This window comes from Hemiscyllium ocellatum, chromosome 13, assembly GCF_020745735.1.
Source record: "Hemiscyllium ocellatum isolate sHemOce1 chromosome 13, sHemOce1.pat.X.cur, whole genome shotgun sequence".
Lineage (NCBI taxonomy): Eukaryota > Metazoa > Chordata > Chondrichthyes > Orectolobiformes > Hemiscylliidae > Hemiscyllium > Hemiscyllium ocellatum.
The window spans coordinates 4,384,759-4,673,116 of NC_083413.1; the positions used below are offsets into that span (position 1 = coordinate 4,384,759).

The following is a 288,358-nucleotide window of genomic DNA, read 5'->3' on the forward strand; positions in this document are numbered from 1 at the left end:
CAGGCAGGAGTCTGCAGAAAGATCTAGACAGTTTAGGAGAGTGGTCCAGGAAATGGCTGATGAAATTCAATGTGAGCAAATGTGAGGTCTTGCACTTCAGAAAAAAAAACAGGCATGGACTATTTTCTAAATGGTGAGAAAATTCATAAAGCCAAAGTACAAAGAGATCTGGGAGTGCTAGTCCAGGATTCTCTGAAGTTTGACTTGCGGGTTGAATGTGGGTTAAGAAAGCAAATGTAATGTTGTCATTTGTCTCAAGAGGGTTGGAATATAAAAGCAGCGATGTGCTTCTGAGACTTTATAAAGCTCTAGTTAGGCCCCATTTAGAATACTGTGTCTAGTTTTGTGCCCCACACCTCAGGAAGGACATACTGGCACTGGAGCATGTCCAGCAGGGATTCACACAGATGATCCCTGGAATGGTAGGCCAAACATACAAGAACGGCTAAGGATCCTGGGATTGTATTCAGTAGAGTTCAGAATGTTGAGGGGAAATCTAATAAAAAACTTACAAGATAATGCTTGGCTTAGAAAGGGTGGATGCTGGGAATTTGTTTCCGTTAGGCAGGGAAACTAGGACAGTGGGCACAGCCTTAGAATTCGAGGAGGTCAATTTAGAACGGAAATGAGGGGACATTTCTTCAGCCAGAGCGTGGTGGGCTGTGGAATTCATTGCCACGGAGCGCAGTGGAGGCCAGGATGTTTTCAAGGCAGAGATTGATAAATTCTTGATCTTGCAAGGAATTAAGGGCTACGGGGAGAGTGCGGATAAGTGGTGTTGAAATGCCCATCAGCCAAGATTAAATGGTGGAGTGGACTCGATTGGCCAAATGGCCTTACTTCCACTCCTGTGTCTGATGGTCTTATGACAGGGAGCAAGGAATGCCTGTTGGATTAAATTGCATTTATTTCAATGCAAGAGGGTTGACAGGTAAGGCCGATTAACTCGGCATGGATAAGTATGTGAGACTAGGATATTATAGCCATTACAGAAACATGGCTATGGGAGGGACAGGACTGGCAGCTTAATGTACCAGGTACATTGGGCGAGACAAAGGTGGTGGAAGGGGTGAGGGGGAGTTACATTTTTTAATTAAAGCTAGTATCACAACAGTAACCAGAGATAAAATAATTGAAGGATGATCTAGTGAGGCTTTGTGGGTGAAACTAAGAAATAAGAAGGCATGGGCTGTTCTATAGGCACCCAAATACTCAACAAAAATTAGAGGAACAAATATGCTGGGAGATTGGGGAGTTTTGCAGGAGCAATAGGGTTGTCATAGTAGGGGATATTAATTTTCCTAACATAGACTAGGACTGCCAGTGCATTAAGGGCTTGGGGGGGATGGAATTTGATAAGTGAGTTCAGGAAAGTTTCCTTAAACAGTGGGTAGCACAATGGCACAGCAGTTAGTACTGCTGCCTCACAGCTTCAGAGACCCAGGTTCAATTCCCACCTCAGGCAACTGTGTGTGTGTGGAGTTTGCACATCCTCCCTGTGTTCTGCTTGGGTTTCCTCCCGGTGCTCTGGTTTCCTCCCACAATCCAAAAATGTGCACGTTAGGTGAATTGGCCATGCTAAATTGCCTGTACTGTTAGGTGAAGGGGTAAATGTAGGAGAATGGGTCTGGGTGGGTTGCTCTTCGGAGGGTCGGTGTGGAATGGTGAGCCAAGGGGCCTGTTTCCACACTGTAAGTAATCTAATCTAATCTATAGAAGGCCCTACTCAGGAAGGGGCAAAACTCGACCTACTCTTGGGAAATAAGGCAGGACATTGAAAATAGAACATGACAGCACAGTACAGGCCCTTCAGCCCTTGATGTTGCGCCAACCTGTGAATCCAATCTAAAGCCCATCTCCTCTACTGTGATATGGACTGCCTCCAAGATATCACCAAGAGAGAGCTTAGAAGAGCCAGAAAGGGACATGAGAAGTCTTTGGCAGAGCGGATAAAAAAAAAACCCGAAAGCTTTCTATAGGTATGTCAGGAATAAAAGAAGGGATCAGGGTAAGATTAGGGCCTGTCGAGGATGTAGTGAGACATTGTGTGTTGAGTCTGAAGAGATAGGAGAGGTGCTAAATGAACATTTTTCATCAGTATTAACACAGGAAGCAGACATTGTTGTCGAAGAGAAAACTGAAATACAGGCTATTAGACTAGACAGGATTGAGATGCAGAAGGAGAAGGTATTAGCGATTCTGGAAAGTATGAAAATAGCTAAGTCCCCTGGACCCGGATGGGATTTTTCCTAGGATTCTCTCAGAAGGTAGAGAGGAGATTGCAGAGCCTTTGGCTTTGATCTTTATGTCGTCATTGCGAACAGGAATAGTGCCAGAAGACTGGAGGAAGCAAATGTTCCCTTATTCAAGAAGGGGAGTAGAGACAACCCTGGTAATTATAGATCCAGTGAGCACTACTTCGGTTGTGAGTAAAGTGTTGGAAAAGATTATAAGAGATAGGATTTGTAATCCTCTGGAGAGGAATAATTTGATTTCAGATAGTCAACATGGTTTTGTGAAGGGTAGGTCGTGCCTCACAAACCCTACTGAGTTCTTTGAGGTGGTGACCAAACAGGTGGATGAGGGTTAAGCCGTTGGTGTGGTGTATATGGTTCCCCATGGTAGGCTATTGCAGAAAATAGGGAGGCATGATTTTGGGGGTGATTTAGCAGTTTAGATCAGAAATTGGCTAGTTGTAAGGAGACAGAGGTGGTGGTTGACGGGAAATGTTCATCCTGGAGTTCATTTACAAGTGGTGTACCACAAGGATCTGTTTTTGGGCCACTGGATGAGGGCATAGAAGGATGGGTTACTAAATTTGCAGTTGACTCTAAGGTCGATAGAATTGTAAACAGTGTGGAAGGATGTTGTAGGTAATAGAGGAACATGGATAAGCTGCAGAGCTGTGCTGAGAGGTGGCAAATGGAGTTTAATGTGGAAAAGTGTGAAGTTATTCACTTTGGAAGGAGCAACAGGAATACAAAGTACTGGGCTAATGGTAAGATTCTTGGTAGTATGGATGAGCAGAGAGATCTCGGTGTCCATGTACATAGATCCCTGAAAGTTGCCTCCCAGGTTGATAGGGTTGTTAAGATGGCATAAGGTGTGTTAGCTTTTATTGGTAGAGAGTTTGAGTTTTGGAGCCACAAGGTCATGTTGCAGCTGTGCAAACCTCCGATGCGGCTAGTATTGCGTACAGTTCTGGTCAATGCATTATAGGAAGGATGTGGAAGCTTTGGAAAGGGTGGAGAGGAGATTTACCAGGACATTGCCTGGTATGGAGGGAAGGTCTTACAAGGAAAGGCTGAGGGACTTGAGGCTATTTTCATGAGAGAAGAAGGTTAAGAGGTTATTTAATGCAGGCATACAAGATTATCAGAGGATTAGATGTGGTGGACAGTGAGACCCCTTTTCTTCGGATGGTGATGGTTAACACGAGGGAATAGCTTTAAATTGAGGGATGATAGATATATGACAGATAACAGAGGTAGTTTCTTTACTCAAGAGAGTAGTAGGGGCGTGGAACACATTGCCTACAACAGTAGTGGACTCACTAACATTAAGAGCATTTAAATGGTAATAGGATAAACATATGGATGATAATGGAATAGTGTAGGTTAGATGGTCTTGGATGTTTAACTGCCTGTCCTGAACCCTCTGCAATCACATCCCTGTGATGCTTACCACATCATAATGATTCACAATGATTTGTGCAGTTAATTCATCTACTTTGTTATGAATACTATGAGCATTCAGGTAAAGTGCCTTAATGTTAATTTTCTTATTACTAGAAATGTTGGAAATCATGAGGATATGTCCTAAGTTAATCCTTCCTTTTTGCTTCATTCCTAGTCTGTCTTGAAAGTAAACCCTGCACACATGCTAACCTGTTGCTAATCTTTCTACTTGACTCCATACTCCCTGTTGCTTTCCCTTTCCCTTCCCCTGGACTCAAGTTTAAAGTCTAGTGACCACCCCATTTATCCTTTTCGCCAGAACACTGGTTCCAGATCAGTTCAGGTGGAGATTGTCCCATCGGTACAGATCGCCCCAATTCTAAAACTGATGCCAATGTCCCTGAAATGGAATCCAGCTTTCCCACACCAATCTCTCAGCTACATGTTTACTTCCCTAATTTTCTTATCCCTATGCCAATTAGCACGTGGCTCGGGCAGTAATCCAAAGATTATGACCCTCGAGGACCTGTTCTTCAATTTCCTTCCTAGTGCTTGATATTCCCCAAACAGGTCCTCCTTCTTAGCCTTGCCTATGTTGTTAGTGCCAACGTGGACCACAACAACTGGATCTTCTTCCTGCTCCAATATCCTTTCAAGCCGGTCGGAGATGTCCTGCACCCTGGCACCAGGCAGGCAACACACCATGCGGAACTCCTGATCTGGCTTGCAAAGGATACTATCTGTCCCCCTAATTATAGAATCCTCTATAACAACTACTTGTCTTTTTGCTCCCCTCTCTTGAATGGCCTTCTGCACCATGGTGCCGTGGTCAGCTGGCTCATCCTGTCCACAGCCCTTTTGCTCATCCGTACAGGGAGCAAGAATCTCATACCTGTTGGACAAGGTCAAGGGCTGAGGCTACTCCAGTCCTAAACTCAGAATCCTCCTACCTGCCTCACTTACAATCACACCCTGTTGTTCCTGATCACTAACTTAAATTTGAATTATTTAATCTACTGGGTGTCATGTTCCAGCCTGACCTGTCCCTTCATGTTACTATTTCTGATTGCTGTATCTCCTTCCAGCCTCGTACTTGCCTCCATGCTGTTGAGAATACCATCCCCCTGGCAATTGAGTTTAAACCCTCCCTTGCAGCACCAGCAAACCTGGCCGCCAAGATGTTAGTCCCCCTCTAGTTCAGTTGTAACCCATCCCTCTTGAACAGGTCATCTCTGCCCCAGAAAAGATCCCAATGATCTAAAAATCTGAATCCCTGCCCCCTGCACCAATTCTTTAGCCATACATTCATCTGTCATGTCCTCCTGTTCTTACCCTCACTAGCACGTGGCACTGGAAGTAACTGGAGATTCCTACCGACGAGGTCCTGGATTTTCACATTTTTCCTACCTCTCTATATCACTCCACAGGACCTCATCCCTAGTTCTCCCTATGTCATTTATGCCAACATGCACAATAACTTCTGGCTGTTCACCCTCCCCCTGGAGGTCATTCTGCAGTCCCTCCAAGACATCCTGGACCTTGGCCCCGGGAGGCAACACACCATCCTAGAAACCCATTTGCTGCCACAGAAACTCCTGTCTGTCCCCCTAACTATCAAGTCTCCTATCATGAAGGTCCTGTTTAACTTTACCCTTTCCCACTGTGCCTCAGAGGTGTTCGTAGCTGCTTTCCCCTGAACAGTCATCCCCTCCAACAGTATCCAAAATGGTAGACTTGTTTTCAAAGGGAAAAGCCACGGGGGATTCCTGCATTCTCTGCCTACTCCCTTTGCCTTTCCTAGTGGTCACCTAGCTACTCTCTGCTGGACCTTAGGTGTGACCACCTCACTAAAACTCCTCTCTGTGAAGCGCTCAGCATCTCGGATGATCCGGAGTCCATCCAGCTCCAGCTCCCTACCATGGTCTCCCAGGAGCTGCAGCTGGGTGCACTTCTCACACGTGTGGTCATCAGGGACGATGGAAGTCTCCCTGAGCTCCCACATCCTGCAGGAGGAACATGTGACTGCCCTAACTGCCATCTCAACCACTGTAAGACTAAAGAGGAAAGTTAAAAAGACTTTACCTGAGCTTACCAGTGTTAGACTAGGAGGAGAGATCATTCAAATTAGGCATGTTTTCTGTAGGATTTAGAAGGTTAAAAGGGTGGTGTTATTGAAGTCTTCAGATATGATGCAGGCACAATTACAACATTTAAAAAGACACTTTGATAAGTACATGAATAGAAAAGGTTTGGAGGAATATGGGCCAGGAGCAGGCAGGTGAGACTAGTTTAATTGGGATTATGTTCAGCATAGACTAGTTGGATTGGAGGTTCTGTTTCCATGTTGAATGATTCTATAACATCAATATTAAAAAGGGGTCATTTATTTGTGATCGACTGACAGGAAAACTGATATCATGTCATGAAGATTTATTTACTGTTGACATCATGATCTGTAATGAATGGAAAATAAAAACATGGAAAATAAATCAAAACGTCACATTTCAACAAGGAAAGCTAAAAAAATTATATTGTTTAATTTGCTTTATTACATCAAATTAATTCCATCAGTGGCATCTACAGTGATATCATATCCTTTTAACACAAAAAATTACCTTTCCCCTTCCACACCACCCTCCCAAAAAAAAGTAATCCTTAGTTTGACAAATTCCTTTACATTCGTTACATGAAACATTAATCCAACAACAGTCACACGCTTATAGAATTGAATTTCAAGTTATTGCCAACATGTACATTAGGAAAACTCCTTAAAATGTTTCAAACACTATTTTCTGGGCAAAAAAATACAAACTAAAGCATGTTACACTCTGAGATAGAGTAAACTGACATAACAGTTTTTTTTAAACTCGATCTAAATACAGTTAAATGTCACTGTGCAGGAGGAGGGAAAATGGTACTTGTGGACACAGTTTACATCACATATCTAAAGTTGTATCTTATTGAAATGAAAGAGACAGATATATATACACAAATATACATATATGTATCTGTACATACAAGACTGCTACGAGTTGTCATGATTTTTGCTATTTTAGAAGTTAAATATCTTGGATGGATGCTTTGTATTAACATTATTTGCTCCAACTTTGAAAATAAGTTTAATTTGGTATCCAACTTGCTTCTGCTTAAACCAGTGCCATGTGAGCATGCTTCTCTGCATTGAAAGCTTCAATAAACATCTCACAGCCATAAAACTTAGATGCATTTAAAAAGTTTCATTATAATGATGTTTAAAGCAAGGGAAATTTTCAGAAACAACTGAGAAATCAGTGTTTGAGGAGAAAACGTGATACTTATTTCCTTCAAGAAAATAACTTGAAACAAAAAACAAGAAACTTACTTTCTTTCCCAAGGTCCCTTGAGAGTTTTGCCTTTAATACCTTCATAATCTCCTGCAGCACAATTTCTTTAGCACAATAATATGCTTTAAACTTAAACATTCTGAGTTTCAATTATATTCCTCTCTATAGCTGAAGAAAGCACTAAATTCTCACAACTGAGCCTTTTTTACATGGCTTTGTACACCATCCCCTCGCCCTGATGAGTATAAAACATTTTAGAAGAATGTTGATAGAAAGCAAATCTGCCATCATCTCTGTTGCTATTCTCACACTGATAAGAAACATTTCTGCAAATAGGCAGATTAATGTCTAGATTTTGCTGGTGAATCTGCCAAATGTTCTCACTATTTTGTGGTAGCGAACTCCGTAAAGGATCTGCATTGATGTCATGCACACTTGACCATGTGTATTTTGTATTATTAGTTTGAACGATTGGCAGTTCAGGTTGGCCGCAATCAGGGCTAAGTTCTGTGTTGTGTGAACTGAGATTCTGTTCACAGTTACCTGTAGTAGTTGCCAATTTCAGTTTGTTCTCTGCCTCTGTCCTATTTGTAAGCTTAGATTCGGCTACGGTTGGACAAGTCACATTTGTATGGAGATCACTTTGGTAGTTCTTCGATCCTTCTGCATCCTCACAACCAGGATCCTTTATTAAGTGCTTTTTTTGGTGCATACCAAGTGCAGCAGCTGTTTTGCAAATTTTAAAACACTGGAAACAAACATGCTCCTTTCCTACCTGCTGAGCACGCTTTCTTTCCAAGTGTCTTTGCTCATGATTCTTCTTTGTTGTCAGGTAAAGGAAACGCCGAGGGCAGAAATGACAGCGGTACCGCTTTTCCCCAGTGTGGATCCTTTCGTGCTTTTTAAGAGTTTCACTCAAAGTGAAAGCCTTGTTGCAGTAGAGGCAAATAAATTCTTTAACACCCAAATGGATGCGTTCATGTTTGTGGAGGTTTCCTTGGACCGAAAACCGTCGGCCACAGGATTTGCAGGAGAATGGTTGTTCACCTGTATGACATCGCATATGCATTTTCAATGTAGAAGAGTTTGGAAATGATTTTGTGCAAATACTACATGAATGAGGCTTTGTTGTTGAATGGCTTTTTGGTTGTCTTTTCACTTCTTCAGTATCTTTTAATTTATCACCAAGTGTACAATTAGATTCTTGAGATACATCATTATTCTCTTTGTTTATAGCAATTCCTTTTAGGATGTCAAAATTCTGTTCTTCTCTGATAGCAGGAATCGGAACAGAGGGGCTATCAACATTGCATCCACCATTTTTCTTCCATCTAGATTTTCTCAGTTTATTAAACCCTTTAGATCTCTTTTTTGGTTTATATGAATAGTATGGTCTCCAAAGTTTGTCATTTGAGTCATGATCACTCATTTCATCACATGTTTCAATGCCTCCAGCAGGATCTGCAATGCTTCCAATAGGATCTGTGTAACTAGGTGACTTGTTAATTTGTTCTTCACTTTCTTCTTTTTTAATATCATGGACCATCTTTTCTTCATTTGGAATCATGTATTTAGGTTTTCTACCTTTTCTACGGAACTGTCTGGATTCTGTAATTTGTCTTTGTACAACTGCTTTGTCCCCGATCTTCACTGTAATTTGGCAAAGAGGAGCTACTTGATTATCTGTGGAGGTTCCAGGAAAGGCAGGTTTTGCAATATAAGTTTCTGTTCGACATCCTCCAGAAAAAGTGCTTGAATGATTTTTTGGTGTAGGAGCTGGTTCTGTGATTTGTCCATTTCCCTTTTTGTACGTACTTTTTTTCTGAAATCTAACACAATCTTTAGAAATATTTTTCCTTGGATTTGTATCCAAAGAATCGTTGATCAAATTGGTCTGTGAACGTGAGTGATGAATATCATTGCCAGACTGAACTCCATGGTTGTATGTAATGACTGAAGAAAATGCATTTCCATGTTTTATAACAGATGAAACTCTATTGCTGTGCATTATAACAGAGGGAGCGGTGTGCCCATAGTTAATAACAGAAAGACCTGTATTGTTTACATTAGTGACCAACCCTTGTTGCCCAATATCAGCATTATCTTTATCATTATCATAGGTTTCATTTTCTGTTGAAGTGCAAGGAAGTAAGGGTTTATTAAGATGGCAACCAATGGAAAGACTGCCACCTTCACATTCAGACAGGTGGCATGCTTCCCTTGCACTACTTTCAGATGTTTCTGTGAGGAAGGATCCTGGTGCGCAAAGAGAAGACTGCTGTGAAGGCATAATTTCTGAAGATAGCAATTTGTCCTGCAAATGCTCTGAAGTAGATGATAAGCTACCAGTGGAAAAATTAGTGATGTCAAGAGAACTGGTATTTTCATCACTTGAAGAAACTCCAACAACCTTATTATCTTTGCAGTTTTCTGGGGAAGATCTAGTGTATGTTTTGTAAGGTCTTTTTTGTAATTTCATAGGTAGAAGCCTGTAAAGTTTGAATGGATACATCTTGGCTCTATATCCACCACTTGTTGCTTTCTTGTTTGTAGGAAGACCTGGATCAATGCCATGAAATGATTTCTGATGGGTTTTCAAAGTATAATAGGTCATAAAGGTCTCTAAACAAAAGATGCACTGATAGCGTCTCTCCCCAGTGTGCCATATTTCATGTTTAGTACGATATTCAGCTAATGCAAATACCTTATTGCAGTAGTGACAGGGATATGTTCGCCGCCAAGAATGAACATTGGCATGTCTCTTTAAGCTGGACAAAGTTACATAGGAACGTTTGCAAACACTGCAAAAGTATAAAATGTGTCCCTCAACAACTTTCACGAAGTGTTCTGGTTCTGGGGAGCTGTTGCCTCTCCTTGACCGCACCAATTTTAATGGGCGTTTGTTGGAAGGTTCTAATTCTAAAGCATGGGAATTTGAATTTCGATCTTCCTCACCACTTGCAACTTCATTGTCACTGCAAATATTCTCCACTTGCTCATCAATTGATTCACAATCAGACAAAGATGTTCCTGGTCCTCTGCAAAGATGCTCATGAGTTTGTAGCCTCTTCAGATGAACGAATGGTTTACCACAGTGCCTACAAGATAAAGGTTTCTCCAAAAGTGTTGTGTGGATTTGGGAATGAACATTCAATGATACTCGAGTACTAAAAGATCGTGGACAATATTTACAATTGTAAGGAGTTTGGCATGGTACTGCTGGCACAGTTTCAGACCAAACAGTATTAGATACTAATTTGCTCATGTTTTCCTTAGCAGAAGCTCTTTCTACATCAGTATGTCCACTTTCAGTTTCCCTTGTCTCCACGTCAGGTCCACTTAATGGACTAGTAGCTGGCACAACATTTACTGGGCTACTACCATTTGTAGTTTGCAAAGCATTCAAGTTAAATCGTAAAACATTGAAGCCAGTGGAGCTGGCAGTGTACAGTGTTTGTGGAGTTTTGGAAATTTGGTCTTGCAACTGCATCTCCTGTGTAGCTCCAGAATCTGCAGTATTGCTATTAATATTGCACAAAGGTTTTTCATTTTCTTCTGTAGGTTTCTTCACTTGAAGATCAGAAGGAGGATCAACATTTTGCTGATCTTTTCGAGATGATGATACAGCATAGGAATGTTCAGCAAAAGTTTGAGCAGGTATCTGCTGTGTGCCATTTGCATCCTGGCCAACACATACCATGGACAGCTTATCAGATTCAGTTGCTTTTTTGTTGACATTGGTTGTTAAGTCAACTGGAAAATACATGTCACTGCCAGCTTGCATGTCAAAAATTGAAAACGCATTTGTGATTCGAGGTCCATTTACAAAAGGGAAGTCTTCATTGCCTTTATCACTCACAGCATTGCAGACCTCTGCTTTGAGATTCGGAATGCTACTTGGCAAAGAGAGGGAAGAAGCAGGAGAAACTGACTGAGAAGAGTTAGGTGAATAACTGCATAGTGCATTTACAGATTCAATGTGTTGCTGAGGAATAGGCATCAGATTTTCCAAAAATGATATACCTAATCTTTTCCCAGCATCAACAAGTTCTTGAACTCTCTCATATCCTTTGATAGCTACCTTTGCACTGTAGATGAAATGCAGTATTTCTGCAAACACATCTGCCTTGAAGTCAGGCAGCTCCAGAATATGGCCAACCAACCACAACTCCTGGCTCGAAAAGAGGTTTTTAAAGTAAATACTAGCTGCTGCCAAGACATTTTTGTGGGCTTTAAACTTGGCATCTTCCACAACAATGGTTACATCACAAAAGACTCCTTTGGTGCGTTGTTCATTCAAGCAGCAAAGGACAGTCTGGCTGTGGGAGTTGTCCATCATATCTGTACTTGAAGGCATGGCAATCTTCTAGAAAGAAAATAAATGAATTCAAGTCAGCATTAGAAACTGAGTCAACTCTGACCAAGTGCAGATCAGGGATCAAATGTGGATCTCATGTCTGTAGCTATAACTAAAAATAGGTGTATAATAGACTGAAGCTTTATCCTCAATTTTAATGGTGTTAATGTAAAACAGGAGTGTTATTCTGTTGCTCATCTAACCAGGTGATCTGAAACTTACTTTTGACTTCTTTCTAATTTATAAATATACACTTTATATCAAACAATACCTGACAAAACTAAATTTACTTTTGGTGATGTTTGGTGGAACTCATGAATGTGAGGAGAGATAGGATGGTGAAATTGCATTGGGAAGACCGCGCCTGGCCTGGCCCAGCCTGGTACTGGATGAAGTATAGACACACTCTCCACATCAAAGGCTCTAACCTTGGGCCATTCTCCCCTTGGAGCTGATGGAATTTTTTGGACATCGCTCAGACTGAGTGAGACTAGAACCCAACTGCAGTCTGGGGATGGTCAGACAGGCTCCTTCACCACCACCACCAGTATCCTCCCCCACAACACCCCACCCCAATATAAAGAAACCTTCTAAATGCTGGAGCACCCACATTCACTTCAAACCCCTAACCTCCTACACATACACATTTTCTTGGAACTACTAAATTCTGCAGGCTCTCTGAAGGATCCAGCATAGTACCATGTAAGAGCACCTTCATATTGAAGCTCCTGGTATTTACCCACCTCGACCAAACACAACTAACTAATAGAAAGCAAAAAGTGGGGATAAATAGGTGTTTTTCTGGCTGGCGATCAGTGGCTAATGGGGTGCCTCAGGGAGCAGTGTTGGGACCGCGATTATATTAGATTAGATTCCCTACAGAATGGATACAGGCCCTTCGCCCCAACAAGGCCATGCCAGCTCTTTGAAGAGTAACCCACCCAGACTCATTCCCCTATCCTATATTTACCCATGACTAATGCACCTATCACTCTGGGCAATTTAGCACAGCCAATTTACCTAACCTGCACATCTTTGGATAGTGGGAGGAAACCGGAACACCCGGAGGAAACCCACGCAGACACGGGGAGAATGTGCAAACTCCATACAGACAGTCGCCTGAGGCGGGAATCGAACCCAGGTCCTTGGCGCTGGGAGGCAGCAGTGCTAATCACTGAGCCACTGTGCTGCCCCTTGTTTACAATTTACATAGATGATTCGGAGTTGGGGACCAAACGCATATGTCAAAGTTCACAGATGCCACTAAAATGAGTACTTGAGTAAAGTGTGTGGAGGACAGTGAAAGTCTGCAGAGGGATATAGATAAGTTAAGTGAATGGCAAGGGCCTGGCAGATGGAGTACAATGCTGGTAAATGTGAGGTCATTCATTTTGGTAGAACAAACAGCAAAATGGACTACTATTTAAATGCTGTTGCATGAATCATAGAAAAGTTGATTTGGAGGTCAGTAGGTAATTAAGGCAAATTGAATATTGTCCTTCATTGCTAGATGGATAGAGTTTAAAATCAGAGAGGTTATGTTGCAGCTATGTAGGGTGCTGATAAGCTACACCTGGAGTACTATGTACAGTTTTGGTCTCCTTACTTGAGAAAAGATGTATTGGCACCAGAAAGGGTGCAGAGGAGGTTCACCAGGATAATTCTGGAATGGAGACAGTTGGCTTACGAGGAGAGATTGAGTAGACTTCATTGGTATTTAGAAGAATGATTGGGGGATGGTCTTATAGAAATATATTTCTTCCCTTCATAATTTTATAAGAGAGAAGCAGGGAGATTGTTTCCACTAGTGGGTGAAACTAGGATTAGGGAGCATAGCCTCAAATGAGGGGGGAACAGATTTAGGACTGAATTGAGGAGGAATTCCTTCACCCAAAGGGTTGCGCGAATCTGTGGAACTCCCCTGCCAAGTGAAACAGTTGGAACTATGTTGTTGCATGTTTTTAAGACAAAGATAGATAGATTTTTGAACAGTTAAGGAATTAAGGGTGATAGTGAGTGGACAGATAAGTGGAGCTGAGTCCATGAGAAGATCAGCTATGATCTTATTGATTGGTGGAGCAGGCTCAAAGGCTCCTGCTCCTATGTTCTTTTTTCTCCTTGGTGCTGTCACCAGGACTCTCCAGGACAAGCTGGGCCTCCCAAAATTGACAGTGAGTGAAAGCCTGTGGAGAAGCCAGCTTCCACAAGATTGGACATTCCAATTCTGCATCCTTTCCTTTGTTGGCAAGTGATCTACCCTTCCTTATGTTTCGATACAAAAAAACCAAGAGAGGCACATTTTCTGCAGTAGCTTAGAGGTGAACTTCAATAATATGGAAGGGGGGTACAAAACTTAGAAAGAATATCATCATGGGATGTGGAACACAAACAAATTGCAGGGGGAGAAAAAAGCGTTAGAGATCTGGAGCATCTCCATATCCACAGTCCCTATCTTTACATGGAACAAAGACAGAAATTTTTATCAACAACCAAAACAGAAATTTCTGGAAAATCTCAGCAGGTCTGGCAGCATCTGTAGCGAGAAAGAAAAAAAATAATATTTTTGTTTCAATGACCCTTCTTCAGAACTGATTATATAGCTAGGAAAAGGTTGTTGTATATGCTAAAATGGGAGGGGTGGGGGGGGGGGGGGGGGGGGGGGGGGGGGGGGAAGGTGGTAACAGGTTTAGGGGATGAGTAAACAATAGGTCGACATGGAGCCCAGAGAGAGGAAACATATGGGCAGACAAAGGAATGGGTAGAGGTCAGCCTGGGAGAATGAATAGTTGCTAATAAGGACTATTAGTAACTGACAATGTTTTTTGTGGTAGCAGCCATGTGATGATGAAGGCTGGTATGTGGGGTTTGAGGAATGGACTTACGGGAGAAGGTGCTCAGGCTGTAAAATTATTGACCTCAATATTGAGTCCTGTTAATGCTGCACAGTCCCCAAGCAGAAAATGAAGTGCTGTTCCTCCAGCTGACCCTGAGCTTCACTGGAGCACTACAGCAAGCCTGAGGAGGAGGTACTGGCCAGAGAACAGGTGGTCTGTTGAAGTGACAGGCAACAGGAAGCTCAGGGTCATTGTTTGCAGACAGAATGTAGGTGTTCTACGAAGTGGTTGCCCAGCCTGCATTTTGTCTTCCTAATATAAAGCAAACAGAAATTTGTATGTTTCTGTTATTGCGATGGAATGGGTGACGCTGGTCAGGCCAGATGTTCTGAAGAAAGGTCACTGGACTTGAAATGTTAACTGTTTTCTGTCTGTATAAATGCTGCCTGACCTGCTGAGTTTCTCGAGCATTTTGTGTTTTGTTTGCAGCAGATGTCTTATCCATCCCCAGTTACCTTTGACTCGGAGAGTTGTTCCTGGTGACCTGGCCAATACTGTATGTCGCTCAAATCAACAACATTAAAAAAAACACTGATTATCCAGTCATTGTGATATTAACCTTATTCATAAATAAATGTTGGCAAATTGCACAAACAGTTGGTGGTAGAGCACTTGCAGGTTTGTTGCTTTTTCTGCTTAGAGGGAACTTAATTGGATAAGGCATATTAGTCATTAACATAATATAGTGCACAAGTGTCACCACATATATTCAATTTCATCCCAAAGGCCAATAATTTAAAAAGAAGCATTTAAGTTAAGTTTGAATATGTATTTTCATTAACAAGTTATTCACTGTAAGTAGGTAATCAAAGTTTTTACTGAAAGATGGGCAGTCATTACATGAAACACACCAATAGTTTGAAAAGCATATCGTCTCACAATCACTATAGAGATTTTAAAATATTTTTCTCATTATAGTTGAGAAGATGACACAAGGAATTGAATCTTGTGTTCAGGATTTTACTGTAACAAATCAAGAAACTTCAGAGACATTGGTTAGGCCACTTTTAGAATATTGCATTCAATTCTGGTCTCCCTGCTATAGGAAGGATGTTGTGAAACTTGAAAGGGTTCAGAAAGGATTGACAAGCATGTTGCCAGGGTTGGAGAGTTTGACCTAGAGGAAAAGGCTGAATAGACTGGGGCTGTTTTCCCTAGGGTGTTGGAGGCTGAGGAGTGACCTTATAGAGGATTATAAAATCATGAGGGGCATGGATAGGGTAATTAGATAAGGTCTATTCCCTGGGGTGGGGAAGTCCAAAACCAGATGGCATAGGTTTAAAGTGATTGGGTAAAAATTTAAAAGGAACCTAAGGGGCAACCTTTTCACGTAGAGGGTGGTGCGTGTATAGAATGAGCTGCCAGAGGAAGTGGTAGAGGCTGGTACAATTACAACATTTAAAAGGCATCTGGATGAATACATGTGTGGGAAAGGTTTAGAAAGATATGGGCCAAATGCTGGCAAATGCGACTAGATTAATTTAGCATATCTTGTTGGCATGGGCAAGTTGGACTGAAGGATCTGTTTCTGTGCTGGACATCTTTATGACTCTAAATGTAGATCTCGAGTGCTTGCAGAGGAGGAAAGCCCTTTGTGCCGTTAAATTTATGCCAAAGTTTGCTCACTCTTCCAGAAACTCAGTGAATGAATTGCCTGAAATTTGACCACAGTGTTCAATCCCAACCACTGGAGTTTGCTGGTAAACAACTCCCAAATGTTTATACCAGGTCATAAATGTCACAATTTATGCTCAATACAAGGTAATGGTGCCAGTCTGTAGAGTGAATCCATTATGGTGTCCCTTAATTGGTCAACACAGGAAACTGCAAGTCACGTCATCTCCTTGTTGCAGTTTTATCCTAGGTCAGTGTTTAAACTAGCTTGACCAAAGTTCCCAGCATGTTTGATTATAGCTCGTATCTCATAGCCATTTCCGCTGCTGGCCACCCTGAAGGTAGTAAGAAAAAGGCAGGATACTATAGACCAGTGAGCCTGACATCAGTGATGGGCAAATTGTTGGAGGGAATCCTGAGGGACAGGATTTACATATATTTGGATAGCCAAGGACTGAGTACGAATAGTCAACATGGCTTTGTGCATGGAAGATCATGTCTCACTAACTTGATTAGTGTTTTGAAGAAGTAACGAAGAGGACTGATGAGGGCAGAGCGGCAGACGTGATCTATATGGACTTCAGTCAGGTTTTTGACAAGGTTCCTCATGGTAGACTGGTTAGCAAGATTAGATCATATGGAATTCATGGAGAACTAGCCATTTGGAAATAGAATTGGCTCAAAGTTAGAAGCCAGAGGGTGGTTGTGGAGGGTTGCTTTTCAGACTGGAGGCCTGTGACCAGTGGTTTGCCATAAGGGTTGGTGATTTTTGTCATTTATATAAATGATTTGAATGTGAACATAGAAGGTATAGTTAGTAGTTTGCAGATGACACCAAAATTGGAGGTGTTGTAGACAGCGAAGGTTACCTCAGAGTACACGGGATCTTGATCAGCTGGGCCAATGGGTCGAGGAGTGGCACATGGAGTTTAATTTAGATAAATGTTAGTTGCTGTTTTTTGGAAAGGCAAATCAGGGCAGGGCTTATACATTTAATGGTAAGGTCCTGTACAGTGTTGCTGAACAAAGAGACCTTGGAGTGTACGTTCACAGTTCCTTGAAAGTGAAGTTGCAGGTAGAAAGAATAGTGAAGGCGGCATTTGGTATGCTTTCCTTTATTGGTCAGAGCATTGAGTATAAGAGTTGGGAGATCATGTTATGGCTATACAGGACATAGTATTCCAAATGTGGCTTAACCTGTGAGAAATTCTGGGTCTCCCTGCTATTGGAAGGATGTTGTAAAACTTTAAAAGGTTCAGAAAAGATTTACAAGAATGTTGGCAGAGTTGGAGGGTTTGAGCTATAGGGAGAGCTGAATAAGCTGGGGCTGTTTTCCCTGGAGTGTTGGGAGGCTGAGGAGTGACCTTATAAATGTTTATAAGATCATGAAGGGCATGGATAGGAGAAATAGTCAAGGTCTTTTCCCTGGAGTGGGGGAGTCCTGAACCAGAGGACGTAGGTTTAAGGTGAGAGGGGAAAGATTTAAAAGGGACATAAGGACAACTTTTTCGCACAGAGGGTGGTTCGAGTATGGAATGAGCTGCCAGAGGAAGCGGTGGAGGCTAGTATAATTGCAACATTTAAAAGGCATCTGGATGGGTACATGAATAGGAAGGGTTTAGAGGGATATGTGGCCCAGGTGCTGACAAATGGGACTAGATTAGGTTGGGATATCTGGTCGGCGTGGATGAGTTGATCCTAAGGATCTGTTTCCGTGCTGTACATCTCTAGGACTCTAATGACCACAGTCCCTCCTGTTGATTCTGAAGCTCCACGTGAATTTGATTACAAACAGTGATTGAATTCCTTCTCAAGGGTAAGTATTGGAATCCAGTCAATCTGACTATTAATGTATGACTAATATTATTCTCACAATTAATTAAATTCTTGTTAAATAACATCAATTCCATGTTTAACTGTTGTGTTCTCTCCATTTAACAAATTGAATTGTAAAAAAAAATTAAAATATGCTACATTATTAACACAGGAACATGTGACATAAGATGAACTCAAGGATGAATCTGTATCCCAACTGTATGCCAATCCTCTAAATTATCCCATCAATTATTTTGATAATGTAAATATCCCCTTTTAATCTTCTCAATTCTTTGAACCACTAAGTCAAAGCTGGAAGGGCATTAACTAACCATGCCTTAATTTGTATCAGATTTTCTGGCAGAAGTTCAATGGCAGTGTCATATTTCTCGAAATAGTTACTTAACATCCTTTTTAAATAATCTGTAACATTAAAATGAACTTCTTTCCTTTTATGTAAATCTATTAACTCTTGGTAGCCTAGTCAGCTGGTGTTTGAGAGTTAAAGCAAAGTCGTGTTCATAATATTACATAATAATGCACCATTGTGATACTATTTCAATGAGGTGGTAACAATATATTCTCCTTTATCTCTATAATCTACCCATGTAATAACCATATCATGATTCTTAACTTTTAATGTACAAACTAAATTCTTATCTGTTCTCAAACAACACAAAATCTGTTCATTAGGATATATTGCGCCAGGACAAATAATTATTTCATCTGCTCAAGAATTCCCAATTGGAGAGGATAAATAACATGAATTAAGAGTCATACAGCATAAAAGCAGGCCAACTAGTCCACCTGACAGTGTCACCAAACTAAACTAGTCCCACTTGCCTGTGTTTGGCCCATATCCCTCCATACCTTTCCTATTCATGTACCTATCCAAATGTCTTTTAAATGTAACTGTTCCTGCATCCTTTGTCAGTTCATTCCACACACTAACCATGGTGTTAAGAAAAAGTTGCTCCTCATATCCTTGATAAATTTTTCTGCTCTCACCTTAAAAATATACCCCTTTGGTTTGAACTCCCCTACCTTAGGGAATAGATCAGTGTCATTCACCTCATGATTTTATAAACCTCTATAAGGTCACTTACAACCTTTTACACTCCAGTGAAAAAGTCCTAGCCTATTTTTGTAACTCAAACTTCCATTCCTGGCAACATTCCGGCAAATCTTTTCTGAAGTCTCTCCAATTTAATAATATCGTTCCTATAGCAGTGTGATCAAAACTGCATACAGTACTCCAGAAGAGGCCTCACCAACATCCAGTACAACCACAACATAACATCCCAATTTCTATACTCAAAAGGTCTAAGCAAGGAAGTTAAAAATCACACGACACCAGGTTATAGTTCAACAGGTTTAATTGGAAGCACACTAGCTTTCGGAGCGACGCTCCTTCATCAGGTGATTGTCAGGTGATCAGGTGATCAGATGAAGGAGCGCGCGCCAAAAGCTAGTGTGCTTCCAATTAAACCTGTTGGACTATAACCTGGTGTTGTGTGATTTTTTAAACTTTGTACACCACAGTCCAACACCGGCATCTTCAAATCATAAGCAAGGAAGGCAAGCATGCTCAACGCCTTCTTAACTACCCAGTCTACTTGTGAAGCAAATTTCAAAAAACTAATGCACCTGAACCTCTAGGTCTCTCTCTGTTCTGCAACACAATCCAATGCACTATCACTAGTTATAGAATTAGTGTCTTTGTTTTACCAAAATGCCTTACATCACATTCATCCCAAATTAAGCCCCAATCTGCCACTCCTCAGCCCATTGACCCAACTAATTGATCAAGATCTCTTTGTAACCTTAGATAACCTTCTTCACAGTCCATTATACCCCCAATTTTGGTGTCATCTACAAAGTTACTAACTATGCCTCCTATATTCTCAACCAAATAATTTATAGAAATGACAAACAAAAGTGGGCCCAGTACTAATCTCTGGAACACCGCTGGTCACAGGCCTCCAATCCAAAAAGCAACCCTCCACCACCATCCTCTGTCTCCTACCATCATGCAAATTTTGTATCCAGTTGGCAAGCTCACCCTGAATCCAATGTGGTCTAACTTTACTAATTAGCCTACCATACTGAATCTTCTCAAAGCTTTTCTGAAGTTCAATTAAACAACATCTACCGTTCTGCCCTAAAGTTTGAGAGACATGATTTCCCTTGCACAAAACCAAACTGACTATCCCTAATCATTCCTTGCCTCCTCAAATGCATATAACTCCTATCTTTCAGAATCAGTCTCAACAACTTACCCATCATGGATGTCAGATTCACAAGTCTATAGTTTCCAGGCTTTTCCTTCTGCCGTTCTTAAACAATGGCATAATATTAGCCAAATTCCAGTCCTCCAGCACCTAACCAATGGTTGTAGCTGATACTGATATTTCTGCTATGGGTCCCACAATTTCCTCCCTACATTCCCACCTTGTTCTGGGATACACTTGATCAGGTCTGGAAGATTTATCCCCATTTAGGTTTACTAAGATCTCCAGCACTTCCTTTCTGTATTGTGAACTGTTTTCAAAACATCAATATTTATTTCCCTGCATTCTCTAGTGTCCATTTCTTTCTCCATAGTAAAAGTGAACACGAAATCTTCATTTATTATCTCTGCCAACTCCTGAGGTTCAACACAACACTCCTGGGTGGCACGGTGGCACAGTGGTTAGCACTGCTGCCTCACAGCGCCTGAGACCCGGGTTCAATTCCCGACTCAGGCGACAGACTGTGTGGAGTTTGCACGTTCTCCCCGTGTCTGCCTGGGTTTCCTCCGGGTGCTCCGGTTTCCTCCCACAATCCAAAGATGTGCAGGTCAGGTGAATTGGCCATGCTAAATTGCCCATGGTGTTAGGTAAGGGGTAAATGTAGGGGTATGGGTGGGTTGCGCTTCGGCAGGTCGGTGTGGACTTGTTGGGCCGAAGGGCCTGTTTCCACACTGTAAGTAATCTAATCTAAAAGATGACCTCGTTGATCCTTAAGTGGTCATACTCTCTAATTGCTATTTTGCTCTTAAGGTACTTGTACAATCTCTGTGGATTATCCTTAACTTTATCTGCCAAGGCTGTCTCATATCCCCTGTTTGCCTTCCTGATTCCCCTCTTAACAATGCCCCTGTACTCTTCATACTGTTTAAAAGATTCATTTTATCCCAACTGTTCATTATTAACTTTCAGCGGGATGTTACTCATGCACCCCTACACATTAACAGCACAAAGGTGCATTGAGAGGACAGTGTCAAGCTCCAGGGAGTGGTCATCCACAACCAGCTTTCTTGAACTCTTCATGTGGATGCACTGGTTACAAAGGCCCAACAACATCTCTTCTTCCTCAGGCAGCTGAGGAAGTTTGGCATGACAGTGAATATCCTTGACAACTTTTATAGGTGCGTCATTGAGAGTATCTGTCTGGATGTATCACTACCTGGTATGGCAACTGTACCATTCAAGATCAGAGACGGTTACAGAGAGTGGTGAACTCAGCCTGGACAATCACAAAGGCCAACCTCCCATCTATAGAATCCATCTACCAGGCTCGCTGTCAAGGAAAGACTGACGGCATTCTCAAAGATCCATCCCACCCTGGCAATGTTTTTCTACAACCTCTACCATCAGGGAGAAGGTAAAGAAGCCTGAACACATGCACCAGTTTCGTAACTGTTTCTACCCCACTGTTGTTAGAATACTGAATAGACTCACAAACTCTTAACATTCGCCCATACCTATGTTTTTGTTTTAGCCACTGTTCACATATTATTTACTTGTCTATGCTATTTAATTCTGTGACCTGCCTATATTGCTCTCTAGCAAAGCTTTTCACTGTGACAATCAATTCAATTCAATTGTCTATATGTAATATATGATTCTTTTCTATTCTTGACCAAAACCTCAATATCTTTATTCACCCATTGTTCCCTTTTCTTAGCAGCTTTACCCTTCACTCTAACAGGTACATAATGTCTCTGAACTCTCGGTATCACACTTTTGAAAGCCTCCCACTGGTCAGTCATTCCTTTACCAGCAAACAGTCGACTCCAATTAACTTTTGAAAATTCTTGTCTCATACCAATAAAATTTGGCTTACTCCAATTAAGAACTTCAATGAAAGGCTTATCCTTTTCCAGAACAATTTTAAAACAAATACAATTATGATCACACGTTCCAAAGCGTTCCCCTACTAACACTTCAGTCGTTTGCCCTGCCTTATTTCCCAAGAGGTGGTCAAGTTTTATTCCTTTTCTAGTAGGAACGTTTGCATATTGAAGAAAATCACCTTGAACACATTTAGCAAATTCTTCATCATCCAAATCTTTAACACTATATTAGTCCCAGTCAATGTTTGGAAAATTTAAAATCCCCTATTACAACCCTATTATTTTTACACATATTTGAGATCTCTCTATATCTTTGCTTGTTAATTTCTCTCTGACTATTGGGAGGCCGGAGGTGGGAACTATAATACAATCCCATCAAGATGATTGTCCCTTTCTTATTTCCAATTTCAACCCATATATTTTCACTGGACAATTCCTCAGAAATATCCTGTCTAATTAGAGCAGTAATCTTATCCTTAAATCAAAAATGCCACATCCCCTCCTCTCTTGCCTCCTTTTCTATCATTCCTATAGCATCAAAGTCCAGGACATTGAGCTGCCAGTATGATCTTTCCCTCAGCCAAGTTTCTATAATACTATGTCCCAGTCCCACGTTCCAATACTTGTCCTGAGTTCATCTGCCTTACCTATAAGACCCCTTGCATTGAAAATCAATGCAGTTTAATTCTTCAGTTACCTCGTTCTCTGGCTTGTCAATCTTTTTAATTAACTTGCTCTTTTCTGATTCAGAGCCACACCTACACTTACAGACTCCCAAAATAGAACTAGCATATCTCCTGCCTGGATATTGGTCCCTTTCCAGTTCAGGTGAAACCCATCCTTTTTTAAAAAAGTCTTTTATGTCCCAGAAGAGATCCCAATCATCCAAGAATCTGAAGCCCTGCACACTGAACCACATGTTCAGCCATTGATTTATCTGCCCTATCCTTTTACTCTTTCCCTCATTAGTTTTTGGCACCGGGAGTAAACCAGAGATTACTATTTTTAACTTTTTTAAAAATTTTACCTTTTGCCAAATCTCTTAAATTCACTCTGCAGACCTTTAACCCTTTCCCTAACTATGTTGTTCCGAACAATGTGTACAACAACTTCTGGCTTCTCATTCTCACCTTTGACAATACGGTTCAAATGTTTTGAGACAACTTGAACGATAGCAAAATGAAGGCTATGTGGGTTAGTTTGATCTTAGAGTAGGAGAAAAGGTTAGCACCACATCAAGGGCCGAAGGGCCTGTACTGTTCTACATTCTATATTCTTATCCCTGGTACCAGGAAAGCAACATACACAAGAATCATGTTCACTGCCGCACAATATCCTATCTGTGTCCTTGACAGGACAATCCCCGAGAACAATTATTCTTTCAAATCTTGACAACCCCACTCAGCAACAGATTTATTCTTAATTTTAATTTTAATTGGGAGGTTTGAAAAATATACTTCAACAAGGGAACAGACATTCAAGGATTTCCACCTGCTGAAACAAAACCTCTCGCTTCCCACAATCACAGGAAGTCAGTTCAAATATGTACTGTCAAAATATAAATCTACTGGTGCTGGGAACTTATCAAGGTGACTAACTATACAAGCCACAGCTGCTAATTTGACTGCTTGAGCAGTCATCCACTCAGTAACTTAAGGGGTATATCTAGATGATGCTCTATATATTTGCCACACATCCTGTCTTTCTAATGCCAACCTCCACAAAAGAGGATCCATCAACAAAAGTATTCATATACCCAGATCTAGTGGACTTATTGGATCCTTTCTTCAGGAATGAAGAAGGGCTCATGCCCGAAACGTCGATTCTCCTGCTCCTTGGATGCTGCCTGACCTGTTGCGCTTTTCCAGCAACACATTTTCAGCTCTGATCTCCAGCATCTGCAATCCTCACTTTCGCCTTATTGGGTCCATTCTCCAATTTTGTTTTGGAACAAATGGTCCCTTGGGAACACTTATTGCCACCATTTGACACTCCTGCAGATCACCACTGTAATTCAAATTGTCAATTAAGAAAGTTGGCAATTTAGCCCCGTTTAACTGTGATACCTCGACCTTGAAGAGTCCAAAGTGCAGTACAGAATTGACTAACTGTACCATCTTTAATGTGTCCATTGAACAACATTAAAGAGTATGTATAAGGACAGTCAAGGGATTAAGCCCAATTATGTGACAAAAACACTGCACTGCCCAGAAAATTGCAAGGAAATGTCTTTCATGCATTGTGAGTCCTGGCTGCACTGGGATTAAAAGCCAAGCATCAGCCACTGGTCTCATTTTCCTGTGGTATTCCTGCAAAAGCACTGCAGCACGGGTTGAATCTGCTGCAGTGACCTATAGTGAGAAGGAATTCTGAGTCCACTATTTGCAGTGCTTGAGCTGTAGCTATACCCTGTTGAAACAGTCTGTATGTCAGTCAGTCCACTGCCAAACAACATTATTCTTCAAAAAGAGCTGATAGTGGAGATGCTTTGGTAGCAAATCACCAATGGATTTCTACAACAGTCTACTAATCCCAATAAAGATCGAAGCAAATTTACATATTTAAGGAGGGGCAACTGCATATTGATTCAGTGTGTTTCTTTTCAATTTCGCGCTTCCTGGGAGTCCCACAGTGCCCAAGTACATGACCTGAGACTTCATTATCTGCGCTTTAAGTCCTAATGAAATGAGGAGGGTTAATAGTTCATCAAATAATTGGAGATGTTCTTGTCTAGTTTCAATCTGGAGGAGATGATCTGATTTAATCATGAAGTCTCCAAACCTTTTAGCCAATCTTTGATGGTAGATGGATGGACAGTTGTAGAGCCATTGTGGTAAACCAATCTATGTATATTGCTGATCTTGAACTGTAAAAGCAAATTTATATCGATATTGCTGACTTAAACGCACACCGTGTGCATGTGGGTTTCCTCCCACAATCAAAAGATGTGCAGGTTAAGTGAATTGGCCATGCTAAATTGCCTACAGGGTGCATTAGTCAGGGTTAAATGTCCAGTCAGGGAATGGGTCTGGGTGGGTTACTCTTTGGAAGGTCAGTGTGGACTTGTTGGGCCGAAGGGTCTGTTTCCATACTGTAGGGAATCTAATCTAATCTAATCTTAAAAGGTCCTTGGTCCTGGTGCCAGGGAGGCAGCGCGCTGTTCTGCTTTTTCTCTGCTGGCCGCGGAAGCGTCTGTCTGTGCCTCTGGCTGTGGACTGCCCTAGCACAGTGGGTCTCTTGGAGGCCGGCGTGCCCTTGTTGCATTGGAGCCAGTTTCTATACGGGGGCTTGGCTGTTCGTGCTGTGTTTCCCTGGGGGTCCATCGCCCTCTGCATTTTCCGGGACAGTGTGCCTGTTTGGGATGGGTGTGTCCACGGGGGACTCCTGCCCCGGGTGCCGGCCTCTCTCTCACTTCCTGGAGTTAGCCCATCTTTGTGACTGTTTAATTCAGATAAATGCAAGGTGCTGTATTTTGGGAAAGCAAATCTTAGCAGGACTTATACACTTAATGGTAAGGTCCTAGGGAGTGTTGCTGAACAAAGACACCTTGGAGTGCAGGTTCATTGCTCCTTAAAAGTGGAGTCACAGGTAGATAGGATAGTGAAGAAGGCATTTGGTATGCTTTCCTTTATTGGTCAGAGTATTGAGTACAGGTGTTGGGAAGTCATGTTGCGGTTGTACAGGACATTGGTTAGGCCACTGTTGGAATATTGTGTGCAGTTCTGGTCTCCTTCCTATCAGAAAGATGCTGTGAAACCTGAAAGGGTTCAGAAAAAATTTACAAGGATGTTGCCAGGGTTGGAGGATCTGAGCTACAGGGAGAGGCTGAACAGGCTGGGGCTGTTTTCCCTGGAGCGTTGGAGGCTGCAGGGTGACCTTATAGAGGTTTACAAAATTATGAGGGGCGTAGATAGGATAAATAGACAAAGTCTCTTCCCTGGGGTCGGGGAGTCCAGGACCAGAGGGCATAAGTTTAGGGTGAGAGGTGAAAGATATAAAAGACACATAAGGGGCAACCTTTACACACAGAGGGTGGTGCGTGTATGGAATGAGCTGCCAGAGGATGTGGTGGAGGCTGGTACAATTGCAACATTTAAGAGGCATTTGGATGGATATATGAATAGGAAGGTTTGGAGGGATATGGGCTGGGTGCTGGCAGGTGGGACTAGATTGGGTTGGGATATCTGGTTGGCATGTACGGTTTGGACCGAAGGGTCTGTTTCCATGCTGTACATCTCTATGACTCTATGAATAGACCAAAACCCATTACTAATGTCAAGAACAGTAAAGGATTTTGCTTGTGGAATTGCTTCATTGTCCTCGGACTGATTGCTACTAATGGTACTATTTAATCTTTTTAATAATTGCCAGTTGTCAAGGGTCATCTGGTTTTCTGAATGGCCAAAAGGCAGAATTATTTGTTGAAGGTACAGGTGATAAAACTCCCTTTGTAGCAGACTCTTAATTACCCTTGGTGTTTCTCCTTCAGCTTATTTAGGGAAACCACAGTCTTTTAAGGTTTTAGGTCAGAGTCTTCTCCGATGACTTCCCCTGACATTCAACCACAATCATGCTTATGCTTTGCAAATGCATCTGTATGTCTAACAATTAGCTCTTGTAGGTTTGAGCCAGAATTCCCCAAATGTACAGACCCTGTCTGCACAGATTCCCATCATATCTCTATTGGCACCTCATTTACATCAGCCATCAACCAGATGCAATAATTCACTGCATCAAAAGTCAAGTTAAATCTACTCAAAATCTGAACCTAAAATATGCTTTACTGTTCAGGGAAGTTGAATAATGTGGCTGGGTGAGAAGAAACCACATTGCCTAACTCAAATTGGGTCCATTTCAAATCTTTCTTAGAAATTTCTGGTAAGCCCACTCAAAATAATTGTCCCTTTCTTTCATCAAAATCAATAAATATCTCTGGATGTTAAAGGTATTGTGGGAACTTTCTGTATCCCATAGGAATTTGACATGGTGGCCTTCTATCAAGGATCTCCCTACACTGCCCACCTAACATTACCATACCCACACAAGAGGGGATTGGCATTGTCATGACCTTGGATTCACATCAATAACAGTGGATAAAGAGAAGCAATCTCCTCTGCTTCCCTTACTGAAGCATGTCACACTGGTCTCTCTAGTGGCAGAGCTGAATATCCTTGTCCTGATTGCTGTCCCTGTCCTTGTGGATACTGGCAAGGTACTCTACAATCCCGAGCAAAGTGAGCCAGTTGACCACAATTATAACACTGCACTGGAAGTCTAGCGTCCACTTATGATTGGCGTCAACCTTTACCTAGAGGCACTGTATGTGGAAGCAGGAAACACCAAGGATTGACATCACCTCCTCTTCCTCTACCTCCTTTATTTCTCCACACTGGAGCAGCATTAGAGTCTTTCATGGGAAACATTTTCCCATTCTTACTCCCCTTGCCTCATCTACCTCTTGAGTTTCCTCCTCTCAAGCTCAAACCATTCACCATTCTATTCATACCTCCTCATCTGTATCATCTATGGAGTCAAAATTCTCACATGCCTTCTCTCTCCCTTCAGAAGCATACACTAAGGTCCTTAACCAATTTGATCAATCCAGTTAACCTAGTATAATCCATAGCCCCTAAAACCTGAGTAAAATGAATCCATAATCAAGTTCTTTACTCCCTTGACAAGGCATCTGCTATTACATGATCCGTAACCTTGATATGGACTAACTTGACATTAAAACGCTGAAGTGACAAGCTCCACCAGAAAATTGCAGTGTTTTATGTTAAAGTTTCTGAATAAAAATTAAGGGGTTGTGGTCCATAAACACCTCGAATAACTGAAGGGGCTCCAATATCACCAGTGCTTTGTTCTCATTGGAGGAATAATTACCTGTTTTTGTTTAAAACTGTGTCATCCTGTCCGAAGTTGTGAATGGTAGTGGATAATTAAACAGAAGATGCTGGTCCCACATACATTTCCTCATTTTGAAATGATGCGAGAGACCAGCACCCAAGTAGGAAAGAATGTAAATAATCTAGTGCCAGTTGAATAATCCATATTGATCTCCTCCCAACATCAATGATCAATCAATTTGATTCACTCCATATGATATCAAGAATTGGCTGAAGAAGCGGCATCCATAGCTAAGCTATTCCAGTACAGCATCAACAGTGGCATCAGTCTGACATTGTAAACAAAAAATGCCCAGGGATGTCCTCCCTACAAAAAGGAGGACAAATCTAAATTGGCCAGTTACCATGCTATCAGCGCACTCTTAATTATTGGACCCTTCCATCACTTTGTCATAGGCAGTGTTATCAAGCAGCACTTGAACAGGAATTGTGTGCTTACTGATAATGATGTTGCGTTCACTCAGCCTCCCCAGCCAATTATAAACTTGGTCCAAATATGGAGAAAGGAGCTGACTACAGAGGTGAGGTGAGAATGATTGCACTGGACATCAAGACTACATTTGAATTACTGTGGCATCAGTAAGTCTAGTAAAACTAGAATCAACATGAATCAGGGCAAAAACTCTTTGTTGATTAAAGGCCAGCCTCAAAAAAGATTCATAGTTTGGTTGTTTGAGATCTGTCATCTTCATTCTGGGACATCACTATGGGAGTTCCTCAGATAGTGTCCTAGTTCCAACCATCTTTAGCTGTTTGTCACCTTCAGTTCAGAAGTGAGGTGTATCCAAATGGTTGCACAATTTTGTAATTCCTTTGAGACTGCAGCAGTCCCTATGCATATGGAGAAAAACATCAGGGTACGGGCTGATAAGTAGCAAGTAATATTTGCACCACGTAAGTGCCAGGCGCTGACTACCAACGAGAGATTCTAACTGTCACCCTTTGACATTCAATGACATTACCATAACTGAATCATCTGCTTTCTTCCGGGGAGTTATAATTGACCATAAAATAAACATTGTGACTACAAGAGCAGGTCAAAAGCTTGGAATTCGGTGGTGAGCTTTAGTTTTGAGGCTGTGAGCACTTTCTACATGACATCTAGCCCAGGTTCCTGATTGAGAACAGAATCACAGAATTGTTATGGCACAGATGGAGGCCATTTGGCCCATTGTGCCTGCACCAGCTCTACTACTCAGCACCAATCTCCTGCTTTTCCCTCATTACCTTGCATACCATTTCTATCCAAATAACCATCCAATATCCTCTTGAACGCCTCCATTGAACCTCATGATTTGGAGATGCCTGTGTTGGACTGGGGTGTACAAAGTTAAAAATCACACACACCAGGTTATAGTCCAACAAGCACCAATTAAACCTGTTGGACTATAACCTGGTGTTGTGTGATTTCTAACTCCATTGAACCTGCTTGCACCAAATTTCCAGGCCGTGCATTCCAGACCCTAATTACTCGCTGAGTTGAAATATTTTTCTCACATCACCTTTGCTTCACTTGCACATCACTTTAAATCTATGTTCTCTCATTCTTCTTTCTTTTATGAGCAGCAAATGCTCCTTCCTAAGTACTCTGTGTAGCCTGCTCTTGATTTTGAAAAATGTTTAGTTTTAATTAAATCTCCCCCCACCCTTCTTCTCTCCAGGAGCAGAGTGCCAACATCTTCAAACTATCCTCATCACTCAAGTATCTCAAATGGATAAGCTGCTCAAGGAAGTGTATGGCATGCTTCTCTTCACTGTTTGCAGCATGCAGTAAAAAAAAATTGGTAAGTCATATTCCAGCTGTATTGAATTTCAGTTAGGTCATATTTGGAATATTATATGCAGTTCCAGTCACCACACTGCTAGAAGGATGTGGACGCTTTGGAGAGTATACAGGAAAGGTACACTGTGATGTTGCCTGGTTTGGAGGGCATTAGCTATGAGGGGAGATGGGACAAGCGCTATTTGTTTCCACTTAAATGTCAGAGGCTGTGAGGCAATCTGATAGATGTTTACAAAATTATGAGAGACGTGGATAGAGTGGATATTTGCAATCTTTTTTCCAGAGGAGAGATGCCAGTTACTCGGGGACAAAGGTGTAAGGTAAAGGGAGGAAATTTTAAAGGAGATGCGAGAGTTTTTTCCCCCTCTCACAGAGAGTGCTAAGTGTCTGGAATGCACAGCCAGAAGACATGGTGGAAATATAGAAGGTAGGAGCAGGAGGAGGCCATTCAGCCTCCAAGCTTGCTCCACTATTCATCATGATCATGGCTGATCGTCCATCTCTGTAGCCTAATCCTGCTTTCTCCCCATATCCTTTGGTCCCATTCATCCCAAGTGCTATATCTAGCCATTTCTTGAATACATTCAATGTTTTGGCATCAACCAAACATTTAAGAGGCATCTTGACATACACATGAATAGGCAGGGAGTTAAAGGAATATGAACCGGTCATTTTTTAGTTTAGCAAGGTGCCATGTGTGGGTGCAGGCTAGGTGGGTCGAAGGGTCTGATCTCATGCTGTACTATTCTTTACTCACCTCCTTCACCACTGACACAGAGTGGTAATCACTGTTGGAATATTGCGTGCAATTCTGGTCTCCTTCCTATCGGAAAGGTTGGAGGATTTGAGCTATAGGGAGAGGCTGAATAGGTTGGGGCTGTTTTCCCTGGAGCTTCGGAGGCTGAGGAGTGACTTTATAGAGGTTTACAAAATTATGAGAGACATGGATAGGATAAATAGACAAAATCTTTTCCCTGGGGTGGGGGAGTCCAGAACTAGAGGGCATAGGTTTAGGGTGAGAGGGGAAAGATATAAGAGAGACCTAAGGGGAAACTTTTTCATGCAGAGGATGGTACATGTATGGAATGAACTGCCAGAGAAAGTGGTGGAGGCTGGTACAATTGCAACATTTAAAAGGCATTTGGATGGGTATATGAATAGGAAGGGTTTGGAGGGATATGGGCCAGGTGCTGGCAGGTGGGAATAGATTGGGTCTGGTTGGCATGGGTGGTTGGACCGAACAGTCTGTTACCGTGCTCTACATCTCTATGACTCTGTGACCCTATGCACTTTAGAACCCATCATTCCTTTCACAGCACCTTCCAAAGCAGCAGTCTCTACTATTTTAAACTGAAAGTAAAGCACCCTCGTCAAAGTCTACAAACACAAAGGACAGGAACAGCACAAGACTAAATATAGAGCAAAAAGCCCATGACTGTTTTCAACTGAAAGTACGTTCAACACCATCCCCATTGATTCCTGGGACAGTATGGGGGTTAGATACAGAGTAAAGCTCCACCAACTCTTTTAAATTAAAAGTATATGCAAAGGCAAAGCCTGTTCAACAATGCCCCCAGTGAGTTGTAACAGAGATCAGTACTGGATGACAATTATTTACAATATATGTTAATGCCTTTGAGGGATGGACAATGTACTATAGCCAAGTTTCCGAATGACACACATTCAGTCAGTAAAGAATGCAAAAGGAATAGTGTCCATTATTTCAAACAAATGGCATATAAAATAGGGAGATTTTCCTGAACTATAAAGGCACTTAACAGTCCACACCAGGAATACTGTGAACAGTTTTGGTCCTCTTTTCTCAAGGCAAGATGTAACGGCATTGCACATTCCTGATTTGGTTCACTTGGTTGATTGTGCATTTGGAGATATTTTCTTATGAGAGGCTGAGTGGATTGGGCCTGTACTTAATTGGACTTCAGAAAAATAAGATGCAGCCTTATTTAAAAATAAATAAATGGGCAGGGATTGACAAGGTAGATGCAGAGAGATCATTTCTTCTTCTAGGTGAGACTATGATCAGAGGCTGAAATCTCAGGGTAAAGGGTCACACATATAAGCTAGATCAGATTTAACATCAGATGAGATTTTATTACTTATGGACTGCTAACCCAGAGACCTGGGGACCCAGCTTTGAATCCTGTCATGGCAAATGATGGAATTTGAATTCAACAACAACAAGAACATATGGAATTAAGAGTCTGATGATGACGATGAATCCATTATTGATTGTCAGTAAAAACCCATCTGGTTCACTGATATCATTTAGGGAAGGAAATCTGCCATCCTTATCTGGTCTGGCCTACGTATGACTCCAAACCCACAGAAATGTGGTTGATTCTCAACTGCCCTTTGGGCAACTGAAGATGAATGAAAGTTAGTGAAAAAGAAAACCAGAAATACCCTCATCCTGTGAATTAATGAAAAGAGTATTTCTTCTCTCAAAAGATAGTGATTTTCTTTTAAAACACCGCAGAAGACCTTGAAGTCTGGGTCATTGAATACAGTAAAAATCGGTCTACCATAGCCTTGAATGAATGGGGGAATCAAGAGTTATGGGGAAAAGGCAGGATAATGGAGGAGTTGAGGATTATCTGACATGATCTCATTGAATGGTGAAGCAGACTTAATGGGCTAAATGGCCTACTTCTCCTACATCTTACGACTTTAACTCATCAGCTTAAACAAAAGACCTTTCAATCTACTCTCCAATGCCACATCATGATGAATGAATCTATGATTAAAGGTTAAGATAATAGTAACAAGGATGTGTCAAACTAGTTATCTGACATTTAAAAATGTATAGACATTCCAGTGCACGTCACTGTCTGTACAGCTCAATGCTTGCACAATCGGACTCTTCTTTTTGGAAATCTCTTGTTTAGATGGCCATGCATGTTCTGTCTAGTTATAAGCTCAATGTTGGCTAAACCAATAGTATAACTTTGTTGTTTTGCAATTTCCTGATCCAGTCAGAATTATGGCCAGAGCCGTCGCTTTGTGACTAATAATTCAACATCTGTTTTTATTAAAAGAAGTTTCCAGTATTATTAAACAGCATTTTATGGATCATTTTCCATGACCCCCTCCTTTTTCTTCTTTAAAAACCACAAATTAATGGAATTGATTCTAATTGTTCAGATTCAAAATCACTCCTTCCTGCTGAAACACTTTTTTTATGTCATCCCCTTCTAAAATAGCTCTCCTCAGCTGAGTTCCTCTCTTTAATTACTTGAATTTATTTTACTGAACATGTTATAAATAGGAAAAGTTATACAACTGAACATTGTGCAGTTCCTTCATTAAAGGTAGAATCCAACTAATGAAAGAAAGTAATCCCACCGATGAAGAAGTGTATATTTTCCGTTCATGTTAGTCAGTTGCATTACACCTTCTCATTGATGTCTTCAGATTCAAATTTTCTTTCTATTTCAGATCGTAATGGCAACACCATTAAGACAGGCATTTACTATGTTCAGCACTATTGTCCATATTACTGACAGCTGGTGCTAGATGTCTTAAAATGCATAAAGATGGATAAATCCCCAGCACCTGATCAGGTATATTCTAGAACTCTATGGGAGGCTAGGAAAATGATTGCTGGCCCCTTGCTCAGATATTTGAATCATGGATAGTCACAGCTGAGGTGCCGGAAAACTGGAGATTGGCCAACATGGTGCCACTTTTTAAGGAAGGTGGTAAGGAAAAGCCAGGGAACTATAGATTGGTGAGCCAGAAATTGGTGGTGGGCAAGTTCTTACAGGGAATCCTGAGGAACAGGAATTAGAAAGGCAAAGGTTGGTTGAAGATAGTCAATTTGGCTGTGTGTGGGGGAAATCATGCCTCACTAACTTGATTGAGTTTTTTGAAGAAGTAACAAAGAGGATTGATGAGGGCAGCATGGTGGACATGATTTATATGGACTTCAGTAAAGCGTTCAACATGGTTTCCCATGACAGATTGGTTAGCAAGGTGAGATCACATGGAATACAGGGAGAACTAACCATTTGGATACAGAGCTAGCTCGAAGATAGACAGAGGGCGGTGGTAGAAGGTTGCTTTTCAGACTAGAGACCTGTGACCAGTTAGTAAGGTGAGATCACATGGATTACACAAAGACCACAAGGATTGGTGCTCGGTCCACTGCTTTTTGTCATTTATATAAATGATTTGGATGTGAACATTGGAGGTATAGTTGGTAAGTTTGCAGATGACACCAAAATTGGAGGTGTAGTGGACAGCGAAGAAGGCTATCTCAGAGTACAGTGGGATCTTAATCAGATGGGCCGAGGAATGGCAGATGGGAGTTTAATTTAGATAAATGAGAGGTATTGGAGTTTGGAAAGACAAATCAGGGCACTCCCTGGGGTGGGGGAGTCCAGAACTAGAAGACATAAGTTTAGAGGGAGAGGGGAATGATTTTATAGGGACCTAAGGGGCAAGTTTTTCATGCAAAGGATGGAGTGTATGTAATGAGCTGCCAGAGCAAAGTGGTTGAGGCTGGTAAAATTGCAACATTTAAAAGGCATCTGGATGGGTATATAAACAGGAAGGGTTTAGAGGGATATGGGCCAGGTGCTAACAAATGGGACTAGATTAGATAAAGATATCTGGTCGGCATGGATGAGTTGGACCGAGGGGCCTGTTTCCATGACTCTATCTGTTGCCACATAAGGAAATGTTCAAAGGCCTCTGCTAATACTGTTCAATATCTCGCCTCCAAAAAGTGCCAGAGATGACCTAGAAATGTACAATTTCGCTTCTCTATTTGTCATCAGTGCTTCTGTTTCTAGCTGATCATCTGCAGGAAATGAATCAAACTGGCAAGTAACTGAGAAAATTGCAGACACAGTTCTGTCACATCATTCTTTGGAAAGTGTCAGAGTTTACATTAATATGCAAATACACAAAGTGTCTCAAAACTAAAAAAATTGAAAAAGGTCACAGGAAAACTCATTCACATTTTGTTCTGAATTAGGAAACCTAAAAATATAAACGCAATCTTTTTCATACAAATGTAACTGTATAGCCAATGAATTTTCATTCCCAGCCATCTTCTGGCATGTAGTTCAGTCTGTCCATAAGTAAGTTGGAGTTATGTTACTGTCAGCAGTTTGTGCCTTAATTGAGATGGAAATAACTCTGATTAAAATTCACTGTTGGCGAGAGACTTCCAAATCTGCCAGTAACAGTTGATTTAAACTTCACTGCTTTTGGTCTATAACAAAATTCAACCACCGTGGTTGGACCTCCCACTTACATGAAGAGCCATATAATTGTCATAAAATATAATATGCAAAAAGAAAAATATTGTAAAAATGTTATTCAAAATTAAGTCTGTTGCATAATCATTTGATTTGAAGGAGATAAAAATATTTACAGTGTAAAATTTATTACTGAATAATTGTCTACAGGATGGATGAAAAACATTTCAAACCCAACTCAATTGAAATCCAACAAGGAAACACTGCTTGTGGAATTTCTGAAATGTCAATGACAATGCAATCCATGCTCTCTGAACAGAATCTTCAAGCCTCATTTAACACATTTGCAGAAGAATACCAGAGAATTAGTCTCAGCCTCAACCTGAAGACCACCCAAATTATTTACCAATCTATCCCAAGCCAAATTCTGGTCTAACCCTCCATTAAGATCAGTGGAGAAATCCTCCCAAACGTAAAACATTTTACCACCCTGGGGAGCCACCTTTCATCTGAGTCTGACATTGATGGGGAGATGCATAACCACATCCAATCCACAGGCACCACCCTTGGACACTTTAAGGAGGAGAGTTTTTAACAACTGCAACATCTGTACTGATCATCCAAAACTAATTCTGCTTGGATGGCCATATGCTTAGGATACCCGAGTTCCGAGTAACAAAGCAAACCTTTTTCACCCAGCTCAAGGAAGGCACTTGGAATGACAGGAGGACCAAGGAAATGCTTCAAAACAAGTGAAGACTTACTTCGAGAAGTGCAACATCTTCAGCATTGCCTGGGAGACTCTCACTCCGAAGAAACTGACTTGGAGGAACCATCAAAATCCAGTGGATGTGATCGGTTTGGATTTCCAGAAGGTCTTTGACAAGATGCCAGACAGAAGGTGCTAAATAAAATAAGAGTCTATGGTACAAGGTACAGGCACACAGAGGATTGGTTGACTGGCAGAAGGCAAAGAATGGGGCAAAAGGGGTCTTTTTCAGGCAGCAGATGAGTAGTGTAGCTCCACAGGGGTCAGTGTTGGGACCACAACTATTCATTAACGATCTGGATGAAAGAGGCATTGTTGTTAAGTTGGTCAATGACAAACATAAGTGGAGGTATAGTTAGAATTGAGGAAGTGGGAAGGCTGGAGAAGGACTAGGACAGGCAAGGAAATTGTGCAAAAAAGTGGCAGATCAAATACAATGTCAGAACTGTGAGATTATGTACTTTGGAAGGAAGAAGAGGCATAGAGTATTTCTAAATGCAAAAGACTTCAGAAATCTAAAGTGCAAAGGGACTTTGGAGTCTCACTTCAGGATTCTCTTCAGGTTAACATGCAGGTTCAGCTGGCAGGTAGGAATGCAAATGCAGTGTTAGCATTCATTTCTGGCCCAAAGGAAGGAGAATTTACTGTTGCATCACACATGGACTTTAGTAAAGCCTTTGACCGAGTTTCTGCGTGGTAGATTGGGGCTATATAAAATTCTGGTCAGACAGCATTTGGAATATTGTGAGCAGCATTGGGCCCTCTATCTGAAGGGAGAATATGCTGCCATTGGAGAGAGTCCAGAGGAGGTTGACAGGAATGATCCTGGTGATGAAGGGTTTGTCACATAAGGAGCACCTGAGGATTCTGGGTCTGTAGTCTATGGAATTTAGAAGGATGAGGGGGATCAGATTGAAACTTACAGAATACTTACAGGCCGGGATAGAGTGGACATAGAGAAAATGTTTCCACCAGTAGGAGAGACCAGGACCCAAGGACATAACCTCAGGGGATGACCTGATTGAAGGGATAACCTTTCAAAATGGAGATGAGGAATACCTTCAGCAAGACTGTTGTGAATCTGTGGAACTCATTGCTGTCAAGGCTATGGAGGTCAAATCACTGAATGTATTTCAGACAGCTGAATATGCAGGGGCTGTTTTCCCTGGAGCATCAGAGGAGGGGTGACCTTATAGAGGTTTACAAAATCATGAGGGGCATGGATAGGATAAATAGACAAAGACTTTTCCCTGGGATGGGGGAGTCCAGAATTAGAGGGCATAGGTTTCAGGTGAGAGGAGAAAGATTTAAAAGGGACCTAAAGAACAATTTTACTGAAGGGTCTCTTTCCATACTGTCCATCTCTATGAAAAGCGATTGATTGATTCCACTACTAATCAAGAATCTATGGCCACAGAGAGAAGGCAGAAGAATATGGTTGAGAAACATATCAGCCATGATCGAATGGTGGAGCAGACTTGATTGGCTGATTATATAATTATACTCCTATATTGTAAGGTCTTGTGTTGCCAAGATGAGTTTGATACCATACCCTCAATAAAATTACCAAATTGGTTATACAGAGATGGCAAGTGAAGGAATAGGAAAGAATGTTGCAATCTTAACTAGATTATGAAAAGTCAGGAATAGTACAGCCAATTGGTGTACCATAAACATTCTGCTCTTCTGGCATTATTCTGAACTTTCCCTAGACGCCAATATTCTTCTGCAAGCTTTTATTTAAGTCTTCTTTAAATAATGTCATCGATAATGGTTTCATCGAGTGGCAAAAAATTGTTGCATTTCAAAGATGTTCTGGGAATAAATACACGAAAGAATTTGGATGTAATGACAATGATCCCGTTTAAATTGCGAGTGCAGCAATCTGGAGGCCACAGCAAGAAAGTTACAGATGCCACTTACTGTAGTAAATAGGCAATGCACAGCAAAGTTAGAAGGAATAAAACATTGCCAACATTTTAAATTTTCCATTGACTAATAGACAGTCAATTCCCACTAAATGATGTAAAAGGGTAGTGGTAACTATACCCGTTTATAAAACCTCTCTTCAGTTTGTCACATAATTCCAAATTCCATTTTTGCCAGATTGTATATAACAGAGGCTCATTCACAAGTACAAAGTGTAAAATTGAATAGTTTTGTCTGGTTTCAATTTTAAAAAGTTTCTAATCAGAGAATCTCAAACTGATGCATGTTGAATGTAGTCATAAATCAGCACATAACAATTTTTACAAACTCATATAATAATCAATGTATTGGACACATCTTGACAATTTTCTTGAAGATATCTAAAAACAAGCTGAAATTTTATAAAATCAGCAGTGTAGACAGTGGATTAAAAAAAGTTCAGGAAATTGTTTTTCATCATTAAGTTTTAAAAGCTCTTTCCCCACAAGATGGTGCTAGGACTCTGCATTATGCAAATTGCTGTAGTTTGTATTTTTCACGTAAACAAATGAATAAATGGTGGAGACCATCCTATAAATAGATTTTAAGCAAATGTTGCCATATTTTTTGGTCGTGTGTCCGCTGTTCCCATCTCACTTCAAGGCAGAGTGAATTATTTTCTCATAAAACCATTGGGAAAATATATTGCAATTTAAACATCTTTTGTAATAAACCCTGATCCCCTGTAGGCTACGCAGCAAAGAATGTGTAATGGTAGTGTAGGAGGTTCCAATCAGACCTCTAACCTACAAATCCCTCTGAATTACAACAGTCCTTGAAAGTTATAGGTTACCAGATTTTGTTTTAGTCAGAAACCAAAGATCATTGGAAACCAAACATTGCAACATTGGCAAGTTAGATTAAAAAAGGAATGGCTATCTGAAAGAAACAATTTCCAGTACTAGGAAAAGCTACTGATTTGGTTAGAATTGCTAAGACAGAAGACAAAGTTGCATTTTTATAAAAGATATGTCAGTTTGACCTTTGTGAAATCAAAGCTACCTTTTCAACCTCATTTACTGAAACATTTCAGAATAAAATCATCCTCTCAGTGGACTAATGCTTTCTTGCTTCTTCCTTGAAACAATTCGTTGTAATATTAAAATCATAGAAAAAAAAACTCATCCCATATAAAATTGTATATCTCCAATGGATCATCTGCTGCTTAAATTTGTTAATTTTGCATATCCCTGGATAAAACGTTTTGTCCGGTAATTTTGAGTTCAGAGTGTCCTCCCTCATAAGTTTTATTGCCTTGCCTTCAGGTTATGGATGTTTCACATTAATGTCACCTTTCTTTCCTGTTGTAAATAGGATGCTGGAGGTAATAGACTTACACAGCAAACATCACTCTACTGCAGTTGTTTCTGAAGCCATTCTAAGGCACAAACCTCAATACTTTGCAAATTGGGGTTCTGTCATGGAAAAAAGGTTGATGTCATTTTAACTGTTTATCAAGTAGTTAGTCCTTAATGGGCATTTCAGTAAAATCATAAATGAGGTTCAAAACAACATTGAATGCCAATTCTATTATGTGGACTAGTCCTCATTAGATTAGATTACTTACAATGTGGAAACAGGTCCTTCGGCCCAACAAGTCCACACCGACCCTCCACCCACGTATACCCATGGCCAATTCACCTGACCCACACATCTTTGGACTGTGGGAGGAAACCGGAGAACCCGGAGGAAACCCACGCAGACACAGGGAGAATGTGCAAACTCCACACAGTCTGTCGCCTGAGTTGGGAATTGAACCCAGGTCTCTGGTGCTGTGAGGCAGCAGTGCTGTGCTGTGCCACTGTGCCACCGTGCCACCCACTATTTTGGCTCATCTTGGCTTTATTTAACCTGTCTATCTGTGATGCAACTTTCAAAGAACTACGTAGCCGAATCCCTAGGTCTTTCTGTTATTCAGCCCTACCATTATTTGTGTAAGCCTTACCACGCATTTATCCAAATTAAACTCCTTCTGTCACTCAACAGCCCATTGACTCAATTGATCAAGATCTCTTTGTAACCTTCACTATCTACTATACCACCAGTTTTGATGTCATCCACAAACTTATTGACCATCCCTTCTATATTCTCATCCAAATTATTTACATAACTGACAAACAAAAGAGGACCCAGTGCCAATCCCTGTGGAACACCACTGGTCACAGGACTCCAATTGGAAAAGCAACCCTTCACCAGCATTCTCTGTCTCCAAACAGTCAAGCCAATTTTGTATCCAATTGACAAGCTCTCCCTGAATACTGTGTGATCTAGCATTACTAATTAGTCTACCATGCAGAACTTTGTCAAAGGCTTCACTAGAGTCCACGTGTGGTGCAATGGTACTATCCCCTTCCTTTGGTCCAGAAGATCTGTGAGTAAAATGTGAGGTCTGTAGATGCTGGAGATCAGAGCTGAAAATGTGTTGCTGGTTAAAGCACAGCAGGTTAGGCAGCATCCAAGGAACAGGAAATTCGACGTTTCGGGCCAGAGCCCTTCATCAGGAATGAGGAGAATGTACCAGGCAGGCTCAGATAAAAGGTAGGGAGGAGGGACTTGGGGGAGGGGCGATGGAGATGTGATAGGTGGAAGGAGGTCAAGGTGAGGGTGATAGGTTGGAGTGGGGTGGGGGCGGAGAGGTCAGAAAGAAGATTGCAGGTTAGGAGGGCGGTGCTGAGTTGAGGGAACCGACTGAGACAAGGTGGGGGGAGGGGAAATGAGGAAACTGGAGAAATCTGAGTTCATTCCTTGTGGTTGGAGGGTTCCCAGGCGGAAGATGAGGCACTCCTCCAGCCGTCGTGTTGTTATGTTCTGCCAATGGAGGAGTCCAAGGACCTGCATGTCCTCGGTGGAGTGGGAAGGAGAGTTAAAGTGTTGAGCCACGGGGTGGTTGGGTTGGTTGGTCCGGGCATCCCAGAGGTGTTCTCTGAAGCATTCCGCAAGTAGGCGGCCCGTCTCCCCAATGTAGAGGAGGCCACATCAGGTGCAGCGGATGCAATAGATGATGTGTGTGGAGGTGCAGGTGAACTTGTGGCGGATATGGAAGGATCCCTTGGGGCCTTGGAGGGAAGTGAGGGAGGAGGTGTGGGCGCAAGTTTTACATTTCCTGCGGTTGCAGGGGAAGGTGCCGGGAGTGGAGGTTGGGTTGGTGGGGGGTGTGGACCTGACGAGGGAGTCACGAAGGGAGTGGTCTTTGCGGAACACTGATAGGGGAGGGGAGGGAAATATATCTCTGGTGGTGGGGTCCGTTTGGAGGTGGCGGAAATGACGGCGGATGATACGCTGTATGCGGAGGTTGGTGGGGTGGTGGGTGAGAACCAGTGGGGTTCTGTGTTGGTGGCGGTTGGAGGAGCGGGGCTCAAGGGCGGAGGAGCGGGAAGTGGAGGAGATGCGGTGGAGGGCATCGTCGATCACGTCTGGGGGAATCTGCGGTCCTTGAAGGAGGAGGCCATCTGGGATGTACGGTATTGGAACTGGTCCTCCTGGGAGCAGATGCGGCGGAGACGAAGGAATTGGGAATATGGGATGGAGTTTTTATAGGGGGCAGGGTGGGAGGAGGTGTAGTCCAGGTAGCTGTGGGAGTCAGTTGGTTTATAGTAGACGTCTGTTGAGTTGGTTGCCCGAGATAGAAATGGAAAGGTCTAGGAAGGGGAGGGAGGAGTCTGAGACAGTCCAGGTGAATTTGAGGTCGGGATGGAAGGTGTTGGTAAAGTTGATGAACTGTTCAACCTCCTCGTGGGAGCACGAGGCAGCGCCGATACAGTCATCAATGTAGCGGAGGAAAAGGTGGGGGTTGGTGCCAGTGTAGTTGCGGAAGATGGACTGTTCCACATATCCTACGAAGAGACAGGCATAGCTGGGGCCCATGCGGGTGCCCATGGCAACTTCTTTAGTTGGGAGGAAGTGGGAGGATTGAAAAGAGAAGTTATTCAGGGTGAGGACTCCTTGGATGCTGCCTAACCTGCTGTGCTTTAACCAGCAACACATTTTCAGCTCCAGCAGATCTGTGTTCAAGGCCCATCCCATTAAGAATGTGCGATAATATCTTTCGATAAAACAGAAATTGCTGGAAAGGCTGTGCAAATCTAGCAGCAACTGTGGAGAAAAATCATATTTAACATTCAATGGCTCTTCCTCAGTTCTGAATAGTCATCCTTATGCCTGGATAGATTCTTGATATAATTGCAAGATGACAGCTACTAATAATCTAATCTACTTGGCACATTCAAATTCTGATTAAATTCAGCTTACAACTAATGCTAAAATAACTCAATCTTTCTTAGTCGGCTGAGTATTATTGATTGCCTTATCTTCTGCGGGATGCTGAAATCCTGGATCCGTTGCCCTTTGGTTAATCTTTTTCCTGGGTAGACCTGCCTTTTACGTCATTAGATATATTTGAACTAAAGCTGGCTCAAATCTCACTTTAGTTATTCCCAGAAAACTTCTGATTTATCCAAGTGGCAATCTGAAAATATCTGCGCACCTTCTGAATTGTGTACTCCTTCAATCTCAATTTCTGTAATCTTGCTTTCTCTCAACAGCATACTTCATGGGCTTCATGGTTGAAATTTTCAGCAGATTTTTGCTATGCTCACTCTTTCCTACATTTTAACCACTTTTAAGGCTATTTGAGATTAAAAGATGCAGTGTTTTTGACAAATATAATCTTTAAATCATCTTGAGTGACAAATGCCGTGTAAAGATTCATGGTTATCACTCATTTTAAACAAACACTGGCCAAGAAATTGTAATCTTCACTCTCAGTGAAGCATCCTAAATCAGAAACAAAAAAAACTCTACCTAATGTGATTTGGTACCCATAGGGAGGGCCTCAACCAGGACCTTGGGTTCATGTCACACTACAGGTGACCACCATTGCACTATACACATGCACACACACACACACACCTATACACATACATGCACACAGACACTCACACACATACTCCTACAGACAGACACACACTCCCACATTCACACATGCACCCTCTCAGACTTCGATCCTTTTACACTCACACATATACACTCTCTCTCACAAACACTCAACCTCCCCCCCCACCCCCCAACACCCCAGACACACACACACACACACACACACAAAGAGTTACATTGTACTTTGCTCAAAAACTGCATGAATTCATCTAAGACTCACTTTTTAGATTAGAATCAGTTTAAACATTATAGCACAGACAACAGAACACAGGGGGCTGGGCCAACACCTTCAATATCTTAACATCTCTCTGGGCTGACACCAATTGTTAAAGTTAACCTGAGAATGTAACTCCAAAAAAAGTATTTTGATTTACATATGAAAGAAGTGAAGTTAACATGGTCATTCTAACAGATGAGAGACTTAACAAACAATCAAGGTATTTTTCAATGTGTAATTTTAGTTACATCCCACTGTAAACTTTTGCTATAAATTCTGTATCTTACAATTGTGCCCTCCACAACCACCTGATGAAGGAGCAGCGCTCCGAGAGCTAGTGCTTCCAATTAAATCTGTTGGACTATAACCTGGTATTGTGTGATTTTTAACTTTGAACCACCTAATGTGGGTTACTTCCTTAAATTCTCAGTCTTCAGTGATGAAAGAACTGATAAACTCCAAATAAAGTTCAGTATATTTACAATACCAACACTGCTAATTCAAAATTTGCAAGTTTTCACGACCCCCCTTGGTAAGTATTAATGACATCAATTATTGCTACCTTAGTATTCACAAGGTCCTAAACTGCAGCTCACAAGTCCATTTGTGGCCCCCCCAACCCACTTTGGGAAGACCTGGTTTAATAAAAGCCGTACCATATCATTAATCTAGGCCTACTCACTAAACATTTCCAATTCCTCTCTCTTCTTTCTTTAATTCTCCTTAAAACCTACTTCTTTGATGAAGCTTTTCATCTCTCTCACTCAATAGTGCAAACTGGTTGAATGAATAAGGATTTTGCATAAAATATTTCATTAAATATAAATTTGTAAGTATAAATGTAATAAAACTTAATACACTACAGAAACAAATAACTTGTAAAAAATGAATTTGAAATTCCAGTTATCAGTTGAAAGAATGCCACATCAAGATTTCATGTTTTAAAACCTTTACTCAAATAAAGGAAGAGGAGATGGGGGAGTACAGAACCAGGCGTCATAGCTTAATGTAAGCTTTTGGGGACAGAGAGGAGGAGAAATTTCTTCACCCAAAAAGTTATAAACTTCTGGAATTCACACCATTGAATGTGATAGAGGCCAAAATACTGTTTTCAAGAAGGTAGATAGAGCTCTTGTGGCAAAAGGAGATATCAGGGGAAGGAGAGATTAGGGTATTGAGCTTGATGGTCAGCCATGATCATAATGAATGATTTATTCATTAACCATAATGAATCAAGGGGTCGAACAGCCTACTCCAGATCCTTTTCTTGTACATAATTCATGCTTTTCTTTCTCTTTGCAGTTACAGAAATTGACATGGAAAGGTGGAAAGGCAGATTAGAAGGGTGGTACAAACAACTTACAGAAAGATTAAGTGAGTGGGCAAGAAGTGACAGGTGGAGTGTAATGTGGTAAAATGTTAAGTTATTTGTTTTGGAAGGAAAGAAGAATAAAAACCATATTATTTAAATGCAGAAAAACTGCAGAAGGCTGCAACACCGAGGATTTGGAGTACTTGTACATGAAAGGTGCAGCAGGTGATCATGAAAGCTAATGGAATAATTGCTCCTATTTCAAAGGGATTGAAGTAAAAGAGTAGGGATGTCTTCCTGCAACTGTACAAGGTGCTAGTGAGACCACATTTGGAATACTGTGAACAGTTTCGGACCCTTATCCAAGAAAAGACTTTGTTTCATTGGAAACAGTTCAGAGAAGGTTCACTAGGATGACCCCAAGCATGGAGGCACTGTCTTAGAAACAAGTTTGAAACAGGTCAGAACTCTACTCACTGAAGTTTAGAAGAATGAAAGGTGATCTCATTGAACCATTAAGGATTCTTAAAAGGGGCTTGACAGGATAAAGAATGTTCCCCCTCATGGGAGAGTCTAGGACTAGAGGGCATTACCTTAGAATTAAGAGGTGACAATTTAAGACAGAAAGGAGGAGGAATTTCTTCTCTTTGGAATTCCTTGCCAGAGAGAGCTTGCAGGGGATGGTGGCAGGGTTGGGGGGGGAGGGAGTTTGGGTTTGGTGGTGGTCATGGTGTTGGCCAGAATCTTTACATTAGATTAAGGCTGAGATAGATTCTTGATCAGTTGGGGAATCAAGGGCAGGAAAGAGGATCCTCCTACACGTGAAGAGTGTCAGATCAGCCATAATCATGTAGAATGACAGTGCAGGCTCAAGGGCCAAATGACCTACAGCAGTTCCTATTTCTTATGGTTTTATGGTCTTTCATCGTCACCACATACTGCTAATAATGGGGAATGCACAGTAGCTCCCAGCCTCCAATGGGTTTCTTATCCCTGATTGCCAAGTATTGAATTCAAATAATTATTCTGAGATCCTTTTCACAGTTTTGCTGGGTTTTATAAGTAACTACCAGTAGCAATAGTCCTCTTCACCCCTGGCCATTCCATGATCAATCTTTCCCTAAGTGGCTGCAGGATTGTTTCTTCAAGAGGATACCAGTTCCCTCCTGCATCTGGTTGTGGTAGTTCAAAGTCAGAGAAAGTGCTGCCTCTGCTGATCATACAGAACTTCTCTCATCTGCACATTCATTTGTCAGGAAGTTTTTAATAGACAATAGGTGCAGGAGTAGGCCATTCTGCCTTTCAAGCCCTCAAAACACGCAGCCCTCCAATCCCTACCTCACCATCAAGCCAGCAGATAAAGAGGGCGCAGTGGTAGTCTGGCGCACTGACCTCTACACCGCTGAAGCCAAACGCCAACTCGAGGACACCTCTTCCTACTGCCCCCTCGACCATGACCCCACCCCCCATCACCAAACCATCATCTCCCAGACCATACAGAACCTCATCACCTCAGGGGATCTCCCACCCACAGCTTCCAACCTCATAGTCCGGGAACCCCGCTTTGCCCGGTTCTACCTCCTTCCCAAGATCCACAAGCCTGGCCAACCAATTGTCTCAGCATGCTCCTGCCCCACTGAACTTATCTCTACCTACCTCAACACTGTCCTATCCCCCCCTAGTCCAGGAACTCCCCACATACATTCAAGACACCACCCACGCCCTCCACCTCCTCCAAGACTTGCGTTTACCCGGCCCCCAATGCCTCATTTTCACCATGGATATCTAATCCCTCTATACCTCCATCCGCCATGACCAGGGCCTCCAAGCCCTCCGGTTTTTCCTCTCCAGACATCCCCAACAGTACCCTTCCACCGACACTCTCATTCGTTTGGCTGAACTGGTCCTCACCCTTAACAATTTCTCCTTCAAATCCTCCCACTTCCTCCAGACCAAAGGGATAGACATGGGCACACGTATGGGCCCCAGTTATGCCTGTCTCTTTGTTGGCTATGTAGAACAGTTGATCTTCCATAGTTACACCGGCACCACTCCCCACCTCTTCCTCCGCTACATTGATGACTGCATTGGCGCCACCTCGTGCTCCCGCGTGGAGGTTGAGCAATCCATCACCTTCACCAACACATTCCACCCCTACCTTAAATTCACATGACCATCTCTGACACCTCCCTCCCCTTCCTGGACCTCTCCATCTCGATTAAGGACGACTGACTTGACACTGACATTTTTTACAAACCCACCGACTCCCACAGCTACCTGGATTATGCCTCTTCCCACCCTACCTCTTGCAAAAATGCCATCCCATATTCCCAATTCCTCCACCTCCGCCGTATCTGCTCCCAGGAGGACCAGTTCCATCATATAACACACCAGATGGCCTCCTTCTTTAGAGACCGCAATTTCCCTTCCCGTGGTTAAAGATGCCCTCCAATGCATCTCGTCCACATCCCGCACCTCCGCCCTCAGACCCCACCCCTCCAACCGTAACAAGGACAGAACCGCCCCGGTGCTCACCTTCTACCCTACCGAACTTCGCATAAACCAAATCATCCGCCGACATTTCCGCCACCTCCAAACAGACTCCACCACCACAGATATATTTCCCTCCCCATCCCTTTCTGCCTTCCGCAAAGACCGTTCCCTCTGTGACTACCTGGTCAGGTCCACGCCTCCCTACAACCCACCCTCCCATCCTGGCACTTTCCCCTGCCACTGAAGGAACTGTAAAACCTGTGCCCACACCTCCTCCCTCACCTCTATCCAAGGCCCTAAAGGAGCCTTCCACATCCATCAAGGATTTACCTGCACATCCACCAATATCATTTATTGTATCTGTTGCTCCTGATGCAGTCTCCTTTATATTGGGGAGACTGGGCGCCTCCATGCAGAGCGCTTTAGGGAACATCTCTGGGACGCCCGCACCAATCAACCACACCGCCCATGGCCCAACATTTCAACTCCCCCTCCCACTCTGCCGAGGACATGCAGGTCTTGGGCCTCCTTCACCGCCGCTCCCTCACCACCAGACGCCTGGAGGAAGAACGCCTCATCTTCCGCCTCGGAACACTTCAACCCCAGGGCATCAATGTGGACTTCAACAGTTTCCTCATTTCCCCTTCCCCCCACCTCATCCTAGTTCCTACTTCCAGCTCAGCACTGTCCCCATGACTTGTCCGGACTTGTCCTACCTGCCTATCTTCTTTTCCACCTATCCACTCCACCCTCTCCTCCCTGACCTATCACCTTCATCCCCTCCCCCACTCACCCATTGTACTAGAACATAGAACAATACAGCACAGAACAGGCCCTTCGGCCCACGATGTTGTGCTGAACATCTATCCTAGATTAAGCACCCATCCATGTACCTATCCAATTGCCGCTTAAAGGTCGCCAATGATTCTGACTCTACCACTCCCACGGGCAGCGCATTCCATGCCCCCACCACTATCTGGGTAAAGAACCCACCCCTGACATCTCCCCTATACCTTCCACCCTTCACCTTAACTTTATGTCCCCTTGTAACACTCTGTTGTACCCAGGGAAAAAGTTTCTGATTGTCTACTCTATCTATTCCTCTGATCATCTTATAAACCTCTATCAAGTCACCTCTCATCCTTCGCCGTTCCAACGAGAAAAGGCCGAGAACTCTCAACCTATCCTCGTACGACCTATTCTCCATTCCAGGCAACATCCTGGTAAATCTTCTCTGCACCCTCTCCAAAGCTTCCACGTCTTTCCTAAAGTGAGGCGACCAGAACTGCACACAGTACTCCAAATGTGGCCTAACCAAAGCCCTGTACAGCTGCAACATCACTTCACGACTCTTAAATTCAATCCCCCTGTTAATGAATGCTAATACACCATAGGCCTTCTTACAAGCTCTATCCACCTGAGTGGCAACTTTCAGAGATCTATGTACATAGACCCCAAGATCCCTCTGTTCCTCCACCTAACTAAGAACCCTACCGTTAACCCTGTATTCCCATTCTTATTTATTCTTCCAAAATGGACAACCTCACACTTGGCAGGGTTGAACTCCATCTGCCACTCCTCAGCCCAGCTCTGCATCATATCTAAGTCCCTTTGCAGCCGACAACAGCCCTCCTCACTGTCCACAACTCCACCAATCTTCGTATCATCTGCAAATTTACTGACCCACCCTTCGACTCCCTCATCCAAGTCATTAATAAAAATTACAAACAGCAGAGGACCCAGAACTGATCCCTGCGGAACTCCACTTGTAACTGGGCTCCAGGCTGAAAATTTACCATCTACCGCCACTCTCTGACTTCGACCGGTTAGCCAGTTTTCTATCCAATTGGCCAAACTTCCCTCTATCCCATGCCTCCTGACTTTCCGCATAAGTCTACCATGGGGAACCTTATCAAATGCCTTACTAAAATCCATGTACACTACATCCACTGCTCTACCCTCATCCACATGCTTGGTCACCTCCTCAAAGAATTCAATAAGACTTGTAAGGCAAGACCTACCCTTCACAAATCCGTGCTGGCTGTCCCTAATCAAACATGGTCTTTCCAGATACTCATAAATCCTATCCCTCAGTACCCTTTCCATTACTTTGCCTACCACAGAAGTAAGACTAACTGGCCTGTAATTCCCGGGGTTATCCCTATTCCCTTTTTTGAACAGGGGCACAACATTCGCTACTCTCCAGTCCCCTGGTACCACCCCCGTTGACAGTGAAGACGAAAAGATCATTGCCAACGGTACTGCAATTTCCTCTCTTGCTTCCCACATAATCCTAGGTTATATCCTGTCAGGCCCGGGGGACTTGTCTATCCTCAAGTTGTTCAAAATGTCCAACACATCTTCCTTCCTAACAAGTATCTCTTCTAGCTTACCAGTCCGTTTCACACTCTCCTCTTCAACAATACGGTCCCTCTCGTTCGTAAATACTGAAGAAAAGTACTCATTCAAGACCTCTCCTATCTCTTCCGACTCAATACACAATCTCCCACTACTGTCCTTGATTGGACCTACCCTCGTTCTTGTCATTCTCACGTTTCTCACATACGCATAAAATGCCTTGGGGTTATCCTTGATCCTATCCGCCAAGGATTTTTCATGCCCTCTCTTAGCTCTCCTAATCCCTTTCTTCAGGTCCTTTTTGGCTATCCTGTATCCCTCCACTGCTCTGTCTGAACCCTGTTTCCTCAACCTTATGTAAGCCTCCTTCTTCCTCTTTACTAGACATTCAACCTCCCTCGTCAACCAAGGCTCCCTCACACGACCATTTCTTTCCTGCCTGATAGGTACATACATATCAAGGACACGTCGTATCTGCTCCTTGAAAAAGTTCCACATTTCCACCACATTCTTCCCTGACAGCCTATGCTCCCAACTTATGCTCCTCAAATCCTGTCTTACAGCATCGTAATTTCCCTTCCCCCAATTGTAAAATCTACCCTGTTGTGCGCACCTATCTCTCTCCATAACCAAGGTGAAAGTCACAGAATTGTGGTCACCATCACCAAAATGTTCACCCACTAACAAGCCCATCACTTGTCCCGGTTCATTACCGAGTACCAAATCCAATATGGCCTCCCCTCTGGTTGGACAATCTACATACTGAGTTAGAAAAGCTTCCTGGACACGCTGCACAAACACCGCCCCATCCAATCTACTTGATCTAAAGAGCTTCCAATCAATATTTGGGAAGTTGAAGTTGCCCATGACTACGACCCTGTGGCTTCTGCACCTTTCCAAAATCCAATCTGTTTCTCCACATCTTTGCTGCTATTGGGGGGCCTATAGTAAACACCCAACAAGGTGACTGCACCTTTCCTATTTCTGACTTCAGCCCATACTACCTCCAAAGGCAGATCCCCCTCAAACTTCCTTTCTGCAGCCGTTATACCATTTCTAATTAGCAATGCGACCCCCCACCCTTCTTTTTTACCACCCTCCCTAATCTTACTGAAACATCTGTAACCAGGAACCTCCAACAACCATTCCTGTCCCTCATCTATCCACGTTTCTGTGATGGCCACAACATCGTAGTCCCAGGTACCGATCCACGCCTTAAGTTCACCTACCTTATTTCTGATACTCCTTGCGTTGAAGTATACGCACTTGAGCCCATCTCTGTGTCCGCAAGTATTCCCTGTCAGTGCTATCTTCTCCACAGCCTCCCTACATTCTTGGACATCCTGACAAACAGCTAGCTTAATTGCTGGACTACAAGTCTGGATCCCATCCCCCTGCCAAATTAGTTTAAACACCCCCGAAGAGTGCTAGCAAACCTACCCCCCAGGATATTGGTGCCCTTCTGGTTCAGATGCAACCCGTCCTGTTTGTACAGGTCCCACCTTCCCCAGAATGCAGTCCAATTGTCCAAATACCTGAATCCCTCCCTCCTACACCATCCTTGTAGCCATGTGTTCAACTGTACTCTCTCCCTGTTCCTTGCCTCACTGTCACGTGGCACCGGCAACAACCCAGAGATGACGACTCTGTCTGTCCTAGCTTTTAGCTTCCAGCCTAACTCCCTGAGCTCTTGAATGACTTCCCCACCCCTCTTCCTGCCGATGTCATTGGTGCCAATGTGTACCACGACTTCTGGCTGCACACCCTCCCCCTTAAGGATTCTGAAGACACGTTCCGAGACGTCTCGGACCCTGGCACCCGGGAGGCAACAAACCATCCGAGAGTCTCGCCCATGTCCACAGAACCGCCTGTCTGTCCCTCTAACTAGAGAGTCTCCTATAACTAGTGCTCTCCTCCTCTCCCCCTTTCCCTTCTGAGTCTCAGAGCCAGACCTCACGCCACAGACCCCGTCACTGCAGCTTACACCTGCAAGGCTGTCCACCCCCAACAGTTTCCAAAGCTGTATACTTATTGTTTAGGGGAACGACCACAGGGGATCCCTGCACTGCCTGCTTCTTCCCCTTCCCACCTCTAACTGTTACCCAGCTACCTCTGTTCTCTGGCGTAACTATGTCCCTGTAGCTTTTATCAATCACCCTCTCAGCCTCTCGAATAATCTCAGTTCATCCAACTCCAGTTCCAGTTCCCTAACTCGTTCGGTGAGGAGCAGGATCTGACTGCATTTCCTGCAGACTAAGTCGGCAGGAGTATCGGTGGTCACCCCTACCTCAAACATCCTGCAGGAGGAACATTCCACTGCCTGCGCTGCCATGACTGTACACTTTGTCTCCAAAACAAGAACACTGAGTCAATAACACTGAGTCGCTTACCTGTGGACTTTAAAGTTAGGTTAGAGGAGGAGGATGGGAGGGAGGCCCTACAAAGTAGGGCCTGGGGTCTAGAACACACCCACTCAAATACCAATCACTTACCTTCCCGACCAGCTCTGCGCTCCAACCTCACTTCCGCCCAGCTCGCGCCGCTCTCTGCGGTGAAAAGTACTCTATGCTACTCTCTCCCCACCCTCCTCTAGCTTATCTCTTCACGCTTCAGGCTCACTGCCTTTATTCCTGATGAAGGGCTTTTGCCCGAAGCGTTGATTTCGCTGCACTTTGAATGCTGCCTGAACTGCTGTGCTTTCCAGCACCACTAATCCAGAATCTGGTTTCCAGCATCTGCAGTAATTGTTTTTACCTCTGCCCTTCGAGCCTGTACCACCATTCATATGATCATGGCTGATCATCCTTAATCAGTATCCTGTACCTGCCTTATCTCCATAACCCTTGCTCTATCCAACTCTTTCTTAAATGAATCCAGAGACTGGGCCTCCACTGCCCCCTGATCAAATTTAACTGGATCTCAAACTTGCCCTCTTCCCCATAGCAAGGTAAAAGAACACAACCAACCTGATTCAGGTAGAAATACTGATTAGTTATCCTTGCACTCAACTTTCTTTCATCTTAGAAACTATTCACAACAACAACACCTTTTTTGGGATTTGGGAAGATTTAGTCACTTGGGAAAATTAGTACAGATTCCAGCATTCGCAGTAATTTGCTCCTAAGATTTAGTCACTCCTTGGAAACATAGCAACTCTTGCGTCACCGTTTTTTAAAGTGATAAAGTACAATCTCATCCATCCTTTGATCTCCAACAATCAAAACACCAGGCTTACTGTCATGCAGACTGCAGAATAGGTCACATTTCCTTTATATGACCTTAACCTAAAGCTATTATCCAAAAGTAGTTCAACCTTAATAAATTTTAATAGAAAAACAAATGGGAATGTAACAATATCATTTACACAGATCTTATGAAGAACAGTGCATGTACTTGTCATTATGCAGTGTATTACGAAATTTTAAAAAGCAGATTTAATTATTAAAACATACCTCTTGCAATACAATATAGTGCTGAATATTAGTTTAATACAGTCATTACATTCTCTGTATATCTGGGCTCACAAGATGAAATAAACAAGTTCTAAGAATCACAAAACTTGAGTGTTAGCATCTGATGAAATACGTTTTGCTGAAACAAACAAAGAAGTGTTGTCATATTTATTTCCAAAAATGCACAAGTCTAAGCTCCTAAAAATACCCAATAAGCACTAAAATGTTTATTAAGCAATTTTTGCATTTAACAAAAATGCTTTTGGAAATATCAGCTTAAACAGCTCATACAGCACTTAAATGCATCATATATTTGAATAAATTGTATTAGTTAGAATTTGTTAATTCTCAGGGATAGTTGAACTTGGAAATGATAGAATAGAGATTTAATTCTCAAGTAATTTATTCTCTTATCAGTCGTTCATACAAGTAGGCTTGAATATAATCCTTTGGCTGGGTGTCAGTTTTTCCCTGATAATGCAGTTGTGGAGTACCCAGGCATCCTTTCTTGTTTTGATAGCGCTGTATGAATGCCATTGTTCTGGTTGTTGTTGTGTATCTCGATAAAAGATCACCACTCTGAAACTCAGTTTGGGATTTGGATGTTACCGGAGGGTCCAAAAATGACATCCAAGGGATGTGTACACATTTCTCAAGAGACTTGTGCTGGAAGCCATATTGTGGAGGGTGTTAGGTTTGTACATGATAATCCTCGCACTTCAGTGGGAATCAAGATCACAATAGGTTGGCAAAACTGATTTGACAATTGTGGTGCCTTTTGGGAACTGAATGCTGCTGCTAGTGTCATTTCTGTCTGTGTATGTGTGTAGAGACAAAGAGAGAAACGGACTGTCACACTGACAATTGAGTAAGACCCTACCATCATCTCTGCCATTTCAGACAACTCTGGTTAGAGACAGAAAAAAGAAGAAGGGCTTATGCCCGAAACATTGATTCTCCTGCTCCTCAGATGCTGCCTGGCCTGCTGTTGTTTTCCAGCACATTTTTCAGCAACTAGAAAAAAAACAGCAGATACTGGAATCCAAAGTAGACAGGCAGGAGGCTGGAAGAACACAGGAAGCCAGGCAGCATCAGGTGATGAAGTCAACGTTTTGGGTGTAACCTTCTTCAGGATTCGCTGTGATCCCTTAGAGGTGCATTCAGTGAGTCCCTTTCTCACTGCCACAACGCTGTGAGTTCTGAAGAAGGATTACACCCAAAATTGCTGCATTCTTCCAGCCCCTGCCTGTCTGTCTATTTCAGACAATTCCAGCAGAATTCCACCACCAAACAAAAATCTTCCCCTTGCTCCCAGTCTACACTTCACAGTGATCAATCCATTCAGGAGACCTTAGTCCACTCCACAACCACCAACACCACCCCCGTCCCCAACCCCCTTTCCATGGAACTGCAGATGGTGCAACACCTACCCCTTTGCCTCCTCCCTGCTCACTATCCAAGGGTCTAAACAGTCATTTCAGGTGAAGACTGAACCTGTACCTCCTCCAATCTTGTGAATTGTATTCGCTACACCCAACGTGGTCCACAACCAAATGCATACTAGGTGACCTCATTGCAGAACATTTCCAGTCTGTGTGCAAGCAGGACCTGACTTTCCAATAGCTAGGTGAAAGTGAGGAGTGCAGATGCTGGAGATTAGAGTCGAGATGAGAGTGGTGCTGGAAAAGCACAGCAGGTCAGGCAGCATCCAAGGAGCAGGAAAAATCAATGTTTCGGGCAGGAGCCCTTCATCAGGAATCCAGTAGCTGGTCAATTTAACACAACATCTTGCTCACAAGCTCACATGTCTGTCATCAGCATACTGCAGTGTTCCAGTGAAACACAGTGCAAACTGGAGGAACAACATCTCACCTTACACCTCATTTTACAGCCTTCTGGACTTAATATTGAGTTCAACACCTTTAAACTGTGAACCATTTCTTTCCTTTCTTTTAACTTGCTATCATGTCTTCCCCTTCCCCATTCCACTTACTGTCCTTTCAATTCTGGTAGGAGACACAGCATTGTTTTGCCATTCTCACGTTCCAATCACTAACATCTTTTCTACACCACCACCATCACTCCCCTGACAGCATAAATGCTGTCCCCCCACAATTCACTTCAGCTCTGATGAAGAGTCATCTAAACTTGAAACATTAGTTTGCTCTCTCTCTATGGATGCTACCTGACCCACTGTGATCGCCAGCATTTGTGGTCTTCAGTACAGATTCCAGCATCTGCAGCAAGTCAGCAGCACCTCTGCTGACCACAGCCTCTGAAACAAGAGATTAGCCAAAACCCTGTGGTCACAATTGTCCTGTCTGGTTTTGTAGCTTTCATTTTGCAACACCTAGTCCTTCAATCTGCTTGGGTGATGTGGCTATTGAGGTTAAATAATTGCTAGTCTTTAAAGAGGTGATAGTGAGGCTTGTGGTGGCACGAAATGTCCAAGTGTCAAATAGGAGTCCTGATCAATAGAGACTGTTGGCAGGTGATGTTACAGTGGCAAAATGAAACTCAGCAGGTCTTATAGCATCTGTGAAGAGAGAAACAGCGTTAATGTTTCTGGTCTGGTATGACTATTCTTCAGAACTGAGGATGAGTCATACTGGACTTGAAATGTAAATTTGGTTTCTCTCTATGCATATATGCTACCAGACCAGCTGAAAACCAAGCATTTTCTGTGTAGGCTTGTTTCAGATTTCCAGCATCTGAATCCCTGTGCCTTTTTTGGCAGCCTATTATCCACCAGCCAAATGCATGACTAGTTTACCAGAAAGCCTGCTGCAAATTTGTTGCTGGTCAAAGCACAGCAGGTTAGGCAGCATCTCAGGAATAGAGAATTCGACGTTTCGAGCATAAGCCCTCTATTCCTGAGATGCTGCCTAACCTGCTGTGCTTTGACCAGCAACACATTTGCAGCTGTGATCTCCAGCATCTGCAGACCTCATTTTTTACTACCAGAAAGCCTGAAAGGGTTTTGGGCATAGACAAGGTCCAGGTGTGAACGCTACTCAGGTTTCAAGTTGCTGCAGTTTGGACTGTTCGGAATCAACATTTGAGCCTAAGTTTAGCTCAGAATTCTTTATCCTCATTCTAACAATTCAGTCTCTGTGCCCAGAACTGGATACATTATGAAGGTACATCCAGAATTGTGCAGGTTAGGGTGGATTAGCCATACTAAATTACCCATAGCGTTGAGGGATGTGTAGGTTAGATGCATTAGTCAGGGTAAATATAGTATAGAGGAATGGGTCTGGGTGGGTTACTCTTCGGAGGGTTGGTGTGGACTTGTTGGACCGAAAGGCCTGTTTGCACACTGTAGGGATTCTATAACTAAATCACTTGTGATCCACTTTGAGCACAAATTCCTCTCTTTGAGATTTCTAATCAACCTGTTCAGATGTGTTATGGCACACCTCTAGAGCAGGTAGGATTTAACCCTGGACTTTTGGCCCAGAGGAAGTGATACTACCACCACACCACAAGAGCCTCGGTTTCTTGTATGCTACAGTTTTGAGTCCAGCTTCAATAATTGCAACTGTTCCACACTTGTGCACATACAATATTGAACCAGAATTGGTTGAAAAAAAGTATGCAAAATATGCAGGACAATAGTGGCAATGTGCAGAATTACAAGGTAAATTGCATCTTAACCTTACTCACCTTAGAAAACGAAGGTTAGCAAAAGTACAAATGCTGTTTTAACGTGTTAATTGTTATGATTGCCAGACAAACTTCAGCTGGTACAAAAATTTGATCCAATTGTAAGTGTGGAGATTCATTCCTTTAAACGAGAACTGAATCAGAGATTAAAACCTGCCAAAACCACATACTCCTATGTCTCTTAATCCAAATGTTCTTCCTCCCTCTCTCCCTGGATTTGACATTCAATTTATCTGTTTATTTCTCAATTCCTTAATCTCATTGGTAAAGGAGATTGAATATTGGTACCATGATTCAGAGATCCCTGTAGCCATCATCAGATTGCTCGCACCTCTTGCAATTTGCATCTTGCGCAGCAAATTTAGTTCGAATTGATGGATGCTGGAAAAGTAGGAAAACTCAAATGAATGTACATCACATGGAAACATCTTTCTCAGTTGTGTAACCAAAGAAATCCCAACTATGCTGCTTTCCAAACCTAAGAGGGGCTACAGCTCATCTACAAACAAGCCAACGCACAGCTGAGTGATTACTTCAGTAAATATGGGAAACATATGAAAAAGCTCAAACCTCAATAGTAATGGGCAGCGTGGTGGCACAGTGGTTAGCACTGTTACCTCACAGCGCCAGAGACCCGGGTTCAATTCCCGCCTCAGGCGACTGACTGTGTGGAATTTGCACATTCCCCCTGTGTCTGCGTGGGTTTCCTCCGGGTGCTGTCCAAAAAATGTGCAGGTTAGGTAAATTGGCCATGTTAAATTGCCCGTAGTGTTAGGTGTAGGGGAATGGGTCTGGGTGGGTTGAGCTTTGGTGGGTCGGTGTGGACTTGTTGAGCCGAAGGGCCTGTTTCCGCACTGTAAGTAACCTAATCTAATTTTAATTTCAAACCCTGGCAGCTTGTTTTGCAAGCTTCCTGACACAATATCTCAAGTAAAATCTATTAACACCTGAAATCTATTAGCTCCTGAAAATGGAGCTAAACTAACCACACTGGATTTTGAAGGAATATTTAAGATGCTGTTGTTGAGTTTGAATAAAGGATTTGGACATAAACCATGTGACTGACTTCCATGAAGTTCAGTAGAAAAAGTACTAAAAGAAGATTGCCCACAGTTATCTGTAACAGCAAATAGTGATCTACACTATTACTAGTTTTTTTTCACAGTTTTTTTTACATAAAAACTGTACTTTTCATGTAATTTTTAAAAATTCATTCACGGGATGATGGCATCACTGGCTAGGCCAATATTTATTGCCCAACCCTAATTACCCAGAGGGCAATTAAGAGTCAACCCTATTTCTGTGGGTCTGGAGTCACATGTAGGCCAGACCAAATGTAAGGATGGCAGTTTTCTTCCCCAGAGAACATTAGGTAACTAAGTGGGTTTTTTTCTGACATTCGACATTCCCCAGATTTTTATTGAATTCAAATTCCATCAATGCTGTGGCAAGATTCAAACGCAGTTCCCCAGAGCATTACTTGATCCCTGGATTAACAGACTGGTGATAATATCACTTGGCCATCATCCCCCCCTAACTGAGTACTCAAACAAAGCATGTGCAAGGAGCAATCTTAAACTGCTCAAAACTTCCTCAAAATCAACTTCAGAAATTCCTAAAAAAGTGTATAATCATTCCTTAATTCTTAAAATGAAAAAGGAAAGCCATTTGTTCCTCATTGGTCATCTTGGTTATGTCCACTGCACTGAAAGGACTTGCCATGTGAATTTGCTGTAATCAACATTATTCAACTAACAAAGACAGAAATTGCTGAAAAGGTTCAGCAAGTCTGGTGCATCTGTGGAAAGAAATCAAAGTTAGTATTTCGGGTTCAGTGACCCTTTCTCAGAACCCCATCATTCAATTAACTTTAGTTCCACATTCCCAGCAAAATCAGAGGACAGCAAAGAGGCAGCTGTACCTACACAGCTAAATTATTGTGCCTTGCAGTCTGTGATACTGGCTTTGCTGAGTTTATATTTTGCTGAATTTAAAAAGGTTAACTTTTGACCAATGACTAATCAGTGTTATCTTGTAACCGCTTTGTCTCAATGAGGGTAACAGAGGAACAAAAAGTGGAACAATAATCCAAAAGTAGTGATAAAACCAGAACAATGCAAGATAGCTAGACATGTGATCAAAGAAACAGAGTACTTCAAAATAAAACAAATATCCAATCTGGTGAAGAATCTCATAGATCGATGAGTAATGTCAGAACAAGTGGATCACTTTGAATTATTTGAAAAGTCATGAATTCACTTGTCTTGTGAATAACAGCTCCACATGGATGTTCATTTTGTTTATAGATATTTTTGCTGGTCTGCCCCAAGCCCCACTTTTCTCATAGGCCCCATTATTTTATTAAGTGATTTTCTATTAAACAAGGTTTCACTGGAACGCAACTACGGCGTTACAGATGAACTACCTGCACGTCCTTAAAATACAGTAATGAAGGGTCACATCTCCCATAACTGTGATTAAGTTTCAAAAATGTTCTTAATTTGGCTGTAAAATAGGTTTGGTAATCTTTCAGTCTTGTAAAAGGAGCTATAATAATGGAACTTCTACCTTTAGGGTCCACTGCAACAGGAAAGCAACTTAGAATGTCTTTACAGTAATACATTGAAATAATTTAAAAACAATTAATGCAAAATCGGTGGAATCAAAATTGTAGCTTCTACCAAAACCTGAACTCACAAGTAGGACATACAATTACTCAACATATGCAATCAGGACTATTGAGAAGAATTTGTAAAGGTATTCATAAGATTGAATATTGAGCCTAAGGAAGGTGACAAGTTTTTTGTTTAAACAGTTCACAATTGTTGTAGTCTTTGTTCACATGTTTCAGAGATGAGTAATCATCAAAGTCAGAGATCGAGCAATTCTAGGTTGTGCGAAGTAGCCTTGATGGTACAGTACACAAGAATAATGTTTGTAATACCTACCTTTTGATGCCTGTGAAATATTCTATACAGATACTTTGATCAATTTATTACCCAAAAATGTGTTTACCCTGAGACTGTTACTTTGTGAGACAAAGAAAAGTACTGCAGGTGTAAAACTTAGTTTTGTTTAAACACTTGCATGTTAAGGAAATGACTCACATAACATACTTTTCCCCAAATTAGGCTAACTACCTGAAAAATCACATATTACCCACGCTGGTGAAAATGATACGGCTGTTGGAATCAGTTCACAGAGTTCTGTCAACAAGGAAATTCAGGGTTTTCTTTGATACAAAAGGTGGATCTTGCACATCTTCCTTCCATCACCACGGGTTGCAGGTCTCAGCAGGCTGGTTGATTCTTTGCTCAGAATTGTCACAAGATGTTTGTCTTATCCCTTTCTGAGCCCTTCTGGAATATTCTCTGGCTTCAGCCAAAATGGGGTGACTGGGCAGGGGCCACAGTACCCAATGAGGTTAGGCCAAGTCATCCCAGGTGCTATTATCACCTTTGTTGTGGTGAATACAAGGTGCCAAGGAGTCTGAAGCTAGGGAATATGCAAACAGAATGTCTTTTCCTTTTGTTCTGTCAGCGTACCTCTTGACAGGTTTTGGGTCATAACGACTTCTATTGTGAAGGTTGAGCACCTCTGTTCAATATGCACAACAGGTCTGGACTAATCCGTGTTGACTTTTGACCTGTGTAAAGTGTCTCTTTACACTTCATCAAGCCTTGCTTGCAGTGTCTTTAATTGAGAGTGTCCAGTTTTATGTTGAGACGACTTGCTTTAGCCATTGCCCATACTATCATCTGATACTGTAATTGTATAAAGAGTTTGTCGATTCAGTTGCAGGGTCAAGAAAAAATTGTACACACATCTAGATTATCCATCACCCTAATCTCTTTTCTGTGCTTCTGATTTTCAAGAAGAAAACAAGGTTTGCTACTCCTCTCCAATTCTACAGTTCAGTAGGACTGGTTTATAACTGGATTTTGGATTAGTGATGCTGGAAGAGCACAGCAGTTCAGGCAGCATCCGAGGAGCAGCAAAATCGACGTTTCGGGCAAAAGCCCTTCATCAGGAATCTCCTCGGATGCTGCCTGAACTGCTGTGCTCTTCCAGCACCACTAATCCAAAATCTGGTTTCCAGCATCTGCAGTCGTTGTTTTTACCTGGTTTATAACTGGTTCAATCATCATTTGTATAGCAATTGATAATATTTTCCCTTTATAATGCATGGTGTATGATTGGAAGGATAAATTAAAGTGGGATCTATTACAGGCACTAGATTTGTCCAAGTTCTCCTCTCTGGTGCACCTATCTGATGCTTCATGCCAGACAATAGACATCATGGAATGTGAGCTTTATAAGATTAGATTAGATTACTTACAGTGTGGAAACAGGCCCTTCGGCTCAACAAGTCCACACCGACCCGCCGAAGCGCAACCCACCCATACCCCTAACCTAACACTACGGGCAATTTAGCATGGCCAATTCACCTGACCCGCACATCTTTGTGACTGTGGAAGGAAACCGGAGCACCCGGAGGAAACCCACGCAGACATGGGGAGAACGTGCAAACTCCACACAGTCAGTCGCCTGAGTCGGGAATTGAACCCGAGTCTCAGGCGCTGTGAGGCAGCAGTGCTAACCACTGTGCCGCCCACAGTAGAGTGGCCTAGAGTACCCAATTTAAAGAGTAAGTGTATATTAAAAAAAAGGTTTGGTCAGAGTTAGAACACTGTATTCAGTTTTGGACACCCAACATCAAAGAGAGGACATTAAATTTAAGGTGGAAGAGAGAGTACTGAGAGATTCCAAATAAACTAGAGAATCTGAGATACTAGAATAGAAAACGATGCAAATGGTATTTAAAATTAAGGAGTCTTTTGAGAAAGTAATTAGCAAAAGTCTAGTTTGATTTGTCGGCAATTTGGTAGCTAGAGGAATTTAAGTTGACTGTGGGAAGAATGAAGAGAAAGGTACAGCCATTTCTTAAAAACACACATCATACCTGTGCTAACAACAGCAGTGTAAGCACAATCTGCAATAGGTTTTTATTTAATAAGAGAAATCACCTTTCTCTTTATGATAAAGAAATATGGGAAATTATTAACATGATGAGAGTGAGGTGATACTTCCTTCTGGAGTCAACATGAGTAGGATGGGCAGAATGATCTTGATGGTAAAAACATTACGATTTCATGGAGGAGTGTGGATACAGCACCTGGACGAATGGTGTATGAGGGAGAAAGCAGGGACAGTCTATTGAGATGGATGATCATGATGGACAGTAGAACCGGATTTTGGGACTGACTGTCTTCTATGCTTCTATGATAACCTGAACTATATTCTGTGAAGGCAGAAACTGAAACAATCATCTGCAGCATCGGCTGGAGGATGTATTATTTCTGGGAAGTTTCTGGGCTTGCACTGAGCATATGGGGCCAAATTTGCTCAGCATTTTATAATCTCTAATTTTGAGACATGCATACAGATGCAAATTGCTCTCAGTATGCCAAAGTACACTCACAACCACGTCATATGGACACATCTTTGCAATTACGTTCACTTCAGAACTGTCGATGTTCTGTAAGAATGGCATACAACAGCTATTTAATGAAGCAGCTGCTATAATTAAATATGCAAATTAGGATCAGACAACTGAAATCTCTGACACTCATGGATTATGTATACTCACTATTTCCATAATCATAATCTTCTAATTTGCTAAATTGATCATTTACATCCCCTACATTGCAACATGCAATTTATAATTTCCCAATACTTCTGAACTATATGATCAAGAGTCCAGTCAAAAAAAAATCCGCCTCAAGAAGTGGCCAACACTTCCAGGGAATACTAAAGTTTCCATGGGTAAATCATATTTCAAAGCATGAGTCTTCTATATGTTGAATTAACCATGTCACTGCCAAAAATGGTTTGCCTATTTGTACATTTTTTGTTGTGTTACATTTTACTTGTATAAAATTAAACATTTTTTAACGAAAAGTTAGGTATGATTCAATTGCTTGAATTCCATGCTTGAAGTCCTGTCCATTATAGCTGTGATTGCCTCTGGGTGGAGCTATATAATCTGCTTCTGGATTAGTGGTGCTGGAAGAGCACAGCAGTTCAGGCAGCATCCAACGAGCAGCGAAATCGACGTTTCAGGCAAAAGCCCTTCATCAGGAATAAAGGCAGTGAGCTGGAAGCATGGAGAGATAAACTAGAGGAGGGTGAGGTGAGGAGAGAGTAGCATAGAGTACAATGGGTGCGTGGGGGAGGAAATGAAGGTGATAGGTCAGGGAGGAGAGGGTGGAGTGGATAGGTGGAAAAGAAGATAGGCAGGTAGGACAAGTCCAGACAAGTTATGGGGACAGTGCTGAACTGGAAGTTTGAAACTAGGATGAGGTGGGGGAAGGGGAAATGAGGAAGCTGTTGAAGTCCATATTGATGCCCTGGGGTTGAAGTGTTCCGAGGAGGAAGATGAGGCGTTCTTCCTCCAGGCGTCTGGTGGTGAGGGAGCAGCGGTGAAGGAGGCCCAGGACCTCCATGTCCTCGGCAGACTGGGAGGGGGAGTTGAAATGTTGGGCCACGGGGCGGTGTGGTTGCTGCAGCCCACACTTTATGACTGTACAGTCATAGACTCATACAGCATGGAAACAGGCCCTTCGGTCCAATTCATCCAAGCAGACCAGGTTTCCTAAACTGAACTAGTCCCACTTGCCTGCATTTGGCCCTTATCCCTCTTAATCTTTATTATTCATACACCTGTCCAAATATCTTTTAAATGTTGTAATTATACCCACCTCTACCACTTCCTCTGGCAGCTTGTTCCACATATGCACCGCTTTCTGTGTGAGAAAGCGGCCTGTCAGGTGCCTATTAAATCCTTCCCCCTCACCTTAAACATATACCCCTCTAGTTTTGGACTCCCCTAACCCTACCTTAGTCTGATCACAGTAGTTTAGGCCTAGCTAACCTCATAGGAGATATGCCAGATGGTGTGGGAATTACATTACTGGTTAGGGAGCAAATCACAGCTGTGCTGAGGGAGGACACCCTGAAGGGATCTTGCAACAAGGCATTATGGGTACAGCTCAGGAATAGGAAGGGTGCAGTCACAATGCTGGGATTATACTACAGACTTCCCAGCTGCCAGCAGGAGACAGAAGAAGAGATATGTAGTCAGACTGTGGAAAGATATGAAAGTTAGGGGGTTTGACAAAGGGTCAGTTAGACTTGAAACGTCAGCTCTTTTCTCTCCTTACAAATGCTGCCAGACTTGCTGAGATTTTCCAGCATTTTCTCTTTTTTGGTGAAAGTTAGGGGGTTGTTGTGGGTGATTTTAACTTCTCCCATATTGACTGGAACTCCCTTAATGTGAGGGTTTGTATGGGGAGCAATTTGTTAGTCTGTACAAATTGGACGGGTTACACTTTCGCAGGACTTGGACTGATGTCCTCGAGTGAATGTTTGTTAGAGCGGATGGGGAGGGTTTAAACTAAAAGCGAGGGGGATGGGAGCCTATGTAAGGAGTCAGAGGGAGGGAGGGAGCAAGGACAAAAACAAAAAAAAGGTAGAAAAAAGGGAAGAAAAGTGATTGGCAGAGAAACTGAAGACAAAATTCAAACAGGGCTATTGATAAAAATATTGGGAGCAAGACAAAATGTTAAAAAGACAAGCTTGAAGGCTTTGTGCCTTAATGCACGGCACATTTGCAATAAAGTAGATGAACTAATTGCACAAATAGATGTAAATGTGTACAATATAATTGGGATTACAGAGACATGTCTGCAGGGTGTCCAGGGATGGACACAGAATGTCACAGGGCATTCAGTATTTAAGCAAAAAGGAAAAGGTAGTGGAGTGGCATTGCTGGTTTAAAAAAAAGAGGAAATTAACACAATAGTGAGAAAGGATATTAGGTTTGACAATGTGGAGACTGTATTGATAGTGTTGGGAAATACAAAGGGACAAAAAACATTAGAGAGAGTCCAGAACTAGAAGGCATAGGTTTCATGTGAGAGGGGAAAGATATAAAAGAGACTTAAGGGGCAACTTTTTCATGCAGAGGGTGGTGCGTGTATGGAATGAGCTGCCAGAAGAAGTGGTGGAGGCTGGTACAATTACAACATTTAAAAGGCATCTGGATGGGTATATGAATAGGAAGGGTTGAGAAGGATATGAGCCAAATGCTGGCAAATGGGATGAGATTAAATTCAGATATCTAGTCGGCATGGACAATTTGGACCAAAGGGTCTGTCTCCATGCTGTACATCTCTATGACTCTAAGACTAGATAGGTAGTTATGGGTGCCAATGGCATATTACTACCCAAAGTTAAAACCACCCCTACTACCTTTTTGTCTGCTACATTTTGGCAAAAAGAACCTGGACACAAGCAATGGAGCTAGAATTAAAAATTGGTAAAAACTTACAATCAAATTTGACTAACTGAATGATCATTTATGGAGTAGAAAATTTACCTAAAAAATGAAAAAAGGATTAAATATATTTCTAACTGTAGTAACAAGAAAGTAACTGTTGTAGTGACGTACTTAATTGAGAAAGCAAATTTGTTCCTTCTTCAGTACAGAGTCCCATTTGCCAGCATTTGGTCCATATCCCTCTAAATGTTTCTTATTCATGTACCCATCCAAATGGCTTTTAAATGCTGTAATTGTACCAACCTTCACCACTTCCTCTGACTGTGCACTCTATACACGCACCACCCTCTGCGAGAAAAAGTTGCCCTCTTAAATCATTCCCCTCTTACCCTAAAATTGTGCCTTCTAGTTTTGGACTCCCCCACCCCTGGGAAAAGACCTTGGCTGTTTACCCTCTCCATGCCCCTCATGACGTTACAAACCTCTGTAGGGTCACCCCTCAGTCCCTGACATGTCAGGGAAAACAGCCCAGCCCATTCAGCTTTTTCCTATAGCTCCAACTCTCCTACCCTGAAATCATCTTTGTAGATCTTTTCTGCACCCTTTCATGTTTAACATTTATCCTATAATCAGGCAGATCAGCATTGAACAAAGTATTCCAAAAGTGGCCTAACCAATGTCTCTGTACAGCCGCAACATAACATCGCACCTTCCGTACTCAATGCACTGACCAATGAAGGCAAGCTTACCCAACGCCTTCTTTATCACTGTCTACCTGTGATTCCACTTTCAAGGAACTATGAACCTGCACTCCAAGGTCTCTTTGTTCAGCAACACTGCCCAGGATCTTACCATAAAGTGTATAATTCCTGCTCTGAGTTGCCTTTTCAAAATGCAACACCTCACTTTTCTAAATTAAACTCCATCTGCCGCTTCTCAGCCCGTCTGATCAAAGTCCTTCTGAGGTATATTCTGAGATCACCTTCTTCACTATATATTACACTTCCAATTTTGGTGTCATCTGTGAACTTAATTACCAATCCTCCTATATTCACATCCGAATCTTGTCAGACTTAACAATGAAGTTCCTGAAAACATTGAGTTAATTGTGTTTTAGCTGTCTGTTTTTTCCTTTTAAAAATAATACGGATTGAATACACCTCCTCATTCTTATTATACACAAAATTATCTGAAAAAAATCCGCAAGAAATCCAAGGTCTTGTAAAGCCCAGAAACATTCTTGATCCTTATCAACATTTCATACAATAACAGGGTTACTCTGTAACTGAAAGATAATCATCTTTTTTGAAAGAAAAGACTGCTGCAGAAATTATTGAATTATCAAAAGCCCCTATTCCATTCTATATTAATATTGCATTTATATTTAATGCAGCAAATAGTTGTTTTGTGAAAATTTGAACTCCCGGAGTCTTTCCTCTCTAGCCTAACCTGTTGAGTTCCTCAACTTCAGCCATATGCTGGAGTTAAGAGCTGTTTTTGTTCAGCGTTTTATGCACACACATTGCTACGGAAGAACTTGGATCTAAAATTCTCCTGTGGACCTCTCACTGACAGTTTCAGAATAAAATAGATCACCATGTTCCCTCCCATCTAAAACCTAGCACCATGATCCCCCTCAACTAAAATCTGGGTGTTGGGAGAAATTACTAGAGTGAGAGAGAAGTTACCTCTTTGTTAAAAAATAAAGTCAGTGTTCTATTTATGTAAATCTTTGAAGGCAATGACAACAACATTTCCCATTAGCGCTGAGTCATATAGTGTCAACCAAGATTCATACCTGATTGCTGTGGAAGAGGAGACAATTACCCACACAAAAGAAACAAATGTCTTTTCAGACAGAAGAATAGCGAGTCTGTGCACACATTCAAACCACGTGAGGTTGACTATAAACTATTAGTTCACATGTGGTCTAAATGCTACTGAAAAAAGTGCTGAATTCTGCTGTAACTGCAAATGTTCTGCTCAGCACAACATTGCACATATGCTATGCATGACCTGATTCCACACTACTAGCTGCAGAACTATCAATTCAACTTTTCCAGTGTCCAAACACTGCTTAAACATTACTGGGGTTTGGAAGCTAAGGTTTTGATGCAATCTGCTCATCAACTCATTTGATTAGCATCACCTATTACCTCTCTTACTCACCAGCTCGCCTCTGAACAAATTCTCAAAATATTATAGGTAAGTTTATTGTTTTTGACCAGCATATTTATACCCTGAAGTAACGAGCAAGCAACATGGATTTTTTTTAAAATCTACTTTAGGATCTACAAATTAAGTAGGTCACTCAGCTACTACAATCAAAACATAGCATAGATACAGAAAAGGAAAAATTTAGATTAGAATGTCTTTCATTTGAAGGGTGATTCTCTTGCAACAACCCTATTTATTGTCATGTTATAACTGTAAAAGTAAATATTTTGCCAGTTATCTGTCAGCAACATTATTATGCCACCCATCTGAAGGTCTGCAGCCATTTCGTAATCTTTGAAGTCTTACTTTGAAAAAACCATATCATTCTTTGAAGATACTTCTAGGAATTAGTACAATCGCTGTTGATTTAAAGGAAAAGTTATTTTGGAAGCTAAATTTAAAGAGCGTTACTTGATTTGGTCAGTGGACAAGTTCAATAATTCCTATTTCTATAGCATATCAGAAGACTGTGAACACTCAACCACAACAGAAAACAGCCATTTTGAAACCAACTGCAGAAATACAGAATATATATAAACTACTTGTAAAATGGCTGCTGCTAGGAATTCAAAATGAATCACTCTGTACTACGGATGTCCTCAAAAATGAAATAGGGCAATTTTTATTTCAGTACGTGCACTGAACAGCATTAGAGAAGCTTTACAATCTAAATTATCTGGTATTATGAAAGCACCGTTTAATTTTCACTTTTAACAAACCTGTTCAAGAGCTCAAGTATTTTCAGCACTGATCAGCATTGAATGGTATTTACCGCCCTGCATTCTATTGCATTTGCAAACAGTTAGCACTTTATTTGGATTGTATCCAGAAGGATAGTCTAGACAGATCAGAATGCAAATTGGATTAGATACCATCACCAAATTGTACGGTTAAAAGTGAAAAATTAATTTAAAAACAAAATTGAAGGTTTGGTCTTTCTGTTCACTTCACAATGTATAAATGCATTTAATACAGCACAATCCCAAAATTCAAATTCGCCCTAAATGGGCATCGCCTGCTATTGTCTTGATCTCCTAACACATTCAAATTTTAATGCAAAATTATAGTCATACACCAAATTTTCTGTTGCAATGCCAAGTCAACTGTGAGCGCAGATGAATGTCGGTAACTGAATAAAGTCAAACCTTAAAATAAAAGGTAGATGAAGGAGGAATCCCAGGATGCCAATGCTAGTTTGAGCTGTTCATGCTGACGGAATGTGGTTGTCAAAGAAACATGTCGTTATGCAGTAGTTATTGGGAAGCATATTGTATTCTCAGCAGTGACTAATAGCCAAGCAATTGATTTCATAAACTGTTCATGCTCCAGGTATGTAGGTTGGAAATCAGATAGAAAACAGCTTTCATTGACGATAACTTAGCGCATCTATTTTTAGTATGACTTCCACCTCTTCACCTCGTACTTAGTGTTGGAGAACAGCAGGCTGGTTAGAATCAAATGAACAATAAGATATGGAATGACACAATTAATATGTGCACTCACAGTTTCGATTATGAATTTACTGTCAAATACAGCACCATAGTCTTTTCAGAGCCATTGAAAACTAAAAGAGAGTGAATGGCAGCGCCTCACAGATGCGCTCATGTTTTAGAAATACATGTCCTGTAAAGCATTTTTTCTGATAAATCAACATTTTACACAAAAATGGAAAATAGTTTTTTCAAAGGTACTTTTCCTCTTTTTTTCCCTCCAAGATCCACTGCAGATTTTTCTTCTAAAAGAAAATGACACTTCAAAAGGTTTCTGATGAAAATGCTGCATACCAAGATGCTAAAGGTCATTAAACAACAGCATACTCAGTATTATGCATAACCTTACCTTCTGCCGTTGTTACAATTAAATGTAATAACCCCTCCCAACCCCTATTTCCAGTGCTTATGTACATCAACATAGGATGAATGAGTAAAATAGAATAACCGTGAATTCTGATGAGTAATCAGACACTTTCAATAAACGTCCTTAGCTGAAAACACAGCGAAAATATTTTTTCTTTATAAAAAGCAAGCTGTACGTAAATATCAACCAGGAGAAACATTATGCGCCAGGCATGCTAAAATCTATTGGCGAGGACAAGAAAAAAAGAAAGCATCAAACGTAATACAGTATTTTTACAAATTTCAAACAAGAATTTTTTTTTTTAAAAAGACACTGGACAACTGCCGTAATTACCTTTCCAAAACAAAATATCAAAACTCTCCAGTGCAGGAAGCTGTTGTTGCACTTGTGCTTCTCGCAGAAATGGTGTTCCTGAAAATTCAGATCGTCACCAAGACTGTTCTGTAAAAATAGCCCGTCTGCAAACCTGTGTAAGCTGTTGCGCGAAAACCATTCTCCCAGGGCTCAGAGGCTGACTACTGCAAAGGCCGCCTGTCACACTAGGTGAGAATCAACCCATGATATCACTGCCAAAAAGACGAGTCAGAAACATACAAGCAGTGGTACACAATGTGCACTACTGCTAAAAATAGACTGGTTACATCTGCTATTTGCATCATAAACCTGGATCTACAAATTCAATTCTACAAACTCTGGTAAACACCAACAGAAACGACATTTGGACGGAGAGATGTCCAGCAGTACCGACTGGCATTACAAATGGGAAAAAAAATTTTTTGAAAAACAAACAAAATCTCATTGCAAACAGAGTCACTAAGGGACATGGACGGTATTTCAGTAATCTATCATTTTGAGCTATATTAAGCATTTTTTTTAAATTAAAAAGCTTTTTTGCTTTATGTTGTAATACAGTCCAAACTATACTCACCGATGCTGTCAAGGCAACGTACTGCATGGTATTTACATATCACATTTCAAACACAAGGACATCAGACACAGTAATCAATACATGGCACGTTCGGAAAAGAAGCAGTATTAAACCTGTCTGCCATTTTTGGTTTGCAGTAGTAAGCTTAGTCTTGTTGTATACTGCACCATAGCTAGGGAAGGGGGAGGGGCAGCTCACCTTAAATTCTGTAGCTGTCAACTACATGGTGCTGATTCAGATGGATAGGAGGCAACAGTAAAATGCTGTTGTCATGCACTGATGATGCAAGATGAGCCCCGATCACCAAATTAAAAATAAAAGGCAGTGCAACCAAATTCTGCTGTGATGGGAGAACATGCACACCACACGTTTAGAGCTGGCTGCTTCCTGTCCAGTCAGTCTGCTTTACAGCTCAGTTCGAAAAGCCCAGTTGTAGTTCATCGCAAATGCAGTGCAAAAATAAAAAAGGATGGCAGGAGCATCACCATTAGGTGGAAGTATTTGACAGAAACAGGCGATCCTTGGTCGCATTCATCAAATGCAATTTAATACAGATCTTGAATCTTTTGCTGAATCCTGAAGTAAATGTTTGAGCATTGAGATTCTCCCTGAAAAGCAAAAATCTTAAAAACCTTCAGTCCCTCAAATTCTCTGCTGTGATGCTGTATTAATCGGTCTATTTCTGCACCAACAACCACACAGGCAGATCTCTTGTCACATGAGCAGTCATTGGTGTTTACAGAACATATTTAATATGGAAACAGAAGCATTGCAAATTTTTGCAGGGTTGCACGGCCTCACAACACCCGGGTGCATTGTGAAATTCTACTTCCTTTAGATTATTTTTAAATGATTAGTTTTAAAAAAAACAAAAAGCAAAGACAATCAAATATAAACGACAGATTTTATTTGACATTATGGTTGCTTTACTCCTGGTCTGGAGCTTGAAAATAATTACTGTATGAAAAATGGTAAAATTTTGTGGTCTAAGTAGCTATTGAGAGAGTTTAGAAACATAAATTGGAGGGGGGTGGTGGTGGGGAAAGAGAGGCTTCTCCAAAAAAAATGTTTCCCACCCAGTTCTCAATTGCCATGTTATTATAGCTGTAATCTTCTTTAGGTTACCTTCATTAATGCCCTAATAGCAGTGATGCAACTGAGCATTTAATTAACTATATGTTGTCAAGAAGGAAAAATACGCATATCAAAAACATTGGCTGATATTACATTGAAAAGGCTGACATTTCCTCAAAACTGGTCAATTGAAAATCAGTTTCAGTGTCCAAATCCCCTCTTTGTGGGCAACTCAGTTTCCCTTTTAAGAGTGGCTAATCACTACTTGTATCTGCTTTGAGTTACCTCCCTCCTTTACATTTCGCATTGGCACATTTGTTTTTATAAACAAAGCAGCACAGAACTCCACCCAGTGATATGTATTTAATGTTGTTTCATTTTGCTTCAATAATTATTCCTGAACTCTAGAAGTCAAGGTGAGAATCGATGTTGCAAGAATTGATGTCAACAGTGGGGGAAATCCTGAATACCAGCTTGGTTTTCCTGAACACGTCACCAAACCCAAAATGCGACTAGTTTAGATACTGCCTACCCCCTGAAACAATGGATTAGCATTGCATCATTTCCATTTGCCAGAAGCAAAGTCTTATTGGCTGATAGTCAGTTGATGGTAATTTCTGTAATACAACAATAACCAAAAACAGCTTAAACATTCAAATGCAGAGCTCAGTAATCATTAGGCTTAGATGCATAGTGGTCTTTAGGATTAATATAAAACCACTTTCCCAGTGAAGTAACCATAGTGCTAGAAGGCAGCCTGCCTCAAAAGTGTTTACAATAAAAGGAATGCAGTAACCATTACTGCTTGTATTGCAATATTATTTTCCTTTCAAAGATTTTTTGTACAAAATGTTAATAGTTTTCACAGTGAAAAGGGACAAAGACAAATCCACAGACACAGCAGGAAAGTTACTGAGAGCGGTGGCCCAGATATGGGAAAAGTATCTTGAAAGCTCTACCTCGATACCAACTAATGGCATCCTGTTACTGGAGACACCTGACTTGTCCTTCTATTTTTAAGCTTCATGCCACACATAAACCAGTCTTTTTAAAGGCCGAAAGTGCAAATGTTCAGGTAGGCCTCTTAGTTCACTTGGAGAAAGTGAGGACTGCAGATGCTGGAGATCAGAGCTGAAAATGTATTGCTGGAAAAGCGCAGCAGGTCAGGCAGCATCCAAGGAACAGGAGAGTCGACCTTTCGGGCACGAGCCCTTCTTCAGGAATGAGGAAAGTGTGTCCAGCAGGCTAATATGAAAGGTAGGGGGGAGGAACTTGGGGGAGGGGCGTTGGAAATGCGATAGGTGGAAGGAGGTTAAGGTGAGGGTGATAGGCCGGAGTGGGGGTGGGGGCGGAGAGGTCAGGAAGAAAATTGCAGGTTAGGAAGGTGGTGCTGAGTTCGAGGGTTGTGACTGAGACAAGGTGGGGGGAGAGGAAATGAGGAAACTGGAGAAATCTGAGTTCATCCCTTGTGGTTGGAGGGTTCCTAGGCGGAAGATGAGGCGCTCTTCCTCCAGCTGTTGTGTGGCTGTGGTCTGGCGATGGAGGAGTCCAAGGACCTGCATGTCCTTGGAGGAGTGGGAGGGGGAGTTGAAGTGTTGAGCCACGGGGTGGTTGGGTTGGTTGGTCCGGGTGTCCCAGAGGTGTTCTCTGAGGCGTTCTGCAAGTAGGCGGCCTGTCTCCCCAATATAGAGGGGGCCACATCGGGTGCAGCAGATGCAGTAAATGATGTGTGTGGAGGTGCAGGTAAATTTGTGGCGGATATGGAAGGAAGTAAAGGATATCCTTCCATTCCTGAAGAATGGCTCATGCCCGAAACGTCGACTCTCCTGCTCTTTGGATGCTGCCTGACCTGCTGCGCTTTTCCAGCAACACATTTTCAGCTCTTCCTTCACTTGGCCAAACCCAGGGCTCTAATATTCATAGACATACTTGGAGAGCTTTTACCCCAAGTTCTCAAAACCACATCTTTACATTTAGGAGCACAGCTAATGGAATGAGAACCATTCATCTATAATGTAAAACTAGTTTGAGAGGAAAGTAGAGCATAAACTGATTTATGGCCCTCAATCCCTGGTTAGAGCTAACCCAGATCAGAAACATTCCTTCTATAATCCCTCTCACTTAAGTTTACTCAGATCTCAAAACACTTATTTTCAAGTTAGATAGCTAAATAAATCTTTGGTGAATATTACCTTCTTCCAAATAGCTTTTTTTTAAAAAAGCAAGGCGTTAGCCAGGCCATGAAGTATCCCAGATATAATAAAAATGTGTCTGGGACAAAATTTTCAAAAACATGCTCCCAATTTAAAGAGTCTCTAGAGAGGTAATTTATGCAATTACATACGGAAGGCTAAATGAAATGATTGGCAAAGGTGAGGACTGCAGATGCTGGAGATTAGAGTCACGTGTGTGGTGCTGGAAAAGCACAGTAGGTCAGGCAGCATTTGAAGAGCAGGAAAAATTGACATTTTGGGCAAAGGCCCTTCATCAGGAATGAGGCTGGGAGCCTTGGGGGTGGAGAGATAAAGCGGGGGGGAGGTAGCTGAGATTGCGATAGGCGGACGGAGGTGGGGATAAAGGTGGTAGGTCGGAGAGAAGGGTGGTGCAGGAAGATTTTATAAAGACTTTATAAAGCTCTGGTTAGGCCCCATTTGGAGTACTGTGTCCAGTTTTGGTCCCCACACCTCAGGAAGGACATATTGGCACTGGAGCGTGTCCAGCGGAGATTCACACGGATAATCCCTGGAGTGGTAGATCTAACATATGAGGAACGGCTGAGGATCCTGGGATTGTATTCATTGGAGTTTAGAAGATTAAGGGGAGACTTAATAGAGACATACAAGATAATACATGGCTTGGAAAGGGTGGACGCTAGGAAATTGTTTCCGTTAGGCGAGGAGACTAGGACCCGTGGACACAGCCTTAAAATTAGAGGGGGTCAATTCAGAACAGAAATGCGGAGACATTTCTTCAGCCAGAGAGTGGTGGGCCTGTGGAATTCATTGCCGCAGAGTGCAGTGGAGGCTGGGACACTAAAATGTCTTCAAGGCAGAGATTGATAGATTCTTGTTGTCTCGAAGAATTAAAGGCTACGGGGAGAATGTGGGTAAGTGGAGTTGAAATGCCCATCAGCCATGATTGAATGGCAGAGTGGACTCAATGGACCGAATGGCCTTACTTCCACTCCTATGTCTTATGGTCTTAAGATGGACAGGTAGGACAGATCATGAGGATGGTGCTGAGCTGGAAGGTTAGAACTGGGGTAAGGTGGGGGGAGGGAAATAAGGAAACTGGTGAAATCTACATTGATGCCCTGGGGTTGAAGTGTTCGGAGGTGGAAGATGAGGTGTTCTTCCTCCAGGCATCGGGTGGTAAGGGAGTGGCAATGAAAGTGATTGGTCAACTTTTACAATTTTATTGTTAAAAAGAAATTAACATGTAGTACAGAGTGATTGGTATACAGTACTGTAATACGAAAGACAATCCAAGAAACTATTTTACTTCCCAATGTTGAATCTTATTACTGATTTGTTGTTACTTTATATTCCAAGGAAGTAGTAAGGTCTTCCCTCTCAGTTATGACACAAAACATTCCACCAGAGGTGGTGATGTTTGAGGACAAGACTTCTAATTTTTCAATAAATAGATTCCGAAGTTTATACTGTTCTTAATCTAGTTCTTTCATATACCGAATTATGGGGTGTTACCTTTGTGGAGATTTGTTTCTCTTTCCACTAACTATAGCAGGTTTTATCATTCACTGTAATTCTAAATTATTCCATGGTTAAGAATGTCTCATCATGGAGTCTCATTGTAAAGTCAAAGTGTTTATAGTTTTATAGTTATGCTCTAACTTGGGTTACTTATTTTCATTGTGTTTTATCCTAAAACGTTTTAAGAAAAAAGTTCAGTAACCTCCTCTTTCTCTTTTGGGTCACTTTAGGATCATATAACATCTGTTTCTTATTCGATGATGTTCCATTTCATGATTGATCATTTGTACTTGAATTGATAATGGTTCTACCCTGTACCAACTTGAGCAGAGTTTGGCATGTTTTAGACTTGAAGGCTTCTTAATTTTTTTAAAAAATGAATTCACAAGGATTATCGATACCAGTCTGTTCTATAATTTAATTAATGGTGTATCTTCTTGACCTTTTCAGCCGAAAAGGGTAACTTTAAAAAAATTCCACTGAAGCAAAAATTTCTCTTTAACTAGAAAAGGAATCAGGGTTATTGATCCATGGTTTTTAAAAAGGGAATCCATGGATTCTTTCACTTAATCTTTTACCCATAAAAAAGAAAGCTTGACAGAGAGCTCAACGAATGGAAGAAAGGAAACCAATTGTTAGAGTCATAAAACCATTCAGATTCCATCAAATAGGAGAGAGAAGCCAAATGGATGGCTAAGAGTTTGCCCAAATCCCTTAAGTGCACTATGGAAAACAATCAGAATCCATTGGAACAGATCAATATTCCCTCGAGACAATGTGGCCACACAACTGCTTAGAAGCTCAGTGTGCACATAGGCTTCCAATTCTGAAAGCTGCAGCTGTGCATAGGCCTCAGAGATCCACACAGCAGCAAGAAGAATTAGAGGGAACCTAGGAGCAGATGTGCAACAGTCTGTGAAAAGCACCAGCAAGACTGCAGAAAGTTCAGAGTCAGGGTTTAACTTTGAAATACAAGCAGAAACAGAAATGAAACTTACAGATCCCTTTGTTCATTGCTGCAGTCCAAATAAGAGAGACTGAAGATGTAGCATTACTATTCAGTTGTCGGGCCACGGGAAAATAGCCTTTGTGGAGATTTGTTTCTCTTTCCACTAACTATAGCAGGTTTTATCATTCACTGTAATTCTAAATTATTCCATGGTTGAGAATGTCTCATCATGGAGTCTCATTGTAAAGTCTTTTTGTAGTTTTTACAGTAATGTTATACCTTGGGTTTATTGGTTACTTATTTTCATTGTGTTTTATCCATCACCCTAACCTCCTTACTGTACTTCTGAATCTCTAAAATAAATCTAGATTTGCCACTGCTTTCCAATTCTACAGGACAGCACAGCTGGTTTATAATTTTCAGACTTCAAGAACTGGTTCAATCCAATATTACCAATTGCCATACAGATTTCCCTTTGTGAATACATGGTGTATGATTGGAAGGATAAATGAAAGTGGGATCTATAACAGGCATTAGATTTGCCCAAGTTCTCCTCTCTGGTGCACCTAGCTGATGCTTCATGCCAGACAATACACACCATGGAGTGTGGGCTTTATAAGTGGAATGGCCTACAGTACCCAATTTAAAGAGTTGATGTAAGAAAGGTTATGATTTGGAGATGCTGGTTTTGATCTGGGGTGTACAAAGTTAAAAATCACACAACACCAGGTTATTGTCCAACAGGTTTATTTGGAAGCACTCGCTTCTGTCAAGGGCCACATGTCGGCTGATGTGCAATAGCATTCCCGCATGAAAAGGTATCCTGTACAAAGTACCTACCCAGAGAATTCAACCCCTACACAACACGAATCCTGTGGGGACTGGAGAAGGGTGACTGGAAAGAACAGAGATTTTGAAGTCCCTGGCTTCAGACCAACACATAAATGATGAAGTTTGACAGTCATTTCAATCTTGGAAAGAGAGAGCGTTTCAGCTTACATCACAACTGAGCAACTTACTCAGGATTCTCTCTGTTCACCCTGTATGGGAAAAGGGGCTAGAAAACAAACAATCTGTTCAATCACCAACTTGACTGGAAAACCACATCCACCAGGCTTAACCACCTGCAGTCAGAAAATCAAAATGAAATTCAGATGTCAGAACCTGGCATGAACGAACCTTTATGGATAAAAAGCAGAACAACCATCCAAAATGGAGAATTGCCTTGGTTTCCTATGAACTCAATGCATCCCTCCATTAAGATCAACAGAGAATTCTCCAAAGTATTTAACATTTCCCCTACCTAGCAAGCTACCTCTCATCTAAGGCTGACATCAATACAGAGATCCAACATCACAACCAATCTGTGAGCACCATCTTTGGAAACCTCAGGATGACAGCCTTTGCCAACTTGACATTTGCACTGTTACTAAAGATAGTTATCCTTCCGGCTCTTCTATATGGTTCTGAAACTTGGACTATGTACAGATGCCATTTCAAAGACCCTTATAGAGTCATAGAGATGTACAGCATGGAAACAGACCCTTTGGTTCAACCCGTCCATGCCGATCAGATATCCCAATCCAATCTAGTCCCATCTGCCAGCACTCAGCCCATATCCTTCCAAACCCTTCCTATCCATATACCCATCCAAATGCCTCTTAAATGTTGCAATTGTACCAGCCTCCACCACTTCCTCTGGCAGCTCATTCCATACATGTACCACCCACTGTGAGTAAAAGTCTGCATCAGCTGGAGGCGACTGGCTTGCTAACGTGTGCATCCTTGAAGCAAACAACAGCACCTGCATCGAGTTCGTGATCATCCAAAACCAACTCCACCGGGCTGGACACATGTTTAGGAAGGCAGAGTTCTGAATACCAATGCAAATCATCTTCGCCCAGCTCAAGGAAGGCAACTGAGCAACAGGAGGACAAAGGAGGTGTTTCAAAGATTCCCTAAAAGCTTCCCTCATGCAATGCCATAATATCAATGCATCGGAGACACTTGTTAAAAAAAAACTGATTTGGAGGAACCTGTTGTATGAAGGGACAGAAATTCTTTGTAACACCAGTCAGCAAGAGGAAGTACAGAAAAAAAAGAACTGAAGAAAGGAATTCCAACAGTCTGAAGGTCATGGACCACTTCCACGTCCTGGAAACACCTGCCAAATGCATGATTGGAGACGCAGCTCTAGGATTGGATTCATCAACAACACATGGACCCACAAGACATGTGACCAGCGACACAGGCTTTTCTAGGTGGACAATCACACTCATTAGTGAGTGATTGCTAACAACGAGTCCAGAAGATATTGTAAAGTTGAACTATTCACTCAAAATCAAGAATGCCCCTCAATTGCAGACAGCTAATCAAAATTCTCATTTTTTCAAGAGGTGGAAGACTTCACAACTTCAGCATTCATCACACCAATAACATGTTTTGTTTGCTGCTAAATGGATTCCTCAAAGAACAGTGTATGACAATGGAACCCAATTCGTCTCTAGAAAATTAAAGAAATTCACATTGAATAGGTTTGTCACCATCACCGCTTTCCCAGAGGAGACATGCTTTTGTGGGAAAGGATGTCCAGACAATCAGGAGAAACCCCACCCCCCCCCCAAAAAAAAAAGCAGGAGATGTTTGCAGTTCTGGTCACCCTGTTATAGGAAGGGCAATTTATATTATTAAACTGGGGAGGGTGCAGAAACGTTTTACCAGGATGTTGCTGGGATTGGAGGATTTGAGTTATAAAAATAGGCTGAGAGCTTTTTCCACTAGAGCATAGGAGGTTGAGGAGTGACATAATAGAGCTTTATAAAATTATGAGAGGCATAAGTAAGGTGAATAACAAAAGGTCTTTTCCCTAAGGTGGGGGAGTTCAAAACTAAGGGGCATATTTTTAAGGTAAGGAGAGAAAGATTTAAAAAGGACACAAGGGGCAACTTTTTGTTTTACACAGCATGATTCATGTGTGGAATGAACTGCCAGAGAAAGTGGTAGGTGCAGTTGCAGTTACACTGTTTAAAAGACATTTGGATAGGTACATGAATAGGAAAGGTTTGGAGGGATATGAGCCAAATGCAGGCAAGTGGGACGAGTTTAGTTTGGGAATTGAGTTGGCCTGAACGGTCTGGGGTGATAAAGCGTGGCGCTGGATGAAGCACAACAGGTCAGAAAACATCCGAGGAGCAAGAGAGTTGATGTTTTGGGCAGGCCCATGTTGTATGACTCTATAGCTCAAAAGGAAAACCCCAAACCTCATTCAGTTGTCATTCCAATGTGCTTGTCTCAAGGCAGGAACTCAATAATGTTCAGAACTGTGCGTGTTGCTGGAAAACCGAATCAGTCCTTGCCTTTCCAAATACATGTACATTCTATCCCTCAGGATTCCCTCCAACAACTTGCCCACCACCGAGGTCAGGCTCACCAGTCTGTAGTTCCCTGGCTTGTCTTTACCACCCTTCTTAAACAGTGGCACCACATTTGCCAACTTCCAGTCTTCCGGCAACTCAACTATGACTATCGATGATACAAATATCTCAGCAAGAGGCTCTCCAATCACTTCTCTAGCTTCCCACAGAGTTCTCAGGTACATCTGATCAGATACTGGGGATTTATCCACCTTTAACCGTTTCAAGACATCCAGCACTTCCTCCTCTGTAATCTGGACATTTTGCAAACTGTCACCATCTATTTCCCTACAGTCTATATCTTCCATATCCTTTTCCACAGTAAATACTGCAAAATATTCAATTAGTATCTCCCCCATTTTCTGTGGATTCACACAAAGGCCACCTTGCTGATCTTTGAGGGCCATCAATTGAGCCAAGAAAATATAAAACAACACAGCCAAGCAAGATTTTCCCTGTTAGGCAGCTAGAAGGAAAGACAGACAGCACCTCACTGCTGCACTGTTAAGTGGAGATCAGCAAGTCAACAAGCATGCCAAGTCACTACTGATTTGCCTAAAGGACAGACTGTATTTATGTCGGATCTAAACCTGAAAACCTGTCACTCAGAATCATAGAGTCACACAGCACAGAAAACTTTAACTAACCAGTGAGACAATATTACCAGGTTCCTCAAACAGTGTGACATCAGCATCACCTGCATTTGACAGAATTAACAACATTAAGCAGGACTTCTATAACATCAAGAGCACCACACACTCTGCCAATGCAGCTTGCTAACTCCCCATGGAGAGTGGTGAAAGCCAAATCCATGAGATGCAGATACAGTAATGTTTGAATATTTTCAGAAAAGAAAGACAGAGGTTACTAATTTGGCTGCTGCTGAGTTACCAAGTTACACACCCTACAACAGGAATAGGATTTTCCTCCTCTCCTGTACAAGTCATAGCTCCAAACCACTCAGAAAGCAAGCCTTCCTAAAAAGTGCTTAGTTTTCTCCCAATACCAGGATTCTTTATATTTTTCCTGTTCTTTAATCCACTACTTGCCACGATAGTGGGCGGCACGGTGGCACAGTGGTTAGCATTGCTGCCTCACAGGGCTAGAGACCCGGGTTCAATTCCCGACTCAGGCGACTGACCGTGTGGAGTTTGCACATTCTCCCCGTGTCTGCGTGGGTTTCCTCCGGGTGCTCCGGTTTCCTCCCACAGTCCAAAGATGTGCAGGTCAGGTGAACTGGCCATGCTAAATTGCCTGTACTGTTAGGTGAAGGGGTAAATGTAGGGAATGTGTCACTCTCAACAAGGCAGGTTGTAGGAGTGCCCAGGGCAATGCCATTCCAGCAGTGGCAAAACAGCAAGAGTTCATTCAGAGAAAATGGAAGCTTTTCTTAGCCATTGACTCTGTCAATATACAATTCACAACCTCTACCATAAACACTAATTTATGAAATTACCATTTTCTAGCAAATGGTCTCCAGATCTTTCATCCATTCCAGGGAGCTTGACTGGGTAGATGTGGAAAGGTTGCTTCCTCTTGTGGAGGGTTGGGGGTTAGGAAGTCTACAGTCACAGCGTATAATCTCAGGACAAGGATTCACAAATTTAAGATAGAGATGGGGAGGAAGTTCTTCTCTCCAACAGGACCGAATCTGTGAAATTCTTTACCACAGAGGGCTATCGAGGCTGAGTCATTAAGTACATTCAAGGCTGAAATAATTTTTTTTAAATCAGTAAGGGAATCAAGGATTATAGAGATAAAGCAGGAATAATCAGAGGATTATCAGATCATAGAAACAGGAGCAAGCACTTCTCTGCCATTCAATCTGATTAGAGCTGATTATCCAACTCAGGCCTCTGTTCTTATTGTCACCCATCCTTCCTGAAGTCATGACCATCCATGACCTCACTGAACCGGGGGAGGGGGGGGGGGGTGTGGCTGAATGGCCAACTCTGCTCCTATACCTAATGGTCACATGCACAAGAGGACCATCATCTTGTTGCAAATTGCCATGCCTTTACAATTTGGATTCCTGATAAAAACAACACTTGGGCCTAGGGCTCAGATTTACCAGTTTGAGGCACAGTCTTGAGATTTTAATCATTTTGGAGTTGTCAGACTGATTAAAAATCAGTTACTCACCATTTCTAATGACTTGGTTTTCATGTACTCAATGCAAAATCTGACCCTGTACCCTGGCTCCATTTTGTTGCTTATTTCAGATTTGAACCAGGTTTCTTTTCTTTACTAGTAGTGTTCCCCCCAAAATTTACTTATTACATAGAACAGTACAGCATGGAGCAGACCTTACAGCCAACTATGTCTGTGACAACCAAGATGCCATTCTAAACTAATCTCATCTGCCTGCATATGGTCTCCCTATTCTCTGTCTACATGACTATCTGCTGCAAAGCTAGTTTACGCTCGGCCAACATGATCAACCCCTAGAGGGTGTATACCTTTATGTAATGGGGGAGAAAATTCAGAACTACTTGAAACAGTTAACCCTCTCTCTGAAGTTTCTTCACTCACTGAGGAAGAAACTAACGCCTCCCAATATCCACTAGCAAACCCAGGGGATTACGTGGTCAAAAATTGGGAAAGAAACCAGGTCAACGCTGGAGCAGCCCCTTTCAAATCTTGCTAACACCACCAATCTCAGTTAAAGTTGAAGGACGCTCAAACTGGGTTCATCGATGTACATGTACATGTATTTGGAAAGGCAAGGATTGATTAGAGATAGTAAACATGGCTTTGTGCGTGGGAAACCATGTCTCACAAACTTGGTTGAGTTTTTTGAAGAAGTAACAAAGAAGATTGATGAGGGCAGAGCAGTAGATGTGATCTATATGGACCTCAGTAAGGCGTTCAACAAGGTTCCCCATAGGAGACTGATTAGCAAGGTTAGATCTCATGGAATACAGGGCGAACTAGCCATTTGGATACAGAGCTGGCTCAAAGGTAGAAGACAGAGTGTGGTGGTGGAGGGTTGTTTTTCAGACTGGAGGCCTGTGACCAGTGGAGTGCCACAAGGATCGGTGCTGGGTCCTCTACTTTTTGTTATTTACATAAATGATTTGGATGCGAGCATAAGAGGTACAGTTAGTAGGTATGCAGATGACACAAAAATTGGAGGTGTAGTGGACAGCGAAGAGGGTTACCTCAGATTACAACAGGATCTGGACCAGATGGACCAATGGGCTGAGAAGTGGCAGATGGAGTTTAATTCAGATAAATGCGAGGTGCTGCATTTTAGGAAAGCAAATCTTAGCAGGACTTATACACTTAATGGTAAGGTCCTCGGGAGTGTTGCTGAACAAAGAGACCTTGGAGTGCAGGTTCATATCTTCTTGAAAGTGGAGTCACAGGTAGATAGGATAGTGAAGAAGGCATTTGGTATGCTTTTCTTTATTGGTCAGAGTATTGAGTACAGGAGTCGGGAGGTCATGTTGCGGCTGTACAGGACATTGGTTAGGCCACTGTTGGAATATTGCATGCAAGTCTGGTCTCCTTCCTATCAGAAATATGTTGTGAAACTTGAAAGGGTTCAGAAAAGATTTACAAGGCTGTTGCCAGGGTTGGAGGATCTGAGCTACAGGGAGAGGCAGAACTGGCTGGGGCTGTTTTCCCTGGAGCGTCAGAGGCTGAGGGGTGACTTTATAGAGGTTTACAAAATTATGAGGGTCATGGATAGGATAAATAGACAAAGTCTTTTCCCTGGGGTCGGGGAGTCCAGAACTAGTGGGCATAGGTTTAGGGGGAAGAGGGGAAAGATATAAAAGAGACCTAAGGGGCAACGTTTTCAAGCAGAGGGTGGTACATGTATGGAATGAGCTGCCAGAGGAAGTGGTGGAGGCTGGTTGCAACGTTTAAAAGGCATTTGGATGGGTATATGAATAGGAAGGGTTTGGAGGGATATGGGCAGCATGCTGGCAGGTGGGACTAGATTGGGTTGGGATATCTGGTCGACATGGACGGGTTGGACCGAATGATAGGACAGCATGGAAACAGATCCTATGACTCTATCTGATGATCTATCTGTAAGAAGATTACACCTTGACCAGGAGAAGACACAGAAGGGAGATCTTTTCGATACTCTTTGGAGTTTTTGAATTCTGTAATGTGGATGGATGTTTGATATTGAAAAAGTGACCTACTCAGGAAATGCATGCAAACACCTATTTACAGAGGTCTATGAATGCTGAAAAAATCGAATGTTGTTAAATGTTGGGTTTGTACCTATATCGCCATCCATTCGAGGGAAGGAATACCTATCCAATCCCTCCCCTTCTATACAGCAGAGACAGTTGAGTGGATGTTATGTCGGAGTCACATAAGGATTAATAGGGATGTGAGAATGTGGGAATCTGCAGGTTGTGAGATGACTAAATTTTCAACATGGTATCAGCCCACATAAAATAATGACTCAGTTCCCCCTTCCTTACAGTCCGTTCAAATAATGCCACAGGTTCCCTATGCTTCAGAAAATCAGGAAAGGGAAAGTTGATGGGCCACAGTAGGTGCAACCTTACATTTGACTGGTAAGGCCCAGTAGTAAACATTTCTGATAACAGGATGTTTAACTGTAATTGGCCCAAAGTGTGGGATATAACTTCTAATAGTCGCCTATATAACCTATATCTAATATAACTACCCGGCGCCTGGAGGAAGAATGCCTCACCTTCCGCTTTGATTCATGTGGATTTCACCAGTTTCCTCATTTCCTCTCCCCCTACATTATCCCAGTCCCAAGACTCCAACTTGGCTCCACCCTCTTGACCTGTCCATTGTCTTTCCTATCAATCTGTTCCAACCTCCTCTCTGACCCATCACTCATCCCCACCTTCATTTTCTTAACGCACTCTCAGCTCCATCCCCAGCCCATTCATCTCTCAGCCCCTCGGCCTACATGCCTCATTCCTGATGAAGGGCTTATGCCCAAAACATCAGTTCTTCTGCTCCTCGGATGCTGCCTGACCTGCTGGGCTTTTCCAGCATCCGACCAGACTCTGAACATCCTAGTGATATGCTGATCAAATACAACAGATTGGCAGGGAATTCCATGATTATAATCCACTGGTTTGGTTGGGTCACGGAATGTTTGATTGGATCTTTAAGGCCTTTTTACTACAGCTAGTATAAATAGGATTGCTTGTGCCAATGTATTTTCAATTGAATTGTTAATATACCTGTATAACTGATTGTCATGATATGACAAAAGGAGGGAATGTGGAATTGTGTGAAACAGGTAGTTGCACGATGGGACATTGATGACTGCATCAGCGCCATCTTGTGCTCCCATGAGCAGGTCAAACAGTTCAATTTCACTAACACCTTCTACCTCGACCTCAAATTCACCCGGACCATCTCTAACACCTCCCTCCCCTTCCCAGACCTCTCAATCTCCATCAACGAGGACCGACTCAACACTGATATTTTTTACAACCCACAACTACCTGGATTACACCTCCTCCCACCCTCCCTATTGTAGAAATGTGATCCCGTATTCACAATTCCTCCGCCTCCTCCACATCTGGTCCCACGAGGACCAGTCCTACCACAGAACACACCAGGTAGCCTCCTTCTTTAAAGACTGAAATTTCCCCTCCCACATGGTTGAAGATGCCCTCCAACACATCTCATCCATATCCTGCACCTCCGCCCTCAAATCTCACACCTCCAACCGCAACAAGACCAGAACCCCTTTGGTGCTCACCTTCCACCCCACCAACCTCCGCATAATCGCATCATTTGCCGACATTTCCACCATCTATAAATGGACCCCACCACCAGGGATATATTTCCCTCCATTCTATCTGCTTTCTGCAAAGACTGTTCCCTTTGCGACTATCTGGTCAGGTCCTCGCCCTGCAAGGAGCCACCCTCCCATCCTGGCACCTTCCCCTGTCACCACAGGAATTGCAAAACCTGTGCCCACACCTCCCCCCCTCACTTCTATCCAAGGCCCCAAACTAGCCTTCCACATCCAAAGTTTCACCTGCACGTCCACCAATGTCATTTATGTATCTGTTGCTCCCGATGCGGTCTCCTTACATTGGAGAGATGGATGAGTTCTCGCAGAACGCTTTAGGTAAAATCTTGACCCCACCACCCCATTGCCGAACATTTCAACTCCCCCTCCCACCCTTCTGCGGACATCCAGGTCCTGGGCCTCCTCTATTGACACTTCCACACCACCTGACGCCTAGAGGAAGAATGCCTCATCTTCCGCCTTGGGACCCTTCGACTCCAGGGCGTCAATGTGGATTTCACCAGTCTCCTCATTTCCCCTCCCTCCACCTTATCCCAATTCCAACCTTCCAGCTCAGCATATCCTCATGAACTGTCCCGCCTGTCAATCTTCCTTCCCACCTATCCGCTCCATCCTCCTCTCTGACCTTTTCCCCTAACTCCATCCACCTATTGCACTGTTAGCTACCTTCTCCCCAGCCCCCTACCCCCATCTCCCATTTATCTCTCCACCCCTCGAGGCTCCCAGCCTCATTCCTGATGAAGGGCTCTGGCCCGAAGTGTCGATTCTCACTTTCTCCCTGATGGCAAAGCTGGCAGCTCTGGTTGTAGCATCCAGTTTGACTGTCCCTCGTACAACCTCAGAGCTGCCTGACACAAGTTAAGGCTACAACAAAGGTCAAAGCATTGCTAACTTCAGCAGGACTTGAAGTAGGCCGAGTCCACATAAATTCTTTAACCTTGGTAGACCTCAGCAGAGATTGATCAGGCTGGCTCCACGTGAATTCTGGGATACTGACTAAGCCCAAATAAAGACATTCCACAAAATCCTCGGAGCCCCCAACAAGGACGACATTATGAGATGACGTATGTGGCACCAGGATTTGGGAGGTCAATCTGATAAATCTCTGAAGTAACAACACAGATCGTAATTCAATGTACTGGTCTAATGGATGACTAACCTCGAGTGATAGTTATTGATAGCTATTGTTAGGTTTTAAGTATAAAGACTCCTGCTTTTCTATCTGTAAGCACAAACTTGTGAGAGACTCAGAACTGTGATCAACTCTCTCTTTTCCAAGTTCAGCAACTCTGCGTGCAGTTTTCTGGTTAATAATGACTGATTGCTTTGTCGGAACAAGGTTTGTTGAGTGTTGTAGATTTAGCTCTCACAGTCTTGTAGCTATTTTTAATCCGTTTCTGCACATGCCTTGGTGCCTCTTAAAATTTCTTTATTGTTTCTGCTTCGATCACCTCCCTTGGCAGAACATTCCAGGCACCTACTACCTCTGTTAAAAAAAAACTTTCCCCGCCCATCTCCTTTAAAACATTCCCCCTCTCATCTTAACCTACACCCCTAGCATTTGATATTTTTACCCTGGGAAAAAGACCATCCACCCTCTCCAGGCCTCTCAATGTTACATGTTTCCAATAGGTCACCCCGCTGCTTTTGACACGAGCACAAAAATCTCAAATTTGTCCAATCTCTTCTTAAAGCTAATGCACCCTAATCCAGGCAACATCCTGGTAAACCTCTTTTGCACCCTCTGTAAAGCCTTGACATCCATCCTATAGTGTGGGGACCAGAGCTGCACACAATAATGTACTCCAAATATGACCAAACTAATGTTTTATATAACTGCAACACGACTTGCCAAATTTTATACTCATTGCCTCAGCCAATTAAGGAAAGTATGCAGTATGCAGTCTTCGGCAGCTTATCCTCTTGCACTGCCACTTGCAGGGAACTATGGACTTGTACCCCTGGATCCCTCTGTATATCAATGCTTCTAAGGGTCTTGCCATTTGTTGTCTACTTTCCTCTTGCAAATGAGCTCCCAAAAATGCACTCTCACACTTGTCCAGTTTAAACACCATCTGCCATTTCTCCGCCAAACTTTCCATCTGATCTACGTCCTGCTGTATTCTTTGAAAACCTCCTTCCCTGTCCACAACTCTATTAATTTTCATGTCATCTACAAACTTATCAATCAGACCACCAATTTCATTCAAATCACATAAATATATGTGTGTGTGTGTGTGTGTGTGTGTATGTATAGGTTGCTTGTTGACTTAGGGACCACCTTGTGATAAGAACAATAAGGTGACATTGCCCCATGAACGACGTTTCTTTTTATCCCTCACCTGTAATCGTGGACCACCAAATCCATGTCAGATGCCATATCACTTGCTCTTCATTCCTCCCTAGAACATGTTGACACCAAGAACAGCTACATAAGAATCCTATTCATTGACTACAGTTCAGTCTTCAACATGATTATCCCCTCGAGACTGATTACTAAACTTAGTGATCTCTGACTAAGCCCCACTCTCTGCAACTGGATCCTCAGTTTCCTGACCCACAGGCCACAGGTGAAGATTGGGGACAATATTTCATCCTCACTCTCAACACTGGAGCTCTCCCCACGGGTGTGTACTCAGCCCCCTACTGTACTCATTGTATACCTATGACTGCATCGTCAAATACCAGACTAATGCCATTTACAAGTTTGCTGATGACACCGCCACAGTCGGTCAACTCTCAGATGGCGACGAAACAGACTACAGAGGTGGAAGACCTGGAAAAATGGTGCACTGAGAACAACCTAACTCTTACTGCCAGCAGTACATTATTGACTTTCAGCGGGTTGTTACTCATGCCCCCCCCACACATTAACAGCACAGAGGTGGTACGAGTGGAGAGTGTCAAGCTGCTGGGAGTGGTTATCCACAACAAGCTTCCTTGGACTCTTCATGTGGATGCACTGGTTACAAAGGCCCACAAAGTCTTTTCTTCCTCAGGCAGCTGAGGAAATTTGGCATGATGGCGAATACCCTTGCCAACTTTTATAGGTGTGCCAGAGAGCATTCTGTCTGGATGTATCACTACCTGGTATGGCAACTGTACCATTCAAGATCGGAGACGGTTACAGAGTGTGGTGAACTCAGCCCAGACAATCACAAAGGCCAACCTCCTATCTATAGAATCCATCTACCAGGCCCACTGTCAAGGAAAGGCCGCCAGCATTCTCAAAGATCCATCCCAGCCTGGCAATATTTTTCTACAACCTCTACCATCAGGGAGAAGGTACAGAAGCCTGAACACACGCACCAGCCGGTTTTGTAACAGTTTCTGCCCCACTATTGTTAGAATACTGAATGACTCTCAAACTCTTAACATTCACCTGGACCTGCGTTTTTGTTTTTGCTGCTGTTTACCTGTTATTTACTATCTATGCAACTTAACTCTGTGATCTGCCTGTATTGCTCACAAGACAAAGCTCTTCACTGTGCCTCGGGACACGTGACAATAAATTCAATTCAATTCGATCCATAGGTTTATAATATTCCAGTTCAATGTTTTTTGGTGTTTTTAAGCCCACCTTCAATTTAAGCAACTGAAACATTTCTGTAATAACTTTTGAAATTCATTTTTTCCCTGTTTACTAAAGCTCAGGTAGTATTAGTGAAAGTTGAGACAGACATTCAGCTTTTCCAAGGAATTAAATTCCTTAATTCTTTGAGTGTAGATTAATTGGGCTTTCACTTGCTTAGTTTATAGATTACAAAAAGTAACACAAGACTCGTTTTCTAGTTAATGGAATGAATTTACAGGATTGCATTTTATTACTGAACAGGGTGACTGAAAAGTATAGTTCCCTAGTCTAAAAGAAAATCAGGGAATTGTTCATAGAAGTTTGATCAAATTTACCAATCCCATTCTGCTAAATGTAGCCCTTAACAAGGAGTACTTAGGTTTGGGTTTTAACTGAAGCAGTATCCCTAAATTCTAAAACAATAAGAGGATTTCTTTTTTGTTCCAACATGGGTGCATTTAAAGGGGCAGTCCCATTGCAAACCAAAAATTTTGAATGCAACTGTGACTCCTTTGCAAAGGTATTCCTTTGAAAATCACAATTCCTGAAGAAACTAGTGTGACCAGTTTGCTGTATTAACAAAACACAGCTAATAAATAAATAACATCAGGAGCATTTTCTTCACTTTGTAATCTTGGTCATCTGCAAGATTTCCAGAAATAAATCCAGGCAAAAGCAGAACAATTCTTCTCATCTAAGATTTCAGAAGAATCAGGTTTAAACAGGAACAATGAACCTAAAGAATTTATTCACATTTAAATGAGTTTTTGAATCAACAGGACAATGCTTTATTAAATCAAGCATCTAAATGGACAGTCTGAATACTTGGGCAACTTGATTGAAGCTTGCTATTATGTACTTTTGTGAGATGCAAAGTACGAGTCAGTAGTACTATAGTTTAGACAGCTCCAAACAAAACGCCACACAGATGAGTGGAGTAGCCATCTCTGGCTTTTATTACAGAACTGCAACTAACCAGGATCAAGAAGCATTTAACCCATTTACAACACAGTCAGTTAGGTCACAGCATGTCTTAGCTAGGTTTCGTTATGCCAACATTTACTGCTGGCCAGACTCAAGTAGAGCCGAACAGTTGCTCTTTCGCCACATTCCTTACAAAGACCCAAAATAGCCACAAGAATAATTGATTACATCAAAAAACAAAGAAGCACTTCAAGCCATTCTCAATTTGTCATAACGCAACATAAGCGACCACAAAATATTGTTTTTGCTTTTTCATTGCAAGAATGGTTTCTATGTTTTCGACTTTTTACATTTTCCTTCAAATAAAGTCAGGTCAATCACAGGATCCTTACAATGATCTGAAGGCGTCATCTGCTTCAAGGCAACTACCATCATCCTAGTGCCAAAGAAAAATCACAGTGTGCCTCAATGACTCCCACCTGGTGGCTCTGTCCTCCATCATTATGATGCGCTTCAAGAGGGTAGACATAGCCCACATTAACTACAGCCTCCCAGATTACACTGATCCTTTACAATTTGCCGACCATTTCAACAGATCTATGGCAATTGCCATCACCCTGGCCCTACGTTCATCCCTGGAACATCTGGATAACAAGTTTACATGCATCAGGCTCCTATTTATTGACTACAGCTTCATCTTCAACACCATAATTCCAAACAAACTCACCTCTAAACTCAGTGACCTAGCTATTGGCTCCCTGCACTGTAATTGGATTCTCAACTTCTAGACTCATAGACCGCAATCAGTAAGAATAGGCCACAGCATCTCCTCCACCATAATCATCAACACTGGTCTCCCACAAGACTGCGTTCTTAGCCCCTTAATATACTCCTTATGCATTCACAAGTGTGTGACCAAATTCAGCTCTAACTCCATTTACAAGTCTGCTAGCGACACCATTGTTGTAGGTTGGATCTCAAACAATGACAAGGCAGAGAACAGGAAGGAGATTGAGAGTAGCATGGTGTCAAGACAACAATCTCTCCATTAATATCAACAAAACGAAGGAGCCGATTGTTAACTTCAGGAAACAGTGGAGGGCACACCCCTGTCCCTATCAATGGGGCCGAGGTAGAAATGATTGACAGCGTCACTTACCTGGGAATGACAAATCACCAGCCATCTGTCCTGGTCTACCCACGTTGACATCATGGTCAAGAAACCACAACAATGTTTCCGCGTCCTCAGAAGGCTAAGGAACTTCAGCATGTTCACAATGACTCTTACAAATATTTATAGATATACTGTAGAAAACATCTTCTTATCTGGATGCATCACAACTTGGTTTGGCAACTGCTCCTCCCAAGACCACAAAGAAACTACAGAGAATTGTAAACACAGCCCAGTCCATCAGACAAACCAGCCTTCCACCCATTGATTCCATCTATACTTCCTGCTGCCTCAGGAAAGCAACCAACATAATTAAAGACCCTGACACCACAGTTATGCTCTCTTTCAACATATTCCATTAGGCAGAAGACACAAAAAAGTTTGAATAGATGTACAAACAGATTCAAGAATAGCTTCTTCCCCACTGTTATCAAACCTTTCAAGGGACCTCTCAAATGCAAATCAGGTCAGACAGTAGCCAAGGAGCAAGAGAATCGATGTTTTGGGCATAAGCCCTTCATGCCTGAAACGTCAATTCTCCTGCTCCTTAGATACTGCTTGACTGGCTGTGATTTTCCAGCACCACACTCTTGACTCTGATCTCCAGCATCTGCAGTTCTCACTTTCTCTCTCAAATGTAAATATCAAAAATCGATCTCTCTCTCTTTCCCTGCACCTTCCCTGTGGCTATAACATTGTATCCTGCATTCTGGTCTGCTACCGATGCACTTTGTATGATACAAAATGCCTGTACTGCATTCAAAACACCAATTTTCACTGTATCTCAGTACATGTCACAACAATAAAAATAAAATGGTTCACATTTCAGTGGAGCACAATGGTGCCTCTAGTCAATTTTCTTTCGTCTAGAGAAAGTTAGGAATTTGAGGAGTCATTTAGAAAAGGTTGTGTAACTTTTACAAAAAGTTTTTTGATTCACATATGAAAGAACTGAAACCAACATGGTCATTCTAAAAGATGAGATTGAACAAACAATCCAGGTCATTTTCAATATATAATTTCAGTTACATCACACTGTAAACTTTTGCTATAAATTCTGTGTCTTACACTCTTATACTCCACGACCACCCGATGAAGGAGCAGCTAGTCCCATTTACCTGCATTTGTCCCATTTCCCTCTAAACTTTTCCTATCCATGTACATATCCAAATATCTTTTAAATATTGTAATTGTACCTGCCTCTCCTGCTTTCTTGGGTAGCTTGTTCCATATATGCACAACTGGCCAGGCTATGCTCTGCTACATGGAGAGTTCCATCTTCATTCAGGTTCCTGACCCACGGTTTTGCTCGTTCCCCGTGGTGGTTAGTATCTGGAGTTCTTGCTGAAGTGAGTTCCCAGCATATTTTTTCTTTTAAAACTTGGATTGTCTCCAGTCTTCTGGGATTGTTGATGACCATGTTTCTCCGGTTATTCGTAGGGTTACTGCCTCTTCTTTGTTCTCCTTATCTATCTCCGAGCAGTTTCATGCTGTTTTTAAATTAGCTTGAGCCATTAAACTGCCACAATGACTCCATAAATATCAGACTCCAATTAGCAGCAAGTGTTGAAACTTTCCATAGCGATGTCCTTTTGGGATGTTTATTGCATTTAATCAGGTTTCAATGAAACAATGCCCCTTCTACTCAGTGACTGCTCCTGACACCAACTGTGTCTAGTTAAATAACCAGCTCTTGGCTGTCACCATTCACCGGATTCTCAGTCCGGCTCAGCAGCTCAGGCCAGAGCTGCTCACACAGAAACATGTCCAGACCCGTTTCAGCAGTTCTCCATGTTTCTTCAAAATTTTAGCTGTTAGCCAAATACCACATTCAATCCTTTGATCCATTAGATCATTCATTATCTATGCATCACTCATTTCACTAGTTCAATGCCTTTGGGATCCACCTACCTCTCAAACTTCTACAAATGGCATCAGCAGCAAAATATGTATTATTTACTTCCAATACATATTAATTACAGCCATGCATTTAAGCGATTAATCATCTAATTTCTAAACCATTTTTAAACCAGTTGTTGGTTAATCTCTGATTAATCCACAATTTCCCATGATGCATTAATATCAATAGGACAGTTTGCTACACCAAAGCAAATACCAGCAGTATAGCTCAGTGAGAAATAATACAAACCTATGAATGATTATCTATATTCAGTCCCAGAACCACAGTAATTTCTTTAATTTTATTCTAAATGTTCTCAACCCTTTGTTCTACCTCCACATAAGAAGGAAATGAAAGGAACACACAAAACCTAATCTGTGTTAGCTGCTCTGCTACTAGTTCTATTTAATGGTACCTTAAATATTTGTACACAAGTCAATATTGGTGCACAAAAGTACAAACTCCACTGCCTTTCTTTGCTATTGTGCATAGCCTATGTAACAATCCATGGTATCCATGGTTTGGAGATGCTGGTGTTGGACCGTGATGTACAAAGTTAAAAATCACACAACATCAGGTTATAGTCCAACAGGTTTATTTGGAAGCACTAGCTTTCAGAGCGCTGCTCCTTCATCAGGTGGTTGTGGAGGACACAATTGTAAGAGACAGAATTTATAGCAAATGTTGACAGTGTGATGTAAATGAAATTATACATTGAAAAATCCCTTGATTGTTTATTAAGACTCTCATCTGTTGTAATAACCATGTTAGTTTCACTTCTTTCTTATGTAAAGAACAAAACTGTTTTTAAAAGTTACATTCTCAGGTTAACTTTAACAATTGGTGTCAGCATAAATAATTTGTTGAAGGTGTTAGCCCTCTGTGTGCTGTTGTCTGTGCTATAATGTTTAGACTGATTCTAATCTAAAAAATTAGTTCACAGAGTCTTACATGGATTCATGCAGTTTTTGAGCAAAGTACAATGTAACTCTGCAAGTACAAATTCACCCCACAGACGTATGTGTGTATGAGTGCATGTGGTGTGTGCATTCATGCGCGCATGTGTTGTGTGTGGGAGCATGTGTCTGGGGTGGGGAGTTCTAAGTGTCCTTGAGAGAAAGTGTATGTGTATGTGTGGGAGCGTGTGTGAGTATAAAGAGGTCTAATTCTGTGAGAGGGTGCATGTGAGAGTGTGGGAGTGTATGTCTCTGTAGATGTGTGTGAGAGTATCTGTGTATAGGAAAGTGTGTGTCTGTGTCTGTGTGTAGGAGTGTTTGTGTGTATGTATAGTGCAATGGTGGTCACCTGTAATGTGACATGAACCCAAGGTCCCGGTTGAGGCCTCCCTATGTGGCCTCTGCTCAGCCACTTTTCGCTGCTGCCTGTCCTGAAGTCCACCTTAGAGGATGGTCACCCAAAGGTCCCAAGTCGAATGTCCTGGACCACTGAAGTGTTCCCCAACTGGGGAGGAACCCTCCTGTCTGTTGATTGGTGTGCGGTGCCCATTCATCCGTTGCTGTAGCTTCTGCTCAGTTTCACCAATATATCATGCCTCAGGGCATCCTTGCCTGCAGTGTATGAGATAGACAATGCATAGGGAACTCTGAAGGACTGATGAATCTAAAACATACACAAAGCCAATATACCAGGACGTCCCAACCTATCAGGCAATGGGACTCTGTGTGAGAAGCTCTCTCGCAATGTCGAAGGCAGCTTGAAACCCATTGTACAGGAGACTCCCAATTTCTGTTGCGACACTACACATTTCTTACAGAAACTCAGCATCCACAGACTAATCAAACCGGGAACACTCCTCATCACAACGGACGTTTCAGCACTCTACACCAGCATCCCCCACAATGATGGTGTCGCGGCAATAGCCTCAGTACTCAACACCAACAACTGCCAATCTCCAAACACCATCCTAGACCATAAGACATAGGAGTGGAAGTAAGGCCATTCGGCCCATCGGGTCCACTCCACCATTCAATCATGGCTGATGGGCATTTCAACTCCACTTACCAACATTCTCCCCGTAGCCCTTAATTCCTTGTGACAGCAAGAATTTATCAATCTCTGCCTTGAAGACATTTAGCACCCAGGACTCCACTGCACTCTGCGGCAATGAATTCCACAGGCCCACCACTCTCTGGCTGAAGAAATGTCTCCGCATTTCTATTCTGAATTTCCTAGCGTCCACCCTTTCCAAGCCATGTATTATCTTGTACGTCTCTATTAAGTCTCCCCTTAATTTTCTAAACTCCAATGAAGACAATCCCAGGATCCTCAGCCGTTCCTCATATGTTAGACCTGCCATTCCAGGGATCATCCGTGTGAATCTCCGCTGGACACATTCCAGTGCCAGTATGTCCTTCCTGAGGTGTGGGGACCAAAACTGGACACAGTACTCCAAATGGGGCCTAACCAGAGCTTTATAAAGTCTCAGTAGCACAACGGTGCTTTAATATTCCAACCCTCTTGAGATAAATGACAACATTGCACTCGCTTTCTTAATCATGGACTCAACCTGCATGTTTACCTTTAGAGAATCCTCGACTAGCACTCCCAGATCCCTTTGTACTTTGGTTTTACGAATTTTCTCACCGTTTAGAAAGTAGTCTATGCTTTTATTCTTTTTTCCAAAGTGCAAGACCTCGCATTTGCTCACGTCGAATTCCATCAGCCATTTCCTGGACCACTCTCCCAAACTGTCTAGATCCTTCTGCAGCCTCCCCACTTCCTCAGTACTACCTGCCTGTCCACCTAACTTCGTATCATCGGCAAACTTTGCTAGAACGCCCCCAGTCCCTTCATCTAGAGATCATTAATATATAATGTGAATAGCTGCGGCCCCTACACTGAACCCTGCGGGACACTGCTCGTCACTGGCTGCCATTCCAAAAAAAACCTTTTATCCCAATTCTCTGCCTTCTGTCAGACAGCCAATCCTCAAACCGTACCAGTAGCTCACCTCGAACACCATGGGCCCTCACATTTTCTTCCTCTGGACCCATGGTGATATCACTGTTTTATCAGTGACTCCTCAACAAGTTTCATCGCACCATCAAACTCACCATGGACTATTCTCTACTATCTGTCTCATTCTTGGACACATGCATCTCCATCAAGGAGGAGCACCTCAGCATCACACTCTACTGCAAACCCAGACGCCTCCCAATGCTATACTTCTCCAGCTTCCACCCAAAACATATTAAAACAGCCATCCCCTATGGGCAAGCCCTATGCGTACACTGGATCTGTTCAGATGAGGAGGAACAAGATGGGCACCTTGAAGTACTCTAGGATGCCCTCATAAGAACGGGGCACGATGCCCAACTCATCGACTGCCAGTTCCAATGTACCATAGCAAGGAACCATAATGACCTCCTCAGGAGACAGACACGTACTGCAACCGACAGGGTACCCTTCCTCGTCCAGTACTTCCCAGGAGCCAAAAACCTGGGGCATGTTCTTCACAGCCTGTAACACATTATCAATGGGGATGAGTACCTCGCTAAGACTTTCCCTACACCTCCACACTCACCTTTAAACAACCACCAAACCTCAAACAGATCATTGTTCACAGCAAACTGCCCGGCTTTCAGGACAACACCATACAACCCTGTCATGGTAGGCTCTGCAAGACATGTCAGAGTGTTGACACGAATACCACCATTGCACGTGGGAACACCTCCCACCATGAACGTGGCAGGTACTCATGCAACGGGGCCAACGTTGTCTCTCTCATACGTTGCAGGCAAGGATGCTCTGAGGCATGGTACATTGGCGAGACCAAGCAGAGGCTACGGCAATGGATGAATGGGCACTGCACAACAATCAACAGACCATCGGGTGACCATCCTCCAAGGTGGACTTCGGAACAGGCAGCAGAGGAAAGTGGCCGAGCAGAGGCTGATAGCTAAGTTCAGTACCCATAAGGAGGGCCTCAACCGGGACCTTAGGTTCATGTCACATTACAGGTGACTACCATTGCATTATACACACACACACACACACACACAAACACTCTCTCTCACAGACTTAGACTCCTTTACACACACACATACGTATACACTCTCTCTCAAAGACACTCACAGCCCCTCACCCCAGACATATACACACCACATGCACACATACATATATATATTTGTGGGGTGAATTTGTACTTGCAGAGTTACATTGTACTTTGCTCAAAAAAATGCACGGATCCATGTAAGACTCTGTTAACTCAGTCTAAACAGTATGGCACAGACAGCACAATACAGGGGCCAACACCTTCAACACCCTCACCTACTGACACCAATTGTTAAAGTTAACCTGAGAATGTAACTTTTAAAACAAGTTTTGTGATTTACACATGAAAGAAGTGAAACTAACATGGTCATTCTAACAGATGAGAGACTTAACAAACAATCAAGTTATTTTTCAATGTATAATTTCAGTTACATCACACTGTAAACTTTTGCTATAAATTCTGTGTCTTACAATCGTGCCCTCCATAACCACCTGAAGGAGCAGCGCTCCGAAAGCTAGTGCTTCCAAATAAACCTGTTGGAGTATAACCTGGTGTTGTGAGATTTTTAATATGGTATCCATGGCCTCGAATTTCTGATGCTTTGAGATACTGCTTTATGGGTTCTGGATGTCTTGATGTAATTCTACAACTAGTTCTCTCTGTTGATGCTGTAGCTCCATCAGTCACAAGGTATTTTTTCAAGCCATCTTTTGGTGCCTATTATTAAGATCAAATACCGTATGTGGATGTATATATAGTTTTAAAATCTGATGCATGTATTAAACAATACCAATAACTGATCGGCATGGACGGGTTGGACCGAAGGGTCTATTTCCATGCTGTACATCTTTATGACTCCATAATACCAGTTCTATCATTTCATTTCCCATAGTTAGGAGTAAGTACTTGGTCCTGACAAGATTTTTCTCTTCAGCCGTCCAGATTGAAATATACGTTATAGATTATAAATGATGTTTCTTCCAGACTTGTAGAGAAAAGGCTGGCAAACAATATCTTAGAGGACACAGACTTGGCCTAATGGATGCCAATCTGTTTCTGACCCATCGAGTGAGCTCTGGGAAGTGTTCTGCACTCCAAACCCATTTCTGGGGAGTTTGATTATTCTGGTTTCACAGTCAGCTGAAGGCAGTTGAGAAGAAAGTGAAACCCTGCCTGGTGGCAGCAGAGAAATTGCTGCTGAGAGTTCAGCTGGAGCTGGTTGCTACTGACTTGGGAAGAGCTGCAAAAGGAGTAAGAGTGGAAGAGTGATGCTGGTAAAGTACAGCAAGTCAGGCATCGTCTAAGGAGCTGGTGAGTTGATGTTTCGGACATCAGCCCTTCATCAGGAATGTTTTTCCAGCTCATTCCTGATGGAGGGCTTAAGCCCGAAACGTCGATTCTCCTGCTCCTTGGATGCTGCCTAACCGGCTGTGCTTTTCCAGCACCACACTCTTTGGCTCTGATCTCCAACATCTGCAGTCCTCACTTTCTCCTGAAAAAGGAGTAAGTTGGGTAGATACATCCTGATTCTCAATTCCCTCTAAAACCACGTGGTTTTCTCCAGCATCCAACATGCTGCCTGATCTGCTGCGCTTTTCCAGCAACACATTTTCAGCTCTGATCTCCAGCATCTGCAGTTCTCACTTTCTCCTATGTATCAACTGAGGTCAGGGATTCCTTGGGATAGCTCGCTACATATGCTATTTCTGCAGCTTTACAACTCCCATGCAGTGGGAGTGCACATGCTATTTGTATCTCGGGAACACTTTGCTGTCCTCCGTATATTTCACATCCTGTTCTCCTAACTCCCTCCTCTACCATTGAAGAGTCACCAATAAAAATAAATGTTTAATCTCTCCTGTTCTCCCTCATTTTGTTTTGGCCCAAATGATTCCTTGAGGAGATATGTTGTCCATGCCTGGCCACCGTGTGGTTTAGCCCTTGTAGATGCTGTCCATGCCTGGTCGCCGTGTGGTTTAGCCCTTGTAGATGCCGTCCATGCCTGGCAGTTGAGGAGTTTGCTCCTGTTGATGATGTTCGCTGCTAAGAATATGGGTGTGTGGGTTCTTTAGACAGAAATACCTCATCCCTGCAAAAATAAGGGCCCATTGGGCAATATAATTTTGACTCAGTGTCATTGTTAACATGTCCATCTAGTAAAAGCTAAATTGTGACAATATTCCTTCAGAATTATAAAACATTTCAGACAAATGATGAGGAATACAGCACCACCTTGCAAATGACTGATGGGGGTCTTTTACATGGCGTTAATCCCTGTTCAACTGGATCAAGATGGTTACCAGAAGGAGTTGCCCCTGCCATTCCCAAAAGACTGCTGAAAGGGTCAGGGTCATAGCGATAAGTTCAAAGTCAAAGGGCAAGCCTGCGATTATCAAAGCTGGCTAACTAGCCAGTGCTTATTCAATTGCAACAATGGCTTAAGTATATTGGTCTCCCCACACCATAGTGTGTTTTTCTTCATTAAGTCCGATTATGGGGCCAATGTAATGCGATAAAACTGTCAATATGATTTCGGCAATAACCTTTGACCTAAAAAGCACCCGAGGGATGTCTCAACTTGCCCCCTCACATGACTTGAATGACCTTTATCTGGTTTTCATCCACCTCTTTAACCCTGGGTGATGGTAAAACCCAAGCAGGTGACCAACCTAGACCTTTTTAGGTTCCCCTTCAACCTCAAAATTAGCCAATAGTGTTTACAATTCACTGAGGAGCTGCAGATGCTCACTCTATAAAGCATCCATATGCTGCACCAAGCAATCAAAGACCAACAGATCCTAAGCTAGTTTTTGGGTGAAAAGTGGAAGGAGAGAGTTATGAAAGCTCTGGTGTAGACATCCAAGTGTATAGATGTCTTCAATGTAAAAGTGAATTAAAACTGGCAGAACCCATTAATGTCCAAGACAAGGAATCACTTCACTAATGGACATTGTCTCCTCATAGTTTTCAGATGAGTCACCGCAGTAGAGCTGTCGGAGGAATAATTTTATTCAACTTTCTGTAGTCAATGGTTACCTGCCATGAACCATGCGGCTTCCAAACAGACCACACTGGAGAGTTATCGGTAGTGCCCTGATGGTGCACTTTCACGTTTGTGAATTGTATTTTTTTTCCTGATTAGTCTGGATCTATACTTCGCAATTGTTCCTTTTCATATCCCATGATTTCTGATAGCTAGTCAGGCTGACTAGCATTTGGCAGATAGTCTGAAATTTTCTCAATTGCTTGATCTTCCTCTCCAGTTCTCTTAATGTTCCCTTCGTTCATCCTCAACTTCTTGCTCCTATAATTCCTCCAAAGAACATGTTACAGTGACAGCTTTATAATAATTTCATCTTTCTTTTACCAAACTGTACTTTTGCAGTGGCCCCTAATCTCTTAACTACTGGTCCTGGAACGGTTGGGGTGATTCCTTTATATTTCTGCCTATTGAACCACTTACCTTGCACACATTTGGTAAAGCAATACCACCATGAATCCTCTCTAATTACTACTTTTCCTTCTCCTAATTAGACCCCCCCCCAGGATCTTCCTTCAGTTGCTGAGTTCTCCTTTCTCCAGGTGATCCAGACTCAGTGAATAATTTAATTACATCCCTGGACCACCCGAGGAGGCCAGCTGGTGACTGTAATGGCCTTGCAGTCCGCTGAAGAAAGTCAAGACTAGGCTTACAGCACACAATCCTAAATGGTTCTCACTGAATTCCCAAAAATCCCCGTAATGTATGTAATACCTTTACTGAAGAACTTAGGTGGAACACTTTCAACGGTATTTTCCATACAATACTTTTACAGGAATGCTTCAAGTGTCCTGTGAAGTCCAGCCCTTTACAGAACTACATGCAAAACTAGATGGAGCACATTAACTGAAGGGTTGAGAGTGAGATATTACCGACTTGTAACTGAACTGGCCAGGTTCCGTCTTTATTCAGGTTCCTGACCCACGGTTTTGCTTGTTCCCCGTGGTGGCTAGTATCTGGGGTTCTTGCTGAAGTGAGCTCCCAGCATATTTTTTCTTTTAAAACATGGATTTCTTCAGTCTTCTGGGATTGTTGATGACCACATTGCCCCGGTCATTCGTAGGGTTACTCCTTGTTCTTTGTTCTCCTTATCTATCTTCGAGCAGTTTCATGCTGTTTTTAAATTAGCCTGAGCCATTAAACTGCCACAATGACTCCATAATTCTCAGACTCCAATTAGCAGCGAGTGTTGAAACTTTCCATAGCGATGGGACACCTTTTGGGATGTTTATTGCAATTAATCAGATTTCAATGAAACAATGCCCCTTCTACTCAGTGACTGCTCCTGACACCAACTGTGTCTAGTTAAATAACCAGCTCTCAACTGTCACTATTCACCGGATTCTCAGTCCGGCTCAGCAGCTCAGGCCAAGGCTGCTCACACAGAAACATGTCCAGACCCATTTCAGCAGTTCTCCATTGTCCATGTTTCTTCAAGATTTTAGCTGTTAGCCATATGTCTACCACCGAAAGCATTAATTTTAAAAACATTTCACAATAGTGCACCAAGCCGATACTGGTTGATCCTGTTTCGAAGCTGAAAGCCAATATAATACAGATGCAATAAACAGCTGCATCTTGAAAAATGCCCTTTTATATTGTGATATTTTCCAGCTCCTGGTAACTGGTGAATTTTACCGACTCCACCAGTGTGTGGTCCTGGATGGCGGTTGCTTGGAGTAGTTTGCTGCCACCAATCCTCAGTTACCTCAGGTTTATCTAGCGGTCTTTGGTAAAGGATACAATGCTATTGAAAGGAAACGTCAAAAGAGGCATTTTTAAAAAATTGGTACAACTCATTCCTGATGAAGAGCTTAGGCTTGAAATGTCAATTCTCTTGCTCCTCGGATGCTACCTAACTTGCTACGCTTTTCCAGCACCACAGTCTCGACTCTGATCTCCAGTATCTGCAGTGCTCACTTTCTCCCACAACTATCTTTGGGGTCAGGCATAATTAGGACCTTATGAAACTGGTTCAGATAGATCTGCTCCCCTTGAACATCTTATGTCCACTCATATACGGTGAGACATTAGAAATAAAAAGGTAGAGCAAATAGAGCATGAATACCATGAACAAAGCTTTCCTCCCCCCATACTTAACCAATACGTATAAGTGGTGCAGGAATACTGTCCCTGCCTCCGAGCCAGTAGGTCCCGGTTCATGTCTCACTTATGCCTGAAGAACGTGTGCGTGCGTCTTAACAGGATTGTGACATTCCTGATGAAGGACTTATGCCCGAAAGATCGACAGTCTTGCTCCTCAGAAGCTGCCTGACCTGCTGTGCTTTTCCAGCACCACCCTTTTTTGACTGATTCTCCTGCATCTGCAGTCCTCACTTTCTCAGTGTGTCATAACATGTCTGACCAGGTTGATGAAACTAACCTTTACATTGATGTATGGCCAGTGCTCATGTCATGTCTACTGTCTCAAGAAGCCTTGGTTTAAGTCCTACTTGCATCCAAAGGCGGTCCTTTTGTTTTATTCATTACCAGAATGGGACCATCGCTGGCTGGCCAGCATTTATTGCCCTTCAACCAACTGGCTTACATGGCCATTTCGGAGGGCAGTTGAGAATCTACCACATTGCTTTGGGTCTGGAGTCAAAAGTAGGCCGGACCAGGTGAAGAAAGCAGATTTCCTTCTCTGAAAGACATTAGTGAGCCAGGTATGTTTTGCTGACAATTGGCAATGGTTTCATGGTCATGAATAGATTCTTAATATTAGATTTTTTAAAAAAATTGGATTCAATTTCCACAATCTGCCATGGCAAGATTTGAACCCAGGTCCCCAGAACATTATTTGGATTAACAGCCTAGCAATAATACCACTAGGCCATCACCATCATAATATCTCTGAACAGGTTTATCACAAAACATCTATTACATCACAGTGGCTCAGTGGTTATCACTGCTGCCTCACAGCACCAAGCACCAAGCACCCAGGTTTGGTTCTACAATCAGGTGACTGCCTGTGTGAAGTTTACACATTCTCCATTTCTGCATGGGTTTCCTCCAGATGCTCTAGTTTGCTCCCACAGTCTAAAACGTATACAGGTTAGGTGGATTGGCCATGCCAAATTGACCATAGTTAGCTTGGGATATGCAGAGTTACAAGGATAGGGTGTAGTGGTGGGGTCTGGGTGGAGCCAATGGATTCTACAATCAATGTCTCGACCTTTTCTCTCTCCTTTCATATTCCTGTTCCTCCCAACGAACCAAAACCTAGGTGTCTGGATGGGTACACTTTTCTCAGAATGGTAGATCTCTTGTTTGATGACCATTGATCTGGATTCTGATCTCTGGATTATTTCTCCACAAGAGAACCTTTTTATCTCTTTGATATCCTTCTCAGAGGATGTCGCTCTTTGTAGAAAATTTTGTTGGCCCCTTATCCTATCTGAAGGCCCTTTAAATTTCTGAATTCTCTTTCTGGAAGACAGCTGCTCTGTCAAAAATGTACATTTTCTTGCCTAAAGTACTCTGTATTACTCAACTCAGGCAAACACTTGCTAATTGGAAGAAGTACTATTTTCTTTTGTAGGTTCCAGGATGCTTTGACCAACAGTTCCTCCTTCTTGACCATGTCTGAGAACTGTAGAAATAGTCTGGCTCCCATGGAGTCATTGAAGTATACCTTCCTCAAATTACTGATCAGGCTGGATATCTTCAGCCAGCCATTGTGATTTTGACGTAGTTGTGTTACTGAAAGATTGCTGCTGTCTCAGCTTTTCTCAGTCACTGATGCTGAACACTTCTACCAGTCGTATTGTGACGATGCTACTCCTTGAACAAGGGGAGGCTGTCCTTGGTTTTATTTTCAGGAGGTTATAAAGACACAGACTCCGCGAGGTGTAGGTTTGAAGGGTTTTGGGGCCAGTATGAGGATAGCTAACAGATACTGCCTCAGGCAAAAGAAAGACTTAAAAAAAACCTGTACAATGAAAAGGGGAGTGGCCAGCTGAGCTTCTCTCTGGTTCGGTTTGGTTACAGCAGTCTGGATGGTCACTGAAAGTTATCAGTCGCTGTGAAGGTGCTGCTCCCAAAAGAAGCAGCTCCATGGCAGAAGGTGTTCCATTGCTGAATCTCTCTCTGTCTCTCTACAACCCCCCCCCCCCCACACACACACACACCTTTTTTTTGCTAAGGGAATGTTGCAGGAATTTGGAAAAGCATCATAAAAGCATCATTAGGCTGGGAGAGTCTTCTTGAATAGGTTGTTATTCTATATTCTGTTCTCTTTTGTTTGTGTTTCATTCGATAACATTGCAAATAAATTGTTTTGTTTACAACCAAGTGGTTTGACCAGCTGCAGCACTTCTGGAATATCCACTCCACACCTGCTTAAAACAACTAGCAAAGTTAGAGTCTGGGCTACTTTCTTGAAACACTGAGGGGGGGGTCTGGCCTGGCCTTACTAAGTTGCCAATATCAAACAGCTCTCTCTCTGCCAGCATTAAAAAGTACTATTTTATGAAGCACTGTAGAAGTGTATATGTGATGGATGTTGAACAGGTCTAACAGGCATTTGTGAGGCACTGGAACCATAAGCAGAATTGAATTCAATTACAGTCTATAACCACAACCTTGTATATCCCTATTCAACCATTACCATCAAACCAAGGGATCAACCCTGGTTCAGAGTGAAGGAGGGCGTAACAGGAGCAGAATGCAGTTTCCGCAAAGAGGGTGAACTTGGTGAAGCATCAACACCAGACTACATTCATGCCAAGTTACTTAAACAGCATGCAGACAGAGTTGGCAATCACACCACCAATGCATCAGATCTGGTTATGGCAGGACTGCAACCACAAAGGTGCTAGATCTTTCAATCATTCATTGCCAATGATTAGGGAGCCCAGCTCATCAATGCAAAAGACAGACGGAGAAATTTACATCCATCTGGAAGTGACCGTGGACAATTCATCTCTGCCTCCTCCCAGCCAGCATCACAGATATCAGCCTTCAGCTTTTCTGATTCACTTCAGATTATAATCAAACAACAGCTGAATTAATCAGATACTGCAAAGGATTATGGACCCTGAAATTCCAGAACTACCTCTATCACAAGCCAAATCTGTTCAAAACAGGTGTAACATTGGCAAAGATCCAGCAACCTGGAAAACTGGAGAAACTCAGCAGGTCTGGCAGCATCTGTGGAGAGAAAGCAGAGTTAATGTTTCAGGTTCAGTGACCCTGTTTTCTCTCCACAGTTGATGCCAGTCCTGCTGAGTTTCACCAGTAATTTCTGTTTGAGATTTCCAGCATTTGTAGTTCTTTGTTAAAATAGAAGACTGCTCACCTATGTCCGATACACAAAGGACAAATCCAATCTGGCCGTTTCATATCCTTCGGTCTACTCTCCACAATCCATAAGATAGAAAAAAAAAGTGTCATCAATACTGCTAAGCAGCAGCACTGAGCAATAACCTGCTCACTTGTGCTCAGTTTTGGTTCTACCAGGACCATTCGATTTTTGACCTCATAGCTTTGGTGCTAACATAAAAAAAACAAACTGATTTCAGGGGGAAGGGAGGGTGACTGCACAATACAGCATGGCAGCAAAAAGAACACAAGAAAATCTGGAGAGTGAATGAGAGCAACTGTTCTTCCAGAAGGTCAGAGTAGGAATGTCAACTAAAGACGTGCACAATGTTCAGTACCATTCACAAGTTCTCTGATACTGAAGCAGTCCAGATCCAATATTCAAACAAAGGCTGATAAATGGCAAGTAATGTTCATGCCACATTAAATGCCAGGCAAAAAACTAGGAGCAGGAGTAGGTGATTCAACCTCTCCAGTCTACTCTGCATTTGATACCATCATGGTCGATCTCAGCTCAACCTCAACTCAGTCATACAGCATGGGTCCAACTAGACCTCACCATGTTCCCAAACTAAACTAGTGCCACCTGTTGCATTTAGCCCATTTCCCTCCAAACCTTTCCTATCGATGTACTTATCCAAATGTCTTTCAAACATTGTAACTGTACCTGCATCACCACTTCATTCTACTCACTAACCACTGTGTAAAAAGATTGCCCATAGTGTCCTTTTTAAATATATCTTCTCTCATCTTAAAAATATGCCCCTGGGTTTGAACTTGCCCATCCTTGGGAAAAAGACCGTTGTCATTCATCTTATCTATGTCCCTCATGATTTTATAAATATCTAAAAGGTGATCCCTCAATCTCATACGCTCCAGTGAAGAAACTCCTAGTCTTTCCACTTTCCAGCCCACTCTCTATAACCCATTATTAAACTTCATCTCCACTTCCTTCTTAAAATTGACCCAGTGTCCCGACATCCAACACACACTGGGGGAATGAATTCCATACACACACCACCCTTTGAGAGAAGTAATGTCTCCTCATGTCTGTTTGAAATCTGCTTTACTTTCCCATAAAGCTACCATCTCTTGCTCAAGATTGGCCCACTTGAGGAATGAATCATCCTCTCGACATCTACTTTGGCAATCCCCTTTTGCATCTTTCATCTACCTCAAATACCTCCCCTCTTCAACTCCAGAGGCCTAAATAATTCAAATCTGTCTTCATAAAGACAAACCTTTCCCCCATCTCTGGAATTAATCTTGGGAACATCCTCTGAACTACCTCCAATACAGTTACATCCTTCCTCACAGGTCAATCCTTCTTGACCTGCAATCTTCTTCCTGACCTCTCCACCCCCACCCCCTCTCCGGCCTATCACCCTCACCTTAACCTCCTTCCACCTATCACATTCCCAACGCCCTTCCTCCAAGTCCCTCCTCCCTACCTTTTATCTTAGCCTGCTTGGCGCACCCTCCTCTTTCCTGAAGAAGGGCTTATGCCAGAAACGTCGATTCTCCTGCTCCTTGGATGCTGCCTGACCTGCTGTGCTTTTCCAGCAACACATTTTTCACATCCTTCCTCAAGTAAGGAGACCAAAATTGTATGCGATTATTATAGTAGAGTCATAGAGATGTACAGCTTAGAAACTGACGCTTCGGTCCAACCCGTCCATGCCGACCAGATATCCCAACCCAATCTAGTCCCACCTGCCAGCACCCAGCCCATATCCCTCCAAATCCTTCCTATTCATATACCCATCCAAATGCCTCGGCACGGTGGCACAGTGGTTAGCACTGCTGTCTCACAGCGCCAGAGACCTGGGTACAATCCCCGCCTCAGGCGACTGACTGTGTGGAGTTTGCACATTCTCCTAGAGTCTGCGTGCGTTTCCTCCGGGAGCTCCGGTTTCCTCCCACAGTCCAAAAATGTGCAGGTCAGGTAAATTGGGCATTCTAAATTGCCCGTAGTGTTAGGGGAATGGGTCTGGGTGGGTTGCTCTTCCGAGGGTCGGTGTGGACATGTTGGGCCGAAGGGCCTGTTTCCACACTGAGTAATCTAATCTAAATGATGCAATTGTACCATCCTCCACCACACCCTTTGGTAGCTCAATCCATACACGTACCACCCTCTGCACGAAAAGGTTGCCCCTTAGGTCTCTCTTTTATATCGTTCCCCTTTCACCCAAAACCTATGCCCTCTAGTTCTGGACTCCCCGACCCCAGGGAAAAGACTTTGTCTATTTATCCAATCCATGCCCCTCAATTTTGTAAACCTCTATAAGGTCACCCCTCAGCCTCCGACACTCCAGAGAAAACAGCCCCAGCCTGTTCAGCCTCTCCCTGAGTGGAAGTTGAGTAAAAATTGACTTTATCCCAGAGCATTTTGGACATTAGACAAATTGGCTCCTATAAGTTCTTGACATGTTCGTACTAAAGTTGTAAAGTATTATCTGCTATGTGTAATACCAAAATGTGCTTACAGTTAAAGATAACTGCTGACAGTTAGCACTTGGAAAGAGATAACTGAAACGACGGTTGACAGCATTTGAAATGTCTCAAGTCCTGTTTTAACCTGAAAAGATTTCTCGACCGCAGAACGTTCCAAACTCCAGCACATCGAAGGTATGGTTGGAGCATTTCATGTGTCAATGAAATAACGTTATCGGATTGGACATTTCAAAGACCAACAAACTGTTATGAATCTTGTGATTGGGTAAAGTAGAATCATCCGAGTAGATGAACATGCAGTTTTAGAGAATACAGGGTAGCTCTTCATTCACTTTGGAGAGCGACTGGCCAGCGTGCAGTTGACTATGGAGACCCTTTGCAATGCTATAGAGCAGATTGTTGTCTTTGTATGCATAGTGTAAACTGTCTCCACGTGTCCGAATAAATCTCTTATGATTAGTGCTTTAACAGTGCCTGATTGTTTCATTGAAGGAGATAAGTGACCGGTGCCGGCAAGGGCACTCAGGACTGAAGAGTCCAACTCATCACCTGTAGCTCAAATCCTCCAACCCTGGCAACATCCTTGTAAGTCTTCTCCAAACCCTTTCAAGTTTCACAACATCTTTCAGATAGGAAGGCAACAAGAATTGCACATAATATTCCAACAGTGGCCTGACTAATGTCCTGTACAGCCGCAATATGACCTGCCAACTCCTGTACTCAATACTCTGACCAATAAAGGAAAGCATACCAAATGCCTTCTTCACTATCCTATCTACCTGTAACTCCACTTTCAAGGAGCTATGAACCTGCACTCCCAGGTCTCTTTGTTCAACAACACTCCCTGGGACGTTACCATTAAGTGTATAAGTCCTGCTAAGATTTGCTTTCCCAAAATGCAGTACCTCGCATTTATTTGAATTAAACTCCATCTGCCACTTCTCAGCCCATTGGCCCATCTGGTCCAGATCCTGTTGTAATCTGAGGCAACCCTCTTCGCTGTCCATACACCTCCAATTTTGGTGTCATCTGCAAACTTACTAACTGTACCTCTTATGCTCGCATCCAAATCATTTATGTAAATGACAAAAAGTAGAGGGCCCAGCACCGATCCTTGTGGCACTCCACTGGTCACAGGCCTCCAGTCTGAAAAGCAACCCTCCTCCACCGCCACCCTCTGTCTTCTACCTTTGAGCCAGTTCTGTATCCAAATGGCTAGTTCTGCCTGTATTCCGTGAGATCTAAACTTGCTAATCAGTCTCTCATGGGAAACCTTGTTGAACGCCTTACTGAAGTCCATATAGATCACATCTACTGCTCTGCCCTCATCAATCCCCTTTGTTACTTCTTCAAAAACTCAGTCAACTTTGTGAGACATGTTGACTATCCCGAATCAGTCCTTGCCTTTCCAAATATATGTACACCCTGTCCCTCAGGATTCCCTCCAACAACTTGTCCACCACTAACGTCAGGCTCACTGGTCTATAGTTCCCTGGCATGTCCTTACCACTCTTCTTAAACAGTGGGAACACGTTTGCCAACCTCCAATCTTCCGGCGCCACACCCATGACTATCGATGATACAAATATCTCAGCAAGAAGCCCACCAATCACTTCTCTAGCTTCCCAGATTCTACAGGTACATCTGATTAGGTCCTGGGGATTTATCCACCTTTATCTGTTTCATGACATCCAGCACTTCCTCCTCTGTAATCTGGACATTTTGCAAGATGTCATCATCTATTTCTCGACAGTCTATATCTTCCATATCCTTTTCCACAGTAAATACTGATGCAAAATACTCATTTAGTATCTCCCCCATTTTCTGCGGCTCGACACAAAGGCCGCCTTGCTGATCTTTGAGGGGCTCTATTCTCTCCCGAGTTACCCTTTTGTCATTAATGTATTTGTAAAAACCCTTTGGATTCTCCTTAATTCTATTTGCCAAAGCTATCTCATGTCCCCTTTTTGCCCTCCTGATTTCCCTCTTCAGTATACTCCTACTGCCTTAATATTCTTCTGAGGATTCACTCGATTAGTTCTGTCTATACCTGACATATGCTTCCTTCGTTTTCTTAACCAAACTCTCAATTTCTTTCATCATCCAGCATTCCCAACACCTATAAGCCTTTCCTTTCAACTCAACAGGAACATACTTTCTCTGGATTGTCATTATCTCATTTTTGAACGCTTCCCATTTCCCAGCCATCCCTTTACCTGCGAACATCTGCCCACAGTCAGCTTTTGGATGTTCTTACCTAATACCGTCAAATTGGCTTTTCTCCAATTTAGAACTTCAACTTTTAGATCTGGTCTATCCTTTTCCATCATTTTTTAAAATCTAATAGAATTATGGTCACTGGCCCCAAAGTGATCCCCCACTGACACCTCAGTCACCTGCCCTGCCTTATTTCCCAACAGTAGAGTAAAAAATTAGGTCTGCAGATGTTGGAGATCAGAGCTGAAAATGTGTTGCTGGTTAAAGCACAGCAGGTTAGGCAGCATCTCAGGAATAGGGAATTTGACGTTTCAAGCATAAGCCCTCCTGATTTCAGGAATCTTTTTACTCGAAGATTTTAACCTACTGCGAATCCTCTTGCAAGGATGCCTTCCTTGAAGAAGCTCTCTTCCTCCCTCTACAAGGATTTCAGTGAGTCTCTCTCTCACTGCACCCCCCAGGTCATCTCCTCTGCACAGAAACTCTTCAGCCACGTTCCCAACAGTAGGTCAAGGTTTGCACCTTCTCTAGTAGGTACATCCACATACTGAATCAGAAAGTTTTCTTGTACACATTTAACAAATTCCTCTCCATCTGAACCCTTAACACTATGGCAGACCCAGTCTATGCTTGGAAAGTTGAAATCCCCTACCATAACCACCCTATTATTCTTGTAGATAGCTGAGATCTCCTTACAAATTTGTTTCTCAACTTCCCTCTGACTATTATGGGGTCTATAAATCAATCCCAGTAAGGTGATCATCCCTTTCTTATTTCTCAGTTCCACCCAAAAAACTTCTCTGGATGTATTTCCAGGAATATCCTCCCTCAGCACAGCTTATCAAGAACGCCACTCTCTCTCCTCTCGCCTCCCTTTCTATCCTTCCTGGAGCATTTGTATCCTGGAACAACCCTGAGCCACGTTTCTGTAATTGCTATGATATTCCAGTCCCATGTTCCTAACCATGCCCTGAGTTCATCTGCCTTCCCTGTTAGGCCCCTTGCATTGAAATAAATGAAGTTTAATTTATTAGTCCTACCTTGTCCCTACCTGCCCTGACTGTTTAACCCACTTTTGTTCTCAGCTGTACCCGCCTCAGATTGATCTGTCTACCTGGGTCCCACTCCCCCCCTCCCCTTACTAGTTTAAATCCTCCCAAGCAGTTCCAGCAAATTTCCTTGCCAGTAGATTAGTCCCCTTCCAATTTAGGTGCAATCTGTCCTTCTTGTACAGGTCACTTCTACCCCAAAAGAGATTCCAATGATCCAAAATGTGAATCCTTCTCCCATGCACCAGCTCCTCAGCCATGCATTCATCTGCTCTATCCTCCTATTCCTGCCCTCACTACCTCATAGCACCGGGAGTATTTCACATATTACTACTCTTGAGGACCTCCTTCCTGCTTAACTTTCTGTAATCACCCTTCAGAATCTCAACCTTTTCTCTTCTTATATCGTTTGTTCCAGTTTGGGCAATAACCTCCTGGTGCCCCCTCTCCCCCATGAGAACATTCTGCCTCCTCTCTGAGACATTCTTGATCCTGGCACCAGGGAAGCAACACACCATTCTGCTTTTTCGCTGCTGGGCACAGAAATGTCTACCTGTACTTCAGACTACAGAATCCCCTAACACAATTGATCTCGAGGAACCCAACGTACCCCTCGTTGCATTAGAGCCAATCTCAATACCAGAAACTTGGCTGTTCGTGCTACGTTTCCCTGAGAAGTCATCACCTCCTACATTTTCCAAAAAAGCATACCTGTTTGAAATGGGGATTGCCACAGAAGTCTCCTGCACTAGGTGCCTACCCGTCTTACCTTTCCTGGAGTTAACCCGTCTATGTGACTGTATCGGAGACTTTCCCCCCTTCCTATAACTGCCATCCATCACATACTGTTGCTGTTGCAAATTCCTCATCGCTTCTAACTGTCTCTCCAATGATCCATTCAATCTGATAAGATTCGCAACCATCACTCTGCTGATCACAGGCGTCCAATCTGAAACCCTCCACCACCACCCTCTGTCTTCTACCTTCGAGCCAGTTCTGTATCCAAATGGCTAGTTCTCTCTATATTCCATGTGATCTAACCTTGCTAACCAGTCTACCATGAGGACTCTTGTTGAACATTTTATAGAAGTCCATATAGATCACATCCACTGCTCTGCCCTCAATCCTCTTTGTTACTTTTTCAAAAAACTTAATCAAGTTAGTGAGACATGATTTCCCACGCACAAAGCCAAGTTGATTATCCCCAATTAGTCCTTCCTTTCCAAACACTTTACAATAACTTCACAATAACTTCCAATAAGACTGGATACAACGATTGGCAATTACATTATAGTAGCTGGATTCCCCAACATCCTTGGAGTGACCATTAATCAGCCATATAAGTACTGTGGCTATAAGGGCAGGTGAGAGGCTGGGAATTCTGTGAAAACAACTCACTTCTCAACTTATCCCAACTGGACCATCATCTACAAGGCACAAGTCAGAAATGTGATGGAATACTCACGCAGAGTCAGAGAGAGAGAGAGAGTCAAAGTCACAAAGTCACACAGTTTGGAAACAAACCATGTGATCCAAACTATTAATACTGACCAAGTTTCCCAAACTAAATCAGTCTCACTTGTCTGCATTTGGCCCATATCCCTCTAAACCTTTCCTATTCATCTAACTGTCCAAATTTCTTTTAAATGCAACCGGACTTGCATCTATCACTTCTGCTGGCAGTATACTCCACATATGAACCACCCTCTGAAAAAAATACTCCTCAGGTCCCTTTCAAGTCTTTCTTCTCTCACCTATAGTTTTGAACTCTCCAATTCAAGGGAAAAGACCTTTGTTATTGACTTTGTGCCTCACATGATTTTATAAAGTCATTCAACAGTCTCCTATGTTCCAGGGAAAAAAGTACCAGCCTATCCAACCTCTCTCTGCAAGTCAAATTCTCCAATCTCAGAAACATCTTTGTAAATCTTTTCTGAACTCCCTCCAATTTAGTAACATCCTTCTGTAATAGGGAGATCAGAACTGTACACAGTATTCCAAAAGTAGCCTCACCAGTGTCCTGTACAAATTCATGAAATCCCACCTGGGTGCAGCTCCAACAAGACTCAAGCAGCTCGACATCATCCAGGACAAAGCAGCTGCTTAACTGGCACCCTAACTAACATTCCCTGCACCACAAATAGTAAATACTATTGCCACTACGCAAATGGCACACTGACTAGGGAGCAGGCTATTGTAGAGTAAGCATTATATAACAGAGGGGTAATTAGTAATCTTTTAAAAGTTTATGGATGAATTACCAGAACTTGATAGATTTACATAGAACAGTACAGCACAGAACAGGCCCTTCAGCCCACGATGTTGTGCCGACCACTGATCCTCTTGTATGCACCCTCAAATGTCTGTGACCATATACATGTCCAGCAGTCTCTTAAATGTCCACAATGACCTCACTTCCACAACTGCTGCTGGCAACGCATTCCATGCTCTCACAACTCTCTGTGTAAAGAACCCGCCTCCGACATCCCCTCTATACTTTCCTCCAACCAGCTTAAAACTATGACCCCTTGTGTTAGCCATTTCTGCCCTGGGAAATAGTTTCTGGCTATCGACTCTATCTATGCCTCTCATTATCTTGTATACCTCAATAAGGTCCCCTCTCCTCCTCCTTTTCTCCAATGAAAAAAGTCCAAGCTCAGTCACCCTCTCTTCATAAGATAAGCCCTCCAGTCCAGGCAGCATCCTGGTAAACCTCCTCTGAACCCTCTCCAAAGCATCCACATCTTTCCTATAATAGGGCGACCAGAACTGGACCCAGTATTCCAAGTGCGGTCTAACCAAAGTTTTATAGAGCTGCAACAAGATCTCACGGCTCTTAAACTCAATCCCCCTGTTAACAAAAGCCAAAACACCATATGCTTTCTTAACAGCCCTGTCCACTTGGGTGGCCATTTTAAAGGATCCCTATACCTGCACACCAAGATCCCTCTGTTCCGCCACTGCCAAGAATCCTATCCTTAATCCTGTACTCAGCTTTCAAATTCGACCTTCCAAAATGCATCACCTCGCATTTATCCAGGTTGAACTCCATCTGCCACCTCTCAGCCCATCTCTGCATCCTGTCAATGTCCTGCTGCAGCCTACAAAAGCCCTCTATGCTGTCAACGACACCTCCAACCTTTGTGCGTCTGCAAACTTGCTGACCCATTCTTCAATCTCCTCATTCAAGTCATTAATAAAAATTACAAAGAGTAGAGGCTCAAGGACAGAACCTTGTAGAATACCACTCACCATTTTCCTTCTACTGCTCCTTGGATGCTGCCTGAACTGCTGTGCTCTTCCAGCACCACTAATCCAGAATTTTCCTTCTACTACCACTCGCAGTCTTCTGTTGGCCAGTCAATTCTGTATCCAGACAGCTAAGTTCCCCTGTATCCCATTCCTCCTGACCTTCTGAATGAGCCTACCATGGGGAACCTTAACAAATGCCTTGCTGAAGTCCATATACACCACATCCACAGCTTGACCCTCATCAACTTTTCTAGTCACATCCTCAAAAGAACTCGATAAGGTTTGTGAGGCATGACCTGCCCCTCACAAAGCAGTGTTGACTGCATTTAATCAAGCCATCATATATGAAAGTGGGGCATTTCCATCTCAAGTCAAGGGTTTAAATTTGAACAAAGGAAATTGCATAGGCTTGAGGGACAAATTGGTTGTGTTGGATTGTCAAAACCCATTCAAAGATATGAGGGTACTAGGTTGTTTTGCTATAAAAATGTGGGTTTACAGTGTTTAGTCAACACACTGATGAATAGAGGACGCCGTTTCTAAAGTGCAAACTTTTAAAATGTGTGTTGGTTATAGTGTGATTGCATCACCAACACTAAGTGTTATTTGTATTGTGTGATTATGGTATAGTGCAGGGTCACAGAGAAACATAACTATCACGCTTTGGAAGAAATGACTGTACACAGGCAAGTTAGTCTTTAAAGAACTGTGTATTTTATAGCAACTATGTATTCCCTCATGAAGAAAAACCCAAAAGGTCAGTCAACCTAGATTAATAAATCCAGTTAAGGATTGTATAAAAGATAAAGAAAAAAAACCTATAAAGATGCCAGGAATAATAAGCCTGAGAATTGGAAGCAGCATTTGTACACAGCAAAGTTGGACTAAGAAAATTGATATGAAAAAAGAAAAATACAATTTATATAAATTAATGAGAAAGAAAAAAAAACAGCCTTCGATATGAAGGTAATGTTTGGCCATGAAGAATGTGGGTCAGACAAGTTTGCAGCGGGGGAGTAGAGAAATACCAGAGAAGCTAAATGATGCCTTTGTCTCTCTTCATTGAAGATGCAGCAATAAATCTCAGAATCACACATCCAAGGGCAGACACTAGACAGAAGAAAAACCAAAGATTTGAAAGAAGCGTTCGTAAGAAGGTTGTGTAAGAAACTGGACTACAGATTGAGTAACCCCCAAGACCTGAAATTTTCCATTCAATAATGCTGAAAGAAACTGGATGTATTAATGATCATTGAGCGTGGAACTGTACTGCACAGAGACAGGCCCTTTGGCCCGTGATGTTGTGTCAAACATAAAGTCAAATTAAACTAAATCCTTTCTGCCTGCCCTTGGTCCATATCCCTCCATTTCCTGCAGATTCATGTGCTTATCTAAAACCTCCTTAAATGCTCTAGTCATATCTACCCTCACCAACACCCCAGACTCCTACCACTCTCTGTAAAAAACTTCTTCTCTCACCTTAAATGGATACCCCCTCGTATTAGACTTTTCAACTCAGGGGGAAAAACGATTCTGACTGTCAACCCAATCTACACCTCTCAATTTTACAGACTTCTATCAAGTCTCCCCTCAGCCTCCACTGCTCCAGAGAAAACATTCCGAGTTTGTCTAGCCTTTCCTTATAGCTCATACCCTCTAATTCAGATAGCATCCTGATAAACCTCTTCTGCACCATCTTCAGGACTCCTATATCATTCCTATAATGTGGCAACTGGAATGGAATTTGGCCAAACCAAATTTTTATAAAGCTGCAACATGACATCCTGATTCTTGTACTCAGTTCCCCGACCAATAAAGGCAAGTATGTCATACGCCTTCTTTACCACCCTGTCTACTTGTGTATCCACTTTCAGGGCTGAAAATGTGTTGCTGGTTAAAGTGCAGCAGGTCAGGCAGCATCCAAGGAACAGGAAATTCGACGTTTCAAGCAAAAGCCCTTCATCAGGAATCACTTTCAGGGAGCTATGAACTTGAACCCAAGATCCCTCTGTACACAGTGCTGTTCAGGGTCCTGCCAGTAACTATATACTTTTCCAAAACAATTGATCTCCCAGAATGCAGCATCTCCCACCTGGATTAAACTCCATCTACCATCTCTCCATTCAAATCTGCAACTGATTCATATTGCATTGTATCCTTTGACAATCTTCCACACCATCCATAACTCCACTAATCTTTGTATCATCTGCTGACTCACTAACTCAACCATCTATATTTTCATCCAAGTCACTTCTATATATCATAAACAGCAGAGGCCCCCATACGGATCCCTGAGGAACACCACTAGTCATGGATCCCCAGCCAGAGAAACACCTTTCCACCACTAGTCTCTGTGTTACATAAGTAAGCCAGTTCTGAATTCACACGGCCAAGTCACTGTGGATCCCACGCATCTCAATCTTCTGGATGAGCCTACCATGAAGGACCTTGTCAAAAGCTTCACTAAAATCCATGGAGGCAACATTCACTGCTCTTCCCTCAATGATCTCAGTCACCTCCTCGAAAAATTCAATGAAGGTACTAGGACATGACCTGCCCTACACAAAGCCATGCTGACTCAAATGCACGTAAATCCTATCTCTCAGGATTGTCTCCAATAACTTCCCAACCACCGATGTGAGACTGACCAGTCTGTAGTTTGCTGGATTGTCCCTATTTCCCTTCTCGAACAGAGGAACAACATTAGCTACTCACCAGTCCTCCAGGACCCCTACAGTAGCAAATGCAAAGATCTTGGTCAAGGCCCCAGCGATCTCCTCCCTTGCTTCTCTCAGTAATTTGGGGTAGATACCATAGAGCCCTGGGGCCTTATCCATCTTAATGCTCTTCACATACCCAATACCATTTCTTTCTTAACTTCAAAATGCTCATACTTCACCCAAATCTCACTATCCTCCACATCTTTTTACTGGGTGAATACCAACACGAAGTACTCTTTCAAAATTCTACGGAGGCTGCAATGGTTCCTGCACTTTGGAAGATAACAAATGTTACTTCATCATTGAAAGGGAATGAGAGAAAATGGGGAACTGCACAACTATTAACCTTAAGTCAGTACTGGGGAAAAGTCTGGAATCCAATCTAAAGGAGGGGATAAATGGATCCTTGGATAATACTGATCTGATTGGGCATTGTCAGCAGGAATTTGGTGAAGGGAAATAGTTTTTGAACTGGTTGGAACTTGTTGAGCATGTTATGAAAAAGTCTGACCTCAAATCTTCGAGTGACCATCATCCAAGGTGGACTTTGGGACAAGCAATAATGCAAAGAGGCCGAGCAGAGGCTGATAGCCAAGTTCGGTACACATAGGGAGGGCCTCAACCGGGATCTTGGGTTCATGTCACACTACAGGTGACCCCACTGCACTACACTCTCCTAAAGACCCATACACTAATGCAGACTCTCATACGCTTACACATACACTCTCACATGCACCCTCTCATAGACCTATACGCCTTTACACTCATAGATACATGCTCTCTCACAGACACTCATACCCACTACGCTCACCCACACAGGTTTGTGGGTGAATTTTTACTTGCAGAATTACATTATACTTTGCTCCAAAACTGCATGAATCATTGTAAGATTCTGTAAATCCTTTTTTTAAGATTAGAACAGTCTGACCAAACGTCTTCTTCACTATCCTTTCTACCTGCGACCTGTTGGGCAAGTTGTTGGAGGGAATCCTGAGGGACAGGATGTACATGTATTTGGAAAGGCAAGGACTGATTAGGGATAGTCAACATGGCTTTGTGCGTGGGAAATCATGTCTCACAAACTTGATTGAGTTTTTTGAAGAAGTGACAAAGAAGATTGATGAAGGCAGAGCAGTAGATGTGATCTATATGGACTTCAGTAAGGCGTTCCACAAGGTTCCCCATGGGAGACTGATTAGCAAGGTTAGATCTCACGGAATACAGGCAGAACTAGCCATTTGGATACAGAACTGGCTCAAAGGTAGAAGACAGAGGGTGGTGGTGGAGGGTTGTTTTTCAGACTGGAGGCCTGTGATCAGTGGAGTGCCGCAATTACATAAATGATTTGGATGTGAGCATAAGAGATACAGTTAGTAAGTTTGCAGATGACACCAAAATTGGAGGTGCAGTGGACAGCAAAGAGGGTTACCTCAGATTACAACAGGATCTGGACCAGATGGGCCAATGGGCTGAGAAGTGGCAGATGGAGTTGAATTCAGATAAATGCGAGGTGTTGCATTTTGGGAAAGCAAATCTTAGCAGGACTTATACACTTAATGGTAAGGTTCTAGGGAGTGTTGTTGAACAAAGAGACCTTGGAGTGCAGGTTCATTGCTCCTTGAAAGTGGAGTCACAGGTAGATAGGATAGTGAAGAAGGCATTTGGTATGCTTTCCTTTATTGATCAGAGTATTGAGTACAGAAGTTGGGAGGTCATGTTGCGGCTGTACAGGACATTGGTTACGCCACTGTTGGAATATTGTGTGCAATTCTGGTCTCCTTCCTATCGGAAAGATGTTGTGAAACTTGAAAGGGTTTGGAGAAGATTTACAAGGATGTTGCCAGGTTTGGAGGATCTGAGCTACAGGGAGAAGCTGAACAGGCTGGGGCTGTTTTCCCTGGAGCGTCGGAGGCTGAGAGGTGACCTTGTAGAGGTTTACAAATTATGAGGGGCATGGACAGGATAAATAGACAAAGTCTTTTCCGTGGGGTGTGGGAGTCCAGAACTAGAGGCATAGGTTTAGGGTGAAAGGGGAAAGATATAAAAGAGACCTAAGGGGCAACCTTTTCACGCAGAGGGTGGTACGTGTATGGAATGAGCTGCCAGAGGAAGTGGTGGAGGCTGGTACAATTGCAACATTTAAGAGGCATTTGGATGGATATATGAATAGGAAGGGTTTGGAGGGATATGGGCCGGGTGCTGGCAGGTGGGACTAGATTGGGTTGGGATATCTGGTCGGCATGGACGGGTTGGACCGAAGGGTCTGTTTCCATTCTGTACATCTCTATGACTCTATGACCATTGGGGCACAGACAGCCTCACACAGGGCAATGCATTATCTGGGTCAACATGGCACCTATTGTTAAAATTCACTTGAGAATGTAACTGCAAGAAAGTTCTGGGATTTACATATGAAAGAACTGAAACCAACATGTCCATTCTAAAAGATGAGAGACTTAAACAATCCAGGTCATTTTCAGTTTATAATTTCAGTTACATCACACTGTAAACTTTTGCTCTAAATTCTGTGCCCTATGATCTTATATTACACCTGATGAAAGAGCAGTGCTCTGAAAGCTAGTGCTGCCAAATAAACCTGTTGGACTATAACCTGGTGTTGTGTGATTTTTAACTTTGTACACCCCATTCGAACACCAGCACCTCCAAATCATTTATTGGACACTATCGTTATGTTCCTTTATGACATGGGCCTCAGTTGACCACATCTTCTGGAAGTAATCTTGTCTTTTGTAAATATAGCCTCACTTAGTGATGCCTGATCATTGTTTAGGCCAGAGAGTCTTGGTTGATATTTTGCATCAGGTATTTGCTTGTTCCCAGTGTCATGTGCCTCTCTAGAGTGACCATATAGTGAACAGACTCTCTTGATCAAGGTAGCGTATGTCCTCTTGGGATTTTGAGAACAGATCTTACATGGGACTGAGTGACGTGGGCCATGGTGAGATTGGAGATAAAACTGGACAAGTCAAGTGACGCCCAACTTTACATGGGAGAATCTGACTGTCTTTTCACAAATGGCAAGTTACGTTTCTTATGGGCAGTGAGTTGCCGATTAATGGTGATTAAAGCTTATTAAATGCTTTGTTGACCCCTCCCAACACTTCCCATTTTATCAAACTCACAAGATAAGATTCCCTACAGTGTGGAAACAGGCCGTTTGGCCCAACAAGTCCACTCCGATCCTCTGAAGAGTAACCCACCCAGACTCATTCACCTAACACTATGGGCAATTTAGCACGGCCAATCCATCTAACCTGCACATCTTTGGACTGTGGGAGGAAACTGGATCACCCGGAGGAAACCCACACAGACATAGGGAGAATGTGCAAACTCCTCACAAACAGTCGCCCGAGGCTGGAATGGAACCCAGGTCCCTGGTGCTGTGAGACAGCTGTGCTAACCACTGAGCCACCGTGCCACCCTCCACGATAAAGAAATCTGGACATGGCAGTCAGAACAGGTACCTGGAGACATCAGTTCTGTGCTGAATGTGAGAGGACACCATATTGCTCAGCACCAAACAGTATCTCAGAGCACGAGCTATTTACACCCATCATCCACATACCTTACTGTCACTGCCCCACACAGACTGCAGACGCCCAGTAAGGAGGTCAGTGGGAATGCTGATCATAGCCTCTCATGATCTAAAATACCACACACTTTCTCCCACACTCACACCAAACATTTACATACCCAAAAGTACTCTAACACACAACTGAATGGTTTGCACAAGTGTTAAACAAAATGGTAGCTACGGCCTTTATAAATATGTTTACGGAAATTGTGGAGAAAGGGAGGACTGCAGATGCCAGAGCCGAAACATGTGGCACTGGAAAAGCACAGAAGGTCAGGCAGCATCCAAGGAGCAAGACAATCTGAGGAGTGTTCCTAGTGAAGGGCTTATGCCCGAAATGTCAACTCTCCTGCTCCTCTGATGCTGCCTGACGATATGTGCTTTTCTAGCGACACACTAATCAATACTGAAATTGTGGTTTAATTACAGAGTCCTGGTCATTTTAAATATTCAGGTTTTCCTTCCACTTCTTTCTGCTAGATTTTTTCCATAAAGTTTCTTTAAAATTTACTGGTTTCAATTTAAATAAATTCTGGGACCTTCCTGATTCTACAGCCCTGATCTAAGGGGAGTTTTAACCTCGGCTTGAAGCCTCATTTTGTGCAGCCTGCAGGCCCAAAGCTGAGATGCACATTAAAAAGAAAAAGAATTTTTAAAAAAAATTTGCCTTCTCAGCTTTGCACACTTTTCCCTGACATTATTGCCGACATTATTCCCTTCTCCCTTCAGAAAATTCTTTAACAGTTTCTCTGGAGCATTGAGTTGCTTTTTATAGGGATTCCTCCACAAAGGCCTTGGCTTTTTCTCAGTATACAAATTGCCCATTTCTGAGAGACAACAGTATATACACAGACAAAGATACAGTGGAGACAGAGCTCATTAAAATGTTCTTAAGTACTGAAATACTCTTAACCACCCCCACCCCGTACCTGCAGGGGATACGTTCCAAGACTTACCGCAGAAGCCTGAAACCGCGGATAGGGTGCATACCATTCGTTTAAGTGGGAAGCGTACCTTCCCAGCAGCCTCCTCGTCCCTGGTTCTGGAACATTCCCTATAATATGTTCAGGCCGCAGTAAACATGCAGGTAACTGAAACAGTGGTAACCAGACCCGCCGATGTGGGGGTCACCCTACACTGGAGACAGCTTACTCACTTTCAATACTCAGGGTCACTAATGTCCTTTAGGGAAGGAAACTGCCATCCTGACCTGGTCTGGCCTATATATGACTCCAGACCCACAGCAATGTGCTTGACTCTTAACAGCCCTCTGGGTAATTAGATATGGGTCATAAATGCTGGCTCAGCCAGTGATGCCCTCATCCCATGAGTGAATAAAAGATTAAAAGGTTCCATAACTAACCCCAAATGTTATTCCCCGGGAGAGTTGGCAGATGACCAGGTTGCAACTCTTCGAGGTCTTCTCACTTCCTGATGTAGGGTACATCTTGCAGGGTTATTCTTCAAAGTTCTGCTGAAAAAGCAAGGGTTTTCTCAGGCTCTTTAAACACTGGTCTCTGTGCCAAGTGTATGCCTTATTTGGAACTGTGTGTGCAGATGACCAATCCGGAATGTTGTGTCCCTGCTTGGTAGAGACAGCACTTATTGATTTCCTGCAATTTTAGCTCTGAGCAGACCAGAATAACTCGGCAGCATTTCATTCGCATATCAGCCTATTGGAAAGCTTCCTCTCAGTTCCAGCTATCTTCAGCCTTATCCAACAGTGGCCGGCTATACTCTTTTTCTAACTCAGAACCCTGTCTCACTTCTTTCATCTTCTGAGGAACGTTGTACCTTTCACCTGCTGAGCGTGCCCTGTTGTTACTTTCACAGGTTCCGCAGTCTGTCAGTAATTACGGTTCTGCTGCTGACCGATTGTGTCTTAAAGTGTTAAATTCTCTCCAAAGCTTTTCTTTTCTCTTGGTCTCTGCGATTCCTTCTTGTGGGGATCAGAGCCTGCAATGTTGGAACTGGCATTTTTCCCAGACTCCTGGGACCTTGTGATATTTTCTACTGGAATGTGGGACTGGGTAAGGGTAGCGTTGATATGGTATTAGGATTATCCCATTCAGAACTAACACCTTACACAGCATTTGCGTTTCCATTAACCTACTCATTAGGCTACTCGAAATTTTCATGTCTATGTTTCCTGACCACAAGCCTGAATTTGCCTAATTTGTGTACCAGTATTCTCTTGTCCTGCTGGCATGGTTTAACTTGAAGCAATATTCATGGTTAATCTTTGCTGTTCCATTTAGGAGATACGTGTATTTATCTAGTTTCCTCATTTGGCTAATTGCACACGTGAGAGATGCTTGCAAATGTTGTGTCTGCAAAAATTACAAGGCTGAATCATGAAGGGGGACGTATATTAAGCTAAATACGCTTGCACAAACAGCTATAGGTAGCTGCATCTTGCTTCTGCAGAAATTGCAAGGCGGAATCATGAGGGTGTATACCAAAAAATAACTAACTGAAAAGGGAGGTGGTCACCTGATAGAAACAGATGTATTGACATGACAATTGCAATTGTCATGTACATAGGGAGTTAGTATGAACAAGATAACCAAGTAAGGCATAAAATAAATATGAGTGGGGCAGGGGGGAATGGCGACAGGCTCAGAGTAGTGGGAGATGTAAACAGAGGCGGTGTGAAGCTAGAGCTTGTGATAGGCTACAGGCAACAGCAAAAGCAACCAACGGGGTAAAAGGGGAGTACCGAGAGACTCAACTGAACTGTATTAATTGTAATGTAATCTTCTGATCAGTATGCCTACTTTGTGGTCACCCGGGCTTGCAAGAATGCATGAATAAAGACAGCTTCGGAATTTGACTCGGACTAAAATTATTTGGCAGTGAGCTTCGTTTCTCACACGCAGAATCATTACAGCACAAAAGGAGGCCATTCATCCCATTGTGCCAGCAGCAGCTCGATTACCCAGAGCCAATCTCCTGCCTTTTCCCCATACCCCTGCACACCATTACAATCCAAATAATAAGTTTTACATTTTTTTCATACTTCTTCATAACTCAGTTTTTTGACACCAAAACCCATACAGTCTCATATTCATAGAGACTATGGCTAATGTCTCACACCCCTGTGCTAGCCACATATTCCTTTTGGTAAGGAGCCCAAATCTTTTTACTGTTTTGACGATATACCTCATTGTGTTTGTTGATTGCTATTCTGCAAATGATTGCATGTGCCAAGAACAAAGTCCACTGCCGCTCCCAGATCTTTCAGCGTTTCCTATCCGTTCAACACAATTGAGCATGTCTCTCATTTTTCTAAAAGTTGAAAATCTTGTTCCTGTCTGAATTGTGTATACAGATTCTGGCAATTTGTAAATTTAGCGTAGATCCTTCCAGACACCTGACGAATTCTGACAAAGAGTCACAAGACTCAAAATCTTAACTGTGTTTCTCCCACAGATGCTGCCAGACCTGTTGAGTTTCTCCAATAATTTCTACTTTCATTCTACACTTCCATTGTTAGCTTCCAGCTGTTCTTGAATATCCCTCCTAATTTGATGTTATCCATTAATTTCCATATTGTTTTTAGATTAAGGTTACTGATGTAGGTTATAAAAAGTGGGTGCCTCAACGGTAATCCATCTTCCAACCTTAACATCACTATGTACTGGATTATTCCAACTCAATTTCTTTAAACTTGTTCCTGTTCGCAGATTCCAATATTTTCCTAATTATTGGTGAAAGACTAATAAAAACACCAAGGGATAATTACCCACACTTGTTTTACATCTTTATAAAAGCAGGATGCTGCATTGATTTCATCCAACCTCCTTCTTCACTGAACATTGTTGCTAGGTTTGGCGCTAAATAACACTAAACACAATAAACTACAAAATTTTTTAAAAATTATATATTTTTTCCTCAATGCTCTCTTTTGAGCTCAGAAAGGGCACAAATGCCAAAGTCTTTGAAAACTTTGCAGAATACTTATGTACAAATGATGGAGCCTGACAGGCCACACAGAAAAAAGGTTAAAATCAATGATTGCCTTCTTTGAAAAATTCCCATACTGTTGGTTGTCTCATTTTATTCAATGAGCCAGTGATGGTAAGAGGTTCCTTTCTCAAATCTCTAAGCTTGTATATTATACAGAATTAACTTGGTCTCAGTTATTAAGACACCTCGTCTCAGAAGGTGATCAGGTGAAAGCTCTTACCTGAAAATGAATGAAACAACACCGAGCCGGTCCAGTAGTTTTGGATCAGCTCTGTGACTCGAGGACTTGAGGAGTCTCTCCCTCGTTGTTGTTTGGTTTGAGGACCCAATTCACAAGCTTCGCTCTTGGTGTTTGTATGTTGTCCGCTTAGTAGAACCTTTTAAGGCCTTAAGAAGAGCAACCTGACAACACTTCATTCTTTACGTGCGTGCCTGGAAAGGTTTGGCCAACACACAGTCCTTGAAATCTCTCCTGATAAGGAGGAGGATACATATGATGTCAGCAAATTGAAAAAAATTACAACTGCAAATCTTTTCTAACTACCAGCCAGTGTTAAACAACTTAAAATGCTTTTAATCAAAATATAGCAGCTAACAAAAAAAATGCTCAGTACAAGGGATTATGTTGACAGACTTCAAACAAGGACAGGTTTGTGACTCAACATAAACTAATACTAGCAGCAATGAGTAGCTCAGAAATGCTGCTGATATCAGGAGTAAAAGAGAAATGGGGAGGGAGAGAGAGAGAGAAAGAAAGAAAGAGAGAGAGAGAATGCCTGAATTACTAAGCAATGTGGGAAGACGGGGACAGACACTGAGCCTGACCCCTGTTTGGTAGTGGGGCAATACTCGAGCAAATGAAAAGCCAATAATGAGGAGGAATACTTGATGCAGAGAGAAAAAAAATCACAAGAGTTGTTTTAGCGTTAATCCTCAAAACATTGGATAGCACTTATTCCATTTTAAAAATATGTTCAACAATTTGCAAAGAAAGAGAGAGAGAGAGACAGATAATCAATCAATATGCTTTGCAACTTGGACATTAGGCCTACCATTGTCTAATAAGTAACCGATATTAAGTTGCAGCTCTGAGGAATATAAACAAACATTTCAGACCAGGTATTTGCTCTAGTTCTCCTGTTTGTGAATCTCTCTTGCTCTCTTCTGTGTTGGAAATCTTGTCCCCAACAAGCGAAGGGGTGAACCAAGAGAGTTTGACCTCTCTCAAGCCACCGCACCCTGTTGTTGAGCTTCTCGGTGCATGAATTGGAGCCACATTAAAAAAAGGCTCCAAACCTAACACTCCACCAAGTGGCCTATCATAGGAATAGCTTTTCATCATTGCAAGTTTAAGGACTCCGGAAATTTAAATCATTCATTTTGAAAAATTGTCACTGAAGTGAAACTAGTCTAGACCTTTGAAAAGATGTGCACAATAATAAGACGCTGGGCAATAGAGAAGGACATACCCATTTTTACCTGTAACGTAGAAAAATGCTTCATAGAGGTTCTTCAAAGAGTTAAAAGAAAACTGAAAGATAGGGAGGAGTGAACAAAGATTTGGTCATGGTTTTGGCTTGTGAGGAGAGCAAGGTGGAAGAATGTTTAAGTAGCAATTAGACACGTGAACAGGCAGGAAATAAAGGGATACAAACCATGTACAGACAGATGGGCTTTATTTAGAATGAAGGTGCCGGTTTTGGACTGAGGTAGACAAAGTTTGAAAGCCCACAACACCAGGTTATAATCCAACAGGTTTACTTGGAAGCACTAGCTTTCAGAGCATCACTCCTTCATGTGGGACAGGATCATAAGACACAGAATTTATAAAAATTCTAGGATTTACGTATTACTGAATTGAAACCTGGAACACATTCTAAAAGATGAAAGACTTAACAACAATCTAGGTTTGTTCAATATATCATTTGAGTTATGTAATACTGTAATCTTTTGCTATAAATCTGTGTCTTATGATCCTGGTCCACAGCTACCTGATGAAGGAGCAACGCTCCGAAAGCTAGTGCTTCCAAATAAACGAGTTGGTGTTTTGCTTAAGAAGAGTAGCAGGGATAATCCAAGTAATTACAGACCTGTGAGCCTGATGTCAGGGTAGGGAAGTTACTGGAGAAGATACTTAGGGATAGGATATAAACCCATTTGGAAGAAAATGGGCTTATCAGTAATGAGCTCGTGGTTTTGTTCAGAGAATGTCAAGACTTACAAACCTATTAGACCTATTTGAAGAGGTGACAAAGTTGATTGATGAGGGAAGGGATGTAGATATCATAGACATGGACTTCAGTAAGACATTTGATAAGGTTCCCTATGGTAGGCTAATGAAGATGAAGTCGCACAGGGTCCAGGGTGTTCTAGTTAGATGGATAGAGAACTGGCTGGGAAACAGGAGACAGAGAGTAGTAATAGAAGGGAGCCTCTCAAAATGGAGACCAGTGACCAATAGTGTCCCACAGGAATCTGTGCTGGGACAACTGTTGTTTATGATATACATAAATGATTTGGAGAAAGGTATAGCTGATCTGATTAGCAAGTTTGCAGGTAACACTTAAGATTGGTGGAGTTGCAGATAGTGAAGGGGACTGTCAGAGAATACAGCAGAATATAGATAGATTGGAGAGTTGGGCTGAGAAATGGCAGATAGAGTTCAATTCGGGTAAATGCAAGGTGATGCATTTTGGAAGATGCAATTCAAAGGCAAACCATACAGTAAATGGAAAAGTCTTGGGGAAAATTGACATACTGAAAGATCTGGGTGTTAAGACAATTAGACATAGGAGTGGAAGTAAGGCCATTCAGCCCACTGAGTCCACTTTGCCATTCAATCATGGCTGATGGGCATTTCAACGCCACTTACTTGCATTCTCCCAGTATCCCTTAACTCCTTGCGAGATTATTGTTCAAGTTCATTGTTCCCTGAAGGTGGCAACGCAGGTCAGTAGACTGGTCAAGAAGGCCTACGGTACGCTTTCCTTCATCAGATGGGATATTGAGTAAAAGAGTTGACAGGTCATGTTACAGTTGTATAAGACTTTGGTTCAGCCACATCTGGAATACTGCGGGCAGTTCTAGTCACCACATTATCAAAAGGATGTGGATGCGTTGGAGAGGGTGCAGAGGAGGTTCACCAGGAAGTTGCCTGGTATGGAGGGCACTAGCTATGAGGAGAGGTTGAGTAGATTAGGATTATTTTCATTAGAAAGACAGAGGTTGAGGGGGGACCTGATTGAGGCCTACAAAATCATGAGAGGTGTAGACAGGGTGGATAGCAAGAAGATTTTTCCCAGACCGGGGGAACTCAATTACTAGGGGTCACGAGTTCAAGGTCAGAGGGGAAGGTTTAGGGGAGATATGTGTGGAAAGTTCTTCATGCAGAGGTGGTGGTTGTCTGGAATGTGTTGCCAGTGGAGGTGGTAGAGGTGGGAACAATAGCATCAATTAAGATGAAAAAAATCACACAACACCAGGTTATAGTCCAACAGGTTTATTTGGAAGCACTAGCTTTCGGAGCACTGCTTCTTCATCAGGTGATTATGGAGTATAAGGTTGTAAGACACAGAATTTACAACATAAGTTTACAGTGTGATGAAACTGAAATTATGTATTAAAAAAGACCTGGATTATTTGTTAAGTCTCTCATCTTTTAGAATGATCATGTTGGTTTCAGTTCTTTCATATGCAAATACTAGAACTTTTTTAAAGTTATACTCTCAAGTGACAATGGGTGCCATGTTGGCCCAGATCATGCACTAAAGGTGTGAGGTGCCCAGTGTGGGACTATCTGTGCCCCAATGTTCAGACTGATTCTAATCTAAAAAAGGGATTTACGGAATCTTACATGGATTCGTGCAGTTTTTGAGCAAAATAAAAATGTAATTTTGCTAGTTCAAGTTCACCCCACAAACTTGTGCATGTGTGTGTGTGTGAGAGTGAGTGTAAAGGGATAGGTATCTGTGTGTGGGTGTGAATGTATGAATGTGTTAGCTTATGAGAGAGCGAGCTTGTGTATGCGAAAGTGTCTGCATGAGTTATGAGTTTGTAGGAGTGTCTGTGTGTGTTGTATCTTGACAGACACGTGAATGGATGGGGTTCAAAGGGATACAGATCCTTAGAAAATAGGTGGCAGAGGTTTAGATGAGGATCTGGATCGACACAGGATTGGAGGGCTGAAGGGCATGTTCCTGTGCTGTAATGTTCTTTGTTCTAAACCTGTTGGGCTATAACCTGGTGTTGTATGATTTTTAACTTAAGTTAGAACAGCAGCATGGTGGGCACACACATGGTGGGCAGAATGGGCCTGTTCCTGTACTGTACTGTGTTTTTACATTAAGGCTGAGAGGAATTCCACAATTCCTGAAATCTTGACAGAGAATCAGAGACCAGAATCAAAACAACTGAGAGACTATAAGAGTTATCATGTCCGACAATGTCCATTTAATGGATTTCGAACCTCCCTTTAAACAATTTGATCAAAGCAAAGCAATATAATTAATGTCCTACTTATCCAGAGAGTGGAAAATTTAATATGTACAACCATCAATATAATGCAAATTTACAATGTAAAAGCACTAAAAAAAATAAAAATTACATTTCTATTCACATTAGCATAAATGATAAGATCATATGTCCACTTTCCAGAGTATATGTAGTTTTTAAAAAAATTTGAAAGTATACTAAAGCACAAAACTAAAATTACTGGACATAGTAACAATCATTGCAACAATTGACATGCAAACACATGAATACTTGTTGTATATCAAACTCAACTGAACAGCGTGGAAGTGACGTACTTTGTGAAACTAAAATAAAGAAATGACGGATTGTCCAATTTGAGGAACGTTAAAGGGCATGAAACCTGAAGATGAGATTCTGTTTCAAATAGCCAGCTCACATGGAAGAAAACAGCACCATGAGAGAGGTGAGGAGTTGACTGACCTGTTTCTGCGTCCATGAGAATGTTGTGACTAGTGCCACATCATCGTTCATGACGAGTCTGATCAATTGTTCCATTGATAGCCCTTCCACTAAATATTTAATTCAGGTGTGGAAATCAACTCTAAAGTCTGATTCATTGGCATGGCCAGTTCTTCAATTAAGTTAACAATTAACTAAATTGCTAGGTTAATATACCATGATCATGATTCACTTGTGTGCGAATATGATTTGTTTTTGAAAGTCAGAAACCCACCTATTATTCTTTCCCAATTCAAACTTCTTGGGTCTGACAGGGTGAGCCTCGGACCTATTTTCAGCTTCTTCCACCATTAATAAATGGAAGGTGACAATAATCTGTGACTAATCTCCCTCAGGCGTCCCCTAGCTTGCATTCAGACTTTCCCAGGAAGCAGGAGGGTGTCATGCATTGTCGATTAAATCAAGAATTCAATGATCCTTTATTGGAACAAACTTCAGGCTCAGTACTGATAGCTAATACATTAATAAGCCAACAGTTTGGGAAAAGTATTAACATGTTTCTTTGTACCATCCACCCTACCAGAGAGGCACTAACAATCATATGATATACAGTGTCTCCAGCTCAACAGTAGGTCTTGGGGATTGTTCTGACTGCATTTCTCAACACTTACTTCTTGCAGCTGTGTGCAGTTGGAATAAGTTATTTGTTCAGTCACTTTTAGGTTATTGATGTTTATAAATTGAACAATTGGGCAATGCCATTTTTTGACGTGTGTTGTAAACGTTCCCTCCTCCCTTCTGTTTTGATCTCTATTCCTGGCCAGCATTCAGTACAAGTTACAAAGCCCCTTTCAGTTTCTAATTCCAAAGATCGCAGGCTGGGCTGGTCACTCTCTGGAACGGTTTAGCAGTACACAGAATTCATTGTGTGAATGTTCTGAAGGGATTAAAAACAACATGGTGAAAACTTTGCATTTTTAAATGGAAGAAATCAGATCCATTGGTTAAGATTTAACCTGTTTTTGCCGTACACATTTTCCATTTAATAAGTTGGTCTTTTTCATCACAGGGAAGTTAGGAAATAACATTAACAAGAGATTGATGAATAACATGGATTATCTATGTCCAAAACTTTCAAAGTTGTGACTGTACGCTTGTCCTTCACATGCTAGACCCTGACTCTGCCTTCCATTTACTGGTCTAATATGGGACTTGACCTATTTATCGTTTAACTAGTGGGAGTTCCATTAAGGAAAAACAACTTTGGTAAAGAAGTTAAATGAAAGGAGCTTATTCCAGTATAAAATCCAGCAGATCTTCAATACTAAGTATTGTGATATGCAAGCTCCTACTTTCAAAAGGAACTATGGTCCCAGGAATCATAAAAATATGGAGGTGAAAACATTAAGCAAGTTTGTTCCTTTTATAGACGATACCTCATCCTCTGCATTTACATTCTGGTCAATCTGCTTAAATCCTGACAAACTTTAATGTCAAAGCAAATCTTGTCAAATTTATCATTTTGCTGGAAGCTTCCGTCATGGATAGCATTCATTATCAAGGGGCTTTATAATCTTTGGTACTAATGAGCGATTACACGCCCATTCTGGTGAGGTGAATTGTCGAGTTCATTTGTTTATTACTGCTTCCAGTTTCAATCTGTTTCCTTATTCACAGTTTGAGTATTTTTTTAAAAATCACATGTCCAAAATATGGGCTGTGATTGTTTTATTATTTTGTTATTCTAACACTCCATGGCACATCACACAACACATTGGGATTATTGATAAATTCTCTAACTCATCACTTAATATTCCAAACAAGGATGAGCACACTTTCTCTGTCTTTGTAATGGTTAATCAGGACAGCTTCGAATTGTGAGGGTACTGATTTGTGGTGGCAATGTTAGCTCTTGATGCAACCAACAACCTAACTTGAAAAATTCAAACTTCAATGGCAAATTTAGATCTGTTACCCCTGATGTGACCTGATAATTAAAAGGAATCGTGAACGATAAAATAGAAATATAAAACATCGAAACCCACACAAAGGAGGAGAAAGCTGGACCTGCTGCATACAAATTCCTTGAGTTAGTCAAATAGACATTTGGGGAGAAAAGAGACCCACAGGAGGTGCTGATATCTCGGGTGTGATGCTACTGTGCCTTTTAAGAGATGTGTTCTGCGCTATTACTCTTGCGGGGAGGTATTTGTTACTGGTTCTGAACTGTCTCGTGTAGACAGGCAGTTAGCAAGCAGCTTAGATTTATACCTGGGTGTTCATTTTTAAGAAACAAAAGAATCATGAGGGTCAGGGTTTACACAGACCCAGGAAAGCTTTTAGTTCTGCTTTCACTTAGTTGAAAGGATTTCTACAGGCCGCTGAGCTAAAACCTTGAGTTCCCACCGCTAAGGTGAACTGTTAGACAGTGAAGCTACCTCTTAAACATCAAAAGGTGCAGAATCTTTCTTCTAGATTGGGTAGAGAAAGTTCATGAGAACCCATAATATTTGCTAAATTGCACTTTTGCTGAAGTGTGTGTGTGTGTGTGTGTGTGTGCGCGCGCGCGCTATCATTGAAACAGTTGATGATGAGTGGTAAAGTAATAGATTATCTTGTTATGTATTTCAATAAATTAAAAATATGCCAATTTTCTTTTGTATTTTAACTGTTGTAAGAATAGTGTGGTTTTTGATTAAAACCTACTGGTAGACCAATCAAATGACATCTGGCACACAGCACCTTACACATGCCTTTAGATTAATATAGAAGTCAGGATCTAGACGATCTCCTTACAATAATTTGGGTGGGAAAGGTTTGGGGGGGGGGGGGTGCATCTTGTCCATTACACAGGCAGAAGTAGAAGACAGTTTTTGGGTTGACCACCCAGAATGTTGGTGTGGATTGCTGTCTGGCTCAAAAAACAGATTTGTTGAGAGTTAAAGATAAAGGATTTACCAGAGGATGCCTTGCAACTAGAAGTTTTTATAAATGACTTGGATGAGGAGGTTGAGGGGTGGGTTTATAAATTTGGAGATGACACAAAGGTTGGAGGTGTCGTTGATAGTATCGAGGTCTATTGCAGGCTGCAATGTGACATAGACAGGATGCAGAGCTGGGCTGAGAAATGGCAGATGGAGTTCAACCTGGATAAATGTGAAGTGATGCATTTTGGAAGGTTGAACTCAAATGCTGAATATCAGATTAAAGACAGGATTCTTGGCAGTGTGGAGGAACAGAGGGATCTGGGTGTGCAAGTACATAGATCCCTCAAAGTTGCCACCCAAGTGGATAGGGTTGTTAAGAAAGCATATGGTGTTTTGCCTTTCATTAACAGGGGGATAGAGTTGAAGAGCCACGAGGTTTTGCTGCAGCTCTACAAGTCCCTGGTGAGACCACACTTGGAATATTGTGTCCAGTTCTGGTCGCCCTACTATAGGAAAGATACAGAGGCTTTGGAGAGGGTACATAGGAGGTTTACCAGGATGCTGCCTGGACTGGAGGGCTTGCCTTATGAAGAAAGGTTGAATAAGCTCAGACTTTTCTCTCTGGAGAGAAGGAGGAAGAGAGGAGACCTGATCGAGGTGTACAAGGTAATGAGTGGAATAGATAGAGTCAATGGCCAGAGACTTTTCCCCAGGGCAGGATTAACTGGTACGAGGAGTCATAGTTTGAAGATATTAGGAGGAAGGTATAAAGGAGATGTCAGAGGTAGGTTCTTTACACAGAGAGTTGTGAATGCATGGAATGTGTTGCCAGCGGTGCTGGTGGAAGCAGAGTCATTGGGGACATCTAAGCAACTGCTGGACATGCACATGGATAGCAGTGAGTTGAGGTGTGTGTAGGTTAAGTCACTATATTTTACATTAGGATTAAACCTAAGAGTATTGAGTACAGGAATTGGGAGATCATGTTGTGGCTGTACAGGACATTGGTTCGGCCACTGTTGGAATATTGCGTGCAATTCTGATCTCCTTCCTATCGGAAAGATGTTGTAAAACTTGAAAGGGTTCAGAAAAGATTTACAAGGATGTTGTCAGGGTTGGAGGATTTGAGCTATAGGGAGAGGCTGAACAGGCTGGGGCTGTTTTCCCTGGAGGGTCGGAGGCTGAGGGGTGTCATTATAGAGGTTTACAAAATGATGAGGGGCGTAGATTGGATAAATTGACAAGGTCTTTTCACTGGGGTGGGGGAGTCTAGAACCAGAGGGCATAGGTTTAGGGTGAGAGGGGAAAGATATAAAAGAGACCTACGGGGCAAGTTTTTCACACAGAGGGTGGTACGTGTATGGAATGAGCTGCCAGAGGAAGTGGTGGAGGCTGGTACAATTACAACATTTAAAAGGTATTTGGATGGGTATATGAAAAGGAAGGGTTTGGAAGGATATGGGCTGGGTGCTGGCAGGTGGGACTAGATTGGGTTCGGATACCTGGTTGGCATGGACAGGTTGGACCAAAGGATCTGTTTTCATGCTGTACATCTCTACGACTCTATAAATAAAAAATTATTTAATACATTCATGAAAATAAACAATGCTGTTTGTTACAGATTGATAAGAAAACACCTGTGTTGTGGAAACCAGTGGCAGATTCTGTGCAACCATTCTTGATCGTGATAGTTTTCAAGTTTAAAAATAAATTGTAAAACATAAAGCAATGGAGAGCTGAGGTTTGCATTGTTATAAAGACACGATTTATAAGATTACAGCGAATGTGCGACAAGACAAATTTAGCAAATCTAAAACAAGCCAAGGGTAGAGATGATGAACAGTAGGACCCTGGATCGTAGAAATCCTGAGGAGCATGTCCAGCTGTCCCTTAAGGGAGCAGGAAAGGTGGATAAAGTGGTTCAGAAGGCATATAGGATTCTTGCCTTTTTTAGGAGAAAGTGAGGACTGCAGATACAAACGATCAGAGTCAAGTGTGTGGCGCTGCAAAGATACAGCAGGTCAGGCAGCATCTGAGGAGCAAGAGAATCGGCATAAGTCCGGGCATCAGGAATCTCCTGCTCCTCGGATGCTGTCTGACCTGCTGTGATTTTCCAGCACCACAATCTGGACTTTATTAGCCAAGACTAGAGTTTAAGAGAAAGAAGATGATGCTGAAACTGTATAAAATGTTGATTCGAAAAGACCACTCTCTCCGTGACACCCTCGTCAGGTCCACACCCCCCACCAACCCAACCTCCACTCCCGGCACCTTCCCCTGCAACCGCAAGAAATGCAAAACTTGCGCCCACACCTCCTCCCTTATTTCTCTCCAAGGCCCCAAGGGATCCTTCCATATCTGCCACAAATTCACCTGCACCTCCACACACATCATCTATTGCATCAGCTGCACCCGATGTGGCCTCCTCTATATTGGGGAGACAGGCCACCTATGAGGAACGTTTCAGAGAACACCTCTGGGACACCTGGACCAACCAACCTAACCACCCCGTGGCTCAACACTTCAACTCCCCGTCCCACTCCACCAAGGACATGCAAGTCCTTGGACTCCTCCATTGCCAGACCATAACAACACGACGTTTGGAGGAAGAGCACCTCATCTTCCACCTGGGAACCCTTCAACCACAAGGGATGAACTCAGATTTCTCCAGTTTCTTCATTTCCCCTCCCCCCACCTTGTCTCAGTCAAATCCCTCGAACTCAGCACCGCCTTCCTAACCTGAAATCTTCTTCCAGACCTCTCCGCCCCCACCCCATTCTGGCCTATCACCCTCACCGTGACCTCCTTCCACCTATCGCATCTCCAATGCCCCTCCCCCAAGTCCCTCCTCCCTACCTTTTATCTTAGCCTGCTGGACACACTTTCCTCATTCCTGATGAAGGGCTTGTGCCCGAAACGTCGATTCTCCTGTTCCTTGGATGCTGCCTGACCTGCTGCGCTTTTCCAGCAACACATTTTCAGCTCGACCACAGCTATAGTATTGTGTGCAGTTCTGGAATCCACATTATAGGAAGGATGTGATACCAGTGGAGAGGGTACAGAGGAGATTTACCAGGCAGTTGCCTGGCCTGGAGAGTTCCAGTTATGTAGAGAGATTGGACAGATGGAGATTGTTTTCCTTACAGTAGAGGAAACTGAGAGGGAACATGATTGAGATGGATAGAATTATGAAGGGCATCGATAAAATAGACTGGAAGGAACTTTTCCCCTTGGTGCAGGGATCAATGACCAGGAGCATATATTGAAGATAAGGGGCAGGAGGTTTCGAGGGAATGTGAGGAAACTATTTTTCACCCAGAGGGGAGTGGTAATCTGGAACTCACTGTCTGTTAGGGTGGTAGAGGCGGAAAGCCTCACAACGTTTAACAAGTATTTAGGCACACATTTGGAATGCCAATGAATAAATGGCTGGGGGGCCAAGTGTTGGAAAATGGGAATAAAATAATCTGGAGGTTGTTTTAGACCAGTGCAGACTTGATGAGCCAAAGGAACCTTCTCTTGTGCTGTAGATCTCTATGACTCTATGATTATATATATCTGTTCCTTCAGTGTCATTGGGTCAAAGTCCTGGAATTCTCTCCCTAAAGGTCCACGTACAGCACATGGACTGTACAGGAGTTCAAGTAGGCAGCTTATCCCCACCTTCTCAAGGGGCAACTAGGGACAGGCCCATATCCCATGAGTGAATAAAAACAACACCACAGAAAAGGCTGCAGCAACAGCTCCCCAATAGTCTCACTCATGTCCTGTGAAAGTACATACCAAGAAACAATTTTAACACTGTTGCAACTAGAGATTTTTTTTAACCATCTTTTACCAGATGACTCTTTAATATATCATAATGGGAAGCAAAGCACAGAATATGCCATTGTCTTCAGTCTGTGTCCAACATGACAATGGCACCAAAAAACTGCTCCTTCTTGTGATAGCAAAGTCTGAGAGGTTTTTTTAACCATCTCGGTAAGAAAAAGAAGATTATCTCCCTGATGTTGCTGAGGAATCTGATGAGAGTCAAACCGCTCACCCACCTGTTTCCCAGCTGAAATGCCAAAGGTCATAAAGTTGCTCTGGGATTTCACATTGCAATACAGAAAACCCGGTTAACTGCATCAATAGGAGAAAAAGTGACTGAATCTTTCCAGAGCTAACCCCCAATGTTTTTCAATGCCTTTGCCATACAAACGTTGGGCAGTTGTTGGATGTGAACAAGTTACTGTTTTTGATTTCGAGAGTGTGGTGCTGGAAAAGCACCAGGGCTTGATGCTTGATGAAGGGCTTACGCCCGAAATGTTGACTCTCCTGCTCCTCGGATGCTGCCTGGCCTGCTTTTCCAGCACCACACTCGCGACTCTGATCTCCAGCATCTGCAGTCCTCACTTTCTCCTCGACTGTTTTTGATTTGCTTTGATTTATTATTGCCACATGACTCTATGTACCTCGGTACAGTGAAAAGTTTGGTTTTGCAAGCAGCACAGGCAGAGCATGCCAAACAAAGTGCCTTCAGGTAATAGAACAGAGCGAGGAATACAATGTGACAGCTGCAGAGAAGGTGCACAGAGAACAAGATCAACCTTAAATTTAAATTTGAGAGGTCCATTCTGCAGTCTAATAACAGCTATGAAGAAGCTGGGTTTGAACCTGTTGGTGCGTGTGTTTAACCTGAGTTCCTGCATTCTTATTTTTGTTGACGCAGAGTATCTTTGTCAAAAAATAGGATTACATAGGGGCTTCCTCTGATATCTTGAAGCCTCTTTTAACATAAATTTGTGAGCGGGCCTCTGTGTTTCAACTTATTGCAATTTTATTCTATTTTAGTTTGGGACTGTAGCTTTAAATTTAAGGGAAAATGCAGGAGGTCATGTGACCTCACATTAGGCTTGACTAGTTTGATAATAAAAACATCAAAGGAAGCATTAGATTGTTTTATTGAGAAGAGGCAGTGAGGCATTTACATGTGGAGATAATGACAGCAGTCTCTGAGTTTGCCATGAGTCTACCCTGAGTCTCTGAAAGACCCAGAGAAGTGTCGAGGTAAAGCCATGCTTTATGAACAGTTGTGCTGTGTCTTATTGTCATGGGGAAGAGGACAGAGAAAGCCAATCCTGAGATCTGGTTACAGGCTTACCTACAAATCAACAAATATTCCAGACGGATAGCAGTTGCCAGGACAAAGAGGAACAAGAAACAGTCTTTACTGATGGTAGTGAATCTAAGAAACATGCTGAAGACTGAGGAAAGGGCCTGGAGATGGTCAATCTAAATGGAGATACATGGACTCACTGGTGGCTGGGGCTACATGTGCACTGTCCATAAAAGACAGACTGTAAAAGCTTCAATAGGTACTGAGAAAGGAAATAGGCTCACCTGAAATGAATATGAGTCCATTACAGACAGAGTCACAATAACTTATAGAAAAATAACAGTGAAGCTGAATGATTTCATTGTGGCTTTTTCCACTGTGGAAGATACAAGAAATCTCCCTAAACTAGAGGTCCAAGAGGCTAGGGAGAATGAAGAACTGAAGGAAATTCTCATGATTGGGAAGATTGCATTGGAGAAATTAATGGGGCTGGGTTGATAAAACCCCAGGACCTGATGGTCTACATCTCCGAATATTGAAGTTGGAGCTATGGAGACAGTTGATGCATTGGTGATTATCTCCCATGATTCCATAAATTCTGGAATTATTCCTACAGATTGAAAGGGAGCAATTGTCACTGCAATATTTAGTCAGAGTCATAGAGATGTACAGCACGGAAACAGACCCTTCGGTCCAACCAGTCTATGCCGACCAGATATCCCAACCCAACCTAGTCCCACCTGCCAGCACCTGGCCCATATCCCTCCAAACCCTTCCTATTCATATACCCATCCAAATGCCTCTTAAATGTTGCGATTGTACCAGCCTCCACCACTTCCTCTGGTAGCTCAATCCATACCATACCACCCTCTGTGTGAAAAAGTTGCCCCTTAGGTTTCTTTTATATCTTTCCCCTCTCACCCTAAACCTATGCCTTCCCCGAACCCAGGGAAAAGACTTGACCTATTTACCCTATCCATGCCCCTCATAATTTTATAAACCTCTATAAGGTCAACCCTCAGCCTCCAATGCTCCAGGGAAAACAGCCCCAGCCTGTTCAACTTCTCCCTAGAGCTCAAATTCTCCAAACCTGGCAACATCCTTGTAAATCTTTTCTGAACCCTTTCAAGTTTCACAACACCTTTCCGATAGGAAGGAGACCAGAATTGCACGCAATATTCCACCAGTGGCCTAACCAATGTCCTGTACAGCCGCAACATGACCACCCAACTCCTGTACTCAATACTCTGACCAATAAAGGAAAGCATACCAAATGCCTTCTTCACTATCCTATCTACCTGCGACTCCACTTTCAAGTAGCTATGAACCTGCACTCCAAGGTCTCTTTGTTCAGCAATACTCCCTAGGACCTTGCCATTAAGTGTATAAGTCCTGCTAAGATTTGTTTTCCCAAAATGCAACACCTCGCATTTATCTGAATTCAACTCCATCTGCCACTTCTCAGCCCATTGGCCCATATGGTCCAGATCCTGCTGTAATCTGAGGTAACCCTCTTTGCTGTCCACTACACCTCCAATTTTGGTATCATCTGCAAACTTACTAACTATACCTCCTATGCTCGTATCCAAATCATTTATGTAAATGACAAAAAGTAGAGGACCCAGCACCGATCCTTGTGGCACTCCACTGGTCACAGGCCTCCAGTCTGAAAAACAACCCTCCACCACCACCCTCTGTCTTCTACCTTTGAGCCAGATCTGTATCCAAATGGCTAGTTTTCCCTGTATTCCATGAGATCTAACCTTGCTAATCAGTCTCCCATGGGGAACCTTGTCGAATGCCTTACTGAAGTCCATATAGATCACATCTACTGCTCTGCCCTCATCAATCTTCTTTGTTACTTCTTCAAAAAACTCAATCAAGTTTGTGAAACATGATTTCCCATGCACAAAGCCATGTTCTATACCCGTAATCAGTCCTTGCCTTTCCAAATACATGTACATCTTGTCCGTCAGGATTCCCTCCAACAACTTGCCCACCACTGACGTCAGGCTCATCGGTCTATAGTTCCCTGGCTTGTCTTTACCCCCCACCTTCTTAAACAATGGCACCACGTTTGCCAACCTCCAGTCTTCCGGCACCTCACCTGTGACTATCAATGATACAGATATCTCAGCGAGAGGCCCAGCAATCACTTCTCTAGCTTCCCACAGAGTTCTCGGGTACACCTGATTCGGTCCAGCACCCTCTCTGAGACACACTTGATCTTGGCACCAGGTAAGCAACACACCATTCTGCTTTTTCTTAACCAAACCCTCAATTTCTTCAGTCATCCAGCATTCCCTGTACCTACCAGCCTTTCCTTTCACCCTAACAGGAATATACTTTCTCTGGATTCTTGTTATCTTATTTCTGAAGGCTTCCCATTTTCCAGCTGTCCCTTTACCTGGGAACATCTGCCCCCAATCAGCTTTTGAAAGTTCTTGCCTAATACTGTCAAAATTGACCGTTCTCCAATTTAGAACTTCAACTTTTAAATCTGGTCTGTCTTTTTACATCACTATTTTAAATCTAATAGAATTATGGCCACTGGCCCCAAAGTGCTCCCCCACTGACACCTCAGTCACCTACCTTTCCCAAGAGTAGGTCAAGTTTTGCACCTTCTCTAGTAGGTACATCCACATACTGAATCAGAAAATTATGTTGTACGCACTTAACAAATTCCTCTCCATCTAAACCTTTAGCACTATGGCAATCACAGTCTATGTTTGGAAAATTAAAATCTCCTACCATAACTACTTATTCTTACAGATGATTTGGATATGCCAGTGTTGGACTGGTGTGAACAAGGTTAACAATCACACAACACGAGGTTATAGTCCAACAGGTTTAATTGGAAGCACACTAGCTTTCGGAGCGACGCTCCTTCATCAGATGGTAGTGGAGGGCTCAATCCTAACACACAGAATTTATAGCAAAAATTTACAGGGAGATGTAACTGAAATTATACATTGAAAAATTGATTGTCTTTTAAGCCTTTCATCTAGAATACAGTGATAGTTTCACTTCTTTCATGTGTAAATCACCAAACCTTTTTTAAAAAAAGCTGCATTCTCAGGTTAGCTGTTAACAATGGTGTTAGCCAGACAATATGTTGAAGGTGTTGGCCCCCTGTGTTCTCTGTCTGTGCCATGATGTTTAGATTGATTCTAATCTAAAAAGTGAGATAACAGAGTTTTACATGAATGCACGCAGTTTTAGAGCAAAGTACAATGTAACCCTGCAAGTACAAATTCACCCCACAAAATATATGTGTGCATGTGGGTCTTTGTCTGTGTGTGTGTGTGTGTGTCTGTCTGTCTGAGTTGGGGGTTGTGAGTGTGAGAAAGTGTGTGCGCGTGTGTAGTGAGTGCAAAGGGCCTTAAGTCTGCGAAGGGGTGCATATGTGAATGTGGGAGTGTGTGTGTCTGTAAGGATGTATGTGGGTGACCAGAATTGCATGCAATATTCCAAAAGTGGCCTAACCAATGTCCTGTCCAGCCGCAACATGACTTCCCAACGCCTGTACTCAATACTCTGACCAATAAAGGAAAGCAGACCAAACGCCCTCTTCGCTATCCTATCTACCTGCAACCCTACTTTCAGGGAGCTATGAACCTGCACTCCAAGATATCTTTGTTCAGCAACACTGACTAGGACCTTACCATTAAATTTATTAGGCCTGCTGAGATTTGCTTTCCCAAAATGCAGCACCTCGCATTTATCTGAATTAAACTCCATCTGCCACTCCTCAGCCCATTGGCCCATCTGGTCATGATCCTGTTGTAATCTGAAGTAACCTTCTTCGCTGTCCACTACACCTCCAACTTTGGTGTTATCTGCAAACTTACTAATTATACCTCCTATGTTCGTATCCAAATCATTTATATAAATGATGAAAAGTAGTGAACCAAGCATCAATCCTTGTGGTACTCCACTGATCACAGGCCTCCAGTCTGAAAAACATCCCTCCACCACCACCCTCTGTCTTCTACCTTCAAGCCAGTTCTGTATCCAAATGGCTAGTTCCCCCTGTATTCCATGAGATCTAACCTTGCTAATCAGTCTCCCCTGGGGAACCTTGTCGAACGCCTTACTGAAGTCCATATATATCACGTCCACCACTCTGCCCTCATCAATCCTCTTTGTTACTTTTTCAAAAAATTGAATCAAGTTCAGGAGACATGATTTCCCACGCACAAAGCTATGTTGACTATCCTTAATCAGACCTTCCTTTCCAAATACGTGTAAATCCTGTCCCTCACAATTTCGTCCAACAATTTGTCCACCACCAACATCAGACTCACTGGTCTATAGTTCCCTGGCTTGTCCTTACCACCTTTCTAAGTAATGGTACCACATTAGCCAACCTCCAGTCTTCCGGCACCTCACCTGTGATATCGATGATACAAATATCTCAGCAAGAGGCCCAACAATCACTTCCCAAGCTTCCCTTGGAGTTTTAGGGTACACCTGATCAGGTCCTGGGGATTTATCCACCTCTATGCAATTCAAGACATCCAGCAATTCCTTCTCTGTAATCTGGACATGTTTCAAGATGTCACCATCTATTTCCCTACATTTTATATCTTCCATATCCTTCTCCACAGTAAATACTGATGCAAAATATTAGTTTAGTATCTACTCCCATCTCCTGTGGCTCCACACAAAGGCCGCCTTGCTGATCTTTGAGGTGCCCTTTTCTACAGGAGAAAGTGAGGACTGCAGATCCTGGAGATCAGAGCTGAAAGTGTGTTGCTGGAAAAGCGCAGCAGGTCAGGCAGCATCCAAGAAGCAGGAGTATCGACGTTTCGGGCATGAGCCCTTCTTCAGGAATGAGGAAAGTGTGTCCAGCAGGCTAAGGTAAAAGGTAGGGAGGAGGGACTTGGGGAGGGGCGTTGGAAATGCGATAGCTGGAAGGAGGTTAAGGCGAGGGTGATAGGCTGGAGTGGGGGTGGGGGCGGAGAGATCAGGAAAAAGATTGCAGGTTAGGAAGGTGGTTCTGAGTTCGAGGGTTGTGACTGAGACAAGGTGGTGGGAGGGGAAATGAGGAAACTGGAGAAATCTGAGTTCATCCCTTGTTGTTGGAGGGTTCCTAGGCGGAAGATGAGGCGCTCTTCCTCCAGCTGTCGTGTTGCTATGGTCTGGCGGTGGAGGAGTCCAAGGACCTGCATGTCCTTGGTGAAGTGGGAGGGGGAGTTGAGCCACGGGGTGGTTGGGTTGGTTGGTGCGGGTGTCTCAGAGGTGTTCTCTGAAATGACACCTCCCCCCTCACTTCCCTCCAAGGCCCCAAGGGATCCTTCCATATCCATCACAAATTCACTGCACCTCCACACACATCATTTACTGCATCCACTGCACCCGATGTGACCTCCTCTATATTGGGGAAACAGGCCGCCTACTTGTGAAACGTTTCAGAGAACACCCCTGGGACACCCGGACACTCCTCCATCTCCAGACCATAGCAACACGACGGTTGGAGGAAGAGCGCCTCATCTTCCGCCTCAGAACCCCCCAACAACAAGGGATGAACTCAGATTTCTCCAGTTTCCTCATTTCCCCTCCCCCCACCTTGTCTCAGTCGCAACCCTCGAACTCAGCACCACCTTCCTAACCTGCAATCTTCTTCCTGACCTCTCCGCCCCCCCACCCCCACTCTGGCCTATCACCCTCACCTTGACCTCCTTCCACCTATCGCATTTCCAACGCCCCTCCCCAAGTCCCTCCTCCCTACCTTTTACCTTAGCCTGCTGGACACACTTTCCTCATTCCTGAAGAAGGGCTCATGCCAGAAACGTCGATTCTCCTGCTCCTTGGATGCTGCCTGACCTGGTGCCCTATTCTCTCCCTAGTTACCTTTTCGTCTTTAATATATTTGTAAAAACCCTTTAGATTCTCCTTAATTCTATTTGCCAAAGCTATCTCATGTCCCCGTTTTGCCCTCCTGATTTCCCTCTTAAGTATACTCTTACTGCCTTTATACTCTTCTAAGGATTCCCTCGATCTATCCTGTCTGTACCTGACATATGCTTCCTCTTTTTCTGAACCAAACCTTCAGTTTCTTTCGTCATCCAGCATTCCCTGTACCTACCAGCCTTCCCTTTCACCCTGACAGGAATATACTTTCTCTGGATTCTCGTTATCTCATTTCTGAAGGCTTCCCATTTTCCAACTGTTCCTTTACCTGTGAACATCTGCCTACAGTCAGCTTTCGAAAGTTCTTGCCTAATAACGTCAAAATCAGCCTTTATCCAATTTAGAACTTCAGCTGCTGGATCTGGTCTATCCTTTTCTATCATTATTTTAAAACTAATAGAATTACAGTCACTGGACCCAAAGTGCTCCCCCACTGACACCTCAGTCACCTGCCCTGCCATATTTTCCAAGAGTAGTTCAAGTTTTGCACCTTCTCTCATAGGTCCATCCACATACTGAATCAGAAAAACATTCTTGTACACACTTAACAAATTCCTCTCCATCTAAACCCTTAACACTATGTCAGTCCCACGTGGGTGGCACAGTGGCACAGTGGTTAGCACTGCTGCCTCATAGCTCCAGAGACCTGGGTTCAGTTCCCGCCTCAGGTGACTGACTGTGTGGAGTTTGCACGTTCTCCCCGTGTCTGCGTGGATTTCTTCCGGGTGCTCTGGTTTCCTCCCACCCTCACAAAGTTGTGCGGGCCAGATGAATTGGCCATGCTAAATTGCCTGTAGTGTTGGTAAGGGGTAAATGTAAGGGTATGGGTGGGTTGTGCTTTGGTGGGTTGGTGTGGACTTGTTGGGCCACACTGTAAGTCATCTAATCTATATGTGGAAAGTTAAAATCCTCTAGCATAACCACCCTATAATACAATCCCAATAAGGTGATCATCCCTTTCTTATTTCTCAGTTCCACTCAAATAACTTCCCTGGATGTATTTCTGGAAATATCCTCCCTCAGCACAGCTGTAATGCTATCCCTTATCAAAAATGCTATCCCCCTGCACCCCCCGCCCTCTCTCTCTTGCCTCCCTGTAGCATTTGTATCCTGGAACATTAAGCTGCCAGTCTTGCCGTATAATTGCTATGATATCCCAGTCCCATGTTCCTAACCATGCCCTGAGTTCATCTGCCTTCCCTGTTAGGCCCCTTGCATCAAAATAAATAAAGAACAAAGAACAAAGAAAATTTACGGCCCAGGAACAGGCCCTTCGGCCCTCCAAACCTGAGCTGAACCAAATGTACTGTCTAAACCTGTCGGTCAATTCCTAAGCATCTGTATCCCTCTGCTCCCCACCTACTCATGCACCTGTCCAGACGCATCTTAAATGAATCTACCGTGCCTGTCTCTACCACCTCTGCTGGCAACGCGTTCCAAATGCCCACCATCCTCTGTGTGAAGTACTTGCCGCGTGTATCCACCTCTCACCTTGAAAGCGTGACCTCTCGTTATTGAATCTTTCACCCTGGGAAAAAGCTTGTCTCTATCCACCCTGTCCATACCCTTCATGATTTTGTAAACCTCAATCAGGTCCGCCCCTCAATCTCCTTTTTTCTAATGAAAACAAACCTAACCTACTCAACCTCTCTTCATAGCTAGCACCTTCCATACCAGGCAACATAATCATAAACCTTCCCTGCACCCTCTCCAAAGCATCCACCTCCTTTCGGTAATGTGGCGTCCAGAACTGTACACTGTATTCTAAATGCAGCTGAACCACAGTCTTGTACAATGTTAACATGACCTGCCAGCTCTTATACTCAATACCCCGTCCGATGAAGTCAAGCATCCCATATGCCTTCTTAACCACTTTATCTACGTGTGCAGCAACCCTCAGGGTACAATGGACCTGCACTCCCAGATCTCTCTGCCCATCAACTTTTCCCAAGGCTCTTCCATTCATTGTATAATTCGCTCTAGAATTAGTTTTGCCTAAATGCATCACCTCGCATTTGTCTGGATTGAAAGCCATCTGCCACTTTTCCCCCTTACTCTCCAGTCTATCTATATCCTCCTGTATTCTCTGACAGTCCCTTATGCTTTCTGCTACTCCACCAATCTTTGTGTCATCTGCAACCTTGCTGATCATACCAACAGTGCCCTCTTCCAGATCATTTATGTATATTACAAACAACAGTGGCGCCAATACTGACCCCGTGGAACACCACTGATCACCTTTCTCCATTTCGAGAAACTCCCTTCAACTACTACTCTCTGTCTTTTGTTGCTCAACCAGTTCTTTATCCACCTAGCTAGAGTCCCCTGCACACCATGTGACTTCACTTTCTCCATTAGTCTACAATGGGGAACCTTATCAAACACCTTACTAAAGTCCATGTATATGACATCAACAGCCCTTCCTTCATCTAACAGCTTGGACACTTCCTCGAAGAACTCTATTAAGTTGGTAAGGCACAATCTCTCCTGCACAAAGCCATGTTGCCTATCACTGATAAGCTCATTCTTTTCTAAATATAAATAGATCCTATCTCTCAGTACCATCTCCAGCAACTTCCCTACCACTGACGTCAGGCTTGCTGGTCTGTATTTATCTGGAATATCCCTACTATCCTTCTTGTACAGGAGGACAACATGAGCAACCATCCAGTCCTCCGGAACCTCACCTATCCACAAAGATACCTGTCAGGGCCCCAGCTATTTCCTCTCTCACCTCCCTCAGCAACCTGGGATAGATCCCATTTTGTCCTGGGGATTTGCCCACCTTAATAACCTCTAGCCTACCCAACACATCTTACCTACTTATGTCAACGTGATCCAGACTAATCAAACTTCTGTCTCTAATCTCAACATTCATCATGTTCCTCTCCTCAGTGAACACTGATGCAAAGTAATCATTCAGAACCTCACCCATTCTCTCAGGTTCGACACACAGCCTTCCTTCATTACCTTTTCGTGGACCAATCCTTTCTTTCGTTACCCACTTGCTTCTTATATAAGAATAAAATGCTTTGGGATTCTCCTTAATTCTGCTCACTAAAGCTATTTCAGGACCCCTTTTAGCCCGCTAGATTCCGTGTTTAAGACTTGTCCTCCTCTTCTGATATTCCTCCAGGGCCCGTTCTGTTTTTAGCTGCCTAGACCTTATGCACACTTCCCTTTTCCTCTTGGCTAGTCGTACAATTTTCGAGGAGAAAGTGAGGTCTGCAGATGCTGGAGATCAGAGCTGAAAATATGTTGCTGAAAATGCACAGCAGGTCAGGCAGCATCTAGGGAACAGGCGATTCAACATTTCAGGCATAATCCTTTCTTCAGGAATGAGGAAAGTGTGCCGAGCAGGCTAAGATAAAAGGTAGGGAGGAGGGACTTGGGGGAGGGGTGATGGAGATGTGATAGGTGGAAGGAGGTCAAGGTGAGGGTGATAGGCCGGAGTGGGGTGGGGGCATTTGAGAACGTGGCTGAAGAGCTTCTGTGCAGAGGAGATGACCTGGGGTGTGCAGTGAGAGAGGGACTCACTGAAATCCTTGTAGAGAGAGGAAGAGAGCCCCCCCCTTCTACCTCCCCTCACTGTTGGGAGGCCTGTAATATAGCCCCAACAATGTAACTGCACCCTTCCTATTTCTCAGCTCCACCCATAATGCCTCACTACTCAAGACTGCCATAGTGTCATCCTTTAGCACAGCTGTGATTCCATTCCTGATGAAGGGCTTATGCCCGAAACGTCGAATCTCCTGTTCCCTAGATGCTGCCTAGTCGTACAATTTCTCCTGTCATCCACGGTTCACGAATCTGGCCTTTCCTATCCTTTGCCTTCAACAGGACATGCCTATCCTGCTCTATCTTTGAAAGCCTCCCACATCCCAAACGTGGACTTCCCTTCAAATAGCTGTGTCCAATCCACATTTCCCAGCTCCTGCCTAATTTTGATATAATTGGCCTTGGCCCAGTTTAGTATCTTCCCTGAGGACCACTCTCTTCTTTATCTACAGGTATTCTAAAACTTACAGAATTGTGGTCACTGTTCCCAAAGAAATACCCCACCATAACTTCTACCACCTGTCCTGGCTCGTTCCCCAGTACCAGGTCCAATATGGCCCCTTCCCTCTCAGACTATTGACATACTGCTCTAGAAAACTCTCCTGGATGCTTCTTACAAATTCTGCCCCATCCAGACTCTGACACTATGTGTATCCCAGTCAATGTTGGGAAAATTAAAACCTCCCATCACCACCATCATCCATTCATAATCTGTTTATCTGTTTGGTCTTCTACCTCACGCTCACTGTTGGGAGGCCTGTAATACAGCCCCAACAATGTAACTGCACCCTTCCTATTTCTCAGCTCCACCCATAATGCCTCACTACTCAAGACTGCCATAGTGTCATCCTTTAGCACAGCTGTGATTCCATCCCTGACCAGCAATGCAACTCCACCCCCTCTTTTACTTCCCTCCCTGTCCTGTCTGAAACGTCTATATCCTGGAATATTCTGTTGCCAATCATCATGCCCTTCCTTCAACCAAGTCTCTGTGATGGTAATGATGTCATACTCCCAGGCACCAATCCAAGCCCTAAGTTCATCTGCCTTACCCACTATACTCCTTGCATTAAAGTAGATGCATTTCAGGCCACCAGTTCTTTTGCACTCATCTGCTCTCTGCCTACTCTTCCCTTTATTAATGCTATCTCCATGATCCTTACAGTCTCCAGTCTCCACCTCACTGCCTACTTGTTTTCTCTTCTGGTTCCCAGCCCCCTGCCACATTAGTTTAAAACCTCCCCAACAGGAGGAGCAAAAACTCCTCCAAGGACATTGGTTCCAGTCTGGTTCAGATGTAGACCCTCCATTTTGTAATAGTCCCACCTTCCTCAGAACCGGTCCCAATATCCAACAAATCTGAACCCCTCCCTCCTACACCATCTCTCAAGCCACGTGTTCAGCCTGCCTTTTTTTCATTTCTACACTGGCTAGCACGTGGCACTGGTAGTAATCCCGAGATCACTACCTTAGAGGTCCTCCCCTTTAATTTCTCTCCTAGCTCCCTGAATTCTTCTTTCAGGACCTCATCTTGTTTTTCACTTATATCGTTGGTGCCTATATGCACCAAGACAACTGGCTGTTCACCCTCCCCCTTTTAGAATGCTCTGCAGCCGATCAGTGACATCCCTGACCCGAGCTGCTGGGAGGCAACATACCACCCGGGAGTCCCGTTTTCAGCCACAGGACCACCTATATACCCCCCTCACAATAGAATCCCCTATGACTATGGCCCTACGAGTCCTTTTCCTGTCCTTCTGAACAGCAGTGCCCCCCACAGTGCCATGATCCTGGCAACTGCTGCCCTCCCCTGGTGAGCCATCTCCCCCAACAGTATCCAAAACAGTATACCTGTTTTGGAGGGAGATGACCGTAGGGGACACCTGCACTGCCTTCCTGCTCTTTTTCTGTCTTTTGGTCACCCATTCACTGTCTCCCTCAGCAATCCTAACCTGCGGTGTGACCAGTTCACTAAACGTGCTATCCACGACCTCCTCAGCATCGTGGATTTCACAGTGAGTCCATCCACAGCTCCAGAGCCGTCATGTGGTAAAACAAGAGCTGCAGCTGGACACTCCTTGCAAGTGTAAAGAGTCAGGAATGTCAGACACATTCCTAAGCTCCCACATCAAGCAAGAGTCACATGCCATGGGTCTGAGGTCCCCTGCCATTGGAAGCTTATCTTTGTATGTACTAACTGAAGAGGCCCGACTCCTGAGGTACATCCCTTTTATGCAGGAAAACTCACCCTTCCCAGCAGCCCTCACTTTCACTCCTCTTTCTCTCCTCACCACTCTGGCAAAATGCAGTTTAATTTATCAGGCCTACCTTGTTCTCTGCTTTGTTCCTGCCAGCCCTGATTGCTTGACCCGCTTCTTTTCTCAACTGTACCTGTCTCAGATTGATCTCTTTCCTCAGTATCTTCCTGGGTCCCACCCTCCCACTTCCCAACCTTACTAGTTTAAATCCTCCCAAGCAGCTCTCGCAAATCTCCTGCACAATAATATGTGACTTTTCAAACATAGAAGGTTCAAAAATGATTTACCAATAACTCCCCCATCTGAAAATCTTCATTTAGTGGAGAGTTGAAAATTTCCTTTTGCTCAGTCACATTTCAGGAAGTTGAAGAGGACAAAGGTTGCAATTACTTTCCACCAGCATCAGGGGGCAAGCCAGCACCAGGACACCAGTCCCCATGACATCAGCAAATGTCCTCACAACACTGCAGCATGTGACTGCTTTGCATGAAATGATTGCACAAATTAATCAGTATTACAAGATTATGAAAGACAATGTAGCAGCTTCTTGTCTGCAAATTGAAATGGACTGATTCCTGTGACCCAGGGTATTGTTACACTGACATGCTCTGTGATGAGCTCAAGCCCACAATTAGCAGCCAAATAAGGAGCCACCTCCTGAGAGACAGCTCGATTGGCAAAAACTTTCAGACTACCAGGGCAGGACACTTACTTGCCTCCAGGTGAAGAATATTTTGAAACGTGGCTAGATTCTGTCCTCTAAGTCAGTCAAATCAAGAGAGACAGTTTTCATTCAGGGGATTGCAGCACTGCATGTTAAGAGTAGTCTCCAATACCAGTCCAAGGTCTTGGATACGGTCACTCAGCTTCTCTGGGTGGTCAGAGACATGATGCTCTCCACATAGGAGTAACCAGGCGAATCTTGGACAGCCCACTACCTGACCTAACTCTTTCTGTCTGACCCTGAGAGAGGAAGGTATTTTATTTCAATTCACTCACGGCATACAGGCATTGCTGGCTGTACAAGCATTTATTATCCACCTCTAATTGTCCTTAAGAATGATTTGGAGGTGCCGGTGTTGGACTGGGGTGTACAAAGTTAAAACTCACACCACACCAGGTTATAGTGACAGCCTGGAAATGTGATGGAGGCAGGTTCAATGGAGGCGTTCAAGAGGATATTGGATGGTTATTTGGATAGAAATGGTATGCAAGGTAATGAGGGAAAAGCAGGAGATTGGTGCTGAGTAGTTGAGCTGGTGCAGGCACAATGGGCCAAATGGCCTCCATCTGTGCCATAACAATTCTGTGATTCTGTTCTCAATCAGGAACCTGGGCTAGATGCCAGAAAAGCAATGAACAGAAAGTGGTTACAGATTCAAAACTAACGCTTCCCTGCACTTTAATCTTCCTGTTTTCCTCATGCCAGGCTCAAAGCAGCTGACAAATTAAATTTAAATTGCTGCAGGCACTGCCACTTCTGCCAGCTGGATCTTCTCTTAATGTTGGAACCAACCAGTGCAGAGGCTGGAACCTGCACTGAAAACAACAAATACTGGAAGTCACAGTGGGCCAAGCAGCATCCATGTTGCTGTGGTCCTGTGGCTGGATTTTATGTTAACCATACATCATCCATACTGTCTCCTGCTTGGGGTGGCATGGTGGCTCAGTGGTTAGCACTGCAGCCTCACAGCGCCAGGGTTCAATTCCAGCCTCAGGCAACTGATTGTGTGGAGTTTGCACATTCTCTCCATATGTGTGTGGGTTTTCTCATGGTGCTCTGTCTCCACCCGCAGCCCAAAGATGTGCAGGTTAGGGCGAATTGGTCATGCTAAATTGCCCATAGTGTTCAGGATATATAGGTGGGTGCATTAGTCAGGGGTAAATGTAGGGTGGTCGGAGTCTGGGTGAGTTACACTTCAGAGGGTCGGTGTGGACTTGTTGGGCTGTCCCTACATGTAGGGATTCTATGATTTCTGTAAAAACTTAGCTCCTGATAAGTGCAGCAGGAAATGTGAAGTTGCACTTGTGGCTTCTTAACAGGTTCAGCAGTTTCCATTTCCTATACCCACTCACCTTTCATAATATCTGAGACTGTCCTGATGAGATATTGCTGATATACTACGATCATGTCTCACTTTACACATACATGGGTGGGCTGAATGTCTGATTTGCAACCATAAAATCCAGCCCATTAACACAGTAAAGTATTTATCTGGGGCATCCATCAATTATTTGTGTTAGATTTACCCTTTAGCCTTTGAATTGAAGACTGAAGAGTTAGCAAGATGCCCTTGTACCAGTTAAGAGGTGAATTAATATTGCTAAGCTCTAATAGCTATACCTTTACCTTGAGGGGTCCTGTGGCATAGTGGCAGTGTCCCTGGATCTGAGACAGGAGGCCTGGTTTTAAGTCCCACTTGCTCTGTGCTATAAAAATAGTTTGCTTGGGAAATTATCTACCCTGAGATATGCTGAAGTGATTCCAGTTAATCGAAAAGCACTTCAGTTAACTATATTGTTTCTTCAAGTGATATAATTTTTACACATGGTTGCTAGGTAATTCTTGAAGGTTAAACTGTAAACCACATTGAAGGTAAATCTGAACTCACTTTTATTCCAATAACTGTATTACTGTTAACTTCAAGGTATGATCACAGTCTCTGATTTCTGAGCAAGTCAGTGTGGTAGGAGGCTGTTGGACTGGTCAAATGTTCATTTAACTGGGTTTCAGGTTTTGAGAAGCTTCAAGGTTAAGGGTCCTGTTGGAGGACAGAGCTACCAACTGAGTGTCAACTTTGTGGCTCATGCAGATTTCCTGAAGATTTTTGTTAATTAAACTAAACACCCAGAAACGCGTGCCTCGCATTGTAATCTGTTAAAGTATGAGTGACAGAGAACTCCCAAATTCCACTATTAAGTATCATGGATGTTCAGGAGGCTGTACGTTTCTTGCATGTTGTATGGAATGTGCTAAAGGAAGGTGATGATCTCCTTTTGACTTGAAAGACTGGCCAGTGAGCATGAGAAATGTCCCAGAGACCTTCAGTCGTCTTTAGTGTTCATCCAATTAGCCAAATGTTGATTGGTTATCCAAGTGGGGGCCATATTATTGCAAAGTGTCAGTAGTTGGAGCTGGACATCAGCAAGGACCTGTGACACATTAAGGGAGCAGAGCCGAGCCCACAGATTCACTCTGGTGTTGCTGATGACTTGCTCAGCTAGCTGGTTAAGAGCCTACTTCCCAGGCTTGGCCAGAGTGATGGTGCCCCGGCCTGCTCAGAGTGATGGTGCCCAGGCTTGGTCAGAGTGATGGTGTCCAAGCCTGGTCAGAGTGGTGGTGCCCAGGCTTGGTCAGAGTGATGGTGTCCACGCTTGGTCAGAGTGATGGTGTCCAGGCCTGGTCAGAGTGATGGTGCCCAGGCCTGGTCAGAGTGATGGTGTCCAGCTTTGTCAGAGTGATGATGTCCAGGCCTGGTCAGAGTGATGGTGCCCAGGCTTGGCCAGCGAGATGGTGCCCAGACCTGGTCAAAATGATGGTGTCTAGGTTTGGTCAGAGTGATAGTGTCTAGGCTTGGTCAGAGTGATAGTGTATAGGATTAGTCAGAGTGATGGTGCTTAGGCTTGGTCAGAGTAATGGTGTCTAGGCCTAATTCAGAGTGATGGTCTCCAGTCCTGGTCAGAATGATGATGTCCAGGCTTAGACAGAGTGATGGTGCCCATGCCTCGTCAGAGTGATGGTGTCCAGGCCTGGTCAAAGTAATGGTGTCCAGGCCTGATCAGAGTGATGGTGCCCAGGCTTGGTCAGAGTGATGGTGCCCAGGCTTGGTCAGACTGATGGTGTTCAGACCTGATCAGAGTGATGGTGCTCAGGCTTGGTCAGAGTGATGGTGTCCAGGCCTGGTCAAAGTAATGGTGACCATGCCTGATCAGAGTGATGGAGTCCAGGCTTTGTCAGAGTGATGGTGCCCAGGCCTGGTCAGGGTAATGGTATCCAGGCTTGGCCAGAGTGATGGTGCCCTGGCTTGGTCAGAGTGATGGTGTCCAGGCTTGGTCAGAATGATGGTGCCCAGGCGAGGTCAGAGTGATGGTGCCCAGGCTTGGTCAGAGTGATGGTGTCCAGGCTTGGTCAGAACGGTGGTATCCAGGCTTGGTCAGAGTGATGGTGTCCAGGCCTGGCTAGAGTGATGGTATCCTGGCCTGGTCAGAGTGATGGTGTCCAGGCTTGGTCAGAGTGATGGTGTCCAGGCCTGGTCAGAGTGATGGTGTCCAGGTTTAGTCAGAGTGATGGTGTCCAGGCTTGGTCAGACTGATGGTGTCCAGGCTTGGTCAGAGTGATGGTGCCCAGGCTTGGTCAGAGTGATGGTGTCCAGGTCTGGTCAGAGTGGAGGTGTCCAGGATTAGTCAGTGATGGTGTCCAGGCTTGGTCAGACTGATGGTGTCCAGGCTTGGTCAGTGATGTTGCCCAGGCTTGGTCAGAGTGATGGTGTCCAGGCTTGGTCAGAATGATGGTGTCCAGGCTTGGTCAGAATGATGGTGCCCAGGCTTGGTCAAACTGATGGTGTCCAGGCCTGGCTAGAGTGATGGTGCCCTGGCTGGTCAGAGTGATGGTGTCCAGGCTTGGTCAGAGTGATGGTGTCCAGGCCTGGTCAGAGTGATGGTGTCCAGGATTAGTCAGAGTGATGGTGTCCATGCTTGGTCAGAGTGATGGGGTCCAGGCTTGGTCAGAGTGATGGTGCCCAGACTTGGTCAGAGTGATGGTGTCCAGGCTTGGTCAGACTGATGGTGCCCCGGCCTGGTCAGAGTGATGGTGTCCAGGCTTGGCCAGAGAGATGCTGTCCAGGCTTGGTCAGAGTGCTGGTGCCCAGGCCTGCTCAGAGTGATGGTGTCCAGACCTGGTCAAAATAATGGTGTCCAGGCCTGATCAGATTGATGGTGCCCAGGCTTGGTTAGAGTGATGGTGCCCAGGCCTGGTCAGAGTGATGGTGTCCAGCTTTGTCAGAGTGATGATGTCCAGGCCTGGTCAGAGTGATGGTGCCCAGGCTTGGCCAGCGAGATGGTGCCCAGACCTGGTCAAACTGATGGTGTCTAGGTTTGGTCAGAGTGATAGTGTCTAGGCTTGGTCAGAGTGATAGTGTCTAGGATTAGTCCAAGTGATGGTGCTTAGGCTTGGTCAGAGTAATTGTGTCTAGGCCTAATTCAGAGTGATGGTCTCCAGTCCTGGTCAGAATGATGATGTCTAGGCTTAGACAGAGTGATGGTGCCCATGCCTCGTCAGAGTGATGGCGTCCAGGCCTGGTCAAAGTAATGGTGTCCAGGCCTGATCAGAGTGATGGTGCCCAGGCTTGGTCAGAGTGATGGTGCCCAGGCTTGGTCAGACTGATGGTGTTCAGACCTGATCAGAGTGATGGTGCTCAGGCTTGGTCAGAGTGATGGTGTCCAGGCCTGGTCAAAGTCATGGTGACCATGCCTGATCAGAGTGATGGTGTCCAGGCTTGGTCAGAGTGATGGCGCCCAGGCCTGGTCAGAGTAATGGTATCCAGGCTTGGCAAGAGTGATGGTGCCCTGGCCTGGTCAGAGTGATGGTGTCCAGGCTTGGTCAGAATGATGGTGCCCAGGCTTGGTCAGAGTGATGGTGCGCAGGCTTGGTCAGAGTGATGGTGTCCAGGCTTGGTCAGAATGATGGTATCCAGGCTTGGTCAGAGTGATGGTGTCCAGGCCTGGCTAGAGAGATGGTGCCCTGGCCTGGTCAGAGTGATGGTGTCCAGGCTTGGTCAGAGTGATGGTGTCCAGGCTTGGTCAGAGTGATGGTATCCAGGCTTGGTCAGAGTGATGGTGCCCAGGCTTGGTCAGAGTGATGGTGTCCAGGCCTGATCAGAGTGATGGAGTCCAGGATTAGTCAGAGTGATGGTGTCCAGGCTTGGTCAGACTGATGGTGCCCAGGCTTGGTCAGAGTGATGGTGTCCAGGCCTGGTCAGAGTGGAGGTGTCCAGGATTAGTCAGAGTGATGGTGTCCAGGCTTGGTCAGACTGATGGTGTCCAGGCTTGGTCATTGATGTTGCCCAGGCTTGGTCAGAGTGATGGTGTCCAGGCTTGGTCAGAATGATGGTGCCCAGGCTTGGTCAGACTGATGGTGTCCAGGCCTGGCTAGAGTGATGGTGCCCTGGCTGATCAGAGTGATGGTGTCCAGGCTTGGCCAGAGTGATGGTGTCCAGGCCTGGTCAGAGTGATGGTGTCCAGGCCTGGTCAGAGTGGAGGTGTCCAGGATTAGTCAGAGTGATGGTGTCCAGGCTTGGTCAGACTGATGGTGTCCAGGCTTGGTCATTGATGTTGCCCAGGCTTGGTCAGAGTGATGGTGTCCAGGCTTGGTCAGAATGATGGTGCCCAGGCTTGGTCAGACTGATGGTGTCCAGGCCTGGCTAGAGTGATGGTGCCCTGGCTGGTCAGAGTGATGGTGTCCAGGCTTGGCCAGAGTGATGGTGTCCAGGCTTGGTCAGAATGATGGTGCCCAGGCCTGGTCAGAGTGATGGTGTCCAGGATTAGTCAGAGTGATGGTGTCCATGCTTGGTCAGAGTGATGGTGTCCAGTCTTGGTCAGAGTGATGGTGCCCAGGCTTGGTCAGAGTGATGGTGTCCAGGCTTGGTCAGACTGATGGTGCCCAGGCCTGGTCAGAATGATGGTGTCCAGGCTTGGTCAGACTGATGGTGCCCTGGCCTAGTCAGAGTGATGGTGTCCAGACTTGGTCAGACTGATGGTGCCCAGCTTGGCCAGAGAAATGGTGTCCAGGCTTGGTCAGAGTGATGGTGCCCTGACCTGGTCAGAGTGATGGTGTCCAGGCTTGGTCAGACTGATGGTGCCCACGCTTGGCCAGAGAGATGGTGTCCAGGCTTGGTCAGAATGATGGTGCCCAGGCTTGGTCAGAGTGATGGTGTCCAGGCTTTGTCAGAGTGATAGTGCCCAGGCTTGGTCAGAGTGATGGTGTCTAGGCCTGGTCAGAGTGATGGTGGCCAGACTTGGTCAGACTGATGGTGCCCTGGCCTGGTCAGAGTGACGGTGTCCAGGCTTGGCCAGAGAGATGGTGTCCAGGCTTGGTCAGACTGATGGTGCCCCGGCCTTGTCAGGGTGACGGTGTCCAGGCTTAGTCAGACTGATGGTGCCCAGGCTTGGCCAGAGAGATGGTGTCCAGGCTTGGTCAGACTGATGGTGCCCCGGCCTGGTCAGAGTGATGGTGTCCAGGCTTGGCCAGAGAGATGGTGTCCAGGCTTGGTCAGAGTGCTGGTGCCCAGGCCTGCTCAGAGTGATGGTGTCCAGACCTGGTCAAAATAATGGTGTCCAGGCCTGATCAGATTGATGGTGCCCAGGCTTGGTTAGAGTGATGGTGCCCAGGCCTGGTCAGAGTGATGGTGCCCAGGCCTGCTCAGAGTGATGGTGTCCAGCTTTGTCAGAGTGATGATGTCCAGGCCTGGTCAGAGTGATGGTGCCCAGGCTTGGCCAGCGAGATGGTGCCCAGACCTGGTCAAACTGATGGTGTCTAGGCTTGGTCAGAGTGATAGTGTCTAGGCGTGGTCAGAGTGATAGTGTCTAGGATTAGTCCAAGTGATGGTGCTTAGGCTTGGTCAGAGTAATGGTGTCTAGGCCTAATTCAGAGTGATGGTCTCCAGTCCTGGTCAGAATGATGATGTCTAGGCTTAGACAGAGTGATGGTGCCCATGCCTCGTCAGAGTAATGGTGTCCAGGCCTGGTCAAAGTAATGGTGTCCAGGCCTGATCAGAGTGATGGTGCCCAGGCTTGGTCAGAGTGATGGTGCCCAGGCTTGGTCAGACTGATGGTGTTCAGACCTGATCAGAGTGATGGTGCTCAGGCTTGGTCAGAGTGATGGTGTCCAGGCCTGGTCAAAGTAATGGTGACCATGCCTGATCAGAGTGATGGTGTCCAGGCTTTGTCAGAGTGATGGCGCCCAGGCCTGGTCAGAGTAATGGTATCCAGGCTTGGCAAGAGTGATGGTGCCCTGGCCTGGTCAGAGTGATGGTGTCCAGGCTTGGTCAGAATGATGGTGCCCAGGCTTGGTCAGAGTGATGGTGCGCAGGCTTGGTCAGAGTGATGGTGTCCAGGCTAGGTCAGAATGATGGTATCCAGGCTTGGTCAGAGTGATGGTGTCCAGGCCTGGCTAGAGAGATGGTGCCCTGGCCTGGTCAGAGTGATGGTATCCAGGCTTGGTCAGAGTGATGGTGCTCAGGCTTGGTCAGAGTGATGGTGTCCAGGATTAGTCAGAGTGATGGTGTCTAGGATTAGTCCAAGTGATGGTGCTTAGGCTTGGTCAGAGTAATGGTATCCAGGCTTGGTCAGAGTGATGGTGCCCAGGCTTGGTCAGACTGATGGTGTCCAGGCTTGGTCAGAGTGATGGTGCCCAGGCTTGGTCAGAGTGATGGTGTCTAGGATTAGTCCAAGTGATGGTGCTTAGGCTTGGTCAGAGTAATGGTGTCTAGGCCTAATTCAGAGTGATGGTCTCCAGTCCTGGTCAGAATGATGATGTCCAGGCTTAGACAGAGTGATGGTGCCCATGCCTCGTCAGAGTGATGTTGTCCAGGCTTGGTCAGAGTGATGGTGCCCAGGTCTGGTCAGAGTGATGGAGTTCAGGATTAGTCAGAGTGATGGTGTCCAGGCTTGGTCAGAGTGATGGTGCCCAGGCTTGGTCAGACTGATGGTGTTCAGACCTGATCAGAGTGATGGCGCCCAGGCCTGGTCAGAGTAATGGTATCCAGGCTTGGCAAGAGTGATGGTGCCCTGGCCTGGTCAGAGTGATGGTATCCAGGCTTGGTCAGAATGATGGTATCCAGGCTTGGTCAGAGTGATGGTGTCCAGGCCTGGCTAGAGAGATGGTGCCCTGGCCTGGTCAGAGTGATGGTATCCCGGCTTGGTCAGAGTGATGGTGCCCAGGCTTGGTCAGAGTGATGGTGTCCAGGATTAGTCAGAGTGATGGTGTCCAGGCTTGGTCAGACTGATGGTGTCCAGGCTTGATCAGAGTGATGGTGCCCAGGCTTGGTCAGAGTGATGGTGTCTATGCCTGGTCAGAGTGATGGAGTCCAGGATTAGTCAGAGTGATGGTGTCCAGGCTTAGTCAGAGTGATGGTGCCCAGGCTTGGTCAGAGTGATGGTGTCCAGGCCTGGTCAGAGTGATGGTGTCCAGGATTAGTCAGAGTGATGGTGTCCAGGCTTGGTCAGACTGATGGTGGCCAGGCTTGGTCAGAGTGATGGTGTCCAGGCTTGGTCAGAGTGATGGTGTCCAGGCTTGGTCAGAATGATGGTGCCCAGGCTTGGTCAGACTGATGGTGTTCAGACCTGATCAGAGTGATGGTGCTCAGGCTTGGTCAGAGTGATGGTGTCCAGGCCTGGTCAAAGTAATGGTGACCATGCCTGATCAGAGTGATGGTGTCCAGGCTTTGTCAGAGTGATGGCGCCCAGGCCTGGTCAGAGTAATGGTATCCAGGCTTGGCAAGAGTGATGGTGCCCTGGCCTGGTCAGAGTGATGGTGTCCAGGCTTGGTCAGAATGATGGTGCCCAGGCTTGGTCAGAGTGATGGTGCGCAGGCTTGGTCAGAGTGATGGTGTCCAGGCTAGGTCAGAATGATGGTATCCAGGCTTGGTCAGAGTGATGGTGTCCAGGCCTGGCTAGAGAGATGGTGCCCTGGCCTGGTCAGAGTGATGGTATCCAGGCTTGGTCAGAGTGATGGTGCCCAGGCTTGGTCAGAGTGATGGTGTCCAGGATTAGTCAGAGTGATGGTGTCTAGGATTAGTCCAAGTGATGGTGCTTAGGCTTGGTCAGAGTAATGGTATCCAGGCTTGGTCAGAGTGATGGTGCCCAGGCTTGGTCAGACTGATGGTGTCCAGGCTTGGTCAGAGTGATGGTGCCCAGGCTTGGTCAGAGTGATGGTGTCTAGGATTAGTCCAAGTGATGGTGCTTAGGCTTGGTCAGAGTAATGGTGTCTAGGCCTAATTCAGAGTGATGGTCTCCAGTCCTGGTCAGAATGATGATGTCCAGGCTTAGACAGAGTGATGGTGCCCATGCCTCGTCAGAGTGATGTTGTCCAGGCTTGGTCAGAGTGATGGTGCCCAGGTCTGGTCAGAGTGATGGAGTTCAGGATTAGTCAGAGTGATGGTGTCCCGGCTTGGTCAGAGTGATGGTGCCCAGGCTTGGTCAGACTGATGGTGTTCAGACCTGATCAGAGTGATGGCGCCCAGGCCTGGTCAGAGTAATGGTATCCAGGCTTGGCAAGAGTGATGGTGCCCTGGCCTGGTCAGAGTGATGGTATCCAGGCTTGGTCAGAATGATGGTATCCAGGCTTGGTCAGAGTGATGGTGTCCAGGCCTGGCTAGAGAGATGGTGCCCTGGCCTGGTCAGAGTGATGGTATCCCGGCTTGGTCAGAGTGATGGTGCCCAGGCTTGGTCAGAGTGATGGTGTCCAGGATTAGTCAGAGTGATGGTGTCCAGGCTTGGTCAGACTGATGGTGTCCAGGCTTGATCAGAGTGATGGTGCCCAGGCTTGGTCAGAGTGATGGTGTCTATGCCTGGTCAGAGTGATGGAGTCCAGGATTAGTCAGAGTGATGGTGTCCAGGCTTAGTCAGAGTGATGGTGCCCAGGCTTGGTCAGAGTGATGGTGTCCAGGCCTGGTCAGAGTGATGGTGTCCAGGATTAGTCAGAGTGATGGTGTCCAGGCTTGGTCAGACTGATGGTGGCCAGGCTTGGTCAGAGTGATGGTGTCCAGGCTTGGTCAGAGTGATGGTGTCCAGGCCTGGCTAGAGAGATGGTGCCCTGGCCTGGTCAGAGTGATGGTGCCCAGGCTTGGTCAGAGTGATGGTGCCCAGGCTTGGTCAGAGTGATGGAGTCCAGGATTAGTCAGAGTGATGGTGTCCAGGCTTAGTCAGAGTGATGGTGCCCAGGCTTGGTCAGAGTGATGGTGTCCAGGCCTGGTCAGAGTGATGGTGTCCAGGATTAGTCAGACTGATGGTGCCCAGGCTTGGCCAGAGTGATGGTGTCCAGGCTTGGTCAGACTGATGGTGTCCAGGCTTGGTCAGAGTGATGGTGTCCAGGCTTGGTCAGAATGATGGTGCCCAGGCTTGGTCAGACTGATGGTGTCCAGGCCTGGCTAGAGTGATGGTGCCCTGGCTGGTCAGAGTGATGGTGTCCAGGCTTGGTCAGAGTGATGGTGTCCAGGCCTGGTCAGAGTGATGGTGTCCAGGATTAGTCAGAGTGATGGTGCCCACGCTTGGCCAGAGAGATGGTGTCCAGGCTTGGTCAGAATGATGGTGCCCAGGCTTGGTCAGAGTGATGGTGTCCAGGCTTTGTCAGAGTGATAGTGCCCAGGCTTGGTCAGAGTGATGGTGTCCAGGCTTGGTCAGAATGATGGTGTCTAGGCCTGGTCAGAGTGATGGTGGCCAGACTTGGTCAGACTGATGGTGCCCTGGCCTGGTCAGAGTGATGGTGTCCAGGCTTGGTCAGACTGATGGTGCCCCGGCCTTGTCAGAGTGACGGTGTCCAGGCTTAGTCAGACTGATGGTGTCCAGGCTTGGCCAGAGAGATGGTGTCCAGGCTTGGTCAGAATGATGGTGCCCAGGCTTGGTCAGAGTGATGGTGTCCAGGCTTGGTCAGAATGATGATGTCCAGGCTTGGTCAGAGTGATGGTGCCCAAATCTGGTCAGAATGATGGTGCCCAGGCTTGGTCAGAGTGATGGTGCCCAGACGTGGCCAGTGAGATTGTGCCCAGACCTGGTCAAAATGATGGTGTCTAAGTTTGGTCAGAGTGATGGTGCTTAGGCTTGGTCAGAGTAATGGTGTCCAGGCCTGATCAGAGTGATGGTCTCCAGTCCTGGTCAGAATGATGATGTCCAGGCTTAGACAGATTGATGGTGCTCAGGCCTCGTTAGAGTGATGGTGTCCAGGCCTGGTCAAAGTAATGGTGTCCAGGCCTGATCAGAGTGATGGTGCCCAGGCTTGGTCAGAGTGATGGTGTCCAGGCCTGGTCAGAGTGATGGTGTCCAGCCTTGGTCAGACCTATGGTGCCCTGTCCTGGTCAGAGTGATTGTGTCCAGGCTTGGCCAGAGAGATGGTGTCCAGGCCTGGTCAGAGTGATGGTGCCCAGGCTTGGTTAGAGTGATGGTGTCCAAGCATGGTCAGAATGATGGTGTCCAGGCTTGGTCAGAGTGATAGTGCCCTGGCCTCGTCAGAGTGATGGTGTCCAGGCTTGGTCAGAATGATGGTGCCCAGGCTTGGTAAGAATGATGGTGCCCAGGCTTGGTCAGAGTGATGGTGTCCTGGCTTGTTCAGAGTGATGGTGTCCAGGCTTGGTCAGAGTGATTGTGTCCAGGCCTGGTCAGATTGATGGTGTCCTGGCTTGGTCAGAGTGATGGTGCCCAGGCTTGGTCAGAGTGATGGTGTCCAGGCCTGGTCAGAGTGGAGGTGTCCAGGCCTGGTCAGAGTGATGGTGTTCAGGTTTAGTCAGAGTGATGGTGTCCAGGCTTGGTCAGACTGATGGTGTCCAGGCTTGGTCAGAGTGATGGTGCCCAGGCTTGGTCAGAGTGATGGTGCCCAGGTCTGGTCAGAGTGATGGAGTTCAGGATTAGTCAGAGTGATGGTGTCCAGGCCTGGCTAGAGAGATGGTGCCCTGGCCTGGTCAGAGTGATGGTGTCCAGGCTTGGTCAGAGTGATGGTGTCCAGGCTTGGTCAGAGTGATGGTATCCAGGCTTGGTCAGAGTGATGGTGCCCAGGCTTGGTCAGAGTGATGGTGTCCAGGCCTGATCAGAGTGATGGAGTCCAGGATTAGTCAGAGTGATGGTGCCCAGGCTTGGTCAGAGTGATGGTGTCCAGGCTTGGTCAGAATGATGGTGCCCAGGCTTGGTCAGACTGATGGTGTCCAGGCCTGGCTAGAGTGATGGTGCCCTGGCTGATCAGAGTGATGGTGTCCAGGCTTGGCCAGAGTGATGGTGTCCAGGCCTGGTCAGAGTGATGGTGTCCAGGCCTGGTCAGAGTGGAGGTGTCCAGGATTAGTCAGAGTGATGGTGTCCAGGCTTGGTCAGACTGATGGTGTCCAGGCTTGGTCATTGATGTTGCCCAGGCTTGGTCAGAGTGATGGTGTCCAGGCTTGGTCAGAATGATGGTGCCCAGGCTTGGTCAGACTGATGGTGTCCAGGCCTGGCTAGAGTGATGGTGCCCTGGCTGGTCAGAGTGATGGTGTCCAGGCTTGGCCAGAGTGATGGTGTCCAGGCTTGGTCAGAATGATGGTGCCCAGGCCTGGTCAGAGTGATGGTGTCCAGGATTAGTCAGAGTGATGGTGTCCATGCTTGGTCAGAGTGATGGTGTCCAGTCTTGGTCAGAGTGATGGTGCCCAGGCTTGGTCAGAGTGATGGTGTCCAGGCTTGGTCAGACTGATGGTGCCCAGGCCTGGTCAGAATGATGGTGTCCAGGCTTGGTCAGACTGATGGTGCCCTGGCCTAGTCAGAGTGATGGTGTCCAGACTTGGTCAGACTGATGGTGCCCAGCTTGGCCAGAGAAATGGTGTCCAGGCTTGGTCAGAGTGATGGTGCCCTGACCTGGTCAGAGTGATGGTGTCCAGGCTTGGTCAGACTGATGGTGCCCACGCTTGGCCAGAGAGATGGTGTCCAGGCTTGGTCAGAATGATGGTGCCCAGGCTTGGTCAGAGTGATGGTGTCCAGGCTTTGTCAGAGTGATAGTGCCCAGGCTTGGTCAGAGTGATGGTGTCTAGGCCTGGTCAGAGTGATGGTGGCCAGACTTGGTCAGACTGATGGTGCCCTGGCCTGGTCAGAGTGACGGTGTCCAGGCTTGGCCAGAGAGATGGTGTCCAGGCTTGGTCAGACTGATGGTGCCCCGGCCTTGTCAGGGTGACGGTGTCCAGGCTTAGTCAGACTGATGGTGCCCAGGCTTGGCCAGAGAGATGGTGTCCAGGCTTGGTCAGACTGATGGTGCCCCGGCCTGGTCAGAGTGATGGTGTCCAGGCTTGGCCAGAGAGATGGTGTCCAGGCTTGGTCAGAGTGCTGGTGCCCAGGCCTGCTCAGAGTGATGGTGTCCAGACCTGGTCAAAATAATGGTGTCCAGGCCTGATCAGATTGATGGTGCCCAGGCTTGGTTAGAGTGATGGTGCCCAGGCCTGGTCAGAGTGATGGTGCCCAGGCCTGCTCAGAGTGATGGTGTCCAGCTTTGTCAGAGTGATGATGTCCAGGCCTGGTCAGAGTGATGGTGCCCAGGCTTGGCCAGCGAGATGGTGCCCAGACCTGGTCAAACTGATGGTGTCTAGGCTTGGTCAGAGTGATAGTGTCTAGGCGTGGTCAGAGTGATAGTGTCTAGGATTAGTCCAAGTGATGGTGCTTAGGCTTGGTCAGAGTAATGGTGTCTAGGCCTAATTCAGAGTGATGGTCTCCAGTCCTGGTCAGAATGATGATGTCTAGGCTTAGACAGAGTGATGGTGCCCATGCCTCGTCAGAGTAATGGTGTCCAGGCCTGGTCAAAGTAATGGTGTCCAGGCCTGATCAGAGTGATGGTGCCCAGGCTTGGTCAGAGTGATGGTGCCCAGGCTTGGTCAGACTGATGGTGTTCAGACCTGATCAGAGTGATGGTGCTCAGGCTTGGTCAGAGTGATGGTGTCCAGGCCTGGTCAAAGTAATGGTGACCATGCCTGATCAGAGTGATGGTGTCCAGGCTTTGTCAGAGTGATGGCGCCCAGGCCTGGTCAGAGTAATGGTATCCAGGCTTGGCAAGAGTGATGGTGCCCTGGCCTGGTCAGAGTGATGGTGTCCAGGCTTGGTCAGAATGATGGTGCCCAGGCTTGGTCAGAGTGATGGTGCGCAGGCTTGGTCAGAGTGATGGTGTCCAGGCTAGGTCAGAATGATGGTATCCAGGCTTGGTCAGAGTGATGGTGTCCAGGCCTGGCTAGAGAGATGGTGCCCTGGCCTGGTCAGAGTGATGGTATCCAGGCTTGGTCAGAGTGATGGTGCCCAGGCTTGGTCAGAGTGATGGTGTCCAGGATTAGTCAGAGTGATGGTGTCTAGGATTAGTCCAAGTGATGGTGCTTAGGCTTGGTCAGAGTAATGGTATCCAGGCTTGGTCAGAGTGATGGTGCCCAGGCTTGGTCAGACTGATGGTGTCCAGGCTTGGTCAGAGTGATGGTGCCCAGGCTTGGTCAGAGTGATGGTGTCTAGGATTAGTCCAAGTGATGGTGCTTAGGCTTGGTCAGAGTAATGGTGTCTAGGCCTAATTCAGAGTGATGGTCTCCAGTCCTGGTCAGAATGATGATGTCCAGGCTTAGACAGAGTGATGGTGCCCATGCCTCGTCAGAGTGATGTTGTCCAGGCTTGGTCAGAGTGATGGTGCCCAGGTCTGGTCAGAGTGATGGAGTTCAGGATTAGTCAGAGTGATGGTGCTTCGGCTTGGTCAGAGTGATGGTGCCCAGGCTTGGTCAGACTGATGGTGTTCAGACCTGATCAGAGTGATGGCGCCCATGCCTCGTCAGAGTGATGGTGTCCAGGCCTGGTCAAAGTAATGGTGTCCAGGCCTGATCAGAGTGATGGTGCCCAGGCTTGGTCAGAGTGATGGTGCCCAGGCTTGGTCAGACTGATGGTGTTCAGACCTGATCAGAGTGATGGCGCCCAGGCCTGGTCAGAGTAATGGTATCCAGGCTTGGCAAGAGTGATGGTGCCCTGGCCTGGTCAGAGTGATGGTATCCAGGCTTGGTCAGAATGATGGTGCGCAGGCTTGGTCAGAGTGATGGTGTCCAGGCTTGGTCAGAATGATGGTATCCAGGCTTGGTCAGAGTGATGGTGTCCAGGCCTGGCTAGAGAGATGGCGCCCTGGCCTGGTCAGAGTGATGGTATCCCGGCTTGGTCAGAGTGATGGTGCCCAGGCTTGGTCAGAGTGATGGTGTCCAGGATTAGTCAGAGTGATGGTGTCCAGGCTTGGTCAGACTGATGGTGTCCAGGCTTGATCAGAGTGATGGTGCCCAGGCTTGGTCAGAGTGATGGTGTCTATGCCTGGTCAGAGTGATGGAGTCCAGGATTAGTCAGAGTGATGGTGTCCAGGCTTAGTCAGAGTGATGGTGCCCAGGCTTGGTCAGAGTGATGGTGTCCAGGCCTGGTCAGAGTGATGGTGTCCAGGATTAGTCAGAGTGATGGTGTCCAGGCTTGGTCAGACTGATGGTGTCCAGGCTTGGTCAGAGTGATGGTGTCCAGGCTTGGTCAGAATGATGGTGCCCAGGCTTGGTCAGACTGATGGTGTCCAGGCCTGGCTAGAGTGATGGTGCCCTGGCTGATCAGAGTGATGGTGTCCAGGCTTGGCCAGAGTGATGGTGTCCAGGCTTGGTCAGAGTGATGGTGTCCAGGCCTGGTCAGAGTGATGGTGTCCAGGATTAGTCAGAGTGATGGTGTCCATGCTTGGTCAGAGTGATGGTGCCCACGCTTGGCCAGAGAGATGGTGTCCAGGCTTGGTCAGAATGATGGTGCCCACGCTTGGCCAGAGAGATGGTGTCCAGGCTTGGTCAGAATGATGGTGCCCAGGCTTGGACAGAGTGATGGTGTCCAGGCTTTGTCAGAGTGATAGTGCCCAGGCTTGGTCAGAGTGATGGTGTCCAGGCTTGGTCAGAATGATGGTGTCTAGGCCTGGTCAGAGTGATGGTGGCCAGACTTGGTCAGACTGATGGTGCCCTGGCCTGGTCAGAGTGATGGTGTCCAGGCTTGGTCAGACTGATGGTGCCCCGGCCTTGTCAGAGTGACGGTGTCCAGGCTTAGTCAGACTGATGGTGCCCAGGCTTGGCCAGAAAGATGGTGTCCAGGCTTGGTCAGAGTGATGGTGTCCAGGCTTGGCCAGAGAGATGGTGTCCAGGCTTGGTCAGAATGATGGTGCCCAGGCTTGGTCAGAGTGATGGTGTCCAGGCTTGGTCAGAATGATGATGTCCAGGCTTGGTCAGAGTGATGGTGCCCAAATCTGGTCAGAATGATGGTGCCCAGGCTTGGTCAGAGTGATGGTGCCCAGACGTGGCCAGTGAGATTGTGCCCAGACCTGGTCAAAATGATGGTGTCTAAGTTTGGTCAGAGTGATGGTGCTTAGGCTTGGTCAGAGTAATTGTGTCCAGGCCTGATCAGAGTGATGGTCTCCAGTCCTGGTCAGAATGATGATGTCCAGGCTTAGACAGAGTGATGGTGCTCAGGCCTCGTTAGAGTGATGGTGTCCAGGCCTGGTCAAAGTAATGGTGTCCAGGCCTGATCAGAGTGATGGTGCCCAGGCTTGGTCAGAGTGATGGTGTCCAGGCCTGGTCAGAGTGATGGTGTCCAGCCTTGGTCAGACCTATGGTGCCCTGTCCTGGTCAGAGTGATTGTGTCCAGGCTTGGCCAGAGAGATGGTGTCCAGGCCTGGTCAGAGTGATGGTGCCCAGGCATGGTTAGAGTGATGGTGTCCAAGCATGGTCAGAATGATGGTGTCCAGGCTTGGTCAGAGTGATGGTGCCCTGGCCTCGTCAGAGTGATGGTGTCCAGGCTTGGTCAGAATGATGGTGCCCAGGCTTGGTAAGAATGATGGTGCCCAGGCTTGGTCAGAGTGATGGTGTCCTGGCTTGTTCAGAGTGATGGTGTCCAGGCTTGGTCAGAGTGATTGTGTCCAGGCCTGGTCAGATTGATGGTGTCCTGGCTTGGTCAGAGTGATGGTGCCCAGGCTTGGTCAGAGTGATGGTGTCCAGGCCTGGTCAGAGTGGAGGTGTCCAGGATTAGTCAGAGTGATGGTGTCCAGGCTTGGTCAGACTGATGGTGTCCAGGCTTGGTCAGTGATGTTGCCCAGGCTTGGTCAGAGTGATGGTGTCCAGGCTTGGTCAGAATGATGGTGCCCAGGCTTGGTCAGACTGATGGTGTCCAGGCCTGGCTAGAGTGATGGTGCCCTGGCTGGTCAGAGTGATGGTGTCCAGGCTTGGTCAGAGTGATGGTGTCCAGGCCTGGTCAGAGTGATGGTGTCCAGGATTAGTCAGAGTGATGGTGTCCATGCTTGGTCAGAGTGATGGTGTCCAGTCTTGGTCAGAGTGATGGTGCCCAGGCTTGGTCAAAGTGATGGTGTCCAGGCTTGGTCAGACTGATGGTGCCCAGGCCTGGTCAGAATGATGGTGTCCAGGCTTGGTCAGAGTGATGGTGCCCTGGCCTGGTCAGAGTGATGGTGTCCAGGCTTGGTCAGACTGATGGTGCCCACGCTTGGCCAGAGAGATGGTGTCCAGGCTTGGTCAGAATGATGGTGCCCAGGCTTGGTCAGAGTGATGGTGTCTATGCCTGGTCAGAGTGATGGTGGCCAGACTTGGTCAGACTGATGGTGCCCTGGCCTGGTCAGAGTGAAAGTGTCCAGGCTTGGCCAGAGAGATGGCGTCCAGGCTTGGTCAGACTGATGGTGCCCAGGCTTGGCCAGAGAGATGGTGTCCAGGCTTGGTCAGAGTGATGGTGTCCAGGCTTGGCCAGAGAGATGGTGTCCAGGCTTGGTTAGAATGACGGTGCCCAGGCTTGGTCAGAGTGACGGTGTCCAGGCTTAGTCAGACTGATGGTGCCCAGGCTTGGCCAGAGAGATGGTGTCTGGGCTTGGTCAGAGTGATGGTGTCCAGGCTTGGCCAGAGAGATGGTGTCCAGGCTTGGTTAGAATAATGGTGCCCAGGCTTGGTCAGAGTGATGGTGCCCAGGCTTGGTCAGAGTGATGGTGTCCAGGCTTGGTCAGAATGATGATGTCCAGGCTTGGTCAGAGTGATGGTGCCCAAATCTGGTCAGAATGATGGTGCCCAGGCTTGGTCAGAGTGATGGTGCCCCGACGTGGCCAGCGAGATTGTGCCCAGACCTGGTCAAAATGATGGTGTCTAAGTTTGGTCAGAGTGATAGTGTCTAGGCTTGGTCAGAGTGATAGTGTCTAGGATTAGTCAGAGTGATGGTGCTTAGGCTTGGTCAGAGTAATGGTGTCCAGGCCTGATCAGAGTGATGGTCTCCAGTCCTGGTCAGAACGATGATGTCCAGGCTTAGACAGAGTGATGGTGCTCAGGCCTCGTCAGAGTGATGGTGTCCAGGCCTGGTCAAAGTAATGGTGTCCAGGCCTGATCAGAGTGATGGTGCCCAGGCTTGGTCAGAGTGATGGTGTCCAGGCCTGGTCAGAGTGATGGTGTGCAGGCTTGGCCAGAATGATGATGTCCAGGCTTAGACAGAATGATGGTGCTCAGGCCTCGTTAGAGTGATGGTGTCCAGGCCTGGTCAAAGTAATGGTGTCCAGGCCTGATCAGAGTGATGGTGCCCAGGCTTGGTCAGAGTGATGGTGTCCAGGCCTGGTCAGAGTGATGGTGTCCAGCCTTGGTCAGACCTATGGTGCCCTGGCCTGGTCAGAGTGATTGTGTCCAGGCTTGGCCAGAGAGATGGTGTCCAGGCTTGGTCAGAATGATGGTACCCAGGCTTGGTCAGAGTGATGGTGCCCTGGCCTCGTCAGAGTGATGGTGTCCAGGCTTGGTCAGACTGATAGTGCCCACGCTTGGCCAGAGAGATGGTGTCCAGGCTTGGTCAGAATGATGGTGCCCAGGCTTGGTAAGAATGATGGTGCGCAGGCTTGGTCAGAGTGATGGTGTCCAGGCTTGGTCAGAGTGATGGTGTCCAGGCCTGGTCAGAGTGATGGTGCCCAGGCCTGGTCAGATTGATGGTGTCCAGGCCTGGTCAGAGTGATGGTGCCCAGGCCTGGTCAGAGTGATGGTGTCCAGGCTTGGTCAGAGTGATGGTGTCCAGGCCTGGTCAGAGTGATGGTGCCCAGGCCTGGTCAGATTGATGGTGTCCAGGCCTGGTCAGAGTGATGTTGCCCAGGCCTGGTCAGAGTGATGGTGCCCAGGCCTGGTCAGAGTGATGGTGCTGGTGTTGGTTCCTGCTGCCTTTGTTCTGAGGCTTGTGGTGAGTTGCTGAAGCCAAAGGTTGTCTTGTAGCAGGTCACAGAGTCTTTCTTGTAATTGGTTAAGTTGCCCATTGAGGGCTGATCAATCAAGGGAGTTAATTCCTGCTGCAAGCCCCGCTCCTAACATTTGACCAAGACCTCTTTTGGTTCAGTTTTTTTTCGATATAACTGAATTAAGGGTCTTTGTTGGTGAATGTTTGTTAGCAGAGAGTCAGACATAGTTCTTTGTTCTTTTGGGAAAGGACCGGGCAGCATCAGGTTGACCTTGACCGAGAGGTGAATCTTCGAGATCTGTGGGCAGGAGTGTGTGGGGAGCTGTTTCTTCTCAGACTAGGTCATTACCCAGTGGGGAAGATATTACCTTCAATCACAAGTGGGAGGTTATCACTCGTGGGGCTAACAGGGTTGGTTCAGGTATGGGTGGTTTTGGCCATTATCCTTCTTGGATCTGGTACTGCCTTCTGTCAGTACAGGAGAGTGTGATTTCTGGTTTGGGGCATGTACCACAATGCAGGATACACGAACACAGGATAATGCAGGACACACGAACACAGGATAATGCAGGACACACGAACACAAGTTCTTGTCCGTGTTGTTAGTTTTCACATATTTGGGATTGGCATGGACTGCGCCATTTCCCTGCAACTGGCTTCACCAACTAGTACCCTGAGATTACCTATTATAATGACCTCATAACGTCTATACCAATTTTCCTTCATGGTGATTTTCCTTGTACTGGGACTTAGTCTCCTGACTTAACGGTGGGAACATGGGGGAAAGTACCTTCCTGTTCCCAGTCATGAATCTGTTGTGTTTGTGTCACGTGATCCTTCAGCTGTTATAGATGCCACATACATTCCCAAACACACCCTTTTGCATTTATCATCTTTGCTCCCCCAGTATCAGATGTTGTGGCAATTCCATAGCACATCCTGTTGTCAATTGAAATGTGTCAGTATAGTCAATGACATGTCCCACTCTGTACCATTAATATAACGGGGAGAGCGTGGTCATTTGACCCCTTCCTCTGGACATGCCTTCATCAATGCCTGCTTCAAAGTTCTGTTTGTCCTTTCTCCCATTGCTGAGCTCTGGGGGTGGTGAGAAATGTGAAATCACTGGGAGTTCCTGAATGCCTCATTGAGACACTTGCCAGTGAAATGGGTCCCCTGGTCAGAATCTAGTTGCTGCAGAACTCCCCTTCTCGGGATTATTTCAGTGGCCAAAGCCGTACACATGTGAGTGGGAAATTGGTGAATTAGGACTAGGCAATCCGGCTTATTCTGGCTTTGTGGCATGGTCCAACAAAATCCGTCTGTACATTTTCCCATGGTGCCTTAGGTCGGAGTTGGTCTCCCATTTTAATTTTACATCCTTTCCTGCCCAGGTCAGGGGATGCATCACTGGCAATGTTTGGCTATGTCTCTTCCCATTCCCTTCCACCACCATAGCTTGGATATCAAATGTCTCTACCTACATATGTCATACTGTGGTATACGTCAAGTAAGGTCTGTTGGGTACACTGTGGGACAATTACTGCATACCCTTCTCTCCACACTTCTGAGTCCTGCCTAGCCCTTGCCTGTACCCACGAAGCCTTTCCCTCAGCTGTTGCTGCTGTCGGTATTTCTGATATATCCCACAATGGGAAGGCTTCAGGGCTGTAAGATGGCAGGTTCTAGAAGAAGGCACCATGTGACCCTTCAGGAGACAGACACAGTCGCCAGCAAGCCTCAGTCTCACTCTGGGCTGCTGCTATCTGAAATGGTTTGGGTTTGTGAGCTGTATCAGTGCTATGTTTGTAAAACATAGCTATAATAATCAGTCCCTTCTGAGCTTTGTCCTTGTCATTTTTCTGTACCTGCCACAAACCATTTGCTCAGTGACAGATCGATGTCCATCCCAACCATTTTTTGTCATTTTGTTAATAAGTTTCTTATTGGTTTCAAATGCTGTCTATAAAATGGGTCTATAAATTGTTCCTAGTTTTCGAGGGGTTTAGAATTTGCGGCAGCCATTGTTTCACATACATCCTTAACTTAGTCGAGTATTAAAATTTCTCGGCCTCTCAATTCATTTCTCGCTCCAGCCGGTGGTCTCCACGCCCACTTTACCTGGCCATCACATGACCACCTGGGCTCTTAATTTGGGCTCAGTTTGGGTGTTAGAAAACTTCATTTGGACATGACCTGCTTATTTCTGAGTAACCGAGCTCTGAGAGCTTCCTCAACCCATGTAAATGTGAACAAGGTCAATGTTAAGGGCTTTTAATCAAAAGACTTACGCTTTATCAGACATAAACAATTCTCAGACTGCGTTGTTTGCCCCTGCAGTCTGAATTCCTTAATTTCCTCTATCCTTAGGACTCCTAAGTTCCTTTGTTCCTTTCAGATTTCAGAAACCTTTCCCCATTTAAGAAATGGTCTTTGCTTATATTCTTTTGACCAAAGTTCATAACCTCAGACTTTCCCATATTGTATTCCATTGGCACAAAATATACTATTTTCTTTCTCTTCATTTTTCCCTCTTTAAACAATGCCCTACCTCCTTGTCCATCAGAACTCTTGATTAAGGCTTACCCTGGCACTAATCCGTCAGCACCCTGTCCAATTCACTCCTCACACCACATCCACACTCTGCTTCATTCGCTTGCTTTATAACATCGACATTCACAGTTTACAGAGAATATTGACACAGGCTCACTTTACCTCCAGGGCAGTAAAACATAATGTACTCACTCTGTTAGCGATCCCAGGACAGTGGTCTCCAGCAGGATACCCTGCTCACCACACCAATCTGGAAGAGCGAGCTTCTCAGAGGCAGCAACAGCTCCAAGGCACAGGAGTTTGTTCAAGCGAATCCAGCAGTTTATTATAAGCAGTTCCCGGTAAATACCGGCAGAGGAGTTCCAGGTAGACGTGCAAGAATACCAGACTCACTAATTCATCAGCACGAGTTACAGCTTTTGACACACACAAGTAAACAACGTAAGACCATAAGATATAGCAGTGAAGTAAGGCTATTCAGCCCATTGAGTCCGCTCCACCATTCAATCACGGCTGATGGACTTTTCAATTGCACTTACCTGCACTCTCCCTGTATCCCTTAATTCCTTGCGAGATTGAGAATTTATCAATCTCTGCCTTGAAGACATTTAACATCCCGGTCTCCACTGTGCTCTGTGGGAATGAATTCCACAGGCCCACCACTCTCTGGCTGAAGAAATGTCTTCTCATTTCCATTCTAAATTGACTCCCTCTAATTCTAAGGCTGTCCCCATGTGTCCTAGTCTCCCTGCCTATTGGAAACAAATTCACAGCATCCACCCTTTCTAAGCAATGCATGATCTTGTAAGTTTCTGTACGTCTCCCCTCAACCTTCTAAATTCTAATAAATATAATTCCAGGATCCTCAGCCATTCATCGTATGGCTACCATTCTGGGGATAGGTTGTGTGAATCTCCGCTGGATATGCTCCAGTGCCAGTATGTCCTTCCTGAGGTGTGGGGCCCAGAATTGAACACAGTATTTTAAATGGGGCCTAACTAGTTGGTTTGAGGAGGAGGGTGATTGGGAGACACTGCACTAGTAATGTCTCGGGATTCAGCCGCTGCCCAGATTTATACCCGGCAGCCCTCTACGCCTCACTGTGGCCTCACCCTCTGCTGCTCCTTAAAATGCCTCACTTACCCAGCAGTCCTATGTCTGTTCCTGCTCCAGCAATCTTGCCCAGCAATCATCAGTAGTTTGTCTCCACCTCCCTTTCTACAGTGGTCACTCCCTAGGACATACCATGTGCTTTCATTTTCGTTTGATCATTTAATCAGAGTTTGATAATTTAATCATCTATCTACTTTGTCAGCTATTCCTGTCCTATTGTCCTGTCTAATCTCGTCAACCAACAATCTAATGGTCAGGGTGCACGGTTCTGTGATCTAACTGAAATGTCACAGACGTGTTGGCCATTTCAACATAGTCAGTAGACCACATTGGCCTTGCTTAAGCATTCTCAGTCAACTATTTCATATCTATTCTAGTATGTGTGGATGTTATTTGTTCTCAACTTTAGAGAATTGACCTTTTTAAAGAATTTTTAAGGCTTCAGTCAGAGTAAAAACTTTTCTAGTGGCCCCTTTCCTAATCCTCTTGGGACATTCAACCTGAAATGTTAACCCTGATTCTTTCTCGATGCTGTCAGACTTGCTGAGCTTTTCCAGGAACTTTTGTTTTTGTTTCAGATTTCCAGCAGCTGCAGTTCCTTTTTTTTTAGCCAACATTCTCTTTTTTTTGTAAAATTATATAAAAGCCTTTGGGTTCACAGCAACTTGGAATCCATAATATCTCATAAAGAATGATTAGGAAATGGGTGATTGAAAGCAAAAGAGATCTTTCTTCTTTCTCTTTGTGTGGGCATCTATAGGTGTAGCAGTGTGATAAAAAACTGTAAAAAAAAATCTCTGTGCTTGCTTTGTTGAGAGAAATCTTTTGCTACCTTAATTTCTACATCAGGGATAGCTTAGAACACAAATGTTCAGTTTATGAAAATGAACCTTTCAGCTCAGCGAGCAAACCTGAATCCACAAACCTTCAGTCTAGAATGGAGACGACTGTTGCAGAGGGAGGTAAATCTGAACCTGTCTGTCTCTGTCTTAAATACACTCAATGACTTTGCCTCCACAGTCCTCTCTGTGGCAATGAGTTCACAGATTCCCCACCCTTTGGCTGAAGAAATTTGTCCGCATCTCAGTTCTAAAGGGTTGTCCCTTCACTCTGAGGCTGTGCCCTTGTGTCTTAATCTCTCCTCCTAGTGGTAACACCTTCTCCATGTCCACTCTATCTCAGTATTTTATAAGATTCAATGAGATTCTCATCCTCATCGTTCTAAACTCCATCTGGTCCAGACCCAGAGTCCTCATCCTCTCCTCATATGACCAGCCCTTCATCCCCAGGATCATTCTTATCAACCTCCTCTGGTCTCCCTCCAAGGTCAGTACAAAGTTCTTTAGGTACAGGCTCAAAATATTCCAAATGTGGTTTGACCACAGCCTTATACAGCCTCAGCAATACATCTCTGCTCTTGGATTCTAGCCCTCTCAAAATTAATGCTAACATTGCATTTGCTTTATTAACCGCCAACTGAACTTGCATGTAACCTGAATAAAATTCTAAACTAGGACCCCTAAGTTCCTTTGTACCTTTCAGATTTCAGAAACTCTTCCCCATTTAGAAAATGGCCGATGCCTATATTCTTTCAACCAAAGAGCATAACCGCACACTTTCCCATATTGTATTCCACTTCTTTTCTCACTCTCCAAGCCTGTCCAGCAATCTGTTATACACATGCTGAATTTGGAGTCATAGAGATGTACAGCATGGAAACAGACCCTTCGGTCCAACCCGTCCATGCTGACCAGATATCTCAACCCAATCTAGTCCCACCTGCCAGCACCCGGCCCATATCCCTCCAAACCCTTCCTATTCATATACCCATCCAAATGCCTCTTAAATGTTGCAATCACTTCCACCACTTCCTCTGGCAGCTTATTCCATACACGTACCACCCACTGCATGAAAACGTTACCCCTTACGTCTCTTTCCAATAGGAAAAGACCAGAATTGCACGCAATATTCCAACAGTGGCCTGACCAATGTCCTGTTAAGCCGCAACATGGCCTCCCAACTCCTGTACTCAATACTCTGACCAATAAGGGAAAGCATACCAAATGCCGCCTTCACTATCCTATCTACCCGCAACTCCACTTTCAAGGAGCTATGAACCTGCACTCCAAGGTCTATTTGTTCAGCAACACTCCCTAGGACCTTACCATTAAGTGTATAAGTCCTGCTAAGATTTGCTTTCCCAAAACGCAGCACCTCACATTTATCTGAATTAAACTCCATCTGTCACTTCTCAGCCTATTGGCCCATCTGGTCCAGATCCTGTTGTAATCTGAGGTAACCCACTTCGCTGTCCACTACATCTCCAATTTTGGTGTCATCTGCAAACTTACTAACTTTACCTCTTATGCTTGCATCCAAATCCATTTATATAAATGAAAAAAAGTAGGGGACCCAGCACCAATCCTTGTGGCACTCCACTGGTCACAGGCCTCCAGTCTGAAAAACAACCCTCCACCACCACCCTCTGTCTTCTACCTTTGAGCCAGTTCTGTATCCAAATGGCTAGTTCTCCCTGTATTCCATGAGACCTAACCTTGCTAATCAGTCTCCCGTGGAGAACTTTGTCGAATGCCTGACTGAAGTCCATACAGATCACATCTACTGCTCTGCCCTCATCAATCTTCTTGTTACTTCTTCAAAAAACTCAATCAAGTTTGTGAGACATGATTTCCCACCCACAAAGCCATGTTGACTATCCCTAATCAGTCCTTGCCTTTCCAAATACATGTACATCCTGTCCCTCAGGATTCCCTCCACAACTCACCCATCACTGAGGTCAGGCTCACCAGTCTATAGTTCCCTGGCTTGTCTTTACCGCCCTTCTTAAACAGTGGCACCACATTTGCCAACCTCCAGTCTTCCAACACTTCCTTTGACTATCGATGATGCGAATATCTCAGCAAGAGGCCCAGCAATCACTTCTCTAGCGTCCCACAGAGTTCTCGGGTACACCTGATCAGGTCCTGGGAATTTATCCACCTTTAACCGTTTCAAGACATCCAGCACTTCCTCCTCAGTAATCTGAACATTTTGCAAGATGTCACCATTTATTTCCCTACAGTCTATATCTTCCATATCCTTTTCCACAGTAAATACTGATGCAAAATATTCATTTAGTATCTCCCCCATTTTCTGTGGCTCCACACAAAGGCCGCCTTGCTGATCTTTGAGGGGCCCTATTCCCTCCCTAGTTACCCTTTTGTCCTTAATATATCTGTGAAGACCTGAGGAAGAAGAGGCATTATTGTGCCTTCTTGGCCATCGCATCCATGTGAGGTCCAGAACAGATTGATTATTGTCACTACTAGGAACATGAGTCTTTTGACCCTCTCCACCTCCGCTCCATCTATGTTGATAGGGGCGTATCCCTTTCCTTTTTTCCTGAAGTCAATGATCAGTTCTTTTGTTTTGCCGACATTGAGATGGAGAGATTGTTGTCATTGCACCAGGTCACCAACCCCTCCATCTCCTTCCTGTATTCCGTCTCATCATTGTTTGATATCTGGCCTATCGTCAGGGAATTTATAGATGACTTTGTTTGAGATTTGGCCACAAATCCTGAGTGTACAGGGAGGACAGTAGGCGGCTAGGGAAGCATCCTTGCAGGACGCTGGTGTTAAGGATTATCATGGAGGAGGTTCTGTTGTCTATTTTCACTGATTGCAGTCTGTGGGTCAGGAAGCTGAGGATCCAGCTGCAGTGGGTAGAGCCGAAACCTCGGTCTCAGAGTTTTGAGATTAGTTTGTTTGGGATTATAGGGTTGAAGGTGGAGTTGTGTTCACTAAGTAGGAGCCTGACAGTAGGTATCCTTTATTGTCCACATGTTCCACGGGTGAGTGTAGTGCTAGGAAGATGATGTCGGCTGTGGACCTGTTCCTCCTGACTTACAGGCAGAAGTAGAAAAACATTGAACATAGAAAAATACAGCGCAGTACAGGCCCTTCGGCCCTCGATGTTGCACCGACCCAAGCCCACCTAACCTACACTAGCCCACTATCCTCCATATACCTATCCAATGCACGTTTAAATGCCCATAAAGAGGGAGAGTCCACCACTGCTACTGGTAGAGCATTCCATGAACTCACGACTCGCTGAGTAAAGAATCTACCCCTAACATCTGTCCTATACCTACCTCCCCTTAATTTAAAGCTATGCCCCCTCGTAATAGCTGACTCCATACATGGAAAAAGGTTCTCATGGTCAACCCTATCTAAACCCCTAATCATCTTGTACACCTCTATCAAGTCACCCCTAAAACTTCTTTCTCCAATAAAAGCAGCCCCAAGTGCCTCAGCCTTTCCTCATACGATCTTCCTACCATACCAGGCAACATCCTGGTAAACCTCCTCTGCACCCATTCCAGTGCCTCCACATCCTTCCTATAGTATGGCGACCAAAACTGCACACAATACTCCAGATGCGGCCGCACCAGAGTCTTATACAACTGCAATATGACCTCAGGGCTCCGGAACTCAATTCCTCTACCAATAAAAGCCAGTACGCCATATGCCTTCTTCACAGCATTATTTACCTGGGTGGCAACTTTCAGAGATCTGTGTACATGGACACCAAGATCCCTCTGCTCATCCACACTACCAAGTATCCGACCATTAGCCCAGTACCCCATCTTCTTGTTACTCTTACCAAAGTGAATCACTTCACACTTAGCTAAATTGAACTCCATTTGCCACCTTTCCGTCCAGCTCTGCAGCTTTTCTACATCCCGCTGTAACCTGCCACATCCTTCCTCAATGTCAACAACTCCACCAACTTTCGTACCATCCGCAAACTTGCTCACCCAACCTTCTAGCCCCTCCTCCAGGTCATTTATAAAAATGACAAACAGCAATGGTCCCAAAACAGATCCTTACAGAACACCGCTAGTAACTGCACTCCAAGATGAACCTTTATGGGCGGCACGGTGGCACAGTGGTTAGCCCTGCTGCCTCACAGCGCCAGAGACCCGGGTTCAATTCCCGCCTCAGGCGACTGACTGTGTGGAGTTTGCACATTCTCCCCGTGTCTGCGTGGGTTTCCTCCGGTTTCCTCCCACAGTCCAAAGATGTGCGGGTCAGGTGAATTGGCCATGCTAAATTGCCTGTAGTGTTAGGTAAGGGGTAAATGTAGGGGTATGGGTTGGTTGCGCTTCGGCGGGTCGGTGTGGACTTGTTGGGCCGAAGGGCCTGTTTCCACACTGTAAGTAATCTAATTTACCAACAACTACTACCAGTCTTCTTCCAGCCAGCCAATTCCTAATCCAAACCTCCAACGCACCCTCAATGCCATACCTCTGTATTTTTTGCACTAGCAGAAAGAAGACCCATCACAGAGAGTAGTACAATGCTGGTCTGGAAGAGCTTCTCCAGAACTGCTTGAATTGGTGGCTTGGAACATATTCAAGAACTCAGTGGTCAGCCTAGATGGGTCCGCTACACCATCAGCAACTTCATTAGCCAGTGCATAAAAGGAAGAAGTCAGCACTGTGATCTGATTTTCCAAAGCGCAGACAGGGTATGGAGTGGGAGGCATCTTTGGTTGTGTAGCTATGGTCAAGGATGTTCAGTCCTCTGTTGGGGCAGAAAACGTGTTGTTAGTATTTTGGTGGCACTTTCTTGAGGTGATACACTACAAGTGTGAGGTGATACACTTTGGACGGAGTAATCGGAATGCAAAGTACTGAGCGAATGGTAAGATTCTTGGGAGTGCAGATGAGCAGAGAGATCTCGGTGTCCATGTACACAGATCCCTGAAAGTTGCCCCCCAGATTGACAGGGTTGTTAAGAAGGCATACAGTGTTTTGGCCTTTATTAATAGAGGGATTGAGTTCCGGAACCAGGAGGTTATGCTGCAGCTGTACAGGGCTCTGGTATGGCCACACTTGGAGTATTGAGTACAGTTCTGGTCACTGCATTATAGGAAGGATGTGGAAGCTTTGGAAAGGGTGCAGAGGAGATTTACCAGGATGTTGCCTGGTATGTGAGGAAAGGCTGAGGGCCTCGAGGCTGTTCGTTAGAGAGAAGAAGGTTGAGAGGTGACTTAATAGAGACATACAAGATAATCAGAGGGTTCGATAGGGTGGACAGGGAGAGCCTTTTTCCAAATAGGGCAACGGCAAACACGAGGGGACACAACTTTAAAGTGAGGGGAGATAGGTATAAGACAGATGTCAGAGGTAGTTTCTTTACTCAGAGAGTAGTAAGGGTATGGAATGCTTTGCCTGCAACGGTAGTAGATTAGTAGAAGAAGGGCTTATGCCCAAAACGTCGATTCTCCTGCTCCTTGGATGCTGCCTGACCTGCTGCGCTTTTCCAGCAGCACATGTTTCAGCATGGTAGTAGATTTGCCAAGTTTAAGTGCATTTAAGTCGTCATTGGACAGGCAAATGGATGTACATGGAATAGTGTAGGTGAGATGGGCTTCAGATTAGTATGACAGGGCGGTACAACATCGAGGGCTGAAGGGCCTGTGCTGCGCTGTAATGTTCTATGTTCTATGTTGCCTGATTGGAGTCACTGGCCACAATGAATAAAGCCTCAGGGAATTTTATCTCCAGAGCATTGCGTAAGTTTCATCCAGTGTATTTTTCACCTCTGCCTGATGAGGATAGTGCAATGAATGTTGTCAACAAGGATTTTAGTAAGGCAGTTGACAAGGTCCCATATGGCAATCTGTTCAAAAAAGGAAAAAACCCAAGGGATACAAGGTTATGTGTTGAATTGGATCCAAAGCTGGTTTAGTAACAGGAAACAGAGGATGCAGAGGAGATTTACCATGATGCTGCCTGGACTGGAGGGCATATCTTATGAAGAAAGGTTAAGGGAACAAGGATTTTTGTCATTGGAGTAAAGAAGTTGAGAGATGACTTTATAGAGGTCTACACGATGTTGCGAGGCAAAGATAGAGTGCATATCCAGAGACTTTTTTCCAGGATGGAAGTGGCTATCGCGAGGGGGCATAGTTTTAGGTAATTAGCGGAGGGTTTAGGGGAAATGTCAGAGGTAGGTTCTGTACACAGAGAGTGGTGGGTGTGTGGAATGCACAGCCAGCAGTGGTAGTAGAGTCAGATACATTAGGGATATTTAAGCGACTCTTGGATAGGCAGATGGATGATAGTAAAATGAAAGGTATGTACGTTAGTCTGATCCTAGAGTAGTATAAAAGGCCAGCATAACATTGAGGGCTGAAGGGCCTGTACTGTGCTGTACTGTTTTGTGTTCTATGTTCTATGTCAGTGGTGTTCCAGAGGCCTCAGTGTTGGGATCCTTGCTGTTTGCCTTATACACTAAAGATTGGACATGAATGTGGGGGACACAATTGAGGAATATGCGGATGACACAAAAATTGGCCATTTTGTGGATAGTGTAGAGAAAGCTGTGAACTGCAAAATGACATAGATGAGTTGGTGGAATTGTCAGGAAAGTGGCAGATGGAGTTCAACTCTGTGAGGTAATGCATTCATGGAGGTCAAACAGGAAAAGGGAATACACAATAAATGGGAATATACTGAGAGGGGTAGGTAAAGTGAGAGATCTTGGTGTGCAAGTACACAGGTCCCTAAATGTAGCAGTACAGGTAGGTAAGGATATAATTAAGGCATATGGAATGCTGTCTTTCAATAGCAGAGTTATCAAATAGAAACATAGGGATATAATAATGAAGCTGTATTAGACACTGATGAGGTCACAACAGGAATATTGTGTGCAATCTTTTTAGATTATTTCTAAATTACAGGAAAGATGTAACTGCTCTGTTGAGAGTGCTTTGAATTACTAGAATGTTGTCAAGGCTAGAGAGTTGTATAAGTGCGAGGAGAGATTGGAGAGGAACAGAGAAGGCTAAGGGCTAACATGATTGAGGTATACAAAATTGTGGGGGGTAGAGGTAGTGTAGACAAGAAATACTTATTTCCCTTGACAGAGAGTTCAAAAACCAGAAGTTTAGATCCAAGCAAAGTGGCAGAAGGGTTAGTGGGGAGCGTAAGGAAAAGCTTTTTTTATGCAGAGGGAGGCGGATGTCTGGAATTCATTGCCTCAGCTGGTAATAGAGTCAGATAGCTGAAACTCTTTTAAAAAGTACCTGGGATGTGCACCTTAAATGCTGTAAGCTGTGAGGCTATAGGCCATCTGAGAGAATATGGAATGAGAAAAACATTTGTGTATTTTAGAGTCGGCTTGGACAATGTGGGCAGAATGGACCCCTCCTATGCTGTACTGTTTCTATTGGTCTATGATTACACATATAATATTAATACTCTGCATTTCACTGTCTCAGTTTGTGTCCTTAGCATCTCTTGGTAGGACAAGGCAACCAATTTGGAAATTCTAGAGCTTTCTAATTCCATCAGCAGACATCCATTGGATGGTATAGTGGCTCAGTGGTTAGCACTGCTGCCTCACCGCACCAGGGACCCAGGTTTGATTCCAGCCTCGGGCAACGGTGTGATGTTTGCACAATCTCCCTATGTCTGTGTGGGTTTCTTCTGGGTGCTCTAGTTTCCTCCTGCAGTCCAAAGTTGTGCAGGTTAGGTGGATTGGCCATGGTAAATGCAGGGTTACAGGGATAGGGTAGAGGGGTGGATTGCTCTTTGGAAGGTCAGTGTGACTCAATGGGCTAAATGGCCTGCTTCCATACTATAGAGATTCTATGATCCTAAATCTTTCTGAGCTTCCCAGTCATTCAACACTACCTTTTGTCCAGATTGTTAATGTATAACGTGAAAAGTTGTGGTCACAACACTGACCCCTGCTAAATTCCACTACTTACCAGCAGGCATCCTGATAAAGACTCCTTATCCCCATTGATAGCCTTCTGTCAGTCAGCTGATCCTCTATCCATGCCAGCACCTTGCCCCAACACTCTTCCTTTGTTTAACAACCTCCAATGGCATCTTGTCAAAGATCTTTACAAATCTAAATAGATCATGTCTTCCTTTGTCGAACTTGCTCATTACCTCCTCAAAGAACCCTAATAGACTTGTCAAACATAACCTCACCTTGATGAACCTGTGCTAACTCATCCCTATTTTACCATGCATTTTCAAATGTGTCTAAAGACGCTCTTGCAATCTTTTGTATGACTAGCCAACTTACTCTTATATTTTATCTTCTCCTCCCTTATTGCTTGTTTTAGTTATCCTTCCCTGATTTGTAAAGGCTTTCCAATCCATTGACTTCACACTAGTCTTTCACCACATTGTATGCCTTTTCTTTTCCTTTATCCTGTCCTTATTTCCCGTGTCAGCCGTAGTTGCCTCATCTTCCCTTTGTAATGTTTCTTCTTCCTCGGGATGAACTTCTGCTGTGCGTCCCAAATAACTCCCAAAAACTCCTGCCATCGCTGCTCAACCATCTTCCCTGCTATGCTCCCCTTCTAATCAGCTTCTTAATAAGTGACAGTAGACGCAAAGTTTATCTGAAATTTCAGCTATATTGCATTGCTGTTGGTTTCAGACTACATAAAGAATACTTAATTACCTGACTTAATACCTGACTTAATTAGATTGAGTTTCTCGGGCCCTATCTGTGATGATGGGCAGTAAGATTACTTCTGAGGTAGGGTGACCTAACCTGAAACGTTAACTCTGATTTCTCTGCACGGGGGTGCAGTCTGACCTGCTGAGCTTTTCCAGCAACTTCAGTTTTTTGTTCAAGACTACTACTGGCTTGAGTCCATTACAATCACTTACCCCCTTGCCTGAGGTGATGTGCCACTCTTGAACATCATCCTTAAAACTTTTTCATTAGGACATGTTCAGCCAGCCTCATCATTTTCCCAATCAGTGTTGCTCATTCTACAGCCTCTCTGGCAGGCCTTAGGTCCAGGCAATGATATAAGTATCTTGCCTATCTTAATTGTCTCTCTGCCATGTGTCCTGTAGCAAGAATTAATGCCTGGGGTAGGATTGGACAGTCCTTCTTTGGTGGTTTTCAGATGTGGAGAAGGTGTGGGGCTTGTTAAGTGCAGTTTCTGGTCTACCCATTACCCATCCTGCTGTCCCGAACCTGTCTTCCATGTTACAGTAAGCCATCCATCCTCAGACATATTCAATCCACTTCAGTGACCAATTACTGGTCTTTGAAAAGCCTCAGACCTTTTACCTGCCACTATTTTACCTGCAGTAGAGATGGGCCATCATTTAGATCATAAGTGGCAGATTTTGATACTCTTTTAAAAGTGACATTTAGTAGCCTGATGTGTTAATCCTATCACAGTCTTTGAGGTGATTACCTTTCAGTTCTCCTCAGAGACAGAGACTCACTGTGAGATAACTCCAACTTGACTATGACTTAATGTTCCATCATTACTATAGCAACATGAGGGCAACGTCATAATCGGTTAAAATATTAAATGAAATTCATTTGATAGGCATAACATTCATTAACACAAAAATGAAAAATGGAGACAGCCATAAAATACACTGTTCATTGCCCACTGCCCCTTCCTTTCCTGAGAATAGCTACTGTGAAGTCTCCAGCACAGAATTCTAATAGATTTGTCAAGCATGACTTCACCTTGATGAATCCATGCTAACTCATCCCTATTTTACCATGCATTTTCAAGTAAATCTAAAAACGCTCTTGCAATCTTTAGTATTACTAGTTTGTTTACTCTTATATTTTAGAAGTTGCTGGAGAAACTCAGCAGGTCCAGCAGCATCCCTGGAGAGAAAAGGCAGGGTTAACATTTTGTGTCATGTGACCTTTCATCCCAAAGTGTCCCCAGGTGTTTGTCATACCCTCCTCTTGAATCTCAGATATCAGCAATATCCCTGCCCTTCGGTGGATATGTAAAGTATTCATAAAGAACCATCTAGGTTGCCTTTTTGGTCATTTATGTCTCTACTCTTTCCTTAGTTATTCTCTTAATGTGTTCAAAAAATCTCTTCGGTTCAACTTGAGTTTGCTTGACAATATTCTTTGGTTTCCTAATTTTCTTCTTGATTTCATCCCTCCATTTTCCATACGCTTGGCGCTCTGTAGTACTGAGTATTCAGTGTTGGTCTTTGGTTTCCTTTGTGTTTTATCTGACTCTATAAGCTTCTTCATGCTCACAGATCTTTGGTTTTGATCATCCTGTCATTTTTCTAAACATCTTTATTATGAAGTCATCGAATCTCCAGTTTCAATATCTCCCATTGCTTTGACATTGATTGAATTTCAAGTGTCTGTTCCTTGAAAACAGTGGGAAGGTCAGACTCAGTCAGCGTAGATTTACAAAAGGGAAATCATACTTGAAAAATCTACTGCAATTCTTTGAGGATGTAACTAGTAGAGTTGATCAGGGAGAGCCAGTGGATGTAATTTACTTGGACTTTCAGAACGCTTTGGTCAAAGTCCCAACTAAGAGATTAACATGTAAAATTAATGCACATGGAATTAGGGGAAGTGTATTGAGATGATTAGAAAATTGGAGGGGAACAAAACGTGGGAATAATAGTTTTTTTTCTGAATGGCAGACAGTAAATAGTGGAGTACCACAGGGATCAGTATCAGGATCCCAGCTATTCACAATATGTGAGGAAACTAAATGCAATCTCTCCAAATGTGCAGGGACCACTAATCAACATGGGAGGGTGAGCTGTGAGGAGGATATGGTCATGCTACAATGTGATTTAGCCAAGGCGAGTGAGTGGACAAATGAATGGCAGATATAGTATAATGTGGATACATGTGGGCTCATCTAATTTGGTAGGAAGGGCTTATGCCCGAAGCGTCAAATTTCCTGTTCCTTGGATGCTGCCTGACCTGCTGCGCTTTTCCAACAATACAATTTCAGCTCTTATCTAATTTGGTAGCAAAAATAGGAAGTCAGATTCTTAGCTGAATGGCTGCAAATTGAGAGAGGGGAATGTTCAATGAGACTGGAGAATCTCTTGCACCAGTCACTCAAACTGTTCAGGTGCAACAGGCAGAAAAGAAGACAAATGGGATGTTGGCCTTCAAAACGCGAGGATTCGAGTACAGGAGCAGCATGTCACGCTGCAATTACACAGGGCTTTGGGGAGATCACAGCTGGAATATTGTGTGCAGTTTTTTTGGTCTCCTTATTTGAGGAAGGATGTTTATGTTAAAGAGGGAGGACAGCGAAGGTTTACTAAATTGATTCCTGTGATGGTAGGACTGATGTATGAGGAGAGATTGAGTCAGTTAGGTTTGTATTCACATGGATTTCAAAGAAAGAGATGGGATCTCAAAGAAACCTCACAAAATTTAACAGGACTAGACACAGGAAGGATGTTCCTGATGGTGATGAGCTTCAGAACCAGGGGCCATAGTTTAAGGATAAGGGGCAACATTTTGGATTAAGATGAGGAGAAATGTCTTCACCCAGAGAGTGGGGGGCTTGTGGAATTCGCTACCACACAGAGTGGCTGAGGCCAAAACATTGAATGTTTTCAAGAAGGAGGTAGATATAGTTCTTGTGGCTGAAGGGATCAGGGGATATGTGGCATTAGGATATTGAGCTTGCTGATCAGCCATGATCATATTGAATGGTGGAGCAGGTTCACAGGTGCTAAAGGAAGGATATTATTAAATTGCAGAGAGTTCAGAAAATATTTATCAGAATGTTGTTGGAAATGGATGGTTTGAGTGCTAAGGAGAGGCTGGATAGGCTGGGACTTTTTTCACTGGAGCCTAGGAGCCTGAGGGATGACCTTTTAGAATCATGAGGGGCATGGATAGGTGAATAACAAAGTCTTTTCCCTCAGGTGGGGGAGTTCAAATCAAAGGGGCATATTTTTAAGGTGGGAGGAGAAAGATTTAAAAAGGACCTGAGGGCTAACCTTTTCAAGCAGAGGGTGGTTTGTATGTGGAATGAAGTGCCAGGGGAATTTGATAGATGCAGGTACGGTTACAACATTTAAAAGACAGCTGGATAGGTGCATAGATGGGAAAAGTTTAGCGGGATATGGGCCAACACAAGAAAATGGGAATTGTTTAGTTTGGGAGACCTGGTCAGCACAGAGGAGTTGGGCCGAAGGGTCTGTTTCGATGCTGTGTGACTCTACAGCTCTATAATCAATTATAATCTAATCAGAGTTGGCATGGGAAGACTGGCCTAGGCCTCCTCCTTTCTCCTAAGTTTCTATGTTTCCAGTGAATTCTTGCTAAATCATTCCTCAGCTTAGTAAAATTGCCTTTGCCCCTACCTAAGAACACTAACTCCTGTTCAATCTTCATTTTTTTTCCATAATTATGTTAAAGCTAACTGAATTACAATCATTGCCACCAAAATGCTCTGCCACTGTTTCTTCCACCCACCCAGCTGAATTTCTTAAAGCTATAACACCATAAGATGTAGGAGCAGCAGTCGGCCATTTAGTGACCAGGTCTGCTCTGCCATTCAATGAGATTACAGTTGATCATCCTCAACTCTGCAGACTTGCTTTTTCCCAAAATCCTTAATCCCTTACTGATTAAAAATCTATCCCAGCCTTGAATATACTCAACAGCCCAGGCTCCACAGCTGGTTAAGAACTCCACGGATTCACAATACTCTGAGAAGATATTCCTCCTCACTTTTGTCTTAAATGTGCGACATGACACCCTCTCATCGTAGACTCTCCCACAAGGGGCAACAATGTTTTCATACCTTCCCTGTCCTTCCCCTAAGAATAAGGTCACCTCTTATGCTTCCATATTCCAAACCGTATGGACCCAGTCCACTAAACCTGTCCTTATAAAGCAGTCCTTCCATACCTGGTATCAGCTGAGTGAACCTTCTCTGTTCTGCCTCCAATACCAGTATATCCTTCCTTCGATAAGGGGCCCAAAGCTGTTCAGAGTATTCCAGCTGTGGTCTAACTAGTGCCTTGTATAGTTTTAGGAAAACTTCCCTACCTATATATTCTATACTCATTGAAATAAAGATCAATATTCCATTTGCCTTCCCTATTACCCACTGAACTTGGATGCGAGCTTTTTGTGATCCATTCATTTAAAACTAAGTCCTGCGCTATGCCGTCTTGAGGAACATAGGAACAAGAGTAAGCCATTCAACCCTTTGACCCATTATTGAATTATACAGTCTTAAAGCACAGACACAGAGCCTTCGGCTCAACTTATGCATGGTGAACATGTTCCCAAACTAAACTAGTCCTACATGTCTGCTCCTGGCCCATCCATATCCCTCTAACCCTTTCCTATTCATGTACTTATCTAAGTGTCTTTTAAATGTTGTAAGTGTGCCCACATCTACTACTTCCTCAGGAAGTTCATTCCACACACAAACTATCTGGATCCGCTGATCAGGTGTTTCAGTTTCTGCTGTAGTTCTTTAGCCAGTTTGTATGATGGTGTATAGAATTTGCCCCTCATGTCTTTTTCAAGTCTCTTTCATCTCACCTTAAAAATATGCCCCCGGTCTTGAAATCCCCCACCCTAGTAAAAAGACACCTCCCATTAACCCTATATGTACCCCTCATGATTTTATAAACCCCAATAAGGTCACTTCTCAATCTCCTACACTCCAGTGAAAAAAGTCCCAACCTATCCAGCTATCTAGCCTCTCCTTATAATTCAAACCATTCAGTGTCTGTAACATTCTTGTAAATCTTTTTTCTATCATTGCCTGTTCAGTAACATGCTTCCTATAGCTAGATGACCAGAATTATACACAGTACTCCAAATGCGGCCTTACCAATGTCGTGCGCAGGCATAATATGCATCCCAACTCCTGTACTCAGTGCTGTGATCAATAAAGGCAAGCATGCTAAATACCTTCTTCACCCTGTCTACCTGTGATGCCACTTTCAAGGAACTATGTGCCTGCACCCCAAGGTCCTTCTGTTCAACAACACTCCCCAGGACTCTACAAGTGACTAAGTCTTGTCCTGGGTTGTCTTACCAAAATGCAACATCTTGCATTTATTTGAATTAAACTCCCTCTATCATTCCTTGGTCCACTGACCCAATTGATCAAGATCCTGCTATACTTTTAAATAGCCGTCTTCATAGTCCACTATACCATCAACTTTGGTGTGATCCACAAACTTACTAACCCTGCCTCCTGTATTCTCAACCAAATCATTTAAATGAATGACAAACAACAGTGACCACAGCACTGATCCTTGCAGCACACAGCTGTGAATGATAGCTAGGGAGAGACAATTTCTCTGGTGTGGAATTGAGGAAAAAGGGGTTAACCTTAAATTTAGAGCTAAGCTCTTTGATGGTGATGTCAAGAAAGCTATCTCCAGTAATTAGTTTGGAGAATCCTAGAACTCGTTCTCCACAGTGAGATTGAGGATGGGTCAAATGAATGTTAAAAAATTGAGGTTGATAGATATTCATTGGGCAAGTTTGTGAATAGTCACAGGGTCAACACAGATTTATAGAGTCAAGATATAGATCAGCCATTATCTCATTGAAAGGTGGAAGAGATCCAGGGAGCTAAGGGCTTGTTTCTGTTCTGATGTTTGATTGTTCCTTTCAGATGTTGATGGTTAGGCTGTCTGTCAGCATGCTCCACCAAATTGTTGTTAAGGCTTGTTTTTGGAGTTCTGCTGAGTTGTGCTGAGGGAGGATATTCCCAGAAATACACCTAGGAAAGTTATTTGTGTGGAACTGAGAAATAAGAAAGGGATGATCACCTTATTGGGATTGTATTATAGACCCCCTAATAGTCAAAGGGAAATTGAGAAACAAACTTGTAAGGAGATCTCAGCTATCTGTAAGAATAATTAGGTGGTTAAGGTAGGGGATTTTAACTTTCCAAACATCGACTGGGACTGCCATAGTGTTAAGGGTTTAGATGGAGAGGAATTTCTTAAGTGCGTACAAGACAATCTTCTGATTCAGTATGTAGATGTACCTACTAGAGAAGGTGCAAAACTTGACCTACTCTTGGGAAATAAGGCAGGGCACGTGACTGAGGCGTCAGTGGGGGAGCACTTTGGGGCCAGTGACCATAATTCTATTAGTTTTAAAATAGTGATGGAAAAGGATAGACTAGATCTAAAAGTTGAAGTTCTAAATTGGAGAAAGGCCAATTTTGATGGTATTAGGCAAGAACTTTCGAAAGCTGATTGGAAGCAGATGTTCGCAGGTAAAGGGACGGCTGGAAAATGGGAAGCCTTCAGAAAAGAGATAACAAGAATCCAGAGGAAGTATATTCCTGTCAGAGTGAAAGGGAAGACTGGTAGGTATAGGGAATGCTGGATGACTAAAGAAATTGAGGGTTTGGTTAAGAAAACAAAGGAAGCATATGTCAGGTATAGACAGGATAGATCGAGTGAATCCTTAGAAGAGTATAAAGAAAGTAGGAGTATACTTAAGAAGGAAATCAGGAGGGCAAAACGGGGACATAACATAGCTTTGGCAAATAGAATTAAGGAGAATCCAAAGGGTTTTTACAAATATATTAAGGACAAAGGGTAACTAGGGAGAGAATAAGGCCCCTCAAAGATCAGCAAGGCGGCCTTTATGTGGAGCCACAGAAAATGGGGGAGATACTAAATGAATATTTTGCATTAGTATTTACTGTGGAAAAGGATATGGAAGATATAGACTGTAGGGAAATAGATGGTGACATCTTGCAAAATGTCCAGATTACAGAGGAGGAAGTGCTGGATGTCTTGAAATGCATAAAAGGGGGTAAATCCCCAGGACCTGATCAGGTGTACCCGAGAACTCAATGGGAAGCTAGAGAAGTGATTGCTGGGCGTCTTGCTGCGATATTTGTACCATCGATAGTCACTGGTGAGGTGCCGGAACACTGGAGGTTGGCAAACAAGGTGCCACTGTTTAAGAAAGGTGGTAAGGACAAGCCAGGGGACTATAGACCGGTGAGCCTGACGCTGATGGTGGGAAAGTTGTTGGAGGGAATCCTGAGGGACAGGATGTACATGTATTTAGAAAGGCAAGGACTGATTAGGAATAGTCAACATGGCTTTGTGCGTGGGAAATCATGTCTCACAAACTTGATTGAGTTTTTTGAAGAAGTAACAAAGAAGATTGATGAGGGCAGAGCAGTAGATGTGATCTATATGGACTTCAGTAAGGCGTTCAACAAGGTTCCCCATGGGAGACAGATCAGTAAGGTTAGATCTCACGGAATACAGGGAATACACGGAATACTAGCCGTTTGAATACAGAACTGGCTCAAAGGTAGAAGACAGAGGGTGGTGGTAGAGGGTTGTTTTTCAGACTGGAGGCCTGTGACCAGTGGAGTGCCACAAGGATTGCTGCTGGGTCCCCTACTTTTTGTCATTTACATAAATGATTTAGATTCAAGCATAAGAGGCACAGTTAGTAAGTTTGCAGATGACACCAAAATTGGAGGTGTAGTGGACAGCAAAGAGGGTTACCTCAGATTACAACAGGATCTGGACCAGATGGACCAATGGGCTGAGAAGTGGCAGATGGAGTTTAATTCAGATAAATGCGAGGTGCTGCATTTTGGGAAAGCAAATCTTAGCAGGACTTATACACTTAATGGTAAGGTCCTAGGGAATGTTGCTGAACAAAGAGACCTTGGAGTGCAGGTTCATAGCTCCTTGAAAGTGGAGTCATGAAACTTGAAAGGGTTCAGAAAAGATCTACAAGGATTCAAAGTTTGGGATAAGATTTGTAGCTCGGGTGCTTGTTGTTGTGGTTCTGTTCGCCGAGCTGGGAATTTGTGTTGCAGATGTTTCATCCCCTGTCTAGGTGACATCCTCAGTGCTTGGGAGCCTCCTGTGAAGCGCTTCTGTGATGTTTCCTCCAGCATTTATAGCAGTTTGAATCTGCCGCTTCCGGTTGTCAGTTCCAGCTGTCCGCTGCAGTGGTCGATATATTGGGTCCAGGTTGATGTGCTTATTGATTGAATCTGTGAATGAGTGCCATGCCTCTAGGAATTCCCTGGCTGTTTTCTGTTTGGCTTGTCCTATAATAGTATTGTTGTTCCAGTCGAACTCATGTTGCTTGTCATCTGAGTGTGTGACTACTAAGAATAACTGGTCATGTCGTTTCGTGGCTAGTTGGTGTTCATGGATGTGGATTGTTAGCTGTCTTCTGTTTGTCCTATGTAGTGTTTTGTGCAGACCTTGCATGGGATTTTGTACACTACATTGGTTTTGCTCATGCTGGGTATCTGGTCCTTTGTCCTGGTGAGTTGTTGTCTGAGTGGCTGTTGGTTTGTGTGCTGTTATGAGTCCTAGTAGTTGCAGTAGTCTGGCTGTCAGTTCGGAAATGCTCCTGATGTATGGTAGTGTGGCTAGTCCTTTGGGTTGCGGCATGTCCTCATTCCGTTGTCTTTCCCTTAGGCATCTGTTGATGAAATTGCGCGGGTATCCGTTTTTGGCGAATACATTGTATAGATGTTCTTCTTCCTCTTTTTGCAGTTCTGGTGTATTGCAGTGTGTTGTGGCCCTTTTGAACAGTGTCTTGATGCAACTTCTTTTGTGTGTGTTGGGGTGGTTGCTTTTGTAGTTCAGGACTTGGTCTGTGTGTGTGGCTTTCCTGTATACCTTTGTGGTGAATTCTCCATTCGGTGTTCCCTGTACCATCACATCTAGGAATGGGAGTTGGTTGTCCTTTTCTTCCTCTCTAGTGAATCGGATTCCTGTGAGTGTGGCATTGATGATCCAGTGTGTGTTCTCTATTTCTGTGTTTTTAAGGATTACAAAGGTATCATCCACATATCTGACCCAGAGTTTGAGTTGAATTTGCAGTAAGAATGTTTGTTCTAATCTTTGCATTACTGCTTCTGCTCTGAGTCCAGAGATGGGTGAGCCCATGGGTGTGCTGTTGATTTGTTCATATATTTGGTTGTTGAATGTGAAGTGTGTTGTGAGGCACAGGTCCAGTAGTTTGAGTATGCAGTCTTTGTTGATAGGTTCCCCGTCCTGTTGTCTGTTCTGTATTTCCATCAGGTTGGCTATTGTTTCTCTGGCTAGGGTTTTGTCGATACAGGTGAACAGTGCCGTTACATCGAATGAGACCATGGTTTCTTCCTTGTCTATGTGTATATTTCTGTTGATGTCCAAGAATTCCTGTGTTGATTATATAGAGTGTCTGGATCCGCTGATCAGGTGTTTCAGTTTCTGCTGTAGTTCTTTAGCCAGTTTGTGTGATGGTGTCCCTGGTAGTGATACTATGGGTCTGAGTGGGATGTCTGGTTTGTGCACTTTAGGTAGTCCATAGAATCTGGGGGTGGTGTTGCTTTCAGGTTTCATTCTCTGTAGGTCAAACCTGGTTATCTGTCCATTTTTTTGCAGGTTCCTCAGTGTGTTGTTTATCCTATTGGTGAGCTGTGGGGTGGGGTCAAGCTCCCTCTTTTGGTAGGTGTTGGTATCTGCAAGTAGTTGTTATGTTTTTTGGATGTACTCTGCTCTGTCCAGGGTGACCGTCATTCTGCCTTTGTCTGCTAGTAGTATGATTATGTTCTTATCATTTCTTAGTGCTTTTAGTGCTTCCCTCTCCTTGGTGTTGAGGTTATGTGTTTGTCTTTTCCTTGTTATCAGAGGTACGATACTTTATCTCACTGTTTGGGTTGGGATATCTGGTTGGCATGGACGGGTTGGACCAAAGGGTCGGTTTCCATGCTGTACATCTCCATGACTCTTTGACACTATAATTGAAGCTCCCGTTTCAATTGGAAATTCCACCTTTATATAAAAAATAGGATTTGGAATTATTTTGTCTTATACCTAGTCAAATACAAGATAGAATTTGAGGTCTTGCATTCATTTTGAAGAAGAAAAGTAAGCCGCAAGGTAGCTTTCTCCTTCAAAAACTCCTCCCAGATAAAATAATTGAATCAAATAAAGCTGTGTTGAGTGATCAAAGAAATAAGAGCTGACCTGTGATGATCATTGAGGCTCTTTTCTGTCCAATCTACTGAATGAAGTTTGTACAACTCTCCTTCAAGTTTCACCTTTGAAGCTTTTAATTAAATTCTTAACTTACATACTTATTGACGGGTAATAATTGTATGCTTGATCCTTGGGAATTGCCAAACACTGAACTCTAACAATGCAGAGAAAAACATTTTTTGGACAAATTCCACCTTAATAAGCACAACTATGCAGTAGAGTACTCGAAGTCTTTTCAGCTGATGAGAATCAGAATAATAGATCCACTAACCTTTATTTCAGTTTTTTAAGAAATCACTGACAAACATCAAATAAAAATTACACAGCAATGTATAAAGCGCCATGTATGATGCTAATTCTAAGGTGAAGGTGAGGACTGCAGATGCTGGAGATCAGAGTCTAGGTTAGAGTGCTGCATCCAAGGAGCAGGAAACTCAACGTTTCGGGCAAAAGCCCTTCACCAGGAACGACCTGCTGTGCTTTTCCAGACCACTCTAACCTTGATGTTAGTTCTAACTCTAATGCTGTAAAGCAGCAGCAATGTGTGCTCCATAAACATTTTTGAAATATATCCATATTTTCTCCTGTTTGTTGCATGTGTCATACCCTACCTCTAAGGGCAGACAGCTGGTTCAATGTTCATCCGTAAAACCTGTTCGTGTACTAGGATATACCAAGTGACACCCCTTCATCCTTTCACTCCTTCACTCATTCCTTACATTCAGTCGTACGACCATTCGGCCCCTTGAGCCTGTTCTGCCGTTCAATAGGATTATGGCGGATTATCCATCTCAATCTCTTGTTCCCACTTTCTCCCTTTCATCCCTGTAACCGAAAAACTATATCGAACTCCACCCCACCCATTGGAAACATCTTTCCTACAATTGCTCTGTCTGGTCTGTTAGACTTTTCTCGGATTCTATGAGATCCTCTTTTGTCTTCTAAACTCTCATAAATACAATCCTGACCGACCCCAATCTCTCTTCATATTCCAGTCCTGTCATCACAGATATCACTCTGCTATACCTTTGTTGAACTCCCTCCATTGTCAGCACATCCTTTCTCAGATGAAGAGACCAAAACTACACACAATACTGCAGCTGTGGACACAGGGTGCTGTACAATTGCAGCATGAAATCCTTTCTCCTGTACTTGAACCCTTTCTGTATAAAGGCCAATGTACCATTTGCCCTCTTCATCATCAGCTGCACCTGTGTTCAACTACATCTTATTCACACATGTCCTTTCAGTCCTTAACTTATATTGACTGTCTTTGCAGTAATGTCACAAAGTTAAAATTCTCAATCACATTTACAAACCCCCCATGTCCTCATCTGTCTCTATTTCTTCTACATCTTTCAACTCTACAAATCTTCAGAATCCATACGTTCCTCCAATTCTGGCCACTTTTGCATTACAAACCCAAAAATAAAAGCAAAATAGTGCAGATGCTGGAAACCTGAAGTAAAAACAAAATTGTTGGAGAAACTCAGCAGGTCAGTCAGCATTGTGGAAGAGAGAAGTCCAATGTAACTCTTCTTCAGATATGAAAAGGGGTTGGAAACTGTTTACATTCCTGCATCTTCCTCTCCCCCCACCCACCGAGCCATGTCTTGTTGGCTTTGGTCTCAACAGAATGGACCCATTTTCCCTTTTCATATGTTTATTTACACCTATTTTACATCTCTATCCCTCCTTTACTACCATTAACACTGCCTTTATCTCTTGCTCTCGAAACCCTCACCATCTGTTCCATCTGCTCCTCCTCTTCCTCTGTCAACAGCAAAATAAACCATTTTCTACCGCCTTACAGCTCTGAAGAGGAGTCATAGCAGATTTAAAACATTAATTCCATTTCTCTCTCCTTGGACACTGTTAGGCCTGCAGACTTTCAGCAGCATTTCCTGTTTCTAATTCCGTCAACTCATCATCTCAACTTTGGGTAAAAAGAAACTGCAGATGCTGGAGATCTGAAATAAAAACAGAATTTGCTAGTGGAACTCAGCAGGTCTGGCAGCATCTGTGGAGAGAGAAACCAAGTTAATGTTTTGAGTCGAGTGAAGAATTGTCCCTGACCCTCATCCTGTGACCTGTCTCTCACATCAAAGCCAGACTGGAACCTTTGTTGTACATTGCTGCAGTTCTAGCTGGGAATGTGCTCACACACTAGATGACAATAGAAAAAAATATTACTAATATATATTTTCAACTTGCTGCACTTACCTAAAACTGCAAATTGACTGCCTATGATAGACACTTACACAGACGTAAAATTCGAGCTGTTTTTTTCTATAATGGGGGTCAATCACAAGTTAGTTTTATGAATGGATATATTCCAACCAGACACTGGGTGAGGTTCTCCAATGCGTAAGCTTCTATACTGATTGGAACAGGTCAACCAGGTTGAATATGAGTTCCCTGATTGGGGCTGTTAACCTGCTCCAATCAGGGAACCCTGGCTGACTGGTATAAACAGGAGTGTCGGGGTTCTGCTCACTCTCTGAGCTACCTGGGTCAGTGTCATGTACATGTAATTAAAGGGTGACTTGGTGATGCGATACCAGCCTTTTGTGGAGTTATTCCATGTTCCAGGTGGGATCCTGGGTGAGAAAGGATGAACTGACTCACCTTCCTCATTCACTCCTCACCAGGGCTGGTTGTGATGGGGGTAGTTTAAAAAGGATCCCTTGCCTTATAAAAACCTTCTGTCCAGATCCAAATGAAGTTATATTTTAATTTAACTAGACTTTCTTGAATTGGAAAGAGTGAGATTATTCATTACTAAATGTAGAAGAATTAATAACTCAATCCACATACATACAGAGTAGAATGAAGATGTGAGTTCAAAAAGATTTTAAAGATCACATATATGGTCAGTCTCTGAATTGTTCATGAAGAGAGAATGGCTGGCCATCAGTTGAGGTTACTGGTAGCATTGCTGTTCATTGCTGAGCCATCATTTTTGAGATACTTGGTTTTGCAGGCTGATTGAATTTCCAAAGCATTTCAACCATGATTGAATTCCAGCAATCAGGACACAAGTAAGGGGTTCGCTTAACCTGCAATACAGGGGGTAATGAGTGGATAGTTCTTTGACTGTGTTCTTCACAAACATGCCAATGCTCAAACCCAGAATGGTACACACAAAGGGTTCAATTTGACTCCTTACCTTCCAATCAAGTAGAAACTGGCTTTTTATCCCCTGTGCTTGTGTATTCTTCAATGTATAAAAACACACAAATTGTGTTCGCAGTTCAGGGCATAGTCCTCAGAGGGCGGCTTGCTGTTGAGCAAGGCTCTGTCATCTGTCGCCACAAGAGATCATAGTCAGTCTGTTTGAAGCTTCTTTGATACTTTTAGGTGTTACATCCAATTGATCCCGCAGAGTTTGTTTTTAAACTATAACAATCCTGTTTTTAAAAACACTTTTGGGAATGGAGAGCGAAAAACATGTCCACGGGGATTTTGGGGTTCTGAGCCATCAATCTGACAGGTGGCAAGTTAAAGAATTTCTCCATTGAACCTGACAAAGTAATTTCAATACATAATCTCTAACTGATGTGCTAATTAAATGCTGATATGGTCAGATGAACTGGAGGAAGTGCTTAGACATCAGCATAGATAATTGGCGGAGACTAATTAGAATAAATAGTTTGTTTCTGGGCTGTAAAATTTCTCTATTGAAGGCACTAGACTCAAGAAGTAATTCTAGCATCATTAATACTGACAATTTGATATATCATGATATATGAATGTTGAACAGTTTATACGTGTTTGCGGTATTTTTCACATTGGTATAATTTTTGCCATTCCAGTATATCCCCACTGCCACCTGACACTGGCATGTCCTATAATGCCCTGGGAGAAGGGTTGGTAATTGATACAGTTAGACAACCCTTTATCCAAAATCCCGAAATCCGAAATCCCGAAACCCGAAATCCCGAAACCCGAAGGTTTTCTCGTGAAGTTTTAATGACATTAACAAGGTTGTTTGACATGCACTCCACTCCACACCCACTCAGATACGATGGGGGGGGCGTGGCCCAACACTGACAGGCCTCAATCCTGTTTCAGGGCCTGTTTTACTCACAGTGCCTGTGCTGTTTGGTAAGATTTTTTAAAAATTTCACCATCAAACTGTCACTTATTCTGAAATTTGAAAACTTCTGAATTCTGAAAACCAGCTGGTCCCGAGCATTTCGGATAAAGGATTGTGCACATGTACTTTGAAGACAACAATATCTGATTTAACTTCACTGTTATTTTAAAGTCTGTGCCCTGCTGAAACTTGGGTATACTTTCACTTCTCCTAATTGTGTGACAACACTAATAGCCAATTAGGGAAGACGAGAGTTACTTTTGTTGTATAAAATTTGCAGCATTGTTTTGTCATTCCCTGATAACTTTGGGGAAATTAGCCAGCTTGTTATCACATCCAGACTCTGGCTTGTACTAAGCAGTTTGTTTTGGTTGTTGTAATAGGACAGTGGCAACCACCCGAGAGGACATAGTGCCCAAGAAAAATTATTTCCTTTCAGGTGAGAAGAGCATTAGTCAGAGGGGAAGGGGTCTGGGTGCGTTACTCTTCGGAGAGTCGGTCTGGACTTGTTGGCCAGAAGGGCCTGTTTCCACATTAGATTAGATTACATTAGACTTACAGTGTGGAAACAGGCCCTTCGGCCCAACAAGTCCACACCGACCCGCCGAAGCGCAACCCACCCATACCCCTACATTTACCCTTACCTAACACTACGGGCAATTTAGCATGGCCAATTCACCTGACCCGCACATCTTTGGACTGTGGGAGGAAGCCGGAGCACCCGGAGGAAACCCACGCAGACACGGGGAGAACGTGCAAACTTCACACAGTCAGTCGCCTGAGTTGGGAATTGAACCCGGGTCTCAGGCGCTGTGAGGCAGCAGTGCTAACCACTGTGCCACCGTGCCACCCATAGGGAATCTAAAAAAAAGTGAATGGGGAGAAAACAAATTACATCCATAATGGATTTTACAAAATTGCAACCAAGTTATTTTGTGACCCAAGTAGAATCAAATTATGTGAGTGATTTTACACTGTGGGCCTTTATTCATCAGAATTGGGTTCTGGGAGGTCCCAATTATTGTAGCTGTCAGAGATAAACTGAACTGGATTTGAGTTCCATTAATTAGGGCTCTTGTGGCACAGTGGTAATGTCCTTACTCTGAGTCAGGAGGTCTGTTTTCAAGTCCCATTTGCTCCAGATTTGTGTGACAGCAACTGTGCACAGGTTAGTTAGAAATATATCCTGAATCCCATTTGCACAGAATTACATAACTCTGTAACTTTAATGTTACAATCCTCGGTAAATGGGCAGACTTTCTGATAGGGGAAAGCGAGGACTGCAGATGCTGGAGATCAGAGTCGAGTATGTGGTGCTGAAAAAGCACAGCAGGTCAGGCAGCATCCAAGGAGCAGGAGAATTGACGTTTTTTGGCGTAAGCCCTTCATCAGGAAGGGTTCCTGCTCCTTGGATGCTGCCTGACCTGCTGCGCTTTTCCAGCACCTCACTCTTGAGACTTTAGATGGTGTTAATAAATGTCTGGAATTAGATTAGATTATTTACAGTGTGGAAACAGGCCCTTCGGCCCAACAAGTCCACACCGACCCGCCGAAGCGCAACCCACCCATACCCCTACATTTACCCCCTACCTAACGGGCAATTTAGCATGGCCAATTCACCTGACCCACACATCTTTGGACTGTGGGAGGAAACCGGAGCACCCGGAGGAAACCCACGCAGACACGGGGAGAACGTGCAAACTCCACACAGTCAGTCGCCTGAGGCAGGAATTGAACCCAGGTCTCTGGCGCTGTGAGGCAGCAGTGCTAACCACTGTGCCATCGTGCCGCCCGTGCACGATTCCTGTCAGATCTCATTCACCAATGTTTTTTGTAACAAAGGTTTGGTGTCACTACCTCAGGATTTGCTGTATCTTCCATCCTACTCTTTTCAGTTTGGGAATCTTACATTGGACATTTTAACTTTTCAGACAATTTCTTCAACTTTAAAAATATACTGAAATAATCAGTGTCCTGATGTAAACATATTCAAGATGCTTTTGTCAATCCTGGCTAGAGTATTCTTTTTAACTCAGTTTTTGAGTGAAACCCAATCTAAATTTGGCCAATTAAACTGCAAGTGGTGTGCAGTTTGTATAAGAGTAAAAGGCTCATTTGTTAACACCTTTCCATTTTTCACATTTTTAACTGGTCAGAGAGCCAAGTTGTGGATTCCCATGAGCACAACTTTTGCTTTTCCAAACCAAATATGCTGCAAAGCTTGTGATTTGTGAAACTCAGTTCTGTCAGTTCCCTTAAATAAAACAAACAACTACAGATGCTAAAAATCACACAACACCAGGTTATAGTCCAACAGGTTTATTTGGAAGCACTAGTTTTCGGAGCGCTGTTCCTTCATCAGGTGGTTGTGAAGTATAAGACTGTAAGACACAGAATTTATAGCAAAAGTTTACAGTATGATGTAACTGAAACTGTATATTGAAAAAGACCTGGATTGTTTGTTAAGTCTCTCATCTTTTAGAATGACCATGTTAGTTTCATTTCTTTCATATGTAAATCGCAGAACATTTAAAAGTTACATTCTCAACAATTTAACTTTAACAGTTGCTTAATGTCAGCCCAGATAAGGTATTGAAGGTGAGAGCATCCCTGTGTGAGACTGTCTGTGCTACAATGGTCAGACTGATTCTAATCTAAAAAGCAGACTTACAGAATCTTACATGGATTCATGTAGTTTTTGGGCAAAGTAGCATGTAATTCTGCAAGTACAGATGCAGGAGATCTGAAACAAACAAAATTCGAAAGTGCTAGAGAAACTCAGCATGTCTGGCAGCATCTGTGGAGAGAGAAACAGAGTTAAGTAACCCTTCTTCAGAACAGAGCAGCTAGTATTCAGAAGAAGGGTCACTGGACCTGGAACATTAAATCTGCTTTATCCTCCTCTACAGATGCTGCTGGACCTGCTGAGTTTCTGTTAGCTCCCTGATGCTTAAAGCTGGTAATGGAATTGACCTGGTTATGTTTGTATAACAGCAGTTGAAATTTAACGAAGTTTAGAATGATGACAGAGGATCTAATTGAAACTTACAGGATACTGTGAAGCCTGGAAGAGTGGATGTGGAGAAGATGTTTCCATTAGTAAGAGAGACACAACCTCAGTGAAGGGGTGACCCTTTAGAACTAAGATGAGGAGGAATTTCTTCAGTCAGAAGGGAGTGAATCTATGAAACTCATTGCCACAGGCGGCTGTGGAGACCAACTTATTAGAGTGTATTTAAGACAGAGATAGATAGGGACTTGATTAGTAAAGAGGATCAAGGGTTACGGGGAGAAAGCAGGAGAATGGACTTGAAAAACATGTCAGCCGATGGGCTGAATGGCCTAAATCTGCTCCTATATGTCACGGTCTTAGCTAGGTTTAATTTTCAAATTATAAATAACAATAGCATATTTTTGGCAGTTTGGAACAGTTTTTATTTCTGAATAATATTTGATCAGTACTGGGGAAATGTTGCAGTTCAATAGAGAAAGAACAGGGGTGTAAAGTCAGTAACAAAGAACAAAGAGAAGTGCAACTCCAAACCTGTGCTGATCATCTTGCCTTAACTAAATGATAAAACAAATCTTCTGCTCTTATTTCGTCCATGTCCATTTATTCCCTCCCTAATCATGTCTCCCTAATCCAGATGCCTCTTAAATGTCCCCAACATGCCTGCGTCCACCAATTCTTCTGGCTGTGTGTTTCAGGCTCCTACCACTCTCTGTGTGAAAAACATCCTTTGCACATCTCCCTTAAACTTGCCCCGCTCACCTTAGAACATAGAACATAGAACAATACAGCACAGAACAGGCCCTCCGGCCCACGATGTTGTGCCGAACATTTGTCCTTGCTTAAGCACCTATCCATTAACCTATCCAATTGCCGCTTAAAGGTCACCAACGATTCTGACTCTGCCACTCCCACAGGCAGCGCATTCCATGTCCCCACCACTCTCTGGGTAAAGAACCTACCCCTGACATCCCCCCCGATAACTTCCACCCTTCACCTTAAATTTATGTCCCCTTGTAACACTCTGTTGTACCCGGGGAAAAAGTCTCTGACTGTCTACTCTATCTATTCCCCTGATCATCTTATAAACCTCTATCAAGTCACCCCTCATCCTTTGCCATTCCAATGAGAAAAGGCCTAGCACTCTCAACCTATCCTCGTACGACCTATTCTCTATTCCAGGCAACATCCTGGTAAATCTCCTCTGCACCCTCTCAAAAGCTTCCACATCTTTCCTTGAACCTGTGCCCCTTAAAATTGAAACGTTAACCCTGGGAAAAAGTCTCTGACTATCCCCCTATCTACGCCTCTCATAATTATGTAGACCTCTGTCAGGTCTCCTCTCAGCCACTGTCTTTCCAGTGAAAACAATCCTAGTCTTGTAAACTTTTCCCCATAGGCCATTGAGACCAGGCAACGTCCTGGTGAACCTTCTCTGTGCTCTCTCCCAAGCTTCCACGTCTTTCTGGCAGTGTGGTGACCAAAACTGCACACCGTACTCCAAATGCAGCCTAACAAGGTTTATTGTCGCTCCAACATGGTTTGCCAACTCTTGTACTCCATGCCCCGACAGATGAAGGCAAGCATGCCAGCTGCTTTGTTAATCACCTTGGCCGCCTGTGTTGTCACTTTTAGGGAACTGTGGACCTGCACCCCTAGATCTGCCTGTATCTTACTGTCCCAAAATGTTCTGCCATTTACTGTATAATTCGCGTCTAAATTTGATTCTCCAAAATGTATCACCTCACCTTGGTGTGGATTAATCTCCACCTACCATTAAAGTCTGGTTGAAGATTTGTAGCTCGGGTATCCGTTGTTGTGGTTCTGTTCGCCGAGCTGGAAGTTTTTGCTGCAAACGTTTCGTTCCCTGGCTAGGGAACATCATCAGTGCTATTGGAGCCTCCTGTGAAGCGCTTCTGTGATCTTTCCTTCGGCATTTATAGCGGTTTGAATCTATCGCTTCCGGTTGTCAGTTCCAGCTGTCCGCTGCAGTGGCCAATATATTAGGTTCAGGTCGATGTGCTTATTGATTGAATCTGTGGATGTGTGCCATGCCTCTAGGAATTCCCTGGCTGTTCTCTATCAGACGAGCCAAACAGAGAACAGCCAGGGAATTCCTAGAGGCATGGCACTCATCCACAAACTCCATTAACAGACACATAGACCTGGACCCCATATACAAACCACTACAGCTGAAACTGACACCCGGAAGCGGCAAGAACAAACCACTATAAATACCGGAAGAAACATCAAAGCAGCGCTTCACAGGAGGCTCCAATAGCACTGATGATGTTCCCTAGCCAGGGAACGAAACGTTTGCAGCAAAAACTTCCAGCTCGGCGAGCAGAACCACAACAAATCATTTATATGTACTACAAACAACATAGGACCTCAGACTGATCCCTGTGGAACACCACTAGTTACCGGCCTCCATTCAGAAAAGCACCCTTCCACCATTACCCTTTGTCTTCTATGACCAAGCCAGTTTTGTATCCATTTGCCAGCTCACTCTGAATCCCATATGATTTTGGTTTAACACTTTGAGCCAGTTGGTATGTTCCTGAATTCACTCATTAGAAAGGATTGATAATAACCTCTAAGCAGGAAGTGGACAAATAACATCACATATAGATTTAGCACACTTGCTTTAATTGCTCAGACCTTTGAATATAGGAATTGGGATGTATTGCTGAGGTTATACAGGACATTGGTGAGGCCTCTGATGAAGGACTTTTGCTCGATTTTCCTGCTCCATGGATGCTGCCTGAACTGCTGTGCTTTTCCAGCACCACTCTAATCTTGACTCTAATCTCCAACATCTGCAGTACCCACTTTCGCCTTCTGGAATACTGTGTCCAGTTCTGATCACCCTGCAATGGGAAAGTTATTATTAAGCTGGAGAGGATTCAGAAGAGATTTACCAGGATGTTGCCAGGAATTAAGGGTTTGAGTTATAAGGAGAGGCTGGATAGGCTGGGACTTTTTCATCAGAACATAGGAGATTGAGGGGTGACCTAATAGAGGCTGATAAAATCATGAGGGGCATGGATAATGTGAATGGCAAGTGGTTTTTCTAGGGCGCATATTTTTAAGGTGAGAGAAGAAAGATTTACAAAGGACGTTACAGGCTTTTTTTTAACACAGAGAGTGGCTCATGTGAGAAATGATCATCCAGAGGAAGTGGTGAATGTGGCTACCAGTTACAATGTTTAAAAAACATTTAGATAAGTACATGAATAGAGAATGTTTGGAGGGATATGCACCTAGCGCAGGCAGGTGGGACTAGTTTAGCTTGGGAGCATGGTCGGCACGGAGTAGTTGGGCCGAAGGGTCTGTTTCCATGCTGTATGACCCTTTGACTCTATAACTAAAGAGAAAACTTTATAAAGCTACTGAGAAAGAAAGCCTGGCAGTGGAATTAATCGAATAACTTTTGGAAAGAGCCAACACCATCAGAAAATCTAAGTAATCTCTGTCTATGAGGTGATGTCCCTGACTCTATCAGTTGCTATCATACAAGGCTTAAAAAAGGTGATCCCTTGTCAGGGATTGCAAACCTGGTTACTGTAGGCATCAATCACAGGAACAACAGCCAGGTTAACATCCTGCTGAAAAGCATGGTCATTCCTCCTGCCATGTTTAAAAGTGCAGCAGCAGAATTTGGTCTTTTTTAACTTATTTCGAAGCTCTTTACATCTGAGGCCATAGACCACAGGACTAAGACACTGAGCCACGGAGAAAATGACAGTATTGATGAGAGATAATGTTGTCAGTGTGTGTTTTTTACCAAGTCCTATTGTGATCAGAACAGGAATAATGAAAAAGCTTAATTGCACACCATGAATAATAATTGTCTTCCTGGCTTGAACATTTGAGGTGACAAAATGTCCAGCCCTTTTTCCTTCTCTGTATATTAAACAGTAACACAACACAATCAAAATGAAACATAGGAGGACAAATGCAATTCCAATATATCTTGAAGCAACACCATTCATTGGACTGGGACAGCTGTTGTCCTTTTCAATTATATTTGCTAAAGAGACATTCAGACTTTGATAAATTATTGACCACAATGGATTCTGCAGTGCTAAGATCCACATTATTGCAGTTACTTTGTTTTTAACTGAATCAACAAGTGGTTTATATCGCAAAGGCCAGCAGATAGCCAGACAAGCGTTCAAGGACATTAGTGTTAAAGTTAGCATGATGCACTGTGCGAACGTTACTTGCACTGTGAACAGGATCCAGCAGAGAATTCTCGGTGAATTGATGCTGAAGAGTCGAAAACCATTTGTCAGAGTGCCCAAAGCAAAATATATAGATGCATAGATGAGATGCTGGCCCAGGAGGATGTATCTCGGCTCACGTTTTAATTCCAATTCTTGCTGCACCGTACTTACTATCGCATGACAGCATGTTACAGTGACAGTAAAATCAGTCAGGTAAACTGAAGTCTTCACCATGTTAACAACGGAATAAGAAGTCTCGTTGGAGCTGTTCATGACTCAATCTAATGTTCTTCGTTTGAAAGGAAGTGAACAAATTGTGCCAAGTTATTCCTCCATCATCTGTAAAGGGCATCTTGTCATTTTAGTTAATGCGCTTTCCTGTGCATTGATGTTATCTGCCTGCAACCCTATAAAGGTCAAAAAGATGTTTAAAAATCAACTCAACTCTAAAGAATAAAATTTATCAACACAAACAAGCAACTGGTGACAACCACATGAATGTGCCATGCAGAAACCAACAGGCCACACACAAAGAAATGTTTCCTTTAAGGTACATGTCTGCAGCTGTGAGTCAGTTTTAAAGCCATTGTACAGTGTGAGAAATAGTTTACTCACAGCAAAGGCGCTTAGATGGAAGATTAATAGCAACATGTTTTAAGGTCACAAAGATTTGAATTCATTATATTGAAGAGGCTACATGAACAAGTATCACATCATTACAAAGGAGGCTGCAACAGAATGTGTTTTTCTCATCACTACATTTAACTCAAGAAGTTCAGGAAGAGGTCACTGTTATCCAGTTTGCCTTGAGTCAGTATCCTTGCTACTGATTTTATTGAACAGAAGTGACATTCCATCACTCTTCGTTCCTTTATTTAAGAAGACAACAGGGATAATTCAGGAAATTGTAGGCTTTACTTCAGAGGCAGGTAAATTATTGGAGAAGATTCTTAGGTACAGGATTTGTTCACATTTGGAAAAATATGGAGTTATGAGGGTAAGTCAGCGTGGACTTTACAGAAGCATTTGACAAAGTGCCTCATAGTAGGCTGGTCCAGAAGATTTTGTCACATGGGATTCACAGGGTTTGGCAAGTTGGATACAAAATTGACCAGGTCATAGAAGACAGAGGGTAGTTATAGTCAGAGACAGAGAGTCACACAGCATGAGAACAGCCCCTTCACTCCAATCAGCCCATGCCATCTAATCCCAAACTAAACTGGTCCCACCTGCCTGTGCTTCGCCCATATCCCTCCAAACCTTTCCTTTTCATGTACTTACCAAAACATATTTTAAACATTGTAATTGTACCCATATTCACCACTTCCTCAGAAAGTTCATTCACACATGAACCACCCTCTGGGGGAAAAAAATACCCTTCCTATCTTTTTTGAAATCATTCACCTCTCACCTTAAAAAAATGCCTTCTAATCTTGAAACCCTGCCCTGGAAAAAATACACCAGCCATTCACCTTATTTATACACCTCATGATTTTATAAACCTCTAAAAGATCACCCTAATTCCTATGCTGCAGTGAAAAAAGTCCAAGCCTATCTTTATAACTCAAATCCTCCATTCTTGGCAACATCCTGGTAAATCTCTTCTGAAACCTCTCCAGCTTTCATAGAATCCCTACGGTGTGGAAGCAGGCTATTCGGCCCATTGGATCCACACCAACACTCCAAAGAGGGTTCCACCTGACTCGATCTCTGTATTTTCCCATTGCTAATTCACTCAGCCTGCACACTATGAGCAATTTCCAATCACCAATCCACCTAATCTGCACATTTTTGGACCGTTGGCGGAAACTGATGCAGACATGGGGAAAATGTGCAAACTCCACACAGTCACCCAAGGCTGGTATTGAACTCAGATCCATGGTGCAGTGAGGCAGCAGTGCTAACCACTGAGCCACCATGCTGTCCTGGTATTTATTATTAGTAGCTTAATAATATCTTTCCTATAACAGGGCGACTAGAACTGGACACAATATTCCAGAAGGTGTCTCACCAATGTCCTTTACAATTGCAATGTAAGATCCCAATTCCCATACACAAAGGTCTGAACAATGAAGACAAGCATGCCAAACACCTTCCTAAGTGGGCGGCACGGTGGCTCAGTGGTTAACACTGCTGCCCCATGGCCCCAGTTCAATTCCTGCCTTGGGCAACTGTCTGTGTGGAATTTGCACATTCCCTCTGTGTCTGCATGGGGTTCCTTCAGGTGCTCCAGTTTCCTCCCACAGTCCAAAGATGTGCAGGTTAGGTGAAATGGCCATGGTCAATTGCCTATAGTATTAGGTGCATTAGTCCGGGATGAATGTAGGTGAATGGGTCTGGGTGGGTTGCTCTTCGGAGGGTCAGTATGGACTTGTTGGGCCAAAGGGCTGTTTCCACACTGTAGCAATCTAATCTAACCACCCTATCTATATATGATGCAAACTTAGAAGAATTATAGACCTGAACTCCTAGGTCTCTCTGTTCTACAACTTTACCCAATGTCCTATTTTTAACTGTCTAAGTCCTGACCTCGTTTCTTTTACCAAAATGCAATACATTATATTTATTCAAATTAAACTCCATCTGCCACTCTTCAGCTCATTGACCCAATTGATCAAAATCCTGTTGTAATCTGAGAAAATCTTCCTCACTGTCCACTATACGACTAATTTATTTCAATGCAAGGGGCCTAACAGGGAAGGCAGATGAACTCAGGGTATGGTTAGGAACATGGGACTGGGATATCATAGCAATTACGGAAACATGGCTCAGGGATGGGCAGGACTGGCAGCTTAATGTTCCAGGATACAAATACTACAGGAAAGATAGAAAGGGAGGCAAAAAGGAGGGGGAGTGGCATTTTTGATATGGGATAGCATTACAGCTGTGCTGAGGGAGAAGTTATTTGGGTGGAACTGTGAAATAAGAAAGGGATGATCACCTTATTGGGATTGTATTATAGACCCCCCAATAGTCAGAGGAAAATTGAGAACAAACTTGTGAGAATATCTCAGTGATCTGTAAAAATCATAGGGTAGTTATGGTCAGGGATTTTAACTTTCCAAACATCGACTGGGACTGCCATAGTGTTAAAGGTTTAGATGCAGAGGAATTTCTTAAGTGCGTACAAGACAATTTTCTGATTCAGTATGTCGTTGTACCTACCAGAGAAGGTGCTAAACTTGACCTACTCTTGGGAAATAAGGCAGGGCACGTGACTGAGGTGTCAGTGGAGGAGCACTTTGGGACTAGCGACCATAATTCTATTAGTTTTAAAATAGTGATGGAAAAGGATAGACCAGATCTAAAAGTTGAAGTTCTAAATTGGAGAAAGGCCAATTTTGACGGCATTAGGCAAGAACTTTCGAAAGCTGATTGGAGGCAGATGTTCACAGGTAAAGGGACGGCTGGAAAATGGGAAGCCTTTAGAAGTGAGATAACAAGAATCCAGAGAAAGTATATTCCTGTCAGGGTGAAAGGGAAGGCTGGTAGGTAAAGGGAATGCTGGATGACTAAAGAAATTCAGGGTTTGGTTAAGAAAACGAAGAAAGCTTATGTCAGGTATAGACAGGATAGATCGAGTGAATCCTTAGAAGAGTATAAAGGCAGTAGGAGTATACTTAAGAGGGAAATCAGGAGGGCAAAATGGGGACATGAGGTAGCTTTGGCAAAAAGAATTAAGGAGAATCCAAAGGGTTTTTACGAATATATTAAGGCCAAAAGGGTAACTAGATAGAGAATAGGACCCCTCAAAGATCAGCAAGGTGGCCTTTGTGTGGAGCCACAGAAAATGGGGGAAGATACTAAATGAATATTTTGCATCAGTATTTACTGTGGAAAAGGATATGGAAGATATAGACTGTAGGGAAATAGATGTTGACATCTTGCAAAATGTCTAGATTACAGAGGAGGAAGTGCTGGATGTCTTGAAATGGTTAAAAGTAGATAAATCCCTAGGACCTGATCAGGTGTACCCGAGAACTCTGTGGGAAGCTAGAGAAGTGATTGCTGGACCTCTTACTGAGATATTTGTATCATCGATAGTCACAGGTGAGGTGCCAGAAGACTGGAGGTTGGCAAATGTGGTGCCACTGTTTAAGAAGGGCGGTAAAGACAAGCCAGTGAACTATAGACCGGTGAGCCTGACCTCGGTGATGGGCAAGTTGTTGGAAGGAATCATGAGGGACAGGATGTACATGTATTTGGAAAGGCAAGGACTGATTATGGATAGTCAACATGGCTTTGTGCGTGGGAAATCACGTCTCACAAACTTGATTGAGTCTTTTGAAGAAGTAACAAAGAGGATTGATGAGGGCAGAGCAGTAGATGTGATCTATATGGACTTCAGTAAAGCATTCGACAAGGTTCCCCATGGGAGACTGATTAGCAAGGTTAGATCATACGGAATACAGGGAGAACTAGCCATTTGGATACAGAACTGGCTCAAAGGTAGAAGACAGAGTGGTGGTGGTGGAGGGTTGTTTTTCAGACTGGAGGCCTGTGACCAGTGGAGTGCCACAAGGATTGGTGCTGGGCCCTCTACTTTTTGTCATTTACATAAATGATTTGGATGCGAGCATAAGAGGTACAATTAGTAAGTTTGCAGATGACACCAAAATTGGAGGTGTAGTGGGCAGCGAAGAGGACTACCTCAGATTACAACAGGATCTTGACCAGATGGGCCGATGGGCTGAGAAGTGCAGATGGAGTTTAATTCAGATAAATTCAGGTGGGCGGCATGGTGGCACAGTGGTTAGCACTGCTGCCTCACAGCGCTAGAGACCTGTGTTCAATTCCCGCCTCAGGCGACTGACTGTGTGGAGTTTGCACATTCTCCCCATGTCCGTGTGGATTTCCTCTGGGTGCTCCGGTTTCCTCCCACAGTCCAAAGATGCGTGGGTCAGGTGAATTGGACATGTTAAATTGCCTGTAGTGTGAGGTAAATGTAGGGGTATGGGTGGGTTGTGCTTTGGTGGGTCGGTGTGGACTTGTTGGGCTGAAGGGCCTGTTTCCACACTGTATGTAAGTAATCTAAAATACGAGGTTCTGCATTTTGGGAAAGCAAGACTTATACACTTAATGGTAAGGTCGTAGGGAGTGTTGCTGAACAAAGAGACCTTGGAGTGCAGGTTCATAGTTCCTTGTAAGTGGAGTCGCAGGTAGATAGGATAGTGAAGAAGGTGTTTGGTATGCTTTCCTTTATTGGTCAGAGTATTGAGTACAGGAGTTGGGAGGTCATGTTGTGGCTGTATAGGACATTGGTTAGGCTACTGTTGCGAAACTTGAAAGGGTTCAGAAAAGATTTACAAGGATGTTGCCAGGGTTGGAGGATCTGAGCTATAGGGAGAGGCTGAACAGGCTGGGGCTGTTTTCCTTGGAGCGTCGGAGGCTGAGGGGTGACCTTATAGAGGTTTACAAAATTATGAGGGGCATGGATAGGATAAATAGACAAAGTCTTTTCCCTGGGGTTGGGGAGCCCAGAACTAGAGGGCATAGGTTTAGGGTGAGAGGGGAAAGATATAAAAGAGACCTAAGGGGCAACTTTTTCATGCAGAGGGTGGTATGTGAATGGAATGAGCTGCCAGAGGAAGTGGTGGAGGCTGGTACAATTGCAACATTTAAGTGGCATTTGGATGGGTATATGAATAGGAAGGGTTTGGAGGGATATGGGCCGGATGCTGGCAGGTGGGACTAGATTGGGTTGGGATATCTGGTCAGCATGGACAGGTTGGACCGAAGGGTCTGTTTCCATGCTGTACATCTCCTGCTGATAGCCAATTTTATATCCAAATGACAAGCTCACTCTGAATCCCACCTGATCTAACTTTGCTAATTTGTCCACTATGTGAAACCTTGTCAAAGGCTTTACTAAAGTCCAAGTAAACTATGTCCACTTCTCAGCCCTCATCCGACTTCTTGTGGTTACTTCCTCAAAAATCTCAATCAAGTTTGTGAGACACAATGTCCCTCAACAAACCCATGCTGACTCTCCCTCAGCATTCCTTGCCTCTCCAAATTCATACAAATCTTATTTTTCAGAATCACCTCCAACAACTTACCCACCATCAAAGTCAGACTCAGGTGTATAGTTGTAGAGGAATGTTTTCTGACTGGAGGTCTACGACTCAAGTGTGTTCCACAGCTGGGACCTCTGTTATTTGCAATATATAGACAAATAAGTTGGCTGGAAATGTAGGAGGTCTGATTAGTAAGATTGCAGACAGTGCAAAAATTGGTGGAGTTGTGGACAGACTGAAAAATTGTCAAAGGATACAAAATAATTAGAACGTTGGGCACAGAAATAGCAGATCCAATTCCTTACGGTGTGGAAACAGACCCTTCGGCCCAACCAGTCAACAACGACCCTCCAAAGCGTAACCCACCCAGAACTCTACTTTCCCTATGACTAACGTGCCTAACACTATGGGCAATTTAGCTTGATCAGTTTATGTGGCCTGCAGGAGGAAACCCACCCAGACACGGGGAGAATGTGAAAACTCCATACTGACAGTTGCACAAGGCTGGAATTGAACCTGGGACCCTGGTGCTATGAGGCAGCAATGCTAACCACCGAGCCACCTTGCCAGCCCCTCAGCTACCTGAGTTTAATCTGGACAAGTGTGAAGTGATGCATTTTCACAGGTCAAATATAAGAGGAAAGTATACAGTAAATGATGGGACCCTGAGGAGCATTGAAATGCAGGGGGATCATGGGGACCAAGTCCATAGTTCCCTGAAAGTGGCAACACAAGAGGTTGAAGTGGTAAAGAAGGTGTACCGCATTGGGTTCATCGGGTCGGGACATTGAGTATAAAAATTAAAAAGTCATGTTGTTGCTGCATAAAACTTTGGTTAGGCCACATTTGGAGCATTGTGTACAGTTCTGGTCACTGCTGATGAGGAAGCTTTGGAGAGGGTGCAGAAAAGCTTTACCAGGATGCTGCCTGGATTGTGGAGTATTATCTATAAGGAGAGGTTGGACAAACCTGGATTGTTTTCACTAGAGTGTCAGTGGCTGAGGGGTGACCTGATAGAAGTATATAAAATTACAAGAGGCGTGGTTATGGTGAATAGTCTTTTTACCGGGTTGGAAATGTCAAATACTAAAGGACATAGGTTAAAGGTGACTGGGGAAAAGTTTAACAGAGATGTGCAAGGCAAGAATTTTTATGCAGAGACATGGTAGAAGTAGCAATATTTAAGAGGCATTTAGACAAACACATGAACAGGCAAGAAATAGAATGGGATGGACCATGTGCAGGCAGGGTTATATAGTGTGGCTGTACAGGAAATTAGTTAGACCACTTTTAGAATACTGCATGCAATTCTGGTCTCCCTGCTGCGGGAAGGATGTTGTGAAACTTAGAATATACAAAGAACATAGAACAGTACAGGCCATTCGGCCCTCAATGTTATTCTGGCCTTTTATCCAACTCTAAGATCAAACTAACCTACATACCTTCATTGTACTATCATCCAACTGCCTATCCCAGAGTTGCTTAAATGTCCCTAACGTATCTGAGTCTACTACCATTGCAGGCAATGCACTCCACACGCACCCACCGCGCTCTGTGTAAAGAACCTGCCTCTGACATCTCCCCGAAACCTTCTTCCAATCACCTTAAAATAATGCCCCCTTGTCATAGCCATTTCTACCCTGGGAAAAAGTCTCTGACTATCCACTCTATCTCTGCCTCTCATCATCTTGTACACCTCTATCAAGTCACCTCTCATCCTCCTTCGCTCCCATGAGAAAAGCCCTAGCTCCCTCAACCTTTCTTCATAAAGACATGCCCTCCCGTCCAATCAGCATCCTGGTAAATCTTCTCTGCACCCTCTCTAAAGCTTCCCATAATGAGGCGACCAGAACTGAACACAATATTCTAAGTGCAGTCTAACCAGGGCTTTATGGAGCTGCAGCATAACTTTGTGGCTCTTAAGCTCAATCCCCTTGCTAATGAAAGCCAACACATGGACCCCAGGATCCTCTATTCCTCCACACTGCTAAGAATCCTGCCTTTAACCCAGTATTCTGCATTCAAAATTGACTTTCCAATGCCCCATTGCAACCTACAACTGCCCTCCACACTATCCACAACCCCACCAACCATTGTGGCATCAGCAAACTTACTAACCCACCCTTCCACTTCCTTATTCAAGTCATTTATAAAAATCACAAAAAGCAGAGGACTCAGAACTGATCCCTATGGGTGGGCAGCACGGTGGCACAGTGGTTAGCACTGCTGCCTCACAGCGCCTGTAGACCCGGGTTCAATTCCCGACTCAGGCGACTGACTGTGTGGAGTTTGCACGTTCTCCCCGTGTCTGCGTGGGTTTCCTCCGGGTGCTCCGGTTTCCTCCCACAGTCCAAAGATGTGCGGGTCAGGTGAATTGGCCAAGCTAAATTGCCCGTAGTGTTAGGTAAGGGGTATGGGTGGGTTGCGCTTCGGCGGGTCGGTGTGGACTTGTTGGGCCGAAGGGCCTGTTTCCACACTGTAAGTCTAATCTAATCTAACCACTGGTCACTGAGCTCTAGGCTAAATACTTTCCATCTACCACTACTCTCTGTCTTCTATGGGCCAGCCAATTCTGTATTCAGACAGCCAGGTTTCCCTGTATCCCATGTCACCTTACTTTCTGAATGAGCCTACCATGGGGAACCTTATTAAACGCCTTGTTAAAGTCCACATACACCGCATCCACTGCTCTACCTTTATCAATGTATTTGTCACATCCTCAAAGAACTCAATAAGGTTTGTGAGACATGACCTGCCCCTCACAAAGCCATGCTCATTATCTCTAGCTATGCTTTTCCAAATAATCATAAATCTTGTCTCTCAGATCCTCTCCAATAATTTGCTAACCATCGACATAAGACTGACTGGTCTGTAATTCCCAGGATTATCCCCATTCCCTTCCTTGAACAAGAGAATAATATTTGCCACCCTCCAATCATCTGACACTACCCCAGTGGACAGTGATGATGCAAAGATCATCACCAAAGGTGCAGCAATCCCTTCCCTCGTTTCCAATAGTAACCTTGGGTATATCCCATCTGGCCCAGAGGATTGATCTATCTTTGCACTTTTCAAAATTTCCAGCACATTCTCCTTTTTAAATCAACTTGTTTGAGCATATCAGGCTGTTTCACGCTGTCTTCACAAACGATAAGGCCCGTCTTACTAGTGAAGACTGAAGCAAAGTATTCATTAAGTACCTCCTCTACCCCATCCGACTCCAGGCATGAGTTCCCACCATTATCCCAAATGGGCCCTACCCTCACTCTGGGCATCCTCTTGTTCCTCACATAAGTGAGAACACCTTGACATTTTCCTTATTCCTTGCCACCAAAAACTTTTTCATGCCCCCTTCAAGCTCTGCTAAGTCCATTCTTCAGTTCATTCCTGGCTACCTTGTAACCCTCAAGAGCCCTGTCTGATCCTTGCCTCTTCAACCTTAAGTAAGCTTCCTTCTTCTTCTTGACTCTTATCATCCAAGGTTCCTTCACCCTAACATCCTTTCCTTGCCTCAGTGGGACAAACCTGTCCAGCTCTCACAGCAAGTGTTCCCTAAACAATCTTCCCATTTCTGTTGTGCATGTCCCTGAGAATATCTGTTCCACTTTATGCTCCACAGTTCCTGCCTAATTGCATTGTAATTCCCCCTCTCCCAATGAAATATTTTCCCATATAGTCATGGAGTTGTGATCACTATCACTGAAATGCTCTTCCACCGAGAGATCTGACACTTGTCCAGGTTCGTTGCCAAGCACCAAATCCAAACCCTCTCGTCAGCCTATCTACATATTATGTTAGGAACCCTTCCTGGACAGATCTGACAAAAACTGCTCCATTCAAACTATTTGCACTAAGGAGGTTCCAATCAATATGAGGGAAGTTGAATTTACCCGTGACAACATCCCTGTTACTTCTGCACCTTTCCAAAATCTGCCTCCAATCTGGTCCCCTCTGTCTCTGTTACTATTGGAGGGTCTATAGAAAACTCCCAATAAAGTGACTGTTCCTTTCCTGTTTTTGCCTTCTACCCCATACTGCCCGAGTAGACAGTCCCTCCTCGATGACCTCCCTTTCTGCGGCTGTGATGCTATCCCTGATTAGCAATGTCACTCCCCAGCCTCTTTTACCTCATCCCCCCATTCCTTTTGAAACATCGAAACCCCAGAACATCCAACAACCATTGTAGTGCCAGTGATATCCAAGTCCCCATAATAGCCACAGCATCATAGTTCCAATTACTGATCAATGCTCTAAGTTCATCATCCTTATTCCTGTCACTTCTTGCATTAAAATAGACACACTTCAACCCATCACACTGACTGCAACTTTGCCCTATTAACTGTCTCTCCTTCCTCACAGACTCTCTGCATGCTGTATCTGCCTGTCCACCAGCTACAACATCTTCAGATCTGTAGCTCCGGCTTCCATGCCCCTGCCAATCTAGTTTAAGCCCTCCCAAAGAACTCCAGCAAACCTTCTACCCAGGATATTGGTACCCTTCCAGTTCAAGTGCAACTCATTCTCCTTGTACCGGTCCCACCTTCTCCAGAAAGTCTCCCAAATGATCCAGATATCTGAAGCTCTCTCCTACACCAGCCTTGCAACCACATGTTCAGTTGCACTTGAAAGGGTTCAGAAAAGATTTACATGGATGTTGCCAGGGTTGGAGGATTTGAGTTACAGGGAGAGTGCTGTTCTGGTTAGCAATCAGTAATTAGTGGTGTGCCTCAGGGGTCAGTGTTGGGACCACAATTATTCACAATTTAAATAGGTGATTTGGAGTTGGGGACCAGGTGTAGTATGTCAATGTTTGCAGGTGACACTAAGACGACTGGCAGAGCAAAGTGTGCAGAGGACTGTGAAACTTTGCAGAAGAACATAGATACATTGAGTGAGTGGGCAAAGGTCTGGCAGATGGAATACAATCTAATAAATGTAAAGTCATTTTGGTCAGAGTAACAGTAAGAAAGAATATTACTTGAATGGTAAAAAGTTGCAGCATGCTGCTATGCAGAAGGACCTGGGTGTGCTTGTACACGAATTACAGAAGGTTGGTCTGCAGGTACAACAGGTAATAAGGAAAGAAAATGCTTCATTGCTAAAGGGATTGAGTTTAAAAGCTGGGAGGTTATGTTGCAGCTGTATTGGGTGCTGGTGAGAACGCACCCGGAGTACTGCGTGCAGCTTTGGTCTCCTTACTTGAGCAAGGATGTACTGGCACTGGAGTGGGGGTGGAGTGGGCAGAGGAGGTTCGCTAGGTTGATTCCGGAGTTGAAGGGGTTGTCTTATGAGGAGAGACTGAGTAGACTGAGATTATATTCATTGGAATTCAGAAGAATGAGTGAGGATCTTATAGAAACATAAAATTATGAAGGGAGCAGACAAGATAGATGTAGAGAGGATGTTTCCACTGGACAAGAGGGCATAGCCTCAAGATTAAGGGGAGCAGATTTAGGACTGAATTGAAAAGGAACTTCTTCACCCAGAGGGTTGTGAATCTGTGGAATTCCCTGCCCAATGAAGCAGTCGACGCTACTTCAGTAAATGTTTTTAAAGCGAAGGTAGATTTTGTTTTGAACAGTAAGGGAATTACAGGTTATAGTGAGGGAGCAGGTAAGTGGAGGTGAGTCCACAAAAAGATCAGCCATGATCTTATTGAATAGTGGAGTAGACTCGGAGGGCCAGATGGCCTACTCCTGCTCCTTATTCTTATGTTCTTATGTTCTGATGAGAGGCTGAATAGGCTGGGACTAATAGACTCGGGCTATTTTCCCTGGAGTGTCGGAGGCTGAGAGGTGACGTTCCAGAGATTTGTAACATCATGAAGCACCTTGAAGTGCAGGTGCATAGTTCCTTGAATGTGGAGTCACAGATAGATAGGATATTGAAGAAGGCATTTGGTATGCATTCCTTTATTGGACAGAGCATTGAGTACAGGAGTTGGGAGGTCATGTTTACTCAGTATGTAGACAGACTGATGAGGGGAGAGGCCATTTTGGATTTGGTGCTCGGCAACGAGCCAGGACAGGTGTCAGATCTCGTGGTGGGAGAACACTTTGTTGACAGTGATCACAACTGCCTCACATTTACCATAGTTACGGAGAGGGAAAGGAGCAGTTACTGAGCGAAGATATTTAATTGGGGAAAAGGAAATTATGACGCTTTCAGACAGGAGTTGGGAAGTACAGACTGGGAGCAATTGTTTGACAGAAAGAGACTGTTTAAGGAGCAGTTGTTGTGAGTGATGCACAAATTTGTTCCTCTGAGACAAGTAAGAAGGGGTAAGATTAAGGAAACTTGGATGATGAGAACAGAGGAACTTCTCGTCAAAAGGAAGAAGGCAGCTTACGTAAGGTGGAGGAAGCAAAGATCTAGCACAGCTTTAGACGATTACAGGTTTGCTAGAAAGGAGCTCAGAAATGGACTGAGGAGAGCCAGGAGGGGGCACGAAAAAGGCTTGGCAAGAAGGATTAGGGAAAACCCAAAGGCATTTTACTCATACTTGAGGAATAAGAGAATGATCAGGGAGAAGGTAGGGCCGATCAGGGATAGTGGAGGGAACTTGTGTGTGGGGTCTGAGCAGATAGGGGAAGCCAGAAATGAGTTTTTTGCTTCAGTTTTCACCAAGGAAAGGGAACTTGTTGTGAATGAGAACTTTGAGAAGTTGGGATACAGGCTTGACCAGATCAAGATTGATGAAGTTGATGTGCTGGAAATTTTGGAAAATATTAAGATTGATAAGTCCCCAGGGCCAGACCAGATTTATCCCAGGCTGCTCCAGGAAGTGAGAAGGGAGGTTGCTAAGCCGCTGGCGAGGATATTTGCCTCCTCACTCTCCACGGGAGTCGTACCGGAGGATTGGAAGGAGGGGAATGTTGTTCCTCTTTTCAAGAAGGGTAACAGGGAAATCCCTGACAATTACAGACCAGTCAGTCTTACACCTGTGGTCAGCAAAGCTTTGGAAAGAGTTCTGAGGGATAGGATTTATGACTATTTGGCAAAGCATAGTGTGATTAAAGGCAGTCAGCATGGCTTTGTGAGGGGCAGGGCATGCCTCACAAATCTTATTGAGTTCTTTGAGGAGGTGACAAGACAGGTCAACGAAGATCGAGCAGTGGGTGTGGTGTATATGGACTTCAGCAAGGCATTTGATAAGGTCCCCTTTGGTAGGCTCATTCATAAAGTCAGAAAGTATGGGATACAGAGAGATTTGGCTATCTGGATTCAGAATTGGTTGGCTGACAGAAGGCAGAGAGTGGTTGTAGATGGAAAGTATTCTGCCTGGAGGTCAGTGTTGAGTGGGGTCCTGCAGGGCTCTGATCTTGGGCCTCTGCTCTTTGTAGTTTTTATAAATGACTTGGATGAGGAGGTTGAGGGGTGTGTTAGTAAATTTGCAGATGACAAAAAGGTTGGAGGTGTCGTTGATCGTATCGAAGGCTATTGCAGGCTGCAGCGCGACATAGACAGGATGCAGAGCTGGGCTGAGAAATGACAGACGGAGTTCAACGTGGATAAATGCAAAGTGATGCATTTTGGAAGGTCAAACTCGAATGCTGAATATAGGATTAAAGGCAGGATTCTTGGCAGTGTGGAGGAACAGAGGGATCTGGGTGTGCAAGTACATAGATCCCTCAAAGTTGCCACCCAAGTGGATAGGGTTGTTAAGAAAGCATATGGTATTTTGGGCTTTCATTGACAGGGGGATCGAGTTTCAGAGCCACGAGGTTTTGCTACAACTCTACAAGTCCCTGGTGAGACCACATTTGGAATATTGTGTCCAGTTCTGGTCTCCCTACTATATGAAGGATACAGAGGCTTTGGAGAGGGTACATAAAAGGTTTACCAGGATGCTGCCTGGACTGGAGGGCTTGCCTTATGAAGAAAGGTTGAATAAGCTCGGACTTTTCTCTCTAGAGAGAAGGAGGAAGAGAGGTGACCTGATCGAGATGTACAAGATAATGAGTGGAATGGATAGAGTTGCTTGGCCTGCTGATTATTTCAAGCATTTATTTTTATTTCAGTTTTCCAGCATCCACAGTAGCATGCTTTTGAAATTAAATTACATCCCCATTTCTGATAAGTTTAGATACTTGGCTAATAAACAGTATTTCGGGATCACTGAAAGCACACCCTGTGACGTCTGGCAACTCTCAGACTCCTGTTGTGTCCCACACAGCCTCTTGTGCAGAACATAGACCCACCCCCCACAGCTGGACAAGCTGAAGCCTGGCATTTGTATCTGGAGCAGGAATTGGTATCTCTGGTGCATCACAATGTGAGAGCTCCCTTGGGAGTATGCTGTAGGAGGTGATCACTGCACAGATTACAGTACGCTGGCAGAGAGGGAATGGGGAAACGAGGAGGATTAGAGAGCGAGTGTCGAATTCCTGGAGATATCTCGTTCTGTCACTGGAAAGTAGTTCCGTATGTAAGTGAGGTAATGGGTCTCTTGCAGAGTACAACCAAAGCCAGGTTTACGGCACCATTTGTCCCTCAGCTGTGCAGGTTAGGGTCAGGAACAAGGTGTCAAAAACATAGTAATGGGGAATTCAATAGTTAAGGGAACACACAGATATTTCTGTGGATGCAGGATTGATTCCAGGATAAAATTTTGCCTCCCTTGTGCCAGGTGCAAATGTGTTGCTGGTCAAAGCACAGCAGGTTAGGCAGCATCTCAGGAATAGAGAATTCCTGATGAAGGGCTTATGCTCGAAACGTCGAATTCTCTATTCCTGAGATGCTGCCTAACCTGCTGTGCTTTGACCAGCAACACATTTGCAGCTGTGATCTCCAGCATCTGCAGACCTCATTTTTTACTCCCTTGTGCCAGGGTCAAGAAGGTCACTGAGTGTTAGACATCCATATCGATGTCCTTGACCTAGGTAAAAAGATGAATGAGCTTCGACAGACAAATTTTAGAGAGCTAGGAAATAAATTATTAAAATGTTGTACTAGGTGAAATTTAATTCCTTGATCTAGCCCAAGTTATAGATGCCTAACATCACAATGGTGTAAATATTAGATGCCAGGACAAACTTAACGCTAACGTGCAATAACAGAGACGGGTTAAGATTTATCTTTGTGACATGAGTCAGTATAAAGTCAAGACAATTAGGTATAACTTTAGAATGGTATTGGATGTAGTTCTAAACAATAGTAAGGACAAAGTTAGTTCTAATGTTAGAGGATGACAAAGGTCTAGGAGGGAAACAAAGAACTGTGCATGCTCGAGATCTGGAACAAACAAAAACAGAAACTGTTAGTGAACCTGGGTCACTGGACTCAAAACATTAACACTTCCTCTCTTCACAGAGCTGCCAGACCTGCTGAACGTTTCAAGCAATTTCTGTTGTTAAATCCAAACCTATTATCATTGTAACATTTAAAAAAAAATGATCAGACATATAGTGCAGAATGACTGCTGGTTGACAGCCTGAGGGTACCTTATCAATTTATTCAGAAACTTTCACTATACACCAAGTCATTATAACTTCCTGGTTGCTATTCAGGTAAGATACAGCCTAACACCTAACGTTTTACTGTTTGTAGCATCTGTAATTGATTCCCTGTAAACAATTGTTTCAATTCCTAATGATTAAAAGTTGCAGCTTTTATTGATAATTTATATAATATTCTCCCAGTTAGCCACAATAAATCACCACACTAACGAGAAGCACCATTGTTCATATTTGCAGTCATTGTTAAGACTCAAAAGTAATTGGGAAACAATAATAACTTTACAGGTTACTAATAATCTAGGCCAACAGGCCATTTAAAAGTAATGTTAGCATTTTTTTTTCAGTGTCATTTCTGCACAAGCACTTTCCAAGCAATGAGTCAGATGTTTCCTGGTCTTAGTTCCTATTATTAGCCGTTTTAATCATTGTAAATAAACATTCCTATTAATCATTTCACTAATTCATTTTACTCTTTTTAGTCTAAGGATATGATTTACCTGAGATTTCCTGTATCTTCCGTGTGATTTTCGACAAAGATTGATTATTCTAATGTTCTTCCTTGAAGCATGCTTTTCTGACAATTATTTTTCTAAAAAATTAATTCTCTGGACTGTAAAATGCCTGTAACCCAAAGGCAGTGTGTGACTATTGAAGTACTAGAGGCTACTCCCTGGGATTTCAAGTTGATTTCACTGGTAAGTAACAAGGATCCAATCAGAAGATCTCAGGGGTTGTACTGATTCTGAAAGTTATATCCGCCCACACCACTTCCCTATTAGACACTGACCTCAAAAGCAAGACATTTAAAGTCTTGTATACAAATGTAACTAAATGGTGAACATATTTTCTGAAAGATTTGGGGAACAAAGCATTTACAATGTCAATCTAAAAATATATCGCTGTTCAATGAATTTTTGCAAGTTTGTGTCACAAGTACCTTCCCAACTATTCCAACAGTAATTGCTGCTATCACTTTTCTACACACTCATTCTTTACACTGTGTGCTAGCCTGAGGAAAAGGATCTGGATGTAGGTTTCAGACGTTTTGTCACCATACGAAAACGAACCTTCCAGCTCAGCGAACAAACCTACATCCAGAACCTCAACCTGAGGTACAAATCTTTTCAAAACTCGCTGAGGAAAAGGATGTTTGAGAACAACAACATCAGATCCAACACCAAGCTCATGGTAAACAGAGCTGTGTTGGCTCCCACCCTCCTGTATGGCTCTGAGACATGGACTGTCTACAGCAGGGACCTCAAGGAGTTGGAGCGGTCCCACCAACACTGCCTGTGCGAGATCCTGGGAATCCATTGGGAAGACAGACACATCAACACCAGCGTCCTCGACCAGGACAACATCTCCAGCATTGAGGCACTGACCACCCCCCCCCACACACACCCCCAACCTTGATTGGCTGCGATGGGCTGGGTACATCATCCCCATGACTGACATGAGACTTCCAAAGGCGGGTGCCTACTCCCAGCTCCGAAACAGCAGGTGTGCCCCAGGTGGACAGAGGAAGTGCTTCAAGGATACCCTCAAGGCCTCACTGGTGCAGCGCAGCATTCCCACCGACACCTGGGAATCACTGGCCCAAGACCATCCAAAGTAGAGGAGGAGCACCTGGGAAGGCAGTGAGTGCCTCAAGACCTGCCATTGGAAAAAAGTGGAAGCCAGGAGAAAACAGTGAAAGGAGTGCACTGCCACAATAACACCCCACCCACCCGGTTCCCATGACCACCCCCTACTCCAAGTGTAGCAGAGTTGGCAGTAACTGCATCAGTCTGTACAGCCACCTGCGGATTCACCCTGAGAGTGGACACGAGTCATTCTCATCTGTGGGGGATCACCAATGATGATAACACCTCATGGACAGAGAAAGAAAATTTCAGAGTCTTCTCCAATACACTCACTTCCTTTGCGAGCAAAGTTAAAAATCACACAACACCGGCTTATGGTCCAACAGCCTCCTGATGAAGGAGCAGCGTTCTGAAAGCTATTACTTCCAAATAAAGCTGTTGCACTGTACACTGGGGTTGTGTGATTTTTACACTTGTCCAACACTGGCACCTCCACCTCATTGCGAGTGTGGGATACTCGCAGAGGAACTTTATTGATTAAGTAATGAGGGGATGAGTGAGACCAAGATGGATGAAATCTCCGGAATGATGCTTGCGAATTTTGGGGGTGATGCTTAAAAGAAAAATGCAGAAGATAACAACTGGTAATTAAAGAAAAATGGGGAAATTGTGGGATACAGGTAAAGTAGTGTTACTTTTGCAATTATAATTACTTATGCAAGGTAAATGCACTCACACCAGTATATAATTGTTTCAACTAAGAGCTGAGTCAACAAGAAAACTATGTGGAGGAAATATATAATTGTTTTTGTATTAGCTAAAATGTGCATACAAGAATGAGACATGCCTGCAAACAATGGTAGACAAATAGATAAGGTGCTGTGAGGATGTAGGTTAAGCCAGATATACTTGTACAAGCAGTGGTTATAAACATCTGTTTCCCACTTTTGCAAAAACACAAAAACACAAAAACAAATCCCAATTAAACGGTCATAAGGATCAATATGGTTGGGGAAAGGGAGGAGATGGTACAGGTGGAGGAAGTAGATAATAGTGAAGGAGGATATACCTAACAATGGGCCACAGCAGGATGTGGTGAAATGGCAGAATAAAACTTGTACTTTGTTATGCACACGGCCGGATACGGCAAGAGATAAACAATAGTAATGGGCACCGGGTTTGGAGTAGTGGATCCTATATAAGATATGTATTTGCTAAACTCTGTGTGCCTTACTTCAGGCACCACACTTGCAAGTGTATAATAAACATACTGATTGCTTCAGATCTTGTCTCGGACTGAAATTATTGAAGTGAGTGAGCTTTGTTTCTCACACGAGTAAAGACAGTGCAGCCATCGAGGGTGGAACTCAGCACGATTTGAGTTTTCTGGAGCAGTGTGTGTTCAGGCAAAAACTAGTTGCAGTGAGCGCCTTTAGAGTCTTCCTAAACTTACTCCTTGCCAAACATTATCTTATCTGAAGGTGCTGTGTTGTTTCGACTTCAGACTGAAATGTGAAACGGATCACTGTGCAGTCCTCATCCCCCGTGAGGCAGACACAAATGGGGTGAATCATCCCTGTTCCACTTTAATCTGGTTAGTAACTGGTACACAGGGGGTTAAAATCAGGGCCACTGTTTTACAAAAGGAGTTGGTCAGTACCGTGATACTACAAGCAAACTTGTTGAGCAAGATTAAAAATGTTGAGATTTGAATCATTGCTGCTGTATGTCAATCTCATTGCATCATTTTTGACGCTATCTTCAAGACAGCTGTTGCTAAAACATTTCTTCATGTTGCACTAATCTAGAATAAGTAAATAAAAGATGAATGAAGAAATTTTGGATTTTCCACACTTTGTTTCTATAAAGCGGGAAAGAATACATTTCCAAAACGTTTTAACCACACAAAAAAAGATCAACATGAAATCATTATTCCTTTCCAAAGGGTAAAATGTGCTGACTCATTTGAGCAGAATCACATCTTCAGCCACTACTTCGATACCAGGCAGTGCAGCAAATTGGACAGAATATAAATCAAATGATAAAATGGACTGTGTAAGTAGAACTGTGCAAAAATTGAACTGTGCATAAATCAGACTGCTGTAAATAAGACTGCACAAATCAGACAGTGCATAAAGCAGACTGGAATTCTTTATTCTTTCAGAGAATATGGCCATTGCAAACATGATCAGATTTGTTGCTCGTTACTAATTTCCCTCTCGAATGTAGTGGACCCTCTTGTGCAGGTCCACCCACAGTATTATTAGGAAGGGAGTTCCAGGAATTTGAATTAATGACAGTGAAGAAACAGTAATGTAACTTTAAGTCAGGATGGTTTGTGTCTTAGAGAGGGGACCTGCACATGGTGATGGATTGACGTCTCTGCTGACTTTGCCATTCTGGATGCTAGAAGTCACAAGTTTGAAAAGTGCTTTCCATGGAGTCGAGGTGAATTGCTGCAGTGCTTCTATGTCTGAGTGATGGATGCTTTGAATGTTTAAACTGATGGATGGAAAACCAAATAATCAGGGTACTTTATCCAGACTGATATCAGATTTCTTGAGAGTTCTTGGAACTTCACTCACCCAGTTGAGTGGAGAGTATTCTGATACAATCCTGGCTTGTACCTTGTTCATGATGTACAGACCTTGATGAGATGAGATACTCGCTGTAAATTTCTCAGCTACTGAACAATGCCGATAGCCCCAGTATTTACACGGCTAGTTTTGTTCAGTTTCTGCTCGATGGTAACCCTCAGGATGTTGATAGTGGGGGATTGAGTGATGACAGTCCTGTTGAATGTCAAAAGGGGTGATAATTTGGATCTCTCTTGTGGGAAATAGCCATTACCAGGCGTTTGTGAAATGTGAATATTACTTGTCACTTGTTAGTCCAAGCCAGGATTATGAACATGGACTGCTTCAGTATTTGTGGGATCGCTAATGATGCTGAATGTTGTGCAATTATCATCGAACGTCCCGAGTTCTGACCTTATGATGGAGTGAAGCTCATTGATAAACTGAGTTATAGGAAGGATTTTATGAAGCTGGAGCAGGCTCAGAAAAGATTTACCAGGATGTTGCCATGAAGGGAGGGTTTGAGTTATAAGAAGAGGTTGGGTAGGCTGGGACTTCTTTTCACTGGAGTGTAGAAGGTTGAGAGTTGACCTTATCGAGGTTTATAAAATCATGAAGGGGCATAGATGAGGTGAATGGCGGGTGTCTCTTTCCCATGGGAGGGGTGGGACTTCAAGACTCGGGGGCATATTTTTAAGGTGAGAGGAGAAAGATTTAAAAAGGACCAGGGCAACATTTTTACACAGAGAGTGGTTCGTGTGTAGAAGAACTACCAGGACATAGAGTTCCTGGGCCTCCTTCATCGCCCCTCCCTCAGCAAAATCGACGTTTTGGGCAAAAGCCCTTCATCAGGAATACAGGCAGAGTGCCTGAAGGGTGGAGAGATAAATGAGAGGAGGGTGGGGGTGGGGAGAAAGTAGCATAGAGTACAATAGGTGAGTGGGGGAGGGGATGAAGGTGATAGGTCAGGGAGGAGAGGGTGGAGTGGATAGGTGGAAAAGAAGATAGGTAGGTAGGACACCTGGAGGAAGAACGCCTCGTCTTCCGCCTCGGAACACTTCAACCCCAGGGCATCAATGTGGACTTCAACAATTTCCTCATTCCCCCTTCCCCCACCTCACCCCAGCTCCAAACTTCCAGCTCAGCACTGTCCCCATAACTTGTCCTACCTGCCTATCTTCTTTTCCACCTATCCACTCCACCCTCCCCCCGACCTATCACCTTCATCCCCTCCCCCACTCACCTATTGTACTCTATGCTACTTTCTCCCCACCCCCACCCTCCTCTCATTTATCTCTCCACCCTTCAGGCTGTCTGCCTGTATTCCTGACGAAGGGCTTTTGCCCAAAACGTCGATTTTGCTGTTCCTCGGATTCTGCCTGAATTGTTGTGCTCTTCCAGTACCTCTAATCCAGAATCTGGTTTCCAGCATCTGCAGTTATTGTTTTTACCTTCTGGAAGTCTATGTATACCTCATCCATCGGATCCCCATTATCCATCTTGCTGGTTACATCCTCAAAGAACTACAACAGGTTTGTCAAGCACATCTTGCCCTTTATGCTGACACTGGGGAATTGAGCTTTGTCTTTCAAAGGATTCAGTTATCTCATCCTTTATGACTGACTCCAGCAACCTTTCCACTACAGAGGTCAAACCAATTGGTCTGTAGTTTCTTGTTAAAGGTACATAGTAATGTCCAGATTGTGTAAAGTGTAAATCCATGAACTTCTCAACAATACTTGACTTGTTGTGTTCCTTCGAGTAAAAAATGAGGTCTGCAGATGCTGGAGATCACAGCTGCAAATGTGTTGCTGGTCAAAGCACAGCAGGCCAGGCAGCATCTCAGGAATAGAGAATTCGACGTTTCGAGCATAAGCCCTTCATCAGGAAAGTTATCACGTTTAATATTCATGGGCATCCTACTTTTCAGTAAGGTTATTTCACTTGGCACGGTGCCCGTGCTGGTAAATTGGATTTACCTCAGGTATTTTGCAGGCAGACAGATTGTTAATTGGTAAGGCCAACAAGGGTTTTTGTTTGAAGAGGTAACAGAAAGGCAAGATGATGCCGACAGGTTGGTGTACACAGACTTTCAGAATGTGTCTAATACAGTAGCACACAACAGACTTGTGAGGAAAGTTATAGGCCATGGAATAAAAGAGACAAAGCCACCTTGATACAAATTTGGCCCAGTGACAGGAAACAGAGAGGTATCGTTTGACCTGAAGGAAGGTTTGTCATGGAGATCCCCAGGGCTCAGTATTGGGACCCATACTTTTCCTGATAGATAGTAATGATCTTGATCTTGGTGAGCAGGGACCAATTTCAAAATTTGTAGAAAATGTGGAAGATATGCAAACTGAGGAGGTGTGTGTCAAACTCCAGAAGGATATTGTCTAGTTAGTGGAGTGGGTGGACGGCAAATGACGTTCAATGCTGAGGAACATGAGGTGATGCAGTCTGATTGGAAGAAGACAATATAAAATAGGGAGTACAGATCCAAAGGAGGTGTAGGGGCAGAAGTACCTGGGTGTTTATCATTGAAGGTCGCTGGACTATTGAAAGATCAGTTAATAAAGCATACAGTGTTGTCTGTTTTATTAACAGGGACATAGAGTACAAGAGCAAGGAGGTGCTGTTGAACTTATGTAAGACACTTGTTCTACCTCAGCTGAAGGATTGTGTAGAGTTATGGGTGCAACATTATAGGAACAATTAGAGGAAGGATTGGTCCAAGGATGAGGGGTCATAGCTGTGAGGAGAGATTGAAGAAACTGGACTGTTTTCCTTGAGGACATCTGATCAAGGTTTTCAAAATCATGGAGAGTGTGGATAGGCAGAGTTTGTTTGTTCCCACTCATAAAAGGAACAAGAGGACATAGATTTAAAGTGATCTGCAAAAATAAATCAAGGGGGATGTGAAAGAAAAAGTTTCATACGGTGAGTAGTTAGAGTCTGGGATTCACTGCCTGAAATATAGTGGAGGCAGTTTTAATGATGCAATCAAGAGAACGTTGGAAATTATTTGGATAGAAATGGTCTGCAAGGGGAAGGGGTAAAAGCAGGAGATTGGCACTTGGTAATGATGCTTGTTTGAAGAGTCAGTATAGGCACGATGGGCTGAATGATCTACTTTTCCACCATAACAATCCTGTGATCCTGTGAATGTTTATGGGGAAAACTCTGGAAAGTAGATTTGAGGATTATCAGATTGACCATAATCTCATTGAATAGAGGAGCAGATATGATGTGCTGGATGGCCTACTGCTGCTCTTATACGTTTGGTCTTACATAGGCATTGGTCATAAACATGGATTAAAAAACTGTTCTCCAGAGTTAGGTCCAGGTAACTGTCTCCACATCAACGAGCCTGAACAAAACTGGAGTAATTGTGAATTGGGGCAAACTCTCCAAACAACAATGGTTGGAGTCATACCAGGCACACAGGAAGATGGTTGTGGTTGTTGGAGGTCAGTCATCTCAGCTTCAGGATATCTCTGTAGGGGTTCCTCAGGGTTGTGATTTAGGCCCAACCATCTTCAGCTGTTTCGCTCCATTATAAGGTCAGAAGTGGGGATGTTCACCTATGAATGAACAATGTTCAGCACCATTTGCAACACCACAGAAACTGAACCAGTTCATGTCCAGATGCAACAAGATCTGGACAATATCCAGGCTTGGGCTGACTAGTGGCAAGTGGCATTCATACCACACAAATTAGTGAGTTTTGACAAGATTTGTAGCTCAGGTTGAGGTTCTGGATGTAGGTTTGCTCACTGAGCTGGAAGGTTCATTTTCAGGTGTTTTGTCACCATACTAGGTAACCTCTTCAATGAGCCTCCAGGTGAAGCACTGCTGCTATTTCCTGCTTTCTATTTATATGTTTGGGTGTTCTTGGTTTGGTGACATCATTTCCTATTGAGAAGTCATTTCCTGTTCCTTTTCTCAGGGGGTGGTAGATGGGATCCAAGTCAATGTGTTTGTTGATAGAGTTCCGGTTGGAATGCCATGCTTTTGGGAATTCTTGTGATGAAACATTCCCCACTTACCTGGATGGATGCAACTCCAACAATGCTCATTTTTATTTTATCCTGTGAAGTGCCTTCAGAAATGTTACTGGTTTGAATGTGCTGCATAATTCTTTTCTTGTTGCTGGGAACATTTTGCATTGACTTGCCATCTGTCACTGATGAGTACCAAGTTAATTCTGACTAAATTAAAAAAAACATCCTCTATTATTAAAAGCTCACTTGACAAGCTGCTGCCAGTAATTGTTACACCTCATTTATTTTACATCATGAATGTTATTTCACCTGTTAATATTGGGGAAGTCCGTCATGGTGATGATGTGTTTGTTTGCTGTCAGCTAACCCTCAGTGATTGATGATATCCCCCACAAGACATTTAAAGGTGACTAAACAAATGTTCATTGGTTTCTTTGAACTTGAATATTAAGGATTAAAATCCTTTATGTAGAAGCTGTTGTAACTCTGGGCTGAATCCTAGCTGGAACGTGAAGTTCCTCAACAGGATGTGGGTGCCACTTCTGCTCTTTGGCCTTTTGTTGGTTTTCACATGATTATGTTGAACATGTAAAGTGTTCGTGGTGTGTACATGAGCCACATACAATGATACAGCAGGGGCAAGTGTTTCAGTGCTGAAACCTGCCATCATCTGATAATACCAGCTGGTAATCAGAGGTAGCCCCATCAAACAGGGAAGCTCTTTAACACAGGGATGGTTCCCCTCACCAACTGCAGCAGCATTAAAAGAAGACTTGTTGGGCGCAGACGGATTTTTCAACTTTAAATTGCCCTTGTAAATATTTCACATTATATTGGCATCTTTTTATAGGCACATATTATTTATGTGCATATAAACATTACTTGTTGTAAAGAGCTTTATAAGAGAGCTCAGCGTGACATGAGGGTGTCACTGTCAAAGTGTGTGGTGCTGGAAAAGCAGGCAGCATCCGAGGAGCAGGAGAATTGGCATTTCAGGCATTAGTTCATCATCAGGAATGTTGGGGGATGGGATGGTGGCAGGTTGGAGGGGGCTGACAGTAAAATGGAAAAGATTTACAAAATATTGCCAGGGTTGGAGGCTTTGAGATATAGGGAGAGATTTAATAGGCTGGGGCTATTTTCCCTGGAGCATTAAAGGCTGAGGGGTGACCATATAGATATTTATAAAATCATGAGGGACATAGATAGGGTGAATAGCCAAAGATTTTATCCTAGGGTCAGGGAGTCCAAAACTAGAGGGAATAGGTTTAAGGTGTTTCAACACAGAGGCGAACTTTTACTGTTAATTAAACCAAAGCCTCAGAAAAGCTCACTTCACCTCGTAATCTGTTAAAATATAGAGATAGAGTTAAAGATAGAAATGTTCAGAGATCTCCCAAATTCCACTATGTAAAGAAAACATCAATTTATCTTATTACTTGAAAGTGAACATTAAACAAAAAAATATTCACAATTCTAAGCCCCCCCTTTCTCTTAACTGCTTACTCTCTGCCTCCAACTCTATAACAATATGCTGTTCCAAAAAGACACTTATTAAAATTACAACTTAATTTCAAAACCACACAGTCACTGTTTTCTTCTGTGTCTTCCGTCTTAGAACATAGAACAGTATAACGCAAAACAAGCCCTCAGCCCTTGATGTTGCACTGACCTGTGAACTAATTTAAGCCCATCCCCCTACACTATCCCACCATCATCCATATGCTTATCCAAGGACTGTTTAAATCTCCCTAATGTGGCTGAGTTAACTATATTGGCAGGCATGGGATTCCACGCCCTTACCACTCTCTGAGTAAAGAACCGGCCTCTGATATCTGGCTTAAATCTATCACCCCTCAATTTGTAGCTATGCCCCCTTGAACAAGCCGACGTCATCATCCTAGGAAAAAGACTGTCATTGTCCACTTTATCTAATCCTCCGACCATCTTGATATGGAGATGCCGGTGTTGGACTAGGGTGTACAAAGTAAAAAATCACACAACGCCAGGTTATAGTCCAACAGGTTTAATTGGAAGCACACTAGCTTTCGGAGCAACGCTCCTTCATCAGGTGATAGTGGAGGGCTTGATCGTAACACAGAATTTATAGCAAAAACTAGCAGTGTGATGTAACTGAAATTATACATTGAAAAATTGATTGTCTGTTAAGCCTTTCATCTGTTAGAATACAGTGATAGTTTCACTTCTTTCATGTGTAAATCACAAAACCCTGTTTTTTTAAAGTTGCATTCTCGGGTTAGCTGTTAACAATGGTGATAGCTAGACAATATGTTGAAGGTGTTAGCCCCCTGTGTTCTCTGTCTATGACCTGATATTTAGATTAATTCTAATCTAAAAAGTGAGATAACAGAGTTTTACATAAATTCCTGCAGTTTTTGAGCTCAGAGTTCTACATGAATGTATGCAGTTTTTGACCAAAGTACAATGTAACTCTGCAAGTACAAATTCACCCCACAAAATATATGTGTGCATGTGGGTCTTTGTCTGTCTGTGTGTGTGTGTCTGTCTGGGGTGGGCGTTGTGAGTGTGTGTGTGTGTGTGTGTAGTGGGTGCAGAGTGTCTTAAGTCTGTGAGGGGGTGCATGTGTGAGGGTGGGAGTGGGTGTGTGTCTAAAAGGGTGTGTGTGGGTGTCTGTGTGCGCGTCTGTGTGTACGTGTGTCCGTGTGTAAGTGAGAGTGTGTGTGTGTTGGAATATCTGTGTGTGTGTACAGTGCAATGGTGGTCACCTGTAATGTGGCATGAACCCAAGGTCCCGGTTGAAGCCCTCCCTATGGGTACCGAACTTAGCTATCAGCCTCTGCTCGGCCACTTTCCTCTGCTGCCTGTCCCGAAGTCCACCTTGGAGGATGGTCACCTGGAGGTCCAAGGCTGAATGTCCTGGACCACTGAAGTGTTCCCCAACTGGGAGGGAACCCTCCTGTCTGTTGATTGTTGTGCGGTGCCCATTCATCCGTTGCCGTAGCCTTTGCTCGGTTTCCCCAATGTACTATGCCTCCGGGCATCCTTGCCTGCAACATATAAGATAGACAACGTTGGCTGAGTCACATGTCCACAATCTGACACGGCTTGCAGCGTCCACCGTGACAGGGTTGTATGGAGTTGTCCTGAGAGCCGGGCAGTTTGCTACGAACAATGATCTGTTTGAGGTTTGGCGGTTGTTTAAAGGCAAGTAGTGGAGGTGTGGGGAAGGTCTTGGTGAGGTGCTCATCCTCATTGATAATGTGTTGCAGGTCACGAAGAACATGGCGTAATCTTTCAGCCCCTGGGAAGTACTGAACAACGAAGGGTACCCTGTCAGTTGCAGCACGTGTCTGTCTCCTGAGGAGGTCATTACGGTTCCTTGCTGTGGCACGTCGGAACTGGCGTCGATGAGTTGACCATCGTATCACGTTCCTGTGAGGGCATCCTTGAGTACTTCCAGGTGTCCATCACGTTCCTCCTCATCTGAGCAGATCCGGTGTATGCGTAGGGCTTGTCCATAGGGAATGGCTGTTTTAATATGTTTTGGGTGGAAGCTGGAGAAGTGTAGCATTGTGAGGTTGTCTGTGGGTTTGCGGTAGAGTGTGGTGCTGAGGCATCCATCCTTGATGGAGACGCACGTGTCCAAGAATGAGACAGACAGTCGAGAGTAGTCCATGGTGAGTTTGATGGTGGGATGAAACTTGTTGATGTCACTGTGTAGTTTTATCAGTGACTCCTCGCCATGGGTCCAGAGGAAGAAAATGTCATCAATGTACCTGGTGTACAATGTTGGTTGGAGGTCCTGCATAGAGAAGAAATCTTGTTTGAACCTGTGGATAAGAATGTTGGCATATTGGGGTGCAAATGTGGTCCCCATGGCTGTTCCGTGTGTCTGGATGAAGAATTGGTTGTCAAAGGTGAAGACGTTATGATCGAGGATAAAGCGGATGAGCTGTAGGATGGTGTTTGGAGACTGGCAGCTGTTGGCGTTGAGTACTGAGGCTGTTGCCGCGATGCCATCCTTGTGGGGGATGCTGGTGTAGAGTGCGGAAACGTCCATTGTGACGAGGAATGTTCCCGGTTCGACTGGTCCGTGGTGCTGAGTTTCTGTAAGAAATCCGTAGTGTCACGACAGAAGCTGGAGATGCCCTGTACAATAGGTTTCAAGATGCCTTCCACATAGCTAGAGAGATTCTCACATAGGGTCCCATTGCCCGACTCGATGGGACGTCCCGGTGTGTTGGCTTTGTGTACCTTTGGAAGGCAGTAGAAGTCACCTACACGAGAAGTACATGGGATGAGGGCGAGTAGGGAACTCTGAAGGACTGGATCCAAAGTTCTGATCAGTGTGTTTAATTCTCGGGTGTGTTCTTTGGTCGGATCAGCTGGTAGTTGCCTGTAGTGTTCCTGCTTGTTCAGTTGTCAATAAACTTCCTTGCAGTAATCTGTTCTATTCTGAATGACAATGGCTCCTCCTTTATCTGCTGGTTTGATGACAATGTTGTGATTGGTTTTGAGAGCCTGGATGGCATTGCGTTGTGAACGGGTGATGTTTTGCTCTACCTTGTGGGTGCGGCTGATGAATCTGGCATTTATATATTTCCTGACGGTTTGAGCATACATGTCAAGCCCAGGGCAGCGGCCCTCCGGTGGGGTCCATGTTGACACCTTCTTTGGTCGCTCCTCTACAGATCCTTGTGATGACTGTTCCAGTTCATCAGTGGGCTCAGTGGGATCACTGCCAGCACCTTGATAGAATTCCCGGAGTCTCATTCATTTGATGAACTCCTCTGTGTCTGCTGCCAGAACTAACGGGTCCATTTTGGTGGTGGGGCAGAAGTTGAGACCCCTACTCAGGACTTCAATCTCTTCCGGTTGAAGGGTATAGTCCGATAAGTTGACAGTAGACTTCCCCGCAGTGATAACGTTGTCGACTGTGGTTCCAGGGCGGGCTTTGATATTACTGATAAGAATGCCAAGCTTCTCCAGTTTTTGTTCTTGGCGTGCGTGTACATGGTGTAGTTTTGTCGCCTTGTCTGTTTGGCAATGTCGCGTAATTGTACTGATGTATCCTGGGTGCAGACTGTGAGTGTGGACTCCATCTGAATTTCAAGGTTGTGGCGCCTGCTGTAGAGTTGGTGCGTGAGCTGATTGAGGAGGTTACAAGAGGTGTGGTGGCAAAGTCTCTCTGCGTAGTCTGTGTTGTAGGTCAATCTAAGTGGGTTTGTGATCCGTAATCCTTTCGGGATCTTTCCCGCTTGCCTGCATTCCTGTAGAAACTTGATGTCTGTGTCGATATGTGTGATCTTCTTGGAGATCCTCTCCACTTTAAGCCGGCAGTTAGTGGTGTCGATAGTCGTCATGATTTGGAGATGCCGGTGTTGAAGTGGGGTGTACAAAATTAAAAATCACACAACACCAGATTATAGTCCAACAGGTTTAATTGGAAGCACACTAGCTTTCGGAGCGACGCTCCTTCATCAGGTGATTGTGGAGGGCTCGATCGTAACACAGAATTTATAGCAAAAATTTACAGTGTGATGTAACTGAAATTATACATTGAAAAATTGATTGTCTGTTAAGCCTTTCAACTGTTAGAATACAGTGATAGTTTCACTTCTTTCATGTGTAAATCACAAACCCCTGTTTTTAAAGTTGCATTCTTGGGTTAGCTGTTAACAATGGTGACAGCTAGACAATATGTTGAAAGTGTTAGCCCCCTGTGTTCTCTGTCTATGACCTGATATTTAGATGTTTAGATAACAGAGTTTTACATAAATTCCAGCAGTTTTTGAGCTCAGAGTTCTACATAAATGTATGCAGTATTTGAGCAAAGTGCAATGTAACTTTGCAAGTACAAATTCACCCCACAAAATATATGTGTGCATGTGGGCCTTTGTCTGTGTGTGTGTCTGTCTGGGGCGGGGGTTTTGTGTGTGTGTGTGTGTGTGTGTGTGTGTGTGTGTGTGTGTGTGTGTGTGTGTGTGTGTGTGTGTGTGTGTAGAGTGTCTTAAGTCTGTGAGGGGGTGCATGTGTGAGCGTGGGAGTGGGGGTGTGTCTGTAAGGGTGTGTGTGAGTGTCTGTGTGCGCGTCTGTGTGTACCTGTGTCCATGTGTATGTGAGTGTATGTGTGTGTTGGAATATCTGTGTGTGCGTGTAGTGCAATGGTGATCACCTGTAATGTGACATGAACCCAAGGTCCCGGTTGAGGCCCTCCCTATGGGTACCGAACTTAGCTATCAGCCTCTGCTCGGCCACTTTCCTATGCTGCCTGTCCCGAAGTCCACCTTGAAGGATGGTCACCCGGAGGTCTGAGGCTGAATGTCCTGGACCACTGAAGTGTTCCCCAACTGGGAGGGAACCCTCTTGTCTGTTGATTGTTGTGCGGTGCCCAATCATCCATTGTCGTAGCCTTTGCTCAGTTTCCCCAATGTACCATGCCTCCGGGCATCCTTGCCTTCAACGTATAAGATAGACAACGTTGGCTGAGTCACATGAGTACCTGCCATGTACAAGCTGGGAGGTGTTCCCACGCATATTAGTGGTATATATGTCCACAATCTGGCACGTCTTGCAGCGTCCACCGTGACAGGGCTGAATGGAGTTGTCCTGAGAGCCGGGCAGTTTGCTATGAACAATGATCTGTTCAAGGTTTGGCAGTTGTTTAACCCACTACACACACACATACACACACACACACACACACACACACCCAACCTCCAGATAGACAGACACACACAGACAGACAAAGACCCACATGCACACATATATTTTGTGGGGTGAATTTGTACTTGCAGAGTTACATTGCATGTTGCTCAAATACTGCATACATTCATGTAGAACTCTGAGCTCAAAAACTGCTGGAATTTATGTAAAACTCTGTTATCTCACTTTTTAGATTAGAATCAATCTAAACATCATGGCATAGACAGAGAACACAGGGGGCCAACACCTTCAACATATTGTCTGGCTATCACCATTGTTAACAGCTAACCCGAGAATGGAACTTTAAAAAAAGGGTTTTGTGATTTACACATGAAAGAAGTGAAACTATCACTGTATTCTAACAGATGAAAAGCTTAACAATCAAATTTTCAATGTATAATTTCAGTTACATCACACTGCAAATTTTTGCTATAAATTCTGTGTTACGATCGAGCCCTCGACAATCACCTGATGAAGGAGCGTCGCTCTGAAAGCTAGTGTGCTTCCAATTAAACCTGATGGACTATAACCTGGTGTTGTGTGATTTTTAACTCTGATCATATTGTATGTCTCTATTAAATCCCCTTTTAGCCTCTTCTTTCCAATGAGTCTCTCAGCCTTTCCTCATAAGACCTTCCCTCCAGACCAGGCAACATCCTGGTAAATCTCCTCTGCCCCGTTTCCACACTTCCACATCCTTCCTGGAATGGGGCGACCAGAACTGGACACAATATTCCAAGTGCAGCTGCACTAGCATTTTGTGTAGTCACAGCGTGACATTACAGCTCTGGAACTCAATCCCTGTACCAATGAAACCTAACACACCGTATACCTTCCCAACAGCACTATCAACCTGGGTGACAACTTTCAGGGATCTATGTACATAGACTCCAAGATCCCTCTGCACATCCACACTACCAAGAATCTTTCCATTGACCAAGTCTTCTGCCTTCCCAAAGTGCATCACCTCATATTTAGCTGCACCAAACTTCATTTGCCAACTCTCAGCCCAATTCTGCAGTTTATCCAAGTCCCCCTGCAACCTACAATATTACTCCACACTGTACAGCACTCCACCGACTTTAGTGTCATCTGCAAACTTACTAATCCATCCATCTATGCCTGCATCTAAATCATTTATAAAAATGACACACAGCAGTGGTCCCAAACAGGTCCTTGTGGCATATCATTAATAACCGGACTCCAGGCTGAATATTTTCTATCAACCACCACTCACTGCCTTGTTACAGAAAGCCAGTTTCTAATCCAAACTGCTAAATCACCCTCAATCCTATGCCTCTGCATTTTCTCCAACAGCCTACAATGTGGAACCTTATCAAAGGCTTTACTGAAGTCCATGTACACCACGTCAACTGCCCTATCTTCTTCCACATGCTTGGTCATTATCTCAAAAAACTCAATGAGGTTTGTTAGACATGACCTGTTCTTGATAAAACCATGTTGACTATCTGACTTCCTACAACAGAAATAAGGCTCACTGGTCCATAATTACCTGGGTCATCTCTACTGTCTTTCTTGAACAAGGGCACAACATTTGCAATCCTCTAATCTTCTGGTACTAAACCTGTAGACAATGACAACTCAAAGATCACGGCCAAAGCCTCCACCATCTCCTCCCTAGCTTCCCAGAGAATCCTCGGATAAATCCCATCGGCCCAGAGGAATTATCTACTTTCACTTCTTCTAGAATTGATAACACCTCCTCCATACTAAACTCAATCTTATCTAGTCTAATACCTCATATCTCAGTCATCTCCTCTACAATATTCTCCTTTTCCTGAATGAAAACAGATGAGAAATATTCATTTAGCACCTCTCTGATCTCCGCAGAGACCACACTTTGACTGGCCCTACTCCTACCCTAGTTATCCTTTTATTCCTCACATACCTACAGAAAGCTTTAGGGTTCTTCTTTATTCTACCTACTAAAGACTGCTCTTATCCCCTCCTTGATCTTCTTAACTCTCTCTTTCAATCCCTCTTTGCTACTCTGAGGGAGCCGTGGTTTACTAAAGAAGTTAAATCTCTTGTCAAGAGGAAGAAGTAGACTTATGTTAGGGTGAGATAAAAAAACAATGACCTCAGATGCTGGAAACCAGATTCTGGATTAGTGGTGCTGGAAGAGCACAGCAGTTCAGGCAGCATCCAAGGTGCAGCGAATATGTTAGGATGAGACATGAAGGCTTAGTTAGAGAGCTTGAGAGTTACAAGTTAGCCAGGAAAAACCTAAAGAGAGAGCTAAGAAGAGCCAGGAGGGGTCATGAGAAGCCTTCGGCACTGAGGATCAAGGAAAACCCTAAAACTTTCTATAGGTTTATCAGGAATAAAAGAATGACTAGAGTAAGATTAGGGCCTGTCACGGATAGTAGGAGGCAGTTGTGAATGGAGTCCAAAGATATAGGAGAGGCACTAACTGAATATTTTGCATCGGTATTCACACAGGAAAAAGACAATATTGTCGAGGAGAATACTGAGGTACAGGCTACTAGACTAGACAGGATTAAGGTTCAAAGTCTGTGAGAAGATTTGTAGCTCGGGTGTTCATTGTGGTTCTGTTCGCCGAGCTGGGAATTTGTGTTGCAGATGTTTCGTCCCCTGTCTAGGTGACATCCTCAGTGCTTGGGAGCCTCCTGTGAAGCGCTTCTGTGATGTTTCCTCCGGCATTTGTAGTGGTTTGTCTCTGCCGCTTCCGGTTGTCAGTTCCAGCTGTCCGCTGCAGTGGCCGGTATATTGGGTCCAGGTCAATGTGCTTATTAATTGAATCTGTGGATGAGAGCCATGCCTCTAGGAATTCCCTGGCTGTTCTCTGTTTGGCTTGCCCTATAATAGTAGTGTTGTCCCAGTCGAATTCATGTTGCTTGTCATCTGATTGCGTGACTACTAAGGATAGCTGGTCATGTTGTTTCATGGCTAGTTGGTGTTCATGGATGCGGATCATTAGCTGTCTTCCTGTTTGTCCTGTGTAGTGTTTTGTGCAGTCCTTGCATGGGAATTTGTACACTACATTGGTATTGCTCATGCTGGGTATCGGGTCCTTCGTTCTAGTGAGTGTTGTCTGAGAGTGGCTGTTGGTTTGTGTGCTGTTATGAGTCCTAGTGGTCGCAGTAGTCAGTTCGGAAATGCTTTTGATATATGGTAGTGTGGCTAGTCCTTTGGGTTGCAGCATGTAGGTAAGGTGGTTAAAAAGGCGTTTAGCAACCATGCTTTCATTGCTCAGACCTTTGAATACAGGAGTTGGGAAATGTTATGGACCAAGCCAGACCCTCTCAAAACATTTCAAGAAGGAAGCGCAGACCCTAGCTTTGCTCGTTGTTTTAAGCAGGGGTAGAGTGGATATTCTGGAAGTGATGCGGCTATCCCAACTGTTCAGTTTTAAACAAAACAGTATTATTTATATATGGAGAAAAGAAAATCGAGTCTAGAATAACATGACTATTTGAAAACTCAATCGACTCTATTGCATCTTATGTCATTCCAAATACTTGCAACATCCCCGTTAACAAGGTAAAAACAGCTACAGGTTTTCACAGGAGAGAGAGATGGCAGAGAGAGTTAGCATGGAACTTCCTTCCACTGCAGCTGCTTCTTTGGATTCCCCAGCAGTTCTGAACAGCCAGACTGCTCAAACCAAACCAAACCAGAGAAAAGCTGAGCTGGGAGAACTGGCCACTCCCCTTTCAACATACAAGTTTTTTTTAAACTTAAATGCTTCTTCAAGTAGATAAACCCAGACATCTTGGAACCCATAACTTTACCGTCCCGCTGAAAAAAAAAAGCCAAGGACAATATAAAATTGGTAAAGGAGCAGCATCATCACAGAAATCATGTTGAGGTTGTACAGGAGGATTCTGGGTAATCCAAGATGGAGGACGAGAAAAATTTCTGGCTGTAAGTGCTGCTTCTTTTTTTGAGGTATTTTAGGAGCTGGAGGTGATTTCCTCGAATTCCAAGAGCAGCGATTATTGTTTCATAAGCTGTTGCATTGTTTTGGAACTTTGGAAAAAAAAAAGTCAAAACAACAGCAGTTTTAAAAAGGAGGAGAGCAGACAAAGGAAGTACATGGTGAGGTCAGTGCAGGAGAGAGAGAGAGAGAGAACCTGCACAGTTACCGCCTTTGCTGTCTGAATTCATGTATCGCTGGACATCGGAGTGCATCTGGGAAAATTAACAAACAGTGAAATTCACAACTGATCTTGGAGGAACTGTTGGGTGAAGTTCACAGCACAGGATCCGATAAATTAATTGTTATTTTAAGTCTGTCCAAGAGAAAGGCTGTATTATTGAGTACAGTGGGTTCTTTCTTGATTGTATGTTTTTGGAGATAAGTCTCTTGATTAAATTTAAAATATAAGCCATAGCTATTAATTTAACCTGGGGCAGTGATTGTAGAAGAATAAGAGTGTTATTTTCTGGGTCTCTAGATTGTGAAGGAGCAAAAATGGCCTTTGTAATGAAATGTACTTCTTGTCAGATGCAGGAGTTTAAAGAGAGTTTAAGGGTTACTGAGGATTATATCTGCCATAAATGCCGTTGGATGCTAATCTTATCAGATCGAGTGGATCGGTTGGAGAGACAGATAGAAGCACTGAGGAATTTGTAACAGCAACAGTATGTGATGTATGGCAGTTATAGGAAGGGGGAAGTCTCAGATACAGTCACATAGATGGGTTAACTCCAGGAAAGGTAAGAGAGGTAGGCAGCTAGTGGATATACCCATTTCAAACAGGTATCTTGTTTTGGAAAATGTAGGAGGCGATGGATTCTCAGGGGAACGTAGCACGAACAGCCAAGTTTCTGATATTGAGACTGGCTCTAGTGCAATGAGGGGTACGTCGACTTCCAACAGATCAGTTGTGTTTGGGGACTCTGTAGTCAGAGGTACAGACAGGTGTTTCTGTGGTCAGCAGAGAAAAATCAGAATGATGTGTTGTTTCCCTGGTGCTAGGATCAAGGATGTCTCAGAGAGGGTGCAGAATGTTCTCACGGGGGAGAGGGACCAGCAGGAAGTCATTGTCCACATTGGAACCAATGATATAGGGAGGGAAAAGGTTGAGATTCTGAAGGGATATTACAGAGAGTTAGGCAGAAATTTAAAAAGGAGGTCCTCAAGGGTAGTAATATCTGGATTACTCCCAGTGTTATGAGCTAGTGAGGAGACGAAGGAATTGGGAATATGGGATGGCGTTTTTACAGGGGGCAGGATGGGAGGAGGTGTAGTCTCCATCTCATATTCCCAATTCCTTTGTCTCCGCCGCACCTGCTCCCAGGAGGACAAGATCCAATACCGTACAACCCAGATGACCTCCTTCTTCAAAGACCGCAATTTCCCCCCAGACATGGTTGACGATGCTCTCCACTGCTCCTCCACTTCCCGCTCCTCTGCCCTTGAGCCCCGCCCCTCCAATCGCCACCAAGACAGAACCCCACTGGTCCTCACCTACCACCCCACCAACCTCCATATACATCATATCATCCGTCATCATTTCCGGGGCGGCACGGTGGCACAGTGGTTAGCACTGCTGTCTCACAGCGCCTGAGACCCAGGTTCAATTCCCGACTCAGGCAACTGACTGTGTGGAGTTTGCAAATTCTCCCCGAGTCTGCGTGGGTTTCCTCCAGATGCTCTGGTTTCCTCCCACAGTCCAAAGATGTGCGGGTCAGGTGAATTGGCCATGCTAAACTGCCCATAGTGTTAGGTAAGGGGTAAATGTAAGTGTATGGATGGGTTGCGGGTCGGTGTGGACTTGTTGGGCTGAAGGGCCTGTTTCCACACTGTAAGTAATCTAATCTAATCTAATCTAATTAATATATTTCCCTTCCCTCCCCTATCAGCGTTCCGAAAAGACCACTCCCTCCATGACTCCCTCCGTCAGGTCCACACCCCCCACCAACCCAACCTCCCCTCCCGGCACCTTCCCCTGCAACTGCAAAAAATGCAAAACTTGCGCCCACACCTCCTCCCTTACTTCCCTCCAAGGCCCCAAGGGATCCTTCCATATCCACCACAAATTCACCTGCACCTCCACACACATCATTTACTGCATCCATTGCACTCGATGTGGCCTCCTCTATATTGGGGAGACAGGCCGCCTACTTGCGGAACGTTTCAGAGAACACCTCTGGGACACCCGGACCAAGCAACCCAACCACTCCGTGGCTCAACACTTCAACTCCCCCTCCCACTCCACCAAGGACATGCAGGTCTTTGGACTCCTCCATCGCCAGACCATAGCAACTTGACGGCTGGAGGAAGAGCGCCTCATCTTCCACCTAGGAACCCTCCAACCACACGGGATGAACTCAGATTTCTCCAGTTTCCTCATTTTCCCTCCCCTCACCTTGTCTCAGTCCCAACCCTCGAACTCAGCACCACCTTCTTAACCTGCAATCTTCTTCCTGCCCTCTCCGCCCCCACACCCACTCCAGCCTATCACCCTCACCTTAACCTCCTTCCACCTATCGCATTTCTAACGCCCGTCCCCCAAGTCCCTCCTCCCTACCTTTTATCTTGGTCTGCTTGGCACACTTTCCTCATTCTTGAAGAAGGGCTCATGCCTGAAACGTTGAATCTCCTGCTCCTTGGATGCTGCCTGACCTGCTGCGCTTTTTCAGAGAATAGGGCCTCTCAAAGATCAGTAAGGCAGCCTTTGTGTGGAGCCACAGTAAATGGGGGAGATACTAAACTAATATTTTGCATCAGTATTTACTGTGGAAAAGGATATGGAAGATATAGACTGTAGGGAAATAGATGGTGACATCTTGCAAAATGTCCAGATTACAGAGGAGGAAGTGCTGGATGTCTTGAAACGGGTAAAGGTGGATAAATCCCCAGGACCTGATCAGGTGTACCTGAAAACTCTGTGGGAAGCTAAAGAAGTGATTGCTGGGCCTCTTGCAGAGATATTTATATCATCGATAGTCATAGGTGAGGTGCCGGAAGACTGGAGGTTGGCAAACGTGGTGCCACTGTTTAAGAACGGCGGTAAAGACAAGTCAGGGATTTGGATGCGAGCATAAGAGTACAGTTAGTAAGGTTGCAGATGACACCAAAATTGGAGGTGTAGTGGACAGCGAAGAGGGTTACCTCAGATTACAACAGGATCTGGACCAGATGGGCCAATGGGCTGAGAAGTGGCAGATGGAGTTTAATTCAGATAAATGCGAGGTGCTGCATTTTGGGAAAACAAATCTTAGCAGAACTTATACACGTAATGGTAAGGTCCTAGGGAGTGTTGCTGAACAAAGAGACCTTGGAGTGCTGGTTCATAGCTCCTTGAAAGTGGAGTCGCAGGTAGATAGGATAGTGAAGGCGGTATTTGGTATGCTTTCCTTTATTGGTCAGAGTATTGAGTACAGGAGTTGGGAGGTCATGTTGCGGCTGTACAGGACATTGGTTCGGCCACTGTTGGAATATTGCATGCAATTCTGTTCTCCTTCCTATGGAAAGATGTTGTGAAACTTGAAAGGATTCAGAAAAGATTTACGAGGATGTTGCCAGGGTTGGCGGATCTGAGCTACCGGGAGAGGTTGAACAGGCTGGGCCTGTTTTCCCTGGAGCGTCAGAGACTAAGGGTGACCTTATAGAGGTTTACAAAATTATGAGAGGCATAGATTGGATAAATAGACAAAGTCTTTTCTCTGGGGTCGGGGAGTCCAGAACTAGAGGGCATAGGTTTAGGGTGAGAGGGGAAAGATATAAAAAAGAGACCTAAGGGGCAACTTTTTCACACAGAGGTTGGTACGTGTATGGAATGAGCTGCCAGAGGATGTGGTGGAGGCTGGTGCAATTGCAACATTTAAGAGGCATTTGGATGGGTATATGAATAGGAAGGGTTTGGAGGGATATGGGTCGGGCGCTGGCAGGTGGGACTAGATTGGGTTGGGATATCTGGTTGGCATGGACAGGTTGGACTGAAGGGTCTGTTTCCATTCTGTACATCTCTATGACTCTATGACTCTAGGACATTGGTGAGGCTTCTTCTGGAGTCCTGTGCTCAGTTTTGGTCATCCAGTTACAGGGACAATATAATCAAGTTGGAGAGGGTTCAGAAGAGATTTATTAGGGATGTTGCCAGGTATGAAAGGCTTGAGTTATAAAGGAAGGCTGGATTGGCTTAAATGTTTTTCGCTGGGGCGTAGGAAGTCAAGAGGTGACCTTATAGAAATTTATAAAATCATGAGGGGTATAGATAGGGTTAATGGGAGGTGACTTTTCCTTAGGATGGGGGATTTCAAGATGAAGGGACACATTTTTAATGTAAGAGGAGACAGAGTCAAAAAGACTTGAGGAGCAATTTTTTTGCACAGAAGGTGGTTTGGGTGTGGAATGAACTTCCTGAGGAAGTGGTGGATGTGGGTACAATTACAATGTTTAAAAGACATTTGAGATAAGTTCATACACAGAAAAAGTTTGAAGGGATAAGGGCCAAGCACAAGCAGGCGGGACTAGTTTAGTTTCAGATTATGTTTGGCATGAACTGGTTCTACTGAAGGGTCTGTTTCTGTGCTGTATGACTTTGAGACTCTTATGATATTACAGACAAATAAGTAATCATCATTCATAGCATAGTTGTAGACAACCATTGGAATAAAATACTAAAATTATTGCACAGTCATGAAATGTTTTGCATATAAATAGCTCCAAGGTATTAGTTGATTGTTTCAGAGTAAATGTGGTCCTCGCTGCAGTCATGTGACTGCTTGCAGCTTGTTCACATGTTCTTTGGTAAAGTCAAAACAGGTGCTCCATCTTCAACAAGCATTTTGTGTCGTTGGGAAGTGAATTGTTTGAGAAAGTGCAGCATGTGAAATTTTCATTTATTTGCTTAAGCATTTCATGCGCATGGTATTTCCATCCGGGAATACTTTAAATATCGATTCCGTAATGCGAGAAGACACTCTCGATGAAGTAGATCATTCAGCCCATTGGGTTTGTTCTGCCATTCAATGAGATCGATAGTAATTCCTAATAGTTGAATTCACGTTTGTTACACATTCTCAGCATGATCCAAACTGATGAGAGGGGGATAAGGAGAGTTGTATCAGAAGTACAATTCCAATGCCTTGCATCTTTGGGGGTGTACACTTATTTATTGAATAAATGCGTGTCCCTTGTATGTGAGATCTGTTGCCTTGATTATAACACTTGAAGGGGGTAATGTTATCATGAACTGGTTTAACGATAGCTATGCCATTTTGTTGCTGTTGACCACAAATAATACGGCCTCATTTTGCTATTCCTGGGACTCCAGGAGATAATGTGAAGCAAAAGTACTCAGTTTGTATCAAACACATGGTTGCCAATTGTTCAAACCTTGTTGAGATCCAGTGTATGTTTGACAGACTCACTGCCATCTGCAGGTAGTCATTAATTGTGATATTATGATTGACACAACTAAATGCTTTGCTAAAGCAAATTCTCACTACTATTGATGTATTCTGTTCGTCAACGTTAAAATACAGCTGATTAATACAACATTTTCTCCTTTGAAGTAATGGCCACTGTATTTCAAAATGACTTGTGGGTGTTAACCATTGCAATATTTTGATTTGTGGGTTGTCGTGGTTATTCATTAATTTGCCCTTGAGAAGGTGGTGATGAGCTGCCCTCTTGAATCGCTGTCGTCCACTTGCTGTGGGTTGACCCACAATGCTGTTTGGGAGGGAATTTCAGGATTTTGACCCAATGACAGTGAAGTAACGGTGATATATTTCCAAGCCAGGATGGTGAGTGGTTTGGAGGGGAACTTGCAGGGGTGATGTTCCCAAGTACCTGCTGCCCTTGTCCTTCTAGATGGAAGTGTATGTGGGTTTGGAAAGTGCGGTCGAAGGATCTTTGGTGAATTTCTGCAGTGCATCTTGTAGATAGTACACACTGGTGCTACTAATTGCCAGAGGGATTGAATGTTTGTAGGTATGGTGCCAATCAAGTGGGTTGCTTTGTCCTGGATGGTGTCAAGCTTCTTGAGTGTTGTTGGAGCTGCACCCATCCAGGCAAGTGGGGAGTATTCCATCACACTCCTGACTTGTGCCTTGGAGGTGGTGGACAGGCTTTGGGGAGTCAGGAGGTGAGTTACTTGCCACAGTATCCCTAGTCTCTGACCTGCTGTTGTAGCCACTATGTTTATGTGGTGAGTCCAGTTGAGCTTCTGGTCAATGGTAACCCCAAGGATGTTGACAGTGTGGGATTCGGTGATGGTAATACCATTGAATGTCAAGGGGCAATGGTTAGAGGGTTTCTTATTGGTGATGGTCATTGTCTGACATTGTGTGGTGTGAATGTTACTTGTCAGCCCAAGCCTGGATATTGTCCAGATCATTACACTCGAGCATGGACTGCTTTAGTATCTGAGGAGTTGCGAATGGTGCTGAACACTGTGCAATCATGGACGAACATCCCCCATCTGACCTTATGATGGAGGGAAGGTCATTGATGAAGCAGCTGAAGATTGTTGGGCCTAGGACACTACCCTGAGGGACTCTTGCAGAGATGTCTTGGAGCTGGGATGACTGACCCTCCATAACTGTAACCATCCTCCTTTGTTCCAGGTATGACTCTAACCAGTGGAGTCTTTGCCTCCTGATACCCATTGATTCCAATTTTGCCAGAGCTCCTTAATGTCACACTCAGTCAAATGCAACCTTAATGTCAAGGAGGGCTGTCACTCTCATGTAAAGACACAGGGCAAACTCTCCTGCTTAATTTAAATCCAGCAACAGAGAAAAGATTTCTCCCGTGCAGTAATCTGTAAAAATTCAAGTGGCCAAGAGCTATTTAAAGTAAAAATTAACAACTTTATTTCTAAAAGTATAACAGAGATAATTAACTAACAACTATTTACAACTCCTTCCCCAATCTATCTGTTAGCTTCCCTTCTCTTATACTAGTCCGATAAAACTCCTAATTAAGATTTATAAAACAATATTTCTTATTAGATTAGATTACTTACAGTGTGGAAACAGGCCCTTCGGCCCAACAAGTCCACACCAACCCACCGAAGCGCAACCCACCCATACCCCTACATTTACCCCTTACCTAACACTACGGGCAATTTAGCATGGTCAATTCACCTGACCCACACATTTTTGAACAGTGGAAGGAAACCGGAACACCCGGAGGAAACCCACGCAGACACAGGGAGAACGTGCAAATTCCACAAAAAACAGTCGCCTAAGGCAGGAAAACCAGGCAGCTTTTGGTTCTTCCATTTGGATTTTCCTGTGTCTTTTTCTCTTCTTCTTAGGAATTTCTGCATCACAGGTTACTGATTGAAAACGTACTTTTAAGAGAGCTTTTTTCAGGCAGTCTGTTTACATGCTGGGGCTTGGCCGTTCTCCTCCCAACTGTTCAATTTTTCCCAGTCTTATACCCCAGAGCATCAGGTTGTGTCATTGGCTTTTCAGATTACCAATATACTCAATTCAAGCTTGATTGGAAATTGGTATAATTTAAACTGATTGGCTTAATTTGATTTTTTTTGTCGTTTCCACATATTACATTGTGTCTTATTGAGAACACTTGGTGCTGTCACTGCTAGCTTTTTAACTCTCTTAAAGGTACAGTGCACCCACATCTTCGTAACACACCCCTCCCTCTGAAATTCAGCTCTTTTGTCCAAGTTTGAACCAAGGCTGTAATGAGGTCAGGAGCTGAGTGACTCTGGCAAAACCCAAATTGGTCGTCACTGAGCGGGTTATTGCTGAGCAGGTGCTGCTTGATAGCTCTGTTGACGACACCTTTCATCACTTTCCTGATGATCGTGAGTAGACTGATTGGCCAGTAGTTGGCCGGGTTGGATTTGTCCTGCTTTTTGTGTACAGTACATACCTGGGCAATTTTCCACATTGTCGGGTAGATGCCTGTATTGTAACTGTTCTGGAAGAGCTTGGTTAGGGGAGCAGCAAGTTCTGGAGTACAAGTCTTCAGTACTATTGCTGGAATGTTATCAGGGCCCATTGCCTTTTCAGTATCCTGTGTCTCTAGCCATTTCTTGATATTATGTGGAGTGAATGGAATTGCCTGGAGACTGTATCTGTAATGCTGGGGAGCACTGGAGGAGTTGTTCACTCAAATAAACCTAATCCAGAAAGTGAAACCAGTGAGAGACATTTTTGATCAGAATGCAGACACTAAAGAGGGCAGTCTGGGTTTGGAAAAAATAAATCAATGAAAGAGTATAGAACACTTTATCCTGGACTGAAGAACAAAAGACTGAAATATTATTGTTTAGATTGATTATGATAGGCCATTGATTGGGCCATGTAACTTATTTTTCAGTTTTCATCATTATACAAATCTAATTGAAGTTAGAGACATACTTTACCCAGTGTATCTATTTTTTCATGTAAGTATTAAATATATTTGCTTCCAATCACATTGAGCTTCACTTCCTTATCTATAGAAACATGAGCTGAAAATGTGTTGCTGGAAAAGTGCAGCAGGTCAGGCAGCACCCAAGGAGTAGGAGAATCGACGTTTCGGGCTCATGCCCGAAACGTCGATTCTCCTGCTCCTTGGATGCTGCCTGACCTGCTGCACTTTTCCAGCAACACATTTTCAGCTCTGATCTCCAGCATCTGCAGTCCTCACTTTCTCCTATAGAAACATGTCCTGGCTTCGGAGACAGTTCAGAGAAGGTGGATGAGGCTGATATTGAGTATGGAGGCTGTGCCTAATGAGGAAAGGTTGAAAAGATTGGGCCTGGTTTGTTGGAATGCGGAAAAATAGGATGTGACTTTACTGAAATATGCAAGATTCTTCAGCAGCTTGACATGGTAGACGCAGAAAGGTTGTTTCCTTTGTCAGAGAATCCAAGACCAGAAAGTATAATGTCCGAATGAAGGGGTACACATTTAAGACAGCGATGTGGAGGTATACCTCTCTCAAAGGGTTGTGAGTCTTTGGAATTCTTCGCTGTTGAGGCTAGGTCATTAAGAATATTCAAAACTGAAATAGATTATTTTAATCATTAAGGGAAATCGAGGGTTATAGAAAAAAAGCAGGAGAGTAGAATTGAGGATGATTTGGGGACCCAGGTTTGATTCCAGCCTCGTGCGACTGTGTGGAGTTTGCACATTCTCCCCATGTGTGAATGGGTTTCCTCCCACAGCCCAAAGATGTGCAGGTTAGGTGCATTAGTCAGGGGTAAATGTACAGTAATAGGGTAGGGGAATGGGTCTAGGTGGGTTACTCTTTGGAGTGTTCATATGGACTTGTTGGGCTGAAGGGCCTGTTCCCACACTGCAGGGATTCTGTTCAATCAGCCATGATCTCTTTGAATAGTGGTATCGACTCGATGGGCTAATGGTCTACTTCTGTTCTTACGTCATATGGTCTTTATCTCATATTAGTCAGTCCTCCTTTAAAGATGTCAAAGAGATGTAAAAGCAACATCTACCTTGATCCAGTAGCTACTTAAGGCATGCTGTTTTTACATTTCCAAGTAATGCAATTGAATAGATATAAGGAGATGGACATTTTCTTGGATAGTGATGGCTAGCACGAGGGGACATAGCTTTAAATTGAGAGGTGATGGATATAGGACAGATGTCAGAGGTAGGTTCTTTATTCAGAGAGTAATAGGGATGTGAAATGCACTGCCTGCAACAGTAGTAGACTCACCACCTTTTAGGGCATTTAAATGGTTATTGGATAAACATATGGATGAAAATGGAATAGTGTGGGTTAGATAGGTTTCAGATTGGTAGTGCAACATCAAGGGCTGAAGAGCCTGTACTGCGCTGTAATGTTCTACGTTCTATATTTTAACTTCCATTAAAGTCAAATATTCAAATACATGAGGGATTTCTCCTGTTCCTCGGATGCTGCCTGATCTGCTGTGTTTTTCCAGCACCACACTCTCGAGTCTGATCGCCAGCAACTGCAGTGCTCACTTTCTCCTGTGAGGGGTTGATTGTCACTAATGACCCTGAAAGAAGGTGCTTGAGCTAAATTTGAATCCAAATAGCAGCTTATGAATCCTCTTTATTCTTCAGCTTTTCACTCTCTGCCCACACTCAGTCTTCCTGAGCTGGATGACAATCCGAATTGGGTACATAGAACATAGAACATAGAAGGATACAGCGCAGTACAGGCCCTTCGGCCCTCGATGTTGCGCCGACCGAATCCTACCTAACCTATACTAGCCCAATAACTTCCAAATGCCTATCCAATGCCCGCTTAAATGACCATAAAGAAGGAGAGTTCACCACTGATACGGGCAGGGCATTCCATGAACTCACAACCCGCTGTGTGAAGAATCTACCCCTAACATCTGTCCTATACCTACCACCCCTTAATTTAAAGCTATGTCCCCTAGTAACACCTGACTCCATTAGCGGTAAAAGGTTCTTAGTATCTACCCTATCTAAACCCCTAATCATCTTATACACTTCTATCAGATCTCCCCTAAACCTTCTCTTCTCCAATGAGAACAGCCCCAAGTGCCTCAGCCTTTCCTCATAAGATTTTCCTACCATTCCAGGCAACATCCTGGTAAACCTCCTCTGCACTCGTTCTAAAGCTTCCACATCCTTCCTATAGTATGGCGACCAAAACTGCACACAATACTCCAGATGAGGCCTCACCAGAGTCTTATACAACTGCAACATAATTGGAAATACTATTCGTCTATAGTATGATGTCAAAAGAGACTGTCAGCATCTGAAAAAACAAAGAGAGGCTAATGTTTCTTACTCTATCACAATGCAAATTGTTGTTTTTATTATTGTTCTAAAAGCAGGGGCGAGATCAAAGTGACATTCGAGTGACCTTGTGCGATGCAAAGTCAACTTTATGAGTATCATTAAAATGCTTCAACTTTAATATACGCCCTCAACCTGAACATTCTGTCTCCTCTAATTGATAGCAGTTAGTTTGAAAGCAAATATTGACCTTCCTGGCTCATTGTTTTCCCAATATTGTTTAGTCCATCATTTTAGAATTCAGCTTGCAAACAGCAATTTCTCCATCTTCATGAAGGAGGAAATGGTGCTGTCTCAGTTTGGTGAAAAAGGCCAGAGAAGCTAAACTTTCTTATGGTCCCCTCTGTTACAAATGGCCTCAACTGGGATGTACTTACAGTTAATGGTTAGTATAACAGATGTCAAATTTATTAATCACTCTTTTGCAATATCTTATGCCAGATTAGGCAATGAAATTCGAATTCCCAAAGTTGAATGTTTTGAACTGCAACTATTTAAGATTGAACCAAACTTAACCATAAACAGCTGGAAACTATTGAACAAAGCAACAAAGTCAGTGTAAAGGATGAGCTGGATTGGCAAAGTTTCATTTTCCCCTTTACTAAATCACCCAAGTACTCACCCACGTGTAAAAGAAACAAGAATGAGAGGATATAGACTTAAAGAGATGCGCAAATGAAGCAAGGGTGGAAAATATTTAGTATAGTGAGTAATCAGGGTATGGAATGGACTGCCTGGAAGTGTGCTGGAGGCAGTTTCAATTAAGACATTGAAGAGAACACTGGATGATCATTCAGTGGCGTACAAGGATATGGGGAAAGAGCAGGAGATTGGCTCTGGGGAAGGTACAGCTGCAGGTACTGTGGGCCGAATGGCCTCTTTCCACACCGGAGCAAAGTCTGTGATTTACAGAAAATGGCTCTCAATGTGTTCAGAGATGTTCTGACATACTTCTGGAGCAGGTGGGACTTGACCCTGCGCCTCCTGGCACAGAAGTAAGGATACTACCACCATGCCATAAGTGCCCCAACTAAACACAATGGTTTTGAAATGTTGAATTCATGTTGGCAGATGATTAGTGATCTGAATGCTTTACTGATGCTAGATCCTGGTATGTTGTCGACAGGTCCTAGGACGTGCCTCAGTACAGAGTGGTGATACCATCTTCAATAATGAGTTCTCAAACTCATGGTGCTGCCAGCGACCAGGTGATGGTCAGCAGAGAGAGAAAACCCTTTCTCACTGGAAGGAACCTTCTGATGGGTTATCAAGGTCGTTGTCTAATTAATGAAGAAGCAGAAAGCTGGGATTTGATACTGTGCGAGAAATGAAGTGAGTTCTCAGTAGAAAAGGAAACTGAGATTGAAAAATACTTGGAGTGGGGAAAATGAGCTCGACAGAAATTATTTGAGTATTACTGTTTTTTTAACAAAACTCAAGTTATTTACCACCAAAGTACCACAAAATAGCGAGCTAAATTCTATCCCTTGTGTAATAGGTCAAATGAAGCAATGGACTACAGATGTTGAAACTCTGAACCTCAGCAAGTCTGACCGTATCTGTGAGAGAAAGCAGAGTTGACGTTTTGGACCCAGTGAAGAATAGTCACTGGATTTGAGACATTAACTCTGCTTTCTCTCTCCACAGATACTGCCAGACCTGCTGAATATTTCCAGAAATTTCTGTTTTGAATTAACAATAGTTTCCCAGTTACTGTTTAATTCAAGATGTATTCATTTAATTTGAATTCCACTATTTGCTGTTTTGCCCCTAGAGCATTAGGCCTGGTCTCTGGTCTTTTTCCCTGGAGCGTCAGAGGCTGAGGGGTGATCTTATAGAGGTTTAGAAAATCACGAGGGCCATGGATAGGATAAATAGGCAAAGTCTTTTCCCTGGGGTCAGGGAGTCCAGGGAGTAGGTTAAGGGTGAGAGGGGTAAGATCTAAAAAAGACCTAAAAAAAATCTAAAAAGGAGGGGAGAAAAGACCTAAAGGGCAACGTTTTCACGCGGAGGGTGGTAGGTGTATGGAATGAACTGCCAGAGGAAGTGGTGGAGGCTGATACAATTGAAACATTTAAGAGGCATTTGAATGGGTATATGAATAGGAAGGGTTTGGAGGGATATGGGCTGAGTGCTGGCAGGTGAGACTATATTGGGTTGGGATATCTAGTCGGCATGGACGGGTTGGACCAAAGGGTCTGTTTCTGTGCTGTACATCTCTATGACTCTATGACTCTATGATTACTGAATTACCAGTCCAGTAACTTTACTACTATCCTACTGTTTGTGCACAGTGCTGATGGAGTTACCAGACTACATGCTAATCACAAGAGTCAACAAAAGACAGAAAAACAAAATCAATGCCATTTTGTGAAATAATTTGAAGTTGCTGTTGCATTCATTGTTAGTCACAAAGATTGCGGTAAAGTTCGCTTATACCTTTCTCCCGTGTTGAGATTCCTTCTCCTGGTGAACCTCCCTACCATTACTCAAGAGACTGACAGCAACTTTTGCAGTATTTGGTTTGCTTCCATAAAAGCGCCGTTTATACTCTGATCCTTTGCCCGGTTGATGATGAATCATGTGTGGGCCTTTTCAGTGAATATTAGTGTATGGCCCTGGGAGAGGCTGGTCGTGGGAGATTACAATTGAGCTCAACTTGTACCATGCACAAAGTGAGCCATGATTTCTGATTAACATTCAGGAGCAGAATCTCTGGCCAATTTCACTTCCATAATTTAAAGGAAATGACAGCAGTCTCATTTACTCAGTATGGGCACAACTGAAACCTGCATTTTCAGGTCTTTGACTCACTTTTGGCTCATCTTCATGTTTGATTCATCAAAGCCATGGAATCACCAAGCTGACCATCTAGTCTTTACTTCAGTCCAGTTAATATTATTTAATACGTGTTTTGTAGCCAGCATGGAGTGAAGAGGTGTGATTCCTTTGCTACTCTTGGTAGATTTTCTTAGTAATTTCAGCAGAGGTCCATTGGAAAATGGTTCCAAACTGCACTGGATGTCAGATATATGTAGTCTGAATCAGAAGTCTTTCAGGACCATCTTGTGGAGTTACTAGCTCTCCAGTAATATCATATCCACATCATCTTTCAGTGAGTATACTTCCCTTCTTCTGTAGCATGTCTCAGTGACTTCCCCAAGTAAAATGGTTAACTGCAACACCATGTTGATGTTGATTGCACTTGCCTGGACTGGTTGTGAAGATCACTGCTACTGGGGGAGGGGGCCTCCTCATCCAGGCTCCAGATCATCATGAGGGAGGTAACACAACTCTATCCTTATCTCCTGAATGAAGCAAGGGCTTTTGACGCATTACGCCATTGCAATGTTGGTGTGGTGTTCCCAGAAAACTCTTTCTGGTTGGGACCTTCCTGAAGACCTTCCCTTTGACTCCCTTCTTGCAGAGTTACACTCTCTGCCTCCTCTTCTCATCCTTCAGAGTAAATGGTATTTCAGCTACTACACCAATGTCATTGTGCTCCACCTTTCTCTGGGTATGACTCCAATATGTTCTGACAAGTCACCACCATCACTTCCAACAACTTTGGCCAAGCACAAGAAATTCAGAAGTGGTGAAGGGCCGAAGGGCCCTTTAAAAAAACCCATCACAGTCTATCACTTGTTTCAGGTGTGAATAAGACAGCCTCTACCAATAATCACTGGTTGACCAGTTTTAGCAACCTGGTGTTGCATCCACAAACTCTGCAACTTCAGGCAATGCTGTGCATGTTCCGGTCTAATATACTCTAACTGAGTTACAGGCTGTGGTCCTCAAGGAAGCAGACCTACATAACTACATACATGTCTTTGGCACACACGTCCCATTCTAATCTCTTTACTCACATAGCCATGAATGCATCCTTCTCACTCAGAAACGGTACATCTTTACCTTCTGCTTTTCACTTCTATATCTCCCATTGCTGACCCATTGTTTCAGTTCTGTCTTTGTTTTTCAATGTGGGCTGGTTTTTATTTCATCTTAATGGGAATTGCTCATTTCTAGTTTAACATCTTTGATTCTTTCCCTTATTTATTTTCAACATAACCTGATTAATGGCCACGATATCCCCTAACTGGCCTGTCTTCAGATCACCATGATCTTATTGCTGTAGCAAGAACGGATCTATCCCAGTATTTTCCATTGTTGTGGAGTACCATATAATTGAAGGGAATACCTGTGAATGTGACCTCAGAATAAATCCTTATTTGATGCAGATTTTTGTATCTGATTTGTCTTTGGAGTTTATTGCTTTATTATTGTTGAAAACCTCCCTACATTAAGCCCAAATTTAATCTTTCATTTTTTCCCATGAATCAATGATCAAAATGTTTTCACAAAATTGTGAAGCTTTTACTTTAAGAAACAATTATGGTAATGAGCCAAGGACTAGAATGTTGTCACACGATCAGTAACCCTGAAGTTTCCAAGGAGCTGCCTGTCAGACTGATGGTGAGTGTGTTTGGTGCTATGAAACTGTCAGTCATCAGTTTATCTGCAAATAAACCTGTTTCACATAAGTCGAACCAATGAAACTTTCCACATATTACAGTGTGAGAGTGGTAATGCTGTGTTAAAGAGAGCAACACAAAAATTAGATAGAGCTAACACACATTATTCCTTAACACAGCCCACGCAAACTATTGCCGAGTACCGGAATTAATAAACTTTCCTTTTTGTGAAGCAAGTACTTTTTAAATAATCTCATTTGTTTCCTTGTATCTTTTGTGAATTTATTTTGAAGGGAGTATTTCATTCTTGATATTTTAGCGTAGCTGAAACCAAACTTTTATCATGTCTCCAATTATATTTAGTTTCACATATTTGATAACTTCCTTTCTAATGAACCCTAATCAATTAAACATCCTCCACCCCTCCACACCTTTTTCAATATCTCATTCCCTGTCCCTTTCATTAAATTCTCCTATTGCGATAACTCCACAGAGACCAGTATTCTGTTACCAAGTCTCCTTTTATTTACACATGACTAATCCTTGACTCTCGTACTGCCTCTTCAGAGATAGCTCTCTGACCCTCTGACGCCCCTGTTTATTTTTTTTCCTGCTTTTTTTTATTTTATCAAACAATTTACAAAAAACAGTTTACAACAAACAGTTACATTTACAGCTGCATACAAGAGACATCAATTTTACAAGGGAGAGGAGCAGCAAAGCCAGGCGACACCCCTGTTTATATCTGTCAGCCAGGGGTCCCTGATTGGACCAGATTAACAGCCAACTTTCAGGGCATTTAAATAGTTATTGGATAGGTATATGGACAAGAATGGAATAGTGTAGGTAGGATGGGGTTGAGACTGGTTTCACAGGTCTGCACAACATCGAGGGCCAAAGAACCTGTACTGCACTGTAATGTTCTATGTTCTAACAGCAGGAATTGCAACAAGTAACATGGGAGCCTTGGAAATGGCGTTAACAACTGCAGCTGGAGGGGCCACATGGTTAATGGTGTCCGGAAGATTCCGAGGGCAAATTCATGGAATGGTTCAGGGAACACCTCTGGTCTGTACACACCAACCAACCCCACCTTCCTGTAGCCATCCACTTCACCTCCCCCTCCCACTCCCCTGATGACTCCTCCACCATCTAAACAAGACCACTCCACAGTGGAGGGGGAACACCTCGTGCACATGGATAGCAGTGAGTTGAAGGGTGCATAGGATGTTACTATGTTTTACATTAGGATTAAATCTTGGCACAGCATCGTGGACCAAAGGGCCTGTTCTATGCTGTACTTTTCTATGTTCTATGCTCTCATCTTCCACCTTGGGAGCCTACAACCAAACAGCCTCAACACTGAATTCACCAGTTTCCAAATCTTCCCTCCCTCCACCCCATTCCAGATCCAGACCTCTGACTTGGCACTGCCCTCTTGAGCTGACCTACCTGTCCATCTTCCTTCCCATCTATCTGCTCCACACTTCCCACCAACATATCACAATCACCTCCTACCATCACCCACTTATCACTATCCCAGCTTCCTTACCTCCAGCCCTAAACCCCTTCTACCATTTATTCCTCAGCCCCCTCCCCCCTCTCCAGTCCTGATGAAGGTTTATGCCCAATACATCGACCCTCTTGTTTCGCAGATGCTGCCTGACCTGCTGCTCCTTTTCCAGTGCCACACTTGGCCCAGATTAACAGCCCCAATCTGGGAACTCATATTCTATGATGTCTCGCTGGCTGACCTAATTACAATTACTACACTACCTGCTAGAAGTTTATTTCTTTATACAATCCAGTCTCCACCAAACTAACTGTGTTAAGTTTTAATTGATTCTTGGGATGTGGGCATCATTGGCTAGGCCACAGCTCAGATAGGACTCAGTACATTGCTGTGGGTCTTCTTTTATTCATTCACAGGATGAGGATATTGCTGGCCAGGTCAGCATTTATTGCCCATCCCTAATTGCACAGAGGGCACTTCAGAGTCAACACATTGCCGTGGGTATGGAGTCACATACCCAGACCAGGTAAGGATGGCATTTCCTTCCCTGAAGGACATTAGTGACCCAGATGGATGTTTCCAACCATCGACAATGGATTTATGATCATCATTAGACTCTGAGTTCCAGAATTTTATTGAGTTCAAATTCCACTAGATGTTGTGGTGGGATTCGAACCCAGGTCCCCAGATCATTAACTGGCTTTCTGAATTAACAGTCTGGTGATAATAGCATGAGGCCATCGCTTCCCAACAATGGTCTGGAATCACATGTTGGCCAGACCAGGTAAGGACAGTAACTTGGTACAGTAACTAGAACTAGACAGGAATTGTAGAAAACATTGGCTCGAATATTGTGTGCAGTTCTGGAATCCACATTGTAGGAGGGATATGATTGCACTGGAGAGGGTGCAGATGAGATTTCCCAGGATATTGTCTGTGTTACAACAGAGATCAAACCCCTCTGCGAATTAAAACTAACACTCCAGAAAAGCCCACCTTGCCTTGTAATCTGTTAAACGTTTGTGTGAATTCCCCTGAAATCCACTCTTTAAAGAAAAACGAACACCTTCTTTTCCTAATAGGTTTTCCTAATCATTCCTGATGAAGGGCTTATGCCCGAAACGTCGAATTTCCTGTTCCTTGGATGCTACCTAATCTGCTGTGCTTTAACCAGCAACACATTTTCACCTTATTTTCCTAACTCTAACGGTGAACACTAAACAAAAACTATTAACAAATTCGAGTCCCCTTTCTCTTAACTAATTACTATCTGACCCCAATTCTATTAAAATGCTGCTCTAATGACACAATTATTAAGCACTAAATCAACTTAATCTCTCAAAATCCATACAGTCTCTTATATTGCTTCCTTCGGTGTTTCCGATTCTGCTGCCATCTCCCTTGGTTTTCTTCTTTGTTCTGCCAGTGAGTTTGTTAACAATTTCTTGGTACCTTGAATAGATGATGCCTTTTGAGGGATTTCTTTTGAGAGCAAGATGTTTATTTCTTCAGAGAGCAGTTGGCTCTGACTAATTTTCAAAATGCCCTTCCTTTTTAAACCCTCAACATCGTGCCCAGTCATTGTTCCTATATTGTCAATACAATAAAATTCAAATTCAATTGGTTTTTTGGTATCCTGGGAATAACTTAAATTAATTGGTTACATTCATTTGCCAACCAATTCAGTTGCCTTAACATCAAAACACAACCCCAAGGTGATTGTTACATATTATCAGTTCTCAGCGCTCTCTACATCTATCAGCTAGTGACAGAGATACGCCCTGTCGCAATCTCTTAGCTCAGAAAAGTCACTTCTCTCTTAAAGTGACCTTACACTCTTTCCACTTTGTAAGACCTGAGCTGGAGAGTTGCAGTGCTGAAGAGAGATTGGACAGGCTGGGGCTGGTTTCCTGAGATCAGAGGAGATTGACAGGGACATGAGTGAGAGGGATAACATTGAGGGGCAGAGATAGGGAAGACAGAAAGAAACCTTTCGGCACGGTGGCACAGTGGTTAGCACTGCTGCCTCACAGCGCCTGTAGACCCGGGTTCAATTCCCGACTCAGGCGACTGACTGTGTGGAGTTTGCATGTTCTCCCCGTGTCTGCGTGGGTTTCCTCCGGGTGCTCCGGTTTCCTCCCACAGTCCAAAGATGTGCGGGTCAGGTGAATTGGCCATGCTAAATTGCCCGTAGTGTTAGGTAAGGGGTAAATGTAGGGGTATGGGTGGGTTGCGCTTCGGCGGGTCGGTGTGGACTTGTTGGGCCGAAGGGCCTGTTTCCACACTGTAAGTCTAATCTAATCTTTCCCCTTGATGGAGGAATCAATGACTTGGGGCCATAGCTTTTGAGGATTCTGGATTAGTGGCACTGGAAAAGCACAGCAGTTCAGGTAAAAACAGTGACTGCAGATGCTGGAAACCAGATTCTGGATTAACTTTTAAGGTCAAGGCTAGGAGGTTTAGAGAGGATGTGAGGAGAAACCTTCTCACCCGGGGGTTTTGGGAATCTGGAACTCACTGTTTCTGGGGGTGGGAGAAACTGAACCCCTCAGAATGCTTAAGAAGTGTTTAGGGTGTACACTTGTGATTTCAAGGCATATCCAGCTATGAGTCAAGAGCTGGGAAATTGGCTTAGAATTGTGTAAACACAGGGGGCATTTCTATGTGCTTTTAGTCTCTATGACAGTAGATATCTGTCTGAAGAACGTATGGGAATTTAATGATTATCAACGGGTTTCTGTTTGTGCCATGAGCTTTTTATTGGAGTCAAAATTCACCATCTGCCATGATGGGATTTGAATCCGTATCTCTAGTGGGAGTTCTGATCCTGTGGCATTACCACTACATCACCATCGCAGTGTCTCTGTTAATGAGTGAGGCTGCTGACCCGGTTTCATATTTAGACCGATTCCTAGCCCCTCACTTAGAGTCAAGATCCTTGGAGACACACACCTGCTGCAAAGTGTGAATTGCTGCAAAGTCCAATTTTGCCTCCCCCGAACTCACCCCTCTCCCTCAGTCAAGAACCAGTTGACAGTTTTGACCCTATGATGGAGCTGTTAGAAATAGGAGTTCCTGTGCTGGGATTTCTGTGCTGGGATTTCTGTGCTGGGGTTTTCTGTGCTGGGATTTTTTGTGCTGGGATTTCCTGTGCTGGGATTTCCTGTGGTGGGATATCTTGTGCTGGGATATTCTGTGCTGGGATATTCTGTGTGGGGATTTCCTGTGCTGGGATATCCTGTGCTGGGATATCCTATGGTGGGATTTCCTGTGGTGGGATATCCTCTGGTGGGATATCTTGTGCTGGGATATTCTGTGCTGGGATATCCTGTGGTGGGATTTCCTGTGGTGGGATAACCTGTGCTGGGATATCCTATGGTGGGATTTCCTGTGGTGGGATATCCTGTGGTGGGATATCCTGTGTTGGGATATCCTGTGGTGGGATTTCCTGTGGTGGGATATCCTGTGCTGGGATATCCTGTGTTGGGATATCCTGTGCTGGGATTTCCTGTGGTGGGATATACTGTGCTGGCATATCCTGTGCTGGGATATCCTGTGGTGGGATATCCTGTGCTGGGATATCCTGTGCTGGGATTTCCTGTGTTGGGATATCCTGTGCTGGGATTTCCTGTGCTGGGATATCCTGTGCTGGGATTTCCTGTGATGGGATTTCCTGTGGTGGGATATCCTGTGGTGGGATATCCTGTGTTGGGATATCCTGTGCCGGGATTTCCTGTGTTGGGATATCCTGTGCTGGGATATCCTGTGTTGGGATATCCTGTGCTAGGATATCCTGTGGTGGGATATCCTGTGCTGGGAATTCCTGTGCTGGGATATCTTGTGCTGGGATATCCTGTGCTGGGATATTCTGTGTGGGGATTTCCTGTGCTGGGATATCCTGTGGTGGGATATCCTGTGCTGGGATATCCTGTGCTGGGATATCTTGTGCTGGGATATCCTGTGCTGGGATTTCCTGTGGTGGGATATCCTGTGCTGGGATATCCTGTGCTGGGATATCTTGTGCTGGGATATCCTGTGTTGGGATATCCTGTGCTGGGATTTCCTGTGCTGGGATATCCTGTGCTGGGATATCCTGTGGTGGGATTTCCTGTGTTGGGATATCCTGTGCTGGGATATCCTGTGCTGGGATATCCTGTGCTGGGATATTCTGTGCTGGGAGCTTGAATCTGCCTTCCCGGAAACGAGCCTGACTGAAGTATCAACATCCTGAACTATCTGATGGAGAATTCAAAACCCTTCTGACAGCGATCAGGCAGGTTCAGCTGTATCTTGCTGCATTGCTTTTTATTTTTATTCTCGGAGGAAGGTTATTGTTGTCTAAGAGCATCTTATCTGCTGAGCAGTAACAGGTGCCATTCACATACATCTCACACAACAGGAAATGATGAAACATTGTCTTGCCCACATATTGGGAAGTAATCTCATCCTGAGATGGGAATACTTCTACCTTCCATCTGCCTACATTCCTTTACAAAGCTGAGAGAGTCGAAGAAACATCAACATTTATTAAAAACCAGCAACAATGAGCAAGTCGACAGCTTTGAATGGATGTCTGTTACACTGATTAATACTCAACCCTGTGGCAATCTTCTTTCATTCTTTAGTCTTTGAGAGAAATTGAGACCATTGCCTGTAGAGACCTTTCTTTGTTCCTCTGCTGATTTAGGTTGGAGCAGCAATCCTGCCACAATGATCAATATCCATGAGTGAGCTTGGAAATGAGTATGGCAAGCTTTTCAGCCAGAAAGGACATCAAAGCCAAACTCAGTCCTTTTGTTATAGACCAGACCCCCCCAGCTCAAAATATATTCAGAAGGTAGCCTAGACTCTCATCGTTTCTTAATTTAAAGGTAACTGTGACGTACTGTGTTCCAGACGAAATTCAGTTGTGAAACTATTCAACTGAATAGCAAAGCACAATTTATTCAGACACTATAATTAAACTGCGACATACGAAAGAGGAAATTGGAATAACTTAGTTCGATTAGAAAACTTAACAGAATAATGGATTATTTTACTCCTAAACAGTAGTTGTTCTAATACAGTAATATCCCATAAACACCCCTTTGGCAAAAGGCAGATTCGGAAAACAGATTGTCTCACATGCAGTTCTCCAATCCAGGAGGAAGAAAACATCAAAAGATAATTCTGAGAGAGACAGAACTGCAGCTGTCCGCTGTAGCAAAGAGAGATGTGGCAGCTTTTCACAACTTTAGTCACCCCTGCTATTGAAAACCTTAAAGCTAAACATCCTGGTTCAGTGGGTGGAAGCTTAACAACATCCACGCAGGCTGCTTCTATTGTTCCAACTTTAAAAAAAAAACCAAGGCCTCACAAGCTGTTTACTTTCTTACAGACAGCTTTTCACTTCTTCTTCAATCTCTTTTGAATTAAAAAAAAAGACAAAATAACCTCTTAAAGCCATGGCATCATCGCACTTTTGATTGAGGTCCATTAGACAGCAATAAAAAGCAGTAATGTCTATTATTGCTCAAGCCATTATCGTGAAATTTCTAGCTTTTACAGAATGCCAAAGTGACCCCAATCAGGTCTGATCATCATTTCATTATTTGTATTGTTGCAAGGCCTGTATTCATGAACCATCTTTAATTGCCTTTCAGAAGGTGCTGGTGAGCAACCCTCTTAATCGACTGCAGTTGAGTGTTGAGGGGGGACCTGATTGAGGTCTACAAAATCATGAGAGGTACAGACGGGGTGGGTAGCAAGAAAGTTTTTGCCAGATCGGGGGAACTCAATTACTAGGGGTTATGAGTTCAAGGTGAGAGGGAGATATGGGTGGAAAGTTCTTCACGCGGAGGATAGGGGTGCCTGGAAGGCATTGCCAGTGGAGGGGGTAGAGGCGAGAATGGTAGTGTCATTGAAGATATATCTAGACAGATTCATGAATGGGCAGGGAGCAGCGGGATACAGATCCTTAGAAAATAGGCAGCAGGTTTAGATAGCGGATCCGGACTGGCACAGGCTTGGAGGGCCGAAGGGCCTGTTCCTGTGCTGTAAGGTTCTTTGTTCTTTGTTCCTTAACAGAGTCCTTGGTAGCAAAACCCACACATGAATTCTCCCTCTGGTAACTGTTTGATTTTATTCCCTCCTATAGTCAGCCGTCTCTCTGTGGATTACCACTGTGATATGATGGAGAGACTTGGCAGGCTCCAGTGATCCTTTCGTCAATGTGTTGGAATCTCCTTTCCCTTGGCAGGTCAAGGTGGGAAGATTTGGCTGATCAAAGTACGATGCAAAAACTGCTCAGTGGCAGAAGGAAGTCTGTGACTCTCACTGACTGCAAAGGTGAACAAAGTGGTCCTGGTCAACTGATACACTTCATGGTCAGGTCCTGGGGAGTGTTGTTGGACAAAGAGACCTTGGAGTGCAGGTTCATAGCTCCTTGAAAGTGGAGTCACAGATCGATAGGATAGTGGAGAAGGTATTCGGTATGCTTTCCTTTATTGGTCAGAGTATTGAGTACAGGAGTTGGGGGTCATGTTGCGGCTGTACAGGACATTGGTTAGGCCACTTTTGGAATATTGTGTGCAATTCTGGTCTCCCTCCCTTAGGGAGGATGTTGTTAAACTTGAAAGGGATCAGAAAAGATTTACGAAAATGTTGCCAGGGTTGGAGGGTTTGAGCTAAAGGGAGAGGCTGAACAGGCTGGGGCTGTTCTCCCTGGAGCGTAAGAGGCTGAGGGGTGACCTTATAGAGGTTTATAAAACCATGAGGGGCATGGATAGGATAAATAGGCAAAGTCTCTTCCCTGGGGTGAGGAAGTTCAGAACTAGAGGGCATAGGATTAGGGTGAGAGGGGAAAGATTTAAAAGGGACCTAAGGAACAGCATTTTCACGCAGAGGGTGTATGTATGTGTGTGGAATGAGCTGTCAGAGGAAGTGGTGGAGGCTGGTACAACTACAGCATTTAAATGATGTTTGGATGGGTATATGAATAGAAAGGGTTTGGAGGGATATGGGCCGGGTGCTGGGAAATGGGACGAGATTAATTCAGGATATTTGGTCGGCATGGACGGGTTGGACCAAAGGATCTGTTTCCGTGCTGTATATCACTATGACGCAATGACTCAGTTTGATCCTTCGCTGAAATCTGAGTCGATAGTATGTTGCTGGAAAAGCACATCAGGCCAGGCAGCATCCAAGGAGCAGGAGAATCAGCGTTTTGGGCATAAGTCCTTTATCAGGAACCTGATTCCTGATGAAAAGCTTATGCCCGAAACATTGATTTTCCTGCTCTGCGGATGCTGCCTGGCCTGATGTGCTTTTCCAGCACCAGACCCTCGACTCTGATCTCCAGCATCTGCAGCCCTCACTTCCTCCTTTGCTGAAATCTGACCAACATTGTCTGGGCAGTAATGACACCCCAAGGTCCCATGTTAAACAAAGTCGCGCACAGGCTTCGAAATAGGGTCTTTTCTGTAAACCCAGTTGTGAATGAGATGTGGTGACAAGGACACGGGTTTGAACCTGAATCCCTAGTCAAGAACCTGGACACACAACAGATGCATGGCGGTGGTTGTAACGTTGTGTTGGGACAGAGGTGACTTCGAAGCATGGAAGCATGGAAACATAGCAAATAGGAGGGGAGCCCCTCAAACCTGCTCCCCCATTCAATATGATCATGACTGATCATCCAACTCAGTCCCCTGTTCCCATTTTCTCCCCATACTGTTTGATCCCTTTAATCCTAAGATATATCTAATTCTTTCTTGAAAACATTCAATATTTTGGCCACAGTCACTTCCTGTGACCGAGAATTCTCCAGACTCCCCATTCCCTGGGTGAAGAGAATCTTGTCCTACATGGTCCATATCCTCAAACTCAGAAGTGGGGATGTTCACCGATGATTGCATAATGTTCAATACCACTCGCCACTCCTCAGATACTGAAGCAGTCCATGTTCAAATGCAAACAAGATCTGGACAATATCCAGGCTTGGGGCTGACAAATGACAAGCAACATTTGCGCCACACAAATGCCAGGTTATTTCCAATAAGCAACAATCTAACCAGGGCCCCTTGACATTACCATTGACTGGAAACTCAAACTGAACTCACCACATAACTGCAATGGCTACAGAAGCAGATCAAAGGCTAGCAATACTGCAGCCACTAATTCACCTCATGACTCGTCAAAGCCTGTCCATTTTCCTGATGAAGGGCTTATGCCTGAAACGTCGATTCTTCTGCTCCTTGGATGCTGCCTGACCAGCTGTGCTTTTCCAGCAACACACTCTCTACTCTGATCTCCAGCATCTGCAGTCCTCACTTTCTCCCTGTCCACCATCGACAAAGAACAAGTCAGGAGTGTGATGGAATACTCCCCACTTGCCTGGATGGGGGCAGCCCCAACAACACTCAAGAAGCTTGACACCATCCAGGACAAAGCAGCCCGCTGATTGGCACCACATCCATAAGCATCCACTCCATCACCGATGCTCAATAACAGCAGTGTGTACCATCCACAAGATGCATTGCAGAAATTCTCAAAAGATCATCAAACAGTACCTTCCAACCTGATGACCACTTCCATCTAGAAGGACAAGGGCAGTAGGTACATGGGATCACCACCCCCTGCAAGTTCCCCTCCAAGCCACTCGCCATCCTCCCTTGGAAATACATTGCCATTCCTTGTGTCACTGTGTCAATATCCTGGAATTCCCTCTCTAAGGGTATTGTGGGCTAACCCATGGCAGGTGGACTGCAGCGGTTCAAGAAGGCAGCTCACCCCCACCTTCTCAAGGGGCAACTAGGGACGGGTAATAAATACCGGCCCAGGCAGTGTGTCATGAATGCATGATAAAAAGGCCGGTTCAAGGCCCAAATGCCCCCAACACTGGACTCAGATGAAGATGTTAAGTTAATGATCATCTATTCTCACTCTGATGAAATCCTCATTGCTACCTAAATGATCATCTGTCTTCCAGGGTTGGCCGTCGCTCTACTGTTTGAAGAGGGAAAAGCAAGTGCAGCACAGTCTCATTCTAACCAACACCATCTTCCACCAGAAAGAGTAATATAAACACACAGAGATATTGCAGGTGAAAGCATCACCCTAGCACCTCCTGGATGCAGGTTAGAGGACCTCCTTGTGAGTCTGCTGCTGGGCCTGGCCAAACTGACCATAAACGGGTCCAGGCAGTGGGCCGTGGAGGGAGTCGTTAGGGCTGACTGCCTGCCCCTCTTCCGCAGTGATGTCAGAGCAGGGGTGCCTCTGGAGAAGGAGTGCGTGGTGTCCACTAACACCCTCGAGATTTTCAGGGAGAGGTGGGCACAGCAGGGAGTAGAGCGTATTATTTCCCCCTCCAACTCTATTTTGATTTAATCCCTGCCCTCCCCTTCACTGCTCGTTCACACAGCGTTGCCCTTTGAGTAGGACACTGCTTGTCACTGACCACTCGGGTGTTGCCTTTCTTCCTGGGGTGGAATATCAATAAAGATTTACACACATGTTGTTTTTCACTGTGTCCGACATCTGCACACATGTGACATGGGTGCTGGGGAGAAATAAGCACTACCACTTTCAGGCAGTAGTGTGAGAATAAAAGAAATAAGTAAAAGAAAACAAAAAGAAGAGTGTCAAAAAAGAATAAACAGGAGTGTTAGGTGTTCCGTTAGGTGTTCTGTTCACTCTGCGAGCTGGCTCTGAGCGATCTGGTCCAGTGTCATGTACTATGCCTGTGTAAATAAAGGGGGACATGGTGACTCGTGGACTTATTTCACAATTGACTCTTGTTTATTTATTTGGTGAGCCAATTTATTTACCGAGTTTGGTGTCTCCCAAAAGCGATGAGCTCGGGTGGGGACAAGGGACCACAGGATGGTAACGGGCTAGCCATGAAAAAAAAACACCGCCTGGATCACTCCAGGGTTGAAGTGATATCTCCAACTGTAAATCCGCACGCACCATTAGTGCCTGCTGGACAGAGTATTAACGTGTCCAATAGCAAATGAACATCCAGCCAGCAGAAAGGCATTCAAGATCCAAAAGGACAGGGTCAGTGCCTCAACCCAAAACTAACTTGGCCAAAAGGAGGAATTCTGAAAGCAGCTTATAACCAACCCTGAATATCCCCACACAGCTAACCCCACTTTAGGATAGGGAGACCAAATTAAGTCAGTATTTCTTGACACTCTGGCCCAGACCATTGGGTTCAATATCATCATCCTCAGGACTAGTCTGATGAAAATGGGACCTCCTGGAACAAAACCAAGTGGCCTTTTGGCAGCCTTCCAACATCTCAAGGCCAAGACACATCTGAAACATAAAAATGAAGAGGTGGGAAGAGAAAGCCCAAGAAATCCAACACCTTGATGACCCTCTCTTTTTTGAAGCCACTGGGGCCATGTACGGTACAAAACCGAAGGGGAAATGGACCCTCCACTCTCAGGATGGTATCCATCTTCCTAAGGATGACAATGCCATCCATCAGTGCTGGGAAAAACATTAATCCACGGTAAGAACTGATCCTCTCCAGCTCCCTGTGGTAAAATCATTCATCAATGGGAACTCTGCAACAATCTAACAGATGATGAAGAACAAAGCCTTTCGCCCTGATGGCTTTTTAAGCTGAGGCCTAAAGAGCTGGTGAACCTTTCCTCACACTGGGAGTACAGGCAGTCATCCTGTGTATTTGGAAGGATAAAGGCTCTCCCTTCACTTCAGAAATGCAGCAGTTGTCATTATCTTCCGACATGGGAGATGAACCAGGCTTTGGAAACAATTGCACCATTTCCCTGCCATACATAGAGGGAGGATCCTGTCACCCGTCCTCCTGAATCACCCAGTTCCTGTGACTGAGGGAGTCCTGCCAGAGAGAAAGTGTGGTTTGGAACTTTCCGGAAGAATGTCTGACTTGGTCTTTGTTACAAAAAATAGTCAAGCCACACCAGGAACTTTCATTGCTTTTCTTGACCTGACCTAGGCAACTGGATCAGTAAATTATGAGACATTGTGGAATGTTGTCCAAAGATTAGGATGTCCGTGAAATCTCATTACCATTCAGTAAATCTTCTGCAATATTATGACCATGACTGATTGAGTAGGAGATCTGAAATGGATGCCTTCAGAATCCAAACTGGTTTCAAGCAAGGCTGTGTGATAGTCTCATATTGCTTCCAAACATCTTGACATTGACTAATCACCTCACCAACCTTTTGTATGCATATTAGATAGGAAGCTAAACTGACCACCACCAACATTCATAGCCTACAGTATTTCATTTAATCCCTACAGTGTGGGAAGAGACCGTTCGGTCTATTGAGTCCGCACTGACCCTCCATAGAGCATTCCACCCTGAGGCACCCCTATACCCTATCCCCCGAATCACACACTTATCATGGCTAACCCACCTAACATGCACATCTGTGGACTATGGGAGGAAAGTGGAGGACCCGAAGGAAACCCACGCAGGCACAGGGAGAATGCGCAAACTCCATCCAGTTCATAGCTCCTTGAAAGTAGGGTCGCAGGTAGATAGGATAGCGAAGAAGGCGATTTGTATACTTTCCTTTATTGGTCAGAGTATTGAGTACAGGAGTTGGAAGGTCATGTTGTGGCTGTACAGATCATTGGTTAGGCCGCTGTTGCAATATTGTGTGCAATTCTGGTCTCCTTCCTATTGGAAAGATGTTGTGAAACTTGAAAGGGTTCAGAAAGATTTACAAGGATGTTGCCAGGGTTGGAGGGTTTGAGCTATAAAGAGAGGCTGAACAGCTGTTTTCCGTGGAGCGTTGGATGCTGAGGGGTGACCTTACAGAGGTTTACAAAATTATGAGGAGCATGATTAGGATAGATAGACACAGTCTTTTCCTTGGGGTTGAGGAGTCCAGAACTCGAGGGTATAGGTTTAGGGTGAGAGGGGGAGAATATAAAAGAGACTGAAGGGGCAGCTTTTTCACACAGAGTGGTATGCATTTGGAATGGTATGTGTAGGCTGCCAGAGGGTATGGTGGAGGCTGGTACAATTGCAATATTCAAAAGGCATTTGGATGGGTATATGAATAGGAACGGTTTGGAGGGATATGGGCTGGGTGCTGGCAGGTGGGACTAGACTGGGTTCGGATATCTGGTCGGTATGGATGGGTTGGACTGAAGGGTCTGTTTCTATGCTGTACATCTCTATGACTGTATGACTCTATGACCTGGGTCCCTGGTGCTGTGAGGCAGCAGTGCTAACCACTGAGCCATCGTGGTACTCCTGCCATATTTGGATGAGTGTAGTGTCAGTGCCCACTCTACACCAAACGTTTAAGCTATTCCTGATCTTCACCTGGTCAGTCAACTATCAAAAAGCGTGGTGCTAGAAAAGCACAGCAGGTCAGGCAGCACCTGAGGAGTAGAAAAGTCGAGATTTTGGGCATAAGCCCTTCATCAGGAATGTGGGGGTGGGGTGGAAGGGGGCTGAGAGATAAATAGGAGGGTGGGTCTGGAGGGAAGGTAGTTGGGAAGGCAATTGGCAGATGCAGGTGGGGGCTGATAGTGATAGGTCAGAGCGGAGGGTTGATTGGAGAGATGTGAAAAAAGATCAAGAGGGTGGTGCCGAGTTGGAGGTTTGTATTTGAAATGAGATGGGGAGAAGGGAGCTGCGGAAACTGGTGAAATCAATGTTGATGTTGTGTGGTTGAAGGGTCCCAAGGCGGAAGATGAAGTGTTCTTCCTCCAGGCGTCAGGTGGTTAGGGAATGGCAAATAGAGGAGGCCCAGGACTTGCATTTCCTTGGTGAAGTGGTGGTGGTGGTGGTGGTGGTGGGAGGGGGGGGGGTGGGGATTTGAAGTTGTCAGCCACATGGTGGTGGGATTGGTTGCTGCGGGTGTCCCAGAGATGTTCTGTGAAACATTTCATGAATTGGTGTCCTGTCTCCCCAATGTAGAGGAGACCATGTCGAGAGCAACAGAACCAGTAGATGACATTGGTGGAGGTGCAGGAAAATCTCTACCAGTTGTGGAAGGATCCACTGGGGCTTTGGATTTAGGTGAGGGCACAGATTTTACGCCTTTTACGGTGGCAGGGAAGGCGCTGGGAATGGAGGGTGGGTTATCAGCTCTTGACCTTTTTATCTCCAACTGTTGCCATGACATTGACAGCCTCAATCTGTCGCCACGCCTCTCACCCACTCCAACTTCCCACCCTTGCAACACGCAGTCCTCCCCTCCCTCTGCTCTAACCCCAACCTCACCATCAAATCTGCGTACAAGGGAGTGCAGTGGTAGTTTGGCGCACTGACTGTACTCTGCTGAAGCGAGGCACCAACTCATAGATACCTCCTCCTACTACCCCTCTGACAATGACCTCACCTCCCATCACCAAACCATCATACCCTAGACCATCCACAATCTCATCACTCAGGGGATCTTCCACTCACAGCTTCCAACCTCATAGTTCGGGAACCCTGCACCACCCAATTCTACCTCCTATCCAAAGTTCACAACCTACCTGCTCCAGTTGACCCGTCTCTTCTTGTTCCTGCCCCACCGAACTTATCTCCTCATACCTTGACACTGTCCTGTCCCCCTTGGTCCAGGATCTCCCCACATACATTCGGGACACCACCCATGTCCTCCACCTTCTCCATGACTTTCGTTTGCCTGACCCCCAATGCCTCATCTACACCACGGACATCTGGACTCTGTACACATCCATCTGCCATGGCAAAGGCCTCTAAGCCCTCTGTTTCTTCCTCTTCTGCTTAGGATTCCACTGACATTCTCATTTTATCGACTGAACTGGTCCTCAACCTCAATAACTTCTTCAAATCCTCCCACGTCCTTCAGACCAAAGGGTAGCCATGGGCACCCACATGGGCCCCAGTTATGCCTGCCTATATGTCAGATCAGTCTATCATCCGTAGTTACACTGGCAACATTCCCCGCCTTTTCCTCCACTACATTGATGACTGTATCAGTACCACCTCATGCTCCCATGAGGAGGTAAAATAGTTCATCAACTTCCTGACCATCTTGGACCATCTCAGATAACCCCCTCCCCTTCCTGGACCTTTCCGTCTCCATTTCCGGTGACTGACTCAGCACGACCATCTACTTCAAACCCACCCACTCCCACAGCTACCTGGATTACACCTTCTCCCACACCCTCTCCTGTAAAAACACTATCCCTTACTCCCAACTCCTCCACCTCCACTGCATCTGCTCCCAGGAGGATCAATTCCACTCCAGAACATCCCAGATGGCCCCTTATTTCAAGGACTGCAATTTCCCCTCCCATGTGGTCAACAACGCCTTCTAGTGCATCTCCTCCACTACCTGCACCACTCCAACTGCAACAAGGATAGAAATCCCCTGGTCCTCACGTTTCACCCCAACATCAACATGTACAGTGCTTCATTCTCTACGATTTCTGCTACCTACAGTCAGACACCACCATTACAGATATATTTCTTTCCCCATCCCTATCAGCATTCCGAAGAGACTGTTTCCTCTGCGACTCCCTTGTTAGGTCCATGACTCCCACCAACCTATCCTCTACCTTTCCCTGCCACTGCAACATGCTCCCACACCTCACCCCTCACCTCCATCCAAAGCCCCAAAGGATCTTTCCACACCTGGCAGAGATTTTCCTGCACAACCAAACACCTATGTCCATTGCTCCCAATGTGGTCTCCTCTACACATTGTTTGGGGAGACAGGACACCAACACATGGAGCGTTTCAGAGAACATCTCTGGCACACATGCATTAAACAACCCCAATGCCCTATGGCCGACCACTTTCAACTACACCCCCCCCCCCCCCCCATTCCACCAAGAACTTGTAAGTCCTGGGCCTCCTTCACCACCAAATCCTAGCCTGAAGGGAGAACGCTTCATCTTCCACCTTGGGACCCTCCAAGTACACGGCATCGATGTCAATTTCACTAGTTTCCTCATCTCTCCTCCCCTCCACCACATCCCAGATCCAACTCGGCACTGCTCTCTTGAACTGCCCATCTTCCTTCCCACCTATCCACTCCACCCTTTGTTCCGACTTGCCACCATCACTACCCACTTGCATCTACCTATCGCCTTTACAGCTACCTTCCCTCAGCCACACCCCTACCTTCCTATGTATCTCTCAGCCTCCTGTCCCCAACCCTCCCCCCCAACATTCGTGATGAAGAGCTTATGCCTGAAACGTCGATTCTCCTGCTCCTCGGATGCTGCCTGACTAGTTGTGCTTTTCCAGCTTCACATTTTTCGATTCCGAACACCAGCCTCACTTTCTCCTCGTCAGTTACCTATCCCCAAAATGTTGATGGAGACACCCCTGGAATATGTTGCACGCTTCCGATATCATCTTAGCCACTCTCTCAAAAAACTCCCATTGACAGGGAGATCCAACATTGGATCAAATTCACCTTCCTACAAACTATACCAGTCAGTATTAGACAACAGAATCGTACAATTCCCCAATGTGTTCCTGTATGGAGCAGCTGTCATCAGGACCCTCCTGTATTGAGGTGAGCCCTAGACTGTGTATCAGTGACATATCTGAACAGTAAAGAAATGCCACTAATTATGGCGGCACTGCATTTTCCAGACTCAATCATTGGGTGGTTGAACAAATGTTTGTATACTTTAGGAAGCAAGCTCTACAAACACTCAGGTGAAACACCCACAAAACCGGCAATGAAGGTTTGCACGGCTGAACAGAATCTCCTTCATCATGTATATTTACCGATTTTTCAAATGACAAACATCAAGGAAATTCTGCTGCAAAGCTCTCCCTGAACTGTGGCAGAATTGAGGTGAATGATTGAAAGGAGCTTTCTCTAAATTGCACAAAATGGCTGGATCACATTTTGTATCCTTAATGATGAGGCAGCACAGAAAGAAAGAAAAAGAAATGATTTTAGCACTCTGGGCACCACATCCCAAGGGATGACCCATCACACGTGCCCAAAGACTCAGAGCAGAAACTTGTACGCTGAATGAATCCTATCTACAAATCAGGGGACAGCCTGTGATTGGTCATACCTGATGACTGTGTGTGTGTAGATCCCAATGTCATGCTGCCTTTTGAACAGTGTGCAGTTTCAGTATTTAAGCTGGTGGCTGCAAGTGTCAGTTGAGCGTTGGTGCTTTTCCTTCATTGATCTTTTCTTTCTCCAGGACCTTAGCTTGTTTCCCATCACATTGCTGGTTTTGTTTTCTTCAGATGTTTGTTCAGTTTAATTTCGAAAGGCACTGTTGCATTAACCTGTACCAGACCCTCAAATGTTACATTAAACATAGAATAGTGCAGCATAGGTACAGGCCCTTCGGCCCACATGTCTGTGCTGACCGTGATGCCATTCTAAAGTAATCCCATCAGTCCACACATGGTCTGTTTCCCTCTATTCCTTACAGAGCCTGTAAATAGTGCTATAACCTCTTTGCAAAACATTACAATGTTGAAACTTAGGAAAAATTGCTTCATTGACAAACATGAACCAGATGAAGATCTAAAGGTGGCTAAGAAATTTATTTTCAAATCACAGCTTATGAGTTTTCAGCCTGGCCAATTGGAATTGATTGCTTTAGCGAGGCTAAATTATACATTTCTAAGTGACAGTTATAAAGAATACTAAGCAAGATTAAGACATTTCCGCTCAGATGGCTACAAACAATCTGAAAATGTGCGGCAGCTGTTGGTCTACAGCGCACCCACCTGAGAGGTATTTGTAGGAAAATCCTTTTTGCATTTACAGAGAACAGTTTTACAATTTGTTACAAATGATGCATGATATTTTCACAGTTGCAATAAGCAGCAGTTTGGGAAGTGGGGAGGGGGAACTAAAGTGCAGAACATAGAGATACAGAATATGGTTTAAGTAAAAAGATGCTTAGCATTGAAGTCTCACAAAGTAATATTGTGTCAAAATATTTTATTGATTGAAGCAAGTACCTAAATAACCTCAAAAACTGTAACTGACGTGAGGTCATTTAATCACAAATCATTAGAGGGGTTTTGGGGTGTGCAATTAGGATTTCAAATCCCTAAGTTTCTAAGGCTGCACTGTATATTGTAATAACATGATTGCCACTCTGAATGTGTGCACAATGGAAAGGAAACAGAATCTGTTTTGGAGTAAATTCCCAAAAATTCTTGGTAACCATACACATCAAAAGGAGTTAAAATTGTGGCATGTAATTTTGATGGCTCTTAAACCAACAGAAATAAATCTTAGTGGTGCACAATCAAAATCAAAATTTGACTTTCTTACTTCAATTGCCAATCTATTTTGTAACATTAACAACAATTTATTGCCAGAAATTTGTGCCAAAAGTAGATGCTTCTCCTGCACACGGGCATGTTCTCTGTACCCCAATAGGTTATGTCTCAGGAAGCCTGCATTTTGAGTGACAGATTTGATTAGAATGAAGGTGGTATGACAGCAGATACCCAACAGAAGGGAGGAATGTGGACCAGCTGCTGATAGTGTTGTAGATGGCCACAGGAGCATTGCAGGGGCAAGCCTCTGGGGGGAAACTGCAGATGGAATTTAATGGCCTGCCTTACAGCAATCTGGGAATACAAAATGAGGCAGGCAGGCTTGGCTTGAAGAGCCCAACACCTGCCTCACACCTGCAATTCAGTACAGCCACACAGAGGCCAACACAGGCTGTCAAACAGGCTAATTCTTGCAGTCTGGTGGGGGTGAGGTAAATTCCTTCTTTGCCACGTTCTGTCCAGTGAAGGGATACATAACAGCAATGGAGAGACCGATGGGGAACACACATCACTAGCTGTTTGTATTCATCGACATTAGGGGCTTCCATGATAGACCATGGCAATCTTATCCCAGTTACTGGAGCTCTGGATCAATCCTCATCCATGGGCCAACTCTTGCACCACAGCATGCTGGTACTGGACAGCTGCTAGCCTCCTCTCAGAGCTGACAGAACCACTCTGCAGGAGAAATGCCTGTGATAGATTGAACCTGCAGGCACTGGGAACCCTAACAACAACCAGTAGACTGCCTGAACAGGATTTAATACTGAAAGGGCTCTCAGAAATAGCTATGGTGTGTTTGCCAAGTGCTCTCCAGTAGTGATGGGTCCATCACCTAGATGATTACATGTTACCCAGGGTTTTGGCTGCCTTGGGATGAGTGGAATAGGAGCAGCTGGCAGCAAACCATAGACTCAGCAGGGTGCATTCATGGGAGTTGCACATTGTATGGTGCAGGATTGGGTAGTGCAGAAAGAGATCAGGGACCCTGAACATTGCTTTCTAGGGCTAGTGAGGGGGAAGTAGTGGTAATCAGTCATTTAATCTTGGATCTGCAGTTAAGTTACAGCAGTTTTATTGAGAGGGCTTCTTAGATCTTGTTTTGCTAGCTGCTGCAGAGCAGCACAATTGTCCAGCACGAATGAAGTCTCCTCTGTGTGTACATAAACAGCTCCTCTTCCATGACCAACATTGGTTTGGGATTATTTAGTACCTGAAAAATGAGTTCTACACTGGCCCATTTCTACATCAGCGATTCTGAACAAAACAGCATCAGTATGTAATACATTTATAATCACTTAGTAAAAAAGTTGCATCTATCATGGATCAATGCATTTAACTAGGCACTCTTTAGGAAAGCTAAACAAAAATATAAATCACATTCCAGCAAACAACCACCTTGTGTAAGCAAATTATTTGTTTGCAGCCTTAAGTCTATAACTCATGGTCCTAAAGTCAAATTCTCTTCAGTATCCCCAAACTTTTGGCGTCTTCGTCTGATCTTTTTCTGTAGCTGGAGTTTGTTGGTGAAGAAGATTTCTTTCCAACCAACCTCTGAAGCCAACGCTTGCATTTCTGGGGTTATGGTATCACAGTATCTCGAAACGAGACGCTCCCAGAGTTCATCAGAGTTACATACCTGCAGAGAAAGCAAAACAAATGCAGCCCTCAGCTGGTTACGACCGAACAGATCGAATTAAAACCCTGCTGCTGATGTGTTTTGTACTTCTGAATACTTCAGCACAAACAAGTCACCTAAATGTGCAAAGGAAAATGCAATTCATCATCTTATTACATCATATTATTTTGATGTCTTGCCCACCATTCTCCCCCTCCCCCCAATCAAATGTCTCCCCCATGCACAAACTTTTAATAAGGGGAAGACATTAATTTCTTCTGCACTTGCTGTAACTTTCAATTTGAAACATCTCGCCTGCCTAACACTGAACCCAAGACTGACAAGACTTTTATAATTATAACCTAACCTACACATCCCTGAACATTATGGACAATTTAGCATGGCCAATTCATTAACCTGCACATCTTTGGATTGTGGGAGGAAATCCATGCAGAATCAGGAAGGATGTGCAAACTCAACTCAGATAGTTGCCTGAGGCTGAAATCAAACCGGGTCCCTGGCAATGTGAGACAGCAGGACTAACCACTGAGCCACTGTGACCCCAACTGTACTGAGACACCCAGGAGTGAAACATGCTGTAAGGTGACAAGTTGAATTTTATTGCACATTCTGTAATTTTCAAATTGAAAGGCTCTATAATGTACTACTGCAGATTTGTGAATGTAATAAACACCCGATGAATATGAACAAATGTGATTTGAGAAGTTCAATTTGACAGCTTCCTTCTTAGATAAGAAAAACATTATTTGTGACAGTATAGTTTGGGGCAGATGATGAAAAGGCTCAATGAGGACAGCCAGTTTCTAAGGCCTTTTCCATCACAGTCCAACCAGGGGGTGAAGCCTGTGTAAAACCGATCGGATATTACGCACAACAAAATGTTTGACATGAAACACAAATGAACATTATAAATATTTAACCTGCAATGGAAAATTTAGTGAGGCACCTTATGTACAGTATAGAAAAAAAACTCAATCAGTATTACACTTCATGTAAAGACAAATTTGAACTGTAATTTGAGATGCATATACAAATTATGAATAAAGTATATTTTAGGAAGAAACATGGTTATCAATAATAGTCTGATTGTAAACATTTCATATAATTAGAAAAGATGCACTTAACATCGATGCAAATTGTACTCTTTTTGTTTGCTACTAATAAAAGGCATGAAAGCAGTGATTTGTGAGGGATTTGTGCAATTTGGCTGGATTCTAGAATCCGAATAATCTTTGTTTCAACATTTTGAGACATTACCACAGCACCCTCTAATGGTTACAACAAAACTCTACACAATTTTGTCAAAACCTGAGTTGCACCCAATACAGGCTTAACATTTGAACTAAATCCAAACATATTTTTCACTCACTTCTTTGTACTCATGAAATGAAGATGTTCTTATAGGGGAAAGGAATCATATCTCGGCAGCTGAGACTGAAATTTCTCCCAGGGTATGCCTGATTTTGTGGTTACAACTAATTGGGTTCCATTGTATCAAATTGATTCCACATGTATATTTGGAAAAATTTTAATGGTCATTTTGAGTGACTGGTTGAAGAGAACACCTTGATGTGTGCAAAGAAGTGATGCCACATGAGCCGCTAATGAACCCTGACAGAATTGTTTTGAAGAGATGATTAAAATTGCGGCTAGGGGAATGTTTTTGAATGTTATTTGTATGAACATCCAGAAGGCATTTGATAATGTCTCTCATGAGAGACTGCTCATTCAAGTTGAAGTGCATGGAATTGAAGGCAAATTATTGACCTGCTTAGGAAATTCTCTTAGTCTGTCTAGCCCCAGTGTAGGATAATGGACAGGTACTCCAAGTGACAGGATGTGACAGTGTTATCTCACAAAAACAGAACTTGGGGCTTCAAGCATTTACCATATTTATTAACTACTTAGATGCTGAGATAGGAAGCCACAAAACAAATTTGCTTATGTCAAAAAGATTGGTAGCCTTGTAAACAGTGTAAATAGAAGCATGTATTACTGTATACAGAAATAAAGCGATTAAATGAATGTGTAAAACTTTGGAAAATAGATTTCAATGTCGACAAATATGGGACCACCCACTCTAGATCTAAAAAGGACAACAGGATATTTTCTGTTAAAAATCTAGAAACAATGGAGAACCATGTACAGAAATTAAAATGTAATGAACAGGTACAGAAAATAATTGCAAAGCTAATGTAATAATAACCTCTATATGTAGAGTACTAAAGTTAAAAGAGGAGATTACAAATGCAGAGTAGTTATGATTCACTATACAAAGCCTTGGTTAAATAACACTTGGGGCACTATGTGCAGCTCCGGTCTGCACAACGGTGAGAAATCTATGTTATCCTTGGAATGAAACCAGCATAGATTTATAAAACTGATGGCTGAATGACAAGGTCTAAAATATAAGTGAGGTTAATCAAACAAGGGTTATATTAGCTGGAATTCAGATGATAAAGGAATGATTTGGTACAAGTTTCCAAACCATTAAGAAAATAGATAGAGAAGACTGATAGCAACTATATCTGCTGATTTGGGAATCTAGGGCAAATGGATAGAGTCTAAAAGTTAGACATTTCAGCATTGTAATTAGGAAACACTTTACATAGAAAGTCCGGAAATCGCTTTCATAGATAGCATTTCGTACAAGATCAATGGCAAATTTTAAACTTAAGACTGATAGACTTTTGTGATCCAAAAGGAATTATAGAGCAAAGGCAGAGATATAATCTTTATCACAGATCAGCCATGATCTCACTGAAAGATGTGAGGATGCCTCTCCTTTAACAAGGTTATGCTGTCCTTAGTTTTGTTTTTAGTGGGGTCATAAATGCAAAGTTCCCGACAGATCTAGCTTGGATGAGTTTTAGGGCCAATTTGCATATAGCTAACAGATACTGCCTCAGGAAAAGGCCTTCAAGTTTAAAATAAAACACTTGTACAAAGAAAGGGGAGTAGCCAGTTCTCCCAGCTCAATTTTTCTCTGATTTAGTTAGTTGTGAAGCTGTTGGACCCAAAGAAGCAGATCCATGCTGATCCTCCCTTTCCCTGACATCTCTCACGTAAGATTGGATTCTTCCTTTTTTTTCCAAAGGGTATTTATGGGGATTGTTACAAGTATTTGGAACAGCATCATTAAGTTGGGACAATCGATTGGGTTTTTGGATAGTTAAGTTATTCTATATTCGCTTCTCTTTTGCTTTTGTGTTTTGTTCAGTAATCTTGCAAATAAATTCTGTTTTGTTTAAAACCAAGTGGATGAGCCAGCTGCATCACTCTTGGAATATCCACCTTATACCTGCTTAAAGCATCTAGCAAAGTTAGGGTCTGGGCTACTTTCTTGAAATGTTTTGAGGGGATCTGACCTGGTCCATAACAGACTGGGGGCTCTTTGTGGAATTTGTTTTATAGTTCTGATTGGGATTCGGGTTGAAGACTTGAAGGCAGTGAGTGGTAGGTGTCAGTGTCTTTTGTTGTGGGTGTTGATTTCGGTTGGTTTAAACAGTGCTTGGGATAGCAATGGCTCTTTCAGTCACCAAGGGTTTTCTGGGGGTGGAAAAGTGACTTTGAGGGTTCACAAGAGGTGAATAAGGCCAAGCTGCTGGAATTAGCAAGTGGTCTGGAGCTGGAGCTTCCCCCTTCCGTGAGAAAAGGAGAGATAATTATTGCAATAGCTCAGCAGTTAAATTTGTTTGCAATGCCTTCAGAATCTTTAGAGATGGCTAAAATTCAACTGGAAATGAAGTTACAGGCAAAAGACAAGGAAAGGGCAATAGAAATGAAATGGCTTTTTTAAAGATTTCTTTCCCTACAGTGTGGAAACAGGCCAATTGGCCCAACAAGTCCACACCAACCTTCTGAAGAGTAACCCACCCAGACGCATTCTCCTACATTTACCTCTGACTAATGCACCTAACATTATGGGTAATTTAGCATGGCTAATTCACCTGATCTGCACATCTTTGGATTGTGGGAGGAAACTGGAGCACCCAGAGGAAACCCACGCAGACACTGGGAGAATGTGCAAACTCCACACAGACAGTCACAAGAGGCTGGAATTGAACCCGGGTCCCTAGTGCTGTGAGGCAGCAGTGCTAACCACTGAGCTACTGTGCTGCCCATGAATTATAATTCCAATTCCAATTAAAAGCAAAGGAAAGAGAAAAGGAATGAATCACTTTAGCAGAACAAAAAGAAAAAGAGAGAAGAGACAGAAAGGGGTGGAAAGATACAAGACAGAGAAAGGAGAGAGAGAAAAAAGGAAAGAGAGAGGAAATTTGAACTTCAAAAATTGGCACATAGACAAGAAAGTCAGCTTAAAAGGATGGAGTTGAAGGCTGAAGGTAAGCTCAGGTGAGGAAGAGAGTGAGGATGAGCAAGCCCCTGGTAGCCAAAGGCCTGATCAGAAACTGTTTCAATATATTCACACATTGACTATCTTTGATGAGAAGGATGTAGAAGCCATTTTCATCTCATTTGGAAAGGTGGCTAAGACAATGCAGTGGCCAGTGACCCCGTGGGTTTTGTTGATCTAAACAAAACTTGTAGGTAGAGTTAGAAAGGTATTTGCATCACTGTCACCTCCAGACAGACCCCACCACCAGGGATATATTTCCCTCCCCACCCCTATCAGCGTTCCGGAGAGACCACTCCCTCCGCGCTCCCTCGTCAGGTCCACATCCCCCACAAACCCAACCTCCACTCCCGGCAACTGCAAGAAATACAAAACATGCCCCCCCCCCCCCCCTCACCTCTCTCCAAGGCCCCAATGGATCCTTCCATATACGTCATAAATTCATCTGCACCTCCACACATCACATACTGTATTCGCTCCACCCGATGTGGTCTCCTCCACATTGGGTAGACAGGCTGCCTACTTGCAGAACGTTTCAGGGAACACCTCTGGGACACCCGCATCAACCAACCCAACCGCCCCGTGGCTGAATGCTTTAACTCCCCCTCCCACTCCGCCAAGGACAAGCAGGTCCTTGGCCTCCTCCATCCCCAGACCCTGGCCACACGAGCCTGAAGGAAGAGTGCCTCATCTTCCGCCTAGGAACCCTCCAACCACACGGGATGAATGTAGATTTCTCCAGCTTCCTCATTTCCCCTCCCCCCACCTTATCTCAGTCCCAACCCCTGGATTCAGCACCACCCTTTTGACCTGCAATCTTCTTCCTGACCTCTCTGCCCCCACCCCCTCTCTGGCAATCACCCTCACATCCTTCCACTATCGTATTCCCAGCATCCCTCCCCCAAATTTCACCCCCCCCCCCCACCTTTTATCTCAGCCCGCTTGGCACATCAGCCTCATTCCTGAAGAAGGGCTCATGCCCGAAACGTCGATTTTCCTGCTCCTCAGATGCTGCCTGGTCTGCTGTGCTTTTCCAGCACCACACTTTTCAACTCTGGTCTCCAACATCTGCAGCCCTCACTTTCTCCTGGCCCTATTCCTACCCTAGTATCCTTTTATTCCTCACATACCTATAGAAAGCTTTAGGGTTCTCCTTTATTCTATTTGCTAAAGACTGCTTGTGTCCTCTCTTTGCTCTTCTTAACTCTCTCTTTAAATCCTTCCGAGCTGATCTGTAACTCTCCATCGCCTCATCTGAACTATCTTGCTTCATCAACACATCAGCCTCCTTCTTCTTTGTAACAAGAGGTGCAATTTCTGTAGTAAACCACGGTTCCCTTACCTTATCACTTCCTCCCTGCCTGACAGGGACATACCTATCAAGGACACGCAATATCTGTTCCTTAAACCAGCTCCACATTTCCATTGTCTGCATCACCTGCATTTTGCTACTCCATTCTATGCATTCCAATTCTTGCCTAATCGCATTACAATTGCCCTTGCCCCATCGATAACTCTTGACCTGTGGCATGTATCTATCCCTTTCCACTGCTAAACTAAATGTAACTGAATTATGGTCCCTCTCGCCAAAGTGCTCACCTACAACTAAATCAAACACCTGACCTGGTTCGTTACCAAGCACCAGATCCAGTGTGGCCTCCCCTCTTGTCGGCCCTTCGATATATTGTGTTGGGAAACCCTCCTGTACACATTGGATCAGTTTTTCCGGTCAGTGTTGGGGAAGTTAAAGATCCCCATAATGACCACCCTGTTCCTTTCACTCCTACCCAGAATAGTTTTGCTAATCCTCTCTTCCACCTCCCTGGAACTCTGCGGAGGCCTATAAATAACTCCCAGCAGGGTGACCTCTCCTCTCCTGTTTCTAACCTCAGCCCACACTCCCTCATCAAAAGTTCTCTCAGCCACTGTTATACTATCTTTGACTAACAAGGCCACGCCTCCCCCTCTTTTACCACCTTCCCTGTTCTTCATGAAAGATCTAAACCCTGGAACCTGCAACATCCATTCCTGACCCTGTTCTATCCATGTCTCCGAAATGGCCACAACATTGAAGTCTCAGGTACCTATCCATGCTGCAAGCTCACCCACCTTATTTCGGATACTTCTGGTGTTGAAGTAAACACACTTCAAACCACTTCGCTGTCTACCAGCACATTCCCGTGACCCTGAAATCCTGTCCCTGTCCTTCCTATTCTCATCCTCCTATGCACTGGAACTCCACCTCCGGTTCCAATCCCCCTGCTGAGCCTAGTTTAAACCCAGCACCAGTAAAATTTCCCACCCAGGACATTAGGACCCCTCTGGTTCAAGTGAAAACCATCCTGTTTGTAGATGCCCCACCTTCCCCAGAATGAGCCCCAATTATCCAAGTACCTGAAACCCTCCCTCCTGTACCATCCTTGCAGCCATGTGTTCAGCTGATATCTCTCCCTATTCCTTGCCTTGCTATCATGTGGTATGGTTAACAAACCAGAGAAAACAACTGTTTGCTCAAGCTTTCAGCTTCCACCCTAGCTCCCTGAAATCCTGCCTTACATCCTTATCTCTCTTTTTACCTATGTCATTGGTACCTACATGGACAATGACTTGAGGCTGGTCACCGACTTGAGGCTGGTCACCCTCTCCCTTCAGGACCCCAGAGACATCATGGGCCCTGGCACCCTGGAGGCAACACACCAACTGCGAGTCTCGTTCACTCCCAACAAACCTTCTATCTGAGCCTCGAACTATTCAGTCCCCAATAACTAACACTCTCCTCCCTTCCTTCCTTTTCTTCTGTGCCAGAGACCTGGTCCCAACTGCATATCCCTGGTAAGTCGTCCCCCTCAACAGTATCCAAAACAGTATACATGCTTTTCAGGGGAACCCTCCACTGACTGTTCTTTCCCCCTTCAAACAGTCACCCAGCTTTCTTCGTGCCGAGGAGTAACCACTTCCCTGTAATTCTTATCTATCACAGACTCTGTCTCCCGAATGATCCGAAGTTCATCCAGCTCCCGTCCAGTTCTCTAACACAGTCTTGGAGGAACGAGAGTTGGGTGCACTAACATATCCTGGGATTTCTCCGGACTGTGAGATAATAAGGTCACAAAGTCACCAGTGGAAACAGGAGAGACCACAGAGTACAGATAAGAAAGTTGAAGTGGAATTAGCAGTGACCCTGTTTGATCAGCTGGTTGACACAAATCAGGAGCAGATCGACAACAATGCAGACATCTTTAGCTCAGATAAATTAAGCAAGTTACAGCAGAAACATGAAAATTTAAAGCAATTGTGTCAAAACACAAATGGAAAAAAGAATCTGAATGTATCCCTGAAAACTACTATTTTAGAAATGATGTCTTAATGAGGAAGTGGAGATCATCACATATTCAGGCAGATGAGGAATGGGCAGAAGAACAAAGAAAATTTACAGCCCAGGAACAGGTCCTTCACCCTCCAAGCCTGAGCCGATCCAAATGTACTGTCTAAACCTGTCGGTCAATTCCTAAGCATCTGTATCCCGCTGCTCCCCACCTACTCATGCATCTGTCCAGACGCACCTTAAATGAATGTACCACCTCTGCTGCCAATGCGTTCCAGATGCCCATCACTCTCTGTGTAAAGTACTTGCCACGTGTATCCACCTCTCACCTTGAAAGCATAACCTCTTGTTATTGAACCCTTCACCCTGGGAAAAAGCTTGTCTTGAGCCACCCTGTCCACACCGTTCATGATTTTGTAAACCTCAATCAGGTCCCCCCATAATCTCCTTTTTTCTTGTGAAAATGAACCTAACCTACTCAACTTCTCTTCATAGCGAGCACCTTCCATACCAGGCAACATCCTTGTAAACCTTCTCTGCACCCTTCTCCAAAGCGTCCTCATCCTTTCGGTAATGTGGCGACCAGAACTGTACACAGTATTCTAAATGCGGCCGAACCAATGTCTTGTACAATTTTAAGATGACTTGCCAGCTTTTATACTCAATACCCTGTCCGATGAAGTCAAGCATACTATGTGCCTTGTTGATCACTTTATCCACGTGTGCAGCAACCTTCAGGATACAATAGACCTGCACTCCCAGATCTCTCTGCCCATCAACTTTTCCCAAGGCTCTTCCATTCATTGTATAATTCGCTCTCGAATTAGAATTGCCTAAATACATCACCACACATTTGTCTGGATTGAAAGCCATCTGCCACTTTTCCCCCTTACTCTCCAGTCTATCTATATCCTCCTGTATTCTCTGACAGTCCCTTATGCTTTCTGCTACTCCACTAATTTTTGTGTCATCTGCAAACTTGCTGATCATACCAACAGTGCCCTCTTCCAGAACATTTATGTATATTACAAACAACAGTGGCGCCAATACCGATGCCTGTGGAACATCACTGATCACTTTTCTTCATTTCTAGAAACTCCCTTCGACTACTACTCTCGGTCTTTTGTTGCTCAACCAGTTCTTTATCCACCTAGCTACAACACCCTGCACACCATGTGACTTCACTTTTTCCATTAGTTTACAATGGGGAAGCTTATCAAACAAACACCTTACTAAAGTCTATGTATATGATATCAACAGTCCTTCCTTCATCTAACAGCTTGGACACTTCCTCGAAGAACTCTAAGTTGGTAAGACACGATCCCTCCTGCACAAAACCATGTTGCCTATCACTGATAAACTCATTCTTTTCTAAATATAAATAGATCCTATCTCTTAGTACCATCTCCAGCAACTTTCCCACCACTGACGCCAGGCTCACTGGTCTGTAGTTACCCAGAATATCCCTACTACCCTTCTTGTACAACATGAGCAACCTTCCAATCCTCCGGCACCTCACCTGTATTTAAGGATGCCACAAAGATACCTGTCAGGGCCCCAGCTATTTCCTCTCTTGCCTCCCTCAGCAACTTGGGATAGATCCCATCCGGTCCTGGGGATTTGCCCATCTTAATAACTTCTAGGTCCAGGTGCGCCCGAGATAGAAATGGAAAGGTCTAGGAAGGGGAGGAAGGAGTCTGTATCGGCGCTGCCTCATGCTCCCACGAGGAGGTTGAACAGTTCATCCACTTTACCAACACCTTCCACCCCGACCTCAAATTCACCTGGACCATCTCAAACTCCTCCCTCCCCTTCCTAGACCTTTCCATTTCTATCTCGTGCGACCGAATCAACACGGACGTCTACTATAAACCGACTGACTCCCATAGCTACCTAGACTACACCTCCTCCCACCCTGCCCCCTGTAAAAACGCCATCCCATATTCCCAATTCCTTCGTCTCTGCCGCATCTGCTCCCAGGAGGACCAGTTCCAATACAGTACAACCCAGATGGCCTACTTCTTCAAGGACCGCGGAATCCCCCCAAACGTGATCGACGATGCCCTCCACCGCATCTCCTCCACTTCACGCTCCTCCGCCCTTGAGCTCCGCCCCTCCAACCGCCACCAGGACAGAACCACACTGGTTCTCACCTACCACCCCACCAACCTCCATATACAGCGTATCATCTGCCGTCATTTCCGCGACCTCCAAACGGACCCACCACCAGGGATATATTTCCCTCCCCTCCCCTATCAGCATTCCGAAAAGACCACTCCCTCCGTGACTCCCTCGTCAGGTCCACACCCTCCACTAACCCAACCTCCACTCCCGGCACCTTCCCCTGCAACCGCAAGAAATGCAAAACTTGCGCACACACCTCCTCCCTCACTTCTCTCCAAGGCCCCAAGGGATCCTTCCATATCCACCACAAATTCACCTGCACCTCCAAACACATCATCTATTGCATCCGCTGCACCCGATGTGGCCTCCTCTATATTGGGGAGACAGGCCGCCTACTTGCGGAACGTTTCAGAGAACACCTCTGGGACACCCAGCCCAACCAACTCAACCACCCCATGGCTCAACACTTCAAGTCCCCCTCCCACTCCACCAAGGACATGCAGGTCCTTGGACTCCTCCATCGCCAGACCATAACAACACGACGGTTGGAGGAAGAGCGCCTCATCTTCCACCTAGGAACCCTCCAACCACAAGGGATGAACTCAGATTTCTCCAGTTTCCTCATTTCCCCTCCCCCCACCTTGTCTCAGTCAAATCCCTTGAACTCAGCACCGCCTTCCTAACCTGCAATCTTCTTCCTGACCTCACCGCCCCCACCCCATTCCGGCCTATCACCCTCACCTTGACCTCCTTCCACCTATCGCATCTCCATCACCCCTCCCCCAAGTCCCTCCTCCCTACCTTTTATCTTAGCCTGCTGGACACACTCTCCTCATTCCTGAGGAAGGGCTTATGCCCGAAACATCGAATCTCCTGCTCTATGTCATACATGTCAGGTAATACCTATTCCTGCATTTGAGGAACATTTTACAAAAGTATTAATTGATTGCATAGGACTCCTACCAAAAGTAAAAAGTGGGAATCAGTATTAACAATAATGGATTCATCCACTAGATTTCCAGATGCCATTCCATTATGCAATATCACTACTAAAAGGATTAGAACAAAACCGTACAGCATTGTATAAGCCCTTTGGTTCTCAGTGTTGTGCCAACCTTTTATCCTACTCAAATTTTCACACATGCACCCCCTCACAAACCTAGACACTCTACACTCACATACACACACATATACACTCTCTCTCACACTCACAACACCCCCCCCACCCCCCAACCCAGACAGACACACAAAAATCCACATGCACACATATACATATGTGGGGTGAATTTGTACTTGCAGAGTTACATTGTACTTTGCTCAAAAAATGCACGGATCCATGTAAGACTCTGTTAACTCACTTTTTAGATTAGAATCAGTCTAAACGTTATGGCACAGACAGGGAGCACAGGGGGCTAACACCTTCAACTTATTATCTGGCTAATACCAATTGTTACAGTTAACCTGAGAATGTAACTTTTTAAATAAAGTTTTATGATTTACTATGAAAAAGAAGTGAAACTATCACAGTATTCGAACAGATGAAAGACTTAACGAACAATCAAGGTTTTTTTCAATGTATAATTTCAGTTACATCACACTGCAAACGTTTGCTATAAACTCTGTCTTACAATTGTGCCCTCCACAACCACCTGTTGAAGGAGTGGTGCTCCGAAAGCTAGTGCATTTCCAATTAAGCCTGTTGGAGTATAACCTGGTGTTGCGTGATTTTTAACTAAGATCAAACTAACCTACATACCCTTCACTTTACTATCATCCATGTGCCTATCCAAGAGTCATTTAAATGTCCTTAATGTATCTTACTCTACTACCACTGATGGTAGTGTACTCCACACACCCACCACTGTCTGTGTAGAGTTATGACAAATTTTTCACTAAACACTGACTACTCACAGAGATACAATCAGCTCAAAGGTCAAACTTCACATCAAAATTATTCAAGGAAGTTATAGATCGCTTAGGAATAAAACAATTCAAATCTACTGCGTACTATCCAAAGTCGCAGGGAGCACTGGAAAGGTGGCATCACACATTAAAGACCACGTCAAGAACTTATAGTCAGAACTATCCAGATGGTTGCGATAAGAGAATTGTACTTTGTGATTAGAGATGCACCAAATGAATTGATCAAACTCAGTCGATTTGAATTAGTTCTTGGGTAAGATGTGAGAGGATCACTAAAATTGATTCTGGAGAAATTGGCAAGTCAGGATTCAGAGACCACATATTTGGACTGTGTGTCAAATTTTAGGGAACAAATAAATAGAGTAGGGAAGTTGGCTAGACAGCATTTAAAAATTTCACTGCGATACAATGAAACGGGAAGCAGACAAGTAATCAAAAACTTACAATTTTGCTATCGGAAATAAGATGTTAGTGTTACCTCCAGTGATAGGTGAACCTTTTAAAGCAAGGTTTAGAGTAGTTGACCTTATCAAGTTGAAAAGAAATTGAATGAGTTGAACTATTTGATGAGAACTCCAGACAGAAAGAAACCTCACAGAGCGTGTGTATTATGTGAATATACTCAAAAGGTATTTTGACAGGGCGGGAAAGCCAAAGGAGGCTGTGTTATTGGTTACAACAGAGTGCAGAACCAAGTACAGGGAGGATTCTGAATTGGACATTACTCAAATTGGGTCATGAGGAAAATCAAAATGACTGGTAAGAGTTATTACTGTCGCATGGGGAGATATGAGGAAATAAGATGGGATGTACTAACCTAATGATGCATGATGTAAATATAGGAGGTGCTGTACCGACTAATCAATATCCTTATAGGAGATTGAATGCATGCTCCAAGACAACATAATAAAAGTGAGTTACAGTGACCGGAGCTTACCCATGGTAATGGTGCCAAAACCTGATGGTACCCAACGGTTACGTGTGGACTATTTAAACATTAATGCAGTTACAAAGACTGCTGCATACCTGATTCCATGTTGGGAAGACTGTGTTGAAAAGGTGAGACAAGCAATTAACATTTCTAAGATGGGCTTGGTCAGAGGGTACTGGCAGGTACCTTTATCCAAGAGAGCGAAGACAATGTTGGCTTTCGTAATGCAGAATGGACGTTTATCAGTTTAGAGTCATGCCATTTGGTATGAAAAATGTGCAGGCCTCACTTCAGAGACTAACCAATGAAATCATTTCTGGATTACCCAATTGTGTAGTTTGTATTATGAGCTGGTGATTTCTAGTCACACATGGAAGGAACATTTGCAACATTTATCAGACGTGTTCGATCGTGTTGGGAAGGCAGGCTTGGTGATAAACCTGGCTCAGAGTGTATTTGCTTAAACCCAACAAATCTTCTTGGGCCATGAAATTGGATATGGACAAATGGCCCCACAGAATGCAAAAACAAAGATAGTTGGAGAAGTTTCACATACCATCAACAAAAAGGACAGTACTATGATTCCTGGGATGGAATGAATTTTATTTAAAATTTGTACCAAATTTTAGCAATATAGCTGCATCACACACTGAATTGCTAAAGAAAGTTAAGAAGTTTCAGTGGACTGTGGACTGTGAGAAGGCATTTTACACCCTGAAAGCTGTGTTAACCATGCCTCATTGCGCAAGGCTATTCAAAATGGCTATTGATGAGAGTGATGTGGGTGTCGGTGCTGTGGCTCTTACAAGAGCCAGAAAACTGAACATTCATTCGCAGAAATAGTCAACAGTTGAGAAAGTGAGTTTGAGCTTGGTGTTGGCATTACAACATTTCAATGTTTATGCTACCAGTAATGTATCTGAGACAATCATATATACTGATCATAACCCATTGAAGTTTGTGGAAAAATTTAAGGACAAAAATTCCAGACTGTTTATACAGAACTTGTTGTTACAGCTATTTAAATTTGAGAATTGTGCATTTGACAGGATGAGAAAACATGATTTGTCAAGACTTGAATGAGAAATGGAGACGTTCAGTGGCAGAGGTAGAACAGACTGGAATAAATGTAGTGGTGCTGAAAAATGTGTTGCTGGAAAAGTGCAGCAGGTCAGGCAGCATCCAAGGAGCTGGAGAATCGATGTTTCGGGCACAAGCTCTTCAGAAATGAGAACGTTGATTCTCCTGTTCCTTGGATGCTGCCTGACCTGCTGTGATTTTCCAGTAACACATTTTTCAGCTCTGATCTCCAGCATCTGCAGTCCTTACTTTCTCCACATAAATGTAGTAGTGCATGATTATTGTCAACGTAATGTATATGGATGTTGTAGTAGACTAACAATTTAAGATTAAGGGGTTTTAAAATGAAGCCAACTTTGGGTATTGATGGGGTTTCTTTTAGGGGTGGAGGTGTGATGCTGCTGCTCCTTTAACATGGTTATGTACCTTTTTTAATGGGGGGGGGAGGGGAGTCATAAATGCAGAGTTGTCAAGAGGTCTGGCTTGGATGAGTTTTAGGGCCAGTTTCATTATAGTTAACAGATACTGCCTCAGGCAAAAGGCTTTCAACTTTAAAAGAAAACACTTGTACAATATAATATATACAACACCCTATATCCCCATCATATTAAATAAACAGAGGTGCTTATCTGCTCCAAAGTGGCAATTCAGTTACATGCCATTAATGGATTTGCTGTTACTATTATAATTTGCACTGATAATATGGTTTGAGCAGAGATCACCTAGATTACACTGACCGTTAACTTCCAATCCATGGTGCTATTCCTAAGGAAAAGTGTAACCTAAAGCTAATTGTTGCAACTTGAGGTACCAAGATATTTTGTTGTCTTAAGTTATCAATTTTATGATTTTCCCCATGGACAATCAACATTTGGAGCAAATTACTGTAGATGCTGGAAGCTGTACTGAAAATGCTGGAAATCACAGTTGTTCAGGCAGCATCCATGGAGAGACAGCAAACTAACAGTTCAAGTCTAGATGACTCTTTATCAGAACCTGTCAGTTTGTTCTCTCTGTGGATGTTGCCTGACTCACTGTGATTTCCAGCATTGTTTTCAGGACAATCAATAGTAACATGTCAGAATAAGCCAGTTAACTGATTGGCATAATTTCCCAAAACTTCAAAGACTCAGATTTCACCTATCCAGCTATATATAGTTCATTCATCAATGTATATCTCAATATTCTACCTATGTGCAATCAGCATTATTTCATAATAACATTGAATACTCATTGTCAGTAATGCCTGTACATGTAGTTCTTTTACACGATGGTTAAGTTGTTGTGCAACCCCACATTATAGAAAAGTCGTGCTTTAGAAACAGCACTTAGAAGCGTTGGTGTCGTAATTGTATTATAGCCAGCACATGTTTTAAAAGTCTGTACTTTAGATACAGTGCCCCCAGCAAATTTTGAGAAGAGTTGTAGTACCAAGCCAAGGAAACCCAAACAATAGAGTTTAATTCAGATAAATGCGAGGTGCTGAACTTTGGGAAAGCAAATCTTAGCAGGATTTATACACTTAATGGTAAGTCCTCGGAAGAGTTGCTGAATAAAGAGACCTTGGAGTGCAGGTTCATAGCTCCTTGAAAGTGGAGTCGCAGAAAGATAGGATAGTGAAGGAAGCATTTGGTATGCTTTCCTTTATTGGTCAGAGTATTGAGTACAGGAGTACAAGGTCATGTTGCGGCTGTACAGGACATTGGTTAGGCCACTGTTGGAATATTGCGTGAAATTCTGGTCCCCTTCCTATCGGAAATATGTTGTGAAACTTGAAAGGGTTCAGAAAAGATTTACAAGGATGTTGCCAGGGTTGGAGGATTTGAGCTACAGGGAGACGCTGAACAGGCTGGGGCTGTTTTCCCTGGAGCGTCAGAGGCTGAGGGGTGACCTTATAGAGGTTTACAA

The 288,358-nt window shown here is 44.0% G+C and overlaps 3 protein-coding genes across 6 annotated transcripts in view; all 3 read right to left on the reverse strand.

Annotated features, from left to right (window-relative positions):
- Positions 1-6,203: 6,203 nt before the first annotated feature.
- zbtb38 (zinc finger and BTB domain containing 38) lies at positions 6,204-123,685 on the reverse strand. Of its 4 annotated transcripts, none has more exons than XM_060833991.1 (3): positions 123,569-123,685; positions 56,170-56,262; positions 6,204-11,366 (listed from the first exon to the last, which is right to left on the reverse strand). In XM_060833991.1, exons 2-3 carry the CDS (start codon positions 56,170-56,172, stop codon positions 7,206-7,208), a joined length of 4,164 nt encoding a protein of 1,387 aa, XP_060689974.1. In that variant the 5' UTR covers positions 56,173-56,262; positions 123,569-123,685; the 3' UTR covers positions 6,204-7,205. The 4 variants fall into 4 exon arrangements, with proteins under 4 accessions (XP_060689974.1, XP_060689975.1, XP_060689973.1 ...); XM_060833992.1 differs by lacking the exon at positions 123,569-123,685 and adding an exon at positions 69,225-69,244; XM_060833990.1 differs by lacking the exons at positions 56,170-56,262; positions 123,569-123,685 and adding an exon at positions 89,804-89,861.
- Positions 123,686-202,102: 78,417 nt separating this feature from the next.
- LOC132821664 (odorant receptor 131-2) lies at positions 202,103-218,834 on the reverse strand. Its single transcript, XM_060834374.1, has 2 exons — positions 218,762-218,834; positions 202,103-203,196 (listed from the first exon to the last, which is right to left on the reverse strand). The coding sequence occupies exon 2, from the start codon at positions 203,060-203,062 to the stop codon at positions 202,103-202,105; it is 960 nt and encodes a 319-aa protein (XP_060690357.1). The 5' UTR covers positions 203,063-203,196; positions 218,762-218,834.
- Positions 218,835-270,323: 51,489 nt separating this feature from the next.
- LOC132821755 (F-box only protein 36-like) overlaps positions 270,324-288,358 on the reverse strand; it is a 93,346-nt gene continuing 75,311 nt past the window's right edge. The window contains exon 4 of the mRNA XM_060834493.1: positions 270,324-272,710. Coding sequence (XP_060690476.1) covers positions 272,513-272,710 — 198 coding nt within the window. The 3' untranslated portion in view covers positions 270,324-272,512. The remainder of the gene's footprint in view (positions 272,711-288,358) is intronic.

Excerpts from the sequence above, each read along its gene's own strand:
- zbtb38 (XM_060833990.1), bottom strand. The coding sequence starts at position 89,857 with ATGATGTCAACGTGGGTAGACCAGGACAGATGGCTGGTGATTTGTCAT. Across the intron at positions 11,367-89,803 it reads TGGTGATTTGTCATTCCCAG|AAGATTGCCATGCCTTCAAG; the intron begins GTAAGTGACGCT and ends TTTTCTTTCTAG.
- LOC132821664 (XM_060834374.1), bottom strand. The coding sequence starts at position 203,062 with ATGAACAGCTCCAACGAGACTTCTTATTCCGTTGTTAACATGGTGAAG.